Source organism: Megascapheus bottae, chromosome 1 (assembly GCF_031878675.1).
Source record: "Megascapheus bottae isolate mThoBot1 chromosome 1, mThoBot2.hap1, whole genome shotgun sequence".
In the NCBI taxonomy this organism is placed as follows: domain Eukaryota; kingdom Metazoa; phylum Chordata; class Mammalia; order Rodentia; family Geomyidae; genus Megascapheus; species Megascapheus bottae.
The window spans coordinates 67,522,924-67,811,281 of NC_143509.1; the positions used below are offsets into that span (position 1 = coordinate 67,522,924).

General features: G+C 38.2%; 4 protein-coding genes, 1 long non-coding RNA gene and 1 other non-coding gene across 6 annotated transcripts in view; 3 read left to right on the forward strand and 3 right to left on the reverse strand.

Moving 5' to 3' along the window:
- Window positions 1–268, reverse strand: part of C1H3orf85 (chromosome 1 C3orf85 homolog) — an 11,476-nt gene extending 11,208 nt beyond the window's left edge. The window contains 1 exon segment of the mRNA XM_090332402.1: window positions 220–268. Coding sequence (XP_090188528.1) covers window positions 220–268 — 49 coding nt within the window.
- Window positions 269–18,323: 18,055 nt separating this feature from the next.
- Morc1 (MORC family CW-type zinc finger 1) lies at window positions 18,324–164,692 on the forward strand. Its single transcript, XM_090330932.1, has 32 exons — window positions 18,324–18,350; window positions 19,367–19,510; window positions 20,454–20,584; window positions 24,250–24,303; window positions 27,644–27,678; window positions 31,887–31,955; window positions 35,230–35,320; window positions 35,930–36,038; window positions 37,795–37,954; window positions 40,128–40,233; window positions 50,237–50,362; window positions 62,642–62,721; window positions 63,808–63,878; window positions 65,924–65,988; window positions 67,853–67,996; window positions 68,530–68,684; window positions 82,347–82,472; window positions 88,210–88,315; window positions 93,677–93,815; window positions 111,650–111,715; window positions 115,076–115,312; window positions 115,735–115,754; window positions 118,202–118,241; window positions 120,291–120,293; window positions 121,320–121,424; window positions 141,044–141,110; window positions 144,324–144,390; window positions 151,162–151,317; window positions 154,048–154,135; window positions 156,074–156,127; window positions 161,571–161,765; window positions 163,906–164,692. Exons 1-32 carry the CDS (start codon window positions 18,324–18,326, stop codon window positions 164,041–164,043), a joined length of 3,174 nt encoding a protein of 1,057 aa, XP_090187058.1. The 3' UTR covers window positions 164,044–164,692.
- Window positions 164,693–173,887: 9,195 nt separating this feature from the next.
- Guca1c (guanylate cyclase activator 1C) lies at window positions 173,888–202,572 on the forward strand. Its single transcript, XM_090330946.1, has 5 exons — window positions 173,888–174,100; window positions 184,733–184,882; window positions 193,628–193,715; window positions 201,041–201,225; window positions 202,441–202,572. The coding sequence occupies exons 1-5, from the start codon at window positions 173,888–173,890 to the stop codon at window positions 202,570–202,572; spliced, it is 768 nt and encodes a 255-aa protein (XP_090187072.1).
- Window positions 202,573–207,594: 5,022 nt separating this feature from the next.
- Window positions 207,595–221,759, forward strand: LOC150069378 (uncharacterized). Its single transcript, XR_016535447.1, has 3 exons — window positions 207,595–207,660; window positions 220,188–220,240; window positions 221,223–221,759. It is a non-coding gene; the product is annotated as an uncharacterized LOC150069378 (long non-coding RNA).
- A 4,362-nt stretch (window positions 221,760–226,121) lies between these two features.
- Trat1 (T cell receptor associated transmembrane adaptor 1) lies at window positions 226,122–257,302 on the reverse strand. The gene is made up of 6 exons (XM_090332409.1): window positions 257,224–257,302; window positions 247,342–247,452; window positions 241,530–241,566; window positions 235,769–235,830; window positions 234,464–234,552; window positions 226,122–227,017 (listed from the first exon to the last, which is right to left on the reverse strand). Exons 1-6 carry the CDS (start codon window positions 257,273–257,275, stop codon window positions 226,760–226,762), a joined length of 609 nt encoding a protein of 202 aa, XP_090188535.1. The 5' UTR covers window positions 257,276–257,302; the 3' UTR covers window positions 226,122–226,759.
- Window positions 257,303–268,710: 11,408 nt separating this feature from the next.
- Window positions 268,711–268,817, reverse strand: LOC150069380 (U6 spliceosomal RNA). Its single transcript, XR_016538563.1, has one exon. It is a non-coding gene; the product is annotated as a U6 spliceosomal RNA (small nuclear RNA).
- Between the last annotated feature and the right edge of the window lie 19,541 nt (window positions 268,818–288,358).

Below are 288,358 nucleotides of genomic sequence, written 5' to 3' on the forward strand. Positions count from 1 at the left end.
TAATATGTTAATACATAATTAGAAATAAAGCAATCATACACTCACAAGTACAATTAACCTGCTCAAAACCACAGCGTGACACAATCACTTGGCTCCTAGATGCTTTCTAATAGGTCTAAGGATAAAGCATTGTTGTTCATTTCTTCACAAAGTTAAAAAGACTTATCAATCTGATACAGCTAAACAATATGATACATAAAAGAAGAAATAGAATCTTACCTACGAGCAAAGGTTGAGCACAAGGCTACTTGAGAATTTTATAGGCCATGATCCTGTTTTAGAAAGAAAAGGATTTATTTAATTTAGCCCAGACAAAGCTTTAGGGTAGAGCAGGTCTTTTTTTCAGAACTATAATGCATTTCTTGTATACCTTGAATCCCTACAAGCTGAAACCAGAGAGAGGCTCTTTCTTGATGCGGCTAATTTTATATACCTCCTGCCTCTCCTACCCTTTGGACTTTTTGAGCTGACCTTTTACAGGCTGTAAAGAGCCATTTATTTATTTACTAATTTTACTATCCACATAGACTAATGTAATACTGAAAAAAACCATGAAAAGCTAGCTACTTACACATTACTGGTAGAAATGTAAAATAGTATAGTCACTTAGGAAAACAGTTCAACAAATTTCTTAAAAATCACAGCATGCCATTATGGCTCTATCTAGCAGTTGTACTAATGGGTACTTATTTATCTCTGAGACATAAAAACTATGTTCACACAAAACTCTGTGTAAGAATTTTTCCAATAGCTTTGTTAGTAGTAGACAAAAACTAGAAATAAGCCAGGTGCCCTTGAACACTGAATTGTTAAATTGTGGTACATCTATGTCATGGATTACTTTCATTAATAAGAAGAATTTTTCTTTTTTCTTTCTTTTTGGCCAGTCCTGGGGCTCTTCAACTCAGGGCCCGGGTACTGTTCTTGAGCTTTCTCATAGACTAGTGTTCTACCACTTAAGCCTCAATACTTCCGGCTTGTGTATGTGGTTCTGAGGAATAGAACCTGGGCTGCAGCTTCATGTAATGCTAGGCAAGCACTCAGTCACTAGGCTACACTCCAGAACCAAAAAAATAATTCCTCCTCCTCCTCCTCCTCCTCCTCTCCTCCTCCTCCTCCTCCTCCTCCTCCTCCTCCTCCTCCTCTTCTCCTCTCTCCATCTCTTCTTCTTTTCTTCTCTTCTTCTTCTTCTTCTTCTTCTTCTTCTTCTCTTCTTCTTCTTCTCTCCTCCTCCTCCTCCTCCTCCTCCTCCTCCTCCTCCTCCTCTTCTTCTCTCCTCCATCTCTTCTTCTTCTTCTTCTTCTTCTTCTTCTTCTTCTTCTTCTTCTTCTTCTTCTTCTTCTTCTTCTCCTCCTCCTCCTCCTCCTCCTCCTCCTCCTCCTCCTCCTCCTCCTCTTTATCTTTTTGTGGGCCATGGGGCTTGAACTCAGCCTGGGTGCTGTCCCTGAGCTCTTTCAACCAACCTTGAGCCAAGCCTCACTTCCTGTTTTCAAGCCTCATGACCCACAAAAAAAAAAAAAAAAAGTCTCAAGCATTTCCTGCCTAGGCTGGCTTTGAATTTCGTATCCTCAAAGATCTCAGTCTCCTGAGTAACTAGGATTACAGGTGTGAGCCACTGATGCCCAGCAAATATATATATATATTTATTAATATTTTAAATAAATATATGTAGCAATCAGGATCAATTATTTGTGCATTTCTGATATGTCTATAATATGCATACAATGTACCTGTTGATTATTGAGATCATCTGTTTCCTAATTTAGATAATTTATGTCATCTTCATGAAAATAAACTGGAAATAAGGCAAGGAGAGTAGCGAAGTGGGGGTGAAGCAGGAGAAAGTAGATGGGCATGTGTACAAAGGGAAAATGGAGGGGGCTTCGTGTGCATTGTGGTAGTGGATGAGGAAAAATTGTATAGACCTTCAAAACACATATTACAGACACACCACACACACTCACACATTCACCCAAGAAAACAAGCAGAGTGGGAAATCTGTGACCAGTAGATCATACCAGTGTTGGTATCTCTGGTTTTTGATAATATGTTATAGTTTCTCAAGATGTGTTTCCTGGGGAAACCTTGGTAAAGGATACCATATAATTTTTCCTTCTTTCTTTCTCTTCTTCTTTCTTTCTTTCTTTCTTTCTTCTTTTCTTTCTTTCTTTTCTTTCTTTCTTTCTTTCTTCTTCCTTTGTTTTCTTTCGAGTGTGTGTGTGTGTGTGTGTGTGTGTGTGTGTGTGTGTGTGTGTGTGTTTGTGTTTGTGTTGGTTGTGGGGCTTGAACTCTGGGCCTGGGCGCTGTGAGCTCTTCAGTTCAAGGCTATTATCCTAGCCCTCTGGAGCCACATTGCCACTTCTGGTTTTCTGATGGCTAATTGGAGATAAGATTCTCAGGCTGGCTTTGAACTCAGATCCTCAGATCTTAGCCTCCTGAGTAGCTAGGATTACAGGCATGAGCCACCACACCCTGCCTTCATATCATTTCTTACAAGTTCATGTGGATCTACTTATATCTGAATAAAGTTTAGTAAAAACAAGAAATGTTTAACTGCACTGTCAAGTTTGTTTCCAACCAAACACAGAATAGTAAAAGCAAAACACTACTTTCATGTTATTGTTACAAATACTTACTTGTTCAGAGGTGTGGTGAACAGTTAACAGCTGAATAAATTATTATCTAATAAAATTGATACGGAATGGCAAGTTACACATGGGTTACTCTGTCTAATCTGTAATAAGTGTAAAAATATAAAAATGGTAAAGAAGCTGGGTTACTAATGGCTCATAACTATAATCTTAGATAGTCTGGAGGCTGAGATCTGAGGATCGTGGTTTGCATCCAGCCTGGACAAGAGAATTTGTAAGACTCTTATCTCTAGGAAGCTACTCAGAAAAAGTTGGAAATAGTACTGTGGCTCAAGTGGTAAAGTGATAGCCTTTAGTACAAAGAAGGTCAGGGATGGTGCCCAGGCCCTAAGTTTAATCCTCAGGACTGGCAAGAGAAAGACAACGACAAGACAAGGCAAGACAAGAAAAGAAAAGAAAGGGAAAGATGTATCTGACTTTGTTACCTGGAATATATATATACATTTGTTTATTTGAAATAGGGAAGGGAAGGGGGGAAACAAAATGATTGGGGAGGGAGTGGGGGGGGGAGGGGAAAACGGGGAGAAAAACATAAGAAGGGGTATCAATGTTCAAGAACTAATGCATCTACTACCTGACAAATGTAACTGTAACCCCTCTATACATTATACAATTTTTTTTAAAAAGGAAAAAAAAGTGGTAAGGAAAATGACTTCCTTTCCCTTTTAATGATTTTTTTCTGTTTCTCGTTCCTCACCTCCTTTTCTGCCTTTCTTTCTTCTTTTCTTTTCCTCCCTCCTTCCCTCCCTCCCTCCCTCTCCTTTTCTCTTTCTGTCTCTCTCTTTTTCTCCCTTCTCTCCCTTCTTCCCTCTCTCCCTTCTTTCTTTCCTCCCTTCCTACTTTCTTTCATTCTGTCTTTCTTTCTCTTTATTTCCATGGCTTGAACTCCTCCACTTGGCTTTTTAGCTCACAGCTGGCACTCTACTAGCCCAGTTCTGGAGCTGCTCTTTCTCATATCAATATCCTGTAGTGTTAGGCCATGTTCCCCTGCATTCTAATTCCATACATTTATTTCATTATTCCTCAATAGATTACAAGCTTCTTGTAAGCTGGAACTGCTTTTCCCATAAATTTCAGCGTTTATTATAATGCTTGTCATATAACAGCCATCACCCAACAGTACCAAACTTATAAAAATCAAACCAGTCAAACTACAATAAGGTGAGTCAATGTTTCTCTGAACACTCGTTTCTCAGTTACAGCTGCTTTTCCCAACTGCTTATAGAATATATGCAGAATGTAGCAGCTTTGGTTTTTTTTTGTTGTTGTTGTTGTTTTTTGCCAGTCCTGGCTTGAGCTCAGGGCCTGAGCACTGTCCTTGGACTTTATCAAGGCTAGAGCTCTACCACTTGAGCCTCAGCACCACTTCAGCTTTTTCAATGTATGTGGTACCAAGGAATTGAACCCGGGTCTTCGTGCATGCTAGGCAAGCACTTTAACCACTAGGCCAAACTCCTGGCCCCAGCAGCTTTGTTTTTTAATGATGAAGACTGAGTTTAGCTTACATTTCCCTGAGCTTGACTCTTCTTACGATCTCTGTAAAAAAAAAAAAAGTTGGAATCCATGAAAATTGGCAATCCTTAATTATGAAGAAAAAGAAATGCTCCGTGAAATGAAACTAGGTTCTATCTTTGGAAAAAGTCTGAAGATCAAGTGGCATGAATTAATGAAGGCCATCAATGGCTCTGCTTACAACTCTGATGCTTTACATTTGCAAAGTATTACTTTTATACAGTATGACAGACTTGGTAAGCTCCCATGGGTCTCTGCAATATTGATAAAATATAAATGTTAGAAGAAGTCCAATATGATTCAAATTTGGCTGTAATGTGTGTTGATGCTCGCATATGACTATGCCAAACCTCAGATCTTAGTCTCCTGGTTACCTAGTATTACAGGCAGGAGCCATCTATGCTTGCTCTCTCTGTCTCACTCTCTCTCTATATCTATCTCTCACACACACACCCACACACACACACATGCACACACACACCATTTAAAAACAAGAGAAAAGAAAGGAAACTTTATTCTGTCAAGGAACAAACTGCACTTAGTTTCTGCTCTGAGTCATGCTACCCATGCAATCAGACTCGATAAACAGCCAGCCTTTGAAGCATGCAGTGCTCATTTAAACCATTCTGATTATAGGTGATACAGGGTATGGTACAGCCTGGCAGGATGCTAATAGCATCAGCATCAGTAAGGGTTGGCGAGTCAGCCAGGGGTGGAGGCAGAGAAGACACAAAGCTTATTACTGTTGTCTTGAACTCTCAGCCACATTCAAGCCTTTGAAATGTGCGAGTCCTAGTGCCTATTTCTATGAACTGAGCTGAGATTCTCAAATAACCACTACATAGGAATAGTATTTAGCAGTAGCACCTGGAAAGGGAGTCATTTTCTTTCTTTTTTTTTTTTGCCAGTCCTGGGCTTGAGCTCAGGGCCTGGGCACTGTCCTTGGACTTTCTCAAGGCTAGAGCTCTACCACTTGAGCCTCAGCACCACTCTGGCTTTTTTTTTTCTATGTATGTGGTATCGAGGAATCGAACCTGGGTCTTCATGCATGCTAGGCAAGCACTTTAACCACTAGGCCAAACTCCTAGCCCCAGGGAGTCATTTTCAAACCAATTTAACAGTACATATAGGTTTCTTACAATTTATATTCTGAGGATTTTACAGTTGCAGGAATATGTTGCTACACTTGGAATTACTGGCAAACCTTTAGGTAGGGAAAGACAGGGAGACCACAGCCATTGCATGAATAAGAATTTCTGGAATGTCTTCAGCTACATGCAGAACACAGCTCTATAGAGAGAAAGAGAATGGCAGGTTGAGACCTAACCAGCATGATGAGAATTATTACTTCTGAAATACATAGAATATGCCTTTGTTTTGGAAATCACAAACATTTCCATTCTTTCTTTTTTTAAATTTAAGTTCTTTTTTATTGTAATTAATAGAAGGGTTACAGTTATATTCGCCAGATAGAAGGTATATCACTTTACATATATTTCTATTTTTTTCATTGCAAATAAAACTAAGACTCACTCCTCAGTTGTTGTTGTTGTTTTAAGATTGAACAGATTCTGATTCGAGGACAAAGGTGAGTGCTCACTATGATATGGGGATCAATTGTCACCATAAGAGTTATGTCACTTCTACTGTCCAGAGAGTGCTTTCTCCTTTCCTGTCCTCCATCAAAGTGCTCATTCAGAGTGGAAAAGCACAGACAGTAAGAAACTCACATCCTTACCCTACAACTGGAAGTCATTCGGTCAACAGCTACTTATTGAGTTTTATATTTTTCAAGATCCCATCCATTCTGAACATACTCCACATGCATTTATTCCAAGTACTACACTTACAGGACAGGCAAAGGAAGGCAAACAATTCCCCTTGCCACTAATCATAGATTCAATCATTTCAGGATTTTTTTCTATTGGAATCATTTAAAGAGGTGTCATTAATGCTACTGTCTTGCAGCAGAAGTCAGTCAAAATGCCGAATCTGTTTTATGATGCTGTTGAAATCGTACAGCTTCTTGATTCTGCTCAGAGGTAATGCTTTGCCAAGGCGTTTTCCTCATTCCACATTGAATAATGGATTGTTGACAATCTGCGACATTTACTGAACATCGGCATTGTGCTACTTGGTTGCAGAGCATGGGATTATCAGGAGGCCCTGCCCAACTGGCTCCCCATCAAAAAACAGTCTGTCATTTCCACAGCCCTCCCTGCTTCACTGAACTAAAAGCAAAGAAAACATTTCTGGAGATTCACTGCAGAAGTAAAAGGGGGCCAGATTTTCTCTGCAGGTATCTATACAGATATTAATATTATGTGCATAGTGCTGGGGACAGGAATCTGCTACTATAGCCCTCGTAATCTCTGAAGATAGACTTGGTAATCTAGTATGGTTTCATCAACAAAGATTATTCTGCCCTTTTGTGAGGCCTTAAAATTATTGTTATTATAGAGGTGATGTACAGAGGGGTTTCATTTACATGAGTCAGGTCATGAGTATATTTCCTTTCACACACTGTCACCTGTTCCCTCATCCTCTCCCAGTCCTGTCTCCTCCCACAAGGTGTATATTCACTTTCATCAAGTTCAGTGCTCTCCACTGCTGCACTGTGTGTGTGTGTGTGTGTGTGTGTGTGTGTGTGTGTGTCCTGGGGCGTTGTCCTTGAGCTCTTCAGTTCAAGGCTACCACCCTACCCCTTGAGTCTCAGCTCCACTTCCTGTTTTCTAGAGATTAATTGGAGATGAGTCTCATGCTCTTTAATGTCTGGGCTGGCTTTGAACCTCAATCCTGAGATCTCAGCCTCCTGACTAGCTAGGATTACAGGCATGAACCACTGCGCTTGGCTCTATGCAACCTTTATTTCCAATGAACCATCAGAAAACTGGGAGTTGCACTGTGGCTCAAAGTGGTAAAGTGGTAGCCTTGAAGAAAAAAGCCAGCATTTAGGCCCTGAGTTCAAACCCCAAGATCAATTAAAAAAAATGCTGGGGCTGAGAGTTTGACCTAGTGGTAGAGTGCTTGCCTAGTATGCATGAAGACCCAGGTTTGGTTCCTCGGTACCACATACATAGAGAAAGCCAGAAATGGTGCTGTGGCTCAAGTTCAGAGCTCTAGCCTTGAGAAGGCCCAAGGATAGGACTCAGGCCCTGACTTCAAACCCTGGAGTAGCAAAAAAAAAATGCTGACACTTTACAGACTTTGAAAAATAGATGATAGACTTCAGATACAGCAGGACATGGAGAGGGTTTGTAAACATGAAATGCTACATGTGGGCAGGAAGAGTCAATTGACAGTTCAGAGTCTTGGTTGATAGACAGGGGAGGTTAGCAAGACAGCAGAAATTACTTATCATTGGTTGTTGTTGGGCACTTCAATTAGTTTTATATGGCTGCCATAAAAACACAAATAGAAGCAATCCCTACCCCTCGATTGTGTCACTTAGAAAATAGAAACCTATTTCTCACAGTTCTAGGAGCTTAATGCTTTATACTGAAGTGTTGACCCCTGTTACTCTCTTCTCCATTCTTTCTTTTTAAGAACATTTCATGGGTTTTATTATTCTAGTTTTAGACATGTATATTCTAGTTTTAGACAAGTACCTTGATCATCTTCTCCCTCTCATCACCTCTCCTTCCTATCACCTCCTCTCTAGCTGTACTCCCAAACAGCCCCCATCTTACACCTCATTTTTGGCACACAGCTGAGGACAGGATGGTACTTGGGTTATGCATGTTTACCTGAAACAGGTAAAAGACAGGAGGAAACAGTTATAGTAACAACCATGTACTGTTTTATCATTAGCTGTCCTGCAGGAAAATTTTAACTCCTAAATTGATAAAAGACTGAGGAAGGGGCCGGGAGTATAGCCTAGTGGTAGAGTGCTTGCTTAGTATGCATGAAGACCTGGGTTCCATTCCTCAGTATCACATACATAAAAATAAAAAAAGCCAGAAGTGGTGCTGAGGCTCAAGTGGTAGAGCTCTAGCCTTGAGAAAGCCCAAGGACAGTGCTCAGGCCCTGAGCTCAATCTCAGGACTGGCAAAAAAAAAAAAATGGAATGAGGAAAAAGGTCTAATGAACTCAGTGTCTTGAACTCTATGGGAACTCTATGGGAAATGCTAACAGTGGAAAACTGATCTATCCTCAGTTGATGACCTCTAGTATTTATGCATGTAATGTGGGACATAGAGGAAAGGAAGGGCCACTGGGGAGCAGCCATCCATTCCATCTTTGCTGAGACAATCCCAGGGATGGTCAGTCCCTACACAGTGGGGTGATTAGTTTAGGCAGGAGGGATACCCCCAGTATCTATGAACCAATGTGGGGGTCACCACTCTGAAGACAGAGAATGTTTCTTCTAGAAGGGGGAGGTTAAAGAGAATTGTCACTGGTGCCTCATGCCTGTAAACCTAGCCACTCAGGAAGCTGAGATCTGAGCCAACTTGAGCAGAAGACTGCGAGATTCTTATTTCCAATTAACCAGCAAAAAGCCAGAAATGGATTTGTGGTTCAAATGGATCTATAGTAGGGCACCAGTCTTGAACAAAAAAGCTAAGCAAGAGTGAAAGCCTGAGTTCGAGCCTAAGTACTAGTGGAAAAAGAGAAAAGTACTAGCAGAAAAAGAGAGAGTGTGTGTGTGGGGGGGGGGGGCAGTGACAGTAAGACAGAAACAATGAGAGAGAGAGACAGTGAGAAGACTGATGAAAATGTTTTATTATTAACCTTATTGCCAAGATAAAGTCCAAAGGCAAGGCCTACTGTAGACAGGGTATGGAGTCCCGTGTAAGCTGTTTCAGTCCGTGCATTTGGATCAGGCCAGGAACACATCCACATTCCAACCTGGAGACTTGCAGCCATTTGCTACTGCAGTCAGTACACATGCAGCAGTTCCCCTCTCCACACCCTGTAATTTCTCTCAGCACAAAATGAAAGGCTTCATGCATTGTTGAAGAAATTTTAGGCTACAAATAGAAAGATGGTGGTATTGAACTGAAGGCCCAGGATCTCGGATATCATACCACTGGCCCATTTCTCTTACATATTGGACTTATTTCTTTCTCTTACTGGTATGTGATAATTGTGATGGGACAATGATAATTAAAATTCAACAGTATGATAAACAACCCCAAAATATACTAAAAGCATTGCGAAGCTTTAGTCATAGGCAAATACTGTGTGTTCTAAAATTTCTTTTATTATAACATCATTTAATCTTCTATCAAGCAGTAAAAGACTGGCAATTTGATAGAGGAAAGATATAAAACAGAGTATATAATTTCAGCACTTTGAGACTAAAGGGAGAAGAATCATGAGTTAAAAGCCATTTGGGTCACATAGTGAGACTATTACCAGAAAAAGAAAAGAAAAAAGAAAAAATAGAAAAATTAAGAAATGGTTGGCAATGGTAGTTTATACCTGTAATCCCAGTCACTCAGGAGGCTGAGATTGGAGGACAGAGGTTTGAAGCCAGTCTGGGCGGGTAAGTCTTGAGACTCTTATCTCCAATTAATCAGCAATAAGCTGGAAGTAGAGCTGTGGTTTGAGTGTACCAGCCTGTGTATCCAAGCTAAGGGACACTGCCCAGGCCCTGAGATCAAGTTCCAGTAATAACACCAAAACTAACTAAATAAATAAGATAATAAACTATTTTAAATTAGAAACCATAGTCTATTTAAATGTTTAAAATATACCTATCGTTTTCTGGATGTAAGAGTATGATGTGAATGGAACATAATGCTGTTATGTATAAGTAATGTGATCAGGGAAAATTATTCTTTGGAGAACCTACAGAACAATTTGACTCATTTCAAAGATCTACAGTTGGGTTCTTTTTAACAGCAAACTTCTCTATTTTCCAGTTAAACAGGGGAAAAAAAAACCCACAAAGGAAAACCACTTATCTCCTCCTTTGAATGGCTAGTGACTTCATTTCACAGGCTAAGTTCAAAGGTCAAGGAATGAATCTCTGTTACATGCCTGAAGTTCTTTCTGCTACCTTTGAACTTTTAGGTTTTTAATTACAGAATGCCCCAAAGTTCAGCCTATTTTTTTAAAAAATCACTTTGCACTCTATGCTCCAAAGTTAGCTTTTTGCAATGATTTTTAAGAAGGATGTTTCTAAAAGAAATGGAGCAAGTTTGAGCAGAATGTGACACAGTATTCCTCCTCCATTTTTCAGGGCATCCGTTTATAGAACACCCTATGTTGTCTTTTCAGATGAAGGGCTGGCACATACTGCTTAGAAACCAATGGAGCCTCAATTCAGAATTAGATATGGTTGCTAAAGACGGTAGAAAAACTTTCTTCTCCCCCCCCCCCCTCCTCCTCCTCCTCCTCCTCCTCCTCCTCCTCCTCCTCCTCCTCCTTCTTGTCTTGGGGCTTAAATTCAGGTCCTGGGCACTGTCCTTGGGCTTTCTCAAGGCTAGCACTCTACCACTTGAGCCACAGCACCATTTCCAGCTTTTTCTGTGTATATAGTACCAAAGAATTGAACCCAGGGCTTTGTGAACATTAGGCAAACACTCTACCACTAGGCCACACTCCTTTACCCAGAATTTTAGCTATTGTTTTTTTTTTCCTTTTTCTTTTTTTGCCACTTATGGGGATTGAACTCTGAGCCTGGGCACTGTCCCTGAGCTCTTTTGCTCCAGGTGAGCGCTCTACCACATTGAGCCACAGTGCCACTTCCAAGAAAAATGTCTTTACCCATATTTTTTGGCCAATTTAAACAAATATTAATTTAGACCCACAAACTTCATTTCCTTGTCTATTTGTTTCGATGTGTCTCTCTTCCCTGGTATCTTGAACTGGATTCTTCCATTCGAGTCAGCATTCTAGCTTATTTCAGGGACACATGAGCCTCCCTCATTTCACCAACATTTTTCCTAACACAAAATTATATATTCATTGGAAAGTGACAACTGGTGGTTAGCTATTTCCATGGAAGACAGGAAACCATCGTTTATTTTAACTGCATGGACAGCCTTTTCCTGCTGGGATGTGCTACTTAGTGCTAAATCCCACTGTGCCAAAAGTGAACTCATCTATCTCAGCCTGTTAATATTTTATAACTTGCCCATTTCTGTTAACTACAAGGCCATATGCCTAGGATTTAAAATGTACAAACATGGAGTATATTTTATCTCTTTTTTTTTTTGTGCTTTCCTCAGACTCCTCAAAGGACTAAATTAACCCATGAAAATTTATCTTTCCTCCATTCGTTTACTTTTTTATTTTTTTTAAAGTAGTATTGGGACTTGATCTCAGGGCCTGGACACTGTCCTTTAGCTTTCTTACTCAATGCTGGTATACTACCACTTGAGTCATACATAGCTCTATTTCTGTCTTTTTCTTTTTTTCCCCTTTTTTGCCAGTCCTGGGACTTGAACTCAGGGCCTGAGCACTGTGCTTGGGTTTTCTCAAGACTAAAACTCTACCACTTGAGTCATAGCACCATTCTGGATTTTTCTATATATGTGGTACTGAGGAATTGAATCCAGGTCTTCGTGCATGCTAGGCAAGCATTTCCACTAGGTTGAGCTCCCAGCCAACACCCCCTTATTTTTTTGTTGGTTGTGGTGTTTGAACTCTGGGCCTGGGCAATGTCCCTGAGTTCTTCAGCTCAAGGCTACTTCCCTACCCCTTGAGCCACAGTGCCACTTTCCGTTTTCTAGTAGTTAATTGGAGATCTCACATTCTTTAGTATCCGGGCTGGCTTTGAACCTTGATCCTTAGATCTCAGTCTTCTGAGTAGCTAGGACTACAGGAGGGAGCCACGGTACCCAGTTTTTTCCTGCTTTTGAATCTTGATCCTCATCTCAGCCTCCTGAATACTTAGGATTGTAGGCATGAGGCACCAGTCTTCTGATCCAATTAGTAATTTGGCTTTCACCCTGTCATTCTGGAATACTCCCTCCCTTGCTCCTCCCTTCCCCCATTTCACTGCTCTATTTTTGCATCCCACTTTCCAGATATTAACTAGTTATTTGCTCATTATCCAATAAGTTCTCCATTTCCTTGTTTCAACTGAGCTCCCTGCCTAAAAGTCCAGTCTCCATTCTGATCATTCTGTTGACTTGGGAAGTAGAAACTCATCTCTCTATTCCAATTTCTTCAATTCTTGCAACTTATGCTCTTCCTTGGAATAAGACTTAAAGTCAGTGGTAGTAAAAGTTCAGGCTGCTTCCTCAGTATTGGCAACCTCCCTCTCCAGCCTTGGTGGAGAGATTAGAAAACTAGAAATGACACCCAGATGCCTTTATAACTCCTGACTGTAAAAAGGTTACTACTATTTATGGTTCTATAAAATTTTACGACAAGTTAGACATCAAATATTGGCGTCTTCCTCTCCTTTCTTTCCGTCTCTTTTCCTCTCTTTTCTTTTATTCCTGAAGCCAGCATGCTACCATCACACGGGGCATGGGGCAGTAAGTGGAGGCAGAGGTCAGTGTCAACATCTTACTCAACCCAGAAGACATCCTGATGGCTAGCTGGAGACCACAGAAGCAGAGACATCTGTGGACCACCTCTTCTGCTTTGCTGCGCATAGTGGGAGCTTGGTTTCACTATCAGAGTAGAAGTCTCTTCATCCAGGCCATCAATCTTCCCCAGAGGTTTTGTGAATATCCTTTTCCAGTACTATATTGTTTTTGGCCTTAAGTATCTGAAATGGTTTCTACTTCTTATAACATGATATACTAACTCTATTACACTGTATTATTATTATTATCACCCCTCAAGAGGGGTTCACACACATATTCAGAATTAAATATTTTATTTACCTTTCAGTGATTAAATTAAGCCAATACCATGCCAGGTATGTTTTCTATCATCGAGCCACACACTAGGCGACATCCCAGTCTTAGTCACTGAGACTTTAGGTTATCTACATACTCATACATATGAACATATATGCATTCAACATGGACATTACATGTAAATAGACTTTTCTTCCCATTTTGTAGCCATTGCATATGAGTGGACACTTATTTTTATCTGCATGTATTAAATGATAATGTAAGAATATTTTGAGTGGACATCTATCATTGTGAGAGTAAATAAGAGTTGTTATAGCCTCAAAGTTGAATCATTATTTAAAAATTGAGTTTAAGCTCAATTACTAATTTCTTTTTCAACATGTTATTTTTTTTTTTTTTTTGCCAGTCCTGGGCTTGAGTTCAGGACCTGAGCACTGTCCTTGGACTTTCTCAAGGCTAGAGCTCTACCACTTGAGCCTCAGCACCACTTCCGGCTTTTTTTTTTTGCCAGTCCTGGGCTTGAGCTCAGGGCCTGAGCCCTGTCCTTGGACTTTCTCAAGGCTAGAGTTCTACCACTTGAGCCTCAGCACCATTTCTGGCTTTTTTCTATGTATGTGGTACCGAGGAATCGAACCCGGGGCTTGGTGCATGCTAGGCAAGCACTCTACCACTAGGCCAAACTCCCGGCCCCGGCTATTTTTTTTCTATGTATGTGGTACCGAGGAATTGAACCCGGGTCTTCATGCATGCTAGGCAAGCACTTTAACCACTAGGCCAAACTCCCGGCCCTCAACATGTTATTTTATATCAACAATATGGGCACATTTTCTTAGTAGTCTGTGGTTCTCTTCACAAATGTCTGTCTGATGCACATTTCCTTTGGGTAATATCTGCATAACTCGAATATTTTACTACATACTGAACATTTAAAAAATATTCTCATGCTATACCATAAAATTATCTCTTGCAAAATAAATGATTGATGTATTGATTTAACCCAATAATTATCCTAAATTATATATCACAATAAAAAATGCTTATCCCTGATGCTGAAATCCTATGTTCTCCTAATTGGCCAGTCTCTTTTCTCATTTCTTCTGCACTTTGATCTAACAGTTCTAGTTGTTATATTCAATGCACGTATGATTTGTTCCTTCCTCTATGTTTCTGTTGTAATGGTTTCACTGGCTGCCTATCTTCTTTTATCTTTGTCAACACAAACAATACTGGGGAAAACAAACAAACATAAATCCCATTCTCCATATTAAATAGGCTTCTGCTGATAGAAGCTTCTGGTGCTTTCTAGACTTACTTTTTGCTTGTGCCTGTTAGCCAAGAATATGTTGGGATACATGTCTAAGGAAACTCAATTGCAATTGAGTTAAGTAAGGATTGTTATTATTACTATTACTGTTAGTTGTTGTTGTTGGCTATAGGCTTGACTCAGGGCCTGGGCTCTGTCCCTGAGCTCTTTTTGCTCAAGGCCAGCTCTCTAACACTTTGAGTCCCAATTCTACCACTAGTTTTTTAGTGGGTTTATTGGAGATGAGTCTTATTGGAGGCTGGGAATGTGGCCTAGAGGTAGAGTGTTTGCCTAGCATGCATGAAGCCCTGGGTTTGATTCCTAGGTATCACATACACGGAAAAATCCAAGGGTGGCACTGTGGCTCCACTGGTAGACTGCTAGCCTAGAGAAAGCCCAAGGAGAGTGCCCAGACTCTGAGTTCAAGCCCAAAGACTGGAAAACATAAATAAAAGAGTCTTATGAGGATTTTTCTGTCATACCTCAGATCTCAGCCTCTTAAGTAGCTAGGATTACAGTCATGGGCCACAAATAATTGGCTAAGGATTAGTTTTTAAGTTTTGTTTCATTACTAAAGTCTAGAGGTGAGGGATTGCTAGCTGCTAGCTGAGACCTGAGGTTCACAGTTCAAAGCCAGACTGGGCACGAAAGTCTTGAGACTATTTTATTTTTTGGTAGGTCATGGGGCTTGAACTTGGCCTGGGTGCTGTCCCTGAGCTCTTCAGCTCAACACTTACACCCTACCCCTGGGCCTGGGTGCTGTCCCTGAATTCAAGGCTACCCCCCTACCCTTGATCCAAGTCCCACATCCTGTTTTCTAGAAGTTAATTGGAGATAAGAGTCTCAGGTCCTTTTGAACCAGGGCTGGCTTTGAACCTTGATCCTCAGATCTCAGCCTCCTGAGTAGTTAGGATTTACAGGCGTGAGCCACTGCGCCTGGGGCTCCTGAGACTTTTTTCTCCAATTAACTACCAGAAAACCAGAAGTGGCACTGTGGTCCAAAGTGATAGAGCACTAGCCTTGAGCTGAAGAGTTCAGGTACAGGGCCCAGGCCCAGAGTTCAAGCCTCATGACTGACAAAATAGAAAAGAAATAAATTATAATGCTTACAATATTGTGCAAGAATTTGGATGTTCAAACATTATATGTTTATGCCAATAAACTTTACTTTGAGTTTAAATATGTTTATCAAGAATAATGAACCCAGAGTTCATTTATTCTAGCTACTCTGTTATTCTAGCTACTCAGGAGGCAGACACTGGGCTGGCTACTTGAAGCCAGACCAGGCAGAAAAGTCCAAGAAATACCATCTCCAACTGAGTAAAAGTCAGTCTATAAAGGTGGCTCAGGTGGTAGAGCACCAACCATAAGCAAGCCATCCAAGAAAGTGAGCAGCTCTGGAATCAAGATTTGAACAACTATCCAAGACTAGAACATGTGTGTTGGGCACTTTCACAACCTATGCCCTACAACATGGCAACATCGTGGCTTGTCCATAAAATCTGAATTAGTCATAAGATAAAATGACATTTTCAGCTGACTTTCCCCTCCCTTTCAGCACTCGAGTATATTTACTATGAAGTAATTAAAAAAAAAAATGAAGCCGGATGCAGTGGCTCATGCCTGTAATCCTAGCTACTCAGGAGGCTGAGATCTGAGGGTTGCCATTCAAAGCCAGCCTGGGAAGCTGAAGTCTGTGAGACTCTTATCTCCAATTGAAAAATTGGAAGTGGCACTGTGGCTCAAGGGGTAGGGTGGTAGCCTTGAGCTGAAGAGCCTAGGGACATCGCATAGGCCCAGAGTTCAAGCCCCATGACTGACCCCCCCCCCCAAAAAAAAAAGAATATGGGGCCAGAAGTTTGGTCTAGAGGCAGAGTGCTTATCTAACATTCATGAAGGCCCGGGTTTGATTCCTTGGTATCACATACATAGAAAAATCCAGAAGTGGTCCTGTGGCTCAAGTGGTAGAGCTCTAGCCTTGAGAAAGCCCAAGACCAATACTCAGACCCTGAGTTCAAGCCCTGGAGGGAAAAAACAAATCTGGGAGCAGAGCTGAAGAAAACAAGGGGCCTCAAATGTATACATTGAAAAGGAGGAAGCTGGACCTTCATGATGGGAGGGTGGCTGAGACGAGCTCATTTGGGAAGGGGCCTGGTCATTGCCAAGCCTCTAATTTAGTATAATCTGGTGATCCTCTTCTAGGCTTGACATCCAGGCTAATCAGTATTGTCTAAGGGGCTGGCACTCCTTACTACTGTAGTAAGGCACTCGTCAAATTATTAGAATCTGTGGTAATCACATCCTCTCCTCTGGTAGAAATTAGATATTACTGCCATTTCTAATTACAGGCAAGTGGCTCCACTAACCTCCTCAAAGCAAATGGTTTTGAGGTAACAGCTGGAAATTGGGGTTGTAAAATAAATCCAGAAGAGGCTTGTCAAACTTTTCTTGTTCATAAAATGAAAATAAAACATCGTATTTATGAAGTTCTGTGGAAGGAAAAACTGGAAAGATAGCTTAAGCTGCGTAGTAAAGAGAGCTTTGCTATAAAAGCACAGCCACATCAGCTACTGAGAGAACAAAAATGTAATCAGGAAAATAACTTGAATTGTTTATGCTTGCTTCCAGTCTTCAGATTAGAGCATCATGTTCCTTTTGGTGGCCATTCAAATTCTTTTTTCCTCTCCTGACTCCTATAAACGTAGTAGCTGATAAATCCCTCTCTTCTGAAGTTGAGATGATTCTAAATTTAACTTCATTTTCCCTTTTCTGAGAGCATCATTGCCTATATAATGCCTGGAAAACTCAAATAAATCTAGTGCAAGCTGTCTGTTGAATATGAATGTTTCTTTCTGGTTTTAGCATGCACAATTTTTTTCTAAGTATTGAACCATCCTAGTATCTAAGTCAAATAGTAATAGGCCAGAATTTGCCTTTTTTTTTTTTTGGTTGGTCATGGGATTTGAACCCAGGGCCTGGGTGGAGTCCTTGAGCTCTTTCTCATGGTATGCGTGTGTGTATGTGTGAATGTGTGTGTGTGTGAACAGCTGTCCTCAGGAAGGAGCAAGACTCCACCTTATAGCTAAGTCCACACTACACCACATCCTAATTGTTTCACTTTGTTCCTCCACATGAAGAAGTAAAAGCCTGGCGTGGTGGCTCACACCTGTAATCCTAGCTACTCAGGAGGCTGAGTTTTGAGGATGCAGGTTTAAAGCTGGCCCGGGCACTAAAAAGTCCATGAGACTCCAATTTCCAATTAACCACTAGACAACTTAGAAGTGGTGCTGTGGCTCAAGGGTAGCTGAAGAGCTCAGGGACAGCATCCAGGCCCAGAGTTCAAGTCCCAGACCTACAAAAAAAAAAAAAAAGATGCAATAGTGCTAGGATACTGGAGAGTGAGGCAAATTGCCCAGAGAAAAACTACCTATGCATCTAGAAGCCACACATTACTGTATATCCACTGACATTTTCCTGACAGATCAGAATGCTTTCTCCCCCCACCTTTTCCTCCCTCTCCCTCCCCCTCCCCTTCTACCCCACCCCTTCTTCTCCTCTTCCCTTCTGTGTGTGTGTATGTACATATATATGTGTGTGTGTGTGTGTGCCAGAAGCCATTTCTGATCCAGTTCCAATCCCACATTTTCCAGCTATAAAGTGACCCAAAGGGTCAGGGAGAGAAACATGAGTGGGACAGTTACTGAAACCTCCATTGCTCAACAAGAACCTAGATCACAGGAGCTCCTCTCAAGCTGGGGGACCCCAGGAAGGTTGAGGACAGTAGCAGGTTGAGCTTCTTGCTGCGGCCGCCAGGGGGCGTGGGCGAGGGCGTGGGCGTGGCAGGGCGAGGGCGTGGGCGTGGCGGGGCGAGGGCGTGGGCGTGGCGAGAGTGTGGGCGTGGCCAGGGCGTGGGCGGGGACGAGGGCGAAGGCACACATGTGCTCGCTCCCTCTGGGACTCAGCAGGTCACATTTGAGGACATGGTGAAGTATGCTGCGCTTCGCCGGGCCCAGCTGCATCTGGATTTCATCCACGCCAACTCGTGAGTGTCCAGGATGGCCTGGGGGGAGGGGGGCAGAGTACCATCCCTCCATGGAGGGCCACAGTTACACATGGCAGGTAAGGAGCACGTTTCTTTTAGGACAGTGTCACCCTTTCCCTGGCACCCTCCCTGGTTTTCCCTCCCCGTCCCCTCCCCCCACGCAGGTTGAATTGTTCATTTCCCACACAGTGTCTAGTGAGTACCAGTGTGTACCTGTGTGATTCAAACAACGAAAGTGATGAGAGTTATTGTTGGGGTCGGCCTGAAGCCTCTCTGCGCCCTTGGTGAGAAGGCCTCACCCTATTCCCATGTATCAGAGCCATTTAATTGGTAACCTATGCCTAATTTTTGTGATTCTGCCAAATTTAAAAGATTGGACCTGGGGGCCAGGAGTTTGGCCTAGTGGTAGAGTGCTAGCACACACATAGACCAGGGTTTAATTCCTTGATAAAGCATACATTAAAAAGAAAGGCTCGGGGCCGGGAGTTTGGCCTAGTGGTAGAGTGCTTGCCTAGCATGCATGAAGACCTGGGTTCGATTCCTCAGTACCACATACATAGAAAAAAAGCCAGAAGTGGTGCTGAGGCTCAAGTGGTAGAGCTCTAGCCTTGAGAAAGTCCAAGGACAGTGCTCAGGCCGTGAGCTCAAGCCCAGGACTGGCAAAAAAAAAAAAAAAAGAAAGGCTCAAGTGGTAGAGCTCTAGCCTTGAGAAAGCCCAAGGACAGTGCTCAGGCCCTGAGTTTAACACCCCTAGACTGGCCAAAAAAAGAAAGAAAGAAAAAAAAATTGGCCTTGTGTTCTCAGGCCATCATTTGCATTCCTGGATTTTAGCCTCTGTGTGTTTGTGAGGCTTTGGAAACATACCACATTTCTGAGGAGAGGCATCTCCTTTTGGTTGTTAGAGGCACTTTTCTTCTCCAGGCTCAGATGACTTTCAGAACTTCTTGCTAGGTGCTGTCCCAAACAGTAGTCCCACCTTAGGCATGAGAGATTCTGCACAGGATCCCAGGGGGGCTGAAGTGGAGGACTGACTATCTCTGGGCACCTGTACCTTGTCCTGTACACATATGTGTCTGATACAACTTCCTTCAAGCGTTCAGCACTGGAAGCGATGACAGTCATCACAGAGCGTAGCACTCAGGGCAACCAGGGTTTCATTGTCCTATTTGGAAAAGCACATAGTGTTTCTTTCTGGCAGTTGCCACTTGGCATCTTTAAGACCCAAGATCGACTTGGGGTAACTAAGACCTCAGAAAGGGGAACAGTGGGGGAGGGAGGCCGCTGTGTCTGGAGGGCACATGACATTTGTCATTTGATAAAGTCATGTCTCTGTCATTTGTCAGTGAGTGTGCTGGTTTATAATTGATTTTTGGGAGGAGGAGGTGCTGGTTCTGGAGCTTGAACTCAGGGCCTATGTGCTTTTCCTGAGACACTTGAGCCACATGTGGCTCTGCTTCCAGCCTTTTTTTTTCTTTTTCTTTTTTGAACTTTAGGGAAGATACGAATCTCAAAATTTCCTCCCTAGACTGGCTTGAAATTTTGACCCTCAGATTTCCGTTCTTGAGATAGTTTAGGATTACAGATGTGAGCTACCCACTCCTGGTTTGTGTGGTAATTTGCAATTGCAAGAAATACCAAATTTTGCACTTTTTTTTTGTCGTGGGGCTTGGACTTTGGGCCTGGGCACTGTCCCTGACTCTTCAGCTCATGGCTACCACCCTACCCCCTGAGCCACAGCCCCACTTCCCATTATCTAATGGTTAATTGGAGAAAAGAGTTTCTCATTCTTTAGTGCCGGGCTGGGTTTGAACAGGGATACTCAGATCTCAGCCTCTTGAGTAGCTAGGATGAGCCATCTTGCCTGCCTAGAAATACCAAATTTGAAATGAAGGTGTAAAAAAAAAAAGCCACCTTGTTTCATAGGACAGGCTTGCAATCTTAAAATAGCAGAAATACAACAGTTTATTTTTAATCTTTCTATAGAGAATCATTTCAAGCTGAAAAAGATAGGGAAAAATAGTTCAAAGGTAACTTAAGGTAGGATAGAAGATAAATGACACCACAGCAGTTTTGAATGAGTCTAGGGAAAATTATATATCCAGGGGTGAGGTCGTGCTTTTTATGCTGGAAAAGCTCGTCAGACTCAGTGTTGCATAGTTTCTGTTGCTGTTACTTCACAGTTTCCCTCTCTGACAGCCTCCTCTGTGGTCCCTCTGCAGTTGGCAAGTGATAATAAGAAAACTGACAGCAGCATGAAGAGGAGCAACAAAATCAGATGCGAACTAACATCTCCTCAGTTCCCCTGGGTGATGTTTGTTTAAGACTTTAATCCATAAAAATAGGGGTTGATACTGGCCTCACTTCACCCTTTTAGTCACTACCACTGAAAGTTTTACTGAAGACCTGCCTTGTGCAAGCATTAAGAGTATTACCATAACCATTCCAGATCCACCAGGAAGGTGGATGGGCGGTGAAGGAAAGAGAAAGTAGAGAAAACAAACAAACAAACAAAAAACAAAACAGAGGGAGCTGTCACCCAACATCAGGAAAACAGATGCATTTAGTCTAATGCATTTCAGCTAGATATAGTAAAACAAAAGTGGGGGTGGGGGAGGAGGGGCTGAGTTTTTGGTTTATTTTCTGGTGTATGAGACAGTCTTGTTATGTAAGCCCAGGCTGGCCTTGAACTTGTTATCCTCATGACTGCTGATTTGTTTTTTTTAAATTTCTTTTTGTGTTGATTGGGATGGAACCCAGGGCCTTGTCCATTTTGGTCAAATCCTCTGTCACTGAGCTACATCCCCTATGAGTGATTTTTTTTTTTTTTTGCCAGTCCTGAGCTTCGGCTCAGGGCCTGAGCACTGTCCTTGGACTTTCTCAAGGCTAGAGCTCTACCACTTGAGCCTCAGCACCACTTCCTGCTTTTTTCTATGTATGTGGTACCGTGGAATCGAACCCGGGTCTTCATGCATGCTAGGCAAGCACTTTAACCACTAGGCCAAACTCCCGGCCCCGTGATTTTTTTTTTTTAACGAATTTTTCCTTTGCAACATCCTACATGTAGTCCACCACTCCCATGTTCTTTTAATTTGTCGCCCGCTCATTCATTTCTTCCCTCTCTTTGCGGTTAGCCATCATCATCTCAATACTGAAACATCCTTTGTCAAACCTCTTTTAACTGAATTGCCTCCCACTCCAGCTCTTCCTGGGTCCAGAATCCTGAACAATGAGTGAAGGACATTTTAGTAGGTAAAAAAGATAAAATCAGAACCTGGGTATGGTGTACACATCTTATTCTGAGCACTCCAGAGACCAACAGGAAAATTGTGAGTCTGAGGCCAGCCTGAGCTACTTATGAGATGTTGTCTCAATAAAACCAAAAATTACAAAGTTTGAATCTGACCTGACTTAAAAAGGCTTTTCATTAATAACTATTTGTGTTTGAAGTTTAAGATTTCAAAAACTGAGATATGTGTGTTTGTGTGTGTGAATAAAATTCAAGATTAATTGGTAATTGGCCTGAGTTGCTGCTTGCAGACTTTTGTAGATGATGCATTCTCTGGTACACATAGGATTTTTTTTTTTTTTTTTTTTTTAGAAAATATCTTGATCTGGTAAATGCCAAGTAGTGGAATTGTTGGGTCATAGGGGAGCTCTATGTTTGGTCTTTTGAGGAACTGCCATACTGCTTTCCATAGTGGTTGAATGAGTTTGCACTCCCACCAACAGTGTAGTAGTGATCCCTCCTGGCCACATCCCCTCCAGCATCTGTTGTTATTAGATTTCTTGATCATGGCCATTCTTACTGGACTGAGGTGGAACCTTAAGAGTTGTTTTGATTTGCATTTCTTTTATGACCAGAGATGTTGAGCATTTCTTCATGTGTCTAAAGGCCATTTTTGTTTCTTCTTCAGAGAAGATTCTCTTTAAGTCTTTGGCCCATCTTTTAATGGGATGGTTGTTACTATGAAGATTAGTTTTGGATTGATTCAATTTTTTGAGCTGTTGATATATTTAGATATGAGGCCTTTGTCTGTTGTATGGTTGGTGAAGATCTTCTCCCACTCTGTAGGCTTCCTAGTTAGTTTACTAGCTATGTCCTTTGCCATACAAAAACTCTGCAGTTTAATGCAGTCCCACTTATCCAGCCTTTCTCTGATTTGTCGTGATTCTTGGTCCTTATTAAGAAAGTTTCGACCTGGGCCAAGGAGGTCTAGTGTAGCTCTTATTCCTTCTTGTAAAGTTTTCAGAGTATCGGCTTTTACCTCCAGATCTTTGATCCATTTGGAGTTAATTCTAGTACAGGGTGACAAAGAAAGATCCAACTTTATTTTTCTGCATGTGCTTAACCAGTTCTGCCACACCACTTGTTGAAGAGGCTATCTTTCTTCCATTCTATTTTTTTGGCTCCCTTGTCAAAGATTAGGTGGCCATAGGTCTGTGGTTTAATATCTGGGTCTTCAGTTCTATTCCATTGGTCTTCAGGCCTGTTCTTGTGCCAGTATCAAGATGTTTTGATAATTATAGCTCTGTAATAGAGTCTAAAGTTTGATATCAAGGACATACTAAATTCACCAGCACAACAATGTTCATTGCAGCACTATTTACCATAGCAAAGATATGGAACCTACCTAGATGTCCCTCAGTTGATGAGTGGATCAACAAGATGTGGTATTTGTACACAATGGAATTCTATGCTGCTGTCAGAAAGAATGACATCGACCCATTTGTTAGGAAATGGAAAGACTTAGAAAAAATCATAATAAGTGAAGCAAGCCAGACTCAAAGGAACTTAGGCTCAATGGTTTCCCTCATTTGTCATAATCAGTAGAAACCCTGGGCTCTCCTAGCAGAGATTTGCAATAGAGCAAAACCTTGATACAAAAGGCCATATAGTAGGAGGCTAAATGAAAGGATCTCTAGGATATAGAAACATAAGCCATATAATGAATGATTATTGTTCTTAAGGTACTGTGTCATCTCTCATCTCTTTTGCTGTCCCTTGGTTATCTCATATTGTTACAGTATCTCACTTTGTTACCTGATATATTGGATAAATGCATATTTGGTTATTTGAAATTGGATAGGGAAGGGGAGAAAATAAAATGAGGGGTGGGGGTTGGGGGGAGGGAAATGGGGACCAAGACATGTGAAAGGGTATCAATGTATGGGAATTAATGCACCATCTGTCTGGCAAATATTATGTAACCCTTCTATTAATTACAATAAAAATATATATAAAAAGAAAATATCTTGATCTGTCATCTGTTGACTAAATAAAAAGAGAAAACTGGATACAAAAATTTCCTTTAATGTTGTGGTAAGGGTTCTGATTGAAATACCCACTTCAGCGAATGGAAAGCAAGCCTGTGGCTCTAAAGGCCCACAAATAAACCCAAGTGTTTTGTGTTGTGAGGGCATCTGATTCCAAAGACTCAGCGTTGTAGGCACAGGAGAGCACAATTAAGAGTAATCTAGTAGGTTCTCTAACTTTTCAGAGATGGAAATTTTTCACAGAAATAAATCTGGATTGGCATCCTCACATCTCCCCGGTTCCTTCATCCCCAATTCCAGTATCTACAAATGCAACCCCAGGGCCTTTGGGTGGAGAAGGGTTTTCTTCTGTAGTTCCCAATTAGAATTAGATCTTATATCGTGTATTTTAAATGAAAAGTTATCTGGGAAAAATACTTGAATACATTCTTAAAAAGTGAATTGGAAAGGTTGACATTTTCTTTCACTTCCTGAACTTGATGTTTTATCAGGAATTGACAGGATACTCTGGCAAAACGTGTTCTTAACCCAGGCTTTGTAAATGCAGAGTGTCTACTTCAGAATCTTGATCGTGCTGGGCAAGTTGTTTCTAGAATATCTTCCTAATTGATTATCTGACCAGGATGGAGGAACATTTGTTGACAAGTTTCTGGAACCTTTTATACACCTGTGTTAACTTTGTGCTTGCTCCTTCCTCATCAGCACAACCCACAGTTTCCTTTTTGGAGCTCTTGCTGAACTGCTGGACAATGCAAGGTGGGTTTCTCTGAGCACTATAATGCTGTTGATGGAATTTCACAAAATGAACCTAGTCTGGTTGCATTTGAAGATTACATGATAATGATTTCTTCAGCCTCCCCTTCCCCAATTTGGAATGTTCTATGACTTGTCTTCCTATGAAATCAGTGTTCTCTGGGAACAGAATAGAGGAGAGAAGGAACTGCTGACCTTTGTTTAATTTTAATTTGTTATCAAAATTAAGTGCAGGAGGGCCAGGAGTTTGGCCTAGTGGTTAAAGTGCTTGCCTAGCATGCATGAAGACCGGGTTCAATTCCTCGGTACCACATACATAGAAAAAAGCTGGAAGTGGTGCTGAAGCTCAAGTGGTAGAGCTCTAGCCTTGAGAAAATCCAAGGACAGTGCTCAGGCCCTGAGCTCAAGCCCAGGACTGGCAAAAAAAAAAAAAATTAAGTGCAGGACGATTGGATCTCTACTGGTGTTAATAACCTTATCAAGTGGATGCTCATTTGAATGTTTAGTAGTTGTATATCAGTGTTCTGATCTGGAGAAATTAAGTTTGGGTTAAAGCATGTATTGACATCTATATTGAAGCAAAATCTATAGGTAGGACAATGGCCAAAGATTGCTCACCTCTTACGATGTGTCAGGTAAGCATGAGCATTTGGCATATGGGTACAGACTACTGCATCTTCATGCGGGATTTTGGTACCCCAGGAAGTTAGATGGTCCAGTACAATTTTTTTTTTTTGCCAGTCTTGGGGCTTGAACTCAAGGCCTGAGCTCTATCCTTGGGCTTTCTCAAGGCTAGAGCTCTACCACTTGAGCCACAGCACCACTTCCAGCTCTTTCTATGTATGTGGTACTGAGGAATCAAACCTGGGTCATCATGCAAGCACTCTACCAGTAGGCCATGCTGCCGGTCCTCCAGTACAATTTTTTGCAACCGAATGAGGATGAGGTAAAGGAGGTGAATTTGTCTATAGGGCACTATGTTCATATGTGGAAATACCATAGGAGAAAAAAATCACCTCATTACTACAAAGGCATGCTAATTCAAAAATTAAGTAATTGTAAAAACGTTATGCAATTACTGTTAGGCAGAACTAAATGCTAGGACTATAAGTATGCTATTATGCTTCCCTCAGGACTCAACATTCTAGCTGGATTGAGTAAGTATTTGGGCTTGCTTTATATTTGTAATTCTCTATGGGAGAAGGTTTTCCCTCCCTTCTCTGCAGTATGCTGTCTGACCAGTTATTAGATCAGTGATCTCAGTGAGGACCTAAATTCCCTACTGCTGGTTCATAGCAATATTTCAGCTTTTTCATTTGTCCTCTGGTGTTTGACCCTAGAAGGGAGGAGGCTCTTCTGAGAGTGTGACCACCGAGTGCAGTCAGACAGGCTGCCTTCCATGACTTCCCCAGAGCATATCATGTACCTGTGCATCTGTGAGAGCATCGCCATCATGTAACTCCTGCATACTGTTCACCATTTTAAATAACTAGAAATAAACTGAAACTGTGAAAAAAATATAAATGGTCACTATAGGGCTCCCTCCTTTGAGAGATTCTCTCCTTGTGGAAATAGTGAAGTCATTAAAAGGGATGGACAAGGACAGAGACTAAAGTTGATTGGTCAAGAGAGGCATGGAAAGCCAGACACTGGTGGCTCACACCTGTAATCTTAGTTACTCAGGAGGCTGAAATCTGAGGATTGTATTTCAAAGCCAGCCCAGGCACTAAAGTGTGTGAGACTCTTATCACCAACTAACCACCAGAAAACCAGAAGTGGTGCTGTGGTTCAAGTGGTAGAGTACTAGCTTTGAGCTGAGGAACTCAGGGATAGTGCCCAGGGCCAGAGTTTAAGCCCCATGACTGACCTAAAAGAGAGGGCCGGGTGCTCATGGACTCAGGTCATCGGGGTAGACAGGGCAGATGAACACCTGTGGTTAGCTTCTTACCGGAGCTTAAGGTGGTACTGTAGCAAAGTGGTACTGCTCATGGCCCTGAAGCAAGAACCCACAGTCCTACCTGCTTCCGAATAGTCCTTTTTCCAGAGCTTGATATGTCTAAGCACTCTGGAAGAACACATATTTGTCAGTCTTGCAAACTATGTTCTCTCCTTCCCAATACGGACCAATTTAGGATTGGAGGAAAGGATAGAAATGTAAGTCATGAAACAGTTAAACAGTTCTCAGAGTAATGTTCGTAAACTGGCAGCTTCTTTTTACTTTAATATATATATATATACATATATATGTATTTAAATAAGAAAAGAATATTTGAGAATTAAAAAAACTGAAAGAAAAAACAGTAGCAAAAGTATCACAGCTAATCTTATCAGGTAGAGAAGGCATCTACATATTTTTCTGTAAGAGAACAGACAGTAAATCTCTTTACCTCTGGACGCTGTGCCTCTGTTGAACAAATTCAACTCTGCCATGTAGTGCTAATTCAACTGTAGCCATGATTTAAATGAACAGACTTAACTAGGTTCTAATAAAACTTTATTTACAACACAGTTGGTAAGCCAGTTTAGACAGTAAGTCATCATTTGCCCAACTCTGACCTAGAGTAAACTTAGCATTTTGATTTCTTTGCTTTCATATGTGTGAATATATATTGTATATGTTCATTAAAATGTGATCATATACCTGACTTATGAAAGAGAAACCCTCCATACTTCATCTGTATAATAACAAAAATTTTAATTAAAAATGTGATCATGTAGTATATATATACTATATAGTAATATATGTATTATATAGTAATTTGCTGTTTCTCTTCATTATTCTGAATGAAAATACTTCACAAAAAATTATTCTATGGGGCTGGGAGTTTGGCCTAGTGATAGAGTGCTTGCCTAGCATGCACGAAGACCCAGGTTCAATTCCTTGGTACCACATACATAGAAAAAAAAAAAAGCTGGAAATGGTGCTGAAGCTCAAGTGGTAGAGCTCTAGCCTTGAGAAAGTCCAAGGACAGGGCTCAGGTCCTGAGCTCAAGCCCAGGACTGGCAAAAAAAAAAAAATTATTCTATGACTCTGGATTATTCTCCAGTCAGTTTTGAAAAGAAAATATCATGCTCATATGAATTTTGTTGAGTTTCTTTAGTGTGTAACTGCCACTAAGTTCCATTTCTTCTTTCACATTTCTTTGTAATATTCTCAAATTCAGATAATAATAGTATAGAAATGTACAGTGAGACATTTTGGTAATTGATTTTGGAGCAATTTAAGTCGATTTTTATATTGTTTGACACCTGACAGATTTTCCTGCATACAAGCAATTCAGATTAATATAAGTTTAAACGTACTCTCATAATGCAGCAGTGATATTTTCATGTTTTTTTCTAGAGATGCGGGGGCTACAAGACTTGATGTGTTTTCAGGTAAGCCCAGATTTATTACATTCTTCGTCTTCTAATGGAAGAGCTTGTTGCTCTTTTGCTTTTATTACTCATGATATCAATCCTCATTTTACAGACTTTAACCTAAGTGCTTTGTGAGTACAGTAACCTTATGGGTTGAGAAAAGTATACTCACAGAGTCAAATGGTTCACTTATTCAGGGACTCACTTGCTAAGTTCAGTTCACAGAGTTTTGTAAAGCATTGGAGGGATTTGGAACAGTTATGAGAAGCTGTTTTATTTAAAAATATTAATTTAATGGTCATTCATTATTTCCAATTTATTACAATTTTAAAAGTGCATGAATGAATGTGTAATATGAATATTTGAAGGCTTCAAAGATCAAAACAACCCTCATGTTTTTTTTGTTTGTTTATTTTTGTTTTAGTTGTTGTTGTGGTTGTTGTGGGCTTGAACTCTGGAGCTGAGCTCTTCAGCTCAAGGCTAGTGCTCTACCCCTTGAGCCACAGCACACTTCCAGTTTTCTGGTGGTTAATTGGAGATAAGACTCTCACAGACTTTTGTGCGCAGGCTGGCTTTGAACCACAATCCTCAGATCTCAGCCTCCAGAGTATCTAGGATTACAGGCATGAGCCACCAGACGCCCAGTTCTCCACGTTTATTTTGTTGTTGACTTCATTCAGAGTTTCACAGTGTGTGTGGTATTTACTAGTAAATCTCCTCAGGGTGTGATGGGATGTGGTGGCTTTAGGTTTTGTGATGTAAATCTGTAGTGAACACCTCAGCTACACTGTGGCTAATGTTCCTTCATAGCGCAGTTCTGTCAGCTGCTCTGTGGGATCAGTTACCACTCACAGGGGAAAAGACATTGTCCTTGATGTGAATGTACACCTGGGCTAGAAGACAGCTCAGTTCCGTCCACACCTCTGAGCCTTTATGATGCCAAGCCTGTGGAGTGCTTATGGTTCCCAAGAGAGATAGACATGATCATCCTGAACTATCTGAACAACAAACAAAAAAACCCAAAGCTGAAGCACTGAAGAACTCAAGAGCGCCCAGGCCCAGAGTTCAAGCCCCACCATCACCACCACCACCACCAAAATAATAACAACGACAAAAAACATATCTGATCCTCTTTTTCATCCAATTCTGAAAAGTTTGAGAAACTGGGAAGTATTAGGTTGGAACGGGCAGCTTTTGTGAGAGAGCAAAGAGCAATTCACACTGTAGAATTTGGGGGGTAATGCGAGCACTCAGTTTTGCTTGAAACTACCCTGGCAAGCAGTAACCACCCAGGGTCAATTGCTGCAAGCAGTTTACTTTCAGGAGGGAAGGAGGACATTGAAGAGAGTCTTCCTGGTATGTTCTTTCCCAAATGGCCAACAAGAATGGAAGGGGAGTAGGGGAGAAGCTCAGCTGAGCAGTGGAAAGTGAGTCAAGGGACTGAGCAGAGCTTCCTTCATGGAGGAGGCATGGCCTTGTCTTTCATATCCAATCACAGATACTACTTGGCTTCCTTGGGTTTCTATCTTGATAAAGTACTGCAGGTTGAATGGAGAGTGGGTGGAAAATGTGTTTAAACACCTCATCTGTGGGACATGGTAGCTTAGCTACACAGTACATGGTGGAATATTGGTCTTTTATCATGGTGATTGTATGGCTGACTAGCAGCTAGAGTTTTTTGCTTCTTCCTAGAGCCACAAGGCAGTATCCTGGGCATATGACCTGGGATCAATTCTTAATGATTAGACTAAAATTACAAGTATGGCTTTTGTTGTATTTGTATCTCCCTCACAATATCATAAAGCTGAAAACTCCCTATGTCAACCCATCAGACAACAGGGAGCCTCTTATATGGAGTGAAATATGCTCAGCAGGCACACAGAATTCTCCCCTAGGTGAGTGACAGCAGTGGCAGGAGATGGCAACATTCATTTCACCCCATTTTCCTGAGCTCTCAGTGTTATCATCAGCAAAATAAGATTTGGCCCATGTGAAATAAAAGTGGCACTTATTTTAGTTATAGGTATTTTCAGAAAACCTGAGCTTACCACCATTTTTAAAAATTTTGGTCAGTCATGGGGCTTCACGTCAGGGCCTGGGTTCTGTCCCTGATCTCTTTTGCTGAAGGCTAATGCTCTACCAGTTCTTTTTTGTAGGTTGTAGGGCTTTAACTCGGAGCCTGGGCCTTTTCCCTAAGCTTCTCTGTGCTCAAGGATTGTACTCTACCATTTTCTTTTCCTCCCTCCCTCTCCCTCTTTCTTTCTCTCTCTCTCTCTCTCTCTCCTTCCTTCCTTCCTTCCTTCCTTCCTTCCTTCCTTCCTTCCTTCCTTCCTTCCTTCCTTCTTTCTTTCTTTCTTTCTTTCTTTCTTTCTTTCTTTCTTTCTTTCTTTGTGTGTAGGTTGTGAGACTTGAATTTAGCTCTCTACCACTTAAACCACAGGGTCACTGCTGTTTTTGTTTTTGTTTTCCATTTGTTTGGGGGGAGGCGGGTAATGGGCTTGAACTCTGGGCCTGGACACTGTCCCTGAGCAATTCAGCTCAAGGCTACCACCCCACCCCTGGACCCCTAGGCCTTCTCTCTGAGCTTTCTAACTCAAGGCTGCCACACTACCCCTTGAACCACAGCCCCACCTCTTCTTTTCTAGTGATTAATTTGAGATAAGAGTTTCTGGGTCTTTAGTGCCAGGACTGGCTTTGAACCTGATCCTCAGATCTCAGCCTCCTGAGTAGTTAGGATTACAGGTGTGAGCCACTGTGCCCTTCCTACCATGGCCCTAGAATCTATTTTCCATTGGCATGGAAAATGTGGAGTATAGGTGAGTAGGACCTATAACCTTGTCTTATATCTGACATAACTGTATCCCCAAAATGTGTCATTGGTGTTAAAAAAATAATGAGTGGGTATTTTTTGTAGTTGTTGTTGATCATGGGACTTGAACTCTGAGCCTGGGCACTATCCCTGAGCTTTTCAACTCTAGGCTACCACCCTATCCCTTGAGTCACAGTGCCACTTCTCTTTCCCTCCCTCCTTCCCTCTCTTCCTCCCTCCCTCTCTCTCTCTTTCTTTCTCTCTCTCTCTTTTTTTTTTTTTTGCCGATCCCGGGCTTGAGCTCAGGGCATGAGCCCTATCCTTGGACTTTCTCAAGGCTAGAGCTCTACCTCTTGAGCCTCAGCACCACTTCCGGCTTTTTTCTATGTGTATGGTACCGAGGAATCGAACCCCTGTCTTTGTGCATGCTAGGCAAGCACTCTATCACTAGGCCAAACTCCCGGGCCCCATTTCTGGTTTTCTAGTGGTTAATTGAAGATAAGAATCTAATGGACTTTTGTGCCCCAGCTAGCTTTGAACTGTGATCATCAGATATCAGTCTCCCGAGTAGCTAAGATTACAGGTGTGAGCCACCATACCCAGCTTTCAATGAGTAGTTATTTTAATGCACATATTCAGAGTACATGTACTTTAAGTACAGTCAAGTACTTCGTGGTGAAGTATTATAGGTCTAGTAAGGTACATGTATGCACTCTGAAAGTAGAAAGAGGCATGTTAGAAATATATATCCAGTTGATGAATCTGTGTACTAAAAATTAGTCTCATTAATTTTAGTAATACTTTTAACATTTCTTAAATCAGAGATTATAATGTGTCATTTAATTGTATCTCTTAATCATTAAAATTGATTCCAAAGAGGTTAGCCAGTTTCAAAAATCCAATTCATCTTCAAGAGGCACATATTTTCTGCTTCAGAGAAACTCTCTCAAAAGACTTGTGTGGCAATTAGCTTCTTAGAAGGGCGCCTGGTGAATTTAATCAGGATGGCCTGGATTTGTTTAGCATTTTGGTGGAAGGGCATAAAGGTTGATCAGTTTGATAGAGGGGTCCTGGGGTCACCTCTCCATGCATGTTTTTCCATCCTTTGGGGAAAAAGTATCTGAAGTAAATGCAAGGACCCCTCCAATTCTAGAGCAGGGCCCATCCTGCTGTATACATAATTTATTAACGTGTAGGTGCTTCATGTTAATTTAAAGCCATTTGCTGCATGATTGTTTTTCCCTACAGCTTCTTAGGAGGCTATAGCCAAGACTCCATTCTGAGCTCTGTTACTGTGCCATAACTCTGTCACTCCGTGGATGCAATGGAAGAGATCGGATAATTATGTGAGCAGTAGGACTTTCTGAGGAGCAAATTAAGCCCAATATTTGTTAGTAATAACTGCGTTCTCTTACAGTGGATAATGAAGAACTGCAGGGTGGATTCATGTTGTGTTTCCTGGATGATGGATGCGGCATGAGCCCTGGTATGTTAATTTGCCCAATACCTAACTGGCTGTTAAAGGAAGCAGCCTGAAAAGCCATAAAATGAATAAAAATAAATTGAGCTATCTATTCAAAAACAGGTATGGAGCTATTAAAATAGGACACTAATGTCCAGACTGAACTTATTTTTTGAAGTTCTTGAGTTCAAATATGCTAGCTGGCAAAGTAAATTCATTATAACCACCCAAACCAAGACATGAAGTACAGGGAATAATTAGGATCAGGAAAATGAAAGACAAATGGTGTGATTGTAAGACAGGTGCACCTGGGAATGAATAGCACACTAAAAGTGTTCTTTTGGTTGCCATTACTTGCATGGAGCCCCAGGGCAGTTTTCTGTGCCTTTAGGCTATTATTAATTTCTGCATAACCTTGAGGTAGGGTTATCTCTCCTTCTGTTTAGTAGTTTATGTTGTTTTTCCTCTGTATTTTCAAAGGTTGGTTCCTCAAAGAAATGTTCTCATCATAGAAATACATCTATAATGTGCATTATCTTTGTCATTTAAGGTTAGCACAAAGTCAACACATAATAGGCACACAGTTCAAATGGTATGCAGTTGAACTGCTACGCTTTCTGATAAAGGCTTTGTTTTAGGCATCACCTTTCTTGAGTTTTAAAAAATTATTATTATTTATTTTGCCAGTCTTGGGCTTGAGCTTAGGGCCTGAACACTGTCCTTGGACTTTCTCAAGATTAGAGCTCTACCACTTGAGCCTCAGCACCATTTCCAGCTTTTTTTCTATATATGTGATACTGAGGAACTTGAGTCTTCACGCATGGTAGGCAAGCACTCTACCACTAGGCCAAACTCCCGGGCCTATTGGTGGGTCCTGGGTTGAGTTTTTAAATCACTCTAGGCACCACAAGATGTGATTCCCACAACTATGTTTAAAAATTGGTGAAGGAGGGCTGGGAGCATGGCCAAGTGATAGAGTGCTTGCCCTGAGTTCGATTCATCAGTATCATAAACACAGAAAAAGTCAGAAGAGGTGCTATGGCTCAAGTGGTAGAGTGCTGGCCTTGAGCAAAAGAAGCTCAGTGACAGTGGCCAGTACCTTAATTCAAGCTCCAGGACAGGAACAAAAAGAAAAATACTGGTGAAGGAATACGAATCATATGGAAATGCTCTGGGGTAGTTGGACATTCCAAGAAAGAATGACCATCCATGAAGACAGCAGTCGTGAATGCAAGGGGAAGCCACGGCCTATTGGCTCAGTTTGTAATAACCTGGCAAGCTTAGCTGCCAAATTGTTTTTGTTTTTATAAAAATGCTTGACTTGCTCGACCACTTGCAAGTAGTTACAATCAACTGTGTGCGGTTTCATCCTTGTGGTTATTGAGTGTGGGCATCATAAGGTGACGCCATACGGTGACTACTACGTGTGTGTGTGGTGTTTACTTTGAAAAGCTCAACCCCGCTGAAGGTCGGGGCCTGCTCTCAATCAGCCGGAGGTAGAAAGATCTGCTGCACTGCTATTTAAATTGACTCGTAGCTCCAAATGTTGGTGATTTTATTATTGGAGGAGTTTATGTCCTCCCCAAATGACTGGAATATTACAAAATTGTCAAAGTATTTATTAGCAAGATTAGAAGATGTTCAGTTATTCTACATAGCTGTTATTCTAGGGGCTAATGTTGTCATCATGGATAACACAATCACTAATTCCTTATGTTAATATAATTAACATATGTCTAATGCCTTATGAAAACATGATTGGATATCCATTAGTGTCAGAATAACAGGGTGTTGATAGTCTTTTTTGTTTGTTTGTTTTTGTTTTTTGCCAGTCCTGGGCTTGACCTCAGGGCCTGAGCACTGTCCTTGGACTTTCTCAAGGCCAGAGCTCTACCACTTGAGCCTCAGCACCACTTCGGGCTTTTTTTTCCCTCTATATGTGGGTACCAAGAAATCAAACCTGGGTCTTCATGCATGTTAGGCAAGCACTTACCACTAGGCTAAACTCCCCGGCCCTTGATAGTCTTTATATACCTCCTACTTGGTGCCACTAAACTGCAACATATCTGTACCTAGGGTCTTTGGGATAATTCTTAATTAGGCTGCAAACAAGAACATTGTTGGTTATAGAGAATAGCACATTCTGGAAACCAGAGGATTCCTTGCTAGATTTGGAATGCCCTGGAAAGTTAAGGAAAATGATTGTAAGTGTGAATTGTTTAGCTCCTCTTCCTCAAGAATATCAGAATTGAAGCCATTCTGTCCTTTTTAGTTCCATGTGGACTTGGATTCAGGACATGCCTATGAGAAAATTATTAGTGGTTACAAGTAATAATAAACATTTTTATAATCTAGTAACACTTATTAAGTGGCAAGTAATGTGCCCAAGTTCTTACATCATCTCATTTACTTTGTTTTATTTATCTTCATCAAGTGTGTATTTTTCATAGAAAAATAAATTAAAGCTGCGCACGGTGGCTCACACCTGTAATCCTAGCTACTGAGGAGGCTGAAATCTGAGCATCACAGTTCAGGCACTAAAGTCCATGAGACTCTTATCTCCAATTAATCACTAGAAAAAGTGGGGCTTTGGCTGTAGGGATAGTGTGGTAGCCTTGAGCTGAAGAGCTCAGGGACAGTGCCCAGGCCGAGTTCAAGCCCCACGACACCCCTACCCCCAAAAATGTGTGTATGAAAAAAGAGTAATAAAACCCATTAGATATATTTTAAAGGGGATGAAGGCATATGTATTGGCTCATGTCTGTAATCCCAAATATTAGGTGTATGGATAGTGGGGGTAGGCAGAGATTAGAAGGATCAAGGTTTAGGGCCAGCTCAGGTAAAACAGTAAAGGAAGTCCTACCTCCAGAATAACAGCAAAGTTGGGAATGATGGCATATACTTGTCATATTTGTTATACACAGCATAAACAGGAGAATTGCAGTTCAAGCCAATTTGGGCAAAATCAGAAGGTCTATGTCCAAATGATGCTAAGAAAAAAGGATTGGTGGGGGAAGGAATTGGGGACCAAGACATGAGAAAGGGTATCAGTGTATGTGAAGTAATGCACCTTCTATCTGGCAAATAAAATGTAACCCTTCTATTAATTACAATAAAAATATATTAAAAAGAAAAAGAAAAAAGGATTGGAGATGTTCTTCAAGTGGTAGAGTATTTCAAGCAGTAGACCCTGAGCTCAAATCAACCCCCAGAATTACCCAAAAGAAACAAAAGGAGGGGGTTTAGGGGAGGGAATGAGGATAAGAAAGACTGAAAAAGAATTCCTTGTCATTTGCAGAGGACGCTTCAGACATCATTCTCTTTGGAACCTCCAAGAAGCGATTATCCACCTTGAAATTCATTGGGCAATATGGCAATGGGCTGAAAAGGTGAGGTCTTTCCCTGCATAAGGCACATAGTGGAAACAGTATTGAAGATAATCTCACACAGAGTGATGCAAATATGTAGAGCTTTGAATAGAGAATAGACTTGGAAAAGACTTCTATCTTGTTTAGAAATGCCATATCCATAAATTGATTTGGATGTTTATATTTAAAAAAATTCTCATTATAAGATGAATTCTTGCAGTCCTTTTCAAAGTAGAACTTCTGGATGTGTACAGCTTTATTGAACTTCATTGGATCTCTGTGTTTGACTGCTCCTCGAAGCCTATTTTAGTCTGAGTGTTGTGTCTACAGTATATTTTGTTCGTGTCAATGAGAGGCAAGGACATCAGACTCATTCTTGTAGCTTCTGCCAGGGTCTGATTGTTCTGCAGAGTGCTGGATATAACTTTATTCTAGCAACAGGTTTGAAGGAGTGTGGAGCTGGTCAAATTCATTGACTACTGTGAGAAGTGAAATAAAAATGTTTTCTTGGTGATGCGTCAGCAGAAGAATTGATAGAATAGTATGTTACAGTAGGCAGAACTGTGCCTACTTGCATATTCTTATTAATACCTGATATATAAACCATTATGTTCTTCATTTTTGATATAGTGGGTCCATGAGAATTGGAAAAGACTTCATTCTTTTTACAAAGAAGGAAGAAACCATGACCTGTCTGTTTTTTTCTCAGACCTTCTGTGAAAGAGAAGGCCTTACTGAGGTAATAATTGAGGGTTTTCTTCCATTTCCATGGCAGTGGTGGTGGACTTGTCCTTTATCCCCTCAGAAAGGAAAGTGTGGTCATGACTTCCTTCTAATCACGAGTGGAAAACACAGGGATGTGTTTGAGAAATGGAGAGAAGATATCTGTACATTCTGGAGTCCTCGGAGGCCTTTTGGAGAGCATTTCATTTTCTGTAGGTTGAGATCTTCTAGGCTAAGATACAGGGAGACTTTTGGAAGCAGCTTGCAATGGCTTTGAACTGGACCTGGGTGCTGTCCCTGAGCTGTTCAGCTCAAGGTTACCACCCTGCCCCTGAAGCCACAGCACCACTTCCAGTTTTCTAGTGGTTAATTGGAGATAAGAGTCTCAGGATCTTTAGTGCCCCAGCTGGCTTTGAGCCTCGATTCTCAGATCTTAGCTTCCCGAGTAGCTAGGATTACAGGTAAAGAAAGACTTTTTCCCAATGTTTATCTTCCACTTTCTTCATAGAATCTTTTTCTACACATACACAGGTGATTTTAAGACTTGATCTTAGGACCTCACATGTGCTAGCCAAAGCCCTCTACCCTTGTGCCACTCCCCAGCATGTAGACATAATTTCAGGATGTTGCCAGGGCTTCCTACTTGACACTTCTGCGTCAGCCTCAAGTTGCTGGAATTGCAGATAGTTACTCCCACAACCAGTTTAGCTCTGAATATTTTCACAGCAATTTTCATCTTTATCTGATAGCCTCTCATTTCACTGAGTTACTTTGCTTATGTTCAGTTACTTGATTTCTATTTTATCACATTAGAGGCTTCTCTGATGCTACAGACCTCAAACATTTGAAAATCCACTAAAATGGTGTTTGAAAACTCTTTGAGACTGAGGTGGGGGGGGGTGCTCACTGTGCCTATCACAGTGTGATGGAATTGGCCGCCTGATTGGCAAAGACAATAGGATTTTAATTTTTTTTTTCTTATGGACTAGTCAGAGATCCAAGAAACCCCCACAGTCTTTGCATCTGAAGGTTTTAGCTGCCATCACTCAGGAATGGAAATCTCAGCATCTGATCTGCATACTTTTGCTGGGTCTTTCTAATGTCGGTGAGGTCCTCTAATGACAATGTTCATGTCTTTTAGTCCAGAAATACATCACTCTACTCTTTTTCAGAGAAAAAATATCCAGGCTGTATGTAGAGTGGGAAGACGTGTTGGCAGAAGGGAACGTAGATGCTTTCTCTGTCTTTCAAGCATAAATCCAACTTGTAAATCAGGTTGGCTCCTGTCTTCTGGCAGGGCTTTGGATGCATTTCTTGCTATGCTGTCATCTACTTTTCAACTTGTTAACATTCTCTGCCATTCTACTTATCTCTTAAGAGGGAGAGGAGGTAGATCATATCCATGCCCGCATCCCAAAATAGAGAATTTAATTGAAACCCAGATACACATATTTCTTACCATATTAAAACTATAATATAGAGGGAAAATAAACCTTTTAATCATTTGAATGAAGAGTAGAATGAATTAGGATCAGTGAAAAGGATGGTGTGTGATCTGGAGCCCTCAATTTCCACTTTCCTCTGCATTGAAGTGTTTTCCTTTATCCTGTAGAATACACTGGAGCTTCCCAAGACTCGTATGTGTCTTACTTCCTGAGTTACCATATCCAAGCACTAAATAAATTTGGTTGTAATACTTTGTAAAAAAAAAAGGATAGTTTTTTTTAATTTTTGGTATGTATTTCATAACAATTGGTTTATGTTTCTTGTAGGTTGTAGTTCCAATACCTTCTTGGATAACAAGAACCAGAGAATCTGTGACTGATAATCCCCAGAAATTCTCAACAGAACTGTCTATAATTTATAAATACTCTCCATTTAAAAGTGAAGATGAATTGATGCAACAGTTTGATATGATCTATGGAAAATGTGGTAAGATCATCAACCGTAATGTTCTGATACAAGTATATTTGTGTTTTCGTGTTTTAAGAAAGACTAAGAATGTGTCCATGGGACAGTCATTCATCCACTGGAGTTTTGCCTGAAGGAAACCCAAACACCAGTTATCAGCCTAACTGAGAATTATCCTGAAGACCCTAGGTAGAGACACGTTGCAATTTAGTAGCACCAAGTAGGAAGTATATAAAGACTATCAGCAGCCTGTTATTCTGAAGCTAATGGACATCCAATCATGTTTTCATAAGGAGTTAACCTATGTTAACCATACTGACACTAGGAGAAAGCTTTGTGCTTGCATGAGCCTGGAACACAGTGATGAAGTCTGCGGCCCTAGGGATTCCCCAGTCCCGAGCCTTACAATGAAGTCAGGAGATGCTTATGGCATCATCTCAAAGGTGTGATGCCAGGCTGAAATTTTCCCTTGTAGAGTACTGAATCATGTTTCTGTGGATGTGGGTGAGCAAAGCCACGGTCAGTGTTCTTCCAGGTTAACATGAGCTTTCCTGTCATTCTTTCAGGCTCTACCATCATTCTGCCTTAACTGGCTGGGTTTGTGCTGGCTGTACTGACATTTTCCAGTGCATTCTTCCTCTAATGTCCACCCTGTTTCCTGTCTACACTATTAAATGCTTGGCTAAAAGCATGAATGTTACCGGAGGAAAAGCTGTGTGCCCCCTGTCTTGTTGCAACTTTGATTGATGTAATGATTATTGTATGAATTCTGTAGGTTGGTCTCAGACTTAATCCATCTCTGAGATTTCTTTTCTAAAAAAGAATGTGGTATTTTGGTTAGAGTTGTGTTTTAAGCCACTTCTTTCCAAAAAAAAGTATAGTGTCCAAGTTACTATTTTGTTAGCACTCATCGGATATCCTTTAAAGAAATTTAGTAGAGTCTCTTAGTTGACTCTCAATTGAGAAATGTCCAGATACTCATGGAGTATTTATTTTATGATTTGGGTTCAATTGCTTTCTAAAAATTAAGTCATTTCATTTCTGCATATAACTCGGTGTGACGGGTTCCTCGTGCATGTCTTTGCATAGGTTAGAAAAATTAGGTTTAGAATGATGAGGTCACTGCACTATTAAATGCTTAACCTAGGGTTTAGACACAGATATTTAGCTGTCAGAGTTTTTGTTCTTAGCCACTGTTTTTACTCCCCCCCAAATTACTACTAGATTTCATTTTTAATTTTTCTGACAATCTTACTTATCTTAACGTTATAGTTATTTTTTTAAACAATCTGAGCTTTTAAAATTATTAGTCTGCTCTTAGAACGGAGATAAGCAAATTATAGCCCCATGTCAAATTCAGCTATATACTTGTATTTATAAATAAAATTTTAATCTGGGTACTGGTGGCTCATACCTGTAATCCTAGTTACTTAAGAGGCTGAGATCTGAGGACTGCATTTCAAAGCTAGCCTGGGCATAAAAGTCCATGAGACTCTTATCTCCAATTAACCACCAAAAACCAGGAAGTAGCACTGTGGATCAAAGTGGTAGACAGCTAGTCTTGAGCTGAATTGCTTGGGGACAGCACCTTGGTGCTGGTTCAAGTCCCACGACTGACAAACTTTTATTAGAATGAAACTATAATTCATGTGTTTATGTTTTCTCTAAGTCTGCTTTCCTACAACAGTAGCAGAGTTAAGTTGTAATTATATGTGACAGATCAAATGACTACGAAGTCTGAAATGTTTACTAACTAGTTCTTTACAGAGAAGAGTTGGCAGAACTAACTGTGGAGTCTCAGAGCAATACTTTGTATCTGCAAACTTTAAAAACTCGTATTTGTTCTCTGATGAATTGACTTCATTTCCACCAATGAAAGCTTGGCCTGTAATACAAACTGGGCTCCGGCTCCTAACAACTTTTAGAATGCAAATGATGGAAAGAGTGCCAAGGTTTGAAAGATGTATAATGAATGGAATAGTAGCAAGCAGTATCATTGAGGAAAAGCAACACTTTTTGGCAGAGAGTGAAAGTTGCTTCAAGATACATCTTGGAGCTTTTCCAGATATATTATTTATTGAAGTACAAAAGAAAATCTGGTCTACAGAAAACTCAGTTCCACAGAGGATGATGCAAGGCTTGACAATGAGCATATTTATAATATTGACAAGTTAAACATTTGTTTTTCTACCAGGTACTTTGCTAATTATTTATAATTTGAAGTTTCTGCTTAGTGGAGAACCAGAGTTGGATGTGAGAACTGACAAAGAAGACATCTTGATGACTGGGGCTCCGGAGGGGTGAGTAATGTGTATGCTTGAAGTCTGTCTCTCCATATTGCCAGTAGGTTAGAGCTAGTGGTGCCTCATCTTGGCTCCAGGTCTGAGCTCCCTGCTCTGTTCCACTGGGGCAATCAATTTTATATGTTTCATCAATGATGTAAGCTAGACCAGTAAGAGTAACTTGTTTTGTTGGGTTCAGAGATGATTTCTTAAGATGTACAAAATCACTAAGCACTGGTGGCTCATGCCTGTCATCTTAGCTATTCAGAAGGCTGAGATGTGAGGACTGCAGTTCAAAGCTAGCTCAAGCAGAAAAGTCTATGATACTATTATCTCGAGTTAAGCACCCAAAGGCTGGAAATGGAGCTGTGGCTCAAGTGGCAGAGAGATAACCTTGAGCAAAAACCAAAACAAAACAAGAACTCAAGGATAGTCCTCGGGTCCTAAGTTCAAGCCCTAGAACCTGCACCTAAAAAAAAAGAAAAAAAAAGAAAACATGCAAAAGAACAAAACCTTGGGCTTCACCAAAGAATGGAGAGGGTAAATGTAGGTAAATACAATCAAATTATTTTATGTATGAGAAAAAAAAGCAATATAACCCTTTGAAATTATGTTAGAAGATGGTAGGGTAGGAGTGCAGGTAATGGGAGGTGTAAGTTTGATGAGGTTACATTGTGTAGGTCACAGAAAAATCCACTTGGGTAACTTAATATATACTATTTTAAATAACCCCAATAGCCAGGTGTTGGTGGCTCATGCCTATAATCCTAGCCAGAAGTGGTGCTGTGGCTCAATGTGGTAGAGAGGTAGACTTGAGCTGAAGACCTTAGGGACATCACCCATATCTAGAGTTCATGACCCATGACCAACAAAACAAAACCCTACTGACACTGTTCAAAAAGAAATGTACTCATTACCTGCCTTATGTAATTTATGCAAGCCCTCTATATGTCATCTTTACAATAAAATTTAAGTTAAACTTAATCTCTGTATATCAAGTCTAGAAATCAGTACCTTCCTGATGTTCCCCAAGTGATTCAAAGGTGCCAGTATGTTTGGGGACCCCCGGATCATGCTCTAGAAGTTCTTTAGTACCACAATTCCTACTTAAGTATGAAAAAGAACCAGCCCCACAGGGGTCACTTTCATCATAATCAAAAGCAGACATTAGTGCATCTTCAGATGATGATGAAGATCAGGTGGGAATATCCCTCAAGGAAAGATTTGTCCAGAATGGCCTCATGAACTTTCACTCACTGTTATAAAAATAATAAAGTACATTGACACAACTAGTCTTGGTGACCATTTTCTGGGAAACAGAATGAGAAGATACTGAGAGGCCTACCTGAAAATGTCTGGAGAAAGAACAGAATCCTGACCAGAGCCAGGATTCACTGAAATAACTTACTGAAGACGAACCAGCTTATGTCTACAGTTTCTTAATGTCACATTTTAGTGATAGAATGTATTTCAAAGGTAAAATCCAATCTGATTGATTTTATTTAGCCTGGTTGTTTAATTGAAGTTGTTTAACTGAAGCCATAAATAAGAGTAATACATTTATTTATTCTAAAAGCCTTATTATTTAAAAAATATAAGTTTATTATTTTATTGCCAGTCTTGGGGCTTGAACTCAGGGCCTGGGCACAGTCCTTGGAGTTTCTCAAAACTAGCACTCTACACTTGAGCCACGGCACCACTTCTGTTTTTTTTTTTTTTCCTGTGTGGTTGGTACCGAGGAATCAAACCCAGGGCTTCCTGCATGCTTGGCCAGCTCTCTACCACTAGGCCAGACTCCCAGGCCCATTTTAAAATTATTTTTAAGTATCTTTTTTTTCTTGTGGGTCATGAAGCTTGAACTCTGGGTCTAGGTGCAGCTCAAGTCTACCACCCTAACTCTGGGCCAGGAGCTGTCCCCGAGCTCTTTAGCTGAAGGCTACCACTCTATCCCTTGAGCCACAGCCCTACTTCCCTCTTTCTAGTGATTAATTGGAGATGAACCGTAACCCTCGGATCTCAGCCTCCTGAGCAGTTAGGGTTACAGGTGTAATCCACCATGCCTGGCTTTTTCTTTTTTTTTTTTATTTCTTTTTTATTTTTTGCCAGTCCTGGGCTTTGAACTCAGGGCTTGGGCACTGTCCTTTGGCTTTTTCAAGAGCTAGAGCTCTACCACTTGTGCCACAGCACCATTTCTGGCTTTTTTCTATGTATATGGTCTGGAGGAATCGAACTTGGGTCTTCGTGCATGCTAGGCAAGCACTTTACCAGTAGACCAAACTCCTGGCTCCTACAGGTTCATTTTTAAGCAAAAACAAAACAAAAACCAAAAAAACCTCCCATTTAGTCATGAAAAAAATGTGTCAAAGATAGAATTTAGGGCTGGGAGCATAGCCTAATGGTAAAGTGTTTACCTAGCATACATGAAGACCTGGTTTGATTCCTTGGTACCACATACACAGAAAAATCTGGATGTAGTGCCATGGCTCAAGAGCTCTAACCTTGAACCTTGAGAAAGCCCAAGGACAGTGCTCAGGCCCTAAGTCCAAGCCCCAGGACTGGCAAAAAAAAAAAAAAAAAAAAAAGATAGAATTTATTTGCAGAACAATTATTGTAAATAGGAAGCATCTTTCTTTTTGTTTTCTTTTCTGGAGCTTGAACTCAGGGTATGGGCACTGTCCCTGAGCTTCTTTTGTTTGTTCAAGGCTAGCATTCTACCACTTGGGTCACAGGGCCATTTCCGGTGTTTTCTCTTCATGTGATACTGAGGAAAAGAACCCAAGTCACTCTACCAGTAAGCCACTTTTACAGCCCTAAGAGATATCATTCTTTTTTTGGGGGGTCAGTTGTGGGGCTTGAACTCAGGGCTTGGGCACCGCCCCAGGCAGTGAGCCACTGGCCCCACAATTTGATGATGTCAAGAAGGGATGGTGGGCCCGTGCTGGTGGCTCATGCCTATAATCCTGGTTGCTCAGAAGGCTGAGGTCTGAGGATTGCAGTTCCAAGCCAGTCTGGGCAGCAAAGTGTATGAGACTCTTATCTCCAATTAACTACCAGAAAACTGGAAGTGGAACCATGATTTAAAGAGGTAGAGAACTAGCCTTGAGAAGAAAAGCTCAGAAACAGCATCTGGCTGATGATAGAACAAAAAAATGGAGTTAAAAATTTGTCCCAAGTAATACCTTGAAATTAGGTGCCAAATTGCCAACATCTTTCTAAATAGACCATCATCATAGACATCATATAATGTCTGTAGTTTATATCTCAACTCAGGGGATTAAAACACATCAAAGTTATAGCTTCAAACTGTTGTATTGCTTGCAACAAAAAAGCACTTTTAGTACTTTATGTAACTTATAACTTTTCTTTTAAATTGCTTCTTTTGAGTTGACATTCCTCTTAGGTATAATCTACTCTAAGATTAAATTTGATAAGTCTCTTCAAAGTTCAGAATTTTAACTAGTTAAAAGTCTTTGATGCATTTACTTATATTCATGCTACTATATATTTTATTAATTTCAACTTTAAGACATCTCCAGAGACTTGTCAGTAACTTTAGTAATAAATTTAGAAAATAATTTTGGTTATAATAACAGTATTTCATGAGTAAAATATGACACTTCTGAGATATTGCAGAAGAGACATAGCTTGGTCTAATGGTTGAAATTTAGAATTTGCATCTCAATATTGTACTTTGAAAGATGGCTTAGTCTGTTTTCTGTTACTGTAAGAAAATACCTGAGAGCAGAGATCTGCAATAGAGCAAAATCTTGATACATAAGGCCATATAATGTGAAGCTAGTTGAAAGGACCTCCAGGATATTGAAACAAAAGCCATATAATGAATGATTGTTGTCCTTAATGTACTATGTTGTCTCTCATCTCCTTTGCTGTCCCTTGGTTATCTCATATTGGTATAGTATCTCACTTTGTTATCTGATATATTGAATTTATTTGTATTTGGATATTTGAAATTTGATAGGGAAGGGGGGAAAACCAAGACGGGTAGGGGGTGGGAGGGGGGAGGGAAATGGGTACCAAGACATGTGAAAGGGTATCAATGTATGTGAATTAATGCACCTTCTATCTGGCAAATATCATGTAACCCTTTTACTCATTACAATAAAAAAAAAATTAAAAAAAAATACCTGAGGCTGAGAAGACAATAAAAAAATAGGCTATTTAACTTGTGGTTCTGGAAATTTGGACATTGAAGGTCAAGGATTCATATCTAGTGACATCCTTCCTTCAATCAGAGATTTTCCACCAAGTCCTATATTAGTCGAGGAATCATAGTTCAAGAGGTGCTTATGAGACAGGGACAAATGGGCATTTTTAAACAGATCTACTCTTGACTCATGAATATACAAATCTGTGAATGGATTAGTGATGTCTTATCTGTACCTTATACATTCATTTCTCAATACTGCACAATTGAAATTAAATATTAGCATGTGCTAAGATGTTAAGCTATCACTTCATTGCTGACTAGGAGTCTGTTGTATGTTTTTCTTGTGTGGCTGTCATCCTGTATTCAACCACTTGTGAGTCTGTCCTTCTCTTTTGGGAATCTTACTTCTATACCACCTGCTCACTTACCAAGTTATGGCTTCCAAACTTTGCAGGGTTAAAAGAATTGTCTCCTTAGCTTTAGAGAGTTCAAATGCTTAGACTCCAGCCACCAAGAATCTGAATCAACAAATAGCAACCTTGGCTACACAGCTTCACCTCTGATTCCTTTCAGCCTCTGGCACTGTTTGATAACTACAGTGCATGAATCCACCGTGGATCCACATTTACAACAGCAGCAAAATAACAGGAACAGGTTGTATGCAGTAAGCGGTCACCTCTGAAACCTAAATGGGAGACTAACTTTTAAGAATTCATAAGACTCAACAGGGGACAGTAGCATGGATTCTGCTCTGTCTCCTTCTATCATACTCTGCAGACTGAGAAGCCAGATACTGATTTAAAATACTCATTTCCCTTCCCCCTTCATATAACTCATATAATACACATGGCAAGTACTCTACCACTAGGCCAAACTCCTGCCCCTTATATGACACACATGGGTGCACATGCGCATGTGCACACACACACACACACACACACACACACACACACACACACGGCCTGCTTCTTCTTTGTTCAGTTTCTTATAGCCAATTATTTTTTTTATTTTTTTATATTTTTTATTGTAATTAATAAAAGGGTTACATTATATTTTCCAGATAGAAGGTGCATTAATTCACATATATTGATACCCTTTCACATGTCTTGGTCCCCATTACCCGCCCCTCCGCCCCCCAGTCTTGGTTTCCCCCCTTCCCTATCCAATTTCAAATAACAAAATACAAATAAATCCAAGTAAATACAAAGTAAGAGAGAAAGATCTACTATGATAAAGATATGGGGATGTCTGACAGAATGTAAGGAGATGGGAAAGATACAAGCAAAATGGAGATTAAAAATCCTTGTGTCAAGTCACTCCTTGTGAATGGGGAATTACATTTTTCTTTCATCCTTTGAGGTTATCCTTATTACTGAGAGCACATTTGTAGGTCAGTTTCCCTAGTGAAGGACTTTATTTAAAAAGATTTATGGCATCATTATTTTATGTTTTCAAAGTCCTTATATAAGGAATCTGAGTTTAGGAGGAGATCCCAAAGAATAGCATTTCACTGCTTGTGGGAGATGAGGGAAGGCTCACAGGAAGTGAAACCTCCATATTCACCTGGAAGGGTCAAAAATTTCAGAGAGTGACAAAAGTATTGCCCATGCCTTGCCTTGGAGATTAAAATAAAAAAGGATGACCCCATGTGTGGAAACGATCATGACGTACTATTTCCAAACAGCTGGGATCAGAGATCATGAAGAATCACATGTCAGAGTTGGAAGCTTAGAATGCGTGGCTCATTTCATGTGCAATTTTATGGTGAGCCTTCCATTATTGTTGCTTTTCTGTCACAGACTTCACAGTACCATTCTGAACAGGACCTGGGAAAAGTAGCCATGTGAGTAGGAAAGAGTCATCGTTAGTAGGTGTCTGTCCTTCAGAGAGATTCTTTGCCATGTTGGGCTTGATCACAGTGACAACCAGGTGCTTAGATGGATATAAAACTTTTCCTAACTAGTGAGGCTGGCTTCTGTCTAGATCATGTAAAGGATATGACTTACGCTGAAAACCTGTTTTCTTCAGGGACTCTGTTTTGGTGCATGACTATAATCCTAGCCACTCAGAGGTCAGCCTAGTGTTAGCTAAACTCCATTTTAAAAAACAAGCTGGGGAAGTGGTGCTGTGGCTAAGTGGGTAGGGAGGTAGCCTTGGGCTGAAGAGCTCAAGGACGGTGCCCAGGCCCAGAGTTGAAGCCTCATGACTGACAATATCAATCAAACAACAACCTGAATGTGGAGGATTGCATCTGTGATCCCAGATTTGCAGGGAGTGGAGGTAGGAGAATTGCTTTCTGATGCCAGTCTGGCACAAAAGTGCAGGACCCTATTGGAAAAGTACACTAAATAAAAAAATATTGGGAGCATGGCTAAAGGTAATGGACCTAATACTAAACATGAGACCCTGAGTTCAAATCTCAGTACTACTTCTGTCTATACTAGCCAGGGGTATAGTTGTATACCAAGGCCTCCAGGTTTTTCTAGTGAGTCTCCTATTGTAGGAGATTCTTTTTTTTTTTTTTTTGAATTTGTAAAGTGTTTTGTGCTATTTACATCACATTCTTTTATTTATTGTAAAGATGATGCACAAACAGAGATATAGTCATATAAGTCAGATAATAAGTATATTTCTCTTTGAACAGTATCATTCCCTCCCACATTTTCTCCCAGTTCTCTTTATGCTGTTAAAAAGATATACTGGTTGAGTTCAGGTTTCTCTAAGTCTAGATTATCCATTGTCAAGTAATTTACATTCTTTAAAAATACCGTTAGCAATATGTAATTTCAAATTCATTTAAAGTATTGGATCTTGAACATTCCCAATGTTTCTTTTTTTTTAAATTTTTTAAATTGTAATTAGTAAAAGGGTTACATGATATTTGCCAGATAGAAGGTGCATTAATTCACATACATTGATACCCTTTCACATGTCTTGGTACCCATTTCCCTCCCCCCCCACACCCCCCACCCGTCTTGGTTTTCCCCCCTTCCCTATCAAATTTCAAATATCCAAATACAAATAAATTCAATATATCAGATAACAAAGTGAGATACTATACCAATATGAGATAACCAAGGGACAGCAAAGGAGATGAGTATGGAAAGCAGTGTGGCAGTGCCTCAAAAGGCTAAACATAGAACTCCCCTATGACCCAGCAATTCCACTACTTGGCATTTACCCAACCATCCAGAAACAAGGACATACTAAACCCACTAGCACAACAGTGTTCATTGCAGCACTATTCACCATAGCAAAGATATGGAACCAACCTAGATGTCCCTCAGTTGATGAGTGGATCAACAAGTTGTGGTATTTGTACACAATGGAATTCTATGCTGCTGTCAGAAAGAATGACATCGCCCCATTTGTTAGGAAATGGAAAGACTTAGAAAAAATCATATCAAGTGAAGTAAGCCAGACTCAAAGGAACTTAGGCTCAATGGTTTCCCTCATTTGTCATAATCAGTAGAAACCTTGGGCTCTACTAGCAGAGATCTGCAATAGAGCAAAACCTTGATACATAAGGTCATATAATGTGAAGCTAATTGAAAGGACCTCCAGGATATTGAAACAAAAGCCATATAATGAATGATTGTTGTCCTTAATGTAGGAGATTCTTGAGGACCTTTTCCATGCCCCTTTTATGCTTGTTATATTTACTATTAATCATTTATTAGATAACTGGATAAATAGAGCCTCAAAAGTTAACAATAACATTGGAACAGTAAACCTTTAGTGTCTAAATCTTATGGGGAAACAGAAAGGAGACCCACCAATCAGAAAGCCATCTAATTCTGACTAACCCAAGACCAAGATCAATAGCAAAGGAAAGTGATGATGGCTAAACTGCTGTTAATGGGAAATTAAGAGTCTCATGGACTTTCCTGCCTGGGCTGGTTTTAAACCAATCCTCAGATTTCAGCCTTGAATACCTAGGATTACAGGTATAAGTCACTGACTCCTGGATAGGAGCAACTGGCTTTAAGGGAAATTTCAGATTAAGAGATACAGAAAGGATTAAGCAATGGTAAAAGTCCTTGGAATGCTCATAGAATCCCATCCCAAGAAAACCTACCCCCTTTTTTGTGGGTCATGGGGCTTGAACTAGGCCTGGGCGTTGTCCCTGAGCTCTTCAGCTCAAGGCTATCACCCTACCCCTGAGTCAAGCCCCACTTCAGTTTTCCAGAGGTTAATTGGAGATAAGAGTCACAGATCCTTTTGTACCTGGGCTGGCTTTGAACCTCGATCCTCAGATCTCAGCCTCCTGAGTGTATCTAGGATTATAGGCGTGAGCCACTGCGCCCAGCTAAACTTTTGAATAAAGTTTCTGATCTACTGTAACTACGTTATTGTGACATAACACCCAGATATAGACAGGCTGTCCTGTTATAACTTTAATGAGATAATAGCCATGCACAATGTACTTTTATAGAATTTATATTGGGAAAAATTCTGCTCTAGGCTAACTCATTCATTTCTTTTTCAGCAAAGAAATACCCTGCTTCAGTTTCAGATAGTGCTGGTCAGTTTCAGTTAGTGCTGGTGGGAGCATTTATCTCATTAAGAAATCCTTGAGTTTCATCTGGCTTTGTCTTCACTTTTGCAGATTCCTGGAGTTGTTTTCTTGCTTCCCAGCCTGTCAGGGGTTCAGTCCTGCTGAGTAATCTCTACTAGTTGGCCTGACTATTCCTCTGGTCACCTTTGTCTCTTTCAGAACTGAGGAAGAATTGCAAGAAGGACGGTTTACTGCCTTCCACCCCTACCCCTGTCTCTCTCATCGGTTGTAAGGCTTGAACTCAAGGCCTGGGCACTGTCCCCCAGCCTCTTTGTACTCAAGACTAGTGCTTTACCACTTGAGCCACTCTACCATTTCTGTTTTTTTTTTTAATATATTTTTTATTGTAATTAATAGAAGGGTTACATGATATTTGCCAGATAAATGGTACCTTAATTCCCACACATTGATACCCTTTCACATGTCATGGTCCCCATTTCCCTTCCCCTCTCCCCCACTCCTCATCTTGTTTTCCCCCGTTCCCTATCCAATTTCAGATAACCAAATCCATTTCTGGTTTTTAGTGGTTAATTGGAGATTAATTGGAAATAAAGAGTTTCACAGACTTTGTTCCCTAAACTGGTTTTGAACTGTGAGCATCAGATTTCAGCCTTTAGTAGCTAGGATTACAATTGTAAGCCCATCTATAGGCTGGATGAGATTGTTTTTATTTTACTTGACAACACAGATTTAAACTCAGGGTACTGTGCTGGGATGATAGCTCTTTAACATTTGAGCCATGCCCCTAATCTTGGTCAGTGTGTGTGTGTGTGTGTGTGTGTGTGTGTGTGTGTGTGTGTACTGGGCTTGAACTCAGGGCCCGAGCATCTTCCTTAGTTTTTATTGCTCAGGTTTACTGCTCTACCGCTTGAGCTGTAGCTCTACTTCTGACTTTTTTGTGGTTAATTAGAGATGATTCTCATAGACTTTTCTGCTCAGACTAGCCTTGAACCACAATCTTCAGATCTCAGCCTCTTGAGTAGCAAGGATTTCAAGTGTGAGCCCCTGTTGCCCATGGGACAGCTGTTCCAGTGGGAAATACATTTTCTACCATTGATGGATATACATTTACTTGGTTGGTTGGTTTGATAAGAAAAATCTCAGCTTTAAGTATAGATTATTCCTGTAGGCCTTTGCTTAATGAAGCAAATGCACATTAGCCATTGTTTGTGGCATTAATTTTAGCAGAAAATTCTTCAAATCTTTTAGAAGCACACTGTCTGATTTTCTTTCATTCTGAAAAAGAAGTCCTTGTTATATCCTCTACATGATGATTTTGGTATTTTCTATTTCAGTTTTCCGGAGAGGTGCTCATTCAGGGCCTACACCTCTATTCTGTATTTCGACCCAGGAATGCGAATCTATATCCAAGCAAAAAGAGTTCAAACAAAGATCCTATGTCACTGCCTCTTCAAACCCAGGTAAATAGCCTTACTTCAGCTCTTTTCTCAGACATTTCATGTGTAAAATTAGCACACACTTTCCCAAATTGTTAAGGAAAGAGGACTGCCTTTTTTTTTTTTTCTTTGAGAAAATTGCCTTTGTTAGGAAGATTGATTTACCAGTCCTGGGGACTGAACTCAGGGCCTGATCACTGTCCTTGTGCTTTCCTCTAGGCTAGTGCTCTACCACTTGAACCACAGCACCACTTCTGACTTTTCTATGTATGTGGTACCAAGGAATTGAACCCGTGTCTTAGTGCATGCTAGGCAAGTACTCTACCATTAGGCCAAACTCCCAGCCCCAGAAAGATTTATTTATTTATTTTTAATATTGCAACCAGTACTCAAACTGTATTGATAAGAAACAAAGGCTCACTGAAAAGAAACTGTGTACACAAACACTTAGCAGGGCCAAGCTAGGTAATCACCTGAGTACAAATATATTTTTTTTACTTCAAGTGCTTTAGTTACTATTAGCTTCATTGTTCATTTATTTATCTAATATATTTGAGCTATTAACCACACATACTCTTGCTACACATGAACATGTTAGTCAGTGTATGAAGGTGGTCTTGTGAGGTTTCACTCCTTAGCAGTAATATAGCTGGCTTAGGTTGTGTGAGCAAATTCAGGGCTTCATGAGCCACTTTGCAGACCATGCCTCTATCATTTAGCAATGAATGGCTCTTTATATATGCTTATGTGTGTTGCTCTTGTAGAATTAACCTGTATAAAACACATCTGTTTTTTTAATATGTGTTTATTTTTTATGTTCTAGTATAAGCTTTTTTTTTTTTTTTGGTCTTGGTTCAGGGGCTTGAGCTCTGGGTCTGAACTCTTCAGCTCAAGGCTAGTACTCTACCATTTTGAGCCACAGTGCCACTTCCGGTTTTCTGGTGGTTAATTGGAGATAAGAGTCTCATGGACTTTTGTGCCTGGGCTGCTTTGAACCACGATCCTCAGATCTTAGTCTTCCTCTTGAGTAGCTAGGATTACAGCCAGGAGCCACGGGTGCTTCTTTCTAACATAAACTTTAAAGGTTGAATTTACATATCATAAAATGTATCTTGCACAAGTTTTCATACAATCACAATAGTCATTTCCCCCCCATGATATCTGGATGGTTATTCATTTATATATCACTCAATTATCAAAATCTTCTGTGATTCTGAGATTATACTAGGCACAAAGCACAAAAACTGTAAGATTAATTCTAAGCAGGAATAAACAGTAGATGCTTCCACACTCTCTGTATATGTATGTATTCTTTAACCTTAATTATTCTCTTGTTTTCACCCTCATTCTTTTCCTTGATCTCTACAGTGAGCATGTGGGTTGATTTTATTGTCATCATTTTAAAGAGCCTGTCTTTAACAATGCAGATCTGATGTCCTCTCTCCTGTAGTACAGAAATGCTTTACAACAGTTTCAAGCAAAAGCAGCATTTTGGTTTTACAGTGATACATATAGCTATTAATATTAAAAGTGTAGATCTTTTTATTAGGTGCCCTCATCCAATACCAGCAGATTCCTTAAAAGTTTTCATTTTAATTTCTGAAGATAACCTTTTGAAAGGAAGTATACACAGTCTAAGATGTTTCTCCTATAAGTTAATCTATTCATTCCCTAGTAAATATCAAAGCAAACTTTTTCTTTCATCAGTCTTGTTTCTCTGAAAAGTACCAAGAGTCTCCTGGATCAATCAGTGTTGCTGGTTTTATCAAATCATTATTCCTCTGAGTTTGAGTAAAAAACGACTTAGACCAATGTAAAATATTGATTTGCATTTAGTTTTTGCAAAATGTTTAGTAAATTGCATTTGTTATAAGAAAGTAACGTCTATGAAATGGTGTTGGTTTCTCATCCTAGTATACTTTTATTCACCTTTCAAAGGGATATTCACTGGTATTCACATATATACTGGGAAGTAGGTATAGTTATAATATTTTTCTTTTTTCAGTTGTATCATCATAGTGATAAAGAGGCTGACATTTTTGCCAAGTTTCATTTGGAGCGCTGATAAATTGTTAAATCTGTCACTGTATAAAAATATTTTTTTCTGGTTTATTCTTCAGATCTTGCTCCTCTATTCACTTAGTGAATTTACTCGCATATCATTTCCTTCAGAAGGATGTGAACTTGTTCAAAGTACACTTTATGCATCTATAGAATTATAATGAAACACTCTTGTACTATGGATATGTGCTAATAAAAATAGTAAAAAAATATTTTCCCACATAGATCCCCTAGTGGCACAATCTTACATGTAAGAAATATATGTCTTTTTCTTCTGCTATCTTACTCCAAATGAAATATCCCCTGGTGTTTTTCTTTTAAAAAGGCACCAGAGATCTAATAGCTATATTTAAATAGATTAAAAGCTTGAGATTGAGCCTACTTGACCAAAGCTGGGGCATTTAAAGGCAATTCCTCTGTCCACTGGCCACCTTGGATCCAATAGATTTCTAGATATGAAGTGGGAAGCCAGAGTTACTCTAAAAGAACTATAGAACCCAAAAATAATTATTTATAGCACTACTTCATATTTAATTACTTTCCTACACTTTTGCAACAAACAAAAATACATTTGAATGTAAATGTGTACATTATAATTACCTTAACTACTTTACTCCAGTAACAAAGTCAGATGAAGGCCAGAGTGTCTGAGGAGGTACTTCTAGTACAATGTCATTCATTTCTCTCTTTTGTCTCCAGTATGTATTTTTTAGTGACTTACATAAAAGCCAACAAGCATGCTTCTTGTGCATGCGTGTGTGTGTGTGTGTGTGTGTGTGTGTGTGTGCGCGCGCGTGCATGCGTATGCGCCCGTGTGTGCATGTGCACATGCATGCTGATTCTGGGGCTTGAATTTAAGGCCTGTGCATTGTCCCTTAGCTTTTTCACTGCAGGCTGGCTCTCTATCACTTGAACCATATTATCATTCCAGTATACTTCTTGAATTCATAGTTAACCCAGATGTTGGAGGAATATATATATATATACGTATATATATATACGTATATATATATATATGAACATTAACAGAAATAAGATGTGAAAGAGCTGTAGACCAATATATAAATGTGGCATAGCATATAGATCACCATTTAGATTTAAAAAACATCTTATATAAGAGTGGACATAATGGTGACTTACAAAGATATACTACCTGGGTAGTTAAATTGACCACAAGCTCATGATGTGCCAAGATTGCTTAAAACCGTTCAGGAGTTTCTGAACAGAACGAATTAGTAACAGTGCCAGTGAATTGCATTTATTTACACCAGATCTGCAGTGAGACGAGTAGATAGACATCATTTAGGTGGGACGTAGATTTTCTGAAAAGTATCTAGCTCTTAAGAGAGCATCTCTGGGGTGAGGGGTCATTGTTGGAAGTGAAAACTATGCCATGAAAGACAGAACCCTCTTGGCTGAGTGAAAACATGAATGAAAGGCTATCATGTGGTAGCGATATTCCAGAAGGTACAACCTGGATGAATATAAGACAGAGACAGATAGCTCACCAAATGTTAGGCTGCAAATTGAAAGCATTCCTTGTAAGCCGAGTTTAGGGACACAGAACTTCATGGGAATTGATTAGTTGAATAATAGGGAAGCATAACAGCTGTCTAGCCAACGGCATTAGAGCAGTATTTCCATGGCTGTCTACTGGCCATTCAAACCTTCCTTTGTCTGGACATCAGTCTTTGGTCCAGGTAGATCCCATGATATGCACAGCATGAAGTAGAGCAACTCAGGGGTTTAAGCATGGAGTGGATTAGCGATGTGTAGATTTGTCTTTGGAGAAGTCTAGATAATATGAGAGGTAATTCTTTGGGGAGGAATTGCACTAGATGATTTCTAGGGTCTCTTTTAACACAAGATTTTATACGTCTCTGATTCTGGGAGTTTTTCATATTGCTCAATTAGTATGGACAGATTAATGTGTGGACTTGGTACTTGATCTTAGGAGACGCAAAATCATTCATTTCTTTGGCTTTGAATTCTTTTGCTTTAGTTGAGAAATAACTCTCAGATTTATACTGGCACTAAATCTCTGCACATTAGGAGAAAAGAAGGGAATAAGTTGGCCCCCTGTGAAAGTACTCTAAGGGGAGGCAGCAACGGTTGGAAGAACTCTATTCTTCATTGGTAGACCTTAGGTGTAGACTTCCATCTTGGGAAAGAGCCCAGTAAGATAAATTGGAGGCCTTAGTGGCTTAATAATAAAAGCAACCATTTATTTTTTTTCCTTTTTTTATTGTAATTAGTAAAAGGGTTACATGATATTTGCCAGATAGAAGGTGCATTAATTCACATACATTGATACCCTTTCACATGTCTTGGTACCCATTTCCCTCCCCCCCCCACACTCCCCACCCGTCTTGGTTTTCCCCCCTTCCCTATCAAATTTCAAATATCCAAATACAAATAAATTCAATATATCAGATAACAAAGTGAGATACTATAACAATATGAGATAACCAAGGGACAGCAAAGGAGATGAGAGACAACATAGTACATTAAGGACAACAATTATTCATTATATGGAAAAGCAACCATTTATTATCTCTCTGTCTCTGTGAGTTGATGGTTTGAGAGCAGCTGTATAGTGCTTTGGTCTTAAAGTTTCTCAGATGGGTACCAACAGGCTTTAACTGGGGATCCTGGTGCCTGAATGGAGCTAGAAGACCCAAATCCATGGTCGCTATTCATGTGACCTGCAAATAAGTTGTTCTTTGCAAGGCTTATCTCACACATCTTCCTGAATATTTTTGTGATGTATGGGGTAGGGCTCTGACAGAGTGAGTAATTCAAGAGGACAAAGTGGTAGATGCAAACTTTTTTTTTCCTTTTTTTGGCCAATCTTGTGCTTGGACTCAGCTTGAGCACTGTCCTTGAGTTCTTTTTCTCAAGGCTAGAGTTCTACCACTTGAGCCCCAGCACCATTTCTGGCTTTTTTTTTTTTCTGTGTATATGGTACTGAGGAATTGAACCCAGGTCCTATGCATGCTAGCCAAGCACTCCACCACTAAGCCAAACTCCTGGCCCCAGATGCAAACTTTTACAACCCAGTCTCCAAAGTTCCTTGCCATCACTTCTACAGCACTGTCTTGGTCCCATAGGGAAGCCTAGATTCCGCATGGAGAGCAGTGCACCAAGGCATACATAGCCAGAGGCAAACTCTCCCTTCCTGGGAGACTTCCAGGAAAGTGAGTTTCCTAGAGAGTCATAGAAGCATTGTGGTTTCAGAAGAATACGGTTTTATGGAGAAAGGATAATAATTACCAAGTTAGTAATAAAGAGAAGTAGAGTGTAGAGCATGGTAATAGAGAAGAAATTAGTTAGATGGGGGCAGATCAGCTGGGTCTGGAGCAATGTGATGGGGAGGCGGCTGTCTTGAGAATGAAGTGACTTCCAGGCAATAATCATTGCTTGATGTTTAGATTTTTTGTTTGCCAGTCCCAAGGTTTGAGCTCAAGGCCTGTGTACTGTCCTTGGGTTTTCTCAAGGCTAGCACTCTACCACTTGAGCCACAGCACAACTTCTGGCTTTTTTCTATGTATGTAGTATCAAGGAATTGAACCCAGGTCTTTGTTCATGTTAGGCAAGTACTCTACCACCAGGCCCCACTCCTCGTCACTGATAGTGGAGAATTGATTTTATGGGACAAGAAGGGAGGAGAGAAGGTTAGTTAGGCTAGAGAGAATTACTGGAGAAATTAGAGGAGAAATGACAATGGCTTGATCTCTGGGAGTGGTGTCTAGTGTCCAGGTGCAGAGGGTTTGGGTATGAAGAGAGAAGGAGATAGGGAAGGAAAAAAGAGATTGGGAGAAGGGAGAGGAGAACAGAGGGGTTTTGAAGTTTTGTACCTAAAGAAAGCAAGAGAATGAGGGAGGAGCAGTTATAAGGATTGGGAGTAATAGCTGATGATGTTTCCTCCAGTTCATTCTGGACACACTAAGTTTGAGTTCTATTTGATATCTAGGGTCTAGTTGGCAGCAATATTCTTGATCTTGCTTCATTATGTATTGTGAGGCATAACTAGGGACTTTAGCTATTTTATAATATGATTAAGGTAAATTCCCATAATTTAAAAAATGAAGTAATTACAGTATATGTTAGTTGGGGTGAAGTCATTCTGTGAGGGCTGACATTTCAGTGGCCAATGCACTACCTGGTTGTGTGCATCTCAAGGTCCACGTGGCCACTAACATTAACCGCTCTCCCTCCTACTCACAGTGAAGTCCCCATCTTCATGCAAGCTCTCTGTAATATACCTGTAATACCTCTCCCTAGCTTAGCAGCAGCTGCTGCTCTCTGTCCTCATGGAGTCAGCCTGGCAGTCTCCCTGGCTTTAAACCTTTTTTCTCCTCTTGAACATGTGTGATGTACTTTATCCAGCCTAGACATCTAACAGTATAGAATGAAATTATAATACACAAGAATAGACTAATTTGCTGCATTAATAAAAGCTTAGAGCTGTCATCATCCATAGTTTTATTCCAACTTAAATTTAAAAAATCATATTTGCTAATAGCCAACACTTTTGGACAAATGAATAAGTGTCTAAGTTGAATGATGATAAAAGTTTAAAGTTTTCCAGATTGTTTTGATCAAATTAGTCACTCAAAATGCTGTATTATACTGTACTCTACTTGTGTAATAAAGCCTTGAAAATCATTTAGTGTTTCTTCATATTTTTATGTTCTCTAGAGGGTAGTGTTTTACTCTTAAAATAGTAAAGTTAAAAAATACTCAGCAGTACAGGATTAGATACAGCAAAAAGTCAAATAGCTAAGAGCTGCCTTTTCCATGTTTTCCCTTCTGTATACTTGCAATTCACTAGTTCTCAAAAGGGAACCTCTGTTAGGAGGTCAATAATGATACATCCAGATGCTTTCCACATTTACATATATTTGTGCACATTCGCATACACACAGAATTTTCCTCAAGTATTAAATTTTATGCAGTTTATTTTATCCACATACAATTGTGTCTTGGAGATTTGTCATTGCTAAATATATCATGTAGTATTCTGGCTTATTTAAATGAATATGCATTGACAATTTAAGGTTTTTCATTGTTACAAACAGTGCTACAGTGGACATGCCTGGAAACATTTAGATACATTGGATTTGAATAATAACTATTTGAATTATATGCTTATGCTCATATGCAGTTATTTTATAGAAAGGATGATAAATGTAATGTATAGAATCCATTTGCACAATTAGATTTGATAGCTGGTTTTAAATTACCCTCAAAGAGGTAAGAACCAGTTTATTCTCATATGGCAGTATGAAAGTCTACTCCTCATACCATACCAAATCAGTACTTGGCAGAAACACTATTTTCTTTTAAAAGTTTTATCCAAAAAGCAAAATTTTCATTGCCCTCTATAATTTTCATAGACTTTACATTTTGTAGCACTTTTAGAAAGAAAGAATCCAAGGTAGCTATGACTCAAAATGAAAATTTGAATGGAATTTTGTTGATGGAAAGTTGTAGGAAAGTAGAAGATGAAATCTGTAAAGTCACATTCCCAGATCCTTGGAGTTCAAGGAGACAAGTTGGGGGGTAATGTAGTAAAAATTCAATATATATCGTATAAAACTTGGAAAAGTGATGGAAGGGGTAGGTTGTGAGATGAGTGAGAATGTTGGAAGGGGTGACATTGATCCACATGCATTGTACTCATAAACTACTTTGTTGAGTGGCAACTGCTGTGTACAACTACTTAAGTTGCATGTTTTCCTTAGAATGTGCCTGTAAATGTAGAAGTAACTGGGTGGCATCTATGTGGTTACAAATGAACTAACTGACGTAGAATTGAATGTATGGTGAAAGACAATGGTATAATTCTTTAGAATGACTAATTGAAAACCTAATAAAATAAGTACCAGGAAATGGGTACTTGCAGAGTGATGAGGCAAGAGGAGAAGGGTAGAAGAATAAACAGGGGAAATGAGTAGAATGCAGACAAGAATGCCTTGTATAAGCCACAGAACTGAGAAAAACAAGGGAGAAGGTGGGTCAAAGAGGGGGTGGAGATATTGAAGGGATATGTATCAAGAGGCATTATATACACAAATTGCTTTGCTAAATGGCAAAAATTCAATACATAACCTAAAAATTAAGAAAACTAAGGTGAGGGGTGGGGTGGGAGTAGAGGGTGAGAATGTTGAAAGTGGTGACACTGAGTAAGAGGCACTGTATTCATACACTGCTCTATTGAATGGCAACTCCCTTATACACTGCTTGAAGAAAATAAAATATATATATATAAGTATATTTAAGAATAAAAAAATTGTAACGAACAATTGTAAACAGTTAAGTGTGAAGCCGTGTGCAGATTGTAAACAGTTAAGTGTGAAGCCGTGTGCAGATTGTAAACAGTTAAGTGTGAAGCCGTGTGCAGATTGTCTGAGATCAGGTTATCTCATTGATGCATCTTTTTGGTCCTTGTTATTTAAATTAAGTACTAGTGAAGAGTCTTCATCTTTTGTGTTCTCTTCACTTTCTGTAAAATTCTTCAGTAATCTAATTTAGATCATCTTTGATGAATTATCCCTTCAGTCAGACAATCTCCACTTGATTTTATTTTGATTGCAAAATATGATTCAAAATAGACAAAGTAGGGTACCAAGACATGTGAAAGGGTATCAATGTATGTGAATTAATGCACCTTCTATCTGGCAAATATCATGTAACCCTTTTACTAATTACAATAAAAAAAAACAAACAAAATAGACAAAGTAGGTGATGAGAATGTGATTTTTGAAAACAAATAATTCCAGGATACAGTGACCAAAAATTGTGTACTTTAAAACAGGGTTTACTGTTCTTTAAATGTAATAGACTAATTTAGGCTCCTCATAGGTGGTAACTTAGATGAATAATGTTCTTTGTAAGAGAAAATCAAAGAAACAAACTGATAATTACTTTACCTTAGATTTTTATAGGTATTTCTTCCCTGGAGTATAATCTTTCTGAAAAATGAACTTTAGAATTAGCAATAGCAAATGCAGTTCATTGGTCAGTATAAGTTGAAATTATTTTAAACTACTGTGGTAGATGAATACAGGGTGATCTTTAGTTATTTTTTTGCTGTTATTTCTTTTTTTCACTGTTGTTATGGTACATCATACCTAGTCCTGGAGCATACTAAGTAAGCAGTTCACCAGTAAGCCATACCACCAGCCAGAAAATACATTTATTTGCTTATTATTTTAGCTTAAAAAAAAAGAAGTCTGAATTTCTACAAGTCGTTCAGATTCTTAGAAGAAATGTACTTCATCTAGCAACTCATTTCATTTCTCATCCTCAGTGTATTTCTTCTTGAAACACAGTTTGAGGGTAACTAGATAATAATATAACACAGATATTAAGAACTTGCTGTGAGCTAATGTTGTTTGATGTTCTTTCACTGTATTTACATTTTTATGTCTGGTTAATGCCCTGATGAGATACATAGGCACTGTTACCATCCATTTAGGGATGAGGAAATGGAGTCATAGGAAGCACTGAGTCAGCCAGTATGGGAAGAGGTCCATCTCAGCCTTGACCTCAGGCAGGTGAACTCTAGATTGTCAAATACAACATTTGATCCTGAAGCACTCTTGCCTTGAGGGCTTTGTGAAGATAAAGAAAGAGAACCTGCAGTAAGCAAACCTTAAATAAACTCTGACTTATTTTTTTTTAAAGCATTTAAAATTCTGTGTGACTTGTATATACCAGCCATCAGTGAACATTTCCATTACCACTTAAATTATTTGGAAGTCAGAACATATAAAAGCAATTGTATACCAGGCCAGAATTGAAAGGCTGTTGCTTTAAATTCCCGAGGTCACTAACCTTTTCTCTTTAAAGGGCTGGAGAGTAGGCACGTACACAGGGACACATTCAGTCCACATACATATTCAGTTTAAAGATGCATAAAATGTTGAAGGTCTTTTCTTAGGTCTGAGGCTATATCACAAGAAACGAGTAGCCTAGTTTTTAGCCTCTGGGATGCATTTTGTGTATAGCTTTTGTAGACTTAGGAACATATGGATTGACTCTTCTCCCCTCCTGAATGTATATATCATTTTATGCATGTTAAAACACTTTGGCTTCAAAAAAAATGATCTCCAGGTCTTTATCTGCTTCCAGCCCCAACTGTGATACCTTTATTAATCAGAGTAATCCAAAAAAACAGCAGAGCCAATAACATAGTGCATTTTATTATGGCAATTACCTCATGGGGGGACTGAGGAGTTGATGAACTTCCAGTCAGCAGTTCAGCCTTACTTTAAAGGCCTAAGAACCCAGGGAGCAGATGGAGCCATTTGCGTTCTGAGGATAAAGGATCAAGAGCTAGAGCAGAGAGATGAAGAAAGCTGCTGTGTGAGTTCTTGAATAGAGACTTCAATAACCTGAATTTCCAGTGTCTCATAGCAGATGAAATTTGATGTTACAGCTGCGGCAGAAGTTGAGGAAGCCTTCCTTTGCCTTTTTGTTTTCCTTGAAGTAGATGAGCAGCCATATCGGTGAGGGTGATCTTTTTGTGGGTTTCCTTCCTCAAATGTCAATCCACTCCAGGGACAGCTTTGGAGACATATCCACATGTAACCTCTACCAGCTATCTGCACATTCCTTTAGCCTAGTCGAGTTGACTGTGTAAAATTAGCTATGGTATACCTCTGTCAACAGTGAAGATATTTATAAAGAGAGTGAGTCAGGAGCTGGTGGCTTATGCCTGTGATCCTGGCTACTGAGGAGGCTGAGATCTGATGATTATGGTTCAAAGCCAACTTTGACAGGAAAGTCCATGGACTGGCAAGAAAAATAAATAAATAAAAATTTAAAAGTGAAGTTAAAAAACTCTTGAATCTTACAGGGTATGGGGCAAAAGTGTAGATATATGTAAATATAGGTCTATAAAAGCTAGGCATGGAGGCTTACACTTGTAATCTTAGCTATGTGAGAAACCTTATGTGGAAGAATAAAATAAAAGCAGAAATGCCTGGGGCCATAATTCAAATGATACAGCAAGGGTGATACCCTATGTTCAAATTCCCACTAACCCTTCGTCACATAAAAGGATTAAGTATACAAAGCTTTGGGTTTTCTCAAACAAAATAATACTGTGGAATATTTTTTTCTTTTTCTTTCCTTTTTTTTTTTCTTTTTCTTTTTTTCTTTCTGTCAGTCAGGGGCTTGAAATCAGGGCCTGGGCACTGTCCTTGGGCTTTTTCAAGGCTAGTATACTTTACCACTTGAGCCACAGCACCACTTCTGGCTTTTTCTGTTTATGTGGTACTGAGGAATGGAAACCAGGGCTTTGTGCATGCTAGACATGCACTCTACCACTAGATTACACTCCCAAGCCCTCTAGATATTTCTTCTTCTTTTTCTCTTCTTCTTTCTTTCTTTTTTCTTCCTTTTTTTTTTTGTCAGTTGTGGCCTTGAACTTGGCTTGGGCACTGTCACTGGGCTTTCTCAAGGCTAACACACTTTACCATGAGCCATACTCACAGCCCATCTGGAATATTTCTTTTCATAATGACAGCAAGCAATAAAAAAATTTCAGGCATTTCCTACAGCAGATGCTCATAGATTCAGATATGTTCATTGAGCCTGTTATTTGAAGAGCTTTCTTACCTAGACTTTGCTCTCTGGAAGTTTAGGTACACATGCACATATTCTTTTTCCTTCTTCCTTGATTGTTCTGGAGTGTCTTCATTGCCACTGAAACAATAGGTCTTGAAAGTGAGGTTTTTTGAACACTAAAATAGAAAGTGTGCCTTTTATGGTTGAAAATGCTATTTTAAGTGCGTGTTTCTGAGGGTTCAGTAAGAAATAATTGTTTGGGGACTTAGAGAAGCAGTTTATCCAATGTCAGTGATAAATCTGAGTAAAAGAATTGTGCATGTTAATAAACCAATTTCACAGTGGAACAGCAGCATGGCTTTTTTTTTAAAGAAAATTATCCCATTTTATATGTATAAGTGAACACGTGTGTAGGCAGAGATTTTCTTATCTTACTCCTAAAGTTCCCTAACAAAAAAGTAAAATTACCAAGAATTAAAAGGCAAGGGATTTCTTTAGAGGTATCAAGTTGGCTAATTTGCCATCTGGATGTAACTTGTGTGATGAATCTTTCTTAATAATTACATATCTCTCCAGTGTATAGTTGTACCCAAAGAATATTCTCTTATTATATACTTTAAAGTGGTAATCTGACTTGATGATGTTCTTTTTTTTCCTTTGTAGAAAGTATCTGTATGTCACATCTTCTTTTAAAGGAGTATTTAAAAGTGAAGTTAAAAAGGCAGAAGAAGCAGTAAAGTTTGGTATGTGATTATTTGAGGTCCACATCATTATTGTCTATTTACTCAGCAGATTCTGATTGCTCACTTATTCTTAGATGTACACTGCTCTAGGCATTGTGGGAATCAAATGTAACTCCTACCTCAAATGTCTTCACACATGGGAGAGTTGGTTTAATTATGTGACTTCCCATGTGCAGTCTGAGTCTGACTATGGTTGTAATCAATCGATTCATATTTAGAACTCTACTTGTCAGGATGATCCTAGTAGATCCTAGTAGAGACCAGTCTTGATCCACTTTAAGTAGAGTGCTGTCCACATTTGCTTTTTCCACAGCAAGGACAAGTCTTCTATTCTCCAGTTTTCTGTGAATAGAAGCAGTTCATTCATTTTGGAGCATTTTTACTTAGCTAAAGGTTGACTCAAACTTTTGCATTTATAAATGTAAACTTATATCCTATAAATTATCATGTCTTACCAGGCACTGGTGGCTCATGCCTATACTCTTAGCTACTCAGGAGACTGAGATTTGAGGATCATGATTCAAAGCCAGCCTGGGCAGAAAAGTCCCTGTGAGACTCTTTTTTTTTTTTTTTTTTTTTTTTGCCAGTCCTGGGCTTGAGCTCAGGGCCTGAGCACTGTCCTTGGACTTTCTCAAGGCTAGAGCTCTACCACTTGAGCCTCAGCACCACTTCCGGCTTTTTTCTATGTATGTGGTACGAGGAATCAAACCCAGGTTTTCATGCATGCTAGGCAAGCACTTTAACCACTAGGCCAAACTCCCGGCCCCCTGTGAGACTCTTATCTTCAACTAACCACTCAAAACTGGAAGTGGTGCGGTGGCTCAAGTGGTAGAGTGCTAGCCTTCAACACAAAGAGGTTTAGGGACAGCACACAGGCTTTGAGTTTAAGTCCCACAACTGACAAAAAAAGTCATGTCTAAGAGGAAGCTTAATAGAAAGAAGATTTCAAATGCAAACAACTATGGTTGTCTGAGACCATATCTTTATGCTATTCTTACTGGTTTTGGCTCCAACTATGGACAACATGCCCCTAAAAATTGCCTGCAAGGGTTTCACTGCTTTATAACTGTTTTCTTTTGCTTCCAGCTGAACTTCTATTGAAAGAAGCGCAAATCAAAACAAACCAGCCTAACACAATTTCATTGCCTTCTGCCAAGGTAGGACATGTAAAGAATCATCTTCTTAAATGGCTGACAGTATCATTAGCTTTTCCCAGTGCCTAGTTGTCTCTTACCATTTGCTTCCTAAACTTGTAAGCATAGGTGACCTTAGAAGATTAAGTTGTTTCTAACACAGGTAAACAGACTAGATAGATGAATGCAGAGAAACAGGAAACCCAACAAGAGGAGCTGGAGAGTGCAAAGATGAACAGAACGTGTGGTGAATTTAGAACAATGCAGAAGAGCATTATAACCAATTTCTTTAAAATGAAAAAGAAAATAATGCAAGAAAGGGAGGGAATAATGAAAAGCTAGCAGATTAAACAAAAATCTAGCCTAATAAGTCTCTCTATTCAAATTATGGCTCTTCGTGGATGTCCATAAATGGGGAAGGCAACATGAAGAGTAATAAGCAATCTTGCTTTCTAGTGCTAGGAATTATATTCCGTAATTATGAATATTAATATCAGTACTTCCAGCTTATCCAAGCTCTTTTCTTGTGAGCTGCTTCACACAGTTCATAAACATTCTCTGTAATCCCCATGGGTATACCCATGGGTAAGACAAGTTAGAAGGAACTATATTATTAATTATAACACATTGCAGCTAAGAGAAAAAGACTTCGGCTACAGGGTATATGTTGTAAGTTTTTGCTAACTTTTGCCAAAAATATGGCAAATCATGAGCACCATATTATTTGTTGGTGTACAGAAGGAAAGGCAAGAAAAGGCTTCACTTTATCCTCTGCCACAGAGTAAATATACAAATCCTATTCAGTAATTTGCACACAAATTTGCAAGGACCAGGGCTGTATCTGACAGTCTTCTACCCAATAGGCATGAGTAAGGAATGAAATCAGAGAGTAATGTGCATGGTATCCCAAATCGAAAACTAAGTCATGTTTTTTTCCAGATTCTTATTTTTTTCCTTTTATTCATTTTTAAAGTTAAAGGTAAATCTGTCTCACAGTAACTGATTTTTGTTTATGATTTAACTTTGTCTCCCCCTATTTTGTCTCTAAGATATCAATACCCTTGGCCTTCTGTATTTGAGAGTGGAGAGAGACACTCTTCTCATAGGTCACATTCTTGCTTTCTTCTTGCCTTAGCTTGCTGTTTTCCATGTCTTTTTCGTGGGCACTCTGAGTGCCCTTCCAGGAAAGGTGGGCCTGGCTTTGAGCAGCTTGCTTTGTTGTTCTGAAGAACCCTCATCCACTTTCATGCAAAGAAGAGGGCAGAGCAGAATGACCTGAACTTTTGACCTGTTAAATGCTCTTAGGCAGTAGAATTTGAAATGAAAATACTTACCCACTATTTCTCATGTTCTTGAAAGACAATGAAATGGTAGTCTGCTAGTGCTGTGTCCCTCAAAAGAGGTGTCTGTCTTTCACCTAAGTGAGTGAAACTTACTCAGGGTTGATTCTTATTTGTAAAGACAAATAGTTTCTGTCTGGCCAGAGCTTAATAGTAGACATAGGGTGGTGAGACAATATATCAAGTGTAGATTAGGGAGACAAACTAGGGGCTGGCACTGGAGCTCTCTTAAAAGAAAAGAAAAGAAGCCCAAGTATTCTATAATGGAAGATTTGGTGGGGGTACTAGGAAGAAGTATCCAGAATTTTGTGCTAATGATGTTATTTTCTTTTGACTGCTAATGAAATTTATTAATTGCTTTCTTTTTCTTAATTATGCCACACATTTGAGCATTCATTGTTCTCATAAACAAAAGCTAGAGCTCAGATACATTAAATAAGTCACCCAGATCTTCATATTGTTTGTTGCAAATCTATTGTGCCATTAGAGGGAGTAAAAATTCTGTAAACACAGAGAAGAATTTGAATATGTATCTCAGGAGAAGAGTGGGTAGAGATTTGGTTTATTTTCTTAGCTCTCAAGTGTATACCAGAACCTATGGCGTGTCCATTGTGGTTGGTTGTGTTAGGCAGTTGAGTTCTATTGTCATTCTCGAACAGTCCAGTATTTGCTGGCCCTTTGTTAATTCTATGGCTTTATTTTCTCTCTCAACCAAATGCACTTCTCCAGAATGAGTTACAGAAAGCTTTGGAAGACGTAGAAGCAAAGCGAGAGAATCTTAAAGGGAAACAGAGGTAAGACTTAAGATTTTCTTGTGACAGGGTCCTCTGTGCTGCAGTAAATCAAGTTCTGATTTCTGAGTAGGCAGCTTTAGTGCCCATAGTGGTGGCTTCTCTTTCTCGGTTTGTGATATCTCATCGTGTTAATCCTAATAGAGCTACGTCTCTCCAGCTGAGGTAAGAGATATCAGATGTTTTTAAAGTATAGAGTGGAAAGTACACAGATGTGTAGTCTGCAAAGAGAAATTCAATTTTTGGTAGTTTAGGTAATGATGTCTAGATGAAGTGATGTGCCCATAGGATCACCAAATAAATTCACTGTCCCTCTCCTTTTCATTTAAATTCTGAAGGATTGGTTCCAGTTTCCTTTTGTGGATGGTAGGTTAAAGTACCACTTACATCTAGTTAAATGACACTATGTTAGAAAGGAGCTATACAACTTGTGGAGGAAGTGGGTTGGGAGGGGGAAATGGGGAGAAATGAGGAAGAGGGTGACATAGGGAATGTGGCTTAGTGGTAGAATGCTTGCCTACAATGCATGACGTAAGCCCTGGGGTCAATTCCTCAGTTCCACATAAACAGGAAAAGCTGGAAGTGGAGCTGTGGCTCAACTTGTAGAGCATTATCCTTGAGCAAAAGAAGCTCAGGGTTAGTACCCAGGCCATGAATTCAAACCCCAGGCCTGGGGAAAAAAATAATCACTGCTGTCTGAGAGACTTTGGAAATGCTAATGTCTTTTGCTGAGAAAGTTTTGCTTGTAGGAGAGAATGATTGTATCCAGGTGCTTTGCTTAGGTCCCAGCCGCTTCCTGTTTCTTCACATTCTGCTACATCTCAAGTTTTGTTTTATGTGTTCAATGGAAAGTACTTTAAAACATAGTGTGGAGGTACAGAGTCAGAAAGACAAGAGTTCATATCCATTGCCCTTGTAAACATTCCTTATTGGTTTTATTAACCTCCAAGTTTTTGAAAATGTTAGAAAGGAAGCTAAAGAATTTATTTGACTAATTTTAATCTACGTTGGATATTTATAAATGCGAGAACTTACTGCAAGCTAGAAATGACATAGTATTGGAAACATCTGAAAGTTTGTAAGTACTAAATTTTCATTAACACACACCCCCCCCCATAATATAGGTACTATATTAGACCAGTTAATAGTTCTGAACTATTTTGGTGTTCTCTTAATTTATATGAATTTAAATTGGTAGACTTGGCTTTTGAATCAGTGGGCACTTGTGTTGACTGGTATAGTTTTTTTCAACTTAATATTAATGCCAAATACTTGGTTGTAAAGAGATACTGTATAGCATATCCAGATACATATCAATTCTTCAATGCTTATCTTCTGGGTTTAATCATTATCAGTTTTTTTTTTACCTATTATTATGACTTGATGAAAAGTTGTTTATTTGCTTTTGTCATCATGATGCTTGAGCTCAGGGCCAGAGCCTGAGCTCCTTTTGCACTCTTAGCACTCTACTTCTTTGAACTACAGCGCCACTTCTGGTTTTCTGATGGTTAATTGGAGTTAGGCTCTGAACTAGCCTCTTCTGCTCTTAGCCTCCTGAGTAACTAGGATTACGGGTGTGAGCCACAGGTGCTTGGCTCAGTGAAACGTTTTAAATAACTTTCATTTATTTATTTATTTATTTTTAAGAATTTATTAACGTTGATTTTTACATCATATTTTAAATGACAAGTTTAACATACAAGTGTTCCAGGAGGGAATCTCTATTTACAATCACTGGGACTTAGTATTTAGAACTTAATCACAATTAGGCTAAGGGTTTGTATGTCATAGAAACATATTAATTTATGAAATAAAACATTATGTCTATAGAGTCATAGTAAATAACTTTTAAAAAATATAATTGTAGAGAATCAAGAAAAGCAAGAACACTCTCCCTGTTCTTTGGAGTAAACATAGAAAACCAAAGCCAAGCTGGAATGTTCATTTACAGTAATAACCGTTTGATCAAAATGTATGAGAAAGTGGGCCCGCAGTTGAAACTGAAGTCCTTGTAAGTATGGCCTTGTTTTGTGACACACATGCAGGAAGGGGGAGGCTGAAGTGAGATCCTGTCCATGGGAAAGATGAGTAGGTCATTGGAATGAGAGCAGACGTCATCACCTGTCTCCACTCTTTCCATCAGTGTGCAGGCATTCATTAATCAGCTGAATGTGCAGTGTTAGCGAAGCTGTTCTTGCTGGAAGGAAAAAACACACTTTAAGGGGGGGGGGAATAACTTTCAATGCTTTTCTTAAATAGGTTGGTATGTTTCTATTCTTTGTATCATCTCTTCAGGTGTTTAATGTGTTACCAATTTTAAACGTGAGAGATAAGGGCTTCCGTTCGGGAAGATGTAATTTGTACCAAACATACTAGGGATCCCTTTAGATTTATGACAATGCAAGAAAAGTATAAGATAATATGTTGATTTTCAGATGGTCTGGATGAAATGAAAACTTACTTTTTGGAAAAAATTGCAACATTTTGTTTTTATTTTTCTTCAGCCAATATGTATGCAATTTATGTATGTCCTTATTCTTGCAGACTTGGCGCGGGTGTAGTTGGAATTGTTAACATACCCTTGGAGATCATGGAGCTATCCCATAATAAACAAGAATTTCTTAACGTTCAAGAGTATAACCATCTCCTAAGAGTCATGGGACAGTACTTGGTCCAGTATTGTAAGGACACTGGAATGAGTGAGTACTCTGTGGTCATCTTAAGAGCCTAACCTGTGTGATTTCTTTAAGCTGATGAGAAAGGAGTCCCTGCCTTAAAATCCATATGAGGTGCTGGAGATAGAGATAAGTGTCAGAGCATTTACCCATTATGCACAAAGCTATAGGTACAATTCTCAGCACCACAAAAGACAAAGAAGAAAAAAAAAGTATGATGAATAAGCAGAAAAGAAGGGAAACCATTTCAGAAGCCTTTCTAGAATATCATTTAAAAATTAAAGCAGCCAAGCAGAAATTAAGAAGAGAGCACAGTGCAGTAACAGCAGAGGAAGGAAGCAGAATGTCATTCCAGACACACCGAGAAACTCTCAAAAGATGCTCTGAGGCATCACTGTGTTATAGCGTGTAATCCTTCATGGACCTTCTAAGAGCACTTCTGGAGTAATTGTAGACAAACACTTAAATATCAATGTAATAACATCATCATTAAAATAGAGAGAGACACACACACATACACTAAGGTTTAAAGTTGAGTATGTTACAAAAATTTCAATTAAAAATCACTAAAATATGCTTCTGGAAACTTAGAAGATAAACTTTAGCTATCTGGGAAGATTGGACCGACAGCTCACCTCACTTCCCTCAGATATATGAATGGCAAAAGAGTATGCCAAGTGTTAAGTACGCACTTGTTTTTAAGTTATATATTCATAGAGTTTCATTTAGGAAAGGACATAGGCAAGAAGCTACATAATTCATGCATATCAACCATATGTTTCTTGCCAAAGGAAAACTTAAATCTTACTCTTACTGTGTTTGAGGTTGTCAAATTTGAGGGTGATTTCTCCTCCTTTGGATTCATTCTCCTTGAATCTAACATTTTTTTTTTTTTTTTTTTTATCAGTGAGACAGAAGGAAGAGTGCAGGGATTCAGGGATAGAAACAAGAGGACAATGAGGTTGAGGTTGGATGGATGGATCCTCTGCCAAAGCTAGATTTTCTGAACATGGTCTAAAATCTGCTGAGTGTATTTTGTGCACCAGTACCAATATCCACCCCTCATGGCCCCTGCAGGAAAGCAAGCTTGCTTCTTCACAAGATCTCTAGGTGGTTCATTTCTGTGCACATTCACATTTGAAAAGCAGAGAATTACAGTTTCACATGTAAGGCAATGAGTACATTTCTTGTCAAATATTGTTATTCCCTCCCTCATTTTTCTTCCATTTTCTTTCCCACCAGCCTCCTCCCCCAAGTTGTAAAGTTCATTTCCAACATGTTGTCTTATGAGTATCATTGTTGCATTTTCTACCATTTGTCCTTTATCTTACTATTTTGTTGTTCTCCTTCCCTTCTCCAATTCAGATAAATATATATACAAGACACAGGGTACCAAAGTCAAATACAGTAACAATAGGGGATAAGCCAAAAGGGGAAAAATGAAAGAAAAAATAACTTTACATAGCACATTAAAAATAACAGCAAAAAAGAAAACATCTTGTTGCCATATCTTGGAATTCATGTGACTTAGCACTATCTGATTTGGTGATATGTACATAGCTAAAAAAATGTGGTATATATACATACAATGGAATTCTTTGTTTCCGTCACAAAGAATGACATCACCCCATTCATAAGGAAATACGAAGACTTGGGAAAAAATCATATTAAGTGAAATAAGCCAGATCCAAAGAAACATAGACTCCTTGATTTCCCTCATTTGTAATAAATAGTACATGTCTAGGAAAGTGCTAGGAAAGGTCACAGTTGCGCTTTCATTTTATATCATGTATTTTTTATACATGTCATTTCTTCCTTCCTCAGTCATGTTTCAAGTGATACTCAATTTAGGAATTACTACATTACTACATTTATCAGGGCTAGCTAAAGATGTAGAAAACACAGAATGGCATAAATATAAAGGTAAAGAGAATATTAATTTTGTGAAATATGTCAGAATATTCTTTGTGGATTTTCTTGTTGTTGTTGTTGATCTTGGAGTTTGAACTAAGGGCCTGAGCACTGTTCCTGAGATTTTTGTTTTTATTTATTTATTTATTTATTTATTTATTTATTTATTGCCAGTCGTGGGCTTGAGCTCAGGGTCTGAGCACTCTCCTTGGATTTTCTCAAGGTTAGAGCTGTACCACTTGAGCCTCAGCAGCATTTCTGGCTTTTTTCTATGTATGGGGTACCGAGGAATCGAACCCGGGTCTTCGTGCATGCTAGGCAAGCACTCTACCACTAGGCCAAACTCCCTGTTCCTGAGATTTTTCAAGGCTAGCACTCTACTAATTGAGCCACAGCACCACTTCCAGCTTTTTTTCCCCTATGTATGTGGTACCAAGGAATTGAACTCAGGTCTTCATGCATGCTAGGCAAGCACTCTACCATTAGGCCACACTCCCAGCCCTATCTATCTGGGTTTTATTTTATTTATTTGTTCAATTTACTGGAATATGAATGCAGGGTTTTGTCACTTGGGGCTGGTACTCTACCTGTTAAGCCATAGCTCTACTTTTGGGGTTTTGCTGGTTAATTGGGCATAAGAGTCTCACAGACTTTTTCTGCTTGAGCTGACTTTAAACCTTGATTGTCATATCATGAGCAGTAGCTAAGATTACAGGCATAAGCCTCTGGATTTTAAATGCTAACAGAAGATGGTACAAAAGTCAAACATTAAGCATTTAAATTATATAATTTCTTGATTTCTTCATATCCTCTTTGCAAACTGTCCTTGTCATCCTCAACCCTACAATATGGAATTTCAGTCTTCAGAAAGAGAAATGCATTAAGTGCAAAGGTCTTAGGAATGACCACTAAATGGCCTGTTTGGGACAGTCATGGTCCTGTTTAGGGAAGCAGTTCTCTCACTCCCTCTTCCTAGTGGAATACATGCCCCAAAATGTACTCTCCACTCTGGGGGATCTTTTTTTTTTTTTTTTTTTTGCCAATCCTGGGCCTTGAACTCAATGCTAGGGCACTGTCCTTAGGCTTTCTTCAGTGGTAGAGCTCTACCACTTGAGCCACAGCACCATTTCTGGCTTTTTTCTATGTATGTGGTACTGAGGAATCGAAACCAGGTCTTTGTGCATGCTAGGCAGGCACTCTACCAGTAGGCTAAACTACCAGCCCAGTTCTGGGATATCTTTTGCAAGCACTCTCACCAACTCATTGTCCTTATCCCCAGGGCCGGTCCTGGGGCTTGAACTGAGGACCTGGGCACTGTCCCTGAACTTCTTCTGTTCAAGGCAAACTCTCTACTACTTCCAGCCTGTTTTTGAGTAGCTTCTTGAAGATGAGAGTCTCATGGGCTTTCCTGCTGAAGCTGTCTTTGAACCATCATCAACTAGTACCCAGCTTCTACCTAATTCTTCAAAATCTTCTCTAGTGATAGTAGTGTTCAAAATTAGTGTTATATTTGCATTATTATTATTATTATTATTATTATTATTATTTTGTTGGTCATGAGACTTGAACTCTGGGCCTGAGCATTGTCCCTGAACTCTTCAGCTCAAGGCTACTGCCCTACCCCTTAAGCCACAGTGACACTTCCAGTTTTCTGGTGGTCACTTGGAGATAAGAGGAAGAGTCTCATGGATTTTTTAGTGCCTGAGTTGGTTTTGAACTGCAATCCTCAAATCTCAGCCTCCTAAATAGCTAGGGTTACAGGAGAGACCCACTGAAACCCGGCTTTGTTTTATTATTATTAATGGTTAATTAATCCCAAAGTTGTTTACAAATTAATTTATAAATGGAAGCTAATCTCACAAAAGATGTTCTAGAAGGAAGGGAATGGGAGAATAGAATACAGATAGGGAGTATGCCTTAAACTTTTACCCCCAAACTTCAAGATCAAACTGAATCAAATAATCTGTGTCAGAACTAATAGTCTCAGTAACTTTTGAGGAGATCAACCTTCAAGGTTTTTGCTTATTAATTTCTACAGGGATGATAAAAGTTGTATATAATACTTGATTAATACTCTCAAAGCCAGTACTACAGGGCACACAATTTTAATAAGTATTTGGGTAGGATTTTTGCCTTATAAATAAAAGATGCAATCTTTATATTGCTGTAAGTCTGATCTGTTTCCATGGAAAATAGGACCCTTGTAGGAATCGAATCAGCAGAAAAGGAAATGGAGAGGTAATGACTTCGAGTTATTTATCAAATCTGCATTTTCTTTTGGCACAGTTGGTGCTACGACTCTCAGAAATATTTTTTCTCTTCTTTGAGTTTGACCTCACCTCACTGTCTGCTGCTGTGTTTTCTGAAACTGCATACACCCCATGGAAATATTATTCATCACCTTTGGGGAGTAGGGAGTGGAGAAAGAAAAGATGGGAGTAATAGCAAATGAAATTTTGATTTGAACAGAACCAATTATGTAGAAATACATTTACTAAACTTTTTCAGAATGTATCTGAATTGAGCTGATGTGTCAAAATGAAATCTATAGTATTAGAAATATAACCTTACCCACAGAATTTCAATCATAGGTCTTTTGGTTCACACAGAGGCTAAAAATCATTTGGTCTGGTCACCAAAATCCCTTCAATCTTAAGGCATTTAAACCTGAGCAAGGGTCTCGTATGAAAAGGAAAATGATAGCTTCTTGAATTGGTCCATGAATCTTCCCACCACTCATTAGAAATATGTCTTCCAGTTAAACCTGTTTATTTTCCATGTCTTCTTTCTTTCATTTGTTCAGCTGTGCTTGGCATGAATGCCTTAGGACTTAGAAATCAGACATGGGCCATCTTGTCTAGGTGTGTCCAGCCTAGCAGGGTGTTATGTTCTGAGTGTGTGTGTGTGTGTGTGTGTGTGTGTGTGTGTGTGTGTGTGTGTGTGTGAAACTGATATTCATAACTCCAAAGGAGGACTATTTGGAGGAGGTTTCTTGCTTGTGCATGTGTTTATGTTTTGGGAGGATTAATAGTCATGAGAACAGAAGCCTCATAATTGAGATTGGTGTCAGTAAAAAAGAGGTGAGCCCCTGTGAGATTAGAGTGAGAAGATATCAGGCAGTGAGCCCTCTACAGACTGTTTTATTAAGATGCCTTTTTCATAGGGAGCCATACAGTCTCCAATAATTGACTCTCATTAATAATACTAGCAGTTAATGATCAATGATCAAATCCCATAGAAGTTCCAAAAAGCAATTACTGTAATTCTCAGAGATTTAATTCTATTAGCTTTAATATTTCAACAAAGAAAAGCCTCCTGTCGTATGCAATTTGGTTACCCATTACTAATTTTGTAAATTCACAATTTGACAGATACAGTAGAATTCTAAACTGTTAAAAATTGCTTTGGATAAAAACATGGGGTGAGAGTAAATAGAGACAATGAAGTCATTCAGATATGACCTAAACACTGCCTAATTATTCTGGAGGCATAAATGTGTACTCTGTTTAAAATTGTTAGTTTACATCAGCTCCCACAACTAATTGGATGGTTCAAGAGTTCACTGGTTGATTTCTGTTGAGAAAAAAATTCACATTCTTAGATTATATCAGTTTACTTTACATTTTCCTGATGATTGTAATTAGTACTATTAACAGCACATGTGTGTCCTTATCTTCTGATTGTACTTGTATTATCATGATGATATTTTTTTCCATTTTCAATGAGTTTCTTCGTTTCTTTTATACATGTAAAAGAAATAAAATGCCAAAAGTCCAGTACTTTTATTTTTTTACCAGTACTTTCATTTCATTTGGAATTCTATACAGTTTGATTCTTTTCATTTGATATTCTTTTGTCATGCTTGATCAGGATATCACAACCCTCTTTCCTCACCTGTTTATGTGCTCTTTAGAAAACAAGAGAGGGTTATGTTTAAAAACGGGACTCTTTCCTCCATAGCTATTTATTGAGAGGTCTTGTTCAAATTACGCTAAAATACGTGCAATTTTCAGAGTTACAAATGTGACATTTGGATATATCCCCATTATGATGCATCCATCAGACTTTTCTGCTTTAGAGCCTTTTCATGAAACGACAACAGTAATCACTTTCTTGGCAACCATGATTTTCCTTTTGTTTCAGCAAAGTTCTTTTTTCCCCTTATACTCTTTTGTTATTATCAATCATTTCCATTTTGACATGTCTGTATATGCGTGCAATGTACTCACTCTCTCCACCACTAGCCCTCAGACCCCACACCCTTTCCCATCAATAAGCTCCATTGTTCCATTTTTACGCATGCATATCAAGTCTTTGGTCCACATTCACCCATTCCATTCATTTCTTATTTTTCCACTAGGGCCCACAACTTAGACAGGACCTGTTTACATTCCTACAATTCATTATGTTTTCATGTGTGATTGTTCAAGAGGGTGGCGTTTCATACATGCATATGGAAGTATTTTAATCAGATGGACCTTTGCTCACTTTCCTTAGAAAGTCTTTCAAAACACTATGATCATTAACTTTAATACAGAAGTATCTGAAGGAAGGAAATTAGCTTTCCTTATTGTGATAGAGACCATCAAAGCTAGGCTTATTTTTGGTAATATCAGTCATGGGGTTTGAACTTTGGGCCTGGGCATTTTACTGAGTTCTTCAGCTCAAGGCTACAGCCCTACGCCTTGAGCCACAGTGCCACTTCCAGTTTTCTAGTGGGTAATTGGAGATAAGAGTCTCACAGACTTTAGGTCTGGACTGGCTTTGAACTGTGATCCTCAGATCTCAGCCTTCTGAGTAGCTAGGATTATAGATGTGAGAAAACAGACCTGGCCAAGCTAGGTTTTGATAGTTTACTGTGGGATATTCTTGCTTCTCCTTTGGACTGATTGATGACCTGGTTGTTACATTCTGAATGAAGGACATTTAGGAGGATGTTGCATTTATCTTAATTCTAAAAGATAACATCAATGAACGGTTCTTTTCCTTACGAGAGTTGAGAAAAAAAAGTAATATGTAATTGCTGATTTTAAAAGGCTCTTGAAAAATTAATCAGGTAAATGTAAGCATCAGGAATATTTGGAAAAAAGTATTCCACACATAGGGATCAACACACTAACCTTTTTTTTTTTGGTCGGGGTAATGTATAGAGGGGTTACAGTTACATTTGTCAGATAGTAGGTGCATTACTTCTCACACATTGATACCTCTTCTCATGTTTTTGTCCTCATTTCCCCCTCCCCCTCCCAATCATCTTATTTTCCCCTTCCCTTTCCTATTTCAAATAAACAAATAAACATATATACGATATACCAGGTAACACAGTCAGATACAGTAACAATATGAGATTAACCAAAGGGCAAAAAAAGAGAAGAGAAATAACATACTACGTTAAGAACAACAATCACACAAGATAAGGCTCTTGTTTCCATATCCTAGAGTTCCTTTCATTTTGTCTCATCCTATATGATTCTTATATACCTAGGTTTTAAGCTATTGTAATCCTCTGCAGTAACTTTTCACCATTTTTTTTCTCCCCCAGGGAAATTTGTTCCAGAAATTGAGACTCTGATTCTTTGTGCATTAATGCCAAATAATCCCATTAGTTTAACAGGCTTGTTGATTCTCTAAACAAAGGTCTAAATATATATATATATTCTTTTACAACTTGGATATTAGCTGTGAGCTCTCAGCTATTTCCTCTTTACAGCAGCAAACTGTAATTTGTAAATCAACCTGTTGGGGTTATTAATCTAATATAATTGTGGGGGTCAATAAATTACTTAGTTATCTATATTGCTTGTTTCACAGACAGATGGAAATGTTTTACATGTTATTTTCAAAAGTCAATTACATCTTAAGTTTTCACTCTTTGTATCTAGGTGAAAAGGCAGTCTAACAGCTTTCAGTAAGACACATGAGCATAGTTTATTAAGCCATCTATTTAGAAATAATCATAAGTTATATGTCACTCTGCGAAGGTCAGCCTGAAGCAATGAATTGTTGTTGTTGATTTTTAACATTTCTAGATAGAACAGGTTGAACATGAATTTTTGCAAATGCGTGCTTTCAAGCCTGCTCCCTTGCACATGAAATTTGGAAATGTCAGCACACACACACACACACACACCTTCCTTGTCAGTCATCACTGTCATTTTGGAATGTGTGGATTTTGCAGGAAGTAAAGGCCAAAGTAATTGTAGAAGTCTTTTAATAACTGAGTGACACCTATAAGAAAATAGAAACTGAGCTGAGGAGCCTCCTTCCCACTGCTGTGATTACCAGGCTGCTGGAACACTTCCTGATCTCCAGAATCCACTCTGTGGAAATTTTGTTTTTATACCATGACATCCACAAGTGCAAATCATGCAAGTTGGAGCAGCCTCTGTCTGAAGGAAGAGAGTCAGTACTGCAGTGGAAATTGTCAAGAATCTATGCCCTTTCAAATTCTTTTGTTTGATTTTTTTTTAGCCCTTGTATTGCCTTGTGTTTATTTATTATTATTATTTTAAGCAAGTTTTCTTTTTATTAAACCTGGTCTTTAAATGTTTGGCCTAGTAAGTTTGTCCTTTTTGGCTTTTCATAATCAGGAATTCTTTAATACTATAGAAAACGCTGTGTGTCTGTTTAGTGAAATAGGATCCCTCTTGCTGTCTTCTAGAAATTCACCATCCAGAGGGCTAAACAGGCAGAATGAGAACTGAAGCATAATGTGCATAATGTGTAAGTGTTTAAGGATGGTGTGATCACAGGGTTGCCTTGAGGGAATGTGTGCTTGTGTTTTTAACAGCCTACTAGTTTTCCCACTCTTGAATAAATGTCTGGTTGGGGATCACGGTAGAAATTCATCTGGTGAGTTAGTTGTGCTGCATTAACTGTTTTAGTTAATGTTTTCTGGGGGAGACATTATTTCACCTTCATTTGAGTGCAAACAACACATTAGTGAGATATTTTGTCAGGAATAACGGTGGCAACATTTTCAGTGCTTGTTAGGTGTAGAATGCTCAGTTCTATGGAGAAGCTACATCGAATTATGAAGCCCAGCTTTTCCCATGGAAAGTCATGGTTTCATGGGGAAAGAAGAACACATCAGCCACTTGGGTGTCTATTATAAAATATGAAGACTTTGCCAGAAAAACCACACCATACAGACATCCAGGACCAAGAACAGAGAAAGGATTTATTGCCAGCAGAGACTGGCTAGACCCCTTCTCACAAGAGAAAGAGAGGTGGCTGCTATTGTACTGAGTGCCCTTTTATAACCTGCAGGGTTTAGATGAGTTTGCTAACTTATATGGTCACAGCTGACCCAAGGAATGCCATTCCAGGTAATTTATATGATCTGTGAAGTTTAGGTGGATCTTGCTGCCTTACGGTTATAGCTCAACACCAAGGGACTGTCCCAGGCTTGGGTGGGGGTCGGGGGTGTGGCTAATTGTCTACTACTTCTACTGAATGGGCCTGGTGCTGCCTAAGGAAAAAGCATGTTACATGCTAAGGTATGAGAGATGGGGCCACTGGGCCCCCACCAACGACCTCTATGAGTCGGATTCTGATTCATCCCTATGGATAGGTGCGGCAGTAGACATGGATAAATTTGCCATATTTACCATGCACAAGTCAAAAACAATAAATTTACCATACTAATATATAAGTATCAACACCATGCATTTCCAGAACACTTCTCATTTTGAAAATTCTATATTCAATGAAATAGCTTGTTTTCTCTGGCCCCTGTCAATTGCTTTCAGTCTCTGTGATTTTGAGTCAAGTCTCATATAAGTGCAATTGTGCAATATTTGTTTTTTGGGTATTAGTCTATTTCACTTAATACTCTCAAGGTTCATATATATTTTAGTATCTATCAGAATTTCCTTCTTTCTTAAGGTTGAATAATGGTTTTCTATACATGCCATTTTTGCTATTTATCTGCAGATACTTGAATTTCTTTCATACTATAGCTATTATAATACTGCTATGAATATATCACATACAACCATTTCTTCAAGACTTTACTCTCTCTTTCATTTTAGGCAATTTTCAAGTCTGTTGTTATTAACTACAGTTGTCACAACATATGGTAGATCCCTCATCCATACATAACCTCATATATAATTGAAGATTTGTTTCCTTTTTTGACAAATATTTTCCCAGTTAGCTTTTGTCCCTTATTTCTTGTATCCATCATTCAGTTTTCTATGTCTGCGAGTGCAGATGTTTTAAGATTCCACATGAAAGTGAAGTGGTTCAGTATTTTTCTTTCTGTGCTTGGCCTGCTCACTTAATCTCCAGGATCATGTATGGGGCTGCAAATGACAGTTCTTCCTTCTTTTTAAGATCAGGGAGTGTTCATTGCGTGTATGCACTCCAGCTTTTCATTCCCTTGTCGGTAAGCATTTGGGTTGATTTCATATCATAGCTGTTGTGTATAGCCTTCAATGAGCATTGGAAGTTCTGATGAAATCATACTGACTTAATTTCCTTTGGATGTATTCCCAGAAATGAGATTATCACATCATATAGAGTACTGTTTTTTATTTGAATGTTTGGTAGCATTCATTGGTAGAATCACGATTACCAGTGTCTGTCTTTGTTGATTACTGATTTGATTTCCTTATTAGTTAATGGCCTACTCAGATTTTCAGTTTCTACTTGGTTTAGTCTTGGTAAGATTTGCATTTCTTGGAATTTAATCGCTTCATTTAAGTTATCTTATTTATTGGTATATCATAACTCATACTTTTATCTGAAAAGTCTCTGCATTACTCTAGAATTGGTAATCATGTCTCCAGTATTATTTCTCCTTTTTGTGTGGTCAGTTGTGGGGCTTGACCTCTGTACCTGGGTGCTGACCCCAAACTCTTCAGCTCGAGGCTATGCACCCTACCCTTGAGCCAAGCCACACTTCCCGTTTTCTAGAGGTTAATTAGAGATAAGTGTCTCAGGTTTTTTTGTGCCTGAGGTGGCTTTGAACCTTGATCCTCAGATCTCAGCCTCCTGAGTAGCTAGAATTACACCACACCTGGCAAGGATTTAATTTTTAATCATTATTTTTTCCACATTTTAATCATCATCAGTTAATTTTACAAGGGGTTTTATTTAGACAAATGTGAATATGATGTACCTCGTAGAGAAGAATAACCCTTCCCCACTTACCTTCATTCCCTCCCCTCAGTTTCAAAATCCTTTATTCTTCCATTCTCATGCATTTGCCTTATGCCTTCTGACCATACTCACTTTCCTTTACCCGCTCGATAGGCAGGCAAGGTGTTTTGCATTCGTGTCACTCATTTTTTTAAATGTATTTTAATTGTTCAAATGATTTTACTGTGGCGTTTCAAGCATGCCACATTTATTTAGATTTACCCCAGGAAAGAGGTCTTAATCTTCCTGGCTTAGCCTTCCAAATCCTGCAAATTCAGACATAGGATATCACACTTGATCTCAAAGTAGTGTTTGTTTTGAGCTTTTTTTTGTAGCTTTTTTTTTTTAGGTTAATTTCCTTTTTTATGTTTATTTTTTTATTGTAATTAGTAAAAGGGTTACATGATATTTGCCAGATAGAAGGTGCATTAATTCACATACATTGATACCCTTTCACATGTCTTGGTACCCGTTTCCCTCCCCCCTTTTTTGTAGCTTTTTAAAAGATATAAATATCTGTGGTTATAAATCCTAGTCATAACATAGTTTTTTTCTATTATGCTATGACTCTAATTTCATCCACTTTTAAGTATTTTCTTTTTATTTTCCTGTAATTTATTATTGGATCCATTTGTTATTTATAGTTGTCTGTTTAATTTTGAAGAAATTTGTGAATTTTCTAGGATCTATTTTCTTGGTCTTGTTCTCTTCTCCCTTCTCTTCTCCTTTCTCTTCCCTTCCTTTCCCATCTCCTTTCCCTTTCTTTCTGATCTTCCTTCCCTTTCTCCCTTCCCTCTTCCTGCCCCTTCTCCTCCATTTGCTTTCTTGTTTCCTTCCCTTCCCATTTTGGTGGTCTACTACTAGGTGCATGTAGGTTTTTAATTATTTTATCTTCTTGCTCTACTGAACATTTTGTCAATATAAAGTATCCTTCATTATTCCTTGTAAATACTTTATTTGGCTGATATAAGCGTAGCTTCTTTTGCTCTATTTTGATTACTTTGCAAGACATTTTTGTTTTTCTTTTTGTCAGTTGTGGGGCTTGAACTTGTCCTGGGCTCTGTCCCTGAGCTCTTCAGCTTAAGGCTACTACTGCCTTATCCTTGAGCCACAGCATTGCTTCCTGTTTTCTAGTGGTTAATTGGAGATAAGAGTCTCAGGGACTTTTAGTGCCAGGGCTGGCTTTTGAACTGCCATCCTAGATCTCAGCCTTTTGAGTAGCTAGGATTATAGGCATGAGCTACCACACCCCACAGCAACTGCTTCCTCCTCCTCTTCCTCCTCCTCCTCCTCCTCCTCCTCCTCCTCCTCCTCCTCCTTCACATTGTTCAAACCAGTTTGTTTCTTTGGATCAAAAGAAACAACTTCCTTCATCATCTCATTTGTAAATAATTTGTATCTCAATAACATATACTAGGATGACATTTTTAAATTCATTCTTCTAATCTCTGTTGCTTGAATGGGAAGTTCATTACATTTACATTTAATTAATGAAGTGAGACTTTGCTCCTTTAACTGATAGTTTTCTCAGCACATTGTAGCTGTCTGTTCTTCATTTCTTGATATTTTTTTTCAGAGAAACATTTAGATTTCTTTCCCATTCCTGTTATGCACATTCCTAAGCCATTTTATTTTATGGAGATCACAGCACACTAAAATTATAACACTCCAGCTTGAGTTTATACCAGCTTAATGTCAATTAATGCTGCTTCTTGAAAAGATCTTTTTAGACTTTTTATGACTGTTAGTGTCACAGTAATATCTATATAATGTATGCATGAAACAAAAAAGAATTTTAATGCAATGATATAGAACAGAATTTTGGGCTTGAGTAGAGTGCCAGCTGTGTAGATGAGGAGGAAAACAGAACTAGAGATAAGAAAAAAGTAGAGAAACTCTAGTTGTGTTACTAGAATAATAATTTGTACTGGTAAGTTTTTTTTATTTTGTAGTACAGGGGTTTGAACTCGTTGCTAGGGTGTGTTTCCCTAGCAAATTTTTGTCTTAGTTATTTTTCATGTAGTGTCTCGTGTCTTTTCCTGGAGCTGCCTTCAGACCATCATTTGCCCATTTGTGGCTTCTCATCTGTCTAGGATCCCAGGCCCATGCCATCTTACCTACCTTATTAATTGAGGTGAAAGCCTTCCTAATTTTTTCCTAGGGTAGCCTAGAACCCCAGTCCTTCTGATCTCTGCCTCTTGAGTAACTGAGATTACCAGCACAAACTACTAAGCCTAGCCTTACCAGTAAGTTTAAAGATAGCTTTTGAAGTTTAATTGGTACAATTCTTCCCGATATTATTTTAACACAATAGATTAAATGTCAGTATAATTTGTTCAATAGTAAAGTCATGACTTTTATAACTGCTATTGTTTTCAGTTGTATTATAAAGAGAGTCCATTTATTGCATGTAGTCTGTAAAATCATGGAGTATAGATCAGTAAATCACTGCAGAATATCCAGTATTATTATATCAATCTCTCACTTACGTTCCTGTATTTTTACACAGTTGAGATCATATTGAGTGTATGTATGCATGTGTATTTGTAACCATACTTACCTTTGCCAATTATCTTGACTAGGTTGGATTTATTTGATTCATTATTCATTGCCCGGCATTCTTTCCATTAGGCAACAGGAATCTAACAATGTTCTGGAATGACCTGAGGTACCAGCATAATAAGGACATGGAGAAATCCTCAGAGGCTCAATACCAAAGGAGACAGGCTATGGCCATTCCATTCATGTTGCAGTGTGGTGAGTACTGAAATCCATTTTAATAACAAATGCCAGCAGGTTTACAAATGCACAAGTCATGGTGTTAAAATGGTGGATTAAGGCAGTGGAATGGTTAAGATATGAGTCTTAGCTTTAAGGTTGGTACAGTGTATAAGAGGCTAAAATACTGAAGACAGAGAAAAGGAGTTAAATGAAGTAGTAGAAGTGATGAGACCTTTGAAGGTCAAATAAAGAGAGTGGAGGAGCAAAGTGGATTGAATTTGTAGCAGAAGTAGCACTTGTAATAATTTTGCTTTTTAATTTTTTTGGCTATACCATTTGAATTCAAGGCCTCTTATTTGCTAGGTAGATACTATACTACTGAGCTTTATCTCCAGCCCCCACCACCTCCCTTTCTGTATTCCAACATTGATTTATTTTCCAGTGGAAGTATGAACTCTGGCCCTAGGCACTGTCCCTGAGCTCTTCAGCTCAAGGCTACTGCCTTACCCTTTGGGCCACTGTGCCACTTCAGCATCCCCCCCACTTTTTTTCCAATCTGGAACTTTTTTCCATATATTTTTATTGTAATTAATAGAATTCATACCCTTTCTCATGTCCTGGTCCCCATTCCCCCCCCCCACCCTCACCCTTATCTTGTTTTCCCCCCTTTCCTATCCAATTTCAAATAACCAAATACGCATATATCCAATATATCAGATAACAAAGTGAAATACTGTAACAATATAAGATAACCAAGGGACAGCAAAAGAGATGAGAGATAACATAGTACATTAAGAACAACAATCAGGGGGCCAGGAGTTTGGCCTAGTGGTTAAAGTGCTTGCCTAGCATGCATGAAGACCCAGGTTTGATTCCTCGGTACCACATACATAGAAAAAAGCCGGAAATGGTGCTGAGGCTCAAGTGGTAGAGATCTAGCCTTGAGAAAGTCCAAGGACAGTGCTCAGGCCCTGAGCTCAAGCCCAGGACTGGCAAAAAAAAAAAAAAAAAAAGAACAACAATCACTCATTATATGGCTTTTGTTTCTATATCCTAGAGGTCCTTTCATTTAGCGTCATACTGTATGGCCTTATATATCTAGGTTTTGCTCTATTGCAAATCTCTGCTATGAGAGCCCAAGGTTTCTACTGATTATGGCAAATGAGGGAAACCATTGAGCCTATGCTCCTTTGAGTCTGGCTTAATTCACTTAATACGATTTTTTCTAAGTCTTTCCATTTCCTTACAAATGGGTTGATGTTGTTCTTTCTGACAGCAGCATAGAATTCCATTGTGTATAAATACCACATCTTGTTGATCCACTCATCAACTGAGGGACATCTGGGTTGGTTCCATATCTTTGCTATGGTAAATAGTGCGGCAATGAACATCGTTGTGCTAGTGTATTTAGTAGCATCCCCCTTTTTGGAGTGGTTATTTTGAGATGGGATCTCAAGTTCTGTTTGGGCATATGCTTAGGTGAATCATGGTCCACCTATTTTAGGCTTTCTGTTATAGCTGGAATGACAGGCATGTACCGCCACAGGAAGCATTCATAATCTCACAGGTTTTTCTGCCAGGAATAGAACCATTATCTTTCAGATATCAGCTTCCATATAGCTAGCATGGCAAGCATGTGCTGAGATATTGGTAATTTTTAACATGGGTTTTTTTTTTAATGTTTATTCATTACTTTTTATTTGATCAGCATAAAATAAAAGTCAACGAATGAAAAACAAAAGAACAGGGCCTACAATGTTCAAGAAGTAATGTATACTACCTGATGAATGTTACTGCAACCCCTTGTATATCACCCCAGCAATAAAAATAAAATTTAAAAAAGAACAGGGCTTAAGCACATGTTTAAAAATAAACATAATGCATAAATATATGAGTTATTGCAAACCATAAGAAAATAAGATTCCATTATTAATCTAGATACATAAGGCTATATAGGATGATGCTAAATGAAAGGACCTCCAGGATATAGAAACAAAAGTCAAATAATGAGTGATTGTTGTCCTTAATGTACTATTTTATCTCTCATCTCTTTTGCTGTCCCTTGGTTATCTCATATTGTTACAGTATTTTACCTTGTTATGTGATATATTATATATATGTTTATTTGGTTATTTGAAATAGGATAGGGAAGGGGGAAAACAAGATAAGGGGTAGGTTTAGTGGGAGGGAAATGGGGACCAAAACATGAGAAAGGGTGTCAATGTTTGTGAAGTAATGCAGCTTCTATCTGGTGAACATAATGTAACCTTTCTATTAATTACAATAAAAATATGTGAAAAATTCTATTAAAAAATTCATGGATTTTGGCAGCTATATTCTCTTTTCAGTCTGAACAATGGATTGGAAGAAAAAAATCCTTTTCACGGAAAGGCTTGGAAAAAATCATATTAAGTGAAGTAAGCCAGACCCAAAGGAACATAGGCTCAATGGTTTCCCTCACTTGTAATAATTAATACATATCTTGTACTTTCCTAGCAGAGGATTACAATAGTGTAAAACATAAATACATAAGATCATATAGGATGAGACTGAATGAAAGGGTCTCCAGGATATGGATACAAGAGCTTTATATCGTGTGCTTAACATGGAAGTTTTAACAGAGACAAAACACAGGGAATTCTGAGTTAATACAATGTATGTGCTTCAGTTAAAATATTTGTTGGAGAGAAATAGAAACAACCACTTTTCTAATTATCATATGTAACACTAAGACATAATAAGATTTTATGACTGATAACTACATTTATGATGAATAAAGAATGGAAGACCAAACTGTTGTGCTGGATTCTAGATGAGTTTTTACTGTGATAAGAAATAGGAAAGAACTAGAAATTTTTCAGGAGGAAAGTAACCGTATGGAATCATTAGGACTTTGTTAGGTGATTTAGCCACTGTATGAATAACTATGGGAATGAAGGCAGTCTAATAGCTATAGGAATTAAGGGCAATCTATTTTCTCCACGGTGATACAATGGAGAAGACAGACAAAGCCAAAAGAGCACGACCCTAAGATTTCATCTGGGGGTTGTCCGGAGAAGCCCTGGCCAGATGAAACTTATAGTGAGGCAGTCCGATAAAGGATGATTTGGTGGAAGGCCAGAACAAAGGAAGAGGTCCAGACTCTGATGATATATAGTGCTGTAATTTAAGATCTAGGTGAAATTCATAAATGTCTGAGTTAATATATCTAAAAAGAACATGTATGTCTATAAAGAAAATGACATTGAATAAATGGATGACATTATGTGACAACTTACCACATTATAATAATAATGGCTAACAATGTATATATACATATATTTATTTATTGTAAAGGTGATGTACAGAGAGGGTGCGGCTACATAAGTCAGGTAAAAAGAACATTTCTTTTTGAGCAGTGTTACCTCTTCCCTCATTTTCACCCACTTTTTCCCTACTGATCTTCCTCCCCCACCCACTGCATAGTTCATTTTCAGCATAGTGTCTAGTGAGTGTCACTGCTGCATTTGTTTATCCTTTGTTCCACCATTTCTGTATTCTTCCTTTCCCTCCTCAAAACAAACTTACACACAAGACAAAAGGTACAGGAATCAAGAATAGCGGCAAAGAAGTGAGAGAGAGAGAGGAAAAAAAAAAAGCAAAGAAACAAAAGTCTGTTGTTTCCTTTTCTTGGAGTTCATTTTGAGAAACATCACTTTTTATGATCTTCTGCACATGGCTCTTGAGCCTTTGTGAGCCTCTGTTAAGAATGTCTTGCTTTGGTCTCAACCTGTGAATGTTAGTGTCCCATGGGAGAACTGGCTGTACATATGCAGAGAACTGAAGCAAGATCATTAGACATCACTCTGTATCAGAATAAATTCCAAATAGATCAAAGACCTCAATAGAAAAGCCAAATATTGTGAAAATATTACAGGAAGGGAGAGGGGAAACCCTGAGGCTTCTGGGCACAGGTCAAAACTTCCTAAGTAAAAATCCAGAATCATAACACATTGAAGAAAGACTTAATAAATAGGATTGCATCAAACTGAGGAGTTTCTGCATGGCCAGGGCCATGGGGCTTGAACTCTGGGTCTGGGCATGGTGCCTGAGCTCTTCAGCTCAAAGCTACCACCCTACCCTTTGAACCACAGCACCACTTCCCCTTTTCTAGTGATTAATTGGAGATAAGAGTTTTATGTTCTTTAGTGCCTGGGCTGGCTTTGAACAGTGATCCTTAGATCTCAGCCTCCTGAGTAGGTAGGATTACAGGTGTGAGCCACTGCGCCTGCCTGGGAGAATAGTTTTTAAACTAATTATGCACCAGATAAGGGCCTCCTATCTAAAACATACTGAAAGCTAAAAAAAAAATTGACCCCTGGAAAATAAACCCTCAAAGAAACAATAGCCCAATTAATAAATGGGCTAAAGATTCTAAAGAGAATTCTCAGAAGAAGAATGGCCATTAGACACATGAAGAGATATTCAGCATTCCTGGGAATTAGTATAGTTTTGATGTGCACCGCATACTGTTAGAGCCCAGTCATTAGTACCTGAGAGCGGTGAAAAGGAACAATTATTTGATGTTTCAAAAGCCTGACTTCCTCTTTTGTAAGATGACATGGATGCTAAAAGTTGTATCATGCGGTCATTGTGAGTATAATAATTAAGAGGTTTAAATTAATATATTCAATTAATTAAAAGGTTTAAATTAAGTAATTGGTTTAGAATAATGAGGTGGGCTGAAAGCTTGGAACATTTCTAGAAGTTCTAGCTATTATGCAATTTCATCCTCAATATTTTAAGAGAAATATGAATATTAATCTCTTTTTTATATACAAATGGCTGTACTGAATCAGAGGGGAATCAAGTTACTTGCTCAGTATCATAGAAGTCGCTAGAGGTGGAGCTGTTCAGAGAAAAAGAGGCCAGCTGTTTTCTAAGAGCCAGCTGCTCTGTGCCCAGAAGGAGTTTAACGCTGAATTTTGGCCTAAAGAAAGTGGCATATCTTGAGCTTAAAGTCAAGGAGGGACTAGAAGGAGAAAGTGAACAACAACAAAAATCAGATACTGAAGACTGGAGAGTGGGAGCGGAGCAGAGGGAAGTACAGAAAAAGAAAATGTTAAAAGATTCACTTAACCCTGACTTTCCTTTTCATGGAATTTGTTCAATTGGAGGGAGAAAATGCTCTCAGAGATGGGTGGGTGATAGTCTGTAAAAAGTGGACAGTCAGGTCACTGTAACTCTTATGTGGTTTAAGAAGAGGTAGAGTGGGGTCTATTGAGTTTCGTTGATCTAAAAGTAACCAACTGAAGCAATAATAAAATTAATAATGGCCAAGCACTGGTGGCTCAGGCCTGTAATCCCAGCTACACAGGAGGCTGAGGATCACTTTTCAAAGCCAGCCAGGGCAGAAAAGTCCGAGAGATTCTTATCTCTAATTAACCACCAGAAAACCGGGAGTGGCTCTGTGGCTCAAGTGGTAGGGTGCTAGCATTGAGCTGAAGAGCTCAGGGACAGCTCCCAGGCCCAGAGTTCAAGCCCTGCATCAGACACAAACTTATAGTAATAATAATGTTGATGTTGTTGTTGATGATGATGAGAGGAATAACAATGAAAACAACAACTTGATGGGATCCTACAGCAACTTGTGTCATTTAGAGGAGTTGTACTGAGTCTCATTGTGTTTATGTAACAAAGGATTCACTTTTTGTCACCTGAAAACAGGCAGCATGTGTTCCAGCATCCATTTCTGATTATGGTCTCTTTTATGTGCTTTTGTTTTGATGATCAGATCTTTGCCTTAAATGGAGAGTCTTACCATACCCTACTGATTTCCAGGAAATGGAATTTCTTGACATGTGGATTTGTGCTAAAAATCCTAACCTTTCGGAAAACAGGTAATTTCTGATAGCTTTCAAAAAATTCTTTATCAATCTGTAATTCCCAAAGCGCATATTATGAAACTGGAAAAAATATCAGCTATCGATAGAGTGTTACTTAGTAGCTACGTTTTTTTGAACTCCTAGCCTCTGGCTAGCTCTGGAAAGATTATTATTTTGTTTGCTTTTTCTTAATGTGGAAGCAATCTGGATGGACTGATCAAGCAGGTGTTTGTGTATGAGGACGTTCTGCACCTTTGTCAACAGAACTCTTTTGGCCTATAAGTTCATTTCCACACTACATATAACCTATCACACAGAAGTATAATTTGGAGGGGACAGTCAGGGGCATTAAACTGTTAAGACCACATTGTGTGTTTCTATTCAAGTCATAGATTGATTTTATCGCTTTGTGCTCTGGAGGGAGAAGTTCAGACTAAAACCGGAAAAAAGACTGATTAAATATTGATGGATGCCAATGTTATTACAAGCCCTGTTAGACTAATGTTCTTTCCCTTAGGAGAAAGAGCTAGCATTCCCCTTTAACAAAGGTACCCCTAACACAAGCCCTGCTTCTCTGAGCAGTCTAAGTTCTCTAGGCTGGCAGGGCAATGCATCAATACTGCTAATATAGACATTAGGAGAGTAATTCTTGTTGGGTTATTTTAAATCCTGGCCTGAAGAAATGAGCAAAAATGATAAAAAAGAAAAAAAATGCAAAAGCTGCTGTTAAACAGGGTGGTGGTGATTCATGCCTGTAATGCTAGCTACTCAGGAGGTTGAGATCTGAGGATTTCTGTTTGAAGCCAACCTGGACAGAAAAAAAAATTAATAAGATGCTTCTCTCCAAAGAACCATCACATTGCTGGAAGTCAAGGTATGGCTCAAGTGGTAGAGTGCCAACATCAAGCATAAAATGTCAATGAGAGCAGAAATCCCTAAGTTCAAGTCCCAGCATGGGCAAACACACACACACACACACACACACACACACACACACACACACACACACACACCACGTACAGAGAAGCTGCTGTTAAATCCTTTCTGCCCAGAACCAGCAGGTTAATTTTATTTAGAGACTGAAAACAAATGTCAGGGGCTGCAAGGTTTCTCATATTTCACATTGCCTAGAGATGTTTCAGTCTCCCTTTCTCATTCAGCAACATAATCTGTGTTTTTCCCAAATAAAATTTTGTCATAGAAGCCAAACACACAAAATAGGTAAATGCTGAGCTGTCCTAACTCGATTAGAGGCCAAAATCTTGAATAGACCCAAACTAGCATTTTCATTTCTTTTCCCTACTCTCTGTTCCTTATAGAAAGCCAGTAGCTCAAGGAACATGAACATGCACGACCCATTCTCCCTTGCTCCTTTTAGAAAGCTGAGAATGGAAGCCACAATCTAGACTCAGAACCCTAATGATCTGCTAAAAGATCTGCATATCTGATTCTGTCCCCAACCTGAGATTTAGCTATCTTCTAAACAGTAACAAAGTGGAGGCTCGAGCATGAAAGCATAGTCAGGGAATGCAATCATAAGAATGCTCATACAGCATAGGATACGGTTTGGATTCTAGACTCGGGCAGACTGTGTTTAATCCTGGTTCTACTAGCTTTAAGACCTGAGGTAAATAAGTCAGCTCCTCCTCTTTCCCTCTGTCCCTCTCCCCTAAACCCCTTCTTTCTGGCAGTACTAGGTACTAAAATTAAGGACCTCTCATTTGAGCCATTCTTCTGGTTATGTGCCTTTTGTTTAGTTTTCAGATACAGTTTCTTGGCAACTTTGCCCAGGCTGCTCTTGGCCTTCTGTCCTCCTGTCTCTAGCTCCACAGTAGCTAGGAACACAGGCCTTCACCACCACACCCAGTTTCAAACCTCTCATGAACTCAGTGTCCTGTTCCCTAGAATAGAGAGAATGACAGTATTATCTGGGTCCCACAGAACCGCTCATGATGACAAGTTGCAGAAAGCTCTTGGTCTCTGGGGGAAAGAGGGGTGTCCTTCAATGACAAGCCACCTGGATTTCAGCCACTCCCGGCAATCGAGTCATCTGCCTGTGATTTCTTCATCTTGTCATGGGCCTTGACAGTACCACAGAGCTGGAAGCTGCCCTTGCCAGCTTCCTCTCCTTTCAGTTTACCATCTTCCCTGACTTGACACACTCACATCCTCTTTGCTTTAAATGTTGTGATGTCATCCCAGATCACAGTAGTCTCAAGGCCACATTCATTCTGTCTTTTTACACACGACACTTAGGAGACGAGGCGAGATCAATTTAGTGATGTTGACAGAAAACTGATCAACCTTGGAAGTCTACGAGGCCAAACATACTTATATTTATAATTGTGTCAAGTCCTTGATTCTTTAAACACACTGACATCATATTGATCATCTGTAGCTCACTTTCATTGGAAAGATGACAAAATATGCCTAAAGTGACAGCAAGGGGTTTAGGAAAAGCTGTAAGGAGATCTCCTAATTGCGAGGGCAGTCAAATGAGAGTTGGTGCCTCCCTCATTGCCAGGGGGTAGGTTTGCTGTCTACCTGGGTGAAGAGGAATTTAACCACTGACCTTGCTGGGCCTCCACTTTGGTATCTCAGTTCAGGACACACAGAAGCTTCATGGCTATGCCTTTAAAGATACCTGGAGACATACATCCCATTAGATTCAGGCAGAATCATATAAACCAGAACATTAAAATGATGTCAAGTGAAATAAAATGGCTTATTAGGCAGGGTCCTGTAAGTACAGGGTAATGAGATTACAAAAGTATTATATTTACAGAAAATATAGCTGGTGGGCAGTGGTTCCTTGGCAGTTGCCAGGTGTGTGCCAGCTGGGCTTGAACACAGATAAACTGTCCCTGTCGTAGCAATCATGTATCAGTCATTTCATGTGGACATGTGCCCTATGAACTTTTCCCATTTCTTAGAGGAGAAAACAGCATTGCCCAGAATTCCTCCTTCGAGATGAATCTGGAAGCTAAGAATTGGACGCCAAAATCTGTTCTCTTGCTGTCTCACCCTCCTCTCTCAGAAGGCAGCCTTCTGAGAGACCAAAGCACCCCATTTTACAAGTGGTAGGGGTCAGAGTGGACTGGCCTGGATGACATACAATAGAGCCCGAGTTTTTCACATGACTGACATTTCATTTTCCTTCCCACTATGAAGCCAGATGGAGGCTATACATTTTTTTTTGTCACAGTTTCAGAGAAATAGATATCACTACACTCCCATTTCATTCACACTATGCATTTATCTGCATTGAAAATAGGGATCACCAGCAGGAGAAAAATGATGCCTGTTTCCTGGCTGAACACACACACACACACACACACACACACACACACACACACACACACACACACACACACTCACACAGTCTGCATTTTGAAAAGGCCGTTAAGTAAAATCTATGGGTTGGATTGCCTATTCAAATTGACTTCCAAAATGCTTTAAGGGAAAACAATAAAATCCTTAAGGATTTTGTTTTCTGAATAGAAACTTAAGTGCCACAAGATTCTTTACTGAAGTGAAATAGAGGCCTGCCTAGGTAACTCCCCCACCCCCCTCTCCCAGATGTCTTCCAATCCACACTGTGGGTGTTGGTATCTATAGTAGCTGTTCCTTGGATTTGTTTATACAGCACCTTTCCTTGAAAATAACAATAATAGCCAACACCACATGTGTGTAGAATTAAGTAGCTTTTTTTTTCTTACACTAGTACTTGAATTTGATTGTAGGTCCTCTCTCTGCTCTGTTCATAGGGAGCAAGAAAAATATATGTTTTAGTCCCCCAAAACAGAAATGGAAGCTTGGACAGACTTTATTTTCCTTCTCTGTTTCCAAGAGGGAAGGCCTCTCTACTCTCAACCTCTTCTTTCTCCCCTCTCTTCATTGAATACACATACATTTTCTGCAAACTGTCATTTCCTTCTCTTTCTGGAAACTGTCTCCCAAAATGAAACTCCCACCTTCTCTCCTCTATTAGGATGAGAAAAATCCTTGATGTAGAACAGATTCAGAGAACCGACCTCAGCTTTTATGCCCCAACCAAAGGTCTCCAGCCCCTTCTTGGCTCCCAGCTGTGCTCACAGGGGAGTTGAGGTTCTTAGAGGACCAAGATTAAAAACAAAACATAATACTTCATTTTTTTTTTTGCCAGTCCTAGGCTTGTGCTCAGGGCCAGAGCACTGTCCTTGGGTTTTCTCAAGGCTAGAGCTCTACCACTTGAGCCACAGTACCTCTTCTGGTTTTTCTCTATGTATGTGCTACTGAGGAATCGAACCCAGGTCTTTGTGCATGCGAGGCAAGCACTCTACCACTAGGTCAAACTCCCAGTCCCAAAACATAATACTTCATTTTTAAAAATCCTAAAGATTGGGCCAGGAGTTTGGCCTAGTGGTTAAAGTGCTTGCCTAGCATGCACAAAAACCCGGGTTCGATTCCTTGGTACCACATACATAGAAAAAAGCCGGAAGTGGTGCTGAGGCTCAAGTGGTAGAGCTTTAGCCTTGAGAAAGTCCAAGGACAGTGCTCAGGCCCTGAGGTCAAGCCCAGGACTGGCAAAAAAAAAAAAAATCAAAAAGATTGGAAGTGGCGCTGTGGCTCAAGTGGCAGAGTGGTAGCCTTGAGCTGAAGAGCTCAGGGTCAGCAACCAGGCCCAGAGTTCAATCCCTACTAATGACAAAAAAAAAATTGAAAGATGGCTTCAAACCTGCCAAATCATATATATGTATGTATATGTATATATCAGCTTATGAATTTTCATAGCAAGTGCATTAAGTGCTTATTTGTGTGCATAGCCTATTTATTGTTCCTCAGCACACACTTCTATGTGTCAAGGTCATCCACAGCTTTTTGATGTGGGGGCTCCAGAAGTCTCAGTAAACATCCCTCCCTCAGTCTACCCCTGAGGACCAACACCCATCACAAGTGACTGGCCTTCCAGGGATCCTGAGTCACAGAAAAGAGGATCTATGTGTTTCAGTGGCAGAACTGCTTATATTTTAGAGATGTGTAGATTTTATACTCCCAATTTTGGTGGAGGGGGAAAATGTTTGGTAGTAATGAGACTGAGTCTCAATGATCCAAAAAAACACAACTGCAAAAGATCTCATTTCAGGAAAATGTAGGATAAATGAACCATTAGCAAAACAATTAGAACTCTTAGAAACACGGCTACCCATCACATTATACATTAACATGGGATTTAAAATCTGGTATCACTTAAAATCATCAAGATGAGAATTTTCCTTTGTATTTGAATTTGGTGTCTGTGGATGAAAGTGAAATTCCTTATAGAAGAAAGTTGCCTTCTAAAGAAGGCTAACTGTTTCTTGTTTTCCTCCTGCTGTTCATTTCTTGGTTGTGAAGCTGTGATAAGGTAGAGCGGCTGCCTTCAGTCCCCCTGGGTACCATGAAGACACCGTCATCATGGAAAAGTGAGAGAGAGAAGCAGCTGAGAGAGTCCATTCAACGGTATCAGAATAAACTGGCAGAGATGAAGCCACAGGTGAGCTCTTCTTGATTCTCACCCAGTTCAGCCATTGTTCTTCAGCTCTTGGTTTTCTATTGGCAAATTCAGAAAGGAGGTGTACCCAAGTGAAATATCTAGTCTTGTGTTTGTTTCTGGGATTTCCTTTTCCTTTTGGATCTAAGAACTCTGCTAGAGAGTAGATCTAGAGAAAGGAAGAAAGTTCTGTAAAGCATTCTGTACATGGAAGATGGAAGTGCAACTACAGATGAGGAACGCAAACATGGAGTCACATAGAGGGCAGGTGGCATCTCTCCCAGCCACCTGATTGGGATGGGTCACCAAGTTCACATGACAGCTGAGGCTGGGCTGTGTTTATTTCACTGAGCTTCTTCCTAACATGTGGACATTTTAGGAGAATAGTTCTTTATAAATATTAGTGTATTTATACAGAAAGCCAAAGTCATATTTAATCTCTAAGAATACTCAATATGCAAAACATTCCTATGAATAGATGTAGGTAAATATGCTACTTTCCAGTAGGAGAAAAATGTATTATGTCAACAAATTAGTTTCTTAACTAATAAATCAATTAGATCACTGTGGATCTTGTAAATTCAGTACTCACATTCAGCATTTTTCACTTTATGTACAGCCTGCCAGCTTCTTCAAGTTGCATTTGGGGGTCAGTGGCGTGTGTCCACATGTATCAACTCTTGGTGATCTGAGGAAATGAAATATCATTAGCATAGAAAATTCAGTGATGGTGTTAAAATCTCCAGGCTCCACATATTATTTCATGCCTTCCTGGGCTCTTCTAAGATAAGAATTTTATCTTCTTATCTCTCTTACCTTTCTGGGGATGTGCAGTGCAGCTGAGGTAACAAAGCCCCTTGACTCTTCCTTGTAACCCAGAGTCCTTGTGATGCTCAGGAAGATGCTGCCTTTTGGAGAAATATTCTGCTAAGTGAGAATGGGAAGCCAGAAGAGCAAGCCATTGACCCCATTCTGGGTTAAATCCTCTCTGGGTTGGGGTTAATTGTCCTCTGGATCCAGTGGAGAGTCAAACACAGATTCTTTTGCTCCTACGCTTCCCTATGCACATTGGCATTTATGTGCCCAGTCTCTGAATACCACATACAAATACTCCTGTCCTCTCTTCCTGCTTCTCATTCCTAATGACCACTTAGCCATTGGCCAGACCTGGGGAACACATAAGAAATTAAAGTACAGAATTAAACTGCCTTGTCCTCGTTTTAAATTTTATTTTATTATCTTTAAGTAGTTGTACAAAGATGTTGTCATTTAACAGAGCAGTTTACAAATGGAGTGCACATTGACGACTCCTTTCAACGTTCTCACTCATCTCTCACAATCCACTCATTTCCTCTTTTTTTTTTTTTTTTTTTTTGCTGGTCCTGGGGCCTGAACTGAACTCGGGGCCTGGGCACTGTCTCTGAGCCTCTTTGCATTCAAGGTTACTGCTCTACCACTTGAGTCACAGTACCACTTCCAGCCTTTTCTTACTAGTTTATTGGAGATAAGAGTCTCAGGAACTTACTTCCCCAGGCTGGCTTTGAACTGTGATCCTAGATCTCAGCCCCCTGAGTAGCTAGGATTGGAGGTGTGAACTACTAGTGCCTGGTTTTTCTTAATTTTGAAGAATATAGATTGAATCTTTGACTGCATTCTCCCTCTCTTCTCCTCTTCATTTCTCTACCCAATCTCCGTGTGTGTGTGTGTGTGTGTTAACCTCTTGAATTTATAAAAGTCCCCAAACCCTGGGATGGAATAAGCAAGCATTCCATCACTTGAGGCACACTGCCACCTTTTCAATTTGTATTTCATTTAGAGATGGGATCTCATTAATGTTTGCCTGGATTCTCTTCATATTTGAAACCCTTCTGCTATTGTGACCTCCTCAGCAGCTGACATTACAGATTGTCTAACTGCACTTAAGCTTTAATGGAATCTGGCATCCATATCGGGAAAGTGAAGGAGAGTAACTGGGTAAAACAAAAACCTTCCTGAGTCTTAAGTTGTACAGTTACAGGTTTTGTGTCACTGATAAAAAGGAAGGTAAAATGACAAAGGGAATGGTAATACAGCAGTGCTTTTGTCGCAATCCTGCCTGTGTGCAGAGTGACAGGGTACCTTCTAGAAGTACCCTCAATAATGTGTTGTTTATACCTATAGTGAGACTGAAACCAGTTCTGGTAAAAAGTTGCACCTAATGGTTAAATCATTTCCTCTAGTAAGGAAATGATCAGTTTCCAATTGGTAACATATTTGATTCTTAGTTAAAATGGGTACAACTAACTCTATCCATTTAACAAGAGAGGAACATGTTGGTTCATAGTGATATTGGAAGTCATTCCCCACCCCTCCTCCTCGTACTTGAGTTTGAACTCAGGAACTTGTGCATGTGAGGTACACTCCATCACTAAGCCATGCCTCCAGCCTAGAAGTTTTCTTCCTTTTCTTTTTGCCTGATTCCAGCAGGAATTTTTGCTTAGTCTCATAGGATGAAAGCAGACAGAAATGACATAGGACATTTATCAAGTAAAAACTGATATATTACAAATACATTGCAAATTTGTTGAAGGAAATATCTAAGTTCAGTAAACTTAATAAAACAGCTCAAATTCAAGATATGCACCAGGCTGCATTTAATAGAGTAAAGGACCTGCCTTCCAAGTAATTGATCAGCTGTGTCGACCAGCTAAGACCTTCCATATAAATTGCATTGGAATAGCCCATTCCAATCTTTCTTCTGCTGAATAGATGAATGAGTAATCTGTGCCCCAACTTCGTTCTCAGCTTCATTACCCATTACCTGCTGTTTTCTGTGCTGAATGACAAGTGCCACCTGCTGGCCAAATGGAGCATTTTCACGTGTCTCTTGATGGCTTCGCTAATTAGCAAATTAACTGGATATTTATTCTTCTAGTTTTAAAGATACCTAGGCAATAACTGGAAAGAGTTTGAGATAAATAAATACAATTGAAAGAAAGTAAAGTAAAAAAGGCCATAAAACCAATGCCTCTGGACTGTAGAATTTTCTTTGTGTGTGTGTGTGTTTTATTTTTTTTCTTTCCATATATTTTTTATTGTAATTAATAGAAGGGTTACATTATATTCACCAGATAGAGGGTATACTACTTCACATACATTGATACCCTTTCTCATGTCTTGGTCCCCACTTTCCTCCCCCCATCTCTGCCCCTCATCTTGTTTTCCCCCTTCCCTATCTGATTTCAAATAACCAAATACGTATATATCCAATATATCAGATAACAAGGTGAAATAAGAAAGTAAAGTGAAAAAGACCATAAAACCAATTCTTCTGGACTGTAGAACTTTAGATCTACAGTTAGATCTACAACTTAGATCTCCTTTTTACCTTGGACTGCACAATAAAGACAATGTATGCACACAGAGGATAATTTTAGTTACATTTCATTTAGGGCTGTTGGAACTGTTTAAATCTACTTAACACCATTAATCAATAAAAAGATAGATGATTGGTTATCTCATATTGTTACAGTATCTCACTTTGTTACCTGATATATCAGATATATTTGTATTTGGTTATTTGAAATTGGATAGGGAACGGGGGAAAACAAGATGGGGGGAGGGGGGAGGGAAATGGGGACCAAGACATGTGAAAGGGTGTCAATGTATGGGAATTAATGCACCATCTATCTGGCAAATATCATGTAACCCTTCTATTAATTACAATAAAAATATATGAAAAAAAGAAAAAAAGATAGATGATTACATCATTCCTTGAATGTAGTTGTTCCTCTGTAGCTAAATAATGTTAATGGATGATGCATTCACACAGTCAATGCATGCATTGGGTTCCATATTGCTTATATACTTTCTATGCTTTTCTGGATTAATCTTTTCTAGTAACATTGGTTTGTGAGCCCATAGTCCAGGCTCTTTCCAGTGTGACCCAACTTGTCTTCACAGCATCACTTTCCTCCAGTCTGTGTAGTGCTCCCTCCATATCCTAGATACTCCAGTGCTTTAGTCCATGCATTCCTGTGAGCAAGAGCCTCTGCTCTGCTCCAGTCCAGAACGAATGCCTACCCAATGTGAAATCATCTTTTTTATTTTGTTTACTTTCAAGAATACCTTTTCTATTCCCAGTTCCCTTGTCCTACATAGGTTTTTCTTAGAGTTTGTTTTTATAGATACTTATATATCTGACCCATTTTCTGTGTTAGACTATGAGTTTTAAGAAAGAATGGACAATTTCTTGTCCTCAAAGCACCTGAGCCAGGAACCATTGTGTAATAGGTATTTTCCAGTGAATATAGAATGGAAAGAATCATTTGATTTTTGAAGATTCTTTTTTGCACAAAACCAGAATTTTCTACCAGATTAGATTGGTTGAATTTACATAGATGGGACTTACCAAGATCGACATGTATTATGGGAGATGAAAGTGTCCTTACATTTGGCCAAAATATTGTTGCCTCTGTGTGAGAGAACAGAGAATTCACTTGAGGTTCATGGTTCTCATTGAACGAACAGACCCTGTAAGACGCCATGTGTTTTGAAAAGGAGCTTCAGTGATAGCATTTTATTGTTTTGCCGAGTCCATGCAGACACACACACACACACACACACACACACACACACACACACACACACACAGAGTGAAATGGTATAATAGAATAATTCCCACAGTGGTTGTTTTAGCAGTAAATGTAAAGCAAAGAAAGCTCATAGAACTTTCAGCAGCATTTTTCAAATTGAAATGGTGTAGCTGGGCACAACTTTGTAATGAAGAATGTGAATACATTTTCCCATTTAGAATTTAATCTTTGCATGGTGTCATTATAGCATAGGATGCTGAGATTTCAAATCTGTGCAGCTACAGTGACAGATGCCTTAGAATGTATATTTATGTATCAAGAGTAGTTTTAAGCATCCTTCTATAAACTGCCATGAGCTAAAATTTATGACAACTAAAGACCCATGTCTAGCGAAAGGCTATTACATTCATAGTGTTGAAATAGTTTGTATTATTACCTTTGCTATGAAGATCTCATTCCTCTGTGGTGATGCATGGCTTTTGCAAGAAGAATAATGCTTAATAAATTCATGCTTCTGTGCCTTGTGTTTGCAGCATACCAAATGAAATGTTAAGTGAATTGTTTATGATTAAGTAGTTCCAAAGTTGCCTGAGGGTAGGCACCATGTGTTGCTTTGCTTCTGTGTTTACTTCCCCTATCACACTGGGCCCATTGTGCACAGAGTAAAGAGCTAATAGAAGATTTGGAGCTTCTTTGGTTACTTACCCAAATGATTTTCTTACCTATCCTTTTCTGAAGATGTCATACTTCTTGACAGAACACTTCTGTTTCACTAAAGGAATTCAAGCAGCACCAGTGGATAGAGGGAAATCAAAACTGTCTGTCATAGTGGCACAGCTTGCTTTAGAAAGCCTAGGATATGCCTACTTTCTAGCTTCATAACTCATCTCTCCACCCCACCCCCGCCCCAGGAGATTGGGACAAAAAATATTATCTATTGTCTTCTGCTCCTGGGTTTCACAGAACTCGACAAATACTGATGCTGAAAGTCAAAGCAGGTTTGAGTCCAGAGGAAATGTGTTCTTTCTCCAAGAGCAACAGCAGTAATGTTGACAAAGGTCAGGCAGGCAGGCAGGCAGGCAGGCAGGCTGGCAGGCAGGCAAGGCAAGCTGGGCGCCTCACATCATCTCTTTGCATGCCAATCAGTCATTCCTATTCACATCAGCAGAGATGGAGAGAGATGTACAGGTTCTGTTGCCTCAAAAGATTTTCAGTGGAGAGAATACTAATTTGGGTTTGAATGCAAATGCACCTATTTGATCTCTGCCCTACAAAAACTCCTTAAGCACCTGAACTGAATGTACAACCAGCTCTCAATTTGTGTGCATGCTAATCAAGGACTTATCAGTGGCTGCCTGGTGTCCTACAACTTTAGGGCCTGGTCTCTGACAGCTGGGGAAGATTCAAATATATTACTTCCGATCAAAACAAGGGACCCCTGTAGCTCCTCACTAAGGGAAGGTCTTGTCTTAAGCCTGCATGCCAGGCACAGTGGACCTGCATTTCCCGCCCCTTCCGCCCCCTGCTGTTGGGATGTTTCTCATCTTATTTCAGCAACTCTTTCCTCTGACTCAGGACCAACTTCACAGTTTGAACTCAGTTTAGAGAACAGACCTCCATGATTTCTGTTGTTGAATTGGAACTCAAATCCCACATCTTGTGTTCCTGACTTAATGTTAAACCTTTGTTTTCTGATTAGCTTTCTGTATTTGTTTCTTTTCTCTGTTCCAACTGTGCAAGATGGAGTAAATTTCAAATTTCATTTCATTTGGGTTTGGTTTTCACCTGCTTTTTTTTTTTTTTTTAACCCTTCCCTTCCTTCAGTCAGTGTTCCCTGACTAGACCCTGCCTTCGAAGCAGGGCCCCAATATGTCAGGAACATGCATCCTCAGACCTCAGCCACCTGAGCAGCTAGGATTACAGGCATGAGCTACCGGTGCCTGGCTTTTACCATATTCTTTGAGAACTGAAAACATAAAATTATAAACATGGAGTTATAATCGGACCACAGAGAAGATGTGTGGAACAGAAGGAGGGGTACTGAAGCTTGAGCTTCATTTGCTTCATGGTGCTTTTAATCACTTCATTTGGCATATACAATTGGTCACCATAAGCTTTTTTAAAATATTTTTTATTGTAATTAATAAAAGGGTTACATGATATTTGCCAGATAGAAGGAGCATTAATTCACATACATTGATACCCTTTCACATGTCTTGGTCCCCATTACCCTTCCCCCATCCCCCCATGTTGGTTTTCCCCCCTTCCCTATCCAATTTCAAATAACCAAATACAAATATATCCAATATATCAGATAACAAAGTGAGATACTGTAACAATATGATATAACCAAGGGACAGCAAAAGAGATGAGAAATAACATAGTACATAAGAACAACAATCATGCATTAAATGGCTTTTGTTTCAGTATCCTGGAGGTCCTTTCAATTAGCTTCATATTATATGGCCTTATGTATCAAAGTTTTGCTCTATTGCAAATCTCTGCTAGTCGAGCCCAAGGTTTCTAATGATTATGACAAATGAGGGAAACCATTGAGCCTAAGTTCCTTTGAGTCTGGCTTACCATAAGCTTTTTTATAATAAAAATAATGGAATATTTTTAAAATAGTTGTTCCAGTTAACTTCCTCTTGAAGTTATTTTTTGTAGAGTTTTCATTGTTATCGATATTTTGGTGAGTTCTATGATTTCTGTGCCTACTAACATTATACATAGTACATAGATGGAAATGAGGATACTGAAAAGCATTTCTTCTTCTTCTTTTTTTTTTTTTTTGCCAGTCCTGGGGCTTGAACTCAGGGCCTGAGTACTGTCCTAAGGCTTTCTCAAGACTAGAGCTCTACCACTTGAGCCATAGCACCATTTCTGGCGTTTTCTATGTGTACGTGGTAGCGAGGAATCAAACCAGGGTCTTTGTGTGTGCTAGTCAAGCACTCTACTACTAGGCCAAATTCCTAGCCCCAGAAGCATTTGTTAATAGATTAGAATGTGCCACTGGTTCACTGAAGCCTGATCCCAGCCCTGTGATAACTGTGATTCTTATTTTCTAGATGAGAAAACTGAGGCACAAAGAATGAATTTGCCTACGACAGAGTTGGGAAAGGGCAGAATTCTGATTTCACCCAACCCAGTGGTCTCTAGACCCCTCACTCTATCACTAAACTGCATGGCCTTTTTTGACTAAGGTTTTCCCAAAAATGAAGGAATAAAAATAGACTAAAATACAGGATTGAAACTGGGCAGAAAGACTCATTCTATAACTGCAGCTACTTGGGAAAGAGAGGTAGGAGACTCATAGTTCAAAACTACCTCTGACAAAAGCATGATACCCTGTCTAGAAACAAATAAAGGTCAAGAGGGCCAGGTGAGTGATTCAAGTGGTAGAAAGAGAGGCCCTCAATTCAAACCTTAGAGCTGCCCAGAATATATTTACATCTCTCCTTTCTCTCTCTCTCTCTCTCTCTCTCTCTCTCTCTCTCTCTCTCTCTCTCTCTCTCTCTCTCTCTCTCTCTCTCTCCCTCCCTCCCTCTCTCCATACACACACACACATACACGTATAAAATGTTTCGTATGTACCCATGCATAGATCTACCTGTGCATCTATATCAGTCAAGTATAGATAAGAATGACCTAGGATTGACTATAATTTCACAGACAGTTTTCAGTTCAGTTACTTCTGGGCAGCGGATGTGGAGAAATTCGAGAGTGAATAATCCTCATGAGTTTTCTTGTTGACATCAGGTAGATTTGGAAGGCTGTCTAGAAGGAAAAAGACTTCAAAGCTCTTGAAGAGGAGGATACATGGAGTGGTGTGGGGAAGCTGCTGACAGCATTGACCTGCTTTCGAGTCCTGGCTGGTTTATAAACTGAGTGACTTCAGGCATGTCTGATGTCTATTACCTTTCATCCTAATACCCGCTCCCTCAAAATGTACACATGCACACACACACACACACACAACGGAATTAAGCTAGATGTTCACAAAGACTGATTTTAGGGCTGATGAGTAAAAGCTACTTTTTTTTCTTATAGTCTAAGTTTTTTTTATTAAAGAATTTATTAATATTGATTTTTACATCATATTTCAAATGACATATTTAACAAACAAGTATTCAAGAAGGGAATCTCTCTATATAATCACTGGCACTTAAATTTTAGAACATAATTAAAATTAGGCTGGGGTTTATGTGTCATAGATACACATTAATCTATGTAGTAAAACATTATGTTTATAGAGTTATAAATTTTTATGTCTATGTAGTTGAGTTTATATTTCCAATACCATGGCAATAGCATTGGGTACACAAATATTAAGTCCTTGCACTTGTACTGTTTTTTTTCTTCATATATTTTTTATTGTAATTAATAGAAGGGTTACATTATATTCACCAGATAGAAGGTGCATTATTTCACATGCATTGATACCCTTTTTCATGTCTTGGTCCCCATTTCCCTATCCCTACCCCAGCCTCTCATCTTGTTTTCCCCCCTTCCCTATCCAATTTCAAATAACCAAATAAGCAAATATAAAATATATCAGATAACAAGGTAAAATACTGTAACAATATGAGATAACCAAGAGTAGCAAAGGAGAGGAGAGATAACATAGTACATTAAGGACAACAAGCACTCATTATATGGCTTTTGTTTCTATATCCTGGAGTTCCTTACATTTAGTGTCATACAATATGGCCTTATATATCTTGATTTTACTCTATTGTAAAATCACTGCTGGGAGAGCTCAAGGTTTCTACTGATTATGACAAATGAGGGAAACCATTTAGCCTATGTTACTTTGAGTCTGGCTTACTTCACTTAATATGATTTTTTCTAAGTCTTTCCCATTCCTTAAAATGGGTTGATGTCATTCTTTCTGACAGCAGCATAGAATTCCATTGTGTATAAATACCACATCTTGTTGAGCCACTCATCAACTGAGGGGCATCTGGGTTGGTTCCATATTTTTGCTATGGTAAATAGTGCTGTATTGAACATCATTGTGCTATTGCATTTAGTATGTCCTTGTTTCAGGATGACTGGGTAAATGCCAAGTAGTGGAATTGCTGGGTCATAGGGGAGCTCTATATTTAGTCTTTTGAGGAACTGCCATACTGCTTTCTATAGTGGTTGAACAAGTTTGCACTCCCACCAACGGTGTAGTAGTGATCCCTCCTGGCCACATCCCCACCAGCATCTGTTGTTATTAGATTTCTTGATCATGGCCATTCTAACTGGAGTGAGGTGGAATCTTAGAGTTGTTTTGATTTGCATTTCTTTTTTGGCCGGAGTTGTTGAGCATTTCTTCATGTGTCTATAGGCCATTCTTATTTCTTCTTCAGAGAAAACTCTCTTTAAGTCTTGGCCCATCTTTTAAATGGGATGGTTGTTTCTTTGGAGATTAGTTTTGGAGTGATTCAATTTTTTGAGCTGTTGATATATTTTAGATTTGAGGCTTATGTCCGTTGTATGGTTAGTGAAGATCTTCTCCCACTCTGTAGGCTTTCTAGTTAGTTTGCTAGCTATGTCCTTTGCCTTACAGAAGCTCTGCAGTTTAATGCAGTCCCACTTATCCAGCCTTTCTCTGATTTGTTGTGTTTCTGGGTCCTTATTAAGAAAGTTTCGACCTGTGCCAAGGGGACCCAGTGTATCTCCTATTCCTTCTTGTAAAGTTTTCAGTGTGTTGGCTTTTACCTTGAGGTCTTTGATCCATTTGGAGTTAATCCTGGTGCAGGGTGACAAAGAAGGATCCAACTTTAGTTTTCTGCAGGTGCTTAACTAGTTCCACCAGCACCACTTGTTGAAGAGGCTGTCTTTCTTCCATTCTACTTTTTTGGCTCCCTTGTCAAAGATTAGGTGGCCATAGGTCTGTGTTTTACTATCTGGGTCCTCAGTTATATTCCATTGGTCTTCAGGCCTGTTCTTGTGCCAGTACCAAGCTGTTTTGAGAATTATAGCTCTGTAATAGAGTGTAAAGTTTGGTACTGAAATTCCTCTTGCACTGTTCTTTCTGCTAAGAAGTGTTTTTGCTATAGAGGGTCTTTTATTATTCCATATGAAATTTTGGGTGGCCTCTTGTATCTCTTTAAAGAATGACATTGGAATATTGATGGGTATTGCATTGAATTTGTAGATAGCCCTTGGCAAAATTGACATTTTCATGATGTTAATTCTTCTAATCCAGGAGCATGGGAGGTTTTTCCATTTCCTCAGTTCTGCTTTAATTTCATTTTTCAGGGTTTTAAAGTTTTCATCAAAAAGGTCCTGTACATTCTTAGTTAAGGTAATTCCTAGGTACTTTATTTTCTTTGAGGCTATTGCAAAAGGAGTTGCTTTCCTGATTGTTGCCTCGTTCCTCTCATTGTTGGCATAGAGGAAGGCTGTTGATTATTGAGGGTTAATTTTATGCCCTGCTACCTTGCCAAAGTTTTGAATCAGCTCAAGTATCTTGGGAATGGAGTCTACAGGGTTCTTTAAATATACAATCATGTCATCTGCAAAGAGGGAGAGTTTCACTTCCTCTTTCCCTATTTGGATCCCCGTTAGGCTTCCTTCTTGCCTTATTGCTCTGGCTAGGAATTCTAATGCTGTGTTAAAGAGGAGTGGAGAGAGTGGGCATCCTTGTCTCATTCCTGATTTTAGAGAAAATGGCGTTTAGCCTTTCTCCATTAAGTATACTTCTAACTGTGGGTTTGATGTTTGTTTGTGTTTTTTTGGTCATTTGTGGGGCTTAAATTCATGGTCTGAGTTCTGACCATGAGCTCTTTTGCTCAAGGCTAGCATTTCACCACTTTGAACCACAGGGCCACTTCTGGTTCTTAGGAGATAAAAGTCTCACAGACTTTCCTGCTGGGCTGGCTCGGAACCATGGTCCTCAGATCTCAGCTTCCTGAGTATCTAGGATTACAGGCTACCAGCACCAGGGAAGAGGATCTATAATTTTTTTTTTTTTTTTGCCAGTCCTGGGCTTGAGCTCAGGGCCTGAGCACTGTCCTTGGATTTTCTCAAGGCTAGAGCTCTACCACTTGAGCCTTAGCACCACTTCTGGTTTTTTCTAAGTATGTGGTACCAAGGAATCAAACCCGGGCATTTGCACTAGGCCAAACTCCCAGCCCAGGATCTGTAATTTTTAATACTGTTTTAAATGTAAACATGAGTATCTAGAACCAAGCAGATTATTATGTTAAATAATTGTGCAGATTCCTCTTTGCTCCAATTCCTACTCTTGGGACAGCAGATGGCAACAGGTAGATCAGATGTAATCCTGAATATACTGGAGTTGGTGCCATAGGCAAGGAAAGAAATGAACATGAATATTTATATAAGATAGTAAAAGCCACTTTCCCCACTAGAACTGGGGAGAAATAGGAGGAAATCTCTTCAGTTTCTTCACTAATAATTAGAAATTCATCTGCAAGATTCATTCAGACTTCAAGTTTGGTAAAATTTAATAGAAGTTTTATCTGTACAAAAGCATAAAAATATTTTCTCTTTAGTTCCACACAGCATTGGTACAAAAGTGGAAAGGAAATACTCTGTTTTCTAAAACTGTAAGTCTAATATCATTGGACCATCTGTAGAAGAAAAAATTGTTCATGCTTTTAGAAATGTAGATACCCGATGGACTGAACAAAATTCTCTGAAACTGGAGCCTACATTTCTGTCTTTCTCCTCAGACCCTTATGTACTGGAGACATTCATGGCTTCATTTCTACCTTAAAGATCCCTCAGTTTTCTTTGTTTCCAGAGACAGTTTCTTCTTCTCCTTTTTTTTTTTTCTTTTTTGTTGGTTGGTTTTTGGGCCTGGGAGTTGTCCCTGAGGTCTTCAGCTCTAGGCTACCATCTTACCCCTTGAGCCAAAGCACCATTTCTGGTTTTCTAGTGGTTAATTGGAGATAAGAGTCTCATGGACCTTAGTGCCCGGGCTGGCTTTGAACCAAGAACCTCAGATCTCATCCTCCTGAGTAGCTACGAGTACAAGCATGAGCCACTGTGCTTACCAGAGACAGTTTCTTGGACATAGATTTTGCTGACTCAGTTCGTGATCTACAGAACTTTCTAAACTTGTGAAGAAATGTAATTATTTTAAGAGAGTCTAGGAGTATCATTTAAAAACAAATATTGATATTCACAAGATTGCTCACATAATATATTTTATAAAATCTGAAAAGATGATAATGATGATAAAAAGCAATGTTCTTGTTAGAAAGCAGCTCCCTATAAATATCATTGATAAAGTGGGAAGATTAAGTGCGTTAACAGCGTAGTTTTAGCAAAAAAGGTAATCAAAGATGTAAAAATGTGTTCCTCAAAGAAAATAGCTGATTATTTAATTATGCATTAAACATTTTCCAGCCAACCTCAAAATGTATGCAGAGACTCTTCATGTATTGGTAAGATGTATTTAGTACTAGAAAAATACTGTTTCTATGAATTGGTAAACTTCTAGGGAAACTAACATTTTTTTTTTTTCATTTAGGGTCAATTTCATTTTATTGTGCCTAACATAGGCAAATTCATTTAGCACAGTGCTCACTGCGCATCTGTTTTTATAGAAGTTGCTTTACTGGGAAAGCCAAAATTGTCTACTTTCTGTGTTAATGCTTTTGGAAACCCACTCTCAATATTATATCTTACTATTGTGTTGTGGCCTTTTCCTTTGTATTCTTTTGCACTGGTGCATTTAAAATGCAAGTATTTCCTTCATGCCCACTATAATCTAGACATTGTATATTATAACATGAAAGAATGCTGGCCTCAGCAAGGAGTGTCAGTTGAGTGCCAGAGAAACAGTGAATGCGAAATAAAGCACTCAGAGTCATGGGTAATAAGTTTATTATGTTAGGAAGCTTTATTTCTGAATAAGGGAGAAAATGCAGTTTTAAATACAGGGATAGGCAGAGTTGAGATAAATGTATGGTTGGGAGACCTTTAACACAATTTCTGAAAAATAAGAAAAAAAAAAGGATTCAGTGATGGCAGGAAAGAGAATTGTGAGAGCAAGGTAGAGGGTATAGGCGGAGGACCTCTTGTCTTCTAAGGCCATGGGAAAGAAGTTAAGGGTACTTATACACATAGTAGTCGCTTTAATGCTGCTTTATTTTTCTCCAAAGTCAGTGAGAGAGGAAGGCTTTATGGAGAGAGTACAAGGAAGATTTGAAACAACCTTGTGTGTGAGAGGAACAGAAACCAATTAGGGAGAAGTGGAAAGATTGCCCAGAAGGTGAAGAAGGTGCACGATTCTATGGTACAGACTCAAGAGATTTTAGAAATTAGTTATTTCTAAGCACAGATTTAAAATAACCGATGAATCAACTGAGCCAAGACTGAGAACATCAGAGTGGGGTGGCACAGTGCAGCTAAGAGGAAGGTCTTCTTTTCTCAGGTAGAATGAGGGATGGAAGCAAAGTCAGCAGAGGTGTGATAGCCAGGAAAGACAACAAAGGAGGAAAAGGAAGTTTTGAGGAATGTAAAGAGCACTGATCATCCTGAAAGGATAGGAAGAACTGGAAATTATAAGGGAAAGGGTTTCATAGTTAGAAAATTTCTAAGACAAAAAATATTGATGTAAATTGCTGATGTTGAGCTAGCTCTGGGATAATGAAGTGAACCGTGATAAACCTGTGCAGGTGACTTAAAAGCATGCCGTGTGCCATGCTCGTGCCTGTAATTCCAGCTACTTAGGAAACTGAGATCTGAGGATCACAATTCAAAGCCAGCCTGAACAGAAAGGTCGGAGACTCTCATCTCTAATTAACTACAAAGAGCCAGAAGTAGAGCTATGGCTCAACAGCAGAAATCTCAGCAACAGGCCCAGAAGCCAAGCCCTAGGACCAGCAAATGCACACACACACACACACACACACACACACACACACACACACACACACGCAATTCATTCTGTCAGTCATCACTATTTTATTGAGCATTTATAACTTCCTAACATTGTGCTAGATACTGAAGACACAAGGAAAGATTCTGAATTTCACGAGCTATTGAGAGAAATACATTGTGAAATAGATGATAATGCAGGAAGGCAAAATGTTATGGAGGATTTCTGATATAGGTGTGACTATAAAACATAGCATCTTTCCATTGCTTTTTCTAAAAGTCTCCTTAGAACAACAAGGAAAACAGAAGACAAAAATACAAATTGACGTTGCCATTAAACTAGAAGACTTACAGCATGGATTTCACAGGGATATTCAAAGGATTCAAGATAATGTAGGGGTTCCACAGGAGGAAAAAGAGAGAAACAGGAGAGAATGCTCAACAATAGCATGTCAAAGACTAACAGTGTAGACACTGACTGAAGAAGGGGACATATCTAGAGATTGAAAGCTGTGCCTGTTGTCTATCATAGCCAGCAGGCAACGGAACCGCCCCCTGGACCAACCCTGGTAAATAGAAGTAGATGTGGCATCCACATGAAAGTGCAAGAGGCAGCTTAAAAGATGCTGTTGCTGACTCCTATGAACTAAGGAAAAGTTCTCCACCTTTTACCAGTGACCTTTGATGTGGCTGTTTTCTGCTGTAGCCTCTTTGCAGTCATCTTGGGTTCCAGGAAAGATTTTGATAAATATCCTATGTGAAAGACAAATGTCCCCTCAAACAGACAAAACCTGGAAACTCAGGAGACTACTAATCTGGCAACTTGTTCCTGCTCTGTCCTATAAAACGATGACACCTCAAAACCTCTCCAGGGACAAAGATTGAGCCAATGATCTACCACATCATATCTGTGACTTGAAATTGTTTTTTGCCAGTCCTGGGGCTTGAACTCAGGGATTGACCACTGTCCTTGGACACATCTTGCTCCATGCTAGTGCTCTGCCACTTGAGCCACAGTACCACTTCTAGCCTTTTCTGTGTATGTGGTACTAAGGAATCAAACTCAGTGCATGCTAGGTGAGCACTCTACTACGAGGCTACATTCCTGGCCAGAATTTTTTTTCATATAATTTTTATTGTAATTAATAGAAGGGTTACATTATATTCGCCAGATAGAAGGTGCATTAATTCCCATACATTGATACCCTTTCTCATGTCTTGGTCCCCTTTTCCCTCCCCCCCACCCCGACCCCTCATCTTGTTTTCCCCCTTCCCTATCCAATTTCAAATAACCAAATACAAATATATCCAATATATCAGATAACAAAGTGAGATACTGTAACAATATGAGATAACCAAGGGGCAACAAAAGAGATGAGAGATAACATAGTACATTAAGGACAACAATCACTCTTATGGCTTTTGTTTCTATATCCTAGAGGTCTTTTCTTTTAGCGTCATACTAAAAGGCTTTATGTATCTAGGTTTTGGTCTATTGCAAATCTCTGCTATGAAAGCCCAAGGTTTCTACTGATTATGACAAATGAGGGAAACCATTGAGCCTATATTCCTTTGAGTCTGGCTTACTTCACTTAATATGATTTTTTCTAAGTCTTTCCATTTCCTAACAAATGGGTCGATGTCATTCTTTCTGACAGCAGCATAGAATTCCATTGTGTACAAATACCACATCTTGTTGATCTATTCATCAACTGAGGGACATCTAGGTTGGTTCTATATCTTTGCTATGGTAAATAGTGCGGCAATGAACATCGTTGTGCTGGTGGATTTAGTATGTCCTTGTTTCTGGACAATTGAGTAAATCTGGCTGGAATTTTTAAACTGTGTACCTTTCTCATCTTCCTTCTCCCATCCCACTTCTTTTTATTTAGCCAAGGCCCATCTCTGTTCCTCTGAAGACTAGCCTAAGATGGGCTAATGCGCTGTCTTCCCATGGCTGTCATGTAATAAATTTCCTTTCTATGTTCTATACCATGTCTTTCTTGTTTGTTTGTTTGTTTATTTGTCACTCCTGGGGCTTGAACTCAGGGCCTGGGCACTGTCCTTGGATACTTTTTGTTCAAGGCTAGTGTTCTGCTACTTAAGCCACAGAGCCACTTCTAGCCTTTTCTGAGTATGTGGTACCAAGGAATTGAACCCAGGCTTTGTGCATGCTAGACAGGCACTGTTCCACTAGGCTACACTACACTCATGGCCCTACCATGTCTGTTTATTGGGTAAGTGGTCAGATCTGAATCCCTGAACTTTGTGAGCCTGGAATCTTAAAAAACCCAGTTTCAAAATTATTGAGTCACACATGTAAAAGCAATGCTTTTTTTGTTTTGTTTTTGTACAGATAAGAAGAGAGGCTTTGCTTTTTGTTTGTTTAGTTATGTTTTGTTTTTAAGAATTGCCCTGGCATTTAATTTCCTTCTGACCCCTTCCAGTGGAAAGTTCTGACAGATTAGTCTTGGAAAACTCAACTCTTATGATGTTGTGTTTAAGAAAAAACCCTCAAGTGTAACATTTAAATAAGATACACTAAAAAAAGGAAAAAAATCTAATAAAAATTATATAAGATACAAAGGAGACATCACAAAGGAGAAATGGAAGAATGGTTGACATGATAACATTGATTGAGATACATTATACCCACAAATTAGTATATTGAATTGAAACCCCTTGTACAAAATAATTTAAAAACTGAAAAAACTCCATTAGAGAAAAGTAGGAAAATATTCTGGCAAAAACTGCTGTGAATAATTTGAATAAACATTCTTAAAAATCAGGAAAGATTTTCTTCATTACATACCCTCAAAAGATCTACAAAAATCTTATGACAAAAGGCATTCTGTTTTGGTGTCAATCATTGGGCTTGAACTCAGAACCTGGATGTTGTCCTGGAGGTTTTCGTTCAATTCTAGCACCCTACTGTTTAAGCCACAGTTTCACTTCTGGCTTTTTGGTGGCTAATTGGAGATAGGAATTTCACAGACATGTCTACCCAGTTGTTTCTTAGATCTTAGACTTCTGAGTAGCTGGGATTACAGGCATGAGACAGTGGCACCATTCTCAAGGTCATTGTTATTGGTAAAGACTAAATATTCTTCCTTTGTATGAGGGAATGAGACAAGAAGACTAATTCTTAGCACTTCAGAGACAGTGTAGGAAATAAACAGAGAGAAAAGCAGTTTCATGGCAGATGAAGTTGAACATTCCATTCTTTATAGCTAATGAAATTCACAAACTGATTGCACCTGCAATCAGTTACTAGAACTAGTAAACTGAGTTATATTGACAGATTAAAAAACAATGTGTAAACATTAGCTATTTGTATATATAATACTGAATTGCTGAAATATGCCAGGAAAACATTATGTTTACTTAAGTTTATTGTAATATTTTTTCCCCTGAAAGCCTCAACTTATCTCATCAAGTAAGGTCACAGGAACTGCAGCCACCTTGCTCTTTTCAGCTCCTAAGGCGAGCAATTAAAATAGATTAATTGTTTGTGTCATGTGTGTTTCTTATGAAAGCCAAGCTTAACAAGAACTAGTGATTTCCATGATTTATGAGGTTCTAGAAGTTTACCAATAATAAATCTTACTTGGGACCGGGAGTGTAGCTTAGTGATAGAGTGTTCGCCTAGCATGCACAAAGTCCTGAGTTTGAGTCCTCGGTACTATATAAACAGAAAAAGCTGGAAGTAATGCTGTGGATCAAGTGACAGAGCACTAGTCTTGAGAAAGCCCAAGGATAGTGTTTAGGTCCTGAGTTCAAGCCCCAGAACTGGCAAAAAGAAGAAAGAAAAAGAAATCTTACTTGTTAATGTTTCCTCCATAGATTGATGTATTCTGATTAGGGAAAATTTAGGAAAAATACAAAATTAAAATAATTTGCTATCCAACTCCTTTTGCAATAGCCTCAAAGAAAATAAAGTACCTAGGAATTATCTTGACTAAGAATGTAAAGGACTTAACAACTCTAAGATTCCACCTCACTCCAGTTAGAATAGCCAGGATCAAGAAAACTAATAACAACAGATGCTGGAGGGGATGTGGCCAGCTCTTGGTGGGAGTACAAACTCATTCAACCACTATGGAAAGCAGTATGACAGTTCCTCAAAAGACTAAATATAGAGCTCCCCTGTGACCCAGCAATTCCACTACTTGGCATTTACCCAACCGTCCAGAAACAAGGACATACTAAATCCACTAGCACAATGATGTTCATTGCTGCACTATTTACCATAGCAAAGATATGGAACCAACCCAGATGTCCCTCAGTTGATGAGTGGATCAACAAGATGTGGTATTTATACACAATGGAATTCTATGCTGCTGTCAGAAAGAATGACATCGCCCCATTTGTTAGGAAATGGAAAGACTTAGAAAAAATCATATTAAGTGAAGTAAGCCAGACTCAAAGGAACATAGGCCCAATAGTCTCCCTCATTTATCATAATCAGTAGAAACCTTGGGCTTTCCTATAAGAGATTTACAATAGAACAAAATCTAGAGACATTAGGCCAAATGGGACCACACTAAATGTACGGACCTCCAGGATAAGGAAACAAAAGCCATGTATGAGTGACTGTGGTCCTTAATGTACTATTATTGCTCATCTCTTTTGCCATCCCTTGGTTATCTCATATTGTTACAATGTTTCACCTTGTTATCTGATGTGCTTAATTGGTTATTTGAAATTGGATAGGAAAGGGGGGGAATCAAGATAAGCGGGGGGAGGGTGGGAGGGAAATGGGGACCATGTCATGAGAAAGGGTATCATTGTTTATGAAGTTATGTACTTTCTATCTGGTGAATATAATGTAACCCTTCTATTAATCACAATAAAAATTATTTATAAATGAAAATAATTTGCTATCTTACAACTCAGGCAGGATGTCAATTTAAGACATTTTAAGTTATTTTATTCTGATACTTTCTATGAGAAATATTGACCCTATATATACATCTATATATGTTTATTTTTCTGAATGTATGTATTGTATACATACATATAAACATTTATATAATATATATTTCTGTATATCTGTATATATTTTTCTAAATACATTTATATAATTCTTATAGTTTTTAATGCTTGTTAAATGTCATGCAACATTATATTTTTCATATATCTACTAGAATATAAAATTCAGAGGTTAGACAAGACTATTTTTTTTCAATCCTGGGGCTTGAACTCAGGACCTGGGCACTGTCCTTGGGCTTTCTCTCAAGGCTAGCACTTGATCCATTGCACCACTTCTGGCTTTTTCTGTGTATGTAGTACTGAAGAATCAAACCCAGGGCTTCATGCATGCTAGGCTAGCACTCTACCACTAGGCCAAACTCCCTGCCAAGGAGCCTCTTTTTGAACCTTTTGTTTTTCTTTGAATACCCCCAGATCCTGCACTTCTCAGTTATATCAGACCCATACAGATATGTAGAAACCTCTTTACAATATTAATTATTCATTTTTCTTAACAGAGATGTAAATAATACATTGTATGCCTTTGGCACTTCTGCAATACTCACTTTAAATACTGAACCATTTGTTTCCAGAGTGTATTTGTAGTTTGTGTTTTCTTTACTTGTATCTTCTTCTCTAGGAAAGAATCAGGGGTGCATTCACTCCATGAGAGCTTGGAACTAGCAATGGTCTCATAATTAAATTCCCTCCTTTATTATTTTATGAATTGTTTAAAGACCCTATTATATACAAATACATGCACACACAAGCATGTGCACACACAAGCATGTGCACACACACACACACACATATATAGTATATATGGTATACACAATAAATTAAGGATTATGGAATATGAGAAATTTAACCCAGAAAAATCCTCTCCATGCTGCTCCAATATAATATATACTATCAGAAGGAAAATGACCCATGTGTTCATTTGTGTAATGTATATGAAAACTTTCTCCTTTAATAGGAGTTTACCTAACTGAATTTCAGAACCAGGCTCTGGATTTATCCTTTTTATTTATACTCAGTTTTTACCAGCATCTGAAATTGTCTGGGGTGGAAAGCAGCAGAAATCACTTACAAGTAACCTACCCTGGGAAATACGTTGTAAGTGTTGTTATAAAGCCTCTATAATAGTAGTAATAGTAAGATAATCTCATGCCTTCAGGTTCTGTCTACAGATGACTGTGATAAGACTTTATCAAGTAATAGTGGGGTGTGTGAAGGAAGGTGGAAACCAAGCAGATCTTAGGAGCCCAAGCACTGTTGAAGAGAGGATTCGTTGGCTGGTGGTGTTGGGGCAGCAGGGGACAGACATGCTTAGGAATACCAACATGTCTGTCACTTATGCTCTACCCTGAAGTCTTCACCTTCTGCTAGTTGTGTTTTATTTCTAGATGACAGTCAACAGGGAGATACATGTGCTGTAGCTCTTCCAGAACAAATGTCTTTCATTGGTCGAATTAGCAGGAAGCGAGAGGCAGGAAGTAGGAAGTGGAATGAGGGCAGTGATGAGGACTTGGACTCCGGTGAATCAAAGGGTGAAATAAAATGGGGTCTCTGTATTCAAACTCAGGCTTCTTTTTATAATTCACAAATAGTACAAGGGAAATGTGTGGTGATAATTCTATGGAAGTGTAGCCTGTAGCAAAGTTAGACCACTTGATTCTGTTTTGAAATCAGACTTCTTCTCATGAGCCATGATAGCAGTACATAGTTACTAAAGTTGGTATAGGAAGCTTTTGAGTTTTAAGTTTTTTGGTAGCAGCAAGAAATATGACCTAATGCAATGTGATGCGGGAAATAGTCATCTGTTTCCAATTATCTGGCTACCAAACATAACATTGATTTTTGTTCTCTAAGGAAATCACCCAAACTCAGATACTTAGGATTGCAAGTGACAACTTGAAGCATGGATATCGTTCCTCCCTTGAGTTTTCAGTCAACCAGAAAGACCAAAAAAGAAATCCAGAAGGTGGAGATACTTACAGAGAATATGTTCCCAAAACTAAGATAATGAAGGAATCTATTTGCAAACCCCAACAGCAGAGAGATGCAGCAGCTCTGCCAGAAAACGTCAAACTAGCTCAGAGATCCCAGGTACTATTTTTCTTTTACTTTTTCTCTTATTCACAAAATGTGCAATAATGTACTTGTCCTGGAAATAGCATTCAGTAAAGGTTTTGGTTCATTTTCACATTTTTGAAGCACTCTAATTATAGGATGTACATTGCAATCTGTGTTTCCTGGACAGAATCCCAATATCTATTTTTTTCCTCCCTTCTCTTTATTCTTTTTTTTTTTAATGAAAAATTGGATTGTGGGGCCGGAAGTTTGGCCTAGTGGTAGAGTGCTTGCCTAGCATGCACGAAGACCCAGGTTCAATTCCTGGGTACCCCACACATAGAAAAAAAAAGCCGGAAGTGATGCTGTGGCTCAAGTAGTAGAGCTCTAGCCTACCACTAGCCCAAGGACAGTGCTCAGGCCCTGAGTTCAAGGCCCAGGACTGGAAAAAAAATTAGATTGTGAATATCAGCACAGTGTCTGCAGAACTCACACAAGTGAGGAACCCTTAAAAAAAGTCCTGGATGGGAAAATGGTTTAAATCTATTTTTTAGAGAAAAATGTCCCCATAGGATGAACCTCTAATCTTTAGAATTTTGTATTTAGGACTTTATAGAAAAAAGTGCTTTGTTAAATAAAGTATACATAGGTTGTTAGCCCTATCATCAAGGTTCTGGAAAAGTAGGATCCAGTCTGAGTTTTCAGATTCTTTTTAATAATTGTACTACTCCCATATCTTCATGTATCTGTTTCTTTTAAATCAGTCATACCATATCAACAATTTAATTCCTTTTTGTCTTAATATTCCATTTATAATTATTACAACAATAAAATCCCTACAGTTGAATGAGTGTTCCTGTCTCAGATTTAGTGCTGAGTGTTTATACACATTATTTCATTAACTTCCATTTTATATCCTTTTGTAAGTCAAAACTGATGGTTTATATTATCTACCTGGCTCACCAGATTTGACCTTTAAGGCCTTTTAAACATTGTCACAAATTAAAACCACACTTAAAAGGTGGATATGAGGCCAGGAGTTTGGGCTAGTGGTAGAATGCTTGTCTAGCATGCACGAAGACCCAGGTTCAATTCTTTGGTACCACATATATAGAAAAAAACTGGAAGTGGTACTGTGACTCAAGTGGTTGAGCTCTAGCCTTGAGAAAGTCCAAAGACAGTGCTCAGGCCCTGAGTTCAAGCCCCAGGACTGGCAAAAAAAAAAAGTGGATATGAGCCAGTGAGGCAGATATTCAAATGAACTGCTGTATAAACTCACATGATCAGCTAATACCTGCTGAGTTTGTTCTCTGTTAAGACACTGTATTAAATGGTGGGTGCTAAATTATTGAAGGCATAGTTCATACAAAAGGAATTATTTTTTTTAATTTTTTATTGTAATTAGTAAAAGGGTTACATGATATTTGCCAGATAGAAGGTGCGTTAATTCACATACATTGATACCCTTTCACATGTCTTGGTACCCATTTCCCTCCCCCCCCACACCCCCCACCCGTCTTGGTTTTCCCCCCTTCCCTATCAAATTTCAAATATCCAAATACAAATAAATTCAATATATTAGATAACAAAGTGAGATACTATACCAATATGAGATAACAAGGGACAGCAAAGGAGATGAGAGACAACATAGTACATTAAGGACAACAATCATTCATTATATGGCTTTTGTTTCACTATCCTGGAGGTCCTTTTAATTAGCTTCACATTATATGTCAAAAGGAATTATTTTGAACAATAGTCACTTTATTGAAAGCTCTCATACCTTTCTTTGTAATATTTTTTGGCAAATTTTATACAGGTTCTTTCTGAAATTCTTTAGTGAAAATCTTTATTCTTTAAAGAAGCTTCTTTTCATTGCACTTTTAGGTAGCTCATCATCATAAAGTAGCTGAAGACAGTTTTCTTATAATTGTAAATTTTTCATCCCCAATCTTTTCCCGAGACGATATAAGCACATAGAATGTTTATCATCTATACAACTTTATGTTTTTTGTCATTTTTAATTGTTTCATATTTAAAAGTAATATTTCATATTGCAAAGGGCATTTATGTAACACTTCCGTGTTCAAAGCAGCAAGTATTTCTAATAAAGAGATTCCGTTGCTTTTTTTTTTTGCCAGTCCCGAAACTTGAACCCTGGGCCTTGGCACTGAGTTTCTTTTGCTCAAGGCTAGTGCTCTACCACTAGCCTTGAGTCATAACACCACTTTTGTTTTTTTTCTGAGTAGTTTATTGGAGATAAGAGTATCTTGGGCTTTCTTGACCAGGCTAGCTTTGAACCATGATCTTCAGATCTCAGCTTCCTCAGTAGCTAGGATTATAAGCATGAGACACCAGCACCTGGCAAGATTTTATTACTTTATAGTCATATCTCCAAACACTGGATGTTTGATGAATATATTAGGTATGCGATTTCAAGATTTGTGATTTGTTCATTTACTGTGTAATTATGTTGTATACTCTTAAAACATAGAATAGATTGAGAAGTTGATAGTGTGTCCAGGTATTAAAATAACATATTTAGACTTTATGAATGTATATATATATATGTGTGTGTGTGTGTGTGTGTGTGTGTGTGTGTGCATGAGTGTAAAGCTACATGAGTATGCACACATATATGCATTCATATATACATTCATACCGACTTTTGTAGATTTATAGGTACATGAATGTATGTTAGCAGACATATGTACAATATGTAAGTGCATCCACATACATATGCAAAATCATATGTACCATTCTCAAGCTACAAATGTTCACTCGTGCACAAAACCATATATAGTTTCTTCCCTCATGAAAGTTAAAGCCTAGTAATAGGAAGCAGAGATATTCAGTCTAGAGTCATTTCATAGATAAATTTACATTGCAGCCACAATAGTTTTTTATTTCTTGTTTTGTTTTGAGATGGTTTTGCCGTGTTACAGAGGGCCTGCTTCCCACTTCAGCGGGGACTGCAGATACATCCCTTGCCTGCCTCTGTGGCAGGTCTTTTTTATGAACAGTAATTCATTCATAAGCTTCTGATGGGGGTATTTAACTATGGCTGGTAGGATGGGATGACTTTCCAGAAAAAAAGATTCATAAGCTTTTATGATTCAATTGATAAAATGAGAGGTAATACATTTGCAAGTATTGTACATCATTTGCTAAAGAGGGCTGCAGGCGGGGTCAGGAGCATGGCCTCCTGGCCTGCCTCAAGCCCTGGGTTTGATTCCATGGTACCAGATACACAGAAAAATTCAGAAGTGGTGTTATGACTCAAGTGGTGAAGCGCTAGCCTTGAGAAAGCCCAAGACAGTGCACAGGCCCTGAATTCAGGCCCCAGGACTGGCAAAAAAAAAAAAAAAAAGAGGGATACAAGGGTGGGTATAAGTTGTTTCAAGAGGACAGCTGTAGGAGAATAGAGTGATAGAGAATGGCTGTGGGGTGAGAGGTGTAGGGAGTGATCACCACACAGCTCCATAGGCCTTGAGAAGCACATTTTCATTTATCTAAAAGCAACAGGAAACAACAGGAGAGCATCAGTAATGTGCCTGGACTTTATTTATTTTATTTTCTAAGATGGCATTGCTTTGGTTGAGTATGGAAGAATAGTAGGATCATATCTTACAATCATTTGACCCGTATATAAGAATACATAAGAAGGACCAGGAGCATAGCCTAGTGGTAGAGTGATAGCCTAGCATGCATGCAGACCTGAGTTCAATTGCTTGGTACCACATATAGAGAATAAGCCAAAAGTGGTGCTGTGGCTCAAGTGGCAGAGTGCTAGCCTTGAGCAAAAAGTGTTCAAGGACAGTGCCCAGGCCCTGAGTTCAAGCCCCAGGATTGGAAAAAAAAATAAACACACATACACACACACACACACACACACACACACACACACACACACGCACACAAAAATACCTAAGAAAAGCCTTCGGTTGATTTTATCTCAGGAATGCAAGGATAATTTGATATACATAAATCAATAAGCATAATACAGGAAATTAACAGAATTAAGAGCAAGAATCACATGATCATCTCAACAAATGCAGAAAATGCCCCTGAAAAATCTTCCTTTCATGATAAAAGCTCTGGAGAAGATAGAACAGAAGCAAGGTACCTCAATATAATAAACTGTATAAGCCTAGAGTTGATATACTAATCATGGAAAAACAAGCTATTTCTTCTAAAATCAGGAACAAGATGAGGAAGTATATTTTTCTGTACTCCTTTTCAATGTAGTACTGGAATTTCTAGCTAGAGCAAAATGAGAGAAAGACATAAAAAGGATCCATTGAAGAGGAAAGGAAAAAGTCAAACTATCCCTATTTGCAGATGATATAATATATCTAAAGAACTCTAGAGACTACTCTCCCAAGCATATCTGCTTTGAAGAAATCTTATATGCTTCACATGCTTGATAAAAATGGGTCTGGAATTTGAGTTTTCATGAAGTACATTTGTCTTTATTCATATAAGTTTTAAGCCCTTATTGTTCCTCCTAGAAAACTGATTTTTTTTTTAATTTTTTGAAGCTTAGAACAACATACAATTGTTTTCTCACATTACTCCAGGTCAGGAGACTGATCAGAGTTTAGTTGAATCCTCTTCTTAGGATTCTATAAAGCACAGGATGTTGGCAGGATTGAATTTCTTTTTGCAGTTTAAGATCCTCTTCTTGCTCACCTGGTTGCTGGTAGAAACCATTTCCTTGTAACTTCTCTCACTAGCTTTGGCCATTTGTAATACCTTGTCATATGACCCTTTTCCTAGGTGGTCCACAGCATGGCTCTTTGCTGGTGGGTGAGTCTTTTACTGCTAAATCACCTAAGATTCAGTTTCACAAAATAAAGTGCAGTGAGACTGACATGCCATTCCATCACTTTTGTTAGATTCTATTGGTTAGAAGAAAGTTGCAGGTGCCACAGTCTCAAGGATAGATTATTCTGAGAGCATGGGACATTTGGGGTCAAGAACAGAAAGGGTGTTTCTGTCACCAAGAGCCAAGCAAGTAATGAAAGGAAATCTTTTAAAAATACCAGAGCCAAATTGAAATCAGAAACCACTGAAGCTTGTCATTGAAGTGTTTTTAACCTTTTCAAGTAGAAAGAAATATTGTAAATGTAAAAAAGTGACTATACCTTCCATGTAATAATAGGTATGTGTAATTTTCATTAGTAATAATATCAGAAGGTTCTTTGAAATCGTGTCTTATATTCCCTAGAAGTATCTGTGTATGCACATATTCATATAAACCATTATTTATTTAGAATATGGATAGTAATTCATGCAGAGGTTTGCAAACTATTCATTCATGCAGACTTTTGCAAACTATTAAAATTCATGCAGATTTCTGTGAATACTACAGGCCTCTAAAATCACCTTTGAGCTCCATTGTTCATGCAAGTCAGTCATACTTAATTTGTCTTATGGCATTTTTTTTTCCCTTTTAGCAGGACCTGGGCACTGTCTCTAAGCCTCTTTGTGCTCAAGGGTAGTGCTCTACCACTGGAGCCACAGCACTACTTCCAGCTTTTTCTTAGTAGTTTATTGCGGATAAGAGTCTCATGGGCTTTCTTCAACCCAGATTGGCTTTGAACTGTGATCCTCAGATTTCAACCTCCTGAGTAGCTAGGATTACAGGCATGAGCCACCACTGCCTGACATCTTGTGGCATTTTTTAATGTGTATTAATAGTTAATCTTTACATATGCTTATGCAAATCATCCCCCACTCCAAGATAGTGTTTCACTGGATAGCCAAGATTACCTTGGAATGTACTCTGTAGCCCAGACTGGTCTCAGGATCCTCCTGCCTCAGCCTCTCAAATTCTGGAATTACATTCATGCCTCCCCATTGTAAATACCACACACTAACAAATGATATATTTGTTGAGAGCATGGCTCAGAAATTAGCACTTCCCTGTATTATTTCACCAATTGTAGGGACAGTAGAATAATGAATGAAGGTGGTTTAATGTGATACACATTGACTGCTACTGATCTTTCTATACTTGCTTTTTAACATGCCACTGTAGGTCTCTCTCTGGGCAACGAAAAGGGGGCAGTGTCTCAACCTCACACAAGAAGGTCAAGTATTGGTTGATATTGAATCCAGCAACAGCAATCAAGATGTCATCATGGTGAGATAAACATATTTCCTATTGACACCTTAAGATTTTTTTGTTCACATTTGTAAGGATTAAAGAGATTCAGCAGGTGTCTTAAACTAGCTGAAACACATATTAAATCACCTCGTTTGGGGAAACAGTAAGAGATTTTATAAAAGTTAGCTGTTACTTACATAAGACTAAAAAACTAGTAAAAATAGAACTAGCTACTAGTCCACAACCCTTTCCAGTTGTCAAGTTGAGACCTTTAATGGACACGTGAATGTATAAAAATATTGTGTAAAATTTCAAGGTCATATCCCAATCTAATATCATATTGTATGACTCTCTCTGAAATTTATAATACACACTTTCACTAGAAGGTATAATGTTCATTTGTATGTTGTTTTGTTTTGTGGAATTAAACCCAGGACTTTCTGCATGTAGGCAAGTTCCTTGTCCCTGAATTATATTCCCATCCCTACAGTGGAAATTTGAACTGACTTAAATTAGGATACCACCCAAAGTGTTGCTGGGAGAAACATATTTACTCTATGAAATATGTCCAGATTTTAACCTAATGTTGACATTAAATAGCTATTTGTTTTTGACTACTAGAATCACTTTGACTTTGCTAAGTGGTAAAAAAAAACTTGGTATTTAGACAAATTTGATTCAAAGACTGACGTTCATCTGGGAAGCCATCTTAGAAGTATCATTTGAATGATAATAATATGCAATGAAAGCTCATTTCAATGTTAAAATTTAAGGTCAGGGAAAAATCCTTTTTTTTTTTTTTTTGTGGATCATGGGGCATGAATTTTGCCTGGGTGCTGTCCTAAAGCTCTTCAACTCAAAGCTACTGCCCTACCCCTGGGTTCATGTGCCGTCCCTGAGCTCTTCAGCTCAAGGCTACTACCCTACCCTTGAACCAAGCCCCACTTTCTAGAAGTTAATTGCAGATAAGAGTCTCAGGTCCTTTTGTGCCTGGGTTGGCTTTGCACCTCGATCCTCAGATCTCAGCCTCCTGAGTAGCTTGGATTATAGGCGTGAGCCACCTCACATGGCTAAAATCTATTTTAAAAAAATCAGCACATCCATTTTTCTTATTATAGTTTTCTTTTTACCTTGATTACCATGAAGGTTATGGGTAAACCTGAACCTACATTAGAAAAGCTACAGTACCTTGGAGAAATGTTACTTGTGGCATGATAAGGTAAATGAGAGTTCTTAGGAGAGATCTGGCCATTGTACGTATACTTAAGTAGTATGCCCCAAAATGTCAACTAACAACTATGGGTCATGTTTAAATGTAGAGCATATTATTTCTTCTGACTTTATGTGCCCTTCAGCAAAACACCATGGTTACAGGGCACATGATAACACTGTCATGAAGATTTATTTTATTACTTTATTTTATATTGTATTTATTTTAATTTTAAAATTTTTCTTAATTTTTAAAAAACCTTTTAAAATTTTGGGTCATGGGCCAGGAGTTTGGCCTAGTGGTAGAGTGCTTGCCTAGCATGCACGAAGACCCTGGTTCAATTCCTCGGTACCACATACGTAGCAAAAAGCCAGAAGTGGTGCTATGACTCAAGTGGTAGAGCCCTAGCCTTGAGAAAATCCAGGGACAGTGCTCAGGCCCTCAGCCCAAGCCCAGGACTGGCAAAAAAAAAATTGGGGGCCAGTACCATCACTTGAACTCAAAGCCTAGGTGTTGTCGCTTCATTTTTATTTTGCTCAGGGCTGTTGCTCTACCACTTGAGCCACTACAGGAATTTTTTTTTGGTTAATTAAAGATAGGATTCTCATTGAATTTCTTATCCAGGTTGGCTTTGAATTGTGATCTCAGAACTTAGCCTCTCATATAGTTAGAATTACAGACATGAGTCACCAGCATTCAACTATAAAGATTTTATTTTATTGTGCTAGTCCTGGGGCTTGAACTCAGCACTGTGCTTTTTTTTTTTTTTCAAGACTGGAGTGTTACCACTCGAGCCACAGCACCAGTTCTGTCTTTTTCTATGTATATGGTACCAGTGAATCAAACCCAGGTCTTGATGAAGGCTAGGCAAGCACTCTACCACTAGATCAAACTCCTGGCCTGAAGATTTCATTTGCTGGAAGTTTTCAAGGATAGTTCTATCAACCACTGCTATACATTTCTCATCTCCAACCATGATCCATGCATGACCATTCTGGTTTCATCCATGTACTTGCCCATGTCTCCTGCACACGGACCAACACCTGAGTTTTACTTGTGTTAAGAAGCCACCCATTTGAAGGAATGGTGAAAAGGACAAGAAGTGATTTATGAATGGAAGCAGAAAAACAGCATAATATGAACAATAAAGAGTGACTATAATCCAGTCTTTCCTTTTCTTTTCTCTATTTTGTGGGTTATGGGACTTGAACTCTGGGCCTGGATGCTGTCCCTGAGCTCTTCAGCTCAAAGCTACCACCTTACCCCTGGAGCCACAGCCCCACTTTCCAATTTCTAGTGATTAACTGGAAATAAGAGTTTCACATTCGTTAGAGCCTGGGCTGGCTTTGAACATTAATCATCAAATTACAGCCTCCTGAGTAGCTAGGATTATAGGCCACCGCGCCAGGCTACATCCAGTGTTTTCAAAAGGAAGAAGGTCAAAATGTTAATCTGAGACTAGCCGGGGAGGCAAAACTGCAGCCTCCTTTCCTTACCACTTGGAAGCAAAGTGAGACCTGGCTCTACCTGAGTTGGTTACTAGTCATCTGTTTGTGGAGATTTCAAAGTCTAGGTGTGTTTTTTCCTACTTTTTATTATGTTGTCATCTTTCTGAGCTTCACACAGGGCTTTTAAGTGCTTTTCATGAAATATTTGGGCTACATATATTAAAATAGCATTACTCTTTGTATGTAATGCTTCTTAAGTTTTATGCTAACTTGTCAGTATGTTTGTGATATAGGGTATGGAATTATGTTTCTGTGACCTATGCAGTATATCTCTTTGTCTATTTTTCCAGTCCTGGGGCTTGAGCTCATCACCTAAGCACTGTCCTTGGGCTTTCTCAAGGCTTGGGCTCTACCACTTGAGTCACAGCCCCACTTCCAGTTCTTTCTATGTATTTAGTACCAAGGAATCAAACCTGGGTCTTCATGTATGTTAGGCAAGCACTCTACCACTAGGCCAAACTCCTGGCCCAAGATATCTGATTTTAAACTTGTATCTGATTCTTTTGGATAAATGTTTTATCTATATGCATATTAATTTAAGACTGTAGTTGGAATAATTTAACTAGTAAGTAGAATGTTTACCTGTCTATACTTTTCTCAAACTTAGAAATTAAAAAAACAACAACAACAAACAACTATTTCCATCCCACTCTCATTCGTCTTCAGGTATATCTAGTTGTGTGTGACTGTGTGTGACTGTGTGTGTGTGTGTGTGTGTGTGTGTGTGTGTATGTGTGTGTGTGACTGTGTTTCATTCCTACCCTGTGCTTATTGAATTTAAGCAAGGAAAACAATAAGTATTAACAGTAGAGCAGAAAAGTTATCACTTAGGGAAGAAAACATAGCTATAAAACAGAACATGTTCCTTTTTAAAATTGTAATGTATAGAGGGGTTACAGTTACATTTGCCAGATAGTAGGTGCATTACTTCTCACATAATGATACCCCTTCTCATGTTTTTGTGCCCATTTCCTTCCCTCAATCCCTTCCCAATTATCTTGTTTAACCCCCTTCCCTTTCCTATTTCAAGTAAACAAATAAACATATATACAATATGCCAGGTAACAAAGTCAGATACAGTAACAAAAGAGATTAACCAAAGAACAACAAAAGAGAAGATAAATAACATAGTACATTAAGAACAACAATCACACAATATAAAGCTCTTGTTTCTATATCCTGGAAGTCCTTTCTTTTAGCTACATGGCCTTATGTATCTAGGTTTTGCGCAATTGTAGTCCTCTGCTAGGAAAGTTCTAACTGTGTACTAATTATTACAAACGAGGGAAACCATTGAGCCTATGTTCCTTTGGGTCTGGCTTAATTCACTTTTTCCAAGTTTTTTCATTTCCTTACAAAGGGAGTGATGTCATTCTTTCTGATGATATCATAGAATTCCATTATGTATAAATACCACATCTTCTTGATCCAATCATCGACTATGGGGCATCTGGGTTGGTTCTATATCTTCACTATGATAAAAAGTACTGCAATGAACATTGTTGTGCTAGTGGCTTTAGTATGTCCTTGTTTCTGAACGTTTGGGTAAATGTCAAAGTGGAAGTGCTGGGTCATAGGGAAGTTCTATGTTTAGTCTTTTGAGGAACTGCCATACTACTTTCCATAGTGATTGAATGACTTTACACTCCCACCAACAGTGTAGTAGTGATCCTTCCTGGCCGCATCCCACCAGCATCTGTTGTTATTAGATTTCTTGATCATGGTCATTCTAACTGGAGTGAGGTGGAATCTCATAGTTGCTTTGATTTGCATTTCTTTTATGGCCAGAGAAGGAGACGTTCCTTTTATTTGTCCCTCTTCCATTCTAATGGTGATATTCATTATTTTGATGAATTGACTATGTGTGGGATCTAGGGCCTTGTTTTCATTTATAATAGACTCAGAAATATTGTATGCTTACCACATAAAGAAAGTCTATCTCAGAAGGATGATTTCACATTATTTCAACTTGTAAGATGGTTGCCACTTTGGTCATTGGAAAAGGAAATCCAGCTTTGTTCACCTGGACAGCACAGGCTGACTTCAACTATGTATTCTCTCCTATTATGCCCATTACAGCCTGACAATTGCCACTGACATAGGTATCTGAACTCTTACAAGGTTTTCACCTAAGACAGCCTGCTGTGACCAGATTCCTAAAAGAGATGACACAGATAATGTTACTAATATAACTCTAGCCCCAAAGGGATTCTTTACTTAGTGCCTTCCTGTGATACATAGTTACATTGGTTTCATGTGGCCTGGAAAAAAACTTCATCCTGATTGGCACACTTTCTTTTGCCTAGTTAATAATAAGTAGCAGTCTGCCTGCCTGCCTTCTTCCCCACCTCCTTCCCTCCCCACCCTCTCTTTCATCATGGGGCTTAAACTCAGGCCTAAGTGCTATCCCTGAACTCTTTTGCTCAAGGTTAGTGCTCTACCATTTGAGCCACAGCTCCATGCCCCGTTTTCTGGAGGTTAATTGGAGTTGAGTCTCATGGACTTTCCTGTCCTGGCTGGCTTTGAACTGCAATTCTCAAATCTCAACCTCCTGATTATTTAGATTATAGACATGAGCCACCAGTCTGGGTTTTTTTTTTTTTTTCTTCACTGCTTTACTTGGGCAGTGTATTTCCTTTTCTTTCAAATGCTGGGTAGCTCTGGGTCTTGTGCTTACAGTCACACAACTTTCATTGGTATGGGATAGTACTGCTTACTTTTCAGGATCCATTGCTGAGAGTTACAGCCATAGATAAGGTCATTCATTCTCATAAATCTATTCCCTGCTATGTCTTAAACCCAATTTAATCTATTCTTCCAACTCCTCCCTCCCCCAAATCTTGATTGAATTTTCTTCCTATTATTTTACTCTAAGACACTGTGGTCTGCTGAAGCTAGTTGTTAAAATTATGTTTTTTTTTTTCCTTCCCCCAGTGGGATAACTTCATTTTCTGATGGTTGTTAGTGCCTAGTTCCTGTTTTACATAACACATTACATTTAACACATTCCCAGATTATCCATGTGGTATTGGGCTCATTTGTCTTATCTTCAGTTCCTTCTGCCAGATAGATTGTTGGTGTCATTTCCTTGGAATTTTTACATTTTTTGGTATTAATTTATTCTTCACTTTTATTTGTCATTGCAGTCTACTTATTTTCAAAGTCTGTGCAATAAGAATGTTCTTAGTATAAGGACTTGAAATGACTTAGAAAATTTCAAATTGAGATTCAATTAAAGTTTCAGAAATTTTCAGTTATTAAAATGTTTTATTATTGGGGCTGGGAGTTTGGCCTAGTGGTTAAAGTGCTTGCCTAGCATGCACGAAGGCCTGGGTTTGATTTCTTGGTACCACATACATAGAAAAAAGCTGGAAGTGGTTCTGAGGCTCAAGTGGTAGAGCTCTAGCCTTGAGAAAGTCCAAGGACAGTGCTCAGGTCCTGAGCTCAAGCCCAGGACTGGCAAAAAAAAATGTTTTGTTATTATTAAGGTGATGTATAGAGGGGTTACAGTTACATAAGCAGGTAAAAAGTACATCTCTTACTTGGGAGAGGGTGGAGGGAAAGAAAGAGGGAGAAAAACATCGAAAGGTGTAATAATGTTGGAGAAGTAATGTACTCATTACCACGTGAATGTAATGGTAACCCCTGTATATATCACCCTCACAATTAAAAGAGAGTACGTATCATTTTGGTAAATCTCACCACTTCCCTTATTCTCTCTTAGTTTTCCCCTTACATCTCCATCTATAAGTTTTATGGTTCATTTTCCACATACTGTTCAGTGGTACCATTGCTGCATTTATTCACCCTTTGGTCCCTCTGTTTTTGTGCCTCCTCTTACACTCTGAAAGGCATACAAAAAGAACAAGCAGAATAAGAAGAGAAAACAAAATCAGCAAAAGAGAAAAAAAAACGTTCATTTCCATTTCCTAGAGTTCATGTCAATAGATATTGTTTTACATGATCAGATGCATATAGGCATTGTGCCTTCCTTTTCCTCTCCCAAGAATATACTCCTTTGCTCTCACTGTGTGTGAATGCCTAGAGTACTGTATAATTATTATGTACTGGGTGCATTTTAGATCTCATCTTTGTCTCTCTGAACTTGCCTTACTTCACTTAATATGATTTATTCTAGATTTTGACATTTTCCAGATATTATAAAATGTCATGAAAATAAATTGTGTACTTTTTTTTTTTTTGCCAATCCTGGGCTTGAGCTCAGGGCCTGAGCTCTGTCCTTGGACTTTCTCAAGGCTAGAGCTCTATCACTTGAGCCTCAGCACCACTTCCGGCTTTTTTCTATGTATGTGGTACCAAGGAATCGAACCTGGGTCTTCATGCATGCTAGGCAAGCACTTTAACCACTAGGCCAAAATCCTAGCCCAATTGTGTACTTTCTAAAAAGACGTCTTAACCACTCACCAGGTTGTGCTAGTTAACTTCCCAGTTAGACTTTTCAGATATTTGAAGTGGAAATCTCTGCAAACCCCTTTGGTTATTTTTTTATAATCTTGTTAGTACAGCTACAGTTCTCTCCAACACTTCAAGTAACTAGTATCTTCCACATTTATTATCTTTGAATTGTTCTTAGATTGTTGTGCATGTGTCTCTCTGTGGTGTGTGTGTGTGTGTGTGTGTGTGTGTGTGTGTGTGAGAGAGAGAGAGAGAGAGAGAGAGAGAGAGAAAGAGAGCGAGAGAGAGGGGGGAAGAGAGAGAGAGAGGTGGGGGGTTGAGAATTACTAGAAGTAGTTTCTCCTCTTTCTGTATGGCCAAGATGAAATTCAGGAACTATACTACCCACATATCATTTAATCTAATTTTCTTAAAAACTGATGGGCAAAGCTGGGCACAGTAATCCTAGCTACTCAGGAGGCTGAGATCTGAGGATCATGGTTCAAAGCCAGCCCTGGCAATACAAAACAAAGCTGCAAAGCCTGAGACTCTTATATCCAATTAATCACTAAAAAATAGGAAATGGGCCTATGGCTCAATAGTAGGGTGGTAGCCTTGAGCTGAAGAGCTCAGTAACAATGCCTAGGCCAGAGTTCAAGCCCCATAACTGCCCCCCCCCCTCCGTAAAAGATGGGCAATAGGCCAAGAATGTGATCTAGTGGTAGAGTGTTCACCTAGCATACACAAAGCCCTTGGTTCAATTCCTCAGTACCAAATATACAGAAAAAAAGCTGGAAGTGGTGCTGTGGCTCAAAGGGGATAGAGTCCTAGCCCTGAGAAAGCCCAAGGCCAGTACCCAGACCCCGAGTTCAAAACAAAAAAAAGACAAAACAAAAAATGGGCAAGTATTCTCATCTCTGTTTTACAGGTGAAAATAAAAATTACTAATGGTCACACTGCTAGAAGATGGCCTACTTGATCCCCAGCCCTTTAATCTAGGCAACAACTTCTCTAAATGTCTTCTATTATTACTTCTTCCTTTATCTTATGAATAATTGCCTCATATCAGTTTCAACTTCCTCTTCCACTCAGGTCAGTTGAATTATATATGAATGCTTGACACAAGCATATATATTTTCAATTTTTTTTCCTTTTTCCAGTCCTGGGACTTGAACTTAGGGCCTGAGTACTGTCCTTGGATACTTTTTGCTCAAGGCTAGCACTCAGCAACTTGAGCCACAGCACTACTTCCAGCTTTTTCTATGTCTGTGGTACTGAGGAATCGAACCCAGGGCTTCATGCACGCTAAGTGAGAACTCTACCCCAGCGTATGCTCCTGCCTTCAGGTACCTTTCCTTCCTTCCTTCCTTCCTTCCTTCCTTCCTTCCTTCCTTCCTTCCTTCTTTCCTTCCTTTCTTTTTTTTTTTTGAGGGGGGAGTGGGTCATGGGGCTTGAACTCTGGACCAGGGTGTTGTCCCTGAGCTCTTCAGCTCAAGGCTACCACCTTACACCCTGAGCCACAGCACCACTTCTGGTTCTCTAGTGGTTAATTGGAGATAAGAGCCTTACAGACTTTAGTATCTAGGCTGGCTTTGAACTGCAATCCTCAGATTTCAGCCTTCTGAGAAGCTAGTATTATAGGCATGAGCCACCATGCCTGGCTTCAGATACTTTTGTATATTCTGTTGATTAAGCATTTTCAGTTTATATTTCCAATTACACATTGTATCCAAGATTCTATGAATATTTCTCCAGTCAAGAACCTTGCATCAGTTTTAAAAGATCAACCCATGTAAACCTGTAGTGTACATACACAGCAGAATACTACTTAGCTACTACCTGTCATTCTCAGTATCATGGATGGATTTGGAAGACATTGTGTTATGTAGAATAAGCCAAGCTCAGAAAATAAAATACAACATAGCTATACTCATATTTTTCCCCAGTCCTGGGGCTTGAACTCAGGACGTAGGCACAGTTCTTGGGCTTTTCTCAAGGGTAGCACTCTACCACTTGAGCCAAAGCATCACTCCTGTTTTTTCCTATGTATATGGTACCACGCAATTGAATCCAAGGCTTTGTGCATGTTTTAAGCAAACATTCTACCACTAGGCCACACTCCTGACCCATACTTATTTTTGAAAGCTAAAATGTTACTCATATGGAAGTAGAATGGGAGATGGCAGTCATTCGAATGGGTAAGGGTCAGAGGTGGGTTAGATAATGAGTACCAAATACAGTTGGAGGAGAAGTGGTTATAAAGTTTTATGATATCACAGTATATCAATAATCTACAACAAATAATATGTGTCAAAACAAAGGGAAAAGAAGAGTTTGAAGGCTCCCAATATAAAGGAATAATTATATTTAAGGATATTAAAATGCTAACGGTCATAATTTCATCATTACATATGTATACATGTGTTGAAATATAATACTGTGTAAAAACAAGTATATTTATATATAATTAAGCATTTCTTTTTTGCCCTTTAAATTATTTTATTTATTTTTTTGTTGGGATAATGTATAGAGGGATTACAGTTATATTTGTCAGGTAGTAGGTGCATTACTTCTCACACATTGGTATCCCTTTTCATGTTTTTGTCCCCATTTCCCTCCCTCCTCAATTAAACATTTCTAAGACTAGTCTCCACTGATCCCTCGCTCAGTTTAAGCCATTTTCCCTTTAGCCAGTTTCACCCTGTATCCACGCAAAATTTCACCTGGACGATGTACTTTTTTTTTTTTTCAACATATGGCTTTTGTCATCTGATCAGCTTAAGACTCCCATAACAATCATCAGGACCACAGGTGAGCATTAATTCTGAGATCCTGGAATTGAGCACGTTTATTTTCTGCCCAGCATCACTCTAGGAATGTGATTGTGGTCATAACCTTACCACAAACCCTTCCCATGAGAGAGTGTTGCTTTAGGTTCGGCTTCTAGAAATTCCTATTATTTCCTGTCTTCTGTACTCAATACACATGTTCTGCTTTCTTTTAATGAATGCTTGACATTCTGACCCGTTTTCTGTCTCAAGCACTTCCAGATTTGTCCCAGTTAATCCCAGATAGGAAGGAAATAGGAATTATTTTATTGTACCTCTTATAGATATGCCAACCAACCTTTGCCAGGAAAATCAATGTCGTGGTAAATATTGCTATAGTCGCACTATTAGTGAAGCAATGCCCTGAACAATCCTGTGAAGGCTGAAGTTTTCTATTAAATTCCCCCTTGCATTTCTACATGCCAAATTGACAATTAAACTGCAGTACTAGCAAACATTTGGCATTTGATCTCCATATCTTTCAAGAACTGAGATGAGAATCTGGTCTTATCAGTGGCTCTCAGAATAATGCAATCAAATCAGTATTTGCTGAACCAGCTTTAATGGAAATAAGAAAAATTAAAACATTAAAAAAATGTCACTAGATTATCAAGTAAAAAAATCCATTCTCTTAGGTCACAGAATGCAATCAAAGATACAGGTACTTGAATCAAACATCATAGGAAATCTGTTCTGAAAGGCACCTAGAAAAAATTAGATTGCCAGGACGGCACAGATAGTTGGGAAAGCAAAGTATAATTGGAAGAAAGTTTAATTTGAGAAAATTCAAATTTGCAAAGTCAAATAGGAATAATCTGTTAAAATTTAGGTTCGATGATTAAGGTACTTTTTATTACACATGTATGTGCTTTAATTCGCCTTCACAATAAGCACAGTCTCAGGTTAATGTACAAATTTTCTGACTCTAATATGAAGCAATTTGACCTTTTTCTTAATACTGATATTTGACATTTATTTATATTTACAGTATCTTTTAGTTCATATTCTGATTATAGGAGGAAGGCTATATTACTAATGAATGATGGGGTTATATTAAGTTAGGTTGGGGCTGCCGGTATCATTTTTTCTTTTTCTTCTTTCTTCTTCTTTTCTCCCCCTTCCCCTCCTTCTCCTCCCCTTCTTTTTTTTTTTTTTGCCAGTCCTGGGCTTGAGCTCAGGGCCTGAGCACTGTCCTTGGACTTTCTCAAGGCTAGAGCTCTACCACTTGAGCCACAGCACCACTTCCGGCTTTTTTCTATGTATGTGGTACCAAGGAATCGAACCCGGGTCTTCGTGCATGCTAGGCAAGCACTCTACCACTAGGCCAAACTCCCAGCCCCCTCCTCCCCTTCTTTCTCCTCCTGCTATTCTTCCTTTTCATTCTCCTGTTTTTTTGTGTGGGTCATTGGGCTTGAACTCTAGGCCTGAACGCTGTCCCTGAGCTCTTCAGCTCAAGGATACCATCCTACTCCTGGTACCACTTCCAGTTTTCTAGTGGTTAATTAGAGATAAGAGTTTCATGGACTTTAGTGCCTGGGTGGCCTCCTGAGTAGCTAGGATTCCAGGCATGAGCCACTGTGACCAGCCTCCTCCCCGTCCTTTTTTTTTAATCTCCCCTTCCTCTTCCTTTTTAACTTGCCTTGAAAATAACTTGGCAGATGAGCTTAAATCATTTTTCTGTTCTGCAGACATTTTTTTTTGTTGTTGGTGTTGCTTTTTGGCTAGTCCTGGGGCTTGAACTCAGGGCCTGAGCACTGTTTTTGAGCTTTTTCCTTAAGGCTACAACTCTACCACTTGAGCCATAGCAGCACTTCTGGCTTTTCTGTGTATGTGGTACCTTGGAATTGAACCAGTCTTCGTGCACGAGAGGCAAGTGCTCTATCACTAGGCCAAATTCCCAGCCTTCTGCAGACAGTTTTTAAAAGCTTGCTGGTTAAATCACCCCTTCTAGAAGTATTTTAAGAGTTTAGCAATGGAGACTCTGATGTTTTATGAAAGGCAACTATAATTGAGTTTTACCACTTTCTGAGGTTCTAGGACGAAGTGTGATCGAAGGAACCAGTGGATGTAAGCACTGGTCTCCTCAAAACTGAGCTAACCTGGGCCAGGAGTTTGGCCTAGTGGTAGAGTGCTTGCCTAGCATGCACGAAGGCCTGGGTTTGATTTCTTGGTACCACATACATAGAAAAAAGCTGGAAGTGGTGCTGAGGCTCAAGTGGTAGAGCTCTAGCCTTGAGAAAGTCCAAGGGCAGTGCTCAGGCCCTGAGCTCAAGCCTAGGACTGGCAAAAACAAACAAACAAACAAACAAAAAAACCAAAAAACAAAAAACTGAGCTAACCTTCCTAGTTGCCACCGGTTAGCCCTTAGAGGCATCCTTTGAATCAAGCTCGCTCCAGGTCAGAGATAATACCAATTTGCTCTGAATCCCTAGGATTATAGACAAGGCTTGAAGTGAAAAGAAAGAAAAGAAGATTGGACAAGCTAAGTTTGTGTTTTACAGTGGCCAAAAATCAAATCAACATATGACATTAATAAGCAACTACAAGCACACTGCATAAGCACAAATATCACATTATTTTTGTGATTCCTCACAGGGTTCTCATGGGAAATCGAATTAACATACAATAATGTGCATTATGTGTTCCAGTAAGGGCTTCAGACTTTTTTTTTGTATTTTATTGTCGGTATAATGTAAAGAGGGATTAGAGTTACGTTCGGCAGGTAATAGTTATGTTAGCTCTCAAACCTTGATACTCCTTCCCATGTTTTAGTCCACCTTTCCCTCCCCCACCCCTTCCAATTATCTTGTTTTCCCTCTTCCCTTCCCTATTTCAATTAAATAAATAAATGTATGAACATATAACAGTTAACAAAGTCAGATACAGTAACCACATGAGGTTAACCATAAGTGGGAAAAAAGAAGAAAAAAATAACTTCACATTAAAAACATGACTTCAGATTTTTGAAGTTACCTTAATTTCAAAAGCAGATCGTTTCTTAGTCACCATTCCTGGCTGAGGATGCTACTTTACGAATTACTTAATGAGCATCCTCTTTATGAATTAATTTATGATTGTTAACAGTACTAGAAGGTTTGTGGTCAACATTTCACAAGACACAAATCAGAGCTTCTTATACATACTTACCTTGTGAAGTGTTGCTTATGAACTTATAAACAGACAGAAGAGCAGTATGTAAAACAGTCCCAGATGTAAGGGAATATCTCCTTGGTGATTATTATGAATTTTAATGTGAAGGACAAGACCATGGACTACCTGTAATCATGAGTTTACTCCTCTGTACCATGTCAGAACTTTTGAGGGACAAATGATTAAGTGTGACCTCTGCCCTGTAGAAACAGGAAAATTGGAAGACAAATTAGAAACCCAGGAATAGCATTTCATTAGCAGAACAAAACAGCAGTCACTTGGATGGAAACTGATTTTGTTTCAAATTCAGACTTTGTCAGATATAACAAATTTTGATCTTCCATTTTCTTTTTTTCTTTTTTTATTGTAATTAATAGAAGGGTTACATTATATTCACCAGATAGAGGGCGCATTACTTCACAAACATTGATACCCTTTCTCATGACATGGTCCCCATTTCCCTCCCCCCTCTCATCTTGATTTCCCCCTTCCCTATCCAATTTCAAATAACCAATTAAGCACATATAAAATATATCAGATAAAAAGGTAAAATATTGTAACAATATGAGATAACCAAGGGATGGCAAAAGAGATGAGAGATAACATAGTACATTAAGGACAACAATCACTCATTATATGGCTTTTGTTTCCTTATCCTGGAGGTCCTTACATTTAGTGTCATAATATTTGGCCTTTGTCTCTAGATTTTGTTTTATTGTAAATCTCTGCTAGGAGAGCCCAAGGTTCCTACTGATTATGACACATGAGGGAGACTATTGGGCCTGTGTTCCTTTGAGTCTGACTTACTTCACTTAATATGATTTTTTTCTAAGTCTTTCCATTTCCTTACAAATGGGGCAATGTTGTTTTTTCTGACAGCAGCATAGAATTCCATTGTGTATAAATACCACATCTTGTTGATCCACTCATCAACTGAGGGACAGCTAGGTTGGTTCCATGTCTTTGCTATGGTAAATAGTGCTGCAATGAACATCATTGTGCTAGTGGATTTAATCTGTCCTTGTTTCTGGATGATTGGGTAAATGCCAAGTAGTGGAATTGTTTAGTCTTTTGAGGAACTGCCATACTGCTTTCCATAGTGGTTGAATGAATTTGCATTCCCACCAATAGTGTAATAGTGTTGATCTTCCATTTTCTTATAGGTTAAATGAGTTACTCTTATAGTAACTCCTCATCTAAAGGTTGTTATGAGAATTAATAGGATAATTGATTGTGATGGGATGAGAATAATTCTTTGTGCAATCTGAAGTACTTTTTAAATCCACTTCCTGTAATTCTGAAGAAAGAAAATTCAGCCTTTATTGTGTACCACAGGAGAATGACACTGAATTATTAAAATTTCTTTGTAGAGGTAAGAGAAGAAATAATGACATGGATAGAGAAGGGAAGGGAGTGTAAATAATCTCAGAAGCACAAAACTCAGGAGCTGCAAATTGAAGAGGCCAGATGGGGAAGTGGGCAGACAGGGATGAGGCAGCCACCATCTGAACAAGTTCCAAAATAGCCTTTTAATGGTAATTTTAAATGGCTATTTTTACTCTATAAAATATTTTTTTCCATTTCTGGACCTAATTTCCAGTAATGCTTTACAGAGTTAGGTTTGTTTTGGGGAGATGCAATCAAGTTTTGAATTCTTCTTTCAAGTATCATGGCCTTTAAGAATGTAGGCTGCTGTAAGGATTCAGTCCTACCTGGGTTACATGGATAAGATGCTTTGCTATTAACAATAGTAATGCCAGTAAATGGCATGCAATTTACTATTCATAGTTATTCCAAAGTTAATGAGGAAAAAAATACAAAGCACTTTGGTAATCCTAGCTACTTAGGAAGCTGAGGTCTGGTTTACCTGATGAGAACCTGTGTTAAAGCAATCAAACAAACAAAAAGTGATATAATATTGGGTAATGGAAATGAGAAGAAAAAGAACACAGGTTAGAGGAGAGTAAAAGAAGATTAAGCCTTTTGCTTTATCATTTTTACTATCTCAACTCTCCTAGACCCAACCAGCACTAGCCACAATTCACATGTCTTCCTGACTCACTTCTTTGCTTCCTTCGGTCTGTATGTTGTTACTGTTCCAGACATGAGGGATCCTAAATGGGAAAACAAAAAAGAGAATCTTCCCTGTCCTCGTGGAACTGTGCTAGCAGTGGGGTATCAGATGACAGACAAGATGAATAAGTGAAGTGTAGTGTGGTAGATACTGGTAAGTGCTAAGGAGAAAAGCAAGCAAGGGGCAGGCAAGGGAAGCTATCTGGGTGATATGATAAATGAGAATTGCAGTTTTAGGCAAGGGTTCTGAGAAACTAGAGAAAACCTAGAGAAGGGCTGGGCTAGGGGTGACACACAAGTCTGTAGCATACATCAAGAGAGGAGTGGAGTTGGAGTGTTAGTGCGAAATGATTTGGGAAGAGAAACGGAAATTGTGGAGAGAACAGAGAAATCAGATTTGATTGCTCAGGGGACGTCCATTGCTCTCTTATATGCTAGTTTTCTTCACTCAGTTTACATTACCTGCCATTATAGGACATAGTTGTCTTCTTATTCGTTTAATATTTTCTCCAGTAGAAATTTTCTCCCATGAAGGCAAACTTTGAACTCTCTAACTTTGACCCACACCATGAACTCCATTTTAAGGAAGCCGTTGATGAGCAGAGGGGAGAGGTCAGGTCATGGTATTAATGGCACAGACAGAACAGAAAGGCCTGTGGAATTTGGCAGATAGGCCTTTGCTTACTTGGCCCCTTTTCTATTTCTGACAGCAGTACTCATGTGGGGTAGTGGGGATAAATCACAGGAATAAGAGGAAAGCAATGAGATAAAGGTATCAACCAATTCTGAAGTTTCCTTAACAACAGTTTAATAAGTGCTATGCAATCCATTTTTGCTCTGTGATTTTTCTCTTTTCTTTAACTTGTTTATGACACATTTATCTTCTTTAAATAGAAAACGGTGCACTTGGTGTTATCTGATCCATTGCATCTTTTGGAGAACTAGCAAACCTTACACTACTCATTATTAACATAACTGTAATTAAGGTGTCTTAAATCTCATGTTAAGATTTAACTATAATCTCATTTACTGTATGGGAGGGAGATGCTGTCTGTTTATGATTAGGTAGGAATTTTAAGAGAGACTCTGATTAAGATGCAATGTATTCATACACTTTTTTTTTTGTCAGTCATGGGATTTGAACTCTGGGCCTGGACATCATCCCTGAGCTCTTCAGTCTAAGGCTAGTGCTCTACCAGTGCCACTTCTGGTTTTCTTGTGCTTAATTGAAGATAAGAGTCTCATGGACTTTTATGCCTGGGCTGGCTCTGAACCAGTTCCTCAGATCTTAGCCTCCTGCGTAGCTAGGATTACAAGTGTAAGCCACTGGCTCCTCATGCTCTGCTTTTGTTAAATGACAATTCCTCTAGATAACTGCTTAAAGATAATTAATAATAATTTAAAAATATATATCTAGGGCCTGAAGGGTGGCCTGGTGGTAGAGTGCTTGCCTAGCATGCACAAAGCCCAGAGTTCAATTCCTTGGCACCACATCCACAGAAAAAGCTGGAAGTGGTGCTGTGGCTCAAATGGTAAGAGTTCTAGCCTTGAGAATGCCCTAGGATAGTGCCCAGGTCCTGAGTTCAAGCCTCAAGACTGTCAACACACACACACACACACACACACACACACACACACACACACACACACACACACACACAGGCACTGATCTCCAAACTGCAGAAAATAAACTATAGATAAACCTAAGGCACAGAAGGATAACTTCATGTCTTGTCTCATCAAGAAACCTTTAACACCTTCCAGGCTATACTAGATTGTTGTAAAAGGCAACATCTTAGGAAATAAGATAAAGATACAATGTTATTTGAAAGAAAATACTGTAGGGAGTGAAGTTACTCAAAAACTGTTTTAGCCAGGCACCAGTGGCTCATACCTGTAATCCTAGCTACTCAGGAGGCTGAGATCTGAGGATCATGGTTCAAAGCCAGCCCAGACATGAAGGTCTAGAAGACTTTTATCTCTAATTACCCATCAGAATAAAACGAAAGTAGTACTGTGGCTCAGGTGGTAGACTTAAGCTGAGGAGCTCAGGGATAACATCCAGAACCTGAGTTCAAACCCCACGACTGATAAGAAAATGTTTTAAATAGTGCTGTATACTTACAATCTAAAAAATAAAGCAAATACAGGGAAGGAAAGGAGATATCATCTGTGGTAGAGATGCTATGTCTTGGGACAAGTGACATCTTTGAAGGCATATGCCAACTGAATGGATGTTTCCATTCAAAGCAGAGGATTAAACACAGAGCATGAGAGTAATTGATTACATGTAGCTTTGTTAATGTTCTCTGTTGGTAGTAATGTCATTTTTATTAACCTTGTACACTTCCATTGGACAAGGTCTTATGTAATTTCATTATAAGAAAAAGAAAATCATTGAAGAAAATGAAGACATCGTTTCATACATCTTAACTAGGATTGTCATAGATTAAAGGAAAAAATGCAAATAGTTCTTTATGTGACTGCTATTTGTTGTAGAAATACTCTATGTTATCTACATACTTAAAAATTTGCCCCCCCAACCTCTGCATTGTTTAGTCTGAGACACTTAATGTCATTTAGCTTTTCCTTGAATGTCAGTACAGCAGAAGAGAACTTTTATAATGCTATACATTTTAAAGCCATTTTCAAAAGATTTTTGCAAAATTAACCTATAAAATACACGTTTTGATTACTTCTAGAAGCATACATTTATATATAATATAAGCTTGAAGGTATTTTGAAATAAACAACAGTAACTTAAAAGCAGCTTGACTTGTTTTCCCCTACCCATAAAGCTGCTCCTGTATGGATGAAATAAATGGCAGTGATGGACAGCTACCCAGCTCTTTCGTTGCTAGGTTACATATGTGCCCATTTAACCTGCCTGCTGACAGCAGTTTAAATAGTGTTATGTGCCTTTGTTTCCTGAGAGAGAAGGGAAAAGAAAAAGTAGATTGAGGGGGTGGGGAGAGGGAAATGGGGACAAAAACATGAGAGGGGGTATCAATGTGTGAGAAGTAATGCACCTATTCCCTGACGAATGTAACTGTAACCCCTCTATACATTACTCCAACAATAAAAAGCGGATATCCTCTTCAGATCAGGAATAAGTCTAGGAATATCTGGCATCCCCATGACTTATATCACGTATCAAGATAAGAGACACAGTAATATATAAAAAAGACACTTGGAGCCCTTTCCTTAAAGGGCATATACATCCTCTGCTCTCTCCTCTCCTCTCCTCTCCTCTCTTCTCTCCTCTCTCTTCCCTCTCCTCCCGTCCCCTTCCCCTCTTTTCCTCTCCTCTCCTCTCATCTCCTCTCCTCTCCTCTCCTCTCTTCTCCTCTCCTCTCTCTTCCCTCTCCTCCCGTCCCCTTCCCCTCTTTTCCTCTCCTCTCCTCTCCTCTCCTCTCCTCTCCTCTCCTCTCCTCTCTTCTCCTCTCCTCTCTTTCCCCTCTCCTCCCATCCCCTTCCCCTCTTTTCCTCTCCTCTCCATTCCTCTCCTCTCCTCTGCTCTGCTCTGCTTTGCCCTGCCCTGCCCTGCCCTGCCCTGCTTGTTGTGTCCCTGTGTGTCTCTCTTCCAAAGAACAGTACTCTGAAAAATTAAGTTTATGTGACTCTTGTAATATTGACCTTAAAAAAATGCCCCAGATAAAGGACAGTCCCTCTCCATTCTTCACCTCACATGTACACCAACCCTCCACCTTCTGCATTCAACATACTGGGGTTCTGAACCCCTTTTAGAAGGTTCTTTGGTGTTCTGTCAGAAGATGAGACTTTCCTTCCCCTAACACTCCAGGTGAGTTCTCCAACCCCATCCCCACATGCTTGCCTATTACGCTTCAAAGCACTCTGCCCGGGCCAGGAGTTTGGCCTAGTGGTAGAGTGCTTGCATAGCATGCACGAAGACCCAGGTTCAATTCCTTGGTACCACATACTTGGAAAAAAGCCAGAAGTGGTGCTGAGGCTCAAGTGGTAGAGTTCTAGCCTTGAGAAAAAAACAAATCCAAGGACAGTGCATAGGCCCTGAGCTTAAGCCCAGGACTGGCAAAAAACAAAAGCAAACAAACAAAGCACTCTGCCCCAGCTTGCACTGATCTTGAGCTCCTACTCTGTGTCTGCTTAGCAATCAGCATGTCATAGCCTCCTCCACATTTTCTGGTTGCTCCTGGTGAATCAAGTACTTGACTTTTGACTTCATTAGAGACATTCTTATATCTTGTAAAATGGGAAGTTTTACAGTATCTGTACAAATATTGATAGAAATTCAAGAATACTTTCTTACAAAAAGATAAGAATAAAGATGACAGTGCTGAGCAGTCATCTTGAGATACACGACACTACTGTGTTCCCACTCTTCCCAATGTGTGCACAAACTTTCTGTAAAGTGTAGTATTTTATCCTTCTATGTAAACATCATATTGCAAGGTCATGTTGCACAACCCTAAGACATGTACAGTTTTAAATAAAGAGCTTTTTTTTTTCCAGATTCTGGATGATGACATTGATATTGCCCTGAAACAAGAAAAACCAGAAGTTTCTCTTGAAAACAGAGGTAAAAATAACCAGTGTGCTTAGACTAGCTCTAATACTTGAATCATTTTCCATGGAACTGATGTGACAGCCTCATACACAGATCAGGAGTTTGTCAGAAATTTGTACCTACAAAGATTTCTTGTTCTACAAGTGGGACTAGGATCAAGGGAGCCCCTTCTTGCCAAGAGCAATGTCCCCTCCAAACTGATAGAATGTGGGGGGCTCCCACAGACTTTGTCACTCTCCATATTGAGTTCCACTTAGAATTTTGTTGAGGATGTATATCAGGAGTACAGTTTTCCCAAAATATTTTTTTAAAATAATACCCTCATACTTTTATTGCTTTTTATTGTTATAGACATACATTGTTATCCAGGACTGGCCTTAAACATGATCCTCTGTCTAGTCACCCAGTAGCTGAATTGCCGCTATGAAGCATCATGTCATTTGATGGATGAGATAGGGCTCTTATTACCTTTTTTCTTTCTTTCTTCCTTTTATTTTCTTTCTGTATTGGCCTCAAACCTAAATCTTCCCCTTCTCCCCCTCCTGAATAACTAGGACTACAAACAAGAACCACATTACCCATCCTGTTTTGAATCTTTCATTTCTTTGATGCTTTTCATGTTTCCTCTGACATCCTGAGGATATTTTAACAAATGTGTTTGCTCTGGGCTGGAAGTTTGGCCTAGTGGTAGAGTGCCACATACGTAGAAAAAGCCAGAGGTGGTGCCGTGGTTCTAGTGGTAGAGCTCTAGCCTTGAGAAAGCCCAAAGACAGTGCTCAGGCCCTGAGTTTAAGCCCCAGGACTGGCAAAAAATGTATTTATTCTAAGTTCATGGAATATGAAGTGTTACAACTTGAACTTTTTTATCATAGAATTGACAGCTAAAACTTGAACTTATCACAGAGTTGAGATTTTACACTATCTAAGCCAAAGATCACCTCCCTGGATAAGAAAAAAAAAAGCAGCAGAAACCCTGAAAACAAATTAGACTCATTATGATTCTTTTATTGTTCACTGTATTATTATTATTATCATACATACTCTCTTTGATTTTAGCATATAACTAGGTCCAAATAACATTTTCATTGCCACTTTCTTTTTTTTAAAGATTTTATTAAAATTGATTTTTGCATCATATTTCAAATGTCATGTTTACAAATAAGTATTCAAGAAGGGAATCTCTATATACAATCCCTGGCACAAATTTTAGAACATAATTAAAATTAAGCTGAGGGTTTGTATGTCATAGATACATATTAATGTATGTAATAAAACATATAGAGTATATAGCCCATCATAGATTTTTATGTCTATGTAGTTATGTTTATATCTCCAACACCATGTCCATAACCTTGGGTACTCAAATACTGAGTCATTGCTCTTGTACTGTTTGGATCTAAGACCCACATATTAAGGATACCTTGCGCCTTTAGTTTCTTTGGTTGTGACTTACCTCACTCAACTTGATTTGCTCAAATTTTATCCACTTCCCAGTGAATGCCATTTTTTTATCTTGTTTGTTTTCAAGATGTTTTGAAGTCTTCATGGTCTCTGAACATTGGCTGAGACTGCTTCTGCCTGTCAACCCACTCCATCATTTTGTGTTCACTCTTGGTGATAAGCTACCTGTATTGGCTTCAACTCTGGGCCTGGGTGCTGTCCCTGAGCTCTTCAGTTCAAGGCCACTGCTCTACTCCTTGAGCCATAGCGCCACTTCCAGTTTTCTAATCGTTAATTGGAGATAAGAATCTCACGGACCTTAGTCCCTGAGCTGGCAGATCTCAGCTGCCTGAGTAGCTAAGATTACAGGCAAGAGCCTGGCTGATTTTTTAATTTTAAAAGCAAACTTTTTTTAAACTGTATACAGATATTACTGTCTTCAAGTGTGATCCTGTTGGCTTTCCAAATTGTGATGGAAAAATATACAATATAACTTTGGCCTTAAATTAATTTCAAATACATATTCTGGGTTAGACAGGAACAAACTGGGAAATATTCTTAAATGATTATAATTATGCATTCATTGCCCATTAATTTTATTTATTTATTTTACTTAGAATGCAGACCAGTCAGTAAAACCTCTCTATCCATTCTATTTTTCGAGAAGGAGCTTAGTAGGTTCTCATTTGTTCACCTATCACCTAAACCTTTCCTTGCTGCTATCCTGTTTACTTGCCTTTCAATAACCTTGAAGTTGTTGATAAAAATAGATATTTGAAAAATAATAACAAAGCAGTGTAGAGATTTTTTTTTTTGGCCAGTCCTGGGCTTGAGCTCAGGGCCTGAGCACTGTCCTTGGACTTTCTCAAGGCTAGCACTCTACCACTAGAGCCTCAGCACCATTTCCGGCTTTTTTCTATGTATATGGTACTGAGGAATTGAACCTGGGTCTTCGTGCATGCTAGACAAGCACTTTACCACTAGGCCAAACTCCCGGTCCCAAGTGTACAGATTTTTTAAAAAGATACATTCACTCATTGCTCATATTGTCCACAAGGTGCTCTTAGAGTTGAAGAGCTACACTAGAACTAAGGACTGGAAACTAACAATCAGTCATCAATCCTTAGGTTTCTGAATAAGAAGCTGAGTAAGAGACTCCATGTGTCTTCTTGCCTTAAAGAAATTGAACTCGCTCACATTTTCTTTTAATTAAGATTTGTCAAAATGGTTTGAACTTGAACCTAACATAAACACACATGGTAAAATAGAGAGACCAGTAACTGTCTTGACAGATGTTAAGAAGAGCTGCTCACTCATCTATACTATGGTAATAAACGCAATAAAACATTACCTGTAGAAGTTCTCACAGAGATTCTTATAAATATCTTTAAGAACATATTACAGTCAGTTTTAAAATTGGCACAATTTACATATGGACGTGTGACTGTATACTACTATACAAGTAGTTAATGAACCAACATTTCTTTTTCTTTCTTTCTTTTTTTTTTTTTTTTGCCAGTCCTGGGCTTGGGCTCAGGGCTTGAGCACTGTCCTTGGACTTTCTCAAGGCTAGCACTCTACCACTAGAGCCTCAGCACCACTTCTGGCTTTTTGATATGTATGTGGGGTACCGAGGAATCGAACCTGGGTCTTCACGCATGCTAGGCAAGCACTCTACCACTAGGCCAAACTCCTGGCCCCAAACCAACATTTCTTTTGGTTCATTTTACTGTGTGAACATCAAAATGTAATTGTCTTCACTTTTGTCTATTTTCTTTCTTGAAGAAAAAAAGGAACCATACAATGATACTCCAGCAATTAAAGGAAAATACCCATTGCTTAACCAGAAAAGGTAAGTGTATAATTGTATAAGTTCCAGGTGAGTGAAATTATAGCATTGAAAAGTAATTATCAATGTTTAAATACAAGAAGAAAGATAATAATAGTAACAGGCAATTAAGAATGGAACCACATTTTACAACATGAAACAAAGAGCAGAAATTCACCTTTTCCCAGCCTGTATTATTTATTTCATGAGAATCTGAGAAAAAATGAAAGGGAATAGGCAAATAAGCCATTAGAATGGTCATAATACAGCCAAAGAGTTGAACATGTCACACTTAATATGACTATGAATTAATGACCTGATATTTTTCCTAGGTGGTTCATTAACTAACCATTAAACATAAATGTAATTATAATTTTTACATTCTAGAATTTACTTAACTTAGAATTTTGTCACAAAGCTGGATATTTTCTTTTTTAAAGAAAAATGTTTTTTTGTTTTGTTTTGTTTTGTTTTTTGTTTTTTGTGGGTCATGTGTCTTGGACTTGGCCTGGGCGCTGTCCCTGAGCTCTTCAGCTCAAGGCTACCACCCTACCATTGAGCCAAGCCCCATTCCTATTTTCTAATGGTTAATTGGAGATAAGAGTCTCAGGTCCCTTTGGCTTTGAACCTTGATTCTCAGATCCTAGCCTCCTGAATAGCTAGAATTACAGGAGTGACCCACTGAGCCCAGCTCTTACTTTTTTTAAAAAATTTTATTTTGTTTTATCATCAGGATTATGTATAGAGGGGTTACAGTTGCATCCATCAGGTAGTAGGTACATTACTTATGGAAAATTGTTACCCCTTCTCATGTTTTTCTCCCACTTTCCCTCCCCTCACTCCCTCCCACTCATACTTTTTCCCTTATCTTACCATTTTCAAATAAATAAACACACACATATATACATATATATATATATATATATATATATAAAATATACCAGGTACCAAAGCCAGATACAGTAGCAACTTGAGATAAACCTTGAGGGGGAAAAGAGAGAAAAGAAATACCTTCTCATAGTACATTAAGAACAATAATAACAAAGATAAACCTCTCGTTTCCATAACCTGGAATTCATTTTGCTTAGCCTCATCCTATATGGCCATATGTACTTAGCTTTTGGGCTATTGTGATCCTCTGCTAAGATAATTTTAGACATATACTAATTGTTACAAATGAGGGAAACCATGAGCCTATGCTTCTTTGGTCTGACTTACTTCACTTGATATGATTTTTTTCCCAAGTCTTTCCATTTTACTACAAATGGGATGATGTCATTTTTTCTGATGGCCGCATAAAATTCTATTGTGTAAATATACCACATCTTCTTGATCCTTTCACACACTAAGAGGCATCTGGATTGGTTCCATGTATTAGCTATGGTGAATAATGCTACAATAAACATGGTTGTGCTGGTAAGTTTAGTATGGCTTTGTTTCTGCACATTTAGGTAAATGCCCAGGAATGGGATTGCTGGGTCATAAGGGAGCTCTATGTTTAGTCTTTTCAGGAACAGCCACATTGCTTTCCAGAGTGGTTGAATAAGTTTACATTCCCACCAGCAGTGTAGTAGCGAGCCCTTCTGGCCACATCCCCACCTGTTGTTATTAGATTTCTTGATCATGGCCATTCTAACTAGAGTAAGGTGGAATCTCATGGTTGTTTTGACTTGCATTTCTTTTTTTTCTTTTTTTAATTGTAATTAATAGAAGGTTTATATTATATTTGCCAGATAGTAGGTGCATTACTTCACAAACATCGATACTCCTTCTCATGTTTTTGTCCCCATTTCCCTCCTCCCACCCCCTCCCCTCATCTTGTTTTCCCCTCTTCCCTATCCTATTTCAAATAAACATATATACAGTGTACAAGATAACAAGGTAGGGTACTGTAACAATATGAGATAACTATGGGACAACAAAATTTCATTTCTTTTATAGCCAGAGAAGTTGAACATTAATTCATGTGTCTATAGGCCATTCTTATTTCCCCTTCAGCGAAATCTCTCTTTAAGTCTTTAGCCCACCTTTTTAATGGGATGGTTGTTTCTTTGAGGATTTGTTTTAGAGGGATTTAATCTTTTGAGCTGTGGGTATATTTTGGATATAAGATCCTTGTCCATTTTATGGCAAGTGAAGAACTTTTCCCACTCTGTGGGCTTTCTTTTTATCTTGCTGGCTATGTCCTTTGCCATACAGAAGCTCTGCAGTTTAATGCAATCCCATTTGTCCAAACTTTCTTTAATTTGTTGCATTATTAAGAAAGTTTCAACCCATGCCAAGGAGCCCAAGTGTGTTTCCTATTTCTTCCTGTAAAATTTTCAGGGTATCTGCTTTTACTTCAAAGTCTTTGATCCATTTGGAGTTGATTCTGGTGCAGAGAGACAGATAAGGATCCAACTTTAGTTTTCTACATGTACTTACCCAATTCTGTCACTATCATTTCTTCCAGCCAGTATTTTTGGTTTCCTTATCAAAAATTAAGTGGCCATAGGTCTGTGGGTTAATTTCTGGGTCTTCAGTTCTATTTCATTGATCCTCAGGCCTGTTCTTGTGCCAATACCAAGCTATTTTTATTGCTATAGCTTTGTAGTAGAGTTTGAAGTTTGGTATTGATATTTTTCCAGTGCTGTTCTTTCTGCAAAGACTTGTTCTTGCTATTCAGGGTCTTTTATTATTCCATATGAATATTTGGATCACTTTCTCTATTTCATTAAAGAACAATGTTGGGATATTGATGGGTATTGCATTGAATCTATAGACAGCCTTTGGCAGTACTGACATTTTCACAATGTTAATTTTTCCAATCCAGGAGCATGGGAGGTTTTTTCATTTCCTTAGGTATGTTTTAACTTCCTTTTTTAGGTTTTTAAAGTTTTCATCATAGAGTTCCTTTACTTCTTTGGTTAAGTTAATTCCCTAGTATTCTATTTTCTTTGAGGCTATTGCAAAAGGAATTGGCTTCCTGATTTCAGTGTCGCTCTTTGCATTTGTTGGCATACAGGAAAGCCATTGATTTTTGAGAGTTAATTTTATACCCTGCTACTTTGCCAAAGTTTTGTATTAGTTCAAATTTCAGAGTGGAGTCCATATGGTTCTTTCTTTAAATTTTTTTTGGGGGGGCCAGTCCTGGGCTTAAGCTCAGGGCCTGAGCACTGTCCTTGGACTTTCTCAAGGCTAGAGCTCTACCACTTGAGCCTCAGCACCACTTCCAGCTTTTTTTTTTTCTATGTATGTGGTACCGAGCAATTGAACCTGGGTCTTTGTGCATGCTAGGCAAGCATTCTACCACTAGGCCAAACTCCCAGCCCCGGTTCTTTCTTTAATTTTAAGGCTGCTGCTGGTCCTTTGTGATTTTTTTTTTTTTGCCAGTCCTGGGGCTTGAACTCAGGGCCTGGGCGTGCACTGTTCTTGAACTTTCTCAAGGCTAGAGTTCTACCACTTGAGCCACAGCACCATTTCTGGCTTTTTCCATGTATGTGGTGCCAAGGGACTCAACTGCAATCTATGTGCATGCTAGGCAAGCACTCTACCATGTTCTTGGCCCCCCATATGATTCCTTACATACAGAATCATGACATCTACAAAGAAGGACAGCTTCACTTCCTCCTTCCCTATTTGGATCCCCTTTATGTTTGCTTCTTGCCTTATTGCTCTGGCTAGGAATTTTAATACCATACTGAAGGGGAATGAAGAGAGTGGGCACTTTTGTCTCATTCTTGATTTTAGTGGGAATGGCTTTAACCTTTTGCCATCAAGTATAATGCTAGCTGTAGGTTTGACATGTATAACATTTATTATACTGAGGAATGTTCCCTGAATTCCTAGTTTCCCCAGAGCTTTTAGCAAGAAGGGGTGTTGGATTTTATCAAATGCTTTTTCTTCCTCAATTGAGATAACCATGTGATTCTTGCATTTGCTCCTGTTGATGTGATGAAAAATTTTTATTTTCTATTTCTTTTGTTCTGACATATAGACTTTTGTTTGTTATTATTATACGTAGTATTTTAACATAAAATTATATAAATTGTATATATTTATGGTATACACCATGATGACTTGAAACTTGGATATAGAGTCAGCTAAATTAAGCAAATAACTTGTGGACTGTCTCATGCTGCACTTTATAGTTGTACAAAGGAGTTGCTGTTCAACAAATCATAAGTTTATAAGTACAATGTGTCTTGATTGATAGCACCTCTTTTTATCATTCTCCCCCACCCTTCCCAACCCAATCCCTGGATATTTTCAAGATCCATTAGAACTTAAAAATATGCTTTCAAGGAAACCATCGCTTACTTGTTCTATAGGCTTATCTAGGCTGCTTTCCAGTCCTTTAGACTTCTGCCCAAGGACACAGTGTAATAATATGCAGGAATAACAATAATTCAGGAATAATAACAGAGGAGCTTTCATTTGCACCTATGAATTGACAGGGGAGTTAATGACTCCACCACTCAAATCGAACTGTCTCCTTCTCCCTATCACCTTCAAAGTCATGTACAGACTCCTTAGCATGGTGCAATATCCCTTCACTCTCTGTCCCTTTAGTTGTCACCTTGCTTCTCTGTAGTTCCAAATTATTTGTAGCTTTAGCACATCCTTCTCCTCTTTCCCCTTTCTCCTTCATTTGAATTCCTTCTACAACCTGTGTACAAGTCTCCATGACTCTTGCATTCAGTCTTAGTCAGCTCAGTGTTTTCCTCTTTGGGGCCTCCACTCAGGCAAATATCAGTGTTCACCAAATCCCAGCTGCTGTCATCAGGTTCCCCATAGTTCCTTCAACTTCAGTGATTATGTGCTGAATGACATTTATGCTTTGACACACAAGCAGCCATTCACAGTCAGGTGGAATTGTCTGACTGGAAATCCACCTTCACATTGTAAACAAGCTTCCTTCAGACAAAATCATGTCTTGTGTCCATAATGAAATCTCTGAGAAGTCATTCCTGAAAACTCATTCCCCGAAGGATGTCATATTCTACAATGTGATGAAGAATCCTTTTGGATATTTTTTAAAGAATTCAGTAATACCTCCTTTGATAATCTGTTTTTTTTAGTCATATTTCATTCTACTATGCTGATTTTCTCTGTTTTCCACCATTAGCTAATGTTCTCCCTAGAGCAGTATCCATAAAACAGTATCATGTGTCCTGAATGGCTAATACATTTAAATATTTAAATGTAATTTTGTGTATATCACATATTTCTTTTATGTAGTTGTATATTTTTGTAGCACTGTTGACTCACAAACATAAATATTAGAACTACAGTCCATCCAAAACAATCTTAATGGAAGAAATTTATGAAACAAATTACTAACAGTAGTGATCATGAGGCAGGTGAAGTAAACATGAGAAAATGGAGTCAGGGACTCAAAGACAAACACTATTTTGGTGAATAGTTTCATTTAATTACCTGTTTTTTTTCTCTTTGTTTTGTGTTATCTTGCTTTAAGTTTGCATTCCCCCACTGAGCAGAAATATACAGTAAAAGCAAAAGCAAAAACAAAACAAAAAAACTCACTCTGGCTTTGCCTATTTACCCACATGGGCAAGTTCAATTCTGGAAGGCAAATAAAAGTATCTTAAAGAAAGGTTCTTATCCTGGGAACAAAACATGCAGTCGAATGACCCCTCTGAACACCTGTTTTCAAAGAAAACATCTTTATATTGAGTAAGGACACATACCTGCCTTAAAATAACCTCCTGAGGTAAACCATGCTGTGTTTAAAGGGTCCCCAAGAAAGCAAGCATCTATGCCACATGTCTCAGTTACTATAGCAACATAGTTTGAGGGCCAGGAGTTTGGCATAGTGGTAGCGTGCTTGCCTAGCATTCACAACGACCAGAGTTTGATTTCTCGGTACCACATATATAGAAAAAAGCCAGAAGTGGTGCTGTGGCTCAAGTGAGTTGGTAGAATTCTAGCCTTGAGAAAGCCCAAGGACAGTGCTCAGGCCCTGAGTTCAAGCCTCAGGACTGGTAAAAAATAAAAAAAATAGTTTGAAAACAAGAATAATTAAAAAGCACACCAAGTGTTCACAGTAAGAAGAAAGTAAATCAATCTCCAGTCTACCTTTCCATCTTACCTACCCTTGATGTCAGAGCACTCAGTGCTCCTCTTTACATGCATCCATATACATGCATGTCTGAGTGTGTACTTTGCTTTACTAATAAACTTTCTTGATCGCTACCTCTAAAATCATTTTCACAACATTACAAAAACAACCAAAGCAAGAACTTCTCTCTCTGGGGACCTCCTCAGCTTACTTTGATCCCATAGAAAATGATATACATAATCATTCTAACCATTTTTTGGTACTATCTGCTGAGTACTTACTGATGCTAAGCTGTGGACTAAGTGCTTTCCATCTGCCATTCAACTCTCCCAAGTAGGCTCTGTTATTACTGATAAAAGGAAAGGAAAGTCCTGCATTCTACTCCTTTGAATTTTTACCACCACTTTCAATATCACCATGAATTTCCAGCATCATTAAAATAAAATTAAATAAAGTCACAGATTTTTTCCCCCTACCCAAGAGGTAGATAACAACTGTTGTTAAGAATAATTTGTCACTCATCTATTTTTTAGGACTATTTATTTATATATGATCAGCAAATAGTAATTATTCTAGGTAAGATTTTTATGTGCAGCTATACAAAATGAACTTTTAGCATTCATTAACAAACCTTGCTTTCGTTTATACTGACATTTTACCTGTAGGAGTGAATGTTGTGAAAATGATTAGGGATGATAGCTAATGAAGTTCCTATTTTCAAATTGTAACCTTAGCTTGCCCAGTGTGCCAAGGGAGGATATAAGTCCATGTTCTGGACATGCAGCTAGCGTTTCTGTCAGTGCTGGTGACCATGTTTCTTCTTCACGAATGACATCATCTCAGAACTCATCTGTCAAGGAAACAGTGAGAAAACTCACATCTAATTTAAGGTAAAGATAAATACAGATCATTTTTACATGCTTTCTTAAACTTCCTAATCAATGAAAACTCTTCTTTGTGTGTGTGTTTATTTTTTCCCCTTCCTACAAAGCGTTAATGTGACTGGCTAAATTCATTGGAATCACTTCATGATCTCCTAGCTGCATTGAATTAGATATACTGTTTGGTTTGGTTTTGACCTAGCACTATGGATGCCAAGCACCAGTAGCTCATTCCTGTAACCCTAGCTACTTCGGAAGCTGAGACATGGAGCATTGTACTTTGAAGCCAGCCAAATAAAAAGTTGGCCAGACTCCAACTGTAAAACAAAAGGCCAGGATATAGGCAAGATTTAAATAGTAGAGCACCAATCATGATCAAGCAAACCCCACAAGTGCAGAGCCCCAAATTCAAGCCCCAATAGCCACAGAAAAGCAAATAAAAGAAACAGAACTATGGTCAGTAATTACCTATTGATGGATAATAATCCTTAATCCTCTTTGAGTACAATAAAAATTCTATTATTCTCAACTCATAAGAATCCCTATGATATTTGTATGACTTTGTTTAAAAAATCCTTTTTAAGATTTCTAAATACTGAATTTATTGGATAAACTGAATTTTACTTTTTTTGTCCAGTAAAAACATTAACATTTGTAGATGAGGTTATTTGAGGGACTTTAAATGCTTAGATCTTAGTTCTCGTAAGGAGGGAACAGAGCCTATAATTCAGTTTTCTTCTTCCCAAATGGTCTGATGCAGAAAAATCCTTATCAATACAGTTAAAGAATTCAGTTTTCAAAAGTTGTTCTAAAATACATGTCATTTTGGAGGGTAGAGGTAGGAGCAGGGGTCCCACTGAATTAGTGTGTCCCAATGGTTTTGTTGTCTTCCAAGACTTGGCTTGGGTGAGATAACAGGCTCTGGGCTTACCTCTAGCTGGAGGCATGCCCCTGGTGCTTAAATCTTTTTGTCAGTGGCTGGCAGAATTCTCTTGAAAATGAGAGTTTTCAAAGAGATGAGGGAAGAAGAAAGAGGAAGGTAGGGCTACAACTTCAACTAAATCATTAGTGTTTGTCAAAGGGGAAACCTTAGTTCTGCACCTTGGAGACTGGGGGGGGGAGGTTCATGAGATCTCTATAGTTATACCTAGAGCTATAAGTGCAACAGGTCTGTGCTCAGTGGGGCATGAAAATCACACCTGCCATAAGAAGTGTGGTACTCAGGAGTGGTATCTCATAGCAGTCATGTCCCAATAGACAAGAAGCACACTTGGTTTTGCAAAATAAGACAATGAGTTATCAGAGAAGTCAGGTTAGATGATACATTCTTGATTGACAGGCTCTTACCACCACATACCCCTGGCTTGGTAAGTTTACAGTAACCTGGAAATGAGATGTTGCAAGTTGAAAAAAAGCCACTTGTCCTATCACCTGGCTGAATGTCGGCATCATACTGTTGTGTCCAAGAGTTAGAATGTCTGAAGAATGAGATCTTCCAATGGGTTTCCTACCTGCTAGCAATAGGTTTCTTTTTTTTTTTCTTCCAAAGTTAGTAAGCTCCCTGGTTTTGCAATGGCTAGCCATGAAAGTTAGTCTGGTCTTATTTATTGATTTTAAGATTCAGACGTATGATTTGTTCAATAAAAATGGATAATATGTAATAAATTGTATTTATGCATTGACAAATATGTGTGTGCCTGCATATATCTGAATAAATGTATGATTATTACATACAATGGGAAATTGATGTATCCAATGATTAGGTCATTTTATGAGCAAGCCATGCTCTTGATAATGATAATATCATTTTCCAGTCTTTTCTATAATTGTTAGGCATTAACTGAGCTATTTTTATTAATTAATTTTCTTACTCCTACAAATTCATGAAATGTATTTTGTATTTTTTTAGTGGATGAGAAAAATACAGATTAGAGAAACCAAATAGCATATTGAAATTCACAAAGACTCAGCTACTAAGGGCAACACTAAAATCTAAGATCAGAGACTCTTGTATGGAATGCAATGCTTTTAACCATTGGTAGAAACTTTTTCCTGCTTTTTCATCTGTCATACTTGGACAAACATGTATGGATATTATAGTAGAGTTTAGATGTGCAGTTACTTAATTTTCTTTCCCAGCTGGATAAAATTCCTTTAGCCAGTACATTGTTTTCCTTATTTTTCACTTGGCTGAGTCTCACAGACTTTCCTGCCCAAGCTAGCTTTGAACCACAATCCTCTGACCTCAGCCCCTTGAGCAGCTAGGATTACAGGTGTGAAGCACCAGCACTCAGCTTTAAAACTTTAGTTGTACAGAGGAATTGCCATTTAACAAAGCAGTTCGTAAATACAGTGCATCTTGATCATTGTTGCCTTTTTTTAACATTTCTGTTTCATCCTAGATCATGCAGAAATAAAATTTTAGTTTTTTCTTGTTTCATCTTGAAGAAGAACAGAACATTATGACAATCAAGACGCTGACATGGACAAAAGCTGTAAAGAGCTAGGACATTTCTATCCCCACAAGAGTCCTTTGTTGCAGAACCCTTTTATAGCCACACCAAAGTTCCATTCCCTGATCCATATTTCCTGAAGTACACTTGGTTTCAGTGGTGAAAATAGTCCTTAGAAGTAGCTGATGCTTCTTTTTGTTAAGATGTGGAAGGGCCACTTTGGACAGGTGAGTGCTAAGTTTCTTGTCCCTGTACCTTCATTCTCCTGCTCTGCTTGTCTTCCTAGGGAGATCCTTCAGTATTTTGTTCCAGAGTGTCAACTACCAGCAGAATTTGAATACACATCTGTAGAAGAACTTCTGAAAAATTCTGATGTAAGCTGGCTTTTTTTTTAATTGCCGAGGGAATTATAAATAGTGTAAGTTTAGTCTTCAGTGTAGAAATTGGTGAAGTAGTACCTGCTAGAAGCACTTAAGTAAATAATGGTGTAAGTGAATAAATGAGTGCTTCACATAAAGCCGGCGGTGTAATCACTGTGGCCAAGGGCAAAAATAAAAGGTAGAGAACATTTTCCAGATGGAGAATGGAAGATTGTAGATGCTTCCCCCTCTCCTCAGCCTCCTGCTCTGAAAAGCTGGGCTGAATACTGCAGATCAGCTACCTTAGCTTCTTAGAGTGCCTGTTTCACCATACATCAGTGGGGACGAGAAATGTACTTACCAAATCATCTGTGGGTTGGCTACATAGGGTGTGAAGGCTGAGTTTCCCAGGGGCCCTACTCCAGTGAAGTGGAATAGTCTCCATAAGGCTTAGCCCTGTAGGGCTGGGGTGATTCTGCCCAAGGCAGGGGAGCTGTCCCAGACTGGAGGGAAGATCAGATATGGTGCAGGTGTGTGGAGGACCATTCCCTACCTCTTCACTCAGAGATGTCTCTGGGACTAATTGACACACGTGGAGAGGCTGTCAGTAAAGAAAACTCAGTTATGAAACAAGACTGACTTGCCATATAGCCCAAGAAATCTTAACAGTCCCTGTTTTCTTTTTTTTTTTTTTTTTTTTGCCAGTTGAGGGACTTGAGCTCAGGGCCTGAGCGCTGTCCTTGGACTTTGTCAAGGCTAGAGATCTAGCACTTGAGCCTCAGCACCACTCCTGGCTTTTTTCTATGTATGTGGTACCAAGGAATCGAACCCAGGTCTTCGTGCATGCTAGGCAAGCACTCTACCACTAGGCCAAACTCCCAGCCCCCTCTAGTCTCTATTTTCTAATAATAATTATTGCTTCTGCTTTGTTATCACCTCCCATAGTCTTTCCCCTCTGCACTATGTGATGGGACTGTGGATGGGGCTGTGCAATGCAAGAGTCATCTTACTTGACTTTGTAATTGCCCACTTCCTTTTTCTTGAAAGATTTTCTGTATCTTCCATGATGACACACTTCTCATTTCTTTGCTTTATTTTTATTTGGCAGTTCATTTTCTCCTTGGATTCCATCATGTCTGTGAGCTCATTTCTGCATTGCATTCCTAAAGACTATTTCTAGGTGATATTGTCTAGTGTCTGACTTTGACTTTTTTTTCTCATATGCTCATGACTTTTCTCTGGCACTTCCTTCAGAGTTATGCAGATTCCAATTGCCTTTTGCACAATACCTTTAAAAAAATTCTTATTTTTTTTTTTTTTGCCAGTTGTGGGGACTGAACTCAGGGCCTGAGCACTGTCCTTGGGCTTTTGACTCAAGGCTAGAGCTCTGCCACTTGAGCCACAGCACCACTTCTAGCTTTTTTCTACATATGCGGTACCGAAGAATCAAACCTGGATCTTCATGCATGCTAGGCAAGCACTCTTATCACAAGGCCAAATTCCCAGCCCCCACCTTTTAAAAAATTTTACAAAAAATTTATTGTTATTACTAAAGTGTTGTACAGAGTGGTTTCCATTTCATGAGTCAGGCAGGCAATGAGTACGTTCCTTTTTTGTACAGTGTCAGCCCTTCCTTCACTATCCCCCTCCACATCATCTTTTGAATAGTCATTATTTCATTATCTAATTTTCCTTCACCTTGAATTTTAAATCTGCACATTTGTAAACAACATTGTATTTATGTAAACTACCTTAATCTTTCTTTTGGAATAAAGAAAAACATAATTTAGTTAATTAACTAAATTGGACCCAGGCTTAAAAAGCCCTTAGGATTATTACTGGCTAGTTTTGGACTTTGATGCTTTTAATACTAGATGTTCGGATATTATAACTGTTGCAGATAGCACATTCTCTAAAGTTAATATCCTTTTTTATTATCATTTATGAAAACAGCTGGAACAATGCCCGGAGCAGACAAACAAAAAGCTGAAAATATGTTTCAACCAGGTAAGCTTTCTCTCAATGTAGCCATTTATATTCTAAATGGCCCTTTGTTCCAAAGAGGAAATAATATACATTGGTAAATGTTAGGTTTGGAAGGGAATCAAATTTGCATTTATTCATCAAGACACAGATTAATTTATAGTATACCACATATCATAAAACAACATCTTTTTGAATTTTAAAATGTAACTATTTCATAATATAGAGCTTATGAAACACTTGAAGGAGAACTGTACTTTGAACAAAAGCCAGCATTCTCAGTCCTTAAGAGATATAGACACTGCATCATTGGAACACTAGTCTAAAACAAATTTTAGATTAAGTTTTTAAATTATTTCAGACAATGTGATACCATTTTTTTTCTGGTCTCTTATCAGTAATGTTTAAGTTTATGATTTTCCACTATAACACTAGTTATACAAAGCAATGGTAATAAAAGAAAAGTATTTATAGAAATGCTTCCATAGTTCCAAACCAATCAAGTTTACTATTTTTTTCTTTTTTTTCATATATTTTTTATTGTAAGTAATAGATGGGTTACATTATATTTGCCAGATAAAAGGTACATTAATTCACATACATTGACACATACATTGACATGTCTTCCCTCCTCCCACCCCCACCCCTCATCTTGTTTTCCCCCCTTCCCTATCCAGTTTCAAATAACCAAATACAAATAAATCCAATATATCAGATAACAAAGTAAGATACTGTAACAATATGAGATAATCAAGGGATAGCAAAAGAGATGAGAGATAACATAGTACATTAAGGACAACAATCACTCATTATATGGCACTCACTCATTATAGGTTGGCACTCTGCTGCAAAGCTATACCACTGACTTTTTAAATGTATTTTTTATTGTAATTAATAGAAGGGTTACATTATATTCACCAGATAGAAAGTGCATTACTTCACAAACATTGATACCCTTTCTCATGTTTTTGTCCCCATTTCCCTCCTCCTACCCCTCCCCTCATCTTGTTTCTCCCCCTTTCTTATCTATTTCAAATAACCAAATAAACATATATACAATATATCAGATAACAAAGTCAGATACTGTACCAATATGAGATAAGCAAGGGACAACAAAAGAGATGAGAAATAACATAGTACATTAAGAACAATAATCACATATTATAAAGCTCTTGTTTCCATATCTTGGAGGTCCTTTCATTTAGCTTCATCCTATATGGCCTTATATACCTAGGTTTTGAGCTATTGTAGTCCTCTGCTAGGAGAGTCCCAAGGTTTGTACTAATTGGTTTCCCTCATTTGGAGATTAATGAGTAAAGAAATCTCAGGGCTGGGAGTCTGGCCTAGTGGTAGAATACTTGCCTAGCACCCAGGTTCAATTCCTTGGTACCACATACATAAAAAAAAGCCAGAAGTGGTTCTGTGGCTCAAGTGGTAGAGCCTTGAGAAAGCCCAAGGACTAGCAAAAAAAGAGAAAGTTTTACTCTGACTATGTAGGTGTCTTTGGTAATCACTGCCACAGTAGATATTCCATGACAGCACTGGGGTGTAGCACCACCTGACCTGAACCACCGTCTCACACCTTCCCTTCCCAAACTATGTATTCAATCCCAAATGAATACCACAGCAACGTTCTTGCCCACGTACCCTGGCTTGCTTCAGCCTTTCCCCATGTTGTTGCCTAGGATATATAGTCCATGTGGGTATCTTATATACTTGTCAAAGCTTGGGCGATATCGTCTTCTACATGGAACATTTCTTAGTCTCTCCATTTGAAATTAATCTTGATCTCTGTGTGTTCGATTTTAGCTTTCATGGTTTCTTTCATTTTGTTTTTATGCTCTCAACTAGATTGTAGCCCAGGAAATTCGTAATCTTGTCTTGCCAGACTTTGTGACAGAAGCAGTAAGTGCCTTCAAGTGCATCTGAATTTAATATTTGTGTATTAAATCAAAGTTGATTATTTCTGTGAATATGACTGACCCCCCCTCATGCATATTATCCTTGCTTGTCTGGTCCAAAAATCTGTAGATTCCATTTTATATTTTATTTTGCACAAAGTTGTTCGAATTTTAGAGCTTCTCTTGCTTTTAGTTTTAAATATAGAATGTATGGTCCACAGGAAGTTACAGATATGTAACCAAGTGTCCAGGGCAGCCATCACTGTTTCCTCTATTGGTCTGATTTTCCAATACAATAGTGCAGTGTCAAAATCCGGAAACTGGTATTAGTGTTACTGGTAGGCTGTGTGCCATTCTGTGTCCTTTTATCTTGGTTTTTGTAAACACTACTTGGATCATAAAACTTTCATCATTATGAATATAGTTCCTGGGTGCTATCCTTTCAGAGGCACACCATTCTGCACTTACAAAATCCAACTTCTGGCACTACTATTCCTATCATTTTGCCATTTCTGGCAAGCAGTAGAAGTGAAATTATGCAGTCTAGGTCATTTTCTAGTTGTCTTTCATCATTCAGCATCTCTTTGGGTCTATTTAAGTGTGTCTATCTTAGTTGTTATGATTCACAAACAATACAGATGTCTTTATATAATGATATTATTAATATTAAATAGCATTTTAATTTTGAGGGATTGACTTATTGTGGTTCTTTTTTTGGTTTTTCTTTATTTTTTATTTTTATTTTTTATTGTTGGGGTAATATATAGAAGGGTTGCAGCTATATTCACCAGGCAGTAGGTGTATTAGTTCTTATACATTGATACACCTTCTCATGTTTTTGTCCCCATTTTCCTCCCCACACCCCCATCTTTTTGTTTTAAGAAAAATATTTTTGACTATTATTATTCAGAATGACAAAAGCTCTGACAAGCACTCTTAAATGTGTGACCAGTGTGTCCTTATTCCAGTGAAGTTGAATTATTTGCCTCTCAAAGAAAAGAAAGAGGTCACCCTGAGTTTGCCTGCAGCATCCACAGGAAGCATGTTGGAAGTTTTTTTGGGGGGGTCTACATGGTGTTGCCTAGAAATGGGGGTTAGTAACTTCTTGCAGGGTGAATTAAAGGTGTTCAAATTCATTAGCTATAATAGATTTTCCAAATCAAAATAGTTAGGAGGGTAGATTTTGAATATACTCACCATACAAAAAAAAGATGAAAATTTAAGCTGATGGATATGATACGTTAATTATCCTGGGTTTCACATTATTCAGTGTACACATGAGTCTATACAAATAAAAAGCTGGATACCTTCTAGATTTTCTACACATAGCTCAGCAGGCAGGAGGGCTGGGAGTTGGCCTAGTGGTAGAGTGCTTGTCTAACATACATGAAGACCCAGGTTTGATTCCTCGGTACTGCATACATAGCAAAGACGGAAGTGGTTCTGTGGCTCAAGTGGCAGAGCACTCGCCTTGAGAAAGTCCAAGGACAGTGCTTAGGCCCTGAGCCCCAGTACTAGAAAAAATAGAACAATGAACATAACCAGATGTGGTTTTTTACATGGAAAATGCATGCAAAAAGGAGAGATAAATAAAAACACTAATAAACATGATGTAGAACCACAAAAATAACATTCAAAGAAGTAAATATGCACTGTGATGTGTTCTAAATAACTGTTCAGATCTGGTGTGTTGATAAAGACAAATTTGGATGTAGTGGGAAAGGGGCAGCTGAAGAGATAATGTTCCAACCCAGTCCTAAGGAACAAAGGGAACCTCTCACAGCTGTGGGCTGAAGTTACCAAACTAAGAACATAGAAAGGGGAAAAGGCCAGAAGCAAGAATGGGCTTGGTAAATGCATGGAAGGAGTCAGCCTGGAAATGAAGAAATAAAGAACTAGGACAGCCAGACTACTTCTTCATTCCTCAAACCAGCTTTAAGACTCAAAAATCTGAGATTTCTTTACTTATTAATCTACAAACCTCAGAAGCAGTCACATTTTCAAATGCGATTTACATATACCCAAATCCACACAATGTTTCTAATATAGAGATATAGAGTGCTATTTTGGTTCCTGATCCCTCAGGCTCTTTTCACTTTGTAGGATAGAGAACATGCAACTAATCAGAAAGTAAGTTACAAACATAAATTCAAGGTAAATACTCTATACTGAGACTTTAAAGTTCCTTAATTTAATAGAGACCACACACCCTCCTCTTAGCTCTAATATCAGAGCCCTATTAGGAGACATAATATCCTTTCTCCCAGAATATATTAAATAGTTGTATGCTTGCCTTATCATTTTTGGTTATCCAGAAAGTTCTTGAGAACACAGATTACCTTGTACATCTATCACTTGTAATTAAATTCAAAGCCTTGAATTTGAGAAGTAGTTGGTGAATGGTTACTAAACAGAACTACAGAACTACATTTTTGTTGTTGTTAGCTTAAAGAATTATACTCATTTCTCATGAGAGAAATGAGTGCAATGAGTAGCTAAGGGATGAGGAGAAAGAGCAGTTCACAAGGAAGAGTATACACATATTACGGAACATGGTAGAGGAGGCAAAGGCTGGCTGGGTAAGTCTAGAAGGCATTTGATGAGGGCATTTCACAAATTTCCTGGCATCCTAGTCATAATGGAAAACAGAAATCTCATTACAGAAATATTAAAATGTTTGTAATGAGATTTTCCCTGTATTTGTTTTCTCTTATTTCTCCCCCAGTCCTCTCAGAATGTGGATGTAAGTGATTAATATCATTCTAAAATAAAAGCATCTGGCCCTCCACTGTCTTTCTGCTTCATGGGTGCCTCAGGCCAGCACACCGCCTTGGAAAGCAACTAAGATCTTTACATCAGCTGAGGGCATATGCTTTCCATATTCTTTACACTGCAATACAGAATCCAAAGAGATGAAGGAAGCAAAATGCTTCCTTCCATAGCTTCTGTGCTTCCTGGGTCATGACATATTTAAGATATAAATAACACCACATCATCTTCAAGGCAGCCCAAATGAATGACCATCTGTCATTGCCTGTGAGAAGGCAAACATCACCTGCCCTCTGTATGCCTTGAAGAGTTTCCTGTCATTGGTGGGAGAGCAAATTCATCATTCATGGGACTGCTTCTTCATTCCAAAGCAGAGCTCTCCAAGCCTACCTTGGTGTGCCTCTCAGACATTATAATTACTGAAAGGTGTACATTTCTCTTTTCTTCTTGCATCACAAAGTAAGCTCCTTAAGGGTATCAGCAATTTGCAATGTGTACCACACTTACATAATCAAGTGCACACTTGGCACATGTGTGCTGAGTTGGAATATGGAGTGAGCTATGGTATTAGGATTAACTATAATATGAGAGTTCTCTAGTTATCTATATTGCTATCTAGTTTTCTATAAATCAATATTTAACTATCTGTACATCTAGTTGTCTATATCTAGTTTTCTATATCTATATCTAGTTCTAGGTCTCTATATATCTAGTTCTCTATATCATGGAGCTAACCATGATATTAGACTGACATTTAAAAAATACATTGATACTATTGTTTTAAAAAATATTCCTAGATCCAGAATCTATACATGGTCCATTATGAAAAAAAGCTAAAGAGAAAAATACAGTCGCTCATTTATGATGTGAACAGAAGAGGAATACTTAATGAAATCTCTTTGGGGCAATGTGAACAAAAAAGGAAGATAGCAGAGGGTAAACTGAATGACTTTCGTATGAAAGTGGCGGTGCTGCTGCAGAAGCTTCAGCTGGTGAGTGATAATGATATGTGTGTTGTAGGGATGTACAAAGACTGTCACCAGGTACCTCCTGATTTGTCATTGTCATAGTGAACTTGAACAAGTCACTTAACCCAGCCCCTTGTTGGTTTCAAAGACCAAGTGAACCAATGTTGAAGATATGTTTCAAAATATTTTTATTGTATTTTATTGTCAGGATAATGTACAGTTACATTTTTCAGGTAATCGGTGCATAACTTCTTGAACTTTGAATAACCCCTTCTCATGTTTTGACCCCATTTCCTTCCCCCCACCCCCCTAATCATCTTGTTTTCCCCCTTCCCTTCCTTATTTCAAATAAATAAACTGTAATCACTCTATTAATACAAAAAAGAAATAATTTCACGTAGTACATTAAGAACAGCAATAATAAAGGTAAAGCTCTTGTGTCCATATCTTAGAGTTCATTTCATTTAGTCTTTAAAATTATTTTGTTTTTTTTCTTTCAACACACATTAAAGTCTTTGTGCTGTGGGTAAGATATCAGCTTTGGTATCTTATCCAATACCGTGTGTCCAATAGGAAACTTGTTCCAATATATATTTTTAATAAAGCAAGATATTTAGTTTTATCTTCACAAACTAATTAAAATGTAATCCCTCTAATCTTAGAGAAACAGCATGTAAACATAGTTTGAGTTTTGTTTGTGTGTTTTAATGCATCGAGAATTGAGACTCAATATATTGAACTAATTAGGAAGACCTGCTGTCTGTTAAAGCCCATTAAATACTAGATACTGTCCCATCAAATAGAAATAGAATAACCAAGATAGAAAAGCCCTCCTGTAGGTTCTAAAAAGTTAGGTGAAGATATTCAAGATAGCATGGTGAGTTGAAAGAACGTGCTGTCCTCAGATTGGAGCTCTGAGCACTGGAATAGGAGACTGAGATATCCTGGTCCAGAAACCGGAGAACCAGTGGTGATTCACTGAAGAAAACCTTGAAGAATTGAAGATGGTCTTGGCCATAAATGGGCCAAGCCAACTCATCAGACACCAGAGTTAGAATATGAGGAACATAGATTTGAAGTCAGACAGCCTGGCTTTCCATCCTGTCTCTAAAAAATTTAAGGTGGGGGTTGATTTTTCCATCAAAAATATGCATCTTTTGACTTATCTAGATTTTTTCTCTTCTATTAAATACATAATGAAATACAGGAAAGGTTTCAGAAGGGAGAAATTCCCTTTCCCTTTGGTGATCAAGGCAGTGATTAAAATGCCAAATTATTAAAACAAAAAAAGGAAGAATAACGCTCACCGTTCTCACATGATGGTAGTTGGTTTTGTGCTCTTACCAACAACACTTCAGTCATTCTTCAAGTTTATTATTGCTGTATGGCTTGAGTGAAGCTCTTTCGGTTCTTCAGCTAAGAGAGTTTGCACATGGAACTAGCTTTTATAGGGAAAAACTCTCGTTTTGGAGCCTGCCACATAATATAGTTTTGGTGATGATTTTTTTCAATAATAAGAAATTTTAGAAAGACTAAATAAATTCGACATCATAGAAATTGGATAGCACCTTCAAGTAAACAAAAACATGAAAACATTTTTTTTGTTCCCACTATAGAAAAAATCTGGAAAATAAAATACAATAAAAATAAATGTTTGCCTTCATGCCAAACATACATGTTTTCCCAAAGTATCTAATTTAATTTGCTTTATTCAGAAATTAGGGTGGAGACATGAAAGGCTTTAGTTAGCATCATGTGCAATATTTTTACAAAGTATCTGTAGGGTGTTAACCCTAAGAAACGCGGCCTGACTGCATTATTTTCATCCCCCATTTGAAAGTTCTAATTGTCCTATCTCTGAATGCCAGAGATAGGCTGCAAAATAAAGCAGAGAAGGTGGAGAGTGAGGATGAGTTTAAGACAAAGACAAGTGATTTTTAAGAATGAGTTACTAGTGGAACATGTCTCCCCTGAAGGAGACAAATTACTCTTAACCATTTGAAAGCATAAATGAGATCAAATGAGAAAGCATTCAAGAAGGGTTTAAAGCATCATTAAGCACAGGTTTTGTTGCGACATGTGGACGTGAAAGGCTGCCTGAATGACAGAGGTAAGCCACGGGGCCTTTTGCCTGGTGTAATTGTCTGTGGCTTTTCTTTTCTAGGGTGGCCCAGCAGGTGACCTGGAGCAGATTGATGCTTATTTAGAATCTTTGCTTCAGGAAGATAATCTGCTTTTCCAGAAGACTTTAAATAAGGGGATTCTAGATACGGGACGTAAGTCTCTCTTCAGAAAAGAATGAAGATATTCAATACTAAGTCAGGAAAGGTAGTTCTTGTAAGAAATACTATGAAAATTCGAAGATGCTTTTCAAACATTTTTCTTTTATTGTTTAACTGTAGAAATCTCTATTGAGATGGGGACTGGTTTACAAGTTAAATATTCCCCAATCTTATTTCCTTACTCTTCCTATTCATTCTCATAATTTCCAGAGTGTTCTTACTCTCACCTAAGAAAAAAGTCATTCATATTTAACTTTTGGTTTTACTTCACTGTCAAAAAATTAAGAACAGCAGAACCCACATAGAATTGGGTGAGGAGGTGACCTGCTGTAATCCCAGCTACTTAGGAGATCAGAGATCACGAGGTTGAAAGTTTGAGGCTGGCCCCAAACAAAACATGTGAAACCATATCAGAAAAAAATAGCCAAAGTAAAAATGGGCTTAGAGTTGTGGCTGAAGTCTTTGCTTAGGTGGTATAGAACTCTAAGTTCAGGCCCAAGTATCGGAAACAAACAAACAAACAATAACTCAATAGACAGAATGACTTTAGAATCTCCTGTGTTTAAAACATGTTGAGAAAGACATTCTATTAATGCAGCCAATACTTAAACTAAAAATACAAATTTCATTCCAACTTTTCAGTTTGTAAATGACTAAATCACTGAAGCTTAGTATATATGCATTGGCCATATGTAAGAATTATTTTTTACAAATTTAAGAAATTGTATTGATAAGAAATTTTACATATATGAAAAACTGTGTTTTATATTGTCTTTAATAAACTCTTTGTTTTGCTTTTTGGAAAAATGTCTTCAATTTTGAACCAAAATAAAGCATTTAACATTTTCTTGAAGAATTGTATGATTTTAATTTGCATAGTACAAAATTTAGAATATATGAAATGGAATATAATCTCTAATTTGTGTCTTTATTTACTTTGCCAGAGATACATGTTTGTGTGAATTTTTTCTGCCTTTTTATTATCCATATTTTATTTTATTTTTTTCATATATTTTTATTTTAATTACTAGAAAGGTTACATGATATTTGCCAAATAGATGGTGCATTAATTCCCATACATTGATACCCTTTCACATGTCTTGGTCCCCATTTTCCTCCCCCCAACCCCCACCCCTCATCTTGTTTTCCCCCGTTCCCTATCCAATTTTAAATAACCAAATACAAATATATTGGCTATATCAGGTAACAAAGTGAGATACTGTAACAATATGAGATAACCAAGGGACAGCAAAAGAGATGAGAGATAACATAGTACCTTAAGAACAACAATCATTCATTATATGGCTTATGTTTCTATATCCTAGAGATCCTTTCATTTAGCATCCTACTATATGGGCTTTTGTATCAAGGTTTTGCTCTAAATTATCCATATTTTAATATCAGCATCAACTAGTGGTACAAGGGGCTTCATTCTGACATGTTGTATGAATTTTTGGAATTACTTTAGTTTCTTTTTTATTGTCAGAATAATGTATAAAGGGGTTACAGTTACATTTATCAGATATAAGGTGCATTACTTCTCGCACATTGATACCCCTTCTCAAGTTTTTGTCTCCATTTCCCTCTTCCCACCCCCTCCCAATCATCTTGTTTTCTCCCTTTCCTATTTTAAATAAAGAAATAAACATATGTATATATATATACATATATATATATATAATATGCCAGGTAACAAAGCCAGATACTGTAACAATATGAGATTAACAGTAACGAAAGAGAAGAGAAATAACATAGTACATTAAGAACAACAATCACACAATATAAAGCTTTTGTTTCCATATTCTGGAGAGTCTTTCATTTAGCCTCATCCTATGTGACCTTATATAACTAGGTTTTGTGATATTGTAATTGTCTGTTTGGAAAGTCCTAGATGTGTACTAATTATTACAAATGAGGGAAAACAATTAGTACAAGTCTTGGACTCTCCTAGCAGAGGATTACCATAGCTCAAAACCTAGATCCAAAGGTCATATAGGATGAGGCTAAATGAAAGGAACCCCAGGGTATGGAAACAAGAGCTTTATAATGTGTGATTGTTGTTCTTTTAATGTACTATGTTATTTCTCTTCTCTTTTGTTGCTCCTTGGTTAATCTCATATTGTTACAGTATCTGATCTTGTTGTCTGGTATAGTATATATACTTTCATTTGTTTATTTGAAATAGGAAAGGGAAGGGGGGAAAACAAGATGAGGGGAGGGGGTGTGGGAGGGAAATGGGAACAAAAACATGAGAAGGGGTATCAATGTGTGAGAAGTATGCACCTTCTATCTGGTAAATATAATTGTAAACCTTCTATTAATTGCAATAAAAAAATGAGGGAAGCCATTGAGCCTATGTTCCTTTGCAATATTTTTAGCTGCTCATTATTTCATTCTAGGAAAATATCAACATTTATTTAACTAGTGCTTTTTTTTTTTTTTTTTTTTTTGCCAGTTCTGGGCATGAGCTCAGGGCCTGAGCACTGTCCTTGGACTTTCTCAAGGCTAGAGCTCTACCACTTGAGCCTCAGCACAACTTCTGGCTTTTTTCTATGTATGTGGTACCAAGGAATTGAACCTGGGTCTTCTTGCATGCTAGGCAAGCACTCTACCACTAGGCCAAACTCCCAGTCCCAAGTCCTTTTTTTTTTTTTAGATATTTAGGAATTTCTTTTTCCTTTTGGATTTATGTGCACGTAATAGTAAATATACTTAGAAACATATTAATTTTACACATATGCTATGATACCTGTCAGTTTCTAGAAGGTGAATTGTTGCATTAAAAGATGTACATATTTTATCAATTTAAATACTTGTTGCCCAATAACAGTACATTAAATTATATATATGTTATTCATTGTTTATATGTGCATATATGCACATATGTAATAAATACATGTACAACATCTACACATAATATGGACGTATATGCACAATGTATTACATATATATACACATATAGAAGATGCACATAGACTCATATATATAAAACATGCCTATGCAGAGAATGAATGCTTGTTTTTCCACACCTTCAATACTCATTGAATTAACACTCATATTTTTGATTAAATAGGTACAAAGTGATATTTTAATGTCAGTGTCCTATACTATGAGTTTACTTGAACATCTTTTCATGTTTAAATACTGTTTATTATTATTATTACCAATCCCGGGGCTTACACTCAGGACCTGAACACAGTCCCTGAGCTTCTTTTTTTTTTTTTTTCTTTTTTTTTTATTGTAATTAGTAAAAGGGTTACATGATATTTGCCAGATAGAAGGTGCATTAATTCACATGCATTGATACCCTTTCACATGTCTTGGTACCCGTTTCCCTCCCCCCCCCACACCCCCCACCCGTCTTCGTTTTCCCCCCTTCCCTATCAAATTTCAAATATCCAAATACAAATAAATTCAATATATCAGATAACAAAGTGAGATACTATACCAATATGAGATAACCAAGGGACAGCAAAGGAGATGAGAGACAACATAGTACATTAAGGACAACAATCATTCATTATATGGCTTTTGTTTCACTATCCTGGAGGTCCTTTCAATTAGCTTCACATTATATGTCCTTATGTATCAAGATTTTGCTCTATTGCAAATCTCTGCTAGTAGAGCCCAAGGTTTCTACTGATTGTGACGAATGAGGGAAACCACTGAGCCTAAGTTCCTTTGAGTCTGGCTTACTTGACTTAATATGATTTTTTCTAAGTCTTTCCATTTCCTAACAAATGGGGCGATGTCATTCTTTCTAACAGCAGCATAGAATTCCATTGTGTACAAACACCACAACTTGTTGATCCACTCATCAACTGAGGGACATCTAGGTTGGTCCCTGAGCTTCTTTTGTTCAAGGCTAGTTCTCTACCACTTGAGCCACAGTACCACTTCTGGCTTTTTCTGTTTATATTGATAACTGAGGAATCTTTTCTACATGCACTAGGCCAGCGCTCTACTATTAAGCCATATTCCCAGCCCCTTATATACTTTTTAAAAAAATTAGGTCTTTGTACATTTTTCTGATTTATCAGAACTATTTTCATATTAGTGGAATTTTTCATATGATATGTGTTGAAAATATTTGTCATAATTTTTCATTTTTAAATGTCTTGGAATGGAAAGCATGATTATTTAAAAACTTGTGTCTTTTTATTTGTAATCTGTAATGTCACCTTCATTGTATATCAGATTTGTATATTTGTATTAAGACTACTTTTTTCTCCGTTTGTTCTTTTTTTTTTTTGCCAGTCCTGGAACTTGAACTCAGGGTCTGGGCACTGTCCTTGAATTTCTTTTGCTCAAGGCTAGTGCTCTATCACTTGAGCTACAACACCAATTCTGGCCTTTTATGTTTATGTGGTACTGAGGAATCAAACACAAGGCTTCATGCATGCTGGGCAAGCACTCTGCCACTAAGCCACATTCCCAGCCCTGAAACTTCTTTTAAAAACACTATTTGAGTATTGTACATATCTTGGCCTATTTATCTTTTATTCAAATTTAATATTAGATTTCAATTACTCCCTCCCAATTTTATTTGCAATTCCTTACATTCATCGTGAAAATATAGGATCATTGTATAAAGAGTTATCTTTGGAAATCAAGTTTTCCTACATGTAATATCAAGATAGATCTTTCTGTATGTTCAAATCTAGAAATCCTATAATGTAATTTAAGAATTTTCTTTAAATACTTTGTACATTCCTTTTTACATTTATTTTAATCAGTGTTTCCTCATTTTTTTATGACTTGTGTTTTATCTAGAAAGATTTATCAGTTGTGGATATAGTATTGTATTCAACATAAGAATTCTCATGCTAGAAATGGTTTTCCTACATCAGCAATTAATCTTTCATACAGATTTATATGCATAATTTATGGATAATGAATGCATATAATTTGTATGGATAAACATAAATTGTATCATAGGTCCTTCTGTTTTTGCTCTATCCCAATTTTTCCTTCCACCAGAAATATTCTTGCACCTTTGAAAATGTTAATTATCGTTCTATACCATTTTTCCTTTAATGTAAAAACTGGTAATAAAATTTAATGGTGCTAAGAAGCTAACCTTGCTTCTGGCAGACATTTGGAAAGAAATTTGAAGCAAGACCCCCACAGGATACTCCTCACAGTTCCTCACCAAACCATCCTGAGAACTGAGTCTCCACTGTCTCCTCTTCCTTTTTTTCACTCTGCATAAGAAATTGTCTCCATTTTAATAGTTTCAAGTCATATTTCCAAAGAATGAGCTCCAAGTTCTTAGAACCCTATTACATGCCTATTAACCCTAATAAAGAAATAATGTTCTTTTGGAACTCTATGTTGGTATGTTTGAAGAAAACTAATCATAATCACAGTATGTTCACTACCTGTCAAGATATTCCTTTAGTTTTTCAGTGGCCCCAATTCTTTTTTTTTAATTTCTTTTATTATCAGAGTGATGAATAGTGTGCTGACAGTTACATTCATAAGGTGGTGTGTATATTACTTCTTGAACCTTACACTCCTTCCCATGTTTTTCTCCCACTTTCCTTCCCGTCACCCTCTCCCAAGTTGTAGAGCTCATTTCCAATATACTGGCTTGTGAATATCACTGTTACACTGGTTCATCCTTTGTTCTTTGTCTCATCATCTTGTTTTTTCCCTCCCATTCCCTGATTTAAATAAATAAATATATATATATTTATACATAATATATCAGGTACCAAAGTCAGATACAGCAACAACAGGATAAACCACAAGGGAGGAAAAAAAAAGAGAAAAAAAAGAGTAAAGAAATAACTTCACATAATACATTAAGAACAACAACCACAAGGATAAATCACTTGTTTTCCTATCTTGGAGCTCATTTCGCTTAGCCTCATCCTATATGGCCATATGCACATAGCTTTTGAGCTATTGTGCTTCTCTGAGAGGAAAATCCTAGAGAAATACTAATTATTACAAATCCAAGAAACCATGAAGCCTATGCTCTTTTGGGTCTAGCTAACTTAATATGATTTTTTCCAAGTATCTCCATTTCCTTATGAATGTGGCAATGTCATTTTTTCTTATGACAGCATAGAATTCTATTATATAAATATACACATCTTGATCCATTCATCTATTCAGTAGCATTTGAGTTTATTCCATGTCTTTGCTATGGTGAATAATGCAGTGAACATGGTTGTGCTGGTAGGTTTAGTATGTCCTTGTACCTGGACATTTGGGTAAATGCCAAGGAGTATAATTGCTGAGTCATAGGTGAGCTCTATGTTTAGTCTGTTTTAAAATTTTTATTGTAATTAATAGAAGGGTTACATTATATTTGCCAGATAGAAGGTGCATTACTCCATGTTTAGTCTTTTGAGGGACCACCACACTGCTTTCCTTAGTGGTTTAACGAGTTTGCACTCCCACCAACAGTGTAGTAGTGATCCCTCCTGGCCACATCCCCTCCAGCATCTGTTATTATTCATTTTCCTGATCCTGGCCATTCTAACTGGAGTGAGGTGGAATCTTAGAGTTGTTTTGATTTGCATTTCTTTTATGGCCAGAGATGTTGAGCATTTCTTCATGTGTCTCTTGGCCATTCTGATTTCCTCTTCAGAGAAGTCTTTCTTTTAAGTCTTTTAATGGGATGGTTGTTTCTTTAAGGATTTGTTTTAGACAGATTCAATTTTTTGCACTGTAGGTATATTTTAGATATAAGATCCTTATCCATTGTATGGCAAGTGAAGAATTTTTCCCACTCTGTGGGCTTTTTATTTATCTTGCTGGCTATGTCCTTTGCCATACAGAAGCTCTGCAGTTTAATACAGCCCTATTTGGCCAAGCTTTCTTTGATTCATTTGTTTTAGGGCTTTTATTAAGAAAGTTTCAAGCCATGCTGAGGAGCCTGAGTGTGTCTCCTGTCTCTTTCTGTAAACATTTCAGGGTGTCTGCTTTTATCTCAAGGTCTTTGATCCATTTGCACTTGATTCTGGTGCAGAGCGAAAAAATAAAGATCCAACTTTAGTTTTCTACAGCTATTTAGTCAATTCTGCCAGCACCCACCATTTGTTGAAAAGGCTGTCTTTCTTCCAGCCAGTTTTTTTTTGTTTCCTTATTGAAGATTAGGTGGTCACAGGTCTGCAGGTTCATTTCTAGAACTTCAGTTCTATTTCACTAATCCTCAGGTCTGTTCTTGTGCCAGTACCACCCTGTTTTTATTACTATAGCTTTGTAGTAGAGTTTGGTTTTGTATTGATATTCCTCCAGTGCTATATGGGGTCTTTTATTATTCCATATGAACTTTCAGATTGTTCCCTCTAGTTCATAGTAACATCTTTTTTTTTTTTTCTTTTGCCTGTCCTGGGCTTCAGCTCAGGGCTTGAGCACTGTCCTTGGACTTTCTCAAGGCTAGAGCTCTACCACTTGAGCTTCAGCACCACTTCCAGCTTTTTTCTATGTATGTGATACTGAGGAATCGAACCTGGGTCTTCGTGTGCATGCAGGCAAGCACTCTACCACTAGGCCAAACTCCCAGACCTGGTTTGTTCCCTCTAGTTCATTAAAGAATGATGCTGGTTTCCCCATTTATGACAAAATGGAAAGACTTGGAAAAAAATCATATTAAATGAAGTAAGCCAGACCCAAAGGAACATAAACTCAAAGGTTTCCCTCATTTATAATGATTACTACACATCTAGGACTCGTCTAGCAGAGGATTACAATGGCTCAAAACTTAGGTACATAAGGTCACAAAGTATGAGACTAAATGAAAGGAACTCCAGGATATGGAAACAAGAAGTTTACCTTGTGTGATTGCTGTTCTTAATGTACCATGTTATTTTTCTTCTCTTTTCTTTGCCCTTTGGTTAATCTCATATTGTTACTGTATCTGATTTTGTTACCTGGTATATTGTATATATGTTTATTTGAAATAGCAAAGAGAAGGGGGAAAACAAGATGATTGGGAGGGGATTGGGAGAGGGAAATGGGGACAAAAACATGAGAAGGGATAGCAATGTGTGAGAAGCAATGCACCTACTACATGACAAATGTAACTGCAACCCCTCTATACATTACCCTGACAAGAAAAAATTTAAAAAGTAAAAAAGAATGATGTTGGAATATTGATGGGTATTGCATTGAATTTGTAGATAACCTTTGTCAGTCTTGTCTTTTTCACGATGTTAATCCTTCCATTCCAGGAGCATGGTAGGTTATTCTACTTTCTTAGATCTGCTTTAAGGTCCTTCTTCAGGTTTTTAAAGTTTTCAACATAGAGGTCCTTTACTTCCTTGGTTAAGTTAATTCCGAAGTATTTTATTTTCTTTGACATTATGGCAAAAGGAGTTGGTTTTCTGATTTCAGAATCATTCCTTTTATTGTTGGCATACAGGAAAGCCGATGATTTTTGAGGGTTAATTTTATACCCTGCTACTTTAATGGCTCCAATTATTGGGTAAGCTGAGTTTTAAGTAGGTAATCAATTATGACTAATGCAGAGACCCAACTACAGACTGAATAAAAAAAATGGGAATTGGTCAAAGGATGGAGTAAAGTTAGAAGAGAGGATTAATTAGAAATTCACAGCATTACATTACCATTTATGGAGTTTGGTTTTTGGTACTAATATCCTTGAGGAACCATTAGCAGTCTATGGATACACTCCATAGGTTCACTAGCCAACTTTCTTTTTTTATGTGTCTTTTTATTGTAATTAATAGAAGGGTTACATTATATTCACAAATAGAAGTTGCATTACTTCACAAACATTGATACCCTTTCTCATGTCTTGGTCCCCATTTCCCTCCCCCACCCCACCCCTCATCTTGTTTTCCTCCCTTCCCTATCCAATTTCAAATAACCAAATAAGCATATATACAATAATCAGATAACAAGGTAAAATATTGTAACAATATGAGATAACCAAGGGACAGCAAAAGAGATGAGAGATAACATAGTACATTAAGGACAACAGTCACTCATTATATGGCTTTTGTTTCTATATCCTGGAGGTCTTTCATTTAGCATCATACTATATGGACTTGGGTATCTACATTTTGTCACTAGCCAACTTTCCAAGTTCTATTATGTTGGGACTTGGCCAGGAAAAGATTAGTTTGGCAACTGGAATGACATAAAAGTAGGCAGCAGAATGTGGGTGCAGGTGGCTCACACCTGTGATCTTAACTACTCAAGAGGCCGAGATCTGAGGATTGTGATTTAAAGCCAGCCTAGACAGCAAAGTCAATGAGACTCATCTCCAATAAACTACCCAGAAAAACAACAACAACAACAACAACAAAAAACCCAGAAGTAGTGCTGTGGCTCAAGTGGTAGAGTGCTAGCCTTGAGCATAAAGAAGCTCAGGGACAATACTGACTTCCAGAACTGACAGAAGAAAATGAGGTAGGCAGATGGCATTTATAGATACAGACTTAAAACACAGAAAAGGCATGCAGAAAGAGAGAGACAGACAGAAGACACAACTCAATATATGTTTTTTCAAAGTTTACTAACTACTATATCTACAACTCTACTTACTACTGATTATCTGGCTGTCTTTAGCCATCTACGCCACAATGTATGGATAATGACATGACAACATTATTCATTAAAATACTGTCCTTTCTCTGTCACAGAAAACAGTATTTCAGGATGGTTATAAGATCCACTAGTGATAATTGACCTCAGACTCAAAACAGTACAGATGATTTAATCCCACTAGCTTTCTGTCCTGACTTAGCCCGTAACTATAAGAGGTTTAAAGTACCTTCCCAAGAACATATGTCAGCCTTAAGTTGTTATGAGGACTGAGCGACTAAATCCACAGAGAACATCCACAAACAAATTCACGCAATTGATCGTGGTCTGAGAATCTCAATGGGGAACAGCAAATCTCTGGCTGGTGGTCAGATGGGTCAGATGACAGTTTCTACACAAGAGACTTACAGGTGGTATAGAACATTTATGATGGAATATCCATCTGGCCTACAAACACTTCATGAATTTAAGACACTTTTGGGTCTACAAGGTCTGAATCAAAAGGCCAATCAGCATGTTGATCAAGTTTTTAATACTTTTGACACAAATAAGGTAAGACTTTTACCTTCTCATTTGACTATGATTCTACATTTCCCCGTTTCCTCTGTATAAATTAGCCTTAGGTAAAAAGTATGCATCCTCAGGAGTCTTCAAACAACCCACAGCATGCAGGTAAGTCAGTGGTTTAAACATATTTAGCATGAACGGCATGAGAATAATTTAGAAATAGCCTCTCCACCCTTGGAAATGTTCTGCATGTAGGAGTTATTTCAAAACCAAATTAAATCTCAGCATGGAATTCTAATGCTATCGTTTAAATAAATCTAATAAGTGCAGATTGATTTACAAAGACTGTTTTCAAACTATTTAATGCATTGGTGACATTTTATTGAAAAGCAAATTACAGGAATCTGCTCCTAAGAGTGTGATTGCATCTAGACTGGCAGATAAAATCAATACAAATTAGCCAACACTTTGTCTGTACTCAAATTAAAAGTTAGAATGCTTGGTATTAGCTTTCTTTATATCTGCTTGATTTAGTTTGTGGGAAATCAAAGTAATTTACAGTTTTTGTAAATTCAGATAAATTTTAGTTTCTAACTATTGATACTTAATGATTGTCTCGAATTTACTCATTCCTTAGGAACTTTAGCATATATACTTTCATTTCTTAAAATAAGTACAAAACTGAGAAGAGAAAAAAGACATGGAGTACAAAAAATAATGTAAAAAAGGTATTAACTTCAAATTGTAGACCTAAATTCTGCTAGCTTTTTCTAGAGCATTTTTTGTGGGGGGAAGTCATAGGGCTTGAATTCTGCCTGTGCATTGTCCCTGAGCTCTTCAGCTCAAGGCTACGGCCCTAACCTTGAGCCAAGCCCCACTTCCCACTTTCTAGAGGTTAATAGGAGATAAGAGTCTCAGGTCCTTTTGTGCCAGGCTGGCTTTGAACCTTGATCCACAGATCTCAGCCTCTTGAATAGCTAGTATTACAGGCATTAGCCAGCTAGCCCGGTGGCATTTAGAATTCTTAAATGCTGTTTTCAAATCAGGTAATTTAAAAGGAACCTAACTAAAGGGAAAAAATATCAACCCTTAAAGCAATGTAGGGAACAAATTTCAGAGCATTATTTTCTTTGTGCTTTGTTGTCAAATATGAATTAAATCTAACTCACCAAAGCTGTTCTATTTACTCAGAAGGCTGAGATATGAGGATCATGATTGCAAGTCAGCTGAAGCAGAAAAATCTATAAAACTCTTATCTCCAATTAACATAAAGCCTGAAAAGGAAGTCTCAGATGGTAGAATGCCACCCTTAAGCCAAGCAAGATTGTGGCCTGAGTTCAACACTCATACCTACCCACCCCCAACATGTACATATGCACAGACATACACAATCACCCATTTAGTATGACCACATATTATATTCCTTCTCTTACATTGTACTTAGTGTTGCTGGAAGCAAAAGGAGTTCTGTCCCCAGAAGCACATAGCCTGTGGGAAAATGAGGTAAATTCTGCCTTTGCTCATAACGATGACCAAAATTAATTAATTAATTAATTAATTAATATTTGCCAGTCCTGAGGCTTGAACTCAGGGCCTGAGTACTGTCCTTGGGAATTTCTCAAGGCTAGAGCTCTACGGATTGAGCCACAGCACCACTTCCAACTTTATCTGTGTATGTGGTACCAAGGAATCAAACCCGGCTCTTTGTGCATGCTAGGCAAACACTTAACCACTAGGCCAAACTCCCAGCCCCGAAATTTATTTTTAATTGTATAGATGATATACAGAGGCGTTGTAGTTACATAAATAGAGAAATGAGTATAGTTCTTGTTATCCCCTCCCTCTTATTCTCCTACATTCCCTCCCTATCCTTCCTCCTCCTCTCCCTCCCAAGTTGTAAAGTTCATTTCCAACATAGTGTCTTGTGGTCTCACTGTTACATTGGTCCAACCTTTATCTCTGTCTCACCATTTCTGTGATTTCCCTTTCCATCCTGAAATCAGATAGCCTTATATACAAGACAAAGGGTACTGAAATAATAAGCAGTGACAAGAGGAGATAAATCAAAAGGAAAAACAATGAAAGAAAAAACTGCAAACAGTACACTGAAGAAAAAAACAACAAACTCTTGGTTTCCATATCTTGGAGTTCATTTCAATTAACATAATTCTATATGGTCATATGTTCAAAGATATTGAGCTATCATGATCCTCTGCTAGATCATCCTAGACAAATCCTAGACATATTCTGGTTATTACAAATGAGGGAAACCATGAGTCTATGTTTCTTTGGGTTTGATTTACTTCACTTAATATGATTTTTTCCATTTGTTTATTAATAGAGTGATGTCATTCTTTATGATGGGAGCATATTTCCATTGTGTATTTATACCACAATTTCTTGATCTGTTCATCTACCAAGGGCCATCTCTACATTCAAGTTATAGACGCAGAGGCCTGTATCTATTTGCCTCAGTTTATATATGTATGTATGGCTTTTGCTGCCTAGCTGCCCTTGTTGTAAGCTCCAGAGAGCAGATTTTCCAAGTTTTCCCAGCACTCATGAGACTCCTGAATTCTGTGATGTCATTTCCCATACCCATGATCCTGCTGTTAGCTCAGTGCATGTGAGTGTGCCGTACATGCCCGTAGTTCATTAAGAGCAAAAACACAGATAAAGAGGGCCAGATGAAAGCATGGGTCTGGTGTCAACATAAAACCACTTTTTTTTTTTGCCAGTCCTGAGACTTGAACTCAGGGCACTGTCCTTGGATTTTTTGCTCAAGGCTAGGACTCTGCCACTTGAGCCTACCAGTACTTCCATTTTTTCTGTGTATGTGGTATCCAAGAGTCAAACCCAGAGCTTTATGCATGCTATATGAACACTCTTCCACCACTAGGCCACATGCTCCTAGCTTCAATCTAAAACCTTCTGAGTTGGGCACTGGTGACTTATGTCTGTAATCCTAGCTATTCAGGAGGCTGAGGTCTGAGGTTCATGTTTCAAAGACAACCTTGGCACAAAAGTCCATGAAAGCCAGACATGAAGTTGTGGCTCAAATGGTAAAGTGCTAGTTGAGCACAAAAGCCCATGGTCAGCACCCAGACCCAGAGATCTATTCCATCTAGGAAACAGGGCAAAAGATGGCACAGCAGACACCTGAAGCACACATGCCATTTGGTGTAAGGGCACTTCTGTCCATCTCAGAACTAGCAGCTTAATTCAAGTAGCATGCAAGTGCTGTTGAAATTTCTGATTTATCACAGAGACTTTGTGTTTCCTCAAGGAGCAACTAAGCCTAAGCATCAATGACTTATTCGGGGGTGGGGAGTGGGGGAGTATTTCAACATAAAATCAGGGTGCAAAATGAGAAGAGTATTATTAAGGAGTACTTGCAAAGAACATATCATTTTACACTGGAAAAATAATCATATATTTAATTAAATGATTCAATAAAGCTATGAGCTGTCCAGAATCCCCAAGGATTTGTTATTTCTGTGGAACTGCTCTGTGGCTTTCTTTTTCAGTATTCTGGGTGGAAATAATTCAAAATTCATTCCCTACTTGTCTGCCTCATCAAAGTGCTGGTGAAACATTTCCATGATTTGTAGAGACATGGTGAAGAACAGCAGTTGTTATGTAGCATTATGAGGCACCCATGTCCTATTTTAGTTTCTGGGGGCTCACATTTCTAATGGTAAAAACCCTGAAAATGTGTGGTTGTCATTGTGCTTGCATTCTGTCATTTATTTGTTTCTTCTGTCAAACTCCTATTCCATAGCCTTTGGTTGATAAAATATTAACACGTTTTTGAGCCCTTATTAATCTCTCATTTCTTACTGGCTTTGGCTTTTACTCCAGCTAAATAAACCTAGGAAAATAGTGTTTAAATAGGTGCAGATGTTCAATTGTCATTCCCTCTTGTCCTAGTAGTGACCCACACTGGGTTCTGAAGATTTGGAGCAAAGAGAACTCTTCTGTGCATAATCGGTGGGAATGTAAGTTAGCACCAGTGTTATGGAAAGCACTTTTGAGGTTAAAAGATCATTATAGAATGTCCACATAATTCAACAATCCCCCTAACAGACATGTAGCCATAGAACAAGAAATCAGTATGTTGAAGCTATAACTGCGTTCCTGCCTTCATAGACCATCATTTGTTTAGGCTTCAAATTTATTATTTATTATTTTTTATTATCCATACATAGTTGTAAAAAGAAGTTACCATTCAACAAATGTGCATCTTAATGAATGCCACCCCTTTATTCTCCTTTATTCCTCCCAACACAACCCCTCTTCTCAATTTTCCTAATTTCATAGGATGCGCACAGAAAATAATAACTACATTCTCTTCCTCTCTCCCCCTCCCCTCTACATTTCTTTAACCACCCAATTCCCCAATCTCCTCCCAAACTTTTTAACTTTTTTTTTTTGTCAGTTGTGGGTTTGAACTCTGGGCCTGGGCACTGTCCCTGAGCTCTTCAGTTCAAAGTTAATGCTCTACCACTTTGAACCATAGAGCCACTTTTCATTCTTTGGTGGTTAATTGGAGATAAGAGTCTCATGGACTTTCATTCCTGAGCTAGCTTTGAACCTCTATCCTCAGGTCTCAGCCTTTTGAATAGCTAGGACTACATGTGTGAGCCACTGGTGCCTGGCTTTATAAACATTTTTTTTGGGGGGGGTTGTGGACTTGAACTCTGGGACTGGGCATTGTCCCTGGGCTCTTCAGCTCAAGGCTATCACACTACCCCTTGAGCCACAGCGCCACTTCCCATTTTCTGGTGGTTAATTGGAGATAAGAGTCTCACAGGCTTTAGTGCCCAGGTTGGCTTTGAACTGGGATCCTCAGATCTCATCCTCCTGAGTAGCTAGGATTACAGGTATAAGCCACCACGTGAGCTCTTTACAAACTTAATCCCCAGTTTCTTACTTGAAAATTAGTACCACTTCTTATTCAGAAGCAGCTCTCAAGACTCTTGTTTTATTAATAGTCCTAACAGAGAAACACAGCCTTGAAACTAATAACATAGTTATATCCATTTACGTGTAAATCCACCATTTTCTACATCCTCAACTCACCTCTTCCGCTCATTAAGAGTCAAGAATCCAGGCTTATACATGATAAGTAAGAGTCTAAAGAGATGGGCTGGCTTCTTTAGTGTGAAAGTTGATTTTGTTTTGTCTTGTTACATGACTTTAGGAAGGCAGATGCTTGTAATAGTAAATCCACGTTGGCAACCTGAAGAATTTCTTTGCATGAAGCTGCTGCTGTTGCTGTGCTGCTGCAATCCAAGGCCTTCAGTAATTATCATTAGCTCATTCACAAGTGGTACACATGCACAGTGAGGTATTGTGACTTATCCTAGCTCACAGGAAATGGACTTCTAATTCACATTGGACCAGACATCTGTGGAGCTGGCTGCATTTGCAAAGCAGATGGTCAGGGTTCCCAATGTCCAGGAAACCTATTAGTAATCAACAGTCTGTTTTGTAAATATTATGAGAAGCCCTTTTTCATAGAACCCTGGATTTTGGACAGTCACAGGCAAGTCAAGAACAACCATGACCGATCTGCAAAAAGATCACATTATAAACCAATTTACCAAGTCAGCAGTATGCTTCTCATCTTCCTGACATGAGTCTCTCCTTGCAATAATCTAGCAACTCCATGTCTATGAGAGATTATATCCTAAACAGATTTTAAAAACTCACAGAAGAGATTAGTATGTATTTAACATAATAGGGGGCTTTTCTTTTTCTACTTTCGTTGACATTCTTCAAATGTTAATTTGGGCTCACTGACAATTGCCAATCATGAAACATGCATTAAATTGGTCTAGGTTTGCATTTAACCCTCTGAGTTTGCATTTGCAGGCAGATGTTTCAATTCATATGATGCTACTGACCCGCCACAGCTGGGGAAATGTCATTGAAATGTGTCAAATTCAAAGGAAAATATCCAAATGTCTTTTGGTTAAGAGACTGTGAAGACTCATGAATTCTTCATAGAGAGTGTTGCTATGAACAGTCATAGAAAAGTAATGCTGTGGAAGAAATAGTATGCATACAAGCCTTTACTTGGTGAATTCTTGTTGGAATTGTCTTATTTGTTTATTTATTTTATTAATTTAGAGAAACATATAGGACTTATCATTCATTAATCTATCAGTCATTTCTGTTTCCAAATGTCATTGTTTTGTTTTGTACTAGAGATTGAATCTAGGACCCCATACATGTTAAACAATGTTCTACTGAGCAGATTAGTGTAGCTCCACTGAGTTCCAATTCTAATCTTTTAAGTGTTATTCGAACTCTGGAAACTGTTATTCCTGGGTAATATAGTGGAGGCTCTGTTGATGTTGAATGACTTTATATATGTGAACTATGGTACTTTGCCTTATAGGTATGACAAGTATCAATTATATCAATACCTCAAATTATCATTCTCATCATGATTACTATTATTCTAATAACTATGAATACTAGCCTGCCCAGTTGCCCATCTGAAATGAACTGCTTCTAGAATGGAAATTGTAGAATTTAAATGAAGTCAAGTTCCCTCAATGATGTTTACTCAGTCTGAAAATTTATGGCTTCAGCATGCCACATTACCAGTATTTCAGTATTGTTTCTGGGGTCACTCAGGCAAGCAGATGGAGAAGAAACAATGCTAAACCCACAGTGGACAGTTGATCCTGTGATTTCACAGGGGAGGCTAGTGGAAGGATGAGTTAGGAAGTGACATGCAGGTTTGACACCCTAGACAGGGGTGGAAAACACTGAGCCAAAGTAAAACTAGGCTTCTAATCAAGAAAGTCGATGAAGACCTAAAAAGAGGAGCCACTGAAGTAGAATCAAGATGGCTGAACCAGACTCCAAGATTGGCAGCTGAGAGCATTTCCCTGGATACAAATGCATCTGGAAAAGGCTTTTGTCCATAGGGAATTGGAGAAAGAACCCAGTGGTTAAAGTGTGAAGGCCTAAGGAATCCAAACTAGATAAACACTCATGTAAAGCACCAGGGAGCAGTGGAGAAGAGGAGAATGAGCAGCACGTCTGCTAAGTGAGAGGCATTGATTGCAGGGCATAGAAGTGCCTCACAAGTTGTCCTTTGGGCTCAATGTTTCCCCGAGGCTAAGTAACCACAGTACTCAAGACAGGGCTTCCTGGTGCAGCCTCAGGCATGAAGGTAGCATGGTGATGACACCAGCATCTTCAGACACTTCTGCATGCTATTGTGTCTACTCACAAGTAGCTCACACCCAGTGAGTGAACAAGCATCTCATCTCTGGTGTCTCTTCTAGAAATAGAATTCAACTATCAGAAGTTTCGAGGACAATGCTAGGTGCAGCAGAGGACAAAGACTTTGAAACCACGCTGACTGTGCTTGAAATTTGGGATTACCCATATTCTACTTTTAATATTTTATCTTATAGGTTTAACATAGTTGTGTATTTTGTAAAATAAGAGTGGCAATGCAAACTATAAGCTCACTACTACAACTAGAGATTCAACATAGAAAGTGACCAGCACATTCCTAGATCATAGTCTTTTCAAATCTGTAGTGTCTTATCAGCTTTACCATTGAACTTCTTGCACTTTATATTGATCATATCCTGAAAACAGCTGTGATTATTGGCTGGACATGGACGTTGCCTAGAGACCACAGAGCCCATATATGTGTTTTCTGTTGGGCAAATACTCTGCAGTAGTTTACTTTTTAAATATGCAATGTATTGGACTTCTAAACTCTATTACATTTATTTGAATATATATTTCTCATCTTATTTGCTCTCTTTGTAGATGTAAATGTGTACTTCTGTTTTTCATGTTTTAGAGATCATGAGAAAACTTAAATTTGATCTTACTCTGTTTCTATCTGTGTGTATGTATGGAGAAAGAATCTTATATGTGTATAATCCTTTTCTTTCCATTCCCTGTACAAAATGAAGTCATACTCCCTAGGACCATCAATGCTTTCATGCTTCCATGTCCTGCCTTGTCAACTGCTCCATTCTGACATGATGTAGAAATCTGCACACACATTGGGATTTCAATTGCCTTTCAATGTGTATTCTCAGGCACTTCTTTCCTGAGGCTTACTCCAATGAATTCTGTCTCTACATGCTTTCATTATCTTCTTCTCCTTCAACTTCAAAGGCAATTCTGCCACGGTTAGAATAATTCTTTCCATTTCTCTGATGTAGAGTGATGAGAAAATTTTGTGGGAGAAGGAATGACATAATGGCACGTTAGGGCTGGTAGTAAAGGAATTAGTAAATGCAGATTACTGAAGTCTGATTAGTGACTTCTGTGGAAGAGCAGATGAGGGGAGAAAAGGAATGTTGTAAAAAAATTCATATATGGGCTGCAATGTAGCTCAATAGCAGATCACTTGCCAAGCAAGTGACAACACTTAGCCCTAGATTCAATCCCCAGTACCAAAAAAGGAAGGAAGGAAGGAAAGAAGGAAGGAAGGAAGGGAGGGAGGGAGGGAGGGAGGGAGGAAGAAAGGAAGGAAGGAAGAAAGGAAGGAAGGAAGGAAGGAAGGAAGGAAGGAAGGAAGGAAGGAAGGAAGGAAGGAAGGAAGGAAGGGAGGGAGGGAGGGAGGGAAGGAATGGAAGGAAGGGAAGGGAGGGCCCACTCCTTGAAGTTTTGAAGATGGAATCTAGAGCATGATATACTCTTGAGCTGCAACTTCTGTCCTAAAGAAATCAATAGATTGCTTGCAAATGAGATGTGTTCCAGAAATTGGAATAAAGAACTTCCATTATTCTAAGATTCATTAATTAATTAATTTTTGGTACCAGTCCCAGAGCTTGAACTCAGTGCCTGGGCACTATCCATGAGCTTTTTTGCTCAACGCTAGTTCTCTACCAATTGAGCCACATCTCCACTATTGTTTTTTATTATTATTATTTTTATAGCTTTCTGGAGATAAGAATCTCATGGACTTTCCTTGCCTGGGCTGACTTCGAATTGTGATCCCCAGATTTTAGCCTTACAGGTCTGAGACACTGGCATCTGGCTTGAGATTAAATTTTGGTTGCTAGATGGTGTTCTTGTGAGTAGGCCTTTATTCTGAGACTGAACAATGTATATTCTTTTTTATCTAATTGGTCTCAATAAAAATCATGTAAATTCCCATTTGGAATAAGTGATAGAAAGCCCTTCACAGAGATGCCCAGATGATGAAATTGCTTAAAGAAAGTGAGATAAGCAAGACAGTGTAGGTCTGTGGCTCCCAAACATTAAGATATACGTAACCACTGAGGAATATTTTTAAATGCAATTCTTTGGACTACATTGCTGATACTGTTTGGTTATTTTAAGGAGTGAAGATCTATGCATATTCATATCTAATTATTTAGTGCGTAGGGTATGAAAGCCAGCTACCTCTAGACACTTTGTTCCACAGGAATGCCTGAAGCTCAGCTATGGAAATATAAACTGATAAATTTTTCCTTGGATCACCCCTGAAACAAGAGTTTGGACATTCTGCTTATGTTCTTCCATGCCACAGCTACAGGAGCAGGTCCTTACTTTCTCAGTGATAATTACCTCCTCTCTTGCTGTTGAAATGTATAGATTAACTGAAATGAGTCTATATTTTTCTTCTTGTTTACAAAATACATGTCTAATACCCTTTTTAACACCCACACATGCTGTTTAATCTCATTAAAGGAAATGTACATTAATACAAACCTTCAATTGAAAGCCAGTAGAAATGAGGAGTTGGCTGTGAATGTGTCTGATCTCAGGATGGAATACTAAAGTGAAAACAGTTCTGCTTCCAGAACCTTTTAAAGGAGGATGTGCTTTTGAGTAGAAATTTTTCTCACCCCAAACTATCGTTTAGTATGGGATCATCAGGTTGTTCACTTAAAAATCATCCAGTGAAAAATATTTTTGCTCATCTCTAGTTTGGGCTTCCCCAGAGCTTTCCAAACGACTGGAAAATGTTAGTCACCCTGGCACGGTGCCCAGTCACATAGTGCCACGTGTTCTTAAGGCGATGCTGCCTAATCTTGCCCATTACAGCATCATGCAGGTGACATTAGGAAACACAATCACTGAGGTCAATCTGAGACTGAAACAAACCATCATCAAAGAAATGGGAAGATCACGTAACTATTAACTCCAATTTCTGAGGAGGCTACCTTTGTGACCCTTCAGTAAATTAACCCAGTACTTCTCAGAAGACAGGTGAAAGTCAGTGCCAATGTGACCATTTTGGATAAATTTAGTCAACAGATTATAAGAGGTGGCTCTTAACTTACCTGACTTTTTTTTATTAAGACTAATTCTGTAGGTGACCTCCTAGTATGTAAAAAAATAAAAAGCTGCTCAAGTTGCTATTGTAAGAAGCTGAATTCTACCCCCACAAAATGTCATTTTGCTTAAAACAGAAGCAGACATTTAAAAAGCCAAGTGAATAGGACATATAATTATTTGCTAGCATAATTTTCTGTAGGTTATTGCTCATGCTCTACAGAAGAACTACAGCTGCAATGACAAAAATTAAGATAACCATGGTTAAGATCTCCTACAATCAGAATATCTATAACCATATTTTAAAAATGAAGTATGAAGAAAAAAGTTCTACTCTTGATGGCTTCTCAAATAACAAGCAATTGTTATTAATACCTCTTTATTTATCTCCTGCTTTTATAGGATGGATTTATTGACTTCACTGAGTTTATTGCTGCTATAAATCTAGTTGTCCAAGGAAAAGTGGAGCAAAAATTAAAGTGGTATTTTAAGCTGTGTGATACTGATGGAAATGGTTCTATTGACCAAAAGGAGCTACTGAACATATTCATGGTAAGTGCAAAACACTATCTACACTGTCAGTGGTGGCTCTTGTTCTGTTTGTGTCCTCTTGGGATATACATAATGCACTGCTGAAGTGATTCATGTCTTGGTGACTTGGGTTTTTTTTTTTTTTGACTGAACTGCAAACTAGAGCATGCTTCTTGGTGCAGTCCATCCTAGAGTTCACAAATTTAGCAAGGCACTGAGGTGTAAAATGAAATGTAGATGATGTTCTAATACTACTTATCATCTATGCTCTAGTGCAGACCATCTGTGGGGAACAGGTAGAATATGAGAATATGTTTCCTATAGAAACATAGAGCAAGAGACATGGACAAAGATGAGGGCCAATCTTTCTGGTAGCTAGGCTAAAATGTTAAGATATCAGATAAAATGTACAAGATATCAGATACTTTCCAATCTCTAAAGCTCAGTGGTTTCATATATTAACCACTCTGGCACCTCCACTAATCCCAATAGAGTCAAAGATATTTTCATGGTTAAAAAAAAGGGAATCCCAGCATAAAAATAATTAAAAGGGGAACTTTACCTAAATATAAATAAGAGCTAAAATAAGCATTATGAATGTAACATACTGAACTGGTAACATAAAATCAGAGTTAAAATCAGACGTTTTAGAATTAATCAGATGCAAATTTGTGCTTTTTTGTTTTGAAGAAGCTGAATTACAAGCAAAATAAGTAGTACAAATACCAGTGAAATGCAACAGAAAGCAAATGAATAATTATAATCAAGCATCTTAATATATTAATGAAGAAAATGAAAATGCAAAGCTAAGTCAGTGTATGTAGAGTTAACTAACACATAGCAAAAATAAAAGGGTATGATAATACCAGTATTGTTATTACCTCCTTCTTCTACAGTTCATTTACCATCATTACCACAACAAAAAGTAAGAATCACTTTGCGGTTGAATTTTATAAACATAAACATTAAAATTCATAAATATTCTACATACGTCATATATTGCAGCACAAAATTAGCAACTAGACCCAAAGGAACATAGGCTCAATGGTTTCCCTCAATTGTAATAATTAATACACATCTAGGACTCTCCTAACAGAGAATTACAATAACTCAAAACCTAGATATAAGGGCATATCGGATGAGACTAAATGAAAAGATCCCTAGGATATGGAAACAAGAGCTTTATCTTATGTGATTGTTGTTCTTAATGTACTGTGTTATTTCTCTTCTTTTTTGCCCTTTGATTAATCTTATATTGTTATTGTTTCTGATTTTGTTACCTGGTTTATTGTATATATGCTTATTTGTTTATTTGAAATAGTAAGGAGAAGGGGAGAAAACAAGATGATTGGGAGGAAATGGGGGGGAGGGAAATGGGGACAAAAACATAAGAAGGAGTATCTATGTGTGAGAAGTAATGCACCTACTGTCCAGCGAATGTAACTGTAACCCTTCTATACATGCCCCTGATGATAAAAAATAGCATCTAGAAAACTCTAATAAATTTTAAGCCCTCTTGAATATAAATACCCTAGTTTATTCCACAAACAATTAAATGGTAAATGTAGCATATAGCTCTTAGGGAATGTCACCGAAGTTTTAAATCAAAGCAAATTTCATAGAAATTCAGTAGTTTAAGAAATTAAGTTTATGTTTACTTAGAGTCATATTATATACTTTAAGATACTGGCGGGGATGGCCAAAAGAGAACATTACTAAGCTGTTGGTGGAAATATAAACTGCTCCAACCACTCTGGAAAGCAGTATGGAGGTTCCTCAAAAGACTAAATATAGAGCTCCCTATGATTTAGCAATCTTTTCCCTAAGCATTTACCCAAATTATCACCAACAAGGTCAAACTAAAGCTACAAGTACAAGTATATACTCACTGCAGCAATTTTTTTTTTACCATACTTAAGATGTGGAACCAACCCAGCTGCCCCTCAGTAGATGAGTGGATCTAAAAAATGTGATATGTATATATGTATGTATGCAGGCATGCATGCATGTATGTATGTATGTATATTGAAATTCTGTTTCCAACAGAAACAATGACATTGTTCCCTTTGTGAAGAAATGGAAAGACTTGGAAAAAATCATATTAAGTGAAGTAAGCCAGACCCAAAGAAAAACAGGTTCCATGCTTTCCCTCATTTGTAATAATCATTAAATATCTTGGATAGTACTAGCAGAGGATCATAATTCAATAGCTATGAACATATGACCTTATAAAATGATACTGATTGGGGCCAGGAGCGTGGGCTAGTCCTAGAATGCTTGCCTAGCATACACAAAGGCCAGGGTTCTATGCCTTGTTACCATATACATAGAAAAACCTTGAAGTGGTGCTGTGGCTCAAGTGGCAGAGTGCTGGCCTTGAGAAAGCTCACAGATAGTGCCAGGCCCTGCCCCAGTATTGGCAAAAATAAAATTATACTAATCAAAATGAACTCCATGATAAGGAAACAGGAGGTTGTTGCTGTTCTTGTTGTTGTTAATGGACTGTGTAGTCATTTCTTTTTCCCCTTTAGTTTATCCCCTGTCATCATTGTTTTTGATTTTGGGACCCCATGTCTTGCACGTCTATTTATCTCATTTGGGGAAAGAAGGGGAATAGCAAAATGGTGAAGGAAAGGACAAAGATTAAACCAAAGCAACAGCAGATTCCTCACAAGACATTTGGTTGGAAATGCACTTTATAACACAGGAAGGGGAGTGCTGAGGGGAGGGAAAGTGGGAGAAAACCAAGGAAGGGAGTAACAGTGTTTAATGAGAAATGTACCTTACTTATTTAACTGTAACCCTCTGTACATCACCTTTGCAATGAAATAATATTAAAAATGAATTATCTACTTTTGATCTGGAAATATAGTCATTAAAAAAAAGTTTCATGATTTACATCACAGAACCTTTTAAAATAGTAAAAAATATTTTAAACTAAATGAACTGAAAGAAAAATGTTTAATGCAGTGGAGTATGTATTTATTAAAATTAAAAGACATAGCTGGCGTGGGGTGGCTCACGCCTGTAATCCTAGCCAGTCAGGTGGCTGAGATCTGAGGATCAAGGTTCAAAGCCAGCCCGGGCACAAAAGAACCTGAGACTCTTATCTCCAATTAACCTCTAGAAAATGGGAAATGGGACTTAACTCCAGATTAGGGTGGCAGCCTTGAGCTGAAGAGCTCAGGGTCAGGGCCCAAACCAAGTTCAAGGCCAAGTTCAAGCCCCATGACTTCCCCCACACACACCAAAAAAAAAGTGAATGGCATATGAACATTCTTTCTCTACAATTCATCTATACTAGATGAGGTATCATTGTTCAAGAAGAAATGTATTTATTACCTTATTTATGTCACTGTAACCCCTCTACATCATCTTTGCAATAAGATTTTAAGAAAAGAACATATACTATATAATCTATAGCTTCTCTGCATATAGTAAGGATACAAAAATGTAATTAAACTCAGGCATCAAGAGATTACCAAAAATTCTACAGTACAGAATATTCAAAGGAGACACATAAACAGACATCAAGCTAATGGCACAAAAAGTAAAGAAAAAGTGTATTAGCTTTATATCATCAACTGAGATTTAAAAAAAGATTTATTTTGCCTCATGATTTCAGGAGGTTTAGGTCCTGGTTGTTTGGTTCCACTGACCTTAAATCTGGGGCAATCAGGATACTGTGGTGAGGAGCACAAGGGAAAATCAAGGCTGCTCACTGACTTCAGCCAGAAAGCAAAGAAAGAGAGAAATATAGTATCCCTTCCAGGGCTATGCCCCCAATTACTTCCACTAGGCCCCACCTCCCAGAAGTTCCAGTACCTTGGGGACCAAGCTTTTGGCACATGGGCCTTTGGGGAATATTCTAGGTCTAAACTATTGCAGAAAAGACTTGGAGAAAAATTTCTTATACAGGATCATCCAACACAATAATGTACATTTCAGGAACCATTTATTCTGTTGTTTAAGAAATAAAATGCTTGAGTATACAAATTAGGTGTGAGAAATATAAAGAAACAGCTCCTGACAGTAAAATGTGGTGCCTTCTATTCCGGGAACAGTTGAAGAATTCTTAGAGTTACGTTGGAGCAAAAAGTGCTGGGGTGTTTTTCAGAGATCTGTTCTGCTACAGACTTGAAAGAAAAAAGTTGTTGTCCAACAGGGCTTCCTGGAGAAGTAAGATGAGATCAGGAGGAAAAAAAAAAAGCTAGAGGTAGACCTAGAGCAATGGTTTGCAATTAGAACTTTACCTGGGGAACTTTTTAGAAATGTCTGGCGACATTTTTGGTTAATTGAGAAGTAGAGTACAAGATAATGCTATTGTTATTTATTGGTTAGAGCCCAGGAATGAGGCTAGATGGTCAACAATGTACAGAACATCTCGGAATAAGAAAGAAGTAGTGTCCAAATTGTCAAGGGAATGAATGCTGAGCTGAACAGGTATGGTGGTGCAGGATTCACATCTATGGAACTGCAGGAGTGACAAAATGAATGAGGGTGGGTTTCAACAGAGGATGGTTTAAATACCCATCAGACAAGACAGCACTGAGGCTATGACATTTACCATCAAGTGGGAACTGACCTGTTCCTCTTCTCTCCCCATTCCTCCTCATCCCACATGGGGAGTTGTGAGAGTCTGACCAGCAAAGTGGACGAGAGAGACAGTGAATACGCTGAATGGGGAAGGAAAGAAGGAAGGAGAACTATGGCTACCTGCCAATTCTCATTCTGCTTCTTCTACAAGAAAAAGAGACAAACAAAGAGATGAAAAGGAAAATACAGCTAAAAATTTAATTTATATTCTACAAAAATTTTAAAAAGTGAAGGAAGGGTAAATTGGAAAAATGGACAAAAGGGTCACATTGACCAAGATACACTGTACTCATAAAATGTTTCATTGGATGGCAACTCCTGTGAACAATTGATTCAAGATAATTGGAGAGACAGAGAGAGAGAGAGAGAGAGAGAGAGAGAGAGAGAGAGAGAGAGAGAGAGAGAGAGAGAGAGAGAGAGAGAGAGAGAGAGAGAGAGGGAGGGAGGGAGGGAGGAAGAGAGAGAGAAGGGAGAGAGAGAGACAGAAGAGAAGAGAAGAGAAGAGAAGAGAAGAGAAGAGAAGAGAAGAGAAGAGAAGAGAAGAGAAGAGAAAGCCAACATCAGTTTAGGCCTTGTCATCCTTCACACCCATATTTTATTCTCCAATTACCTGGAAATGAGTGATAGACAAATCAAAATTTATCACTTTTATATAATAGAAAATCAGCTCTTACAATTTCTGTTACAACTTTTATATACTATCTTATGTTACTTGGAAGTGGGGAGAAATGAATCAGCTAAATTTCTAAACATTGAGAAACCCTGGAAATATTCACACATAAGCTACACATATGAATGGTTACTCTTAATTCTTGTCCTATGTCTTATTAAGGCTGAGTGTTAGTGCTCTTTGTAATAACTAGTGTTTTAACCAAGATTAGGAAAGCTTGCAAAGTAACAAGGGAGATGGGTATATTTAAACCTCTGCCTTCTGGTTGAAATATGGTGCCAACAGATTTTCTAATACCTCCATGAAACCAAGAGAGTTATGCCCAAATTTCCAGATGAAGAATTTACTTTCATTTCATTATGGATTTATCTCTTAAATGAGGGTTATTTAATTTAAGCATGTTGGGGTTGGTGTTAAATCTCTCTTCTAGGAAGTCTGGAAAATGTTCTTTTCCTGGGGCTCCTAAGGCTGGAGCCCCATCAGTGATGGAAAGGTTCTGGCTGAACATGACAGCTAATGTCCTTCTGAGGCAGAGGTATCTGTCCTGCCAACTCATCATCTAACAAAAAGGCGTGAAAAACAAGAGGTGGCAGTGGCAAAAGGCCAACAAACAAAACACGAGACTCTTAGCTCCATTTGTCTGTAAGATACCAACAAATTAAACTTAAACTGAGAGCAATTCTCTTTTCAGAGATTTATTTATTTATTTATTTTTATTGTAAAGATGATGTGCAGAGGGGTTACAGTTACGAAAGTCAGGTAATGAGTACATTTATTTTTGAACAGTGTACAGTTTATTTTCAGCATAGTATCTCATGACCACTACAATATCTTCTTTGAGCGACTCTGCATCTTCTGTTGCCTAGTGTGTCAAATGGGTCCCTAACTGTTTCATAAAAATTAGGCTTCAGACTTTATGTGCTATTACTAGAGCTCCCAACCACTGTTAATTTCATGCCCAAGCCTCACTACCCAGAGTTTGCACTCAATCTTTATTTATTTTACAATTTATTAGCATATATTAGTTGTATAATAGGTTCCGTTGTCATAATTCTATTCTTAAGAAGTTTTCTTATTAAGTTCATCACTATATCATTCTCTTTTGTCCATCTTTCCTCACTTAAAGTAGTTTCAAAGGTTTCAATATTCTATTTTCATACATACTTGTAAACTGCTTGAGCTATATTTACTCTCCTCCACCCTTTCCATTTTTCTGATTCCCATAGTAACCACCTTCTACACCACTAACAGAACCTGTTTTATATTCCTGTCATTCATTTTGTAATTTTTTCTGTATATTAATTGCACAAGAGTATCTGTCTAGTATTCTACATAAGCAGAAGATTAACTTCATCTATTTGCTCCCTCTTTTCCCAATATCTCCTACCCCCTGTATTATTCAACAACTATCAGTGAGTGTTCTTATGGCATCTTTACACTAGACAGAATTTATATTATTTGTGCTTCATCATTCTCTTTCCTCCTTTTTATTAGTTGTAGGGTATACAAAGTATCTTCATAGCTCAGCTACTTAATATATAATTCTACAGTAAACATGGGTGCACAGATGTCTTTCTTGTTTTCTGAATTACATTCCTTCAAATAAGTGCCCCAGTGTAATATTGCTGGATCATATAGGATCTCTATTTTCAGTGTTTTGAGAAACCTTCATACTGAGTTCCATAGAGGTTGTACTAATTTACCTGCCCACCAGCAGTGTGTTTCAGTGCTTCCTTCCTCCATCCTCACCAGCACTGGTTGATGTTTGTATTCTTTATGATAGCCATTCTGACTGAAGTGAGCTAAACATTGGTGTAATTTTGGTTTGAGTTTCTTTATGGCCAGAGATGTTAAACATTTCTTCTTTGAAAATTATCCATTTGTTTAATTTGCTCATTTATTAATTGGGTTTCTGATTCTTCGGTAGTTTCTTTATTCTAGTTTCTTCTATACTCTAGTTATTAGTCTCTTGACAAATGCAAAATGCTGTTCTCCCATTCTATAATCTCCCTCTTCAGTTATGGACTGAACTTATCTTTTCAAAAACGTATATTTTAAGATAAACCCAATTGTCAATAATAGACTTGTATTTACTTACCAGTATTCTGTTTAGTAAGTTGATTTCTATGTCTGTATGTTTTAGTGGTTTCTCTTGTTTTATCTATAGTAATTGCAAAGTCTCAGGTCTTACATTAGGGGTCTTTGATCCACTCTGAATTGGTATTAGTTCAAGGGAAGAAACTAAACTTTTAGTTTTCTACATGTGGACATCCTGAAAATCATTTGTTGAAGGGACTGTCACCCACTGACAAAATCAACATCTTTTTAAGATAGATGATCTAAAGAAACTGAGAACTGAAGGAGTATAACTCAATCTAAAAAGGCATATACACAAAAATTTGTAGCCAATTTTGCACTAAATGAAGAAAAACTGAAGCTAATAAGAGAAGGAAATTATTCTCTCCATTATTATTTAGCAAAGTGTTTGAATTCCTAGCCAGAAAAATAAGCAGAAGAAAGAAAGAAAAGAGATTCACATGGGCAAGAAATAAGCCAAAGCATCCCTTTTGAAGATGATATGATTCTATATCATATCGTATCTATATCTATATTGAAAGATTATAAAGACTCTATCCAGAAAACCTTAGCTCTCTCTAATAAACGCTTTCACTAATTAACAGGATACAGAATCATCGGTAGGATTTGCAGTCTAACAATAACTAGTCCAAGAAAGAAATCAGGAAAACAAATCAATCAAATAGCCTTCTCTCTAAACAAAATGCTTAGCACCAAATTTAATTATGGAGGTGAAAGACTTCTACAATGAAACCATGATTACTGGAAAAAGAAACTGGAAACATCCAGTAGCAGAAAGGCATCCCATGTTCATAGATCAGTAGAAACAATATCATACATATGGCTATGCTACACAAAGTAATGTATTTATTCAATGGAATCCCTGTCAATAGTCCAATAACATTCTTCACAGAGATAGAAAAATCAATATTAAAATGCATTTAAAAAGCAGAGAGGTAACACTGTCCCCAAAGAAACATATTCATTACATGACTTATGTAACTGTAGCCCCTTTGTATATCGCCAATATAATAACAATAGAAAAATTTTAAGTTCAATTAAATCACAAAAGACCTCAAGTAGTCACAGCAAGGAAGAATTCTAATACCTGACTCAAAATTATGCTGTAATACCATAGTAACAAAAAACAGCAGAGCAGTGGCACAAAAACATACTCATAGGCCAATGGTAAGACAAAAAACCCCAGAAATAAGTCCACTCAGTTATAGGTATCTGATTTTTGACAAAAGCACCAAAAATATACGTTACAAAAAATGTAGTCTGCTTTTAACAGTGGGAACACAGTTTGTATAACAACACTATCACTAATATATGCTCAAATTTTGTCACATTAGAGCAGACATGTTACAAAAAGTATTTGCTTACAGAAAAGTTAAACTCTATGATTTGATGTCTCTTTGCAGGCTGTCCAAGCTCTTAATGGTCAACAAACTCTGAGTCCAGAGGAATTCATCCACTCGGTGCTTCATAAGATTGATGTAAATAATGATGGTAAGGTAGCTTCTTTTCTCAGGCTTAACTTTTCTTACAAAATAGGAAATTGGGGCAGGAAGAGTGTCATTCAGAGGAAAGTAGAAATGTCTTCAAGAGATGCCTAGCAGATTTTGGGGGCTTCATAAGTTGATCAATTTGGTATTCTCTAGTAAGGACAGTTAATTGAGCAAACATTGTTGATCATATTTATATTTAACATGTGGTGCTTGATCCTTTGGAAGATGTGAAGGGAGCAAAGGGAGATCCAAGCAAAGTGTTCTGGAGCAGGTGGGGTGAAGCGCCTTCTTCCATTTTTTCTGGGACACTGTCTAGTAACTGTTACTTCTAGAGGAGATTTTCCATCAACTTGCAAGTTTTTCTTACAGTAAGAAAACCTTCCCTCAATTACACTGCCTTCTACATTCATTTTTTCTTTCTTTCTGATGACATCTTTTTTTTTTCTAGAGAGGTGTCCATATTTGGCTCTATATCACCAGCCCTTTTTATCTTGAAATCAAGCTTCCTAATCAGTGATATTTTTGTTTGTTCAGAAACAGAGAGAGAGAGGGGTGGGGGGAAGGGAGGAAAGAGACATGAATTCATGCACCAATTTTGTCATCAATAAACTGGTCAGTGAACATTTGACTTCAGGTCAAATGTTGAAAAGAAGAAAAATAAATAAGTGTGACAATTATAATCTGTCAAGAAAAGACTGAGAAACATTCAGGGCATGTTTTCCTTCAATCCACAATGATCCCAGCCATGGTTTTCTTTTTTTTAATTATCTTATTTTATTGTAAAGATGATATATAGATGATATATAAGTAAGGTAATGAGTACACTTCTTGTCCAGCCCATCCCTCATTTTTCTCTCACAGTCCCACCTCCCTGATCCTCCCCTTCCATGCTGTAAAGTTCATTTCCAACATAGCTTCATGTGACTATCACTGTTGCATTGGTTAACCCTTTGTCCTTTGTCTCACCGTGTTATTACCATCTTCTTCCCCAAATCAGATAAACACATATATAAGACTTAGGACACAAAAATAAAAAACAGTGACTACAGGAATGAAACCCCTGTTGAGGAAGAAAGAAAGAAAAATATAAATGCATTCACACCATATATTAAAAACAAAACAAAAAAAACCGTCTTGTTTCCATCTTGGAGTTCATTGCAATTAGCATCATTTTTTACATTACTATTTTTATTATAATTAATAGAAGGGTTACATTATATTCACCACATAGAAGGTGCATTACTTCACAAACATTGACGCCCCTTCTCATATTTTTGTCCCCCCACCCTCTCCCCTTATCTTGTTTTCCCCCTTCCCTATCCTATTTCAAATAAACACATATACAGTATACCAGATAACAAGGTAAGATACTGTAACAACATGAGAATGACCAAGGAACAACAAAAGAGATGAGAAATAACATAGTACATTAAGAACAACAATCACACATTATATGGCTCTTGTTTCCATATCCTAGAGGTCCTTTCATTTAACCTCCTATATGGCCTTATGTATCTAGGTTTTGCCCTATTGTAAACCTCTGCTAGGAGAGTCCAAGGTTTATACTAATTATGACATATGAGGGAAACCACTGAGCCTATGTTCCTTTGAGTCTGGCTTACTTCACTTAATATGATTTTTTCCAAGTCTTTCCATTTCCTTACGAATGGGGCGATGTCATTCTTTCTGACAGAAGCATAGAATTCTATTGTGTATAAATACCACATCTTGTTGATCCAATCATCTACTGAGGGGCATCTAGGTTGGTTCCATATCTTTGCTATGGTATCTATTAGCATCAGTTTATATGGTCATATATGGTCATATGCATATGTGTTGAACTATTGTAATCCTCTGCTAGGACTATCCTAGACACATATTATTTATTACAAATGAGGGAAACCATGAAGCCTATGTTTCTTTGGGTCTGGCTTACTTCACTATTGCACTCTTGGTGGGAAAGTAAACTGGTTCAACTACTCTGGAAAGCAGTCTGGAGTTTCTTCAATAGCCTGAACACAGAGCTCCCCTGTAACCCATCCACGATTTTCTACAATCCAAAGTAATTTCTTCCACCCATCTACCCCCCATATGTCAATTTTTCCAGTGGACACAAGAGGGCAGTAGAAACCAGTGTTCCTGTATAGAATGTGATGGATTGTACCTGTCTGTTGTGGCAGCACTTGGATGCAGGATGGGATGATGAGAAGACTTGTCAATTTTCAAATGAAGACTCTATTCTGAAGAAGCCCAATGATAAGACATGAGTATGACTCTGGGAAACGAATTTGGAGATAGAATGCTAGCAACCATTTTCCTCTTTACACAAGAACTCAGGCCTAGATCTGCATCTCCCCAGATTGGAGTGCATTTGCTTGCTTACTTACGAGTATGCTGAGATCAAAGATTCCAATAAAGCTCAGCGTGTGAATGCTTACAAGAAATAGCCTACTCAGAGGTAGACAGGAGGCTAGGGGGTGGGAAAAAGGCTGGAAAAAGACTAAGGAAGTGAAGAGAAGAGGATTGGACAAGACCAATTAAAAAAACTTACCTGTTTTCTAAACAGTAGTCATCAAACAGAGACAAAGCTGTAGGTTTTCCCCCATTTTATTTTTTTTTCAGTCCTGCAGAGTTACTGCAGGAAAGTAAGAATTATAGAGAGAAGACAGGACACTTCAGTTCAGGCCGCCCATATTAATGCAAAAGGATAAGTGCTCTGGGAGTACCTTTGGTGGTTGCCATAATGTTGGACGATCCACAGGGTGGCTCTCCAAAGAACAGGGCAATCATGAATGTCCTGTCCATTTCTGTGGACTCTGCTTCTCTTTTTAATACTCTATGTGCATATGTGAAAACCTGGAAGCTTGAGGGGGCAGTGGGGCTGGAATAGACATGGACGAGAGAGTGGAAGGGGAGACATTGATCAAGATGCATTGTTTTCATAAATAGACATAGTGAATGGAAACCCTTCGTACAACTAATTAAAGATAATAACATTCACACAAGCATGCTCTTTCAGAGATATATGACGATGTCATTACACTTAGGGGAATGAAAGAACCTCGAAAAGAAAAGACGGGGTTAAAAGAGATGCAAATCCAGAAGAGAAATTATGTTCAGACTGCAGCTGAGGTTACAGAACCATGTCATTGATACGTTTTGCTTTGTTTTGTTTTCTTTTTTCGGCATGCAGCTTGAACTCAGGGCCTTGATGCTATTCCTGAGCAGTTTTGCTCAAGACTAGCACTCTACCATTTTGAGTCATAGCATCACTTCTAGTTTTCTGGGGATTAATTGAAGATAGAGTATCACAGATTCTACTGCTGGGACTGCCTTTAAAACTCAGTGAATCCTCAGATCTCAGCCTCCTGAGTAGCTAGGGTTATATGTGAGATCTATCAATGACCAATACAGCGACATGTTTTAAGACATTTTTTATTTTAAAGGCCTGGCATCGTAGATCATACCTGTAATCTCAATCACTCAGAGGATGAGATTGCAATGATCTTGGTTTGAGGTAAACAAAATGTGATTAAGATGTTCTCCCAACAAACAAGCCAGGCAGGAGTGGTACATGCTTGTAATTCCAATTATACAGGAAGATGAATTGGCAGGAGTATCACAGTGGGATGTTAGCCCCAGGCAAAATACAACAGCATACAGGAAAATATAGCTAAAGTAAAGAGAACTAGAGGCCCTGTTTATTAGGATGTAACCAGTTAGTTTTATTTTTCGATTTTATTTTTAAAGGAAGGAGAAGCCATGTGAGGTGGCTCACCCCTGTAATCCTAGCTATTCAGGAGGCTAAGGATTAAGGTTCAAAGTCAGCCTGGGCACAAAAGGACCTCAGATTCTAATCTCCAGTTAACCTCTAGAAAACAGGAAGTGTCGCTTGGCTCCAGGGTAGGATGGTAGTCTTGAGCAGAAATGCACAGTGACAATGCCCAAGCCCAGGGATAGGGAAGTAGCCTTGAGCTCAAGAGCTCAGGGACAGTGCCCAGTCCCAGTTCAAGCCCGGTCACCCACACACACAAAAAAGTTTCAGGTGGGAGAAGGGAGAGTTCTAGGCCAACCTGAGCTGTCTAGTGAAATCCTATATCAAACAAAACAAAACAAACTCATACCCACATAATAATTGAAGTACTTTGGGATTGCAGAGAATATTTTGGTATGAATGGGTTTAAAAATAGTAACATAAAAGAACATGTGTAACAGAAGTTAAAACCCAAAGAGTGGTTTCTAAATATTCTGGGAAATGGTTTGAAAGGGGGATATTTGCTCAACTTGGCTCAAGGTAGGGCAGTAGCCTTGAGCTGGAAGAGCTCAGGGACAATGCCCAGGCCTAGTTCAAGCCCCATGACCCCCTAACTCCTCCCCCAAAAAGGAAGGAGAGCTTGGAAATAATCATAAACTTCGCTAATATTAGAAAAGGTAAGCAAAGAAGATAAGAAAGAAAATCAGTATGAATGAAGCAAGGAATTCTTCCAAAGGAGAGCAAGCTGGAAGTCCATGCTGCAGCTGGAAGTCACTCTTGGCCTGATTCAGGAGGATCCCAGATGCTGATCACCCCATCCAGTGTAGACAGCGCCCCGTTTAGTGCAGACATCTCAACAGAGCCAGAGAGCTTGAGAGAATGGTAAACTGACTGACTCTCAGCGGTAGCGGTGACCTTGCAAGGAGGCCAGAGCGGAAGGAAAGGAGGCCAATACCTGAGCAGATATTTTAAGTAAAAGGAAACAGGAACAGAATACAAAGACATTCCTTTGAATTACCACCAAGGAAATCAAGGGTTTTGATTCAGGTCACACTGAATCAAACTGGGACACTGAAAAGTAGACAGAGGTAGGGGTGAACCAAAGTCACCCACGGAGAAGAAAGTTCTCTGTGTTACACCTGCTACACAATGCTGGGACAAGCCTCCAGTGCCAGATGGCTAGTAAACACCTGGAGTCTTGTTCTCCATCCATCCCAACATGCTTTTGTGAAAACCAGGTTAACCTCATCCCCTGATTATTTCTGACCCATCCCTGCTAATTTCTCAGCCCCTTACACAGGTTTTTTGGAGGTGGGGTAGAAATGAAAACAAAAAGGAAATATGAACTAAAAAAATCAATACTTTTTATACTGGTGATTGATTTCTTTTCAAACCAGGCAAACTCCTTTATAGCAAAAATTACTAAATCAAGTATGTCTAATAACCTTGGCCTTTATTTCTTGCATTTATTATACATTGTTCCATTTTTAGAATGGAAGGTGTTTTGTTTTGCATGAAAGATTAAGTTGTTGGTGAGAAGTGTTAGAGAAACATGGATAAGGAGAGACAAGTCATTTCAATCCTGTAGTTAATTGTGCCAAAAGGCACAATTCCACATGCCAGTGGAAATTGCAGGGCTTAATGCATGTTTGATGACTAATTGCGTTCTAGAGATTAAAAAGTAAGAAAAAAACTTCAAAGAAGCAATTTAGCTATATTTAACCTTACAAGGCACTGAAGGTAGAGTTGACAATTCGAAAAAGCTGTTTTATGACAAGTGATTAGATAAATGAGCAAGGATAGCATGCAAGGGTCATAGGTATTTTGAGGCAAACAATAAGGTAATGAAAAATCCCACCATTCTTTTCTCCATTCCACATTGGTAGGCTGTGTTGTTCTTTCAATGTGTTGTTCTGAGATGCTGCCACCATGTTATCTTCAGCTATGGCTTCTCCCATGGCTAGCTTGAATAATAAACTCCCATGATTGATGGAAGTCTCAGTTTGGAATCCCCAAATCAATGGGGTCCTACTCTTTCTTCTCCACTAAGCTCCCTTTCAGTCATGCTGTGCTCCTAGAAGTTTGCAAAGTTTTTTGGATTGGAAATTTCCAGCTGTGGTAGTAACTCTAAGAGGTAGCTCTGCTTGATTATTTGAGCCCAGTGGCTTTGGTATGGCACATGTGACCCTCCCCAGCATCTTTCTCAGTTTGTTTGCTGTTCTCTCTACTTCACTTTGCTTAAGTTTATGGTTGTATGATCCCTGATGAAGAGGGGATATTATTTCTGACTGTGTTATCTGGGTTTTTCCAAAGCTTTCTCTGGTCATATACAGAGGTATGGTATTGATACCTGAATTCAGTGGCCACTAACTTATTGCTTCTGGCTTCTGAATGTCTGTCCGTAGATGATTTTCCACTTAGTTACAAACTCTACTGTATGTAATCTCTTTGAGATCAAGAACCACCTCTGTACCCTACAGAAACCCTCATAGTTTGGATTCAAATGTTTTAAGACAACAGAGAATCCCTTTTATCACCATCCCTTCAGATGCAAAAAATATCCTCTTGTAGAATGAGGGTAGTGGACTAGAAATGGCAGCTGATACACATGGGTACAAATCCAGCAATTGTAGCCCTGGGCAGTTTAGCACAAGCCTAAGTCTTAAATTGAAGTGGTAACAATTAGTGTCAAAAGCAGAAAGAGAGAAGAGGATTCGTGATCAATAATGATATGTGGAATGAATAAAGGTTCAAATATCCTTATAACTTTTCAACATCCTCTCCTGACCTGATGCCTGCTGTGTGGCCTTCTGCTCTCTTCAGGACTTTCAGTCAGACAACCGATATTGTATAGAGATTTTATGTTCTCCAGTTCAACAGGTGTCTTACCCAATGTTCTCAAAAATGACAGTATAATGTATTAATTATCTATATTTCCACTGGCAATCCCATCAGTGAATTTTCATATAAAAATTTTCCACAGGTCTTCCAGCCTGATAGAGGGAATACTCAAAGAATCAGTAGAAACCTTGAGCTCTCCTAGCAGAGATTTGCAATACAGCAAAACCTTGATACATAAGGCCATATATAGTATGACGCTAAATGAAAGGATCTCTAGGATATAGAAACATAAGCCATATAATGAATGATTGTTGTTCTTAAGGTACTATGTTATCTCTCATCTCTTTTGCTGTCCCTTGGTTATCTCATATTGTTACAGTAATCTCACTTTGTTACCTGATATATCAGATATATTTGTATTTGGTTATTTGAAATTGGATAGGGAAAGGGGGAAAACAAGATGAGGGGTGGGGGTAGGGGGGAGGGAAAAGGGGACCAAGACATGTGAAAGGGTATCAATGTATGGGAATTAATGCACCATCTATGTGGCAAATATCATGTAACCCTTCTATTAATTACAATAATAAATATATGAAAAACAAAACAAAAACAAAACAACAAAAAAAGAAAAAAAAGAATGCCAGTGGATATATTGTATGTGTCAATTGAACACTGTGGAACTCTAGTTATTATTTGAGCCTTTTGTTATATGCTCATTTATTATTTTCCAGGAGAGCTGACTTTAGAAGAATTTATCAATGGCATGGAGAAAGATCGGGATATTCTAGAAATTGTTTCCAAGAGCTTTGACCTTTCCAGTGTGCTGAAAGTCATCTGCAATGGGAAGCAACCAGATAGAGAAGAGTCCTCTAACCACCAGAATAAGGCTGGTTTGGAAGGCAAACATGCAGTAGTTGTGAGAATATCATTCCAGGCTTGTAATGAGCCCAAAACTTGTAGTAGAAAACTAATGAAGTCCTCCTCACATACATGTTGCTGTTGGCTTCAGTCTTTATTATAACCATGATGCGCTTATTAATACAGCTTTTATTTTAATCCCTCAGAAACTTTTTAAAAATTCCTACACAGATGTATTGTTGCTTTTATGTGTGCATTTATGTTCTCACTCCAAATTAATAAATGATGATTGAGCTGAAGGACTGAACCTGATATGGTTGGCTTGTGTCTCTAATATAATCCCAGCTATTTTGCCTATCTTTAAACCAAAACACAATCAAAAGGAATGAAAGTCTGTATCACATGGCAGGATGCTTGTGTAGCATGTGTAAAGCTCTGGATTCATACACAAAGCCCTGAGTTCAATCCCCAGTATTGTAAAATAAATACATGAATGAATGAACTGAGGAGCGGTCTCCATATGTATCTTTTGAAAATAGAGCTCATGTGTATGCTATCTTGCACACTTAAATTAAGCTGAATCTTTTTTTTTAAGCTGAATCATTAAAGAGCACTAGTTTATGTGTGAAATGTCTTCACAGTTTAGCATTTTTAGATTAAACATTCATTTGGCAAATGTGTTCTCTGCCTCTTGGCTCTTGTTGTTCCTATATATTATAAATGACTGAGTTCTGATCCATTGGGGATATTTTTCTCCTCTGCCCTGATTTCTTATTCCTTTACTCTGAATGATGTCTTGAATTAATAATAATGTTTTGCTTCGAGTTAAAAAAATTGTAAGCTGTATAGGCAAAGAGGAATGCTCAGCCAGGGCAGTGAGAATGATTCCATCCGATGTGTTATAAATCTGGGTCCAGTTGTGCATGAAAATGTGATGCATCATCTGTAATTATTATGCCAGTTGGAGGTTTGATCAGAAGAGCAGACAGCCTGGCTATGCAACAACAAGCACTTGACATTTTAAACGGTCTTGACATTATAGCTTTGGCATTTCATTTTTTATATCCTTTCCAAAAAATGAAATGATGAATGGGATTTCTTGATGGATTAGAACTTTTTAAAGTTTTGGGTTCTCTATCACAGGCCTATTAGTATGTCTGTCAATGAACAGCTTTCTTAGGGAAACAGTGGTTTCCAAGACCAGATGTGAACCACATTCACATCACAAGTGTCAGAATTATGCCTTCATATTTAAATATGGGTTGAAACACAGAACAGGAAAATTACCAAGACAGAGTTGAATGGTCCTTGTCTCTTAACATTTATCAATAAGGATAAAAATACTGGCAGAGATATAGATAAAGGACAAACAGAGAAAGAAGGTATAAATGGAGATAGAGAATAAATTATAGGTGAAGATATACATGGAAGTAGAAATACCCTAGATTTTTTTCCAAAATATTTTGAGACGATTCACAAAGATGTGTATAATGTATAATAAAACATGTAGAAATGAAATAATCATAGAGAAAATAAAGCAAGGCAAAACATTACAGCTATGGTTTCCCCATCAGGCAACACCTTGAACTGTGAGCTTCCTAGCAGGACAATTTAAAAGATAAATGCCATTATAAGAAGCAGCAGGGCCAGGCTTAGTGGCAGAGTGCTTGCCTATTATGCAGGAAGAAGACCTGGGTTCAATTCCTTGTTACCACATACACAGAAAAAACCAAAAGTGGTTCAAATGATAGAGTTCTAGGCTTGAGAAAGCCCAAGGACAGTACCCAAGCCCTGAGTTCAGTCCCCCAGAATGGCCAAAAAAAGAAAAAAAGAAAAAAAGAAATGTAAATTTTGCTGGGCACAGTGGCTCACATCTATAATCCTAGCTACTAAGGAGGCTGAGATCTGAGGATCGTGGTTCAAAGCCAGCCCAGTCACTAAAGTCCATGAGACTCTAATCTCCAATTAAAAACGGAAAAATAAAACGGAAGCAGTGCCGTGGCTCAAGGGGTAGTGTGGTAGCCTTGGCCTGAAGAGCTCAGGGACAACACTCTGGTCCAGAGTCTAAGCCCCATGACAAAAAGAAAAAAGAAAAATAGAAAAAAAAGAACCAGGATATCATCAAGGTTAAAGAAAGGTTAATGTGCTGTCAGATGACAGAATGTCTTACACTGTATAAAGGTTTACAGATAGAAGAGATTTGAATAATGCTAACAAGAGTTCACGTTCTCTGTGGTTGAATCTCAAGGTGTCTAAACCTCTTAGGGAAGAGGCAGCAGATTCAAAGCAGTAGCTGCTTCTGTCTCTGGCTTTTGCCTACAGCCAGCTCTCCTTTCCCTGGCCTGGCTATTTTCATTGTTGAGGATCCTGTTCTCACTCCCAGCATCTTATCCCTGGATCTTCCAGACTCAGGACACTGCTTTTGTGATCTTCATCCTCTCCTTCACTCATCCCTCAGGGACACTCAGGCCCTTCTTTCCCTCTTCCCCAGGACTCCCTCAGAGAAGAGTAGGTGATAGAAGAGTAAGAGGAGGAGCAGCTGGGATATACACAGGACAGCAGGTTGCAAGTTAGAATTGGACTGTGCTGGGAGATCTTGGGAAAGCCACCCAACTTTGACACTAGGTACTAAAAGAAAAGTGAAAGCAACCTCAGCACTGTTAGGGTTAAATGTGCCCACTTGGTTCCATTCCTGAGGAGCTGTGCAAGGCAGGTGGAGGGGGGGTACAATTTGTTAGAAGCGGCCCTTAAGTTAGTCAGGTCCCAGTATCCAACAGGATAGAACTCACATGAGTTATAACAGGGAGAATGTAATACAGGGAAATAATTAAAAAGATATGGAGGGTCTTAAAAGACAGAGGAGGAGGAATAATGTAGCACTGGAAAGGGCAGGAAGCATCTGAGGACCATGGTCGAGGAATCATGGGGAAGAGACTGGCTAGTTCACAGACGTTTGAAAAGGGAGCTAGGACTCCGTTTTCTGTGGGAGGGAAAAAGAAAGAAAAATACCGGACTCAACTCTCCCTGGCAGGATAAGGCTGCTGCAGAGGGAAGGCTGACAGGAAGAGGAAGGAGCAAGCTCCTCCTCCACTCTCCTGAGCAGATTCCCTTCTGCTGTGCAGCAGGGAAACAGCTGACAGAGGGAAAAGGCAGCCACTAGAGTCCCAGGCAAGCTCAGCAGAACCTGCTAGAAAGACAGGTGAGAACTGAGCTTCATTGCCAGCACAGATGGGACAGGTAAGAGGAGACCCACGACAGCTTACTACCCATGTGTACAAATTAGGATCATCCAAGCTTGGCTTTCTCCCTGGGTCTACCTCTTACCCTTGATTTATTTATTTATTTATTTTGAGGGGGTGGGTAGGGGTGAGTAGAGGAGGGACGTTCCAGGCCTGTTCTTTCATTTTTATTAAGTAGTTGTACAGAAGAGTTGTCATTGGACAGAGCAGCTTATGGACACAACGCATCTCGATCAAGGTTACTCTTTCTTTGCTTTGCTTTTTTACTCTTTTGATCTCAGGGCCTGCGCACTGTCCTTGGGCATTCTCAAGGTTGGAGCTCTGCCACTAGAGCCACAGCACTACTTCTGGCGTTTTCTATGCATGTGATACTGAGAAATCGAACCAGGGTCTTCGTGCATGCGAGGCAAGCACTTTACCACTAGGCCAAACTCCGGCCCATGGTCACCCTTTGCTTGCTGACGTTTTGTTATTTCTCCTCTGGCATTCCCACACTCCTAGCCCTCCTTGGTTCACAGCCCATTATTCATTCCCTTTAGGATGTTCATTGGTCTGTGTTGCCTGCCCAGAGATGTTTCAGATTTTCCCTAGCTGCGGTCTCTAGAATTCTAAACTGTATCCTATGTACAGCATCCAACTCACTCCAGGTCCTTCTCCTTCCAAAGTAATTCCCTCTGTGCATGGCAGAGGAGGAAAAGAATGCTCAGTTCCTTTTCCAAAGAATGGTTTTGTCCTATCTGGACTGGAGACCTATACTGCACTCCCAGTCTGCTTCCTAGAATGCTACTGTCAGTGGGCAGAAGGTGACCAGCTCAGTTGTTATCCATAAAAAAGCAAATCACAAAATGTCCTTTGTACAATAGATTTTCTGTGGGTGGTCCACAGAACATATGAAGGAAATATGAAGGAAGCTTGAAATCCAGAAGCAAGAAAATTTAAGTTGGTTTATGATTAAAAGAGATGTAAACAAACTAAAAATTTAAAAGATAGAGACTGTGAAGAGAAAAACAAAGCAGTGATGTTTCTCCTCATCTTCATATCACAAGGTCAAATCCCCCAAAGCTGCTCTCTCTGCAGCTTCTCATTTCCATGCCAAGTCTCACGAATTAGTCCTATTTCATGTGTGAAATGAAACTACTTTAATGAACCAGATGTTTTTCAATAAATTTCTTTCCCCTTCAGATTATAAATTGTAAGACTACTGCCCCATGACTTAAGTTTTCCACCATTTGATTGTATTTAACCAGAACACTATGGCTTTTCTTTCCCAGCATTTTTAAGTAACAGCTTCCATGGCAGGTGGGCCTTCCTTCTTTCCTGAGCCTTGACTCAACCAAATCATGTCTCTGCCTAATGAGAGACTCCATCCTCAAACCTATTTTCTTTGCTTTTTTCCCCCACCTACATTGTCTTGCTTGATGCTTTGAGGAGACACTGTTAAATAAAAGATGAAAGAGAAAATAGTAACAGGTCTAATCATGTTTGCCTTTTATCAATGACCCTGTCAAGAAAGACTAAAATTATGCTACCAATTTTTCTCTATACCATTGAAGATGGTATGGATCAGGAAGCAGATGGCCTGATTTTCTGACCCCAAATATGGAGAAAGAAAGGAATAGAGAAAGGACAGATTGGGAGACAGGGGGTCCAGGAAGGAGACAGATGGGTATCTGATTCTCATCCTTCTCTGTGTCAGTGCCTCAGGACTCAGAATTGCTGCTCCACAATTCAGCTTTGGCTCTTTCTGATGCCAGCTAAGAACATTCCTCCTAGAGCTGTGACCATCTGGAGGAGAGGAGAGGATTAAGGATAGAATGAGGAAGTACCTACTTTCTTTTCTTCCCCCAAAATGCACTGGCATAAGAAACTGGAGAAAATATGCACAGTATAAAACAATGGTTGAGGGCCAGATGAAAAGATTTTAAAGAGACACCACACTCAAGAAAATAATAGAGACTATTCTTCTTTACCCCTCTTCTCACTTATATTAGAATAACCTTTAAAAGTGAAAATGAAATGTGTTATTAAAATAAAGTCCTGACAAGGATCAAGAAAACTAATAACAACAGATGCTGGAGGGGATGTGGCCAGGAGGGATCACTACTACACTCTTGGTGGGAGTGCAAACTCGTTCAACCACTATGGAAAGCAGTATGGCAGTTCCTCAAAAGACTAAACATAGAGCTCCCCTATGACCCAGAAATTCCACTACTTGGCATTTACCCAACCATCCAGAAACAAAGACATACTAAATCCACCAGCACAACAATGTTCATTGCAGCACTATTTACCATAGCAAAGATATGGAACCAACCTAGATGTCCCTCAGTTGATGAGTGGATCAACAAGATGTGGTATTTGTACACAATGGAATTCTATGCTGTCCATTTGTTAGGAAATGGAAAGACTTAGAAAAGATCATATTAAGTGAAGTAAGCCAGACTCAAAGGAATTTAGGCTCAATGGTTTCCCTCATTTGTCATAATCAGTAGAAACCTTGAGCTTTCCTAGCAGAGATTTGCAACAGAACAAAACCTTGATACAAAAAGGCCATATAGTAGGACGCTAAATGAAAGGATCTCTAAGATATAGAAACATAAGCCATATAATGAATGATTGTTGTTCTTAAGGTACTATGTTATCTCTCATCTCTTTTGCTGTCCCTTGGTTATCTCACATTGTTACAGTATCTCACTTTGTTACCTGATATATTGGATATATTTGTATTTGGTTATTTGAAATTAGATAGGGAACAGGGAAAAACAAGATGAGGGATGGGGGAAGGGGGGAGGGAAATGGGGACCAAGACATGTGAAAGGGTATCAGTGTATGGGAATTAATGCACCATCTATCTGGCAAATATCATGTAACACCTCTATTAATTACAATAAAAAATATATGAAAAAAAAGTCCTGACATTCAAAACCAAGCTAGTGTCTTCTGCTTGAAAAGAGAAATTGACATCATTAAAACTAAGTGGACAGAGAGTAAAGTTTTCCATCAGTGGTCTGACTGGTACATTGGGAAAAGTCCTTAGGAAGGAAGAACTGATGGGTGGAAGATGTTGGCTAAGCACCACGTGGGAACTCTTGCAAACTGGAATCCAGTCTTTATCTCCTCATCTCCAAGGAGTTCTCTGAGATCCATTCCACTTCTAATGTTCTGACCTATACAATGGACAGAATGTTGTTCTTCACCAAGAGGAGTCACTCAGAAAAAAGATATGCATAGTTGATTCAAATTGGAAGCCAAAGGTATTTTCTAAGGTTTTTTTTTTTTTTTTGTAATTTCATTGTAAAGGTGATGTAAGAGGACTTATAGGTAGTGAGTATAATTCTTTTTGGACAATGTGACCCCTTCCCATGATCTCTCCTAGTCAAAGGTATTTAATGCTTAAAATGTAATAGTTTTAAAATATTATGTATGGACAGATGACATCAGTTATTATATAATGTATGACATACAAGATATAATTATACAATTAAAAACTAAGCATGTTCCACATATTTGTTCCCACCTTTTTTATTGTAAAGGTGATGTGAAGAGGAGTTAAGCTGTATAAATCAGGTAATAAGTACATTTCTTTTTTTTAAAATCAGTGTTACCCCTTGTTTTCTCCTGGTTTTTCCTTCTTTGCCCCCTTCCCCGACAAATTGTCTAGTTCATTCTCAACATAGTGTCTAGCAAGTATCACTGCTGCATTAGATCTCCCTGTGTCCCACCTTTCTGTACTTCCTCTTATCCTCCCCAAAACAGATAAAGTATAAGGTGAAGAAATCAAGAACACTGACGAAGGAGAAAACAAACAAGAAAAAAAAAAGCAAAATAACAACAATAACAACAAAAAAAAACCTCTTGTTTCCATTTCTTTTTTTTTTTTTTTTTTTTTTTTTTTTTTTTGCCAGTCCTGGGCTTGAGCTCAGGGCCTGAGCACTGTCCTTGGACTTTCTCAAGGCTAGAGCTCTACCACTTGAGCCTCAGCACCACTTCCAGCTTTTTTCTATGTATGTGGTACGGAGGAATCGAACCCGGGTCTTCATGCATGCTAGGCAAGCACTTTAACCACTAGGCCAAACTCCCAGCTCTTGTTTCCATTTCTTTAAATGTATTTTGTTTCTCTTTTTAGGTCTGAGACCAGAACTTGAACTGGAGACCTGACATTTTTGCTCATTGACTAGTGCTCTATCAACTGAGCCATGCTGCCAACCTCACTCTATGAACTATTATCTATAAAATGCCAATAGGACCTTTCAAATGGCTTTCAAACTACCAGTTATACAAATACTTAAGATTCCTACCAAAATGCCAATGATATACTTGACAAAAAAAAATCAGAAAACACTTTGAATTTTGTAAGAAAACACAGTATACACACATGCACATGTGTGCGCGTACACACACACACACACACACACACACACACACACACACACACACACACAAACCAAGATCCCGGAATCACAGAAAGCGAAAGTATATGTAGGCAAATAGGCTTACACCAAACTGAAAAGCTTCTACACTGCAAAGGAAACAAATCAGCAGAGTGAAGCCACAAGCTTCAGAACAGGGGAAAATGCACAGAACTCAAGGAACTCCTCCTATTCTTTCTTCAGTTTTAATGCCACACTTATGTCCCTTCATAAAAGTCATAAAGAAAGGAATAATTTTTCTATTATCCTTCAAATGGATTTCCATAGCAACTCATATACCCCAACTGATGCTATCACTTAAGATATACTTTTTAAATGGGCTTTTGAGCAGTTTCTTGATCACACAAAAATATTACAATGGTATCATATTAGCATCCCAGCTGCTGGTAGTTTGGGGTTTGAGTTTATTCTTTTTTTTTTTTTTTTTTTACAACAATAGCAACAGGCAGGCCTGTCCTATGGTGACTTAACTTGACTACAAATGGTTGCTGGCCCTGCTCAGAATTCACAAAATATTCCCTAAAGTTGGATAATTCTCAGCAAAGTATCTCTCAGCCTATCAATTCACTCTTAAATACTTCATGAAAACCTATTTTAACAAAGTCGTGGTAATGAACTGGAAGTTTTACAAGTGCAACTAGTTAAGGCATTTAAATATAAAAGCTCAGATGATTCTACAAGAGAACACCAAAATTCCAATGAGGGAAAAATTATTAGGGAAAGAAAATTTACAAGTCAGAAGAAAATATAATTAGTTAATAAACACAAAGAAATGTCTGCAAGGTCACAGGTAACAGAAAAAATTACAACATAAATTGAGTTATAGCAATTTTTGAAATCACATTCAAAATTTCTTAAAAAAATCAATCATAGCTACACTAGAGAAAGCCAGTTTTTCAACTTTTCTGTAAATCTAAAGTTAGTTCAGAAAGCTAAATAAAAGAATGGATGTTGTGGAGGGAGGGGGGGAAGGAAATGGGGAACAGGACATGAGAAAGGGTATCAATATTTGTGAAGTAATATACCTTCTATCTGATGAATATAGTGTAACCCTTCTATTAATTACAATAAAAAATATATGAAAAAAGGAAAAAAAGAATGGATCCTGTGTCCTGTTTCACTGATATGCAAACACACACATGCATACACACACACACACACACACACACACACACATATATATATGTATATATATATATATATATAAAATATCCATCCCCATGTCAATACCAAGTGGGGGCTTAAACTTATGGCTTCAAGTTCTTGCTTGCCTTCTTCCACTCACAGTTGGTACTTTACCATTTAAGCTATGCCCCCACTTCTGGCTTCTTTTTTTATTGTTGGGGTAATGTATAGAGGGGTTACAGTTGCATTCACCAGATAGTAGGTACATTACTTCTCACACATTGATGGCCCTTCTCATGTTTTTGTCCCTCTTTCTGTCCCCCCACCCCTCTCCCAATCCTTCTTGATGGTTAAATGGAAGCAAGAATCTCATGGATTTGTTTGCCTGAGCAGGTTCCAAACTGGGAGTCTCATATCTCAGCCTCCTGTGTAGGTAAGAGCCATTTAGCCATGAGCCATTTAGCTGTCATTATAGTAGTCTTGATGTCTGCTTTTTCTTCTTCTTCATGATTTTCTTGGTTACTTCTGACATTTAGAATTTCTGAATGAATGTGAAGTCAGATTGTCACACAACATCACTGTTGAAATTTTCTCCTATTATTCACAATGGGTTTATAGTTCATCACAGGGAGAGCTAACAACAGGGCCTTCCCAGACCTTCTCAGATAATCCTCTGCTCCCCATTTTAAAGGCAGAATTCCCTTGTCATGCACTCAATGGAAAGCAGACTTAGGAATCAATCAATTCTTTAGTTTTTATTTTTTTGGTGCTGAGGTTTGAATTGAGGTCATCATGCTTGCTTCTAAGACTATCTACCACTAAAACCATGCTTCCAGCCATGTATTTTACTGGGTATTTAAGGGATGGAGTCTTTCTGACTTTTCTGTCTAGGCTGGGCTTCATGATCCTCCTTGCATACTGTCTCCTGAGTATCTAGGATCCAAGGTGTGAGCTAGCAAGGCCTGGAGAAGGGGAAGCAATTCTTGATTGTTGGGCCACATTTTCCAATGAAGGGATTCAATACAAATGGCACATGTGGAGGGGTGAGCATACTGACCGAGGTGATTGAAAGCCCATGGGAGTCATTAGTATGGTATTCTTCAGGCGCCCCATAGCCTGGCCTTGGCCAACTCACCAGCCTCAGTAAACCCTGCCCCTGTGCCTTCTCCTTGGATGCAGCCCACTGACTAGTTTTTCTTTCCCATGCATTCTGTCAATGTAGGTCCCCTCTTTGGGAAGTTTCCTCCGATCCCCTCACAAGATATTTCATTTTCTCAGCTACTGATTTACATATTTTATTAAATTATTTATTCTCCTCCATAGAACTTTATAGCTTCTCAGAAAGCCAGTAATTGGTGTGTGTGTGTGTGTGTGTGTGTGTGTGTGTGTGTGTGTGTGTGAAATAGGACTCAGTTTTATTTAGTCAATATGCCCTTCGCCATCCTCTTCAATTTGTTTTCAGTTGCTGTGTTTGCTTGCAGAAGCACAAGAGTCCTATTGATGGATTATTGTGGATAGTTTCCTTTCTTGACCCTTAAAACCAGTAATAGGCTGTGGTGATGATTATTGCATAGAGTCACCCAAACCTTGTCTAAAAAATAACATGAATTTACAGGGAAATACTTACTATATCCCAGGATTGGGATCCAAGATTACAAAGATGGACTGTAAAATAAAATAACAACCACAAAAATAATATGACAGAACACAGTGACAGGTCTTTTTCAACTTGTCATTTATTCTACTTTGCGATGTTTATAATGAATCTCATCAAAGTAATAGCACACCAATGAATGGGGAAAATGGCAACTCATTTTCCTATAAATAATATAATACTTATATTGGATGCATCTTTTCAGAAGTTTGCTCTTGTTTATATTTTCTGTCAAAAATATAGGTTATCTGAAGATTGTATGTCATTATACATTCCTTAACACCAAAGTTTCCTTAGATGCAAACTTTCCTACTACAAACATAAAGCATTACTGAAATATGTCTTTATTTTTCATGGAAATCAAATATATTAATTGGGACACTACACATTCTAAACTTAAAGCCAGACTTCAGCAAATTCTAGATAAACTTTTACAACTGATGACACTTACTCAAAGTAATTTTGCTTCAAAACATATTTAGAAGCTTTATCAAGAGCCATATGCAGAGAATATTATTTATTCTGACCAGTTGCTTCTTCAGAAAGATATTAGACATTCTGGTTATATTTTTGAATTATACAGTTGCAAGTTTCATCATAAAAGAAACAATGTTTACGGCAATTGGATATGAACAAATTTCAACCCACACAGCCCAAAGTTCATTTCTTACAACTATAATTAAAGCTACGACATTTTTATAGAGAGATGACTTCTTGCTAAAAATTACAATTTTATTCGAAATTTAGCATCATTAAATGGATACTTCATTCGCACTCATTTGATTTATAACCTAATCTGCACTAGCAAGAATCCATTGAGAAGTATAGCTATGGAAAACTCCAAAACAGAGTGAGAAAATATCAAATTGACATTTAAAACACTGATCTTTTTAAAAAAATTTTCTCAATCCTGGTCATTTGAAATTATATTCTGATTTAATTATAAATATGTAAAAATTTAAAAGCATGAAGATTTGTTCAATGGTAAGTTAAAAAGCATACTACTGCAAACAAAATAATTTCATTTTAAAATACAATTTTTATTATTTAGATTTTTTAATTTATATATTTTTTAGTCTTTTTTCCATATATTTTTTATTGTAGTTAATAGAATGGTTACATTATATTCCCAGATAGAAGGAGCATTACTTCACAAACATTGATACCCTTTCTCATGTCTTGGTCCTCATTTCTCTCCCCTACCCCCACCCCTCCCTTCCCTATCCGAGTTCAAATAACCAAATACGCATATATCCAATATATCAGACAACAAGGTGAAATACTGTAACAATATGAGACAGCAAAAGAGATGAGACATAACATAGTACATTAAGGACAACAATCACTCGTTTTATGGCTTTTGTTTCTATGTCTTGGAGGTCCTTTCATTTAATGTCATACTATATGGCCTTATGAATCTAGGTTTTGTTCTATTGTAAATCTTTGCTAGGAGAGGCCAAGGTTTCTACTGATTATGACAAATGAAATTTATGTATTTTTAACTTATTTTGAGTAGTTGTATAAAGGTAGTGCCATATAACAGAGCAGTTTATGAATACAATGCATTTTCATCAGTATCACCCTTCAACAGTTGTTTATAAAGGTAGATGGTGATCTAACCATCTGTTGTTTTCATACTTATTTAAAAGTCATTTTTCTATCTTAATATGAGATAGATTAGATCAGGTAATCAAAATTAGGATCTAAAATAGAAGAGTGAGATTTGGAGGTAAAAGCCAACGTGAAGGCTGTACAGGACACTGAAAATCAAGGTAATTACATGAGAAATGTAGGTCTTATTATGAAACACTGGTGTTGTTTTCTCACAAATTCTATTTAAAAATGTGCATAATTAACATATTACAGCTGGTTCAGTGACCTCTGTGTGAAATAATTGCTGGCTATACAAATGAAAATAAATAGCACTCTGCAATCCCTTATTTCTAATTGAAATCAGAATAATTATATTTTTCACCAGAACAAGGTTGCCCATTAAAACCTACTCTTCGATTTCTATCACAAAAATAGCTTGGTACTTTTTACTACATTCTTTTAAGCAGAGTTGCATTCCAAAAGGTTAGTGTGATCACAGCTAGCATATCATGTGTACTGATTGAATGGAAAGTTTAAATACCCAGATCGTATGAAATGAGAAAAATACAGAGTAACAATTGTTTTAGATTGTGAAGCATTAAAATGCAGGTACTCTGTAGTGCATCCACTATTTCCTTTGTAGTTGTTAGGTTCCCTTTTTGATTGAAGAAGTCATAAGAAAATGATCATATACTAGTGACTCAAAGAAGAGAAAAATCTTTAACCAATTCTATGTTTTATGAACATGGGTATGAAGATATTTAACATAATTCCATTATTTACAATTAAATTGACATCGTTTTCATTCTTTCACAATTTCCCCTTCTCATGTATTCTACTATTAATACTAAGTTGTCCATTAAAATGTAAACCCGTATTTATTACTGCATAATTGTGTTATCTGTTATTTAGCTGCTATTTGGCTACAGAAAGAATTATCATCAGTAAAAATGTTCATCTAGGGCCCGGGAGTTTGGCCTAGCGGTTAAAGTGCTTGACTAGCATGCACAAAGACCCAGGTTCGATTCCTCGGTATCCCACATACACAACCAAGCCGGAAGTGGCAGAGACGAGACACAACCAAACCGGAAAAGTGGCAGAGACAAGACTGCGACGGCGACAGAGAGCGAAAGAAGCGAGCTGAGCTGAAGTGAACAGAGCCCAACCGAGTGGTGGCCGGAGCGAGCGTGCGGGAGCGAGCCGAGCCAGAGCCAGCGAGGCCGGAGCGAGCGGGGCCAGAGCGAGAAGGGGCCGGAGCGAGCAGGGCCAGAGCGAGAAGGGGCCGGAGCGAGCAGAGCCAGGAGCAAGCGAGAGCTGGCCGGGCCGGAGCGAGCGGGGCCTGAGCTAGAAAGGGGGCCTAGCCGGGCCGGAGCGAGCAGGGCCGGAGCGAGCGGGGCCAGAAAGAGAAAGGGGCCAAAAAAAAAAAAAATGTTCATCTACTGAATGGATAAATGATCTAGGCTTCATAGTATCATCCAGCTTTTTCACAGCATAGCTCTACTCTACTTACTTACTCTATATGAATTCTATTCTGTGTTTCTTTAGAAGTATTTAGACATGGATCTCCATTCTACTATCATACCACTATGTTTCTTAGATACTTTTTCTTTCTCTGCCTTTTCCTTTCCAAACTCACTGCCACATTTGTGGTTTTCTCAGTTATCGCCAGATTTTTCTAACAGCATCAATGAGTTAGCATCAGACCTTGGATTGGCAAAACTCTTAAAAGAAATTACATTATAGTTATAGGTCATCAGTCATGATCATCTCCTCTGAACAAATTGCCTAGGTCAATTCTCACAGCAGCAGCAGGTGGACAAGTTGGGAAACCATGGAGGAAAAGATTCTTCTGTAATATACTAGAAAACTCTGTGAACTGGCCAAAGAGATTTATAGCTTAAAAAGGAAACTCTCAGACCCTTCCTTTAACTGTTACAACTGTATGCAAGCTATTTAACATATACCTTAGAAAATAGAATGCTGGCTTAACACTTGTCAAACATAAAATCCTTGACCTTTAAATATTCTAGCCAGGAAACAAGAAATTAAGAATCTATACAATAGGCAACATGTAGTTTGACTTAAGTCAAACATGTTTTGGAAATGAAACTGAATTTTGATATAGAGCAAACTGAAAGGCTTTTTTTTTCTTTCTCTCTCTCTTGGGTTTATCAGGTTGTCAGAAAAATGACAAACCCTTTGCTTTGAATGAAGCATATCCTAGAGAGACCTCACAATACCCTTGAGAGTTCTGGGGGTGACAGGATACAGTGTCTCAGGTCTGATGGTTGTACCACAGTGCCTTTCTAAATTCTCTCAGAAGTACACAAAAATAAACAGAAAATGTCATACCAACTGCTTCCCTCTATGGTAAGTAAGCTACAATAGTTCAGAACTGGTGTAAACTTTTTAGAAGGAATTTTTAAAAATAATTTAGTTTATAAAGATTTTACTCAAATAAAATAATTGACTAAATAACACAATTCTTATACCTCTAACATTTCCAACTCGATACTTCTAACACTTCTAGAGTTTGAAAGGAATAGTTTTATAATATGCTAATTATTTTCAAGCATTCAAAGGCTTTAGGCAAAAAGTAAATGAAGCATATTTGCAAAAGCAGTGTCTTTGAATATAAATTTGGTATAAAATAAAATAATATTAATATAATTTAATCAAATAATATAATTTAACAAAAAACAAGTATTCCGACAAATTATAATTTAATACATATCTTCTTTATATAATTCATCAATTCTATGCTTTTGTTAAAATCTCAAATTAACTCTATGCCTGTGACATTTTGTTACAAAAAATGGGTTCCATAGAGCAAACAAGCAGAAGACTAAACTCTTTTCTTTTGCTGTTATGTGGTACAGAGCAATTGAACCTAGGGCTTCATGAATGCTAGGCAAGCATTTAGTACGAATTTTTTGTTGGCCCTATTCACATAAAATCTGTTCCTAACACACAGAGTACAGTTACATGCTTTGTATAATCTTTCACTTTTCATGCAACATGATAAATACATTGTGCAACAACTGTTCAGTGACAAGTCACCTTCACAACACAACAAAAAGGGTGAGGAAAATAATATTAAGCATAATTTATTCCCTAGACATTTTTATCACATCCAACAGATGTTTATGTTGTTTTGTTGACTTACTTTTTTCCATATTAGAGATGAAAGCACAAGCTATTATAAACAAACCATGACCCAATTACTAAAGCCCAGATAACCACTGAAATAATTTAATGATTTAAGGTGAGTGTATTTGGTTTTGGAGAGAGCAGACTCATCTCAAATTTCAGGAAGGCCTTTATTTTTGCTTTTCTTTGGAACATCTTTTTTTTTTTCCTATGATGTAACAGGAACTATTCTGCATTACTATTGTTATTGTTAGTTCCAGTCATGGGGCTTCAACTCAGGGCCTGGGCATAGTCTCTGAGCTCTTAGCTATTGTGCTCAAATCGAACACTCTACTACGTAAGCTACAACTCTACTTCTCGCTTTTTTCTGAGTAATTAGAAATAACAGTCTAATAGATTTTCCTGCTTCAAACCTTGATCCTCAGATCTCAGTCTCTTGAGTCCTCCTCCTCCTCCTCTTCCTCCTCCTCCTACTCCTCTTCCTCCTCCTCGGTCTCCTCACGGAGGCAATTTTTACTTCTGAGCAGAGGAATAAGCCATCAGCCAAAAATCTGGCAAACAAGCACACTGAGTAGGCAGTCCATTCCAATACTAATCCCCTCTACTCAGATTGGCTGAACTCAGGTTCACATTCTGTTCGTGATTGGCTAGTTTGAGAGAGAAAGGTATATTTACATAGGGTGATTCCAATTGATTGGCCTCCAGGGTTATGCCCAAGTGAATGTGCTACTTAACATATTTAACCTGATTTTTTTTAAAAAAAGATAGAGAGTTCAACTTTGCATCAACATTTATCTCAATGGAGTAACTGGGAAATGTCCAAAAGAGCCTTCTTAGCTCTGCCTTTGTTTCCTTGAGGCCTAGAATTGTACTCCCCTTCTTGGGCTGGTTTCCATTTCTAAGTTCTCCCTTAAAGGGGATTTTCTTTTTGTGGGACAGGGTTATAATTTTTTAAATTTATTATGGGGATAATGTATAGAGGAGTTACAGTTACATTAGTCAGATAGTAGGTACATTACTTCTCGCACATTGATACCAAAGGGGATTTTCTTGTACATCTCTGTTGTGCTCAACGGGGAGATTTCTTGCACAACCCAACACTAAATCCTTGGTACTGGTGATTTCTTGTACAGAAAAACCTGGGGATGTCTTGTCAGCTCAGGGTTCAATTTCCCAAGAATGGAGATAAGATGCGAACTAGATGACCAATTTCCCAGACTTAGGGTGCACTCTCCTTATTGGGGATTTCTGGTGCCCCGCTGTTGTGCTCAATCCTCTTTCCTGGAGGTTTCTTGCACAACCCTGTATCAATCCCCTTTACTAGGGATTTCTTGAACAGCGAAACCTGGAGATGCCTCGCAAAAAATGTTCTACCTCCCCAACCACCAATCAGTCATATTGGTGTTTCTTGCCTTGGTTCACACAGGAAATTGCTTAGTCGCCTTGATACTTACTGGGACTCTTTCCCAGTGTGGCTGTGAGAATTTAGGCCTCGGATGGATTTCCAGTTAAAGGGCGTTGGTCACCCAAAAGCCCAGGGACACTGCAACAAGGCAAAGGAACCCGTCTCCCTTAGGGACAGTGCTCCTGAGTACCTCTCCTGGATGGACAGATGCCAGGTGCGCTCTGAAATTGTTATAAATAAGTTCTCCAAGAACCACTGGAGTCACAACAATATGTACAGAAATAACTGTCTTGGTGAGCAAAATTTACTTCTGTACAGAAAGGGGGAGACATCGGCCAAAGATTTGACAAGCCAGTACATCCATATGATTTTTAAGCAAAGTTTACTTTGTCACAAAGCTCTTGCAAAGTACAAAGAGTAAGTCTTTGCCAGTATCGTGAAAGCAAGAAAGTGCCATTAAGCAAAATGCTTGCGTGGATAGCTTTTTTGTCTGTCAACGTTATGAGACATTCTTTCATAATTGAGTAAGCTTTTAATTCCTCTGATTAGAGTACAATATTACCCAAATTGAGAGGAAGTAGATGAGACAGTAATATATGTGAATTGTATGACTTATCTGCTAATGACAAGTGATTACCAGGTTTTAAAAATCTTTGTTGGACCAATTATCTTTATTTGTTTAATCACCCTAGGTAGAAATGAGGCCAATAAAATTTTCTAGACATAAAATTAAATCACTTCCGTGTCACCACTATTGATAAGCAGCAGCCAAGTAAAATGGTCAGGACATGATGCCAACACTTAAACTTAATTTTACTGTATACTGTAGAGCCACCTGAGCATGGTGAATCTGGGAATATCATGAATCAAAAGTCCTGAGAGGGTTCATGTCCAGTGTTTCTTTTTGTCACGTTAGGGCCATAAATTAACAAGGAAGAGATACCCCAATCACATCAGAGAAAATGCAACCGTTCTGACTGTCATTACTGAAGGACATTTTGTCATTTTCTCCTTTGACTTTATGGGCCAAAGGACATACTGGATGGGCCTGTATGGAACTTCTTGAGGGCAGAGATTGCGATTATTGTGGCTACAATAAAAGTGATCAAGGATTTCTAAGGGGAGAACAGGACTGGAGATATGGTTCAGTGACAGAACACTTACTTTCCAATCCAAGATCTTCAATTGGAGCTCAAACTCCAGTGCTGCCCCCTATAATATTATATTAATAATAATTATAAGGAAAACAATAACAAAGGTGGGCTGTGAGAAAATGAAAAGAAGATTAAACAAAAAGATTAGAGGTGCATCTAAGTGGAAAATTATAGATAGAGAATGAAGTGAAAATTGCTATACATGGCTTGACAAGGTAGTCCAGTTGATGCACATTTTGCAGTTAATGGCATTGTCTTCTTCCTTCCTTCCTTCCTTCTTTCCTTCCTTCCTTCCTTCCTTCCTTCCTTCCTTCCTTCCTTCCTTCCTTCCTTCCTTCCTTTCTTCCTTCCTTCCTTCTTCTCTTTTTCCACCCCCGGGGTTTGAACTCTTGGCCTGGGCACTGTCACTGAACTTCTTTTGCTCAGTGCAAGTACTCTACTACTTGAGCCACTGGGCCACTGCTGGCTTAAAAAAAAAAAAGAGTTTATTGCAAATAAGAATCTCACAGACTTTCCTGCCCAAAGCTGCCTTCGACTGTGATCTTCAGATCTCAGCCTCCTAAGTAGCTAGGATTATAGGTGTGAACCACCATACCCAGCTAGCACTGTGTTTTCTTAAATCAAAATCTCAGCATGGAGGCGGGGGCACCTGGCCTTTAAAGACTTGGCCTAGTTTTGTGAAAACCAGGCTAATGTTAGATGGATTAGCCCAGTGTGTGGAGAACTCCTTTGTACTCGTAACTTCACAGTCTACAGTGCTAATTTTGGAACTTTAGAACAATTAGGCTGTTTGTAGTGTCTGTTTTTATGAATACTGATATTTGAACATTCTCATAAAGTAGGAATTCTTATAAAGGAGGAATTTTTCTCTAGGGTAGGAACTTAAAAACACTTTATAAAACTTCTTCACAGGCATCTTCAATTTTGAGTCAGGTGATTATTTGTTGTGAGGACTATCTTGTGTCATGTGTGATGGTTAGCAGGATTCTTACATGTCTCCACCATGGGTTTTATCTTTAGGCACAAAATGTCTCTAGATACGACCAAATGTCTGGGGAAAGAGGGAGAGAGGATGCACGGAGAAAGAGCAAAAGTGCCCTCAGCTGTTAACCAGTGCTCTAGAAAGCTGACAATATGAAGGATTAACTTTAGCCTTACCAATTTTTCTGTTGAACCCAGTTATTTTTCTATTTTTGCATATTCATGCGTATTTTCTAACTTCTAATAATTGATATTCAATGTAGTTGATTCTTTTTCCTTTTTAATATAGGCACCAAAGGCTTCGAAGTTTCCAAGTGTCATTCAACTTTAATCTACCAGAAGGTGAAATCCTTTGAATTTAAACTTTTAGTTTTCTCTGTTAAAGGGCTTCAACTTGGGGCTTGAACTTTTGCTCAAAGGCTAGTGCTCTACCACTTTGAGCCACAGTGCTGCTTCTGGTTTTCTAGGGGTTAACTGGAGTCTCACAAAGTCTTCTGTATGCTTTGGACCATGATCTTCAGATTTCAGCCTCCTGAGTAGTTAAGGTTACAGGCATGTGCCACCAATGCCTGGCTCCTTTTTTTGTTGTTTTAATTTATTAATAGATTACTTTAAAAATATGCTCTTACAATAATAATATTTAAGAATAAAATCATTTCATTATTATTTTGTGGGGGGGGGGCTTGAACTCTGGGCCTAGATGCTGGACTAGCTCTTCAGCTCAAGGCTACCACCCTACCCTTGAGCCACAGTGCCACTTCCCATTTTTCTAATGGTTAATTGGAGATAAGGGTCTCAGGTTCTTTCGAGCCTGGGCTGGCTTTGAACCACGATCCTCAGATCTCAGCCTCCTGACTGGCTAGGATTACAGGCATGAACCACTATGCCCCGCTTTTATTATTATTAAGGTGTTGTATGGAGGGGCTTCCATTTCACTTTTTGCTAATTTCCCTCTCCTGTTCCTGCATACAAGTCACATAGCTCATTTTCCACATAGTATTTCTGAATACCATAATTACATTTACCCACCTTGCCTCCCTCCCTTTCTGAACCCCTCTTTTCTCTCCCTAAGAAACAGAAAAAGAAAAAAAGCAAACACCCTTTAAATTTGAATTCTTATTTTATTGTTAGGAAATGTGTCTATATAACTCTGACTCTTTGATAGTTGTCAAATCTTAGGTTGTGGTTCACAGCATGGACAAATACTTACAAATAACTCATTGTTCTTAAGAGTAGTATCTTGTTGCAGTCATTTACACAAAAGTCCATAATTTCAGGGCTTCTCAACCCTCCCCTTTCCCCCTTTTATATGCTGTCATACTAGGATAAACGGAGAAGGATATTTCAAGTCAGAAGACACTGATGTGTGGAGCTGAATAAAGTCTGGTATATTTATGCATGGGTTAGACAGAACCACATTCTTCCTGTTTACATGTCTGCAGTTTATTTTTGTTTAATTGGCTGAGATGGAATCATGGGAACTTTTTATTGGTCTGGCCTCACACCATGATCTTCCTAAACTCCATCTTCTAAATTGGATTACAATATGAGCCACCTGTCCTAGTATTATGGGCACTATTCTTGGTAAATTGGCTGGACTAAGTCTCTGTTATAAAAGGAAGAGCTTCTTTCATGGGGTTTAACTATTTTATCATGCCTATGTAAATAAAAAGCCAAGTGTCAGTGAGTCTTTTCAGGCATGACCTACTAATATTGTAAGCATTCAGGTTATATAATAATGCTGAAGTGTCAATTATAACACCAGATCAGGAAAGATAACCCTGAGTTATTATCAGAGAGGATGGCAGCAATCTTTAAAGTCTTCAGTAATCTCAGAACACTCTTCTCTTTCAATGACACATCCAAGGACAAATTTATATTAGCAAAGAGAACAGAACAAGCTGGTGGCAGTTATGAATATTCACACAGGTTGCCTCCTTGCACAAGAAACCAGATTAGTATTCTTGTAAACGTTCTCAATTTAATACCTTATCAAATCAGACTATTTGAATGTACTTTATGATGCAGAAAGCTGTCTCTATCTTGTGACTTCAGGAGAGGGGAATATCTCTTCATCACCATTAGAATCCTTCTGCTAATTGTAAAAATTCACTTTCTTTAACGCCATGCTTAGCTACTCCAAAACTAAATGTGAAATGTGAAAAAGCAGGCTAAGACTTCACTCTATTTGGAGAAATAGAATAAAATGGGAATAGACTTTTACTTGTTAACAGGAAAAGAACGCACATATGGCATTCATCTTCATGCTCATTTTGAAAATGAAGAATTTATAGTTACAAGAGTGGCAAAACTAACCCACTCCCACAAGGGTGTCAACAAGTACAGGTAAAACATTTCTTTCTTAAGGCAATGACAGGTATGGAAACTGAGGAGGGAACATGTGGCATTGGTGGCAGAGGACAATTTCCCTGCTTGCTTTCAGGAAGCTGTGAATCTTCCTGCCTATCCGCTAAAATCTGATTCTTTCACTTCTCCTTTCTTTTTCTCTCACCCCTACTGACTTGAACACTGCAGGCCATGCTGTTTCTATCTATCCTGAAACCTTGTCTCCCGAGGCCTGCTGAGGTTGAGTGAATTAGGTTAGATTGAGAACAATAGGTTAGTGACGGTCTGGATAGTGGTATGGTCCTCTATAATTTGACAATAAGATTAGACAATACTTGAAGTATAAATTACCAAAAAGTTGTTTCAGTTTTTTAATGTAGGTGACTATTGAAAATATATCTTACAATTTTTTCTTCTGGTTTTTTTTTCCCCTTTTTTCTCCCCAACACAGTCTTGCTGTGTAGTAGGAGCTGGTCTTCAATGTGAGCTCTTCCTGCCTCAATCACCCAAGGGCTGAGATTTCAGGTATGAATTACTGTAAATAAAAGGAGCCTCCTCTGGCTCTGAGTTCATGCTTGGAGGAAATTTTCTGATAAGTCCTAGCTGAAAGAAGCCTAGCGGTAGTAAACTGGGCTCCTAAATGGAGAAGGTGGAGTTACGCATCAAGAGAAATGGAAGGAACTCAGCAAACAAATTAGGGCAGTTTTCCTTTTTCTCACCCACTGTGGTCACCACCCAAGGGGAGGGTGGTCTTGGGTCTTGCCATAACCCAGGCCAGCCCTCTAACAAGCTGGCACCCAGGGGGAGAGTCTTGGGTCCAGTCACGCCTAGGCTAAATCTACCTTTCTCAGACCACCACCCAAGAGAGGGTCTGACCTGTTTCAAACAAACCAATCATGAGCCCAGCTCAGCCAGCCATCTTGTGGCCACTGCACCTGACTCAAAAGTACCAACCATAATCGGACAGATTGCCTGAAGGGAGTTGAGAAAGTAGGGGAGAAGAGAGGCAACATTAAGCAACAGCTCAACACCACACAGTGAAACAACCGGGTTTCTGAGCCCCACTGCTGATTCTTCTGAGTGTCCTTTTCTTTTCTTTTTTCTTTTTTGCCTAGTCCTGGGGCTTGAACTCAAGTCCTGGGCACTGTCCTTGGGTTTTCTCAAGGCTGGTGCTCTATCATTTGAGCCACAGCACCACTTCGGGCTTTTTTTATGTATGTGGTACCGAGGAATCGAACCCAGTGCTTGGTGCATGCCAGGCGAGCACTCTACCACAAGGCCACGCTCCCCGCCCCGCCTTTACTTTCTTTTTACGAAATAAACTCTTTAAAACTGTGCGAATCTTCCTTGGTATTATCTCGATACTACCAGAGAACAGGACCCCACCCAACCCATGCTGGAAGGATGTTCACTGTGCAGACGATGGCAGTCTTCTGGCTTTGGGGACTTGCTTCCACACCGTGATGGGAGTTCGAGCACAGGCTCTGGGTCTTCTGTGTTATCTTCCACGGGGTGAGGAATTGATGGAGAGGGGTTAAAAGGACCTAGATCTCCAGGCAAGGTAGCCGATTCCCTTACTTCTGCACCACTCATATGGATCATGGAGCTCTGTCTGTTCTTCCTACTATCAAAAAACTCTCTAAGAGTTGAGGATGTGCTGTGAAGCAAGTGAAAAGTCAGCTGACCCATAGACTAAAAATTCCTCTGTCTCAGGGAGTGGCTTCCAGAACATAAAGAAAGGAAGCTTCTATATGTGGCACAGAAGAAGAAAGCTTGACATGAAAGGATAAAAAATATTTTCCAAGCATATGGAAATCAGAGAAGTGGCCATACTAGTTATATGTGGTCCAACAAACTTTTAAGCAAAATTAGTCAGAAAAGACAAAGAATCTCACTTCATTGTAATAGAGGGAACAATCCATCAATAGGAGATAACAATTGTAAATATTCATACACAGAATGTCAGCAATGCTACTGGGACAAAAAAGCACACATAATACTTGGTGACTTCAGTATGCACTCATAGAAGTAGATTTCGTACAGAAAAATAATGAGAAAACGTTATAACTAAATGGTAATGTAGATCAAATGGAGTTAACATCTATAGAAGAGTCTATCTAGCAGTATCAGAATATATATTTTGATTAGAAACCCATGGAATTTTCTCCAAACAGGTAATATTTGAAGATATAAAGCATGTCTCTCAACCATAATAACATAAAGATTACTCCCTGTGTTTTATCAGTGGAATAAAACTTGAAAACAACAGGGAAAAGAAGCCATAGAAAAAAGAAGCCACCTATTTAAGTTTCAAATAGGTGGAAACTCAAGAATATACTCCTGAATGATGAGTGGATCATTAAAGAAATAAGTGGAGGAAGAATTTTTTTGAATCCCAGAATCAAATGAAAATGAAAACTACTTAGCAGTGCCTTTGGGAGCTACAATGTCAGTACTAAAAGGAAACATTGCTATATAAAGATCCTACCTTATTAAAACAAGTATCTCAATGTATCAACGATGGACCTTAAGCTCTTAGAAAAGCAAGAACAAGCCAAATACCTTCTTGTTAGGTAGAAAGAAATAATAACAATCAAGAAAAACATTGGTAAAAACCAAGACTAAAAAACAATACAATGAAAAGAAAAAAAAATCAACAAATTCTTTGCCTTACAAACCCTCCTAAAGGAGAGAAGGGCCTAAATTAATAAAATTAATTAGAAATAATACAAGGGTTATCACAACAAATAGTGAAATTCAAAGAACCAATAGGAAATACGTTAATGAAATCCTAATGATTTTTGAGAAAGACTTTGAAAACATATATGCTAATGAATTGGAAAATTTACAAAAAATGTAAACTTCCTAGACTTTTATGACCTGCCTGAGTGACCCAAGTAGATATTAACCACTTTAAACCTCAAAGTGGCAGGAATAGAGACACCAAACAAAGAAAAGTTAAGGACTGGATGAATTCACTGCCAAATTTTACAGCCTTTTTTTTTTTTTGCCAGTCCTGGGCTTGAGCTCACGGCCTGAGCACTGTCCTTGGACTTTCTCAAGGCTAGCACTCTACCACTTGAGCCTCAGCACCACTTCCAGCTTTTTGCTATGTATGTGGGGTACCGAGGAATTGAACCTGGGTCTTCATGCATGCTAGGCAAGCACTCTAACACTAGGCCAAACTCCCAGCCCTCTACAGACGTTTAATAAAGCATCAGCACCAACTCTCCTCAAATTATTGCACAGTATTGAGAAAGAAATGTATTTACCGCACTCACTGTATGAAATGAGTGAGGTCTGATACCCAAATCAGGCAAGGTAATAGAAAAAAAAAATACAAAAACAAACAAGAGGGGCCAGGAGTTTGGCCTAGTGGTAGAGTGCTTGCCTAGCATGCACGAAGACCCAGGTTCAATTTCCCAGTCCCACATACATAGAAAAAAGCCAGAAGTGGTGCTGTGGCTCAAGTGGTAGAGCTCTGAATTTGAGAAAGCCCAAGGACAGTGCTCATGCCCTGAGCTGAAGCCCAGGACTGGCAAAAATTAAAAAAAAATAAAAATAAAAAATAAAAGAAAATTATAGGACAGTCTCCTTAATGAGGACAGATAAAATATTTCTCAATTAAATATTTTCCAACACAATTCAAAAGCACATGGGAAAGATTATAGGACATAGTCAAGTTGATTTCAGAAATGATTGATGATTCAGCACATGCAAATTAACAAATGTGATACAGCACATATCCCGAAAAAATCAAGAACAGGAGACTATGCTCCTTATAACTTTTGATCCCAAATTTCTTCTAATTATAAAGTGTTTCACACTGGTGGAAGAGGGAAAGGTCTTTGTTTTCCAATCATTTACTTCTATTTTTGGTCAACATATTCGTGAACATATTTATACTTTAAACGTTATTTATTTCCTTGCAGGGTACCAGTGGCTCATGCCTACAATCCTAGTTACTCAGGGGGCTAAGCTCTGAGGATCACAGTTCAAAGTCATCCAGGGCAGGAAAGTCCATGAAACTCTTATATTTAATAAAACCATTAAAAAAGACAGAAGTAGAATTTCGGCTCTCATCGTAAGTGCTAACCTTAAGCTCCAAGTTCAAGTTCCAGAACTTTTTATTCCATATCAAGTATTTTTTCCATATTAGGTATTGTTATTCCCTTATCAAGTATTATTGAAAATATCTGAATTTGTTATTAAACTATTTACAAACAAGACTTTAATTTCTTAGACATTTTAACTAAATTTCTATAACTTATTATATCATTACATTTAATGCACCTGGACATAATCTCTAGTGAGGTAAACCATCATTCTACCAAGAAATTGTCAGGTTATCACTTTGCCTTTTCATAATGAGGCTTTTTTTTTCTTTTTTGGTGGTAATAGGGTTTGAAGTAGGTTCTCTCAAATACTAGGCCAGCACTAACAGGAGGCATTCCTTCAGCTGCACTGCTCTCTTCTCCAACAAAAGCATTGCCACGGAACTAGATTACAATCGATTTAGTTTATAGGTTCTCTCTTAGCACGGATCAACCCAAACAGTCTGACGGGATCATCATGAATATTTTCCTCTTCTGCCTGGTTTTCTGGTGAGCAAGTATCTACCAAGTTGGTTCTCAAAACACTGGCATCCGGTGCAGGTAGTTGCTCATTTGTATCCCTTTCTGACAAGCAAATGTTCTGTTTCCTGGGCTTTCTGCGTTTCCCCTTGTAGCTGTGATTAAGTGAGGCGTAGCATATCTGTGATTCAGCAGCTACCTAAAAAAAGAAAGATATGTTAATTTTTCATTGTTAGTCTGTTAGGTTTTATTGTCTCTGGAAAATTCTATGGTCTGTGAAAAACAAGTGTTGTTTTATTTTTCATTTGTCAAGCCGACAGAATGAAATTCAATAATGAATTCAAGATTTCCTAGCAGAGGATCATAGCTCAACATCTTTATAGGATGAGGCTAAGCAAAATGAACTCCAGGATATGGAGGTGGTTGTTGTTTCTAATATACTATGTGCAGTTATTTATTTTCTTTTTTTCCCCTATGGTTTATCCCCTGTTGTTACTGTATTTGATTTGGTACCTGGTGTATTTTACATACATTTGTTTATTTGAATTAGGGAAGTGAAAGGGAAAAGCAAGATAATAAGACAAATGACAAAGGGTGAACCAATGTAACAGCAATATTCACAAGGCAATACACTGGAAATGAACTTTACAGCTGGGAAGGGGGAGGGAGAATGTAAGAAGGGGTAAAAATGTTTAAGAAATAATGTACTCATTACTTTATGAATATAACTATAACCCTTCTGTATAACACCCTGACAATAAAAATTTAAAAAATGTTTAAGGGGGAAATTTTGATTTTTTTCTTTTCCTTTTTTTCTCTCATTATTTCCTTTTGTTTGCTTGTTTGTTTGTTTGTTTCTGGTCCTGTGGCTTGAACTTAGAAACTGAGGACCTGGGTGCTGTCCCTGAATTTTCGTCAAGTCTAGCACTTTACTACTTGAGCCATGTTCTGCTTCTGGCTTTTTGGTGGTTAGTTTGGGGATGAGAATCTCATAGACTTTCCTGCCCAGCCTGACTTCAAATCATCATCCCCAGATTTCAGCCTAGTGAGGAGCTAGGATCACTGTGTGAACACCAGTGTCCAGTTTTTCCATTCCTTTTTATATTCAAAATACACAGTCATTTTAGATTTTACTTTATCTGTGGCATTTCTTGCTCTATATTCTTTCCAGTGACTGGAATAAAATCCTAAGGACAACATAAATGAGTGGAAGTTACAAATCAGAAGTTCTACTTTATAAATGCTTAATAGATACACATTTTGCTGGGCATGGTGGCTCACACCTGTAATCCTAGCTACTTAGAAAGCTGAGATCTGAGGATCAAGTTTCAAAGCCAGCCTGGGCACAAAAGGACCTGAGACTCTGATCTCCAATTAACCTCTAGAAAATGGGATGTGGGGCTTGGCTCAGGGTAGGGTTTTAGCCTTGAGCTGAAGAGCTCAGTGGCAGCACCCAGGCGGAGTTCAAGCCCCATGACCCTCACCCCCCAAATGTTCATTTTAGTGGTACTCATAAAAGGCTCCATTTTTTTTTCTGTAGTTTTAAGTTTTAGAAGTGTAATGGTAACACTCTCCACTTACCTGACTGCCATTTAAGACTCCCATTGTCGTTCTATTTCTCCATATGAAAACATGTTCCTGCAAGCTGTGTAATTCACTGTTAACTGTACATACGTGATGCTCTTGTCTGCTAAGGGTTTGCCAGAATGGATAGGAAGAAATCAGTTCAAGTTGAAAAGCACTCATACCAGAAATGAGTGGATACCTTTTTGTCCTTGTAGCACATTGTTCTATAGTTCTTCTTTTGATCAACTCCCATCCTTTCTTTAGTAAAGTCTTCTATAATGGGTACTGGAGAGACTGTGTTAATTACCACACTGTACCCCAGGGGAAGCAAGACTAAGCCTGAGATCTAGACCCGGTAATAAGAGTGGCCTGAGAGAGGGCATGTGGTTTCACCAGAGACAATTAGATGATGTTTTAAAGGCTGATTCAGGAGGGAAATGGGGACCAAGACAGTAGAAAGGGTATCAATGTACGTGAATTAATGTACCTTCTATCTGGCAAATATAATATAACCCTTCTATCAATTACAATAAAAATATATGAAAAAAGGCTGATTCATACATTTAAAGATAAAAAGGGAAAATATTATTGTTTTATTTTTATTATCTTTAAGTAGTTGTACATAGGGGTTTCAATTCAACATGTCAGTTTATGAGTACAATGTATTTTGAATGGAAAATTAAATAAATTGAAGCTGTAAAAGTATTAATGTGAAAAGAAGAAAGGATGCCTCTGATACAGAAATGAAGAGACTAGTCAGAAATAAAAATAACATAAATTAACTCAGACTTGTTATCTTCAAATTTTCTAGGCTATGGTAACTCTTGTGGACTGATTTTTGTATTCCATTTTCCATAGTGGTTTAATGAGTTGGTTGCTCATAGTAACTGACTGACTGGAATTAGGGTTTTTGAGCTACACACATCATTTTCAAATGACTTTGGCTAATGTCTAACTTTTAGTTAATTATTTATGTTAATACCATACATCTCTTTTTGTGAATGATCAGTGCAACCAAGTATCATAGTAATTAACTATGTATATCATGATTATTCTAATAAAATGAAATTGAACAATTATAAAGAAATTACTTCTAATGTGTGAAACTAAACTTATAAGGAGAATGTAGTAGAATAAAGACTAATTTTCTAGGTAGTGGCTTTGAATATATCAATTATAAAACAGAAGACTTGAGATCGGTGGAAGATGGCAGAGGTTCAAGGTGAGACGTACTGAGCTCCTGCCAAGATTCTTTTACTGGCAGTGCAGGAGACAGTCCTCTAACAGAAATTGATCCTAAGTAAGCTTTAGGACCACAGAGAACTCAGGCAGAGAGGAAAAAAAGGAAGAATAGCAGAGCGAAAAGACAGCTTGGAGCTCCGCCGCAGAGGGGCCGGGAGACAAAGGCTCTTCTGAATCAGAGCAGAGACAGCGCTCCACAGCAGCGCAGACCCGCCAGCTGCAGTCAGAGCCACACAGAGCTGCGTGAGCCCAGAGCCAACACCTGGCCGTGCATGGACCTGCCAGCTGCACAGAACCAGAGAATCCAGCAATTTGTGAGTAGCTCCGAGAAGTTTCCACTTCTGTTCACAGAATGGCATTGGGACGGAGCCCCTCCCCCACCAGCTGAGAGCAGGGCCATCCTGACTGCTGGCAACCACCCAGGCCAAAGCAATTGGAGCCTGAGAGGTGTTGCTGACAGCACCACCAACCTATAGGGCAAAGGATTTCCCAGAGATCCCTTAGTCAGAAATCAGGCCCCAGCTCTGCTGAAGTCCATCCCCCTGCACCACCTGCAGACCTGGTAAACAAAGCCGCCCTCGGATCTTTCAGCTTTGTTCTACCAAACAAGCAATCTGATCCCAAAAACCGCAAAGCCAAATCACAAGAGAAAAAGACTTTGTGAAGTGTTTAGATCCCGAATTTAGTGGAGACACAAGTTTCCTAACCTCTCCCCCCACCAAAAAAAAAAAAAAAAAAACCTGAAGAATACCCTTTTTAAATTTTTTTACCCCATTTCATTTGCATTTTTAAATGTTCTTATTTTTCCCTTTGCCATTTAACCTACACCTTTTTTTCTAATGTTATGATTCATTCCTTTTTTTCTTTTTTTTCCTTTTTTCTCCTCTCTTTTCCCGCAATCCTGCTGTCACTGTGGTTGTTCCTAGAAACACAGTGACAGCTCTGGGTACAGTTTGAATAAAAACAATATCCATATTAATACAGTCAGCTGCTTTTTAAACTCCGGATTCTCAACCCTAGTATCTCTTGGGTAAGAACTCAGAACAGTGAGGAATCTCCCCCGACCTTTATTCTTTTTTTTTCTTTTTCTTTTTTTTTTGTTTGTTTGTTTTTGTTGTGTGTGTGTGTGTGTGTGTGTGTGTGTGTGTGTGTGTATGTGTGTGTGTTCTGTTCTCTTTTATTTTGTTGCTGTTTTGTTTCTTTTTTCTCTTTTTTTTCTTTTCTTTCTTAAACTGGTATCATTGAAATCTCCTATATCAACCTCTCTCATTTCTCTATATATTCTTCTTATTACTCTTCTTATTTTGATAAGTTTTATCTAAGTTAATCTAAACTTTCTACACAAATACTCTACCTGTCTATCACCTTAGGTCAGTTATCCTTACACGATACCCTTTCTTCATTACTATAATATTCTTACACTCCTGTATTATTCTTTTCCTACCTCCCTTGTCATCTTTCATATTATTTTTCTATCTCTGGTCCTCTGTTCATCCTTCAGTTCTTATAATGCATGGATCTACATTTGATGGTTGTTGAGCAATGCTGTGTATCTAGGTGTTCAATTATACTCTAGGTCCAGAGGGACTTAAATACAATAGAGATTGGATTGAGGGGCTTATTGTTTTGGTCATAACTTGGTCATCTGTGATTATATTAGATTTGTATGTAAGTGAACAAAAAGAAAGAGTGTTATTACCAATCTAAAAGAGCTAATATCTATTGTCAGCCAACTAAAAAGGTCTAGGTTAGTTATATCTGAAAAATTATAATCTTGTTTAGTATTAATCTTGCTCCCATCCTCAAATGGGCAGAACAAGAAACTCAAGAAAAATGTCAAATCAAGGAATAGCATCTCCCACCCAACATAAACAGGCAGTGGAGCAGTCAGTGGCAAATCTAGAGGAGAGCCTTCCAAGTGCTATACAAATGAATTGATAAACATCATTAATGAAAAATGTGAAAACAGAAAGAGATAAGGGAGGAAGCCACAGCTGTACAAGAGAAAACCCTAAACAAGGTGATATGTGAAAAAGGGGAAGCCATAAAGGAGGCCATAATAAAGGTTTTTCAAAGAAAAATGGACGAATTCATAGAATCCACAAACAAAAAGGTGACTGAACTCCAACAAATGTCCAAAGAGAATAAAGCTGCTGAGCTAACCACTCAAATGGAAATAAAGGAGCTAAAGAAATCCATACATGATCTAAAATAAGAGATGCAAGCCATCAAAAATGAGCAATTAGAAGCAAGGGAGATGAAGAATAAAGTAGATAGCTTTGATAGCAGGTTAGACAATGCAGAAGAGAGTTTCCGGGGTTGAAGATAATTTAGTTGTTATAGAGAAAGAACAGAAAATGAGTCAATTCAAATCTAGGAAACATGAGAAAACATTATGAGAAGGTCCAAGATACAATTAGGAAGCCTAATTTAAGGCTAATTGGTATTGAGGAGGGTCTAGAAAAAGAGGTCAATGGTATTGGAAATATACTTCAGGGAATCATCTCAGAGAACTTCCCAAATATCCAGAAGGGCAGGCCCATCCAGATACAAGAAGCTTTTAGAAACCCAAACAAACCTGACCAGAAAAGGACCTCCCACCGCCACATTATATTCTGAACTGGATCAACAGAGGCCAAAGATAGGATCCTCTCTCCACTCCTCTTTAACATAGTTTTAGAATTCCTAGCCAGTGCAATACGGCAAGAAGCAAGCATAAAGTGAATCCAAATAGGGAACAAGGAAGTGAAACTCTTCCTCTTTGCAGATGACATGACTCTGTATTTAAAGAATCCTATAGACTCTACTCCCAAGCTCCTTGAGCTGATTCAAAACTTTGGAAGGGTAGCAGGCTATAAAATTAACCCTTAAAAATAACTGCCTTCCTCTACGCCAACAGTGAGAGGAATGAGGCAACAATCAGGAAAGCAACTCCTTTTGCAATAGCTTCAGAGAAAATAAAGTACCTAGGAATTAGCTTAACTAAGACTGTAAAGGACCTTTTTGATGAAAACTTTAAAACCCTGAAAAAGGAAATTAAAGCAGAACCAAGGAAATTGAAAAACCTCCCATGCTCCTGGATTGGAAGAATCAATATCGTGAAAATGACAATCTTGCCAAGGGCTATCTACAAATTCAACGCAATACCCTTCAATATCCCAATGTCATTCTTTAAAGAAATAGAAGAGGCAATTCAAAATTTCATATGGAATAATAAAAGACCCTGTATAGCAAAAACACTTCTTAGCAGAAAGAACAGCGCAGGAGGAATTTCAATTTCAAACTTTAGACTCTATTACAGAGCTATAATTATCAAAACAGCTTGGTACTGGCACAAGAACAGTCCTGAAGACCAACGGAAGTGAACTGAGGACACAGATATTAAACCACAGACCTATGGCCACCTAATCTTTGACAAGGGAGCCAAAAAAATAGAATGGAAGAAAGATAGCCTCTTCAACAAGTGGTGCTGGCAGAACTGGTTAAGCACCTGCACAAAACTAAAGTTGGATCCTTCCTTGTCACCCTGTACTAGAATTAACTCCAAATGGATCAAAGACCTGGGGGTAAAAGCCGACACTCTGAAAACTTTACAAGAAGGAATAGGAGCTACACTAGACCTTGGCACAGGTCGAAACTTTCTTAAAAAGGACCAAGAATCACAACAAATCAGAGAAAGGCTGGATAAGTGGGACTGCATTAAACTGCAGAGCTTTTGTATGGCAAAGGACATAGCTAGTAAACTAATCAGGAAGCCTACAGAGTGGGAGAAGATCTTCACCAACCATACAACAGATTGGAAGTTCTTCAAGAAACTAAACATAAGACTTTTCCTATGATTCACCCATACCACTCCTAGGCATCTACCCTGAGCATCATAACCCAGGCTATGATAAGGACACCTGCACAGCCATGTTCATCACTACACTGTTCACAATAGCCAAGAGATGGAAATAACTCAGATGCCCCAGTACAGATGAATGCATACCAAAAATGTGGTACATATATACACTAGAATTCTACATAGCCACCAGACAAGATAAAATAATGGTATTCGCTGGGAAGTGGATGAAACTAGAGTGAATCATGTTGAGTGAGATACGTCAAGACCAAAGGAACAAAAGGTGCATGGTCTCCTTGATATGTGATTATTAGATCCAAACAATACAAGAGCTTTGATACAATTCTCAGGTACTCCAAGTCATAGAAATGAATTTGGAGATATAAATATATCTATATGGGTCTATGATAGGATATGTATTCTATAGATATATATTGATGTTATATTATATAAATCAATATGTATCTATGACAAAGACTCAGCTTAATTTTATTTATGTTGTTAAATTTATGCACCAGTGATTGCATGTAGAAATTTTTTTCTTGAATGTTTGTACAATATGACATTTGACATAGGATTCAGTGTTAATAAAATGAAATAAAATAAAATAGAGGTATCTTCCCTTTCCTCCCTTCCTCACTCTTTCCTTCATTCACAATGTAGGTGAGCACTATACAAGTGTCAGTTTATATCTATCTATCTATCTATCTATCTATCTATCTATCTATCTATCTATCTATCTTTATGATACACAGAAAAGTTATGATCTGAAAGAAAAAAAGCTTAACTGATTAGGAATAATTAAACTCTCCCTTCAAATCTATTGCCTTTCTAATTAAATATAATTTTGCATGTGTATTTCAGCATGATTTACATCTCTGAGTTACCCCACAACACAGGTCTGGAACTTAACATTTCATTCAGGCTATAAATTTCTCATGCCATGCACTTTGATACAGGCTGAAGTTCAGTTTTAATAAAGAAAACTGCGCTCACCTTTGCAGGTGGGGCTTCTTCTTTCTTGTCATTTACAGATCTCTGTGGTTGGGCTTTCATTTGTTCATAGCAATTTTCATCCATGGGTTCTTGGAAGTGGAAAAGATGGCAATTTACAGAGGAAAACATGAAAGAGGCTGGTATGAATAAAAAGACATGATCCAAATAACATTTCTCTGTAAATATGAAACCCTCAAGAATCACTTAACTAGTGATCTGTGGACATGCATGGACATTCAAGAAGTACAAAATGTGGCCTGCAGCTCAGAATTTTTCTCCATGGGATTAACGATAGGACAAAAAAAAATCATAGGTTAAAGATAAATCATGATAATGTTCTAGTTACAGAACATGGCAGTTTCAGCTCTTTTTTGGACTTTAAATGTACAAAAGTTTATTGTGAGGATATAGTCAACTTTTCAGTCATAACCTGAAAAAAAATACTAAGACCAACCTAGGTAAAAGATTAATAGGCAATCTTATAAGTATATTCCTGCCAAAAGACTTTTTGATTTGTTACACTAGATATTTTGCAATGGAAGGAAAGTCAAAATGAAATAAAACTTTGAATCCTAGAAAATTCCCAAATTTCTAAATTCAGATGGAGTCCATATTGTCCTGATATGTAGTCATATGTACTTAGCACGTGTTTGAGACACAGACATCCAGAAGGACCCCACAGTGAATTGTAGTGGAAGGGTGATCCTGTCCCTCATTGTGTAAGATCAAGGTTGCTTCATTTGAGGGATTTAGAGTGTTTTGGTTTTAGTTGGTTTAAAAGGTTCAAGGAATAACGGATGTTGGAAGTTGAAGAGCACTTGTTATATAAGGCCAACAAAATAAACATGCAAGGATAATTTGATTTTTACTCCTCACCTGCCATCAATCTGATCTCAGGTTCACCACTTAAAGAGAACAATTTAAAACACAGAAAATTAAAGTTTATTGTTCATTGTATATGTTTTTGTATACAGAGCCGTGTTTCTGTGAATAATTTTCTGTTCTAGAAATAGCTTTATTTTGTAGAGATCTGTGTGTGTTACAGTTCATGGTGACAGAATCTTCCTGCATTCCTAATATGATTAGAGTAAAAGAAATGGACTATGGAAAGACTCGAGGTTGATTTACACTCTATATCACATTGCAATTTACCATGCATGCCTTTGGAAACATATTTGAATTTATGATTTTCACTGTGATATTTAAATGTGATTTTTCAAAAAAGAGTTACTTCAAATTCTCTGTGTAATTAAATGGGGTTTAAATTATTGTCAGTTTATTTTACTTATGGAAAAATAAACTTACCTGGAACTATACCATCTAAGTTACCATAAATTGGAATGTCTTCAATATCATATTCATCACTCCTATAACAAAGAGAAATTGTTTTCTTTATTAGAGTTTATTTTATATATAGTAAAGTTTCTTAGTAGTAATTGTTAGTCAATTAGTGAGTAGAAATTAAAAATTCACTATCTGGCGAATATAACTGTAATCCCTTTATATATTACCCCTACAATAAAAAATAAAATTAAAAAATAAATTAAAAATTCAATTTCCCATTTGAACTGAATATTGAATGAACTATTGAAAATATATGTACTTAGTCAAGTTAGAGTTAATTCATGCATCTGTTCATGTGAATATGTGTGTCTATATCTCTGTTTGTGTGTGAAAAATGAAAAAATTGGAACATTCTTTTTAAGGAATAATGATATTATGTCATTATTCAGGATTATCATGTCTCAGGTGCTATTGAAGTACATTTCAGATATTTGTTATTTGAGGCAGGCCCTCCATCCTTATAGACAAGCAATATGAGGCATATGGAGTTCATGTAACTTGCTTCAGGGTCACAAGATTATTGAATGGTAGTTAGGATTATAATCTATGTTGTGTATATTCTTTTTGGGGGGGAGTATTTATTTTTTTCATATATTTTTATTGTAATTAATAGAAGGGTTACATTATATTTGCCAGATAGAAGGTACATTAATTCATGTACATTGATACCATTTCTCATGTCTTGGTCCCCATTTCCCTCTTAACCATGTATCTATACTGACTCTTATACCAATTCCCAATATCACTCTGAAATGGCTCTTAAAGTCTCCTAAGTAAGTTGCCATAAGTAGATGCTTTTCTATTCATGTTCAGTGATAAGGAGGAAGCACAAGAGATTTTCAGTAAAATAGAATATTTATTTTGCAAACCCTAAGGTGTTAAACTTGCTATATAATAAACAAATAATATATTTCATTTGAATTGATATATGAGTTGAGTGTTATAATTCATGATTTATTTCATTGTGTTAAAGATATCTTCAGTAAATAATGTCAATTGATTAAATCATTATTAGAGCCAATAGAGTTAAAGACACATTTTCCCCATGTATGTGTTATAGCTTATTGTATCTATATAATATATATATGTGCTATATATCTTATGATGTGAATTCTACATGTTTGTGATTTGTAAAGCTGTTGGTGAATGGGATGAGTACATTTGCCTTTTATGGCAAATAAAGATTTTCTGTGTTTCCAAACGACAGCAATGAAAACAAGCTGTGTTCCCTAAGGATACTCGGGCTGGGAGATGGAGTACTAGGTTCCATGGCTGACTGCAGGGGATGCTGGACTAGAGTTTTACAAACCCACTATGGAAAGTTCAGGGAAATTCTGGAAAAATGATGTTATGAGTCTCCACTTTACAGAGGGGAAGACTTGTATTCAAATAAAATAATGTTTGTTTCTTAATTACATGCATAATTTGAGCACTAATTAGATGTGAAAACTTTATACCAGAGCTCATATAACTCTCAGGATGATCCTATGATATGCACGGGCTTATACCTTTTATACTTATAAAGAATTTAAAAACTCAGATGTTAACTTGTCCAAAGATAAGCAATCAGGACTTAGAAGTGATCAGATTGAGATGGAAATTTGATTTTACAGTTCTGTCTTTGTCCATATCATGAGGAAGTAATGAAGAGGTGATATAATTCCAAGGGTGGAGGAAAGTAGCATAGAATATCATGGTAGGACAATAGATTTGTGCATCTCTAGTCAAGAGAACTGGTAAAAAAATACATAGCTATTTGTTCCTCCTCTTTAATTAAATTACCTTCCAGCTTTGTATATACAATGTTATCATTATAATAGGCAGCCTGCCATTGTCACTAGACTGTTATCCTACCAGGCTGGGAACAGAGACGGTAATAAATAGTGAGAATGAATTTTCACTTGGAGTTTATATGTTACTGAGAATTACAAGGAATTGTATCAAAAGAAAAAGAAACTCATAGCACTACGGATATTACTCATGCTGCTTCTTAAAGAGGACAGAATCCACATAATAAGTAGTATCCTTAAAAAAAAATACAAGCTCAAATGTTGCCCACGTGAAATGGTTTGAAAAGTCCAGATGCTGGCTCATATGTGACTTATATGTTGATAAAGAAACTCATCTGTAATCTTTCTTTCCATCCAGTGAGTCAGTACAGCTTAATATTGGGATATGGTACTATCCTTGCTCATGGATTTTTCCCCCTACATATGCATGGAATAGAATAGTAAAAGGCGAAGACTTTTTAATAATACAGCCCATCCATTTTCCAAGCCCACATAGATAGCAGACACAACCTACAAATGATAAATCATGTCTAAAAAATGAATATTGTTTTATTCGCTATGAATGAAAATAAGATGTGATTTATAATGCAATGCTCTGTGTCCACAGGCAAGTGTCAAGTGATTAATCACTCCAAATAAACTGTGATGCAGTAGCAATTGCCTAGCCAAAAAAATTAAATGTAGTTTTACTTAGCAATGTCAAATAGCTCCAGCTTATTGCAAATTTGTAATAAACTGCAAGAATAAATGTTTGACAGTGTTTTACCTGGAAGAGTATAGTAATTATTCCTTAAAATAACTAAGTAACCTGAAAGCTCAGAGGTTAATGTTCCTCTGAGTTTTGAGACCATATCAGACTTCCCTTCCTCTAAGTAAGTTGGAAATGGTCCTTGAGCTAATAGTACACTTCTTGATACTCCAACATTTTGGGACCAGGAGCATGGCCTACTGGTAGAGTGCTTGCCTCACATGCACAAAGCCCTGGGTTTGATTCCTCAGTATCTCATACACAGAAAAAGTCAGAAGTGGTTCTGTGGATCAAGTGGCATAGCACTATACTTGCCCCCCCCCAAGTATGTCCAAGGACAGTGCCTCAGCCCTGAGTTCAAGCCCCAGAAATGGCAAAAATAAAATAATATTGTCCAAAATCTTTGTGTTTTCATTGTAATTTTAAATGGTTCCCATTTAAGGGTTTTTTTTCTAACTTCTATTTTATTTTGTAATTTAATTTTTATTGTCAAGATGATGTACAGAGGGGTTACAATTACAGGCATAAGGTGAGTACATTTCTTGTTGAACATTGTTACCCCTCCCTTGCCTCCTTTGTTTTTCTTTGTTGTCAAGTTCATTTCCTTCCTACATGTTGTCTGGTGAGCATTGATTTGCCCTTGTCCTTTGTCTCATTCTTTTGTGGGTCTCCTTCCCTACCCCAATTCATGTATAAAGGTATATGCACGATATGGTGTACCAATCTCAAATACAGTGACAACAGGGGATAAGCCAAAGGAAAAACAAAAGGAAAGAAAAAGGAAATAACTGCACACCGTACATGAAAAACAACAAACAGCAACACACAAGAACCTCTTGTTTTCATATCTTGGAGTTCATTTCACTTATAATGTTCATTATAGTGAAATACTTTTAAATTACTTAGATTCTGTACAAGTAGGACACAAGAAGATGAGCCTTGACAAATCAGCTCATACTGAATTTGAGGATTTTGTGTAAGTAACAAACTCACTTTACATGGCTAGCTCATTGTATGCCTTCCTGATGTCTTAATGGGCTCAGGCAAGTAACAAATGTGCAGCCAAAGATACAGCAGGCATAAGGATTTGAACTTTTATTTCTAGTCATAAATATAGTGATTATCTTTGAAATCCTACCTGTAGGGGAAATTTGATCTTTGTTAATTATTGAGCTTGTTACATAATGACCTTGAAAAATATTAATTTGGTACTTTTCATATTTCTATTATAAATTGTCAATTCATTTCTATTAATTAATCAATTAATGGTTATTGTCATTTAGTTATTGGTTTTATACTAGTTTCTAGCATTAAAACTATTAATATTTTTTAGCATTTTAGAACTTTTCATATTTTACTACTGTGATTGTTGCTACATAAGAAATCAGACTTTTTTTCTATATTTTACATGCAGTTAAGAGTCTCTTTGCACTAAAATTGGAATTTTACCAATTTTCCTTTTCAATATCTCTCATCCTAATACCAAAATCATACACTTGATATTTATTACATAATGAAATGTTAAGACTTCCACTGCAACTTTTTTTTCAGATAGGTTCTCACTCTCTCATGCTGGCCTTGGCTTTATGATCTTTCTGCTGTAGCCTCCTGGGTGTTGGTATGACAGGCATGTACCACCATACAAGGTGATTTACATCTTAATTGCCCTTCAAATGGCAAGTATCAAATCAGTCACTGAATGCATTACCTTCTACTGTGTAAATATACAGGTTTTCTTTGTCATATTTCTTGAAACAAACAAGAATTTGTGATATGGATAAATATGAATACATTCCAAAGAGAATATGTCAGGTTAAAGAAGTTAAGTAATTTGAATTATATCGAGCAATGAGTTCAAAGTTAAGAATAGTCATAGAATCAATAATCTTGTGTGTGAGGTCATCTATATGTAGCCCAGATCTGGAATCTTCTAGAGACATTTGAGTGTGTGTGTGTGTGTGTGTGTGTGTGTGTGTGTGTGTGTGTGTGTGTGTGTACACCAGTCTTGGGACTTGAACCCAAGGCAAGGGTACTGTCCCTGAGCTTTTTTTGCTCAAGGCTTACTATCTGCCACTTGAGCAGCAACTCCACTTCAAGTTTTGGGGGTTTAATTTGAGATAAGAGATTCATGGTCTTTCCTCCCCCTGGTGGTTTTGAACTTCAATCCTCAGCTCTCAGCATCCTGAGTAGCTAGGATTACAGCTGTGAACCACTAGCAACTATTTTTTAAAGATTATTTAGAGGTCAGAAAGGTTTATCTTATCCAATTAGAAAACACCTCTCATTTGCAAAGGTCTTTCTTTCAGCCTACCATCCTGAAGAGATCCCTAGGAAATTCCTTTTATTTTGATTGCTTTTTTTAAAAAAAATTACTAAAAAAGGTTCTCCAGTAGAATATACATATCTAGATCAGAATATACCCAAACTAAAACTACTTTCCTATGATATAAGATCTTCTTTTAAATTTCTCTTAATAAAGTGTCATATTAGGGCTTAGTTTTAGTTCAGCACTTGACTAATATGTTTGAGACCCTGGTTAAATCCCTAGCACCACAAAAAAAGAAAAGAAGAAAGGAATAAAAGTACTATTAGATTGATTATATTAAAATAATCCATAACTGAAATGTTATTTTAGAGTACTGATTTGTTACATTTCCCTCTTGACTAGCAGTCACAAAAAAGTGTATGTGTGTGTACATATGTGTTTTCTGAGATCATTTCCTTATGTAGCTCAATCTGGTCTCAAATTTGTATATTCCCCATTTATTCTGCCCAGATTACACATATTTACAACCCATGGCAACATATCTCAAATTTTATGAGGTACTAGTAGACTTTCTTTTCTCCTGTAGATTCTGAAGTATAGTCCAATTTTATATAAAAATTAGATTTCATTTTTGAACTTCATGCTGAATCAGAATATAGGATATCTACTTCTGAAATTAATGAGAATTCTACATTGAATGTACATGCCAGGCTAGTAACTCATTTTATCTTCATCTTCTTTGACTTGGGATGTATTAATAAGAAATATGAATAACAGTGTTATAGTTACTCTTCTTCAGAAGAAAGTAAAAAATTTTTGATTTGGACCCAACTACAACATCTCTGACACAAATCTATAAGTAATATAGCATTTGTTATTTGTTAGATTTTGTAAGATTTGATTTGCTTTTTAACATACCTTGGAATGAAGTCATCTGGATAGCTGTATACTTTACCTGAAAGATATATAAGCATACAAATTAAGGGAAGCTTTTTATTTTTTGTCACTCATGGGGCTTGAACTCTGGGCCTGAGCGTTGTCCCTCAGCTCTTCAGCTTAAGGCTACTGCCCTACCCCTTGAGCCACAGCACCACTTCAGGTTTTCTGGTGGTTAATTGGAGATAAGAATCACACACTTTAGTGCCCCGGCTGGCTATAAACAGTAGTCCTCAGATCTCAGCCTCCTGAGTAGCTAGGAATACAGGCATGAGCCACCACACCTTGCAAAAGAGAAGCTTTGACTACATTGTTGTGTATGGTAATGGGAGAGAGGTGGGCAAGTGGAGAAGAGAAAGGAAAGAAATACAGTCACATAGTCAAATAACAATCAATTGTACATATGTGAGAATGGAACAGGGAAACTTGAGACTAAATGAGGAAGGGATTAGGGACAGAGAAGAATGGAGGAAGTGACCAATCAGGTGCATTGTATTCATAAAGGAATAATTTTAAATGAAATGCCCCTGTAAAAAAATTGATGCTAATAAACAAAAGACTGGAAACAAAAAGAACGTCATTGCTTCAAAAGATAAGATATAATAGATACAAAATATTTTCCCAGTCCAACTGGTACTTTGAAAAGATACTATGGACATTCCAACGAAAAATACTTGAAGCATGAAGGTTTGTGCTTGGAAAGAATAGTCATATAATGTATAAAGAATGACTCTGAAAAGGGAAATAGAGAATAGCTGGATCTGAACACCAACATACAAGAAGTGGGAAAGACCAAAAAGCTTTGTGCACTAAGGCAACAGAAACAGCACTAAAAAAGATACGTGTAATAACATGACGCTTAGATGGAAAGCAGGAGACTGAAACAAAGTGGGAAGAGGTGAGTAATGAGTAAGGGACATTATTCCATCAAGGCTAACTACATTGAAAGGGGATTTAAAAAGTTCAAGGGCACCATATTCCATGCTATTCTTAGAATTGTTAAACGTGTAATCTGAAGCTGGGCCATCAGTGCTTGGGTGATTTGGGTTGTACAGTTCTATGAAGGTTAATAAACTGATCTCTTTAAATAAGGAGTAGTAATGAAAAGTTCAGAGGTTATAGCTAAGAATGGTCTGAAAGCTCAGGCTCCTGAAAAGAGCTTGCCCTCTCATAAGGGTTTGGAAGTTTATATTGAAAAATGTGGCATATTCCAATACTGCCTAGTGATTTCAGTAACAAAATTTACAAGCCTGTGCTGTAAAGCAGCCAAGTGTGCAAGATGGTGTGTGTAGGAGGAGCTAGGTGAGTTTTCCTGATCCTGACCTGTGATTCAGTGCAAAACTTGTGGTCAGGGTCCCAGCAGGGTGGAAGTGATGCATTTGCTTTTATGCTTTTCCTCAGCAGTGCTCATCCTTCTGTGCACAATACACTGTAGCAAGAAACCACAGTCCATTGCTTAAACTGCACAATGGAATCTTTCAGAATTATGTTTCATGCACGATCAGAGAAATATTGGCATCATTTTGTGGAGAATGGGAGCTATTCCAATAGGACTTTGATATATGGACCAAATCATGTATTTCTTTATCCTTTTATCAGAGCAGAGGAGTTGGATAAATCATATTCTTTGGAGTTAAAGGAGGAAACAGCTAATCTATCTCTATTAGAAAAAGAAATAGATATAATTCTCATAAAGAACAGATTTGACCAAAGAATCACATTGAAATGAAAGGTGTATTTGGGAAGGAAGAGGAAACTTCATTTCAAAAGCCTCTACTTAGAACTTCAGAAAAAATCAAGAAAGGCTCATCTTTTCTATCTGATTAAATGGATAGATACTACCTTGCTGCTGGATGGAGATTTTTCTTTTGTAAGGTATTTAACACACCAACAAAACTTATTCACTGGCTATTGGCCAAGGTGGAATCATGCCTTGCAAGTTTTCTAGATACAAGAATAGCACAATGATGTTAACAGAAAATTCTGGGAGGCCATATTCAGAAGCAGTGCATTCACAGACTAAGAGGTAGAAAAGCTGGTTGATGAACAGAATCTCTGCTAGCCGCTCTATGTAGGGAGACCTCAGAACAAGAAGGAAGTGAACAGCGAATCTCAAATCTATCTGGAACTCAGGGTGAGAAAGATAGTACTTCTCATTTGTGCAAGTAGGAGGAATGGTGGGGTTTATTACTTGAATTTGGAGAGGTTATCAGGAGAAGCTGTGTTGATAGCATTCTTTAGTATTCAGTATACCTGAATGCGACTAAATTCATCCTGACTTCCCATGCTTGGAAATGATCACGTAGGGTGAAAGTACAACGGGTAGATTTTACATGGAGTTTAAGTTAGAAAAGTGAACTCACACGGAAGACATTAATTTACTAGCCCCATGAAGATTGTAAAAGGATTGCTATTGGAATCAGTGCCAAATATGGCATATATATACATGATGTTCTAATTCCTGCAATCAATACCACATCTTCACAAAATACCCCAATGAAGAAATTAAATCACAGACCTTTTAACTTTTGTACAAGGAAATGTACTACTCTCAGCTAACATTTTTCTTCTTATAAAAAGAAGGGAGCTTTGTAGATGTTCGTAGCATACAATTTTTACAGTTGCTTTATGATTGAGATGTATTTGACTTTTAAAATATTTATGGAAATCATTGCTAATGGAAAAGTAATGCTTACCTAGAATTTTACCCTAGTCCTAGAAGTGATATAAAAAAGATCCTAAAAGAATGTTGGGGTTTCTAGGGGAAGATAGTTTATCAGCAGTGTTCAAGTATATGTAGAAAGCATCTCTGAGAGAGGATTTGAAAAGCAGAGCACTAGCCTTGATTTGACTGCTGAATTGCTGTGCAATCTCCATTTTCTAGTGCCTCTCATCTTTTTTTTTTACATCATATTTTAACAAACGAGTGTTCAAGAAGGGAATCTCTATTTACAATCACTGGGACTTAATATTTAGAACTTAATCAAAATTAGGCTAAGGGCTTGTATGTCATAGAAACATTAATTTATGAAATAAAATATTATGTCTATAGAGTCATAGGTTTTTATGTCTATGTAGTTATGTTTATATTTCCATTACCATGTCCATAGCATTGGGTATGCAGATATTGAGTCCTCGCTCTTTGGATTCATCTTTTGTTTTTTTAAATCAGCAAGACCAGCCATGTCTTCTTCTCCATATTTTATATTAGCATTATCATCACTGAAGATATTAATCCTCAAAGGATCAAGTAAACTTCCTTTAGTCTGATTATTGTTCTAAGTTAGCCTCAAACAGTTTTTTTTTTTGGACACAGGAGTTGAAGTCAATTTTATAAGTTTTATTTATTTTCCTCTATAATAGAAAAAAAATTAGGGCCACTCAAGGGTTCTGTTCCAAAGAGCTTCTTGGCTTGAGCTATGAAGACACTTTCAGCAATATTGAACTTTCATTTTTGATTACCTATCTATGTAGTCAACGCTGCATGCATTAGAGACTCACTATGAGTGAAGGCTGGGCCAGTTGATGGACTGCACACTGTTTGAATTATGGCACATTCAGATAAAGGTCGACTCCTGGACACTCTGTTGCAAAGGAAAAGTTTTCAGTGATCTTCCTGGTCTTCCTTCCTACACCCTGGGAGTGTTAACTCACAAGCTTTTCCAGCTTGTCTCCTGCTTATCCAGATTCCTTCTATGTTGCCCCAGCCTGAGGCAGGCCAGAGCACCTGACAGGTCATGGGAAGTCTGGGTAACTTGAGTGGAGTCTTAAATGGCTGTTTTTCACTGTTCTTGCTATGCAGGAGCAGAACCTTCATGTTCATGGTTACTCCAGCATAGGTTGTAATTTTATGGTTTGTTCAGTTGGAAGATGCAACGTGTTTACTGGCATAATCTTCTCTAAGTACGTACCCTAAGTCAGAGTGAAAGCTGAATTTGGGGGATATTTTCTTTTGTTTTTTTTTAAAAATATTTTTATTGTAATTAATAAAAGGGTTACATGATATTTGCCAGATAGAAAGTGCATTAATTCACATACATTGATACCCTTTCACATGTCTTGGTACCCATTACCCTCCCCCCCACCTCCCCCACCCATCTTGGTTTTCCCCCCTTCCCTATCAAATTTCAAATAACCAAATACAAATAAATTCAATATATCAGATAACAAAGTGAGATACTGTAACAATATGAGATACCCAAGGGACAGCAAAGGAGATGAGAGATAACATAGTACATAAAGGACAACAGTCATTCGTCATATGGCTTTTGTTTCAATATCCTGGAGGTCCTTTCAATTAGCTTCATACTATATGGCCTTATGTATCAAGATTTTGCTCTATTGCAGATCTCTGCTAGTAGAGCCCAAGGTTTCTACTGATTATGACAAATGAGGGAAACCATTGAGCCTAAGTTCCTTTGAGTCTGGCTTACTTCACTTAATATGATTTTTTCTAAGTCTTTCCATTTCCTAACAAATGGGTCGATGTCATTTTTTCTGACAGCAGCATAGAATTCCATTGTGTACAAATACCACAACTTGTTGATCCACTCATCAACTGAGGGACATCTAGGTTGGTTCCATATCTTTGCTATGGTGAATAGTGCTGCAATGAACATTGTTGTGCTAGTGTATTTAGTATGCCCTTGTTTCTGGATGGTTGGGTAAATGCCAAGTAGTGGAATTGCTGGGTCATAGGGGAGTTCTATGTTTAGCCTTTTGAGGCACTGCCACACTGCTTTCCATAGTGGTTGAACGAGTTTGTACTCCCACTAACAGTGGGGTAATGTATAGAAGGGTTAGAGTTACATTCATCAGATAGTAGGTGCATTACTTTCTCTCACATGGATATCCCTTCTCATGTTTTTGTCCCCATTTCTCCCCTCCCACCTTCATCCAATCATCTTGTTTTCCCCCTTCTCTTTCCTATTTTGAATAAACAAATAAATGGATTTACAATATACCAGGTAACAAGGTCAGATAGAGTAACAATATGAGATTAACCAAGGGGCAAAAAGAGAAGAGAAATAACAGCACATTAAGAACAACTATCACTCAAGATAAAGCTCTTGTTTCTATATCCTTGAGATCTTTTAATTTAGTCTTATCCTATATGACCTTATGTATCTAGTTTTTGAGCTATTATAATCCTCTGCTAGGAGAGTCCTAGGTGTGTACTAATTATTACAAATGGGGGAAATCTTTGAACCTATGTTGCTTTGGGTCTGGCTTACTCCACTTAAAATGATTTTTCCAAGTCTTTCCATTTCCTTACAAATGTGGTGATGTCATTCTTTCTGATCCCAGCATAGAATTCCATTGTGTATAAATACCACATCTTGTTGATCCAATCATCTACTGAGGGGAATCTGGGTTGGTTCCATATCTTTCCTATGGTAAATAGTGCTGCAATGAACATCATTGTGCTAGGCTTTAGTATGCCCTTACTTCTGGATGATTGGGTAAATGCGAAGTAGTGGAATTGCTGGGTCATAGGGGAGTTCTATGTTTAGTCTTTTGAGGAACTGCCATACTGCTTTCCATAGTGGTTGGACGAGTTTACACTCCTACCAACAGTGTAGTAGTGATCCCTCCTGGCCACATCTTTGGGGGATGTCTAATTCAGAGAACTCTTGGGGTGAAAAAAGCCCACCAAATAGATTTCTAAAAATTAAAAAAAAATGACCTATTAGAGTACATTTTGTGAAATGACTTACTTTAGTTAGATTTTTCCAATAACTCTATAGTGCTCACTCAAGTAGGTACCATGTAACAATTTGTCAAACTGTCTTACCTTGTTGCTGCTTTTCTATATAGTGGGAAATGTTGAAGATCAGAGATATAATCAGAGCCAACCCCAACAGGGCTAAAAGTCCCCAGTAAAAGAAGGGGCATCCAGTGTTTCCTGCAAACAATAACAAACATATTAAATGACTCCATATTTGTTTTGGTCACAGTTAAAACCATTGCAATTGTTTATAAAGATGGACAAAAGGCTCCAGGGAAATTCCTTTTTTGGTATTACATTTTTATTTGAACTTTGTCCAGGGAAATTCTTAACATTGACATCCAAAGGCTTTTTGCAGATTTCAAAGTAGGTGTTGGTGATAAGTCCTTAAATTTAGTACAGACAAAAGGAAGCGAAGGTTTTGTTGTTGTTTGGTTTTGGTTTTGGTTTTTACATTTTTAGTGTTGATAAAACGAAAATTAATTTAGTCTGGGTAATAAAACATGGCAAGTGGTGACTACAAAAATAGTTCAAAAATAAACAAAAATATTATTATCAAGACTCATATCACTTTCTCATTCTTCTCATCTTCAGCCCAAAATTATATGTAATTTTTTTTATTTTCAAAAATTACTACTGATCCTAATAGTACCAAGTATTGCTAGCCAGATCCAGGGTACCAAGTACTTGGGTACTACAATCATGTGGAATCATAGTAACTCAATTTTGTTAAGATTGGTCACAATTTTTTCTGATATATTTAGAGCTCTATTAATAGGGGAGAATTCACATTGCTTCTTTTCCCCCTCAAGTCATCTTTATTTTCATTTCAGAAACATCAAAGGAAGTGTGTAGGCTTTTATCTATCAGTTGAACGTGACAATTCATAGTTATTGCTACATAAATTTGATTATTAGCTTGATTTCACATATATTAGTACTCCTGTTGTCATATGACCACATTATATGCTGACACTTAAAAAAGTAACTAGTAATCCAACATATTTTTATATATTCAACCAATATTGGTTAATATCCGGGTCAGATCTATGTCCTATACTAGAAAATTAAAGATTAGAGGAAAAACCTGTGCCCTCAAAATCTCAAAAACATCTAAGTTGAGACATAAATGTTAAATACATAAGTAGGATTGGAAAGAGCAAATCACTTGCAAGTGAAAATAGCTGAAACAGAGATCACAATTCTTCATGTAAAGTCCCAGTTGTCTCACTAAATGGGGTATATGATGGTAGTTAGTCCTTTCTTTTTTTTTCTTTTCTTTTTAAAATTTTTTTTTGTCAGTTGTGGGGCTTCAACTCGGGGCCTGGGTGCTGTCCCTGAGCTCTTCAGCTCAAGGCCATGGCTCTACCACTTGAGCCACAGCGACACTTTGGGTTTTCTAGCAGTTAATTGGAGATAAGAAGTAATGTACCTACTACCTGATGAATGTAACTGAAACCCCTCTGTACATCACCCCAATAATAAAATTAAGAAAAATAAAAAGAAGTTTCACGGACTTTTTGTGCCCTAGCTGGCTTTGAACTGCTATCCTCAGATCTCAGCCTCCTGGGTAACTAGGAATATAGGTTTGAATCACTGGCACTCGACTCCTCTCTCGCTTTTTTTTTTTTTTAAACTTAGTATATTCAGGGATTCTTTATTATGTTAATATATTATTTTAGTGGCTGCTTGGAGTTTTACAGAGTTTCTGTGATAATTCTTTTTTTTCTTTTTCTTTTTTTTAATTTTTTAATTTTTTTATTTTATTGTAATTAGTAAAAGGGTTACATGATATTTGCCAGATAGAAGGTGCATTAATTCACATACATTGATACCCTTTCACATGTCTTGGTACCCATTTCCCTCCCCCCCCACACCCCCCACCCGTCTTGGTTTTCCCCCATTCCCTATCAAATTTCAAATATCCAAATACAAATAAATTCAATATATCAGATAACAAAGTGAGATACTATAACAATATGAGATACCCAAGGGACAGCAAAGGAGATGAGAGACAACATAGTACATTAAGGACAACAATCATTCGTTATATGGCTTTTGTTTCAATATCCTGGAGGTCCTTTCAATTAGCTTGCTGTGATAATTCTTCTAGCCATTTGTCTAAAATAGACATGCTATTTAAAAAAAAACAAAAAGCAATACTACAGAAATCACCACTGGATACTTTCTGCACAGGTTTATCTATTCACGAGGTTCCTAAGAATAGATTGTTATAGCAAATGGTAGACTGTGAATATTTAAGACAAGTGTTAAGAAACAGATGGCTCCCAGCTCTCTTGTCCTCTCCTTCCCCACACTGATATTATCTTTACCACCTGGTTAATTTAACTGTAACTGTGCTAAAGGAAACCAGCAAGCTGGTTCCCTTGACAGCCAAGATCGAATTTTCCTCTCTTCATAGCACAGTATAGAAATAAAAGAATGATGTCTTAATAGAGATTCTTGCTCTTTAATTCTTTCACTTATTTACTTATTACTTAATTTGTTTGTATTAATTGTACAAATGGGTTTCACTGTAATATTCCAATACAAGTATATAGTATACTTTGCTCTTATCCTTTTTATGTGCCATTCATACACCTATGGCCTATCCAAATGCAGTTCTAAATTGAGCCCCATCATGAAACAATTTGAGAGCTCACACTATAAATTCTATGGAGATATATCTCAGCTATTAGGTCAAGTTATTCAGTCAGCCACACATCGGCATACTCTTCCTCTACACTCACTGTGTGTGATGACAAGTAAGTTGATTTTCATTGCTATAAAAAGACTAGATATATTACCCACAGCATTCATTTTGATTGGTAAAAATAATTAGGAAGCCCAGATAAACAAAAGTATAAAAATCAACCATAATCCTATTATTCAAGAGACAATTAACTATACACATTGGCTAATTACAGTTGACATTTGCAATAAGCTTAATTGTACACTTTTACCACTTTTACTTTTACTTATATATGATTTTTCTCTTTGGGGAGATATACAGCAATTTGAAAGAATCAGATGAATGATCTATCTATTCCCCAAATATTGACAATGAATGAATAAATATTGACAGGAATAAATAAAATATGTGTATTGGTCTGCTTTGTCATATATACAAAATTATTTGGAAAAGTTTCATTTACTAAAGCATATTAATATAAACTCTTACAGACCATACATAGCCAAGAAAAATATAAGCAGCTATAAAAATATAAATCATCACTGCATGGAATTAACTACAGTAATACTGAACTATGGTAACAATTTCACGTTCACTTTCTGCTGCTGTTGTGATGAGCTCATGTATTGTAAGTATCCATGAAAAATTCAGTGACACATCTCCACAGAAGAAATTCCTTCTGCAGCAAATTGCACATGGCAGTAAAAAGTGACCTCTTGTGGTCCTTGCTGTATTATCACTATATTACACATGTGAGAGACAAATAGAGTGTTATCTGACTGCTTATGTTATCAGAACGACTTCTGATCAACAGTGGGACATAATTAAATTTCAGTGGAGTCAAAAATTATATGTAAAATTTTGAAGGAAGAGAAGTTAGTCACCCAAACATCAAATGTCCAAGAGCAACTTACTTTCAAACTTATTTCTCCCTGTTTATTTTTAAAATAGTTATCAGCATTAATGTTTTATAATTGGGCTTCATTGTGATGAGTTCCATATATGGTACAATGTACTCTGATCAAATTCATATCCTTTTTCTCTCTCCTTCGTTCTCTGCTCCACTTCAAAAAAAAATCAGCCAGTCTCATTTTCTGTTTTCATACATGCCTATAAAGTACTCCAGCAATGTTTAACCCTCCTCCACCCTCTCTGCCCACACTTCCCCTCTTCTGCTGGTATCTACCTCATCAAAAGAACCTGCTTTACTCTCCAGTCTTCTTCTTTTTTTTTTTAATCAGGGTGATGATGTGTAGAGTGATTACAGTTACATTCTTGAAGTAGTGAGCCCATTACTTCTTTAGCATTGTTTCCCTTCCCATGTTTTTCTCCCATTTTCCCTCCTCCCACCCTCTCCTAAGTTGTAAAGTTCATTTCAACATATTCTCTTGTGAATATTGCTGTTACATGGGTTCACCCTTTGTCTCATCACCTTGTTTTTCTCCTTCCCTTCCCTGATTCAAATAAACAAATAAATGTATATATAATACACTAGGTACCAAAGTCAGATACAGCAAAAAGGGAAAAACCATAAGGGAAAAAATAGTAAAGAAATAACTTCACATAGTACATTAAAACAAAAACCACACAAATAAATCTCTTGTTTCCCTATCCTGGAGTTCATTTGGTTTAACCTCATCCTATATGGTCATATGTATATAGCTTTTGAGCTATTGAGCTCCTCTGCTCCTTTTGTAGTTTATATTAATTGCATGAAGGAGTTTCAACATAATATTTCATAAATCAATATATTATATTTTAATCTGCCTAAACACTTCTACACTATTCATTCTTTCCCCATAACTACATTTAAAAAAATTGGGTAACAAATAAGGCCATATAGTATGAAGCTAATTGAAAGGACCTCCAGGATATTGAAACAAAAGCCATCTAACGAACGATTGTTGTCCTTAATGTACTATGTTGTCTCTCATCTCCTTTGCTGTCCCTTGGGTATCTCATATTGTTACAGTAGCTCACTTTGTTATCTGATTTGTTGAATTTAGTTGTACTTGGTTATTTGAAATTTGATAGGGAAGGGGGGAAAACCAAGACGGGTGGGGGGGCGGGGGGTAAGGTAATGGGTACCAAGACATGTGAAAGGGTATCAATGTATGTGAATTAATGCACCTTCTATCTGGCAAATATCATGTAACCCTTTTACTAATTACAATAAAAAAAGAAATGAAAAAAAATTGTTATAAGAAGAGACATAGTATTCAAGTATTCCAGCAACATTGTTGTCTACTTTTCCATCAGTAATTTCTCACAGGGGTTTTTACCTGCAAACACAATACTCTGCACCATCCTGCTGTTTAAACTTTCTACAATATATTCAAGCAATCTTTATTATTAAATATTTAAGTGCCTTTGATTTTTTAATGGTTATAAGCAATTGTTTCAATATCATGGTGAATCTTCCATGGCTAAATTAGACATACAGCCTTAATGTTTAGGTTAATGCTTTTTGAAAAGCAATGACTAGATTGAAGTATACACAGAACTTAAGAAACTTGTACCTTACTAGCCAAGATTTAAAAAATAAATTTTGTGACCTGGGAATGTGACTTAATGGTAGAGGGCTTACCTTGCACATATGAAGCTCTGGGTTCAATTCTTTAGAACCACATAAACAGAAAAGGCTGGAAGTGGCTGGTAACTCAAGTGGTAGAGTGCTAGCCTTGAGCAAAAGAATCTCAAGGACAGTGCCTAGGCCCTGAGTTCAAATCCCAGAACTTGAAAAAATTTTCTTTTTAAACTTTTAATATGCTACATCTTCTCAGATTAGACTGGTTCTGTTCCTAATTTACTCAGTTGTAACTGGCTTTACATGTATTTACATTTATTCTGGGCTCAGTCTGCACTATATTAAACTCTACTTATGACCAACCTACTCTCTTCTTGTATGACACTAACCTCATATGCTGCTCCTCCCATGGCTTCTGGAGAAAGTTGTCCCTTTTAATTTTTCCTGGAACCTATGACAGAGCTTGTTTTGAACGATGTGACTGTTTTGTTTTGTTTTGTTTTTTAATCTCTTTTTAGAACATAGAAGATATCATGCTGTTCTTTCCTCATTCAAAATTATTTGTACCAGACACTACGTTAGAGTTTTTACCTAGCTTTTGAGGGCTGTCTACCAGTCATATGCCAGGCACAAATCATTTTCAAGCACCTGCACTTTTCTGTAGATTCTATATCTTGTCAAGTCCCTATGTCTCTATATCTTTTCCTCTTTGTTGTTTTATACAGCATTTAGAAGTGGTAACTTGTTGTGCTTTGAGTTAATAAAATACAGTCAAATGTAAAATTCAAATTTCAAGGAAATTGACCTTATTTATTTATTATATTTTTTGCCAGTCCTCGGCTTGACCTCAAGGCCTGAGCACTGTCCTTGGGCTTTCTCAAGGCTAGAGCTCTACCACTTCAGCCACAGCACCACTTCTGGCTTTTTCTATATTTGTGGAACCAGGGACTGGAACCCAGGTCTTCATGCATGCTAGGCAAACACTCAACCACTAGGTCAAATCCCACCCCTCCCCCAACCTTATTTTTAAATCTAGCTACAAACCATACAATCATTTTACATAATTATTTTCCAAATAATGTTTCACTTTCTCCATTCCAGTTAAAGAGATAATTGAAATAGCTTATAACCCATTAATAGCTACAGTGATGTAATTTTGCCTTCAGCGACAAAGATACTACAATCAATATTGATGTACACTTTACACTAAAAGCTTTAAGTAAAGCCCAAATAAGTGTTCTGGAAATGTCAGTAATGCTAAGGTAAGAATTCAAACCACTTTGCACATTCCTTCATGGCTGTGCTTTATCATTTACTGAAACAATAAATTGTTTCGCGTATGCAATTGGAGACCTTTTAAAGTAGAAGCTACATCTTACTGAAAATGGTTTAGACATGTGATGGCCATCAGTTGCCTTGTAATTTTTATTTTATTTTATTTTATTTCTATTGGTACTGGGGCTTGAACTCTGGGCCTGGCTGCTGTCCCTGAGCCTCTTTGAGCTCAAGGCTAGCACTCTACCATTTGAGCCACAGCACCACTTCAGGCCTTTTCTGAGCAGTGAACTGGACATAAAAATTTCCTGAACTAAATGGGACCATGTAGATACTATTTTGTATTTTCCTGAAGTAAATCAGGTCACTATTTAAGTGTTGGGGTATTAGAGAATAAAAAGAACTTATTTAAAAAAAAATTTCCTGAACTTTCCTGCCTGGGCTGGCCTCAAACTGTGATCTGCAGCTCTTAGACTCCTGAGTTTCCGGGATTATAGGCCAGCATCCCTATGATTTTAGGAATCTGTAAGACCTAATATTTCTGTTTCCTGAGAAATTTTCCTTTGTAATATGATCTAGTTTTAAGTAAAAGAATTTCCAGGTAAAACCTTTGTATTTCATGAGATTATTGGTATATTTTATACTTCTTCATTGTGAACAATAAATGCTTATTTTAAAGAACAAAACAGATTCAGAAGAATGTACACACATACACACACACACACACACACACACACACACACACACACACACACACTTTCTCTCTTCCCTTTGCTATTCTCCAATTTCATCATAAACATCTTCTCAACCCTGTGGGTCTCTACTTAGTAAACAGTGTGTCTAGGTGCATAGCACATTTAGGACTTTTTTTTTCTCCCAAAGAGCAATATTCAATCTCATTGTTTCTGAATAATAGTTACATTCATTCATTTATATAGTTTTTTTTACCAATTTAAGAGTAACTCCCACACAACTTGTATTTCACTATTTATACTGCTAAAAAGCCAAAGGCCTTGAGAAATTACTAGTGAAGCAATGGGAATGATTTTCACTAGGCAAATCATGATGTAAGTTTCTCTCCAGCTTTCAGCCACCAGAGGCTAATAGTGATGCATTTAATTATAAAACCTCTGACTTTCCGAAAACCAGCAGTAATTGGCAGGTACTATGTTCAAAATTCACAGATGCAGATGCTCTGGAAGGAAACCAATTAAGCAAATATAATATCTTTCTGATGGAAGTTTTGATTCATACAGAAGCCTTTATTTAAACAATTAATAGGAAAAAACAATAAATATAGTGCTTTACTTGCTTCAAACTACAGACTATCAGTGGCAGAACAAGTATATGGGTTTATGCTAGATAATCTATAGTATATAGTCTCTTTTAATGGGTTCCTTTGGCTTATATCCATATCAAAGATATGAACAACTCTTAGTATTCTATGATTGTGAATATTTATTTTTGGTACGAAGGGATTAAAGGAAAAGAGCAAACTACAATCATCATAGGTGTGTGTGTGTGTGTGTGTGTGTGTGTGTGTGTGTGTGTTGATCCTGGGTCTTTAACTCATGGCCTGGATGCTGTCCCCGAGCTTCTTTGGCTCAAGGATAGTTTTCTATTGCTTGAGCCACAGCTCCACTTCTGGCTTTTTTTCAGTGGTTAATTGGAGATTAGAATCTCATGGATTTTCCTACCTGGACTGGCTTTGAACCCCAATGCTCAGATCTCAGCCTTTTGAGTTGCTTGGACTCACATATTTTTCTTTTGTAATAGTTCTAGTGTTGCATGTTTTGGGGCATGGTACACCATCACTATTTCAATACAGCCATAACGACCATTCTTTAGCATACCACTTCATCAACAAAATGTGTTAGAAACACATAGATTATAATTGGCTCTCTCATCTTAATTGTAGGATTTCATGTGAATAACGTTGACATGAGATGAATGATCTCTTCTGAAGCACAGGAGTACTTAGGATGTCAACGGTATGGGTTGCATTGTAGGCTGTGAGGGAAACAAGGAAAAGGGTAGTGTTGGCATTGCAATGTCTATTTTCAAGCAGTATGAGAGGTTGGAGTTCCTGTCTTTATCTTTGTGACCCCAAGGTGACCTCCTCCTTCTAATACATCATGATGCCTCCAAGTTAATACCACTGAATCTAACCAAAGACAATACACAGAAGGATGTAAGCTAGAGGGAAAAACTTTAACAGTGTGTTAAAATTTCTCCTAGGACACACTCTTCGTTGCTTTTGCAATAAAACTTTAATTTCAACTTCTCAAATCCAGAAATCCTATTGTAACTGACATGCTATCAAAATGGCCACTGTGAGGGAAACTTTTTGATCTGTATTTAGTTTCACTGTTTATACATGTATTGTTTATTGTTTGAGAAGCACATTCAAAAGACTTCCTGATGCCAGCATGGTTGTGTGAATCTTACATCCTTCACAATGCTTTGTTTCAATATTTCAAGAAGTTCTACTTGATTTCTTAAATTGTTTTTCCTTTTTAACTTTAACATGCTGAGTCATGATATCCCAATACAGTGACTCAGATCTGTAATGTTAACCACAGAGGAGTCAGAGATTCAGAGGATCACAGTTCAAGGCAAGCCTAAGAAAAGTTTATAGTATCCATCTCAGCCAATAAAAGCAGAACACAGAGTGCACACCTGTATCCCAGCTACTTGGAAGTAAAATTAGATGGATAACTTCCCAAGCCAGTCCATGTATACAGTTGAAATCTTTTTTGGAAAATAATGAACACAAAACAGACTAGAGATCTGGCTTTAGGAGAGCAACTGCATAGACCCTGAGTTCAAATTCCAGTACCAAACACACACACACACACACACACACACACACACACACACACGCACACACACACACACACCAGAGTGCTGAGATAGTAAAATGACAATTTCATAATGCATGGAAAATAATCCAACAAGATCAACAAATTGTGAGCATATGCCTACCAGAGCTGTGACCTTTATGTAGATTGACTTTTCACTGCAGGATCACTACTGAATATTACTTACGTTACATGAAGAAATGTTGTCTTTGACCCATTTTAACTTAATTACACCTGTGTTTAAATTGGGATTCACAAATTAATCCTAGGTAGTCTCTAAAAGTTTAGGATAACAGGGAAAATACTAGGAGAGCATGAGAAAGGGATGAGGTTGCCCAAGAAAAGTATTCATAGCGAGACACCAGTGGTTCTAGCTACTCAAAAGCCTGAGATCTGAGGATTGCAGTTGGAAGCCAACTCTGACAGAAAAGTCCATGAGACTCTTATCCCCAATAAACTACTCAGAAAAAGACAGAAGTGGCGTAGTGGCTAGAGTTAGCCTTTAGCACAAAGAGGCTCAAGGACAGTCTCCAGGCCCAGGTTCAAATCCCAGGACTAGCAAAAGAAAAAAAAAAAAAGAAATGTACTCATTACCTGGGTTATGTAACTGAAATCTTTCTGTATCACCTTTATAATAACAATACATTTTTTTTAAGTTTCACTTTTCTCAAAGGAAAACAGAACTGCATAGAAACATTGAGAAACCTCTAAAAATGTGTAAACTAAGTGGAGAATCATTGTTTAAATTAGTAACAGCCCAAAGGAATTGTTCTCAGCATTCCATTAGCTCATACGGATTTTATGTGACAGCACAAGCAGTAGGAATTATAACATCAGCATATTTACTGAAGCTTTCATGACAACAGAAACAAAGGTAGAAAAAAGAAAGGTAAGACTATGGAATTTGTTATTTCATTCACTTTCTACAAATAACCATGTTGTGTATAGGTTAAATTTATTGTCTTTTTTATTTTGCCTATCTAAATATGCAAAACTTACCCTTTAGTTCTTCTCTTTCCTATTGAATATGTCTTTGCTTTGGCTTCTAAGATCTGTGAGGCTCGGAGGTCAAAAGCTTTGTATTTGCAAGTGTTCTGTGGAACTGTTGAAATTCTCACTGATGGGGGAGAAGTTCACGCGTTCCACTCAATGAGGAAATGCAAGGAAGTTTTATCCCAAATCGCCTAAGTGAATGTATTACCTCTCTCGCTGCCCCTAGCCTTCTCACTACCCTTCCCACACACCCAAACTCCCTGTCATCCTCAGCTCATGGCCCACTTCATGCAGGAAACTAGGGATTAGTTTATTTTTTTTGTAATTTGTTAGCCTATGAAGTTGAGAGAAAAATGTAGAAATTATATATTAGCTTACTTTCTCTGCATGATTTATAAATCAGTTGATATTTTTTTTGCCAGTCCTGGGGCTTGGAATCAGGGCCTGGGCATGGTCCTTGAGCTTTCTCAAGGCTAGAACTCCACCACTTGAGCCACAGCACCACTTCCAGCTTTTTCTGTGTATGTGTTACCAAGGAATCGAACCCAGGGTTTCATGCATGCTAGGCAAGCACTCTACTCCTAGGCTACACTCCCTGCCCAGTTGATTTTTAAGATTCATAAAACAAACGATTGATAAGAAAATTCATAGAAATTATAGCTCATGATATCTTTAGCCCATAATCACCTCTGTATGAAATAATGTTAAATTATTATCAGCACAATATTATGCAAAAAAGTCAGGCAACCCACAAATGATGGAATTTTAAGCAACATAAAAACCCCTGCAGAATGTTCAATGCTCAAACAAGCTATAATGTCAATTAATGCATATCCAACAATAGATTGGTATGAAATAGTTGAAATGAGACTAGTCTGTTGACAAGCACATTATAATGAGGCTGAATTGACATCACTCTTGGAAAGACAATTTGGTAATAGGGAGACTTAAAATGTTCATAATATCATATTCCATAATTGCAGTTCTAGCTCTTTCCCTCAAATAAGGCTTAATACAAAAGCAGCTATAGAGTTGTTCATTTTTCTGTCATTTAGAACATTAAAATCCTGGATAAAACATAATTATCTAACAATAAGAGAATGACTAAGTAAATTGTAATTAACACAATAAAGACCATGTTGTGCATTCATTTAAAATGATTAGGTAGAAGTTATAATAAAAAGGAAATCGCTGTGTTATAACGTTACCGAAAAAAGCTGCACACATGGTTTTATCTACATTATTACTTCAGTTATGAAAATCAGGCTATGTAGAATGCCTAGAAGCAAAAATTGGGAAAAGTGGGACATAGCATTTTGCATTTTTGAGGTAATGGAAAAAAATGTAAAACTTTTTCTTGATGTGTATCTCACAATTCTAGTCTACATGATGTACATTTTTCGTTTACAACAAAGAGCTATTTGTTAAAGCAGGAGGGAAACAAGAGGAATGAGACATCAACTTAGATTCATAACAGCAAATTGATATGGGTCTAGCCCTCACCTGAACCCTTGTTCAGCCTAAGCAGCTGGCTTTTCACCTGCTTTTGGTCCATCAATTAAATTGACTCCTTGACTCCTGAGAATTGGATTGATTTCTGGGAAGATACGACAGCACCTAATTTTTAAAGAATTGGAATACAATTGTTCCCATTCTACTTTATAGATAAACTAATGAAAGAAGAATATGCACAGTCGACAAACAATTTTTTTTGGTTGGTCATGGGGCTTAAACTCTGGGCCTGGGCACCGTTCCTGAGCTCTTCAGCTCCAGGCTAATGATCTACCACTTGGAGCTACAATGCCACTTCTGGTTTTCGGGTGGTTAATTGGAGATATGAGTCTCATGAACTTTTGTGCTTAGGTGGCTTATGAAACATGATCCTCAAATCTCAGCCTCCTGAGTAGCTAGGATTACAGGCATGAGCCACCAGCCCCCAGCAACCAATATGTGAATTAATGCACCTTCTGTCTGGCAAATATCATGTAACCCTTCTATTAATTACAATAAAAATATATGAAAAAAATAAATTGGATAGGGAAGGGGGGAAATCAAGATAAGCGGGGGGGGGGGAGGGAAATGGGGACCATGTCATGAGAAAGAGTATCAATGTTTGTGAAGTTATGCACCTTTTATCTGGTGAATATAATGTAACCTTTCCATTAATCACAATAAAAAAATAATGGTGTAAAAAAAAAGAATCATAAGAACTTCAAATGGCTAGCTCAGCTGCTAATGAAAACTTAGCAAACAAATACAAATAGCTTCAGCTTCATGTGATCAAATATCCACCCATGTTTGTTTATTTTTCCTTTCAGGAGGGAATAGTCAATTTCCATCCCCTAATGTATTTAAAAATACTTTCTAACTATTCCAAAAGCTACTGCATATTTTAAAAAATCACTGTGTTAACAGTTATTTTCCAAAATAAATGAACTTTAAGGTATAGAAATGGAACACAAACATGAAAAATGCCACTTACCTGACATGCTTTTTCCCCCCAGAAAACTTGTTAGGTAGCCATAAACTAAATGGATGAACTCAAAAATTCTCAGAACCACCTTTTTTTTCTAAGTAATTGCTCTGCTATGTTAGAAGCAGCATGGAACTAAAACTTAGATTTATCAATGCCTTAGGTTTCTCTCTTCTCTCCCTTCCTCTCTCTTGTTTCTTAAAACCTTTTGTGTGTACTTGTTCAGTTACAAACAGGAAATGTGGTGATATAGGCTTCTAGAGTTTAGATCAGAAACCAGTAGACTTGAATTGTTGCATAGCATGGAACGAAAAATCCCCCAAAGTATCTCTGTACCAGTAAAAATGTACTGGTACATTTGAATTTTTACCAATACCTGAATTGAATTTACAAATAAATAAGGAAATCAAAATCTGAATTACATGAAAGGAAAAGACATTCATATGTTTGGAGACAATCCAGGAATCTTTTCACAAGTGAATTCACAGGCAAATAAAATAAAATATATGAAACCAATGAATGACTAGTTAGCATCCTCTGGGTACACTTACCTATTTGTTTTATTTAAGAAGTGATGGAGGGAAGAGAATGAATACTTTATAACAATTTACTAAGTATCATTTATCCATCAGATGTTTATTATCCCCCCAAAAGTTTAGACACCTACCTTATTTCCTACCACTTATTTCCTATTTACTCCTGCCAGCATGATTCCCCCTCCAAAGCCACCCGGGAAGCAGCCCTTACTACTACCTTGGATGTTACGTTGTATAAGTATGTTAGAACTAGTTTAAAATTCTGGGCCCTGGGGCTGGGAGTTTGGCCTAGTGGTAGAGTGCCTGCCTAGCATGCACAAAGACCCAGGTTCGATTCCTCGGTACCACATACATAGAAAAAGCCAGAAATGGTGCGGTGGCTCAGGATAGAACACTAGCCTTGAGGAAAGTCCAAGGACAGTGCTCAGGCCCTGAGCTCAAGCCCAGGACTGGAAAAAATAAATAAATAAAAATTCTGGGCCCTACTGACTCAGAGTATTTAGGATAGAGTTCTGGAATACACATTTTAGCAAGCATCTTTGATTGCTATATTATTTTTTAACAAGTGTTTGTTGACATAGACAAAAAAGAGTTATTTCCAATGACTTTTCAGGCACACATCCTTATTCTCTAACAATATTAATTGACACAAAATATGTGTACATATTAATGGGGTACAGTATAATTTAATACACATATGAAAAGTGTGATGATAAAACTAGGGTAAATACCATTTCTATCCCCTTCAGCATTTGTCAATATTTTCTTTTTTAATATATTTTATTGTAATTAATAAAAAGGTTACATGATATTTGCCAGATAGAAGGTGCATTAATTCACATACATTGATACCCTTTCACATGTCTTGGTACCCTTTACCCTCCTTCCCACCCCCCCCCCATCTTGGTATCCCCCCCTTCCCTATCAAATTTCAAATAACCAAATACAAATAAATTCAATATATCAGATAACAAAGTGAGATACTGTAACAATATGAGATACCCAAGGGACAGCAAAGGAGATGAGAGATAACAGTACATTAAGGAAAACAGTCATTCGTCATATGGCTTTTGTTTCAATATCCTGGAGGTCCTTTCAATTAGCTTCATACTATATGGCCTTATGTATCAAGATTTTGCTCTATTGCAGATCTCTGTTAGGAGAGCCCAAGGTTTCTACTGATTATGACAAATGAGGGAAACCATTGAGCCTAAGTTCCTTTGAGTCTGACTTACTTCACTTAATATGATTTTTTCTAAGTCTGTCCATTTCCTATCAAATGGGTCGATGTCATTCTTTCTGACAGCAGCATAGAATTCCATTGTGTACAAATACCACAACTTGTTGATCTACTCATCAATTGAGGGACATCTAGGTTGGTTCCATATCTTTGCTATGATAATGCTGCAATGAACATTGTTGTGCTAGTGGATTTAGTATGCCCTAGATTCTGCATGGTTGGGTAAATGCCAAGTAGTGGAATTGCTGGGTCATAGGGGAGTTCTATGTTTAGCCTTTTGAGGCACTGCCATACTGCTTTCCACAGTGGTTGAATGAGTTTGCACTCCCACCAACAGTGTAGTAGTGATCCCTCCTGGCCACATCCCCTCCAGCATCTGTTGTTATTCGTTTTCCTGATCCTGGCCATTCTAACTGGAGTGAGGTGGAATCTTAGAGTTGTTTTGATTTGCATTTCTTTTATGAACAGAGATGTTGAGCATTTCTTCATGTGTCTATAGGCCATTTTTGTTTCTTGTTCAGAGAAGACTCTCTTTAAGTCTTTGGCCCATTTTTTAATGGGATGGTTGTTACTTTGGAGATTAGTTTTGGAGTGATTCAATTTTTTGAGTTGTTGATATATTTTAGATATGAGGCCTTTGTCCGTTGTTTGGTTGGTAAAGATCTTCTCCCACTCTGTAGGCTTCCTGATTAGTTTACTAGCTATGTCCTTTGCCATACAAAAGCTCCGCAGTTTAATGCAGTCCCACTTATCCAGCCTTTCTCTGATTTGTTGTGATTCTTGGTCCTTATTAAGAAAGTTTCCACCTGTGCCAAGGAGGCCTAGTGTATCTCCTATTCCTTCTTGTACAGTTTTCAGTGTGTCAGCTTTTACCTCCAGGTCTTTGATCCATTTGGAGTTAATTCTAGTGCAGGGTGACAAAGAAGGATTTAACTTTAGTTTTCTGCAGGTCCTTAACCAGTTCTGCCAGCACAACTTGTTGAAGAGGCTGTCTTTCTTCCATTCTATTTTTTTGGCCATTCTATTTTTTTGGCTCCCTTGTCAAAGATTAGGTGGCCATAGGTCTGTGGTTTAATATCTGGGTCTTCAGTTCTATTCCATTGGTCTTCAGGCCTGTTCTTGTGCCAGTACCAAGCTTGCTCGCTTGCTTGCTTGCTTGCTTTCTTGCTTTCTTGCTTTCTTGCTTTCTTTCAGAAGTCCTGGGGATTGGACTCAGGGCCTGAGCATTCTCACTGGGCTTTCTAAAGGCTACAGCTCTACCACTTGAGCCATATCATCACTTCCAGCTTTCTTCTGTGTATATGGTACTGGGGAATTGAAGGTAGGGCTTAGTGCATGCTAGGCAAGCACTCCACCACTAGACCACAATCCCAGCCCAAAATATGTCATTTTTATGTACTGGAAAAGTTTGAACATTTTTGTTCTAGTTATTTTGAATTACATCATAAAGAATCCTAGACTCAGTCACCTACTGGGTAGAGAACATAAGATTAATCTCATTTATCCAAATGGTTTTTGGGTTCCATTATCTAGCCTGTCTTTCCTTCCTCTCTTTTGTCTTTCCTAGCCTCTAGTGACCAAGGTTCTTATTTCTACTCCTGTGAAATTAGTTTTTCTAGTTCTTTTCTTTGTTCTTGTTGTTGTTTGCATTTCCTGGAATTTATTTAAATATATGGCATTCCATATGACCAGCAGTATGCAGGCATTTTTGTCTTTGTGTTCCTCCCCTAAGAGTAACTTCTTTTGGTCTCACTTTGTGTGAAGGCCTAGAATCCTCCCACATTTCAATAAGTGAGACTATGTAATATTCATCTTTCTTTACTTAATTTATTTTTTTTGCAAGTCATGGGGCTTGAACTCGGGGTCTGAGCACTGTCGTTGGACGTTTCTCAAGGCTAGAGCTCTACCACTTGAGCCACAACATCACTTCCAGCTTTTTTGCTGTGTATGCTGTACCAAGGAATCGAACCCGGGTCTTTGTACATGCTAGGCAAGCACTCTATCACTAGGCCAAACTCCCAGCCTCTCTTTACTTAATTTACTTAATCCAATGTCTTTCACTTCCATTAATGCTGCTGAAAATTGAAAGATTTCATTTTTTACTAAATCTGATATTTTGTGCCAATTCTGGGCTTGAACTCAGGAGCTGGGTGCTGTCCTTTAGCTTTTCCACTCAAGGCTGGCACTCTCTCACTTGAGACGCAACTCCACCTGGGGATTTTTGGTAGTGAATTTGGAGGTGGAAATCTCGATGTTCTTCCCAGGCTGGCTTCAAACCACAATCCTCGGATCCCTATCTCTTGAGTAGCTTGGACTGTAGGCATGAACTATCATTGCTTGACAAAATTTCATTTCTTAATATCTGGAAAGCGTGTATTTCAGAGCTGGTCATTGATGGGAGGGTGGTAAAGGAAATGACTTTTCTGCCGATATGGGAGACAGTCTAAGTCTCTATCTCAGTGGAAGAAGCTGAGCATAGTGATGTAATATACGGATATCATTCTGGCCATTATGGGACGTCTAAATTAACTGGATAGCATGTAGAATTTGCCTCAGCAAAAAGTGGGATTCTCTCTCAAAAATAACCAGTTCAAAAATGTTCTGGAGGTGGGCTGAGGGTTTGGTCTAGTGGTAGAGTGCTTGCCTAGCATGCATGAAGACCTGGGTTTGATTCCTCAATACCACATACATAGAAAGAAAGCCAGAAATGGTGCTCAAATAGTAGAGCTCTAGCTTTGAGAAAACCCAAGGACAATGCTCAGGTCCTGAGTTCAGGTCCCAGGACTGGCAAAAAATGCACTAGAGGTATAGCATAAGTAGTAGATTACTTGCTAGCAAGCACTTGGCCCTCAGTTCAAATCCTAGTACTGCCCCAAACAAAAAGAAAACATTCATTTTGTGCTTATGTACCACATGTTCTTTATTCATCTTTCAGTGAATGTTTTGCCTGATTCTATATCCTTAGTATTTTTGTGTGTGGTGGGGGGGGGGAGGGTGTCATGGGGCTTGAACTCAGCCTGGGTGCTGTCCCTGGACTCTTCAGCTCAAAGCTACCACCCTACCCTTGAGCCAAGCCCCACTTCCCATTTTCTAGAGGTTAGCTGGAGATAAGAGTCTCAGGTCCTTTTGTGCTCTGGCTGGCTTTGAACCTTGATCCTCAGATCACAGTCTTCTGAGTAGCTAAGATTACAGGTATGAGCCACTGTGCCTGGCTGGTAATTTATTTATTTATTTATTTTTTGCCAGTCTTGGTACTTGAACTCAGTACCTAGGCATTGTCCTTGAGCTTTTCTCAAGGCTAGCGCTCCATTTGAGCAACAGTACAATTTCTGGCTTTTTCTGTGTATGTCATACTGAATAATTGAATCTAGGACTTTGTTCATGCTAGGCAAGCACTCTACCACTAGGGCGTACTCCCAGCCTTCCTTGGTAATTTTAATATGAGTAATTTGCATGTTGCTTTGAGAAATTCATACATATGAGATAGAATTATCTTAACTATGGAGCAGGGTAAACACTAACTGACTTTTTTCACTTCATTTATTTCTTCTCAAAATATACATTGTGCATAATTGAATTAGTCTATCAAATGACACCTCAAAATTCCCTTGTATACTGTTCTGTCTATCGGTCTGTCTCTGTCTCTCCCTCTCTCTGTTTCTCTCTCCCCCTCTCTCCCCCTCTCTCCCTCTCTCTCCCCCTCTCTCCCCCTCTCTCCCTCTCTCCCTCTCTTTGTCTCTCTCCCTCTCTCTTGCCCTTTCTCTCCCTCTCCCCTGCTTCTCTTTCAGTCCTGGACCTTCAAATCAGGCCTGGGGGCTGTCCCTGAGCTCTTTTTGCTCAAGCCTAGAGGTCTACTACTTTCAGTCACAGAACCACTTCTGGTTTGCTGGTGGTTAATTCGAAATAACCGTCTCATGCCTGGGCTGGTCTAACCATGATCCTCAGATCTCAGCCTCCTGAGTAGCTAGGATGACAGGGGTGAGACACCAGCACCCAGTGGTATATTCTTCTTTAAATGCTTTGTCTTAAGAAACTCAGGTAATAAATGCTTCCAAAGCAAATAAGTTTGAAGAAGAAAAGCATATAGTATTTTCACTTGTGTAGACTGAACATGTCCTCAAGTTCTCATAATTACAATTATGTTGCTGTGAATGACATTTTTCTTATTAATCGTTGAAAAGCATATTGTGGGGGCAGGCGGGAGGAGGGAAATGGGGACCAAAACATGAGAAAGGGTATCAATGTTTGTGAAGTAATGCACCTTCTATCTGGTGAATATAATGTAACCCTTCTATTAATTACAATAAAATATATGGGAAAAAAAGAAAAGCATATTGTGTACCCATGTCTCCTTTTTATGTTTTTATCTTTCAATACATATTTACCCCAACTCCATACCTTGAGCTATTTTAAGTATAAGCCAATATTTTAGATGGTGCTTTGAGATACACATGCAATGCATATAAGAATTACCCATACACATCTTTAAAACCAGTTATAGGAATTCTTACAAAAATGGAAAACAATTTTTTTTCTTTATCAGATCATTTTCTAAGCTTATGGGCCAGAGAATTCATTGTTCAGTTTCAAGCCACCGGTAGAGTGATGAATTCTAAAAACAGCCTGGATGCCCACAGGGTAAGACTTCAAGAGATCAGCAGTGTCAAGTTCATCTTGGAATAATTGGATGACTGAAAATTCAAAGTTTACATTCTGGAACTAGATGTGATACAAGGATAGAAACTTCTAAAGAGCAGAATTCTGGACATTCAACCAAGTTTGGATACCCAAGACATCAGTTCAGGAACAGCCCTGTTGGCTGAGCCCCTGAGAGGATAAATGGAAAGAAGGTGAGATGTCTCAGGCTCACAAGAGGACCACACAGGTTACCTAAAGAAGAATACATAACATGGGCACAGTAGATAGGTATCTATTTACCACCTGACACATTGAGATGACATTATAGAGCAGAGGCCTCAGGACTGGATGGAATTGTAATTGCAAGTTTCAGCTTATTAGAGAATTAAAAAATAAGGAAGACTATGTCCTTATTCTAGATAAGTCATGAAGTTAAGTCCCAGAAGCAATAATGGTATTTACGAGCTGGCTTTGAATGAAGAGAAGGCCAAACCCAGCAAGAAGGACTTTGGGAAAATTAGGTTCCATTTTCATGGCTAGCCCAAGAAGCATGGCTCATGGAGAAGCCTTCCTCCCAGACAAGACCCTAATCAAACATACAGGGGCCAGAGTCGCCCTACAGGTTTCCCTGCTTCAAATCTATGACTTCGCATACATAAGACTATGATAACTACAAATGCAAAAGCTGAGAAAACAGGGAATGATCTAGAATGGGAGTAACCTGCTTTAGATCAATAAGGAAATTACCGATGGGCTTCAACGAGCCAAGAGGTAATTAGATTGCATGTTAAAGTACACTCAATGCACAACTGAGATTGCCGAAATAGCAAAAACTTAGGCTAAGAAATCCATCCTACAACATTCAATTATCACAATATTTTTGAAAAATCATCCTCATTTTAACATTTGCCATTCCATTAATTTGGATTATAGGGAGATATAAAAAGCCTGCCCAAGGTCACCCAGAAAAGTTGTCCCTATGCATTAGATAAATTCACAGATGTTTGAGACTTGCAAGGACAAAATATAGCTGTCCATTAAAAGATGGATGTCTGCGCACACAGAGACATTAGCGGAATATTAAGAAGTCTATGGATATGTTTGTTATGAAATATACTAGTGAGCACATTCAGATTTGAGTAATGGCTTCATAAGCCATATTCAAATAATAAATAAACATGAGGCCTATTTTTAAAGAGATAGGTTATCAAAATGAAGTTTACAAGATAGCTAAGCTAAGTGGAAACGCCCTGACAAGCTCAAAAATTTGGTGAAACTATTGTGTTGAAGTTTGGGGATGAGCATTTGATGGACATCTATCAAGAAATGAGAACATTCAGGGCAACAAAATTGAAGTTTTGTTGCCAAAGGAAAAAATAAAATGTGTGTCATAATGGCAGCTGCCATTCACTGTTCCACACTCAGAAAAATGGGTTACACAGTTTTTTAAATCTATTTTTATAATCATCTATCATTTTAATAATTAATCTTTTCTAGTAACATATCTATTTAGCTATCTATCGATATATCTATCTGTATGAAGGCCAAAGAGTTCTAATAAAATTCTTTATGTTGATATTTAGATTTTTTCATATATTTTTATTGTAATTAATAAAAGGGTTACATTATATTCACCAGATAGAAGGTGCATTATTTCACAAACATTGATACCCTTTCTCATATCTTGGTCCCCATTTCCCTCCCCCCCCACCTCCACCCCTCATCTTGTTTCCCCCTTCCCTATCCTATTTCAAATAACCAAATACACATATATACAATGTATCAGATAACCAGGTGAAATACTGTAACAATATGAGATAGCCAAGGGACAGCAAAAGAGATGAGGGATAACATAGTACATTAAGGACAACAATCACTCATTATATGGTTTTTGTTTCTATATCCTGAAGGTCCTTTCATTTAGCCTCATCCTATATGGCCTTGCATATCTAGGTTTTGTTCTATCGTAAATCTCTGTTAGGAGAACCCAAGGTTTCTACTGATTATGACAAATAAGGGAAACCCTTGAGCCTATGTTCCTTTGAGTCTGGCTTACTTCACTTAATATGACGTTTTTCTAAGTCTATTTCCTTACAGATGGGGCGATGTCATTCTTTCTGACAGCAGCATAGAATTCCACTGTGTATAAATACTATATCTTTTTGATCCATTCATCAATTGAGGGGCATCTGGGTTGGTTCAAAAATATGGAACTCTTCATGAATTTGCGTGTCATCTTTGCGCAGGGGCCATGCTAATCTTCTCTGTATCGTTTCAATTTTAGTATATGTGCTGCCAAAGCGAGCACGATATTTAGATTTTTCTATGGTTCAAAATAATTTCAATGAAGTACACTCCAAATAAAAGATGTTTATTTGTTTTTATTTATTTATTTATTTTTGTTTGTTGCAGTGCTTTAAATTGGGGTTTGGGGACGTTCTCTGAGCTCTTTATGCTCAGGCTACTGCTATACTGCTTTGAGCCGTAGTGCCACATTTGGTTATCTGATAGTTAATTGGAGCTAAAAGTTTCAAAGATTTCCCTGCCTGGGCTGGCTTTGAACTGGGATCTTCAGGTCTCACCCTTCTAAGTGGGGAGGATTACGGGCATCAGCTATCAACACTGGCTTGCTTCTTTATTTTAAATGCAGCTTAGGTTACTTTTCGTTAATGGGACAGATCTTACCTCTCTGTCTACATGTATTTTGTTCAAGCATTTTCTATTCATACTGAAATTACTATCAAGTAATCAGCAATTTCATGACAGGAAAAAGAGCAAACCTCATGCTTCCATGTATACTGGTTTTAGATGTAGAATTACTCAAAACCAGTTATAGAATTACAGTTACCCCTGATTAGACGATATTGATAATTTGTATTTGCATTGAATTTAAATGAAGATCTTTCAGAAAATAGACTTCCTTTGACGAAGAGAAAAAAGAAAAACACAGCCAAAGCAACAGTGTAATAGACGGATTTGGAATAAGAGTCTTGGGTTCTTTTGACTACTTTTGTTGTTCTTTAAAGAATTTTTGAATTTTTGAAAAGCCAAACATTAGAACAAAATAGAGGATAATAAAAATTCAGAAACAATAGAGGAGAAGGCCTAATAGCGATATGGCCTATCCAGGTTTTTAATAACAATTTGTTCCTTACACTGATTTTTATGTGACACACTAGTGGGACACATAGCAAAGCTAATGCATCCTGAGAAATTTTATTCTTATTTGAAAATAAAACTGATTTAAACAATATAAAACAAGTTTATTGACTGTAGGACTTCTCATAGTTTTAGTTAGCTGGTACGTGGTTTCTTGACCCAAGCATATATAATCAAGTATTTCAGAAAAATATTGCATGAAAGTAACATCCCTTTATTTTGGATCAGTTTGCAAGACTACCATTCTGAAGTATAAATTCTAGGATGTACTAGTTCATCTCACTAGACTGGCTCTTTTTTTTGTAATTGTATTTTATTGTCAGGGTGATGTATAGATTGGTTACAATTACGTTCATCATGGATTGGCTCTTTTTTATTATAATGTATAGAGGGGTTACAGTTATATTTACCAGATAGTAGGTGTGTTACTTCTCACACATTGATACCCCTTCTCATGGTTTTGTCCCCATTTCCCTTTCCTATTTCAAATAAACAAATGAACGTATGTAGAATATACCAGTAATAAAGTCAGTTACTGAAACAATATAAGAGTAGAAAGAGAAGAAAAAATAACGTAGTACATTAAGAACAACAATATAAAGCTCTTGTTTCCGTATCCTGGAGATCCTTTCATTTAGCCTCGTCCAACATAACTTTATGTATCTAGGTTTTGTGATATTGTAATTCTCTGTTCGGGAAGTTCTAGATGTGTACTAATTATTGCAAATGAGGGAAACCATTGAACCTATATTCCTTTGGGTCTGGCTTACTTCACTTAATATGATTTTTTCCGTCTTTCCATTTCTTTACAAATGGGACAGTGCCATTCTTTCTGATGGCAGCATAGAATTCCATTGTGTATAAATACCACATCTTGTTGATCCACTCATCAACTAACGGGCATCTGGGTTGGTTCCATATCTTTGCTATGGTAAATAGTGCTGCAATGAACATCGTTGTGCTAGTGGATTTAATATGTCCTTGTTTCTGGATGATTGGGTAAATGCCAAGGAGTGGAATTGCTGGGTCACAGGGGAGCTCTATGTTTAGTCTTTTGAGGAAGAGACTATTTTACAAAGCTATAGATGGTGCTAACAGAACTCAACAGGAAAAATGAAGCATTTCAGAGTTTACAATAGTGGGAGCCAATGATGATGCATAGTTTAGATGTGTCAGAGGAGTGTTAGTGACTGGACCCTAGTGAGATAAATACCAAGAGTGTGGGCATTGAATAATAAACAGACAACACAGCCATTGTCAAGCTATGGCTGAGTAAGAAGGGAGCTGTGGGGAAAACAGTTTTCTTCTGTCTCCTACCCATTTCCTTCATTGGCCAATCCAACAGATGGAAGGGAAGGCAGTCCTGATGATATGGCCCATAGAAGTCAGCCTCTGTGATGCCTAACGTGGGGAAAAAGAGGCAAGCCTATGAGTAAGGGGTACAGCTTCATTTTAGACAGGAGGTATCTGTGCTGCCAGTTATTGACTATTCAATCTTATTGATAGATCAATCACCCAAGGAACAAGGGAAATAAGTGCAATTTATATTAAGATTTTCAACCAAATTCATCAGAGCAATTTTATTGATCCCCAATTAATATCTCATAACGCCTAAGTAATATTATTCTAGTTCTACATACATTAAAGAATAAAGATTAAAATATAACTATAGCATGTATAAAAAGAATGAGAAGAAGGATATAATATAGGAAAAATTTCCAGAACTCAGGCAGGATATGATTTTTTTTTTGCCAGTCATAGGACTTGAACTCAGGACATGGGTGCTATCCTGAGCTTCTTTGTGTTCAAGGCTACAACTCTACCACTTGAGCCATAGCACCACTTCTGGAGATAAAAGTCTCATGGACTTTTCTTCCAGGACTGGCTTTAAACTGTGATCCTCAGATCTAAGCCCCTGAGTAGCTAGAATTACTGGTGTGGGCTACTGGCCCCCAGCAAGACACGAATTTTTTAAACAAGTTTCAGAGAAATAGAATGAAAAAATAATGTTAATATGGTGAGACATTAGTATTTAATTATTATTTAATATTAATATAGCCTTAAGGTTATATGAAACTATAGTTGTTTCCTAAAGTCTAAGATTGTCATTTTATATTAATATAGTGTGTCATACATGCCCACACTAAGAGGCACACTACTAAAAACAAAAGCAAAACAGGAACAATAAAAGCAACAACAAAACCAACCTAATCATCCTGCCTTAGAAACATCAAGGTCAAGAACAACCAAGAAATGTCACTGCATTGAAAATGAATGAGATGTGGCCTGAACAATGCTCAGAGGGAAATACACAGTATAAAGTGGCCAGGCCTGGTGGGTGACCTGTAGTCACAGCTACTAGAGAGTCCCCGGTAGGAGCAATACGTGCACTCAGGAGTTACTGGCTAGTCAAGACAAGGAAATAAAATTCTGTCTCTCTGATCAATAATTCCTTTAAAAAAAATTAACTTGCTAAGCAGTAATAGCTCATACCTGTAATCCTAGCTACTCGGGAGATTGAGATCTGAGGATTGTGGTTCAAAACCAGTCTGAGCAAGAAAGTCTGTGAGACTCTTATTTCCAATTAACCATGTGAAAACCAGAAATGGAGATGGGGCTCAAAGTGGTAAATTGCTAGCCTTCAGCAAGAGAGCTTAGGGACAGTGCCTAGGCCCTGAGTCCAAACCTCATGACTGACAAAATTAAATTAACTAAAATGATTGAATAATAAAGGAAGACAATTCTAAACTTTATCTCACTTGATTAGCAAGAAGAATAAAAATAACAAGATTAGAAAAGAAAACAGAAAGAAAATCAGGGAACCCAAAAGTTTATCTGTGTTTGCAAAGACTAAAGAAATAGATAATCACTAAGTAAAAACTGTGTAAAAATTAAAATATAAGAAAAATTATGAACAATTTATATCTACAAAATTAGAATATATTTATTTTCTAAAAAGATACCAATGATCGGATTCAGAAGTAATAGGAAATCTTAAAGACAAAGTTTAAAAAAATTAAAACAAATGGAGAGAGAGGGGTTCCTGAAAGATACTTTACTTCATAAAATTTGGTATTATTTGAATCTTGTACAAATGTGTATACATCCTGAATTACTTATGTGCTAGCAAAAATGTATATATCTGATATACATTAGTTTGTTCATAGTTCGGCCTATGATACATGTCAGTTTTCTGTTTATTTGGAAATCATACCAGAAACAACACAGCCTACATGACTCCCATGTAAGTGTCACATGGCTTTGGCTGTGTTCTATCTTGCAATGCACCCATGATTCGGCTTAATAGGACATGTGTGACCATAAGAAATGAAGCTGCGAACATACAGATTGTCTCTACTTTTTGGATAACCATCAGCGTGGCTTTCCCTTATACATTGATACCTTCTCAGTCACAGGTCCTCTTAGGTTCATGTGACCAAGTTGGGAGTAGAGGTGGGCTAGCTGTACCTTGTTAGTTATTCATTATGAAGACTCAATAAGGAGATTATTTGGTCCCATACTGCTCCTTGGCCAGATTGTCTTTTGGTATGGATGTGCTTTGAATTTCCTGAATATTTGTCCACTAACATTATAGATTGTATTGAACAGGGTAAAATCTACAACTGTCTTGACATGAAACAAAAGGATAAGAGACAGCCATGAGCTTGTTCTAACCTCTGGACAGAGCCAAGCACCCATGGCTCTCACATCTGTGATGTTATTTACTCCTGAGATTGAAATGGAATGGATAGAGATTCAAGGCCAATTTGGGCATATACAGTAGACATCTTCATCATCACAAGATAGGTACAGTGGTGTGTGCTTGTTGTCGCAGCTAAATGCAGGATAAACTTGTGAGGATCATAGTTTCAGGATGGGCAGTCAAGTCAGAACAGTCGATGAAACTCCATCTTAACAGGAGAGACTCAGTAGGGTGGCACATGCTGTCATCTCAACCACCACGATGAGAAATGTCCAATATGACAACTATGGCTCAACTATGTACCCTGAGAAAAGTAATCTCATGTCCCAAAAATAATGAGAAAAAACAAAAAAGAGGCATGGAGGCATGGTTTAGGGGTAGAAGAGCATGAGGCCTGAGTTCAAATCCAAATACTGACCAAAAAAAGTCTGGACAAATATACACCAATCAAGGTTAATAATAGGCACATTGTTCATGTAACTGGTTTTCTCTATATATTTAAATTTTTAATTTTTGTTATTTTTCAAATTTATAGTAGCTAAATTTGTATTTCAAAACACAAATCTATTTCAAAAAAATCCACATTTTTTTTTTTTGCCAGTCCTGGGCTTAAGCTCAGGGCCTGAGGACTGTCCTTGGATTTTTCTCAAGGCTAGAGCTCTACCACTTGAGCCTCAGCACTACTTCTGGCTTTTTCTAAGTATGTGGTACCAAAGAATCGAACCCGGGTCTTTGTGCATGCTAGGCAAGCACTCTACCACTAGGCCAAACTCCCGGCCCCCAAATCCACAAAGTTTTATAAATAAAATCAAGTGTTCACACAATTGGGGAAATGAACAGTTGGCACAGATGGTGAATGTTTATCACACTTGCCAATGTTGAAATGACACAGAATTTCTCTGGCATGACAAAAATCATTAAAAAATACATTTTAACTTTAATCTTGTTTTGTTTTGGAGACAGAATCTCCCTATGTAGTTCAGGCTATCATTTTGCTACCTCCATCTCCAGAGTGCTGGAACTACAGGACCATTCCTGAATAAATGTTAGCTTTAATTAGTCCTAATTTATTGTTTTATTTTGATCAAACTTACATCTCTGTTTCTCTTTCTTGTCTCCATACCTCTCTTTTGAACCAACTTCTAATTGGCTTTATAATTATATTTTCATATATACATATAAATGATTTCGGTCATTGTCATCCCTCTATCACCTTCTCCTTTAGCTCTCACAAATCTTTCTAATTTGTACCCAAAAGCTAAGGAACGTGATGGTACACGGTTAATATTCTAGCACTTTGGAACTGGAGATGGGAGGATGAGTAATTTGAAACTAAATTGAGCTACCTGGTGAGACTCTGTCTCCCTCCGAATCATTAAGTTCATCAATAGTCAAATTTATTGGTCTTCATTTAAACTAAACATTTACAACATTTGAATTATTTATTAAAATAGCGGTTAAAAGAGTGTTAAACTGATCTTTCCTACATCCTAACTGACATCGTTAAGAGGTGAAACTGCTGAAAGAAAAATACCTTTAAGGTTTGCCTCCTTATGATTTGGTTTCATGCTACTGGATTGAAATTGGAGGTATTATAGAAAAAGAAGGAAACTAAGTCCAGACTTAGACTTTTGATGCATTGACAATGTTTGCATTAAGGAAAAACTTATTTGAGTTTAAATTGTGTTGCGGTTCTAGGCAGTAATCTTAACTGCAGAAAAAAAAAATGCCTCTTCTAAAAGGAGGCATGGAGGCAAGGGAGTTCCTGGAACCCTTAAAGGTTTTTCAAATGCAAATAAAGACTAACGTGTTAAGTATTTAAGCAAATATCAGTAAAAGTTTTAAAGAACAGTAGAAATGGGTTTCTGAACAAAATTTGAAAGTGAAGTTGTCCTAAAAAGGAAAATTAGGACTACCAAAATGATTGCTTAATTGCTATTTCAGCTTGCTCTTGTAAGTTACTTCATAGCAATTCCCACAGGCCCATAGAGAAGGACAGCCATCCTTATTCAGATGTAACTTTGGCCATAACCAAGTTCCAGGTAAGATCTGTTTAAAGACTATTTCTGAGTTGACCATCTTGTTGCTGTTGTCAAATTCCTAGGACCCTGAAAGAACCACCAGAGGCTGAAGTCAAAGCAAAGAAGCAAGGGTCGTTTATTACAAATTCGAACTTGGACCTCCGCGTGCCAGTAGCCAGCAATGCTAAGAGGCCCTGAACAAAGGTTTTACATATCTTTTATAGGGGAGTTCCATAGTTACAATCATCTGATTGGTTGTTTGGTAACTTCCAGCACTGGTTGCTTCAGGATTGGTCAGAGCTCAGGTGTCTAATCACTGAGCATTGGGCTTTTGCCACCTGGGGTTCAAGTCCCAGCTAGTTCCGGGAACATGTGTTTTTGATTCCTAGTACATGGGCCCTGAGCAAGGGGAGGGAGGGGTCATTCCCAAAACATGGGACAGTCTTGGCACAACAGTTGCTTCTAATTGGAGTAAAGTGGCCTTTTGTAGGACTCATTGATCTGAAAGCTGCAGTTTTGAGCCAGCCCAGGCAAAGCAAAGTCCTTGTGAGACTGTGGTGTCTAATCTGGCAGCAGAGTTGCTTTGGAGCTCAAAGTGGCAAAGTGCTAGCCTTGAGCTGGAGAACTAAGGGACAGCGCCCAGACCCTGAGTTCAAGTCCAGCAACCAACAAAGTGAAATGCCAATGGGATGTTTGTCCCTGTGTGGAGAGACACTATTGGGACAAAAGCAATGAAGCATCCAGATGCAGAAAGCCACTGCTTGTATGGCAGTGATGATGTCAGATCCTATGTACTTGGCCATTCAAAATTAATCAGAGCCAGGAGGTCATAGAATAGTTTGTAAGCATGCCTTACTACTGCCCATGTCTATTTACTCCATAACTGGGCAGGAACTTGTCAGGCATCTGTAATAGTGGGTAGTTTACAATCTCGACCCCCCGCATTTGTTCAAAGCTCTAGCTGAGTGAATTTTGATTTGACACCAGCCACAAATTCAGGAAAGTCTGTGGACCTAAGGCTGTGTCCCCATTGATCAGTAGATAGGCTTACATAGGTAACTGAGGCATTGTTGGGATCCTAGGGATTAAGTTCCCCAGACAATCAAGGAAATGCCTTTGCAAATGGGTGCTAAGTAAGCTACACTATTGTAGCCAAAGAAGGTTTGTGCAGTTGTTAAATGTTTTATATGATCTCCAGTTTGGAGTAAAATATTGCTCCTGAAATGTAATCCTGGCAACCCCTTGATAAAATAGTCTAAGCTTTTTAGGGTCCCTAGCTAAGGATAGAGACAATATCCTGAGTCAGCTTGAAGAAGTTACAGAAGCTGAATCTCCACCCTCAACCCCCTTTAGATGAAGGGACCAGAGTCATTTTTGGAAAGTGAGACAGGATAAAATTAGAGGTATTGGAAACAGTAATAGATGTGCAAGAGTAGAAATTGAGAAAATGAGTACAGGTTCAAGTCTTGTATGCCTGCCTAGACATTCCTAGCCTCATTTAAAGGAAATCTGGTTACTAAAAATTGTCACCCTGATATTCCTTTGGAAAAACTAATGGGATGCCAGCCTGAAAAAAACGAGTGTGTTCAGGTAAAGCAACCAGGAAAGCATTGGGAAAAATCACCTTAGGTTAAGCTTCCTTAACCAGTCTGTGCAGAAATTTGCAGATGACCCAGCAGGAGGTGTGACATTCCATTGGAGCTGCGGAGAGATGAGGCTGCTGCCACATATTCTGTCCTGCCTGATTCCACCACCACCCCACAGCTGTTTCCTGAGAGGACTGGAACTAAACTCTTGGTGATGGGACATTCTATCTGTGCTAAGTTCAAATGCCCCTAGGTTTTTGCAGCCATTATGGTGACTCCAACCACTGTGAAGGTAGCAGGAACGAGCTACTGGGCTCATCACTCCTAGGTGAAGACAGCGTGTGAGGATCCTGGACTTTCAGACTCCCAGAGAACTCACTGAGGTCCCTTGCTGAAGTTGTCCTCCAGAACAGAAGAAGACTAGATATATTGTTCCTAGAGGACTGAGTGTCGCCCTGGGAGGAGAATGTTGCTTTTGGGTGAACCACACTGGAGTAATAAAAGATAGACTGGCAGCTGTAAAGAGGCAATTAGATGGGAGAGAAAGGGAGAGACAGGGGTCCCAATGATGGTACGAGAGACTGTACAACTGGTCCCCCTGGGAACTTCTCTAATCTCAGCCATTATTGGCCCACTGGTGGTTATTTTAATGTTACTGTTGATTGGTCCATGTGTAATTAATGAAATGATGTCCTTAGTAAAAACAGGATCAGAGTTATAAAACTGATGATCCTACTCACCCGGTATAACCCCGTTTGTACTAAGGTAAACTAGTCAAGGATTTGACTAGGCTAAAAGAAAAGCGGGGAGTGTTAAGGGGAGCAGGGGGTGTTAAGGGGAGCAGGGACTGATGCCATCCGGAATGCCTAAGAGTTCCCCACCCCATTGTGGAAGGTCCACAATGGTATAGCCCAGCCACTTTTGCCCTTCTAGGGAGGGGCAACCTTGACTTTCCCCATCCCCCATGAGGAGGGATATCCGCTTGGGTGAGGGGGGAGGCCTGCTTTGTGTGAAAGATCTGCCCAATATGCATGCCAACTTCAACTAAGGTGATAGGTAAATTCAAACACTGGGCTGTAACCCTATTGGCTACCTGCGTGAGGCTGGAGCTGGCTGTGGTCCCTCTGTGTATGTAACTATCCCATTGGCCACCTGTGTGGCCAGGTTCGACCGCATGGATTTTGCCCTTAAAAACCCAGCATGAGGGCTGCTGGGGTCACAGTGGCAGCTCCCGAGTCTGCACTGTGTCCCTGGCCGGTCAGTTCACCATCTACTTCCCCAATAAATTTACCTTTTTATATGAAAAAAAAGAAAAAAAAAGAAAAATACCTCTAAGTTTAACTATATTAAATAAGGAACCGTGGGTTTGAGAAAGGATTGATGATGGTTTTACAAGAAAGTGATCAAGTGACTACTGTGCTTATGGCTTTTTCTGTGATAGCATCCTTCAATGCTGCTTTTGAGGGCATGGTATCATGTTCTCCTTGATTGTGCTATTATCTGACAGGTACTTAAATACATTGTGGAGATGAAATTAATATCTGAGATGATGGCAATAGAATGAGCCTTAGTCATAAATGAAGCCATGTTTTAAGTTTATTAGCTTTTTCTGAGTGCATAATTATTAAACATATATTGTGAACCAAAGAAATTACAGTTTAACAAGTTTATAATCTGGGCACTATATTATATTACTAATATCTTCTTTTTTGTCATTCCCATCTTAGGGCTTGCACCCAGGATGTGGCTGAGGTCCTTCAACTTCTTCCATCAAGGCTGGCTGGCTCTCTACCACTTCAGCCGCAGCTTCACTTCTAGTGTCTTAAAAAATTAATTCACTTTCTTGTTAGTATAGAGATGCTATACAGAGGGGTTACATTAACATATATCTGCTAATAACTACATTTCCTTTCGTACAGTGTCATGTGTTCCCTCATGAACTACAATTAATTCTTTTTTATTTAGGACAGTCATGAGGCTTGAAATCTGTCCCTGGGCTCTTCAGCTTAAGGTTACCACTGTACCACATTGAACACAGTGCCACTTGTGGTTTTCTGGTTAACTGGAGATATGAGTCTCATGGACTTTAGTGTTCGAGTTTTGAACCATGGTCCTCAGATCTCTGCCTCATGAGTAGCTAGGATTACAGGCATGAGCCACTGCCGACCAGCTACCAATATATTTTTTTTTAAATGTCAAAATCCCACATGAACTTTTAAAATCAAAACAAATGAAAATCAGAGGAAGGAACATCCTTCCAGTACACTTAGCTTCTTGATCTCTTTTGCAACAAGTTGGCTTCTCCAGGAAGGGAGTCCTGAACAGAGCTCAGCACATAGGAGGCTGGAGAAAGACATCTGTAAAGCTCAACATCTGTGGAAGGTGGCAAGATGGAACAGAAGGAGCTGAGCTGTGGTGATCTCCACAGAAGCTTCAGGTGGCCAATGCCTATGAAGACAGAGGAACTTCAGAGCAACTGTGATGCTCTACAAAGATGAGAGAAGGGAGAGGGGAGTAGTGGGAAGGGAAAGGTAAGTGGGGAAGGAAGAGAAGAGGTAAAGGGGAAGAGTTACCATGGGAGGGGACCCTACCCTTGATGAAGTGATTTTCTTTAGCAATCCTGAAGGGAGCTGGAAGCTTGAAGACTGTCTCAAGCAATTCTCTCAGCAGCTGAGTAATCAATCTTAGTCCATGATTACTGAAAATGGACCTGGACAGTGCAGTATTGTGTTCATTACATTTGAAAATAACGAATGAGGTCTACCAAGCCTGTCTTGTACTAGAGGGAGTCTTTATAGCAGCTCCCATCAGTTGTGTAGTCACAGTCCCACTTGAAATGATCTAATTTGTTCCAGGCAATGATATACCTAGTCCACTTAAACACACAAACACAGATACACATGTGTTTAAATCAATTATGAGAGTCGCTCCCCCTCATTTTCTAGAATTGCTCTCTGCCATCTTACCCTGTGAGGAACTTAGATATACTCTAGATAGCCTGATTCCAGATAATAGACCTATGGAAATGCTTGCAATCAAGATTTTGAAGAACGTTTGTTTTTATTATTAAAAGGAGATGCCGAGGACAATTTCTTACTTCTCCTGATTCCGTCCTCCTCTTGCTGAACACAGATATGATACTTATAGCTTCAGCATCTTTCCTGCTCTTAAAAAAAAAGATTGAGAAGTTCTCTGCTATTGCCTAGCTATTGAACAAAGCTGAAATACTCCAGGTTTTCTTCTCATTAAGAGAAATGAACTTTCATTGTTTAACTAGTGAGAACTGAATATTCTTGGTCAGTAGCAAAGCATAACTGAAACTAATCCTAGAATCTTAAAATAGAATGATGACTACTAATGATTTTGTTCAAGTGGTTAGCCGATTGTGTGTGTGTGTGTTTCTGTGTGTCTGTGTGTGTCTGTGTGTGTCTGTGTTGTGTATGTGTGTATTTTGACTAAGCTTAAAAACACTCCAAACTGGGTCCTTCGTAAAAGTATCTATCTGCATGTGAGCATTAGTGGTATTAGTGACTAGTGTTAAGGTATTTTTCCATAAATGATCCTATTTAAATAACTATTTGCATCCCATATAAATTTGCTATTATTTGGACTGCTTAATCCACAGTTCCTAGGATTATTTCTGAATAATTCCTTTCCTGTTTCTGTGATTGATTTCTGAATCAGAGTTCTGAGGTAAGTAAAAAGAACAGGAAATGCCTTTTATTTTTATTTTATTGTTGGGTAATGGACAGAGGGGCTATAGTTACATTCCTCAGGTAGTGGGTACATTACTTCTTGAACTTCCCGTGTTTTTCTACCACTTTCCTTCCCCTAACCCTCTCCCACTCTTCTTGTTTTTTCTTACCTTCCCTTTTTTTGCCAGTCCTGGGCTTGGGCTCAGGGCCTGAACACTGTCTTTGGACTTTCTCAAGGCTTAGTAGTCTACCACTTGAGCCTCAGCACCACTTCCAGCTTTTTTCAATGTATGTGGTACCGAGGAATCGAACCTAGGTCTTTGTGCATGCTAGGCAAGCACTCTATCACTAGGCCAAACTCCCAGCCCCTTACCTTCTCTTTTTTAAACACACAAATAAATGTATATAAAATATACCAGGTACTACATTCAGATACAGTAACAACACGAGCTAAACCATAAGGGGAAAAGAAGAGAAAAGAAATAGCTTTCCATAGTACATTAAGAACAACAATAAGATAAACATTATGCCAAAGGTGGATGACTCAAGCATCAAAGTAGCTCTGAAACATCGATGGGTTGATCTGGGTTTTAGGATGTGGTTGATGCGCCAAAGGGAAAGTGCATGACAGTACATTTGCAGCATTGTCTGGTCACGACTAACATCCTGTGTCTCACTGTAACAGTTATTTTTATCTGCCTGCAATCAGTCCCTCTTCACTACTATGCAAGCATGCTATTGCATGTGCAGAGACAAGTGGAGGTGTGCAACCTCCTATATTGGAGATGTCTTCTCCTTTGACACCAGAGAGAAGTGGTTGTGGGGACTTCAACAGCAGTCTGATATGCATTTGATGAACAGTCACCTAACCTAAACTCTATGTATCAGAACCTTCCCATGCTGCTTTGGAATGCCTCTGGATTATTCTAGTGTGAATAACTAGATGCTACTCTTGCTCCTGTCTTTAATTTGCTTCTTTTTTTCTTTTCTTCTTTTCCCTTTTCTTTCTCTTTTTAAACTTGTGCTTTTAATTCAACTATTCTGCTAAAAGGTAATATAGGATGTCTTTTCAAACAAAATCTTTCAGGAACTGAACTTCTGATTACCTCTCCATCATCTGTATCTAGATAAGAAGCCCAGAATCCATCTTACTACTAGGTCTCTCACTTCTCTTCATGAGAATTTATTTGCGTGGCTGATAATTACCAGTTTCATCAGGTACCACCAAAAGTATTTACATCCATCTTCCAAAGCTGTTGTTGCAAACTTAGTCATACTTACAAGAAGAAAAATAACCCTGGGCCATGTGGCTAGTTGCACAGGAGGCTGAGATCTGAGGCACAAAGGCTGTGAGACTCTTATCTCTAATTAACTACTAGAAAACTTTAAGTGGTGCTTGACTCCAGGTGTAGGGCAGTATCCCTCAGCTGAAGAGCTCAGGTAAATACCAAGGCCCATGTACAGGGCGGAAGCATTGAGCTGAAGAGCTCAGGGACGCCCAAGTCCAGAGTTCAAGCCCCACAACCAACAAAAAGAAAAAAAGAAGAAAAATATCCAAAATGTGGTGTATGTGGTTTGATTACATTCATTACATATCAAATACTTAGGGAAACATTTTTTCCAAATGGCACCTGCTATTCATTTATGTATTTATGGAACATCAGTTGAAGGCCTCTGAGCCAGGCAGTTTGCATGTGATTTGAATGACTAAGCTAGGACTCTGAAATCCGTGGCTCTAGACCTAAGAACATTTGTTAAACAGCTTAGAGTATCATATGGCAAGGTAGTAAAACAATACCCTTCTCCCTTTTCTACTTTTGTGTTTGTTAAGACAGTGTTTTATTCTGCAACAGTCTGGCCTTGGCATCTGAAATTAAAAACATGTACCACCATACCCAGCACTGGGTACTCTACTTTTTAATGTATCGCTTTCCTTAGCTCTTAGATGCTATTTCGTCTAACTCCAAAAAACTCCAGTGACTGCATTGTCCAAAACCCTTCTTCAACAGAGCCACATCCAAGATCAATATCACCAAGCTCCTACAAACACCTATGGCAAACCACTCCTCTTCCCATAGTTGACCACACTTACAATCACATGGCAACCCTAGAGCCCTTTGGGAGCTATGACTAGTTACAGGAAGGAGGATTGGAAGATGTGTAAGGAGAATGTCTAATGCTCCTGGAAAACTGCTGGTATGGGTCTGCTTTATCCTGTGTTTGAGCCAACATAAAGAATGATTCTGAGTGCTCCTATATGAAGACAACATGAATGAATGCCATTCTTTAGCATGCTTTATCTTTACTCCATGCTGATATCCTGTATCTACTTCTTCGAATGTGCTCTATAACCTGTAAACCAAAACCACCCCCAAGATAACATGATTCTTTACCCATTAAAAGCTGAGGATAAGCGGGGTACTGGTGGCTTTCCTTTGTAATCCCAACAACTCAGGAGGCTGAGCACTGAGGCTCATCATTCAAAGCCAGGTTGGCAGGAAAGTCTGAAAGACTGCTTATCTCCAATTAACCACCAGAAAACAGGACATGGTGCTGTGGCTCCAAGGGGTAGAGTGTTAACCTTGATCGGAAAAAGCTCAGGGTACAGTGCTCAGGCCCCAGAGTTCAAGCCCCATGAAAACAAAAACAAAAGTTGAGGCTAGAAGAAATTCAAGAATGTTGGAAGGCTATCTCCTATATCTTTTTTTGATAACACATGTCTAGAATAATTGTTTTTACACTCTCAGCTGGAGAGAATCAGCACAATCACCAAAGTAGCAAAGTATAATCTCATTAACCTGACCTTGAAGCCAATTTTACTACAAGTACAACATGAATTTCCTGTGGAAACCCACAACTCTGTGTCTAAGCCTCTTCTTCCTTCCACTGAGCTTGGTATAATTTCCAAGGGAGCTGCAAAAACACAGTTGGCATGAACTCTCAGTTTAAGCCTATTGTTAGTGTAAGATGAATTAAATTATGTAAAAATTGTTTACCTACTGTCATTTTCATACTTGAGAAACCTTCGCTTGCTATGTTGATTTAATATTTATACACATTCTTCCTATTTGCCAACATCTTCTGATATTAATGAAGCATTTGTATTGGAAATGTCCGAAACTGCTAGCATTGAGTGAATATAGAGTTCAGTATGGCATTGTTATTAGTAAAAGTGAAATTGTTATGGATAGCATTTGGCTCAGAAATCCAGGTCCAGTTTGATACCAAAATGCTGACAGGTTGAAGCAAATAACATTTAAAACCTTGTAGGCAAATGAAAAGGCAAATAAATCATTTTGAGATGATGACCAAGGATAAATACTGACATTTTTACAGCTTATATAGGAAATAGCTTGTTATAACCAAAAGAAAAATGAGAACCTCGATTTGTCATGTAAGGAAATGCAGAGATTGTTGTTCTTAATGTAACATGTGAAGTTATTTTTTTTCTCTTCCTCTTATGGTTTATCTCATGCTGTTATGTATCTGAATGTGTTACCTGGTATATTGTGTATATGTTTATGTATTTGAAAAAGGGAAGGTAAGGGAAAAACAAGAGGAGTGGGAGGGAAAATAGAGAAAACATGGGAACGGGTAACAATGTTCAAGAAGTAATGTACCCACTACCTGATAAATGTAACTGTAATACCACTGTACATCACCCCAACAATAAAAAAAGAAAAGGAAGTGCAAGGAAGTGTTTTTTTTAATGTTTAATTCCATTTATTGGAATATTTTAAGGACTACTTATATTTACTTTTGAGTGTTTAGTAGAACTCACAAACAAGTTTTTAACTTCTTAAAAATGGGAGCTGGTGGCTCACACTCATAATCCTAGCTACTCAGAAGGCTGAGACCTGAGGATTGCAGTTCAAATCCAACCTGGTCAGGAAAGTCCATAAGATTGTTACCTCCAATTTAAAAAAAAAAAAAAACTACTCAGAAAAAACCAGAAGTAGGGCCAGGAATTTAGTCTACTGGTAGAGTGCTTTCCCAGTATGCATGAAGACCCGGGTTTGATTCCTCAGTATCATATACATAGAAAAAAGCCAAAAATGGTGCTGTGGCTCAAGTGGTAGGGCTGTAGCCTTGAGAAAGCCCGAGGACAGTGCTCAGGCCCTGAGTTCAAGGCCCAGGACTCACAAAAAAAAAAAAGCCAGAAGTAGTGCTGTGGCATAATTAGTAGAGCACTAGCTCTGAGTACAGAAAGGCTCGGGGATAGCAAGAGGTCCTGAGTTTAAGTCCCAAGACAGGCCCTCTATCTCTGTATCTATGTATCTATGTATTTATCTATCTATCTATCTGGAGAGATTAATAACATATATACACACACACATATATATGTGTGTATGCGCGTGTGCATGTCGGGGTAGGGAAAGGGAAAGAGACAGAGAGAAAGAGAGAGAGAGAGAGAGAGGGGGGGGGAGAAACTATTAGTTCCATACCCACTAAGCTGTTAGATGGGTAAGAATAACTCAATATCTAACCAGGCATCAGTGGCTCACACCTGTAACCCTAGCTACTTAGGAGACTAACATCTGAGAATAATGGTCCAACCTGGGCACCAAAGTCGGTGAGACTTATCTCCAGTTAACCACTAGAAAACCGGAAGTGACACTGTGGCTCAAAGGGTTGGCAGTAGCCTTGAGCTGAAGAACTCAGGGATAGCTCCCAGGCCTAGAGTTCAAGACCCATGACTAATTTTTTTTTTAAAAAAGACTCAATATTATTTATGAGTGAAGCCCAAAACTTACTTATAGACTGTATTGGAAATAAAAATATGAATTTGCAAAACAACTTTGAGATTCTAGCTTACCCCAGTTAAAATGACCATGATCAAGAAATCTAATAACAACAGATGTTGGCAGGGATGTGGCCAGGAGAGATCACTACTATACTGTTGGTGGAAGTGTAAACTTGTTCAATCACTATGGAAAGCAGTGTGGTGATTCCTCAAAAGACTAAACATAGAGGTCCCTTATGACCCAGCAATTCCACTTCTGGGCATTTACCCAAATATCCAGAAAAAAAGCCACACTAAATCTACCAGCACAACCATGTTCATTGCAGCATTATTCACCATAGCTAAGATATGGAACCAACCCAGATGTCCATCAGTAGATGAGTGGATCAAAAAGATGTGGTATATATACATAATGGAATTCTATGCTGCCATCAGAAAGAATGACATTTTCCCATTTGTAAGAAAATGGAAAGATTTGGGAAAAAATCATATTAAGTGAAGTAAGCCAGACCCTAAGGTACAAAGGCTTCATGGTTTCCCTCATTTGTAGTGATTAGTATGTGTCTAGGATTTTCCTAGCAGAGGATCACAACAGCTCAAAAACTATGTGCATATGGCCATAGAAGCTAAGTGAAATGAACTCCAGGGTAGGAAAACAAAATATTTATCCTTGTGGTTATGTTTTTAAAGATCTATGTGGAGATATTTCTTTATTCTTATTTTTCCTTTTTTTTCTCTTTTTCTTTCCTTTATGGTTTATCCTCTGTTGTTGTTTCTGATTTGGTACCTGGTGCATTGTATGTATATATATATATATATACATACATACATACATACATACATATATATGTATATATACATATATATATTTGCTTATTTGAATCAGAGAAGGGAAAGTGTAAAAAAAGATGATGAGTCAAGGAACAAAGGATAAAGTGTAACAGCAATATTGACAAGACAATATGTTGGAAATCAACTCTACAACTTGGGGTGAGGAGAGTGAAAGTCAGAGAAAAAATGGGAAGGGATGATAATGTTCAAGAAGTAATGTACTAGGCCAGGAGTTTGGCCTAATGGTAGAGAGCTTGCCTAGCATGCATGAAGACCTGGGCTCGATTCCTCTGTACCACATACATAGAAAAAAGTCAGCAGTACTGCTGAGGCTCAAGTGGTTGAGCTCTAGCTTTGAGAAAGTCCATAGACAGTGCTCAGGCCCTGAGCTCAAGCCTAGGACTGGCAAAAAAAGAAAAAAAAGAAGTACTGTACCCACTACCATTTGAATGTAACTGTAACCCCTCTATGCATCATTATGATAATAAAAAAATTTAAACATGGATTTGTAGGAAAGTACATATTCACAGAATTCATACATTAAGACATATGGAATGAATTATGATGAATTATTTATTTCTTGGGGTAGATACAATTTCTTATGCATTTTTCTGATTCCTTATATAATGTCTGAAAAAGGTTCCATGATCACAGGGGGTGTCCAATATTTATTAGCAGAATTAATGTTAAATTAAGTTATTAAACCAAAACAATCTTGTCCACATTTTACCCTTAAATAATATGAAGGACTTCAGTTTGATACATTTAAAAAATTATATCCCTCAGTTAATTTCCATAATTTTCCTATAGCACCTTTGATTTTAAATTATCCATCAGGGTATCAATCACATTATACATCGTAGTCACATCCTTTTGGTTTTTTGTAGCTTCGACAGTTTCTCTGTTCTTCCTTTTTTTTTTTTTTTGCCAGTCCTGGGCTTGAGCTCAGGGCCTGAGCACTGTCCTTGGACTTTCTCAAGGCTAGAGCTCTACCACTTGAGCCTCATCACCATTTCCAGCTTTTTTCTATGTATGTGGTACCAAGGAATCGAACCCGGGTCTTCGTGCATGCTAGGCAAGCACTCCACTAGGCCAAACTCCCGGCCCCTGTTCTTCCTTCTTTTATATTATTAGTTTTTGATAAGTAATGCTCCCTTGTTTCTTTAATTATATCAAGTATGTTTAGAATTTCCTTAGCACCTTCATCTCTGGTACTCATTTGTTCTTGAATATTACCTGGGTCTTCTCTTATAACTCTTCATGTGTTTATCTTAAATATTTTAAATCTTTTTTGCTTATCAGGCTTAAGCTTGATTGTCAACTTGATTGGAAAAAATGTCTAAGAGATTAGGATGACATAACCCCCTGGTCTGTCTTTCTATAGACAAATAGATCTGATCTATTTGTGGATTCAAAATGTGGACTATTGGGAGGTGATGGAACTCTGAGAGGTAGGGCCAGTTTGAAGGAGGTAGGTCACTGTGGTAGGTTCTTAGTGACTCTGTCTTGTCTTCTCCATTCCTGTTATAGCTCCGCTGTGTTTCTTGGCTGTTACAATGTGAGCTGCCCTGCTGCATGATGTCCTCTTCTGCATGATGATTCAGAAACTAGAACACATAATAAATCACTCTTCTACATTGCTCTCTGAGGCATTTTGATTTAAAAAAAAGTCTGTATTTAAATCTAATGCTAATAATTTGTGTCTTAAGATAGTTCTCCTTTGTTACACATTGTGAAAGAAAAATGTCCTGGTACTAAGTTCAATAGGCCACCAAAATTAAGATATACCTTCTGATAGTTGGAAATTGTATTTGCCACTGCTTATACGGGACAAAAACTTCATTTCTCTAGTGTCTTTATATTTTGTCTCCCATTTTTACTTTGGACTTAAGTACTCTTCCTGGAAGATAACTTGTATCTTGGACGTCTTTCAATTGTCATCCATTGCTATTTTATTGGAAACGTCATGGTGAGGTGGAAGGTGTGTGGGTTGGAGGGACATCCTTTAATCTTTTTCAATTAATCTCAAGCTTTCTATCAGATCGTTTTTCTGGCCTATGACTCCAGAAATGGCTCTTCTTGAACAGTCTCTCCATCTTTTGGTGAGACA

Bases quoted from the DNA above. Each gene is read 5' to 3' on its own strand.
- Morc1 (XM_090330932.1), top strand. From the start codon at position 18,324: ATGGAGGGCCACAGTTACACATGGCAG. The intron at 36,039-37,794 runs GTAATAATTGAG...TGTTTCTTGTAG, and splicing joins AAAGAGAAGGCCTTACTGAG to GTTGTAGTTCCAATACCTTC. The intron at 151,318-154,047 runs GTAAAGATAAAT...TTGTCTTCCTAG, and splicing joins AAACTCACATCTAATTTAAG to GGAGATCCTTCAGTATTTTG.
- Guca1c (XM_090330946.1), top strand. From the start codon at position 173,888: ATGGGGAACAGCAAATCTCTGGCTGGTGGTCAGATGGGTCAGATGACA. The intron at 174,101-184,732 runs GTAAGACTTTTA...CTGCTTTTATAG, and splicing joins ATACTTTTGACACAAATAAG to GATGGATTTATTGACTTCAC. The intron at 184,883-193,627 runs GTAAGTGCAAAA...GTCTCTTTGCAG, and splicing joins AGCTACTGAACATATTCATG to GCTGTCCAAGCTCTTAATGG.
- Trat1 (XM_090332409.1), bottom strand. From the start codon at position 257,275: ATGTATTGTTATTATAAAGGTGATACAGAAAGATTTCAGTTACATAAC. The intron at 235,831-241,529 runs GTATGTTAAAAA...TCTTTGTTATAG, and splicing joins CCAGATGACTTCATTCCAAG to GAGTGATGAATATGATATTG. The intron at 227,018-234,463 runs GTGAGCGCAGTT...TTCTTTTTTTAG, and splicing joins AAGAAGCCCCACCTGCAAAG to GTAGCTGCTGAATCACAGAT.